At 41.7% G+C, this 288,358-nt stretch overlaps 1 protein-coding gene across 2 annotated transcripts; it reads right to left on the bottom strand.

The window, feature by feature from the left end:
- Positions 1-67,939: 67,939 nt before the first annotated feature.
- PPM1L (protein phosphatase, Mg2+/Mn2+ dependent 1L) lies at positions 67,940-262,233 on the bottom strand. 2 transcript variants are annotated; one of them, XM_075268739.1, is made up of 5 exons: positions 262,104-262,233; positions 261,528-262,026; positions 118,618-118,792; positions 74,758-74,919; positions 67,940-68,890 (listed from the first exon to the last, which is right to left on the bottom strand). In XM_075268739.1, exons 2-5 carry the CDS (start codon positions 261,924-261,926, stop codon positions 68,544-68,546), a joined length of 1,083 nt encoding a protein of 360 aa, XP_075124840.1. In that variant the 5' UTR covers positions 261,927-262,026; positions 262,104-262,233; the 3' UTR covers positions 67,940-68,543. The 2 variants fall into 2 exon arrangements, with proteins under 2 accessions (XP_075124840.1, XP_075124839.1); XM_075268738.1 differs by having other exon boundaries at positions 261,528-262,213.
- Between the last annotated feature and the right edge of the window lie 26,125 nt (positions 262,234-288,358).

Here is a 288,358-nt window from a genome sequence, read left to right as displayed (position 1 = left end):
CAGTAGCCGAGGTTCCAGATCGGGACAGGAAGGTAGAGATTGACGATGAGTGAGTAAGAGAGCGGCCCGGCGTGCGGGAAGGAGCAGTAGAGGTGTTAGGACGTCTTCTGGACATATCACAATGAGAAGCGACCATAGAAGGTAATGAAGGTACACTCGCAGTATCACCAGGCCTTACATGAGGCGGTCACACAGTTCCATAATCAAACCCGGTACCCGTGAGGTGCCAATAGAGCAGTGGGAGAAGTGCTAGTTCCGTGGGGATATACTGCAGAGCATATAACACACAGCAAGTGGAGGAAGGTGAGGAGCCCCCCCTGATGGTGGAGTAGGGGCTCAGCACTCCCTTCACACCACTGCAGTCCACAGCAACAAACAAACAAAAAAAAATAAAAATAAAAATTCCCTGCTAGAAAGGTCTCTGAAGAGTGTAAGAAAGTCCAAAAAACAGCAGGGAGTACTCACAGAGTTAGCAGAATGTCCCAGTAGAAAGTGTCAGGATGGGAGCCAAAACAGCAGGGGGGGGGGGGGGGGTGAGGTGTCTCCACTTCAGGCAATGCAGGGAGGCCAGGCAGCAGGTAGAGCAAGGGCCTAACACAGTGAAGCCTTCAGGGAGCTGCAAGCTGCATACCCCCACAGACGCTGCAGGAAGACCAGAGGAGGGACACCAGAGGACCTCGCCGAGCCAGGAGTCACCACAGAGCAGCAGGCAGGATCAACTGGAAGCAGCCACCCACAGGGAAGCCAGCCGGGATGTAGGCCACAAATCCAAAATGGCGGCCGCAGCGGTATGAAGAGGAGGCAGCGCTGCAGACGAGGAGACCGGCAGGCGGAGGACACCAGGAGGCACCAGAGGATCTCCACCGGGATGAAGAGGGACCGGACGGTCCGGCAGGTAAGTCGCTGCAATCAGGCCACAGCGCAGGGTTAAAGAAACCGGGTAGGCCGCGAGGCCAAGATGGCGGCCGGACTCGGGCAGTGCAGCAGGCCGCAGTGTTTTCAACCGCCCGGGACCACGCAATACCTGACAGACGGCGCCCAGATACGGCAGACGGAGGCTTGGGGGAGAGCCTCAGGGCAGCCCAGGGTATGTGCAGCAGGATGGCTCCGGTAAACTCAGGATGGAGAGCGAGAACACGGAGAGCTCCGGGAGATGCGTCCGCTCTCATACGCGGCTAGCCACGCCCCCCCACTATGTACAGTTTATAACAACACCGTATAGCAGCTCAAATACAAATTAACTTCAACACAAAAGTCTCATGTATTCTCAGAATTACAGCAAAAACAAGATACAAAGTTACATTTCATATCCCATACCTTATACACACTACGAAAACCTTACCCACGCCGGTATATACCCACTTCTACAATCACCGCAGACGAAGTCACGGGTACCAGCTATACTCAATATAACCTGGAGAATTTGCTATCCACTCCACTTTTTCAAGTACGCAAACATTTAACAAATCTGTATCCACCCAATTCTCGAATCACCGCTGACGAAGTAGCGGGTAACAGCTAGTATATATATATATATATATATATATATATTATATTATTATCATTATTATGTTTCACCACTATTACTGAAACGCCATTTTGTGAAAATAAATAATTTCCTAGGAGACACTGTATCATGATGTTCATACCTTTATTATTTGGTGATAAACTTCAGGTGGTGAAAAGGGGAGAGCTCTCACCACCTAACCATTCAGATGCTGTGATCGCTATTAATCACGGCATCTAAAAGGTTAGCCTGCCAGATTCCTGAGTCCCTGATGTATAATTAAACCAGAACCCGAAATCAGTGTAACAACGTTTACCATACACTCACAATGTAATAGTACAGTGCTGAGCAGGAAGGGGTTAACCAGAATTTGGATTATATGTGTAAATTTCTACACACTTTTTTATAAAAGTTCCATTTTCCAGGGAACTAACTTTAATTGGAGTCTCACAGCAGTAAATTGTAGAGGTGATTCTACAATTTCCAAATATGACTCTGTTATTCAGCTTTGGCGCTTATTTTCATGTAAATCGATTTATTTTGGGGTCGTGACTTTCGACTTGCCTGGACTTGAGTCTCAGCTCTAGATTCATGGGCAGAGCACTTTACCACTTTACTAAATGAATAAAATGGCAGTTTACATGAAAATAGGACTCCAATGTATATTTGGAAACAGTGGAATCACCTCTACAAGGTAATGGGATTACCACTGACAGACTCCCTTTAAGGACTATTTCCCAGTAAATAAAAACACCACTGGTAATTCTTAACCTTTGAGCCTTCATAGGATATCACCACTTTTGGAACTTAAGGTCTTGTGATTTCCTTTATGTTTTTATCACAAAAGCTATAGCTTTTTGATTTTTTAATTGACTTGACTGTATGATGGCTTATTTTTTGTATGACGAGTTGATTTTTTTTTTTAAGGGCAGCTGGTTAAGAAATTTCATATTGTTCTTCTAGGGAGGGGAACCAATGTGCATTATGTAGTGTATTAGGCCTGTCATTTTTACATACCTCCAAACAATTGTGCAAATGCGGGGTGCAGATGAGTTGAATACAAGAATTGTAAAGCAGGGAGCTTTCTGCTCCCTGCTTTACCAGTCGGCCCCTGTCTCTACTCTGGGAGTAATAGGTTCAATGTGATGATGTCTCGCACATCGTGCCTGCAGCTCTCTGAACACTCCAGGAGGATAGACTTCAGAGAAGGTCAGCAGGGTCTGGGGCTAGGTGAGTACTAGGTTTTTTATGTTTCTTAAATTGTTTGTTACCAGGAGGGGGGGATTTAAGCTGTGTGGGCATATGGAGGGGGGCATTAAAACTTAGGGGCAGATGGAGGGAGAAATTAAACTGGAGGAAGAAGGAGGGAGACATTAAACTGGGGCAGATGAAGGGAAAAATTAAACTGGGAGCAAATGGAAGCGGACATGAAACTATGGGGGCACCAGGAGGATGACATTATAATGTCATTATAAGATGAAACATCAATGTGCAGTGTTTTGCAGCAAGGAGTTGAAAAACGGGACATAAAGTGTCTTGCCTTAGCTCGTGTGTTACAAGTCAAGGCTAATAAAGATTGAAATTGTACATCAAGGTAGTGCTGGATTTTGGTTTTCCTGTCTAATGTTAAGTGTCTTGAGCAACAGGTCCCAAAGTGACTGATTTATTGGTGCCCTTATCATTAATTGACTCCGTTTTACGATTGCCCTAAGTGACTTTACTGTACTGTATGTGTGCTGTACAGCTTTATGTGAATGTGTTATGCACACCTTGGAGGGTACAGTGGTCATACTGAAGGGGATAAGAGGTTGAACATCCAAGATCATATATAGGGTTACAGTCTACAAGAAGAGTGTAATCTACTATTTGGTCACCACTAGCTACAACTGGTCCAAGCAGTGAGTTAGGAGTCATGTTCTTTATATAAAATTAAGTCAGGGTTACTCAAGTTATTATTTTATGCATTGAATAAGATTTAGGTTGGGGCCCTATGTAGCATAAACACAATGTTTTATAGTACCTACAAAGGGGATCAGATTTTGCCTAATCACATCCATACAACGCAGAGAAATATCCGCAGTGGACATGCTGCAATTTCAAAAATTTAAGCAGAAAGTATGCAGTGGAAAACTCTGCAGACTTTCTGTGAAAAGCACTGTGGGAAAACGTGCAGTGCGTTTCCGTCACAGTTTTTTCCACAGCTCTTTTTGTCTGTGACTTGCCATGTGGGGCCTTAGGCTGGTCTTACACACTGTAGTTTAAGTCCGCAAATGGTCCGCAATTGAGGGTTTTCAATTGCGGACCATTTGCGGACACATTATAGTCAATGCGGCCTCGTACACCACCGGATATTTTATCCGTGGTGTGCCGGGCCGCAACCGAGGTCCGCACTTTTTGGAACATGTCCGCAATGGCCGCAATTCACGGCACTGCACGGACTCGCCCATAGAACTCTATGGGCGAGTGCGGCAGCTCACGGACGTCTGAGGAGTGTAAGTTGATGATCAGCAACTAGTGTTGCTGATCAGCAACTTGCGGACCGCAAATGCATTACGGTCGTGTAAGACCAGCCTTAGCCTTAAAAGGGTTATCTGGCTTCTAAGATTGATGTCCTAAGATTGAAGTCTATGGGGCAGTGTTGCAGAAATTACACTCTTAGGGAGCTTTCACATGGAGTTACGCTGCGCTCATTCTGAACGTAAAAACACATTCAGAATGAGCGTGTAAAAAGCAGCTCCCATTGACTTGAATGGGAGCCGGCATATGTGCGCTACCCATCGAAATCAATGGGAGGCCTTTTTGGTACTTTTCCGTTATCGGGCCAGCATCGCAGTTCAGCATCAGCATCGGGACATGCTGAACTGCTGACTACTGGCCCGATGCTGGCTGGCACTGGAGCTGTGTATAAAGGAGCAGCGGATCACAGGATGCCAGAGAGGGGTGCCCAGACCCTGCCCTCACTCGCGGTGTGGAGAGGATGGTGGAGCCCGGCCTGGTGTGAGCAGTGTGCCATCGTGACAGATGCTGTGTGCGTGTCCCTGCAGCCGCAGCATCAGGGGGTGATGTCCGGCTTCACAAGCTTGTGCCCACCGACAATCACCAAGTCAACCCACGTCCCGTATCTGCCTCAAAATCCTGACCAAAAAGACATCTCCCATTGAAATCAATGAGAGCCGGTCAGTTCTTTTTTCCGGCTCCCGGAAAAAAGAACGGACATACTCAACCTCAGTCGAGGTGCTTTATCCACCAGCTATCCATCTTGCGTTGAAATCTCTCATCAATTTTACTTTTCCGTCCACATCTAGGGAGGTTAGCCACAGTGCCATGGGCTTTAAACTTCTTGATGACACTGCGCACGGTAGACACAGGAACATTCAGGTCAGCACTAGAAAATGGTTTGAGAGAAAGCACTGGAGACTTGTAAAGTGGCCAGCAATGAGTCCAGACCTGAATCCCATAGAACACCTGTGGAGAGATCTCTTGATGGCAGTTTGGAGAAGGCCCCCTTCACATCTCAGGGACCTGGAGCAGTTTGCCAAAGAAGAATGGTCTAAAATTCCAGCAGAGCATTGTAAGAAACTCATTGATGGTTACCGGAAGCGGTTGTTTGCAGTTATTATGTCTAAAGGTTGTGCTACCAAGTATTAGGCTGAGGGTGCCAATACTTTTGTCCGGCCCATTTTTGGAGTTTTGTGGAAAATGATCAATGAGTTGACTTTTTTTCATTCCCTTTTGTGTTTTTTCATTACAAGCAAAATAAAAGAAGATATTAATACCAAAGAGTTTGTGCTTGCAATCATTTTCTGGAAGACAATGAGAATTATCTGACAGAATTGCAGGGATGCCAATACTTTTGGCCAACACTGTATCAGTCAAGTTGTGGTGAGGTCGGGGGAAGGCACCTGGGGAGAGATTTATTTTAAAGATAGGCACAGTAAAACTTGAAAATATAAATGGACATACAGTAAAAAAGATTTTAGTTTTCCTGTCTGATGTTCTACGTCTATTGTTTCCAAAGTTGCTGACTTGCTAGTGTGTTTAGTATTTATTGACTGTTTTTCAGAGATTGGCCTGATTGACTTTACAGTATGTTTATTTGTGCTTTGTAACTTTATCTGGATGTGTCTTGTGCACCTTGGAGGGTACAATGGTCATGCTGAAGGGTTTGCTATCTCTTACAAACCTTCACCTTTGTAAAAATAATTGTACTTTTAGTTATCTGATTTTACCAGCTCAGTTATCGATTATTGGGCAATACAATGCACGAGGAACCTGGAAGTAATGAACAGAGTTTTATGATATTTTTCTTTTTTGTTTGTAATCACTTTTTTACTTTACTCTTTGAATAATATTTTTCGTATATGTTTATTTTGGTACCTTCACATTTTACCAACCACAGGTGGAAAGCGAATCTGTGTAAACTTAACACAACATGGAAGCCAGTTTGTGATTTCTCTATGAATGCAAAGTTGTTTCTATGCCCCTAACAAAGTTGTTTCTATGTCCCTAACAAAGTTGTTTCTATGCCTTTCCTTCCATTTCAGAATTGCTTGATAGAGTATTGTTGAGAGCCAAGATGTCCCCTATTATATAGTCCTGGCTATAATCCAGGGTTCCAGCATTCTGTGGCATACTAAGCCTTGTGAGGTGCTTTCTGAATATGGATAAAGGATAAAAACAGTTAAGAAAAATGTGCTAAAATTATCTTTCAAGAATAAAATCCAATTATTTTGTAACTGAGAACTTAAAGCAAAATTTTTCCAAAATTCAATTAAATATCATTTAAAAACACTGATATGAAATCTCGTACTACCAATTTTACAACCCTTAGATTATTTAAGATTTTTTTTTTTACTGAGGTTTCTATAAACAGATAATTTTCTGCATTAGTTACCAATTCTACATAGATCATAGAATAGGTGGCGCTGTTTGGGGCGGAAATGCCGTATATTAGCTAATGCTAGGTTCACTCCTGCATTTGGGTTTCCATTCAGGCGGTCCAATTGGGGACCCCCCCCCCCCCGAACAGAAACCTAACCCAATTAAAAAAGTAGTCACCTTCGGGAAAAACCTGCAGACCCCATAGAGTATATGCTTGCAGTGCTTTTCTGTCTGCATTTTTCAAGCGGAGAGGGAAATGGAATTCCCTGATGGAGACCGGGCGCAGATGTGAACTGAGCCTAAGCGTGTGCTAAAAGCATGTAAGCCTTTAAGACCGGCCGTATTTGAGCACTTTCTGGACCAAAAACCCCTTCCCCTCCACCAAACCCCTTTATGTGTGATCTTCACATAAATACGGACCAAGTTACCTTTGAATGGGTGGGGTTGGCCACAGCTTTATTTCATACAGTCCTATGAAAAAGTTTGGGCACCCCTATTAATCTTAATCAAATGATCTGAAAACAAAGATTGTTCAACATAGTTGTTCATGGGAAGGATACAAAAAGTTGTCTCAGAGATTTAACCTGTCAGTTTCCACTGTGAGGAACACAGTAAGGAAATGGAAGACCACAGGGACAGTTCTTGTTAAGCCCAGAAGTGGCAGGCCAAGAAAAATATCAGAAAGGCAGAGAAGAAGAATGGTGAGAACAGTCAAGGACAATCCACAGACCACCTCCAAAGAGCTGCAGCAACATCTTGCTGCAGATAGTGTCACTCTGCATCGGTTAACAATACAATGCACTTTGCACAAGGAGAAGCTGTATGGGAGAGTGATGAGAAAGAAGCAGTTTCTGCAAGCACGCCACAAACAGAGTCGCCTGAGGTATGCAAAAGCAGATTTGGACAAGCCAGCTTCATTTTGGAAGAAGGTCCTGTGGACTGATGAAACAAAGATTGAGTTGTTTGGTCATACAAAAAGGCGTTATGCATGGCGTCCAAAGAAAAACCAGCATTCCAAGAAAAACACTTGCTACCCACTGTAAAATTTGGTGGAGGTTCCATCATGCTTTGGGGCTGTGTGGCCAATGCCGGCACCGGGAATCTTGTTAAAGTTGAGGGTCGCATGGATTCCATTCAGTATCAGCAGATTCTTGAGAATAATGTTCAAGAATCAGTGACGAAGTTGAAGTTATGCCGGGGATGGATATTTCAGCAAGACAATGATCCAAAACACTGCTCCAAATCGACTCAGACAGAGGAACAATTACAATGTTCTGGAATGGCCATCCCAGTCCCCAGTCCTGAATATCATTGAACATCTGTAGGATGATTTGAAGCGGGCTTTCCATGCTCGGCGACCATCTAACTTAACTGAACTTGAATTGTTTTGTAAAGAGGAATGGTCCAAAATCCCTTCATCCAGGATCCAGGAACTGATTAAGAGCTACAGGAAGCGACTAGAGGCTGTTATCTTTGCAAAAGGAGGATCTACTAAATATTACTGTCACTTTTCTGTTGAGGTGCCCATACTTTTGCACCGGTCAAATTTTGGTTTAATGCATATTGCACATTTTCTGTTAGTACAATAAACCTCATTTCAATCCTGAAATATTACTGTGTCCATCAGTTATTAGATATATCAAACTGAAATGGCTACTGCAAACACCAAAATATTTAGAACTAAAAATGATTAAGATTAATAGGGGTGCCCAAACTTTTTCATAGGACTGTATATATGGCATATGTATATATATTGTAAAAGCGGGTGCTTGTGGGGCTGGTTGTCAGGCAAGTAAAACACACGTGAAGCTTGGTCTTCAGGTTCACACTGGTGCTTGGCTTATTGGGTGCAAATTCACAAAGTTCAACATAAACAGCTTTTCTTCATCAAAAAGGAAAACAAAAGGCTTACTTCAGCCACAAGGCAGTACAGTCCACAAACTTAGCAGGCTGGCCCTTCTGGTTCTCCACAGCTACACAGGGTTTAGGTCCTCAACTCTCAATAGCAGCAGCAGTAATGAAAGACAGACACACCCTACTGTCTTCACAGGGTTAAGGCTCCAAATATGCTGCACGAAACCTCAGGGCCAGAGCTTGGAACCTGGGTCTATGACTACCCCCAAGACCCGGAACTGGATTCATTATTTACCTAGTGGCGAGGAGCCATCTCAACGGGATATACCTTCCCTCCACCACCTTTCCCTCCACTTGCCTACATATCCTCCCCCTCTGCCCAAAGCCGTAGGGCTTGGCACCTTTAGAAAAAAAACAATGGGTCCTAGACAAGGCATCTGCATTTGTATGAGCCTTTCCGGGTCTATGCTCAACTGTAAAGTCAAAATCCTGCAAGAGCAAAAACCTGCGTGTCACTCTCGCATTATTTCCCTTGTTTTTACTCATCCACTTTAGTGGAGCATGATCTGAGATAAGTCTGAATCTTCTGCCTAAGAGGTAATATCTCAGCGAGTCCAGGGCCCACTTGACTGCTAGGCACTCTTTTTCCACAATGGAATAGTTCCTCTCTGCAGAACTTAATTTCCGGCTTAGATACATTACCGGGTGTTCCTCCCCATTGACCTCTTGCAACAATACGGCTCCTAAGCCGACCTCTGAGGCATCAGTTTGAACTATAAAATCTTTTGAGAAGTCTGGTGCTATTAATACTGGTTGTCTACAAAGGGCTGTTTTAAGATTTTGAAAAGCCCTCTCTGCCTCGGGTGGCCACTGTACCATCACCGACTTTCTTCCCTTAGTGAGGTCGGTTAAGGGTGCTGCCATGCTAGCGAAATTGGGTACAAACCGCAGGTGATACCCTACAATTCCCAAAAATGCTCTCACCTGTTTTTTTGTGAGTGGGCGAGGCCAGCTTTGTATGGCATCTACTTTATTATTTTGGGGTTTAATCAAGCCCCTCCCTACCACATAGCCTAAATACCTCGCCTGCTCCATGCCTATGACACATTTTTCTGGGTTGGCCGTAAACCCTGCTTTTTTAATAGCATCCAAAACAGCCTGAACCTTGTTCAAATGGCTGTTCCAATCCAGACTAAAAATAACTATATCGTCCAGATAGGCTGCCGCATATTCTGTGTGTGGGGCAAGGATGGTATCCATTGCCCTTTGGAAGGTGGCAGGTGCTCCCTTCAGACCAAATGGCATCCTGACATATTGGAAACAACCGTCAGGGGTGGAAAACGCAGTTTTCTCCCTGGCATCTTTAGCCAGTGATATCTGCCAATACCCCTTTGTCAGACCTAGGGTGGTTATGTACCTGGCCGGGCCCAACCTTTCAATGAGCTCATCTACCCACGGCATAGGGTAAGCATCCATTTTTGAAACCTCATTAAGCTTTCTAAAATCATTACAAAAACACCAAGTCCCATTAGGTTTGGGAACCAGTACAATGGGACTAGACCAGTCACTCTTGGACACTTCAATTACTCCCAGAGATAACATCCTCTGCACCTCTTCTGACACAATTTTCCTACGGGCCTCAGGTATTCTATAGGGTTTTACTTTTACTTTTACGTGTGGTTCGGTAATAGAGATGAGCGAACACTAAAATGTTCGAGGTTCGAAATTCGATTCGAACAGCCGCTCAATGTTCGTGTGTTCGAACGGGTTTCGAACCCCATTATAGTCTATGGGGAACAGATACTCGTTAAGGGGGAAACCCAAATCCGTGTCTGGAGGGTCACCAAGTCCACTATGACACCCCAGGAAATGATGCCAACACCTCTGGAATGACACTGGGACAGCAGGGGAAGCATGCCTGGGGGCATCTAACACACCAAAGACCCTCTATTACCCCAACATCACTGCCTAACAACTACACACTTTCCACATTCAAAAAAACCTCTATCAAAGTGGGAAAATACCTGGAAACCTTCTTTACTCCCCAAATGGATGGACACAAACCCCAATTTAAGCTCAACAAACAGTAACAACCACCCCTTTAAATCACGTTCCCCATGACAACCACAAATGGAATAGGCAATGGGAATTCCAAAAGCCCTCACCCTTAACTGTCATTTTGAGTGTGTGTGTGTGTGTGTGTGTGTGTGTGTGATGTGGTAAGACCTTCCAAAATTCACTTTTCTAGCCCTTAACATGAGCCCTTCCAAACAAAGTTACATGACCTTAAGCTGAGCTACCAGCAGAGATTGAGGCCCTTGGCATGAGTAGAGCCTTGCACCAGCAGTGTTTTTGGCACTTAGGGTGAGTTGAGCCTTGTACCAGCGTGTGTCCCTTAACATCAGGCGGGCCCTAAGTTCTGCGCTTTGCACAAAAGTTCCACATTAACTAGGCTGAATGGTACAAAGATTAGTAGGCCCGAGAACCAGGAACAGGTCTTGCAATGGCTGTCGGATAACGCTTAAAGCACATTGTCCACCAGCCAGTCAGCCTCTACCTCCTCTTACCCAACAGTCTTGTCCTCCTTCCACCCAAAATTCCCAATCTTCTCAGAACAATAACCCCAACTGTCCCTGCTCCCCAGAGCTGTTCTCCCTTCCTTTGACTGTACCGCAACCTGCCCCTCCATTTCGCGATTCCACGGACCTAACAGACGAGTATCTGTGTCCAGATGCTCAAACACTAGAGTCTCCTCCATTCCATCTCCGGTCGATTTGGTGGCGGATGACCAGCAACCCACCCTCATCGACGACGATGAGACGCAGTTGCTGTCAGGGCAGCCAGTTGACATGCGCATTGTGCAGGAGGAGGAGGCGAGACAGGAGTTGGAAGAGGAGGTGGTGGACGACGAGGACACCGACCCCACCTGGACAAGGCAGATGTCAAGCTGGGAAAGTAGTGTGGATGTTGAGGCAGGTGCAGCACCAAAAAGGGTAGCTAGAGGCAGAGACATGTCCAGAGGCAGAGGTCAGCTGCTTTGCCGAAGCCAGGCCAGACTCGGAATGTCCGAAGATGTTCCCTTTTGTACCCAGCCCAGAAAAACTCCCCCATCGAGGGCACGTTTCTTGAAGGTGTAGAGTTTTTTCAAGGAATGCGCCGAGGACAGATATAGTGTCGTCTACACAATTTGCCTCTCGAAATCGAGTAGGGGCCCTGAGAAGAGCAACCTGTCCACCACTTCAATGCACCGTCATTTGGAATCCAAGCAATGGAATCAGTGGCAGGCAGCAACGGCAGGACAAACGTCGCCCGCCGTTCATGCCACTGCCTCTGCTCACAGTGCTGGCGATGCACTCCAGAGGACGAGCCAGGACATCACTTCATCTGCCTCCGCCACTTTGTTGACTTCTCCCTCATCCTCCCCTGTTTCTGTCTTATCTCCTTCTCCTGCACCATCAAAGGCACCATCAGGCGCTTCTTTACAACAACCCACCATCTCTCAGACATTGGAGCGCCGGCAGAAATACACCGCTAACCACCCACCCACGCAAGCCTAGAACGCCAACATCGCTAAACTGCTGGCCCAGGAGAGGTTGGCGTTCCGGCTTGTTGAAACTCCTGCCTTCCCGGACCTGATGGCAACTGTGGCACCTCACTATGCCGTCCCTAGCCGTCTCAACTTCTCCCGGTGTGGCGTCCCCGCCTTGCACCAGCACGTGTCACTCAACATCAGGTGGGCCCTTAGTTCCGCGCTTTGCTGCAAGGTCCACTTGACCACCGACACTTGGACAAGCGCCTGTGGTCAGGGATGCTGCAGTGCTTATCTTTAATGACAGGCAGGGTGAATGTGGTGGAGTCTGTTCCCCGGGTGCAAACTGGGGTGGCCTATCTCCTCTCCCAGGCCAAAATTCATGGCAGGAGTAGACTGAAACCCTACGACGCTGCAACCTCCACCACAGCTACTAGCGGCAAACGCTAAAACACTGGTGTGGGGAGACGTCAGCAGGCGGTGCTGAAGCTCATCAGCTTGGGGGACAGACAGCACAGTGCCTCCGAGGTCAGGGATGCCATCCTGGCTGAGATGGCATTTTTTTTTCCCTGCTACACCTGGGGCCTGGCATTTTTACGCCTGTGATAATGGCTGGAACCTGGTAGCGGCTCTGGAGCTTGCCAGCCTCCAACACGTTCCATGTTTGGCCCACGTCTAACCTAGTGGTGCAAAGTTTTTTAAAAACATACCCAAATGTACCGAAGCTACTGTTGAAAATGCGGCGCTTGTGCGCCCACTTTTGCAAGTGCACAGGAGTCGCTGCTAGCCTAAAAACACTCTAGCAAGGCCTACATCTGTCCAAACACAGGCTGTTGTCCGTCATTCACACACGCTGAAACCCGACAATACCATATCTTGAGCAGGGTGTGTGAGCTGCACAGACCTTTGATGGAGTTCCATCTACAAAACCCAAGGGTTCCTCAAAGTCAGCAACCAAAGTTTCTGCACCATGAGTTTCCAGGGGTGGCAGAGTTATGGCTAGGGGAAGAGGCATGGATAGGGATGATGTCTAGGGGCAAAAGCAGTGTGGATGTGGAGGCAAGCTAAGCAGGAAAAACTGGGGGTACAAGCTAAGGCATGGACTGGGGTGATGTCTAGGGGCAAAAGCAGTGTGGATGTGGAGGCAAGCTAAGCAGGAAAAACTGGGGATACAAGCTAAGGCATGGACTGGGGTGATGTCTAGGGGCAAAAGCAGTGTGGATGTGGAGGCAAGCTAAGCAGGAAAAACTGGGGGTACAAGCTAAGGCATGGACTGGGGTGATGTCTAGGGGCAAAAGCAGTGTGGATGTGGAGGCAAGCTAAGCAGGAAAAACTGGGGGTACAAGCTAAGGCATGGACTGGGGTGATGTCTAGGGGCAAAAGCAGTGTGGATGTGGAGGCAAGCAAAGCAGGGAAAATGGTGGCTAGAGGCAAAGGGATGTCCATAGGCAGCAAGGGCAAAGATGCAAAACTCTCCCGTTTCAAGAATTTTCCTGACTTGTTTCCCCACAAAACATTCCTGGGAGGAGGGCTGAAACACCACCCTCCTCCTCCTCCGCTGTTAGATTTACCCCAGCTACGAGCTGAAAACGCTGCAACACTGGTGTGGGGAGACGTCAGCAGGCTGGGCTGAAGCTCATCAGCTTGGGAGACGGACAGCACACTGCCTCTGAGGTCAGGGATGCCATCCTGGATGAGATGGCAATTTGTTTATCCCCGCTGCCCCTGGGGCCAGGTTTTTTAGCTTGTTGGAGGGCTCTGGAGCTTGCCAGCCTCCAACACGTTCCATGCCTGGCCCACATGTTCAATGTAGTGGTGCAATGATCTTTAAAAACATACCCCAAATTAGCTGAGCTAAGGGTGAAAGTGCGGCACTTGGACACCCACTTTCCCAAGTCTACAGTACCTGGAGCTAGCCGCAATACACTCCAGCAAGGCCTACATCTGCCTGAAGCACCTACTGTTGTGCGAGGTCACCACACGCTCTAACCCTAGATACCGTATGTTCAGCAGGGTGTGTGAGCAGCAGAGACCTTTGATGGAGTACCAGCTACAAAACCCAAGGGTTCCTCAGAGTCAGCTCCCTCACTTTCTGCACCATGAGTTTCCATGGGTGGCAGACTTATGGCTAGAGGCACAGGCATGGATAGGGGTGATGTGTAGGGGCAAAAGCAGTGTGGATGTGGAGGCAAGCTAAGCAGCAAAAACTGGGGGTACAAGCAGCCGGTGACATCATCACTGACAAGCACAGCTGTCTGTCAGCTGACAGGCTGACTTTCACCAAAATGAACAGACAATGGATAGACTCATCATATACATGTCAGTTACATGACAAATTTAGTGCAATTTGCAAGTCCAAGATGGTTTGGAGATCTGCGGAGAGGAATCTCACCACCTCTTGCGGGTGCCATCATTTGGAAGGCAAGCCCTGGGCTCAGTGGGTGAGAGCAAGCGCAGGATAATCGTCGTTTGGCCTGGCGGCCACTGCCTCTTCCACTGTTGACAGGGCTGGCGCTGCAGTCCAGACCAGGAGCCAGGACACCTCCACATCTGCCTCTGACACTTTGGGGAGTTCACCCTTATCCTCACCTTTTCCTGCCATTTCTCCTTTTGCCCGCGCCATCATGCGCCTCTTCCCAGCAACTCCCCATCTCCCAAGCCTTTCATTTCATGCTAAAGTACAGCGCAACCCACCCACATGCCCAAGGCTTCAACGGCCTCATCTCAAGAAATCTGGCCCAGGAGATGTTGGAATCCCGGCTGGGGGACACTCTGCCCTTTTTGGGCAGAGTGTCTACTGCGCCACCGCACTGTGCCGTCCACACCAGCACTTTCCCCCAAACATGAGGCGGTCCCTAAATTCAGCGCTTAGCCCTAAAGTTCCATGTGACCAGTTACGAATGGACAAGTGCATGCGGACAGGGACGCTACCTTTCAATTTGGGCACAGTGGTTGAATGTAGTTGAGGCGTGGACCGGGTCGCAAAATGTGGTGGCCTGACTTGTCTCCCCACACAACATTCCTGGGAGGAGGGCTGAAACACCACCCTCCTCCGCTGTTAAATTGACCCCAGCTACGAGCTGGAAACGCTGCAACACTGGTGTGGGGAGACGTCAGCGGGCCGTGCTGAAGCTCATCAGCTTGGGGGCCAGACAGCACACTGCCTACAAAGTGAGTCATGCCATCCTCGATGAGACGGCAATGTGGTTTTTGCCACTGCACCTGGGCCCAGGCATGTTGTCATGTGTGATAATGGCCGTAACCTGGGATTGGCTCTGTAGCTTGGCAGCCTGCAACATATTCCATGCCTGGGCCACGTTTTTAACTCATTGCTGCTAATCTTTTGAAAAAGGTACCCCAATGTTCCTGAGCTACTGGTGAAAGTGTGGCGCTTGTGCGGATAGTTTTTAAAGTGTATAGTTGCCGCTGCTAGCCTCTATGCACTCCTACAACGCCTGTACCTGCTGGAACAACGGCTGTTGTGCGACGTCTCCACACTGCTGGCACTAAACATATCATGTGTTGAGCAGAGTGTGTGAGCAGCACAGACCTTTGATGTAGTTCCAACTCCAAAACCCTCGGGTTCGTCAAAGTCAACTCCCTCAGTTGCTCAACCATGAGTGGCCATGGGTGGCAGACTTATGTGAAATCCCATCCCATCCATTGCACTGGACACGAAACATTAGCATACGCTCAGCACAACTTCGGATATGGCAGATGCGTTAAGCAGGGTGCAGGGTACAACACAGACCAGGCCCGAGCACCAGGAACAGGTGTTAGAAATACTGCAGCATCTGCCATTTCCTTCCAATTTTGGGGTTTTGGACCCGCCACCGACTTGTCTGGACCTAAGTGGGGATCATGAGACACAGTTGCCATCAAGGCAAGCTGTGGTCATGTGCGGTTTGCAGTAAGGGGGCAGTGCGCAATTGGAAGAGGAGTTGGTGGATGACGAGGCCACCGACCCCACATGGACAGGGGTGATGTCTAGGGGCTAAAGCAGTGTAGATGTAGAGGGAAGCTAAATCAACAAAAAACCTGGGTAGAAGCAAAGGCATAAACTGGGGTGATGTTTAGGGGTGAAAGCAGAGTAGATGTGGAGGGAAGCTAAGCAGCAAAAACAGTGGGTAGAAGCAAAGGCATGCAAAACTCTACCCTGTTGGAAGACTTATTCCTAGGTCTGGAACACGTTAATGGCCCCCCTGGACAAATTACTGCCACTCAGGGGCCTAGTGTCACCAGGAGGGACAAGTATAGGCGCATGTTGTGGGAATACCTGGCCGACACCAGCTCTGTCCTCTCCGATCCCTCTGTGCTCTACAGCCTAAACTTATTTTCTCATCTTTTTTTCTGAACTGCACATCTCTTGCCTGCTTCCTTTGGGATCTTAGAAATGGTGGTCCACTTCCACAGATGGTAACTTCAATAGACAGTGTAACGGGAGTAGCTGAGGGATCGCTGTCTTAACCACTTTTTGGCACAAAATTAACTTCCAAAGCCAAATATGGTGCAAGTATATGATGCAAGGACACCTACACACCTATCTCTGACACATTGGGGAGTTCACCCTCATGCGCCCTTTTGGCCTGCACCATCATGCGCCTCTTCCCAGCCACTCCACATTTCCCAAGCTTTTCATTGCAGGCAGAAGTACAATACAACCCACCCCCATGCCCAAGCCTGTAACAGCCTCATCGATAAGCTGCTGGCCCTGGAGATGTTGGTGTTTGTTTATGCTTCTGGAGACCCAGGCCTTCCGTCAGCAGATGGCAGCTGGGGCACCTCCCTATGCTGGGCCTAGCCGTTACTACTTCTCTTGGTGTGCTGTCTCTGCCTTGCGCCTGCATGTGTCCCATAACATCAGTCGGGCCCAGAGCTCTGCGCTTTGCTGCAAGGTCCACTTGACCACCGACACATGGACAAGCGCCTGTGGTCAGGGATGCTGCAGTGCTTATCTTTAATGACAGGCAGGGTGAATGTGGTGGAGTCTGTTCCCCGGGTGCAAACTGGGGTGGCCTATCTCCTCTCCCAGGCCAAAATTCATGGCAGGAGTAGACTGAAACCCTACGAAGCTGCAACCTCCACCCCAGCTACTAGCGGAAAACACTGTAACACTGGCATGGGGAGATGTCAGTAGGCCGTGCTGAAACTGATCAGCTTGGGGGACAGACAGCACAGTGCCTCCGAGGTCAGGGATGCCATCCTGGCTGAGATGGCATTTTTTTTTCCCTGCTACACCTGGGGCCTGGCATTTTTGCGCCTGTGATAATGGCTGGAACCTGGTAGCAGATCTGGAGCTTGCCAGACTCAAACACGGTCCACGCATGGCCCACGTTTTCCAACTTGTTGGTGCCATGTTTCTTTGAAACCTACACCATTGTGCCTGATATACAGGTCAAAGTGGGGCCATTTTCGTAAGTGAGAACTAGCCTCTGCTAGGCAGAAAACATTCAGAGCACACTCCTCTCATCTTCGCACCGTTGGCTGGCGGAGGAAGACGAGGGGGTTGGAGTGGCATCTGATGTCCCTATCCCACACGAGGCTAGAGGGTGCACTTCAGTGCATCCCATTGCTTCACCACAAATGGTGTGAAGGGGAGTGGAAAATGGAGGAAATGGAGAGTGACCCTTACAGTTGGGGCCAGCAAAGGCATGCCAAGTAACACACTGGCACACATGGCTGACTTCATCTTGGGTTGCTTTTCAACACATATTTCACATCATGAAGAACAAATAATACTGGATTTTTTCAAGCCTCGAACCCCGGTCTAGGTCTAATGTCTGTTCCTTTCTTATATTAGGGGAGAGGGAAAAAAAATTACTTCAGTGATACGTTTAGCGTACATAGACTGACTATTAATGTGTATCCCACTTAGTGTTGTTAGGGTTACACACCGTCACAACCTGGCTAAAGCTTCTATAGCTGTTAATAAAGTCAACATAACTTTACGGTATCCAAAAAGACAGCTGGTACCGACAGAGAGCAAGACAAATGTCACCCAAAGCTGTGAGCTCTGAACACCCACAGTGACTTTGGCGTCATCATCATTATAAGGGAGTGGGTGGTAATAAATAACTTGGCAGTGCCTAAAACCCAAAAAGCTTATACAACTATATTTACATTAAGATACACAAATGAAACTTTTCAGTAGCATGTCATGAGACAAGCTGATAAGCTCTTCCTTTGTGCAGTGCTATTTGAAAGTTAAACGCTGCCTTTATTTTAATTCTGGAGAAGGTGCAGACTAGAGATGAGCGAACAGTGTTCTATCGAACACATGTTCGATCGGATATCAGGGTGTTCGCCATGTTCGAATCGAATCGAACACCACGTGGTAAAGTGCGCCAAAATTCGATTCCCCTCCCACCTTCCCTGGCGCCTTTTTTGCACCAATAACAGCGCAGGGGAGGTGGGACAGGAACTACGACACTGGGGGCATTGAAAAAAATTGGAAAAAGTCATTGGCTGCCGAAATCAGGTGACCTCCATTTTAGACGAATAGTGGATTTCAAATCCGGGTCATATGAGAATGTGAACTTTGTGACTATGAGACAGGGATAGCTGTACAGGCAGGGATAGCTAGGGATAACCTTTATTTAGGGGGGAATGTTATTAAAAATAACTTTTTGGGGCTCTATCGGGTGTGTAATTGTGATTTTTGTGAGATAAACTTTTTCCCATAGGGATGCATTGGCCAGCGCTGATTGGCCGAATTCCGTACTCTGGCCAATCAGTGCTGGCCAATGCATTCTATTAGCTTGATGAAGCAGAGTGTGCACAAGGGTTCAAGCGCACCCTCGGCTCTGATGTAGCAGAGCCGAGGCTGCACAAGGGTTCAAGCGCACCCTCGGCTCTGATGTAGGAGAGCCGAGGGTGCACTTGAACCCTTGTGCACCCTCAGCTCTGCTACATCAGAGCCGAGGGTGCGCTTGAACCCTTGTGCACACTCTGCTTCATCAAGCTAATAGAATGCATTGGCCAGCGCTGATTGGCCAATGTATTCTATTAGCCTGATGAAGTAGAGCTGAATGTGTGTGCTAAGCACACACATTCAGCTCTACTTCATCGGGCTAATAGAATGCATTGGCCAGCGCTGATTGGCCAGAGTACGGAACTCGACCAATCAGCGCTGGCTCTGCTGGAGGAGGCGGAGTCTAAGATCGCTCCACACCAGTCTCCATTCAGGTCCGACCTTAGACTCCGCCTCCTCCGGCAGAGCCAGCGCTGATTGGCCGAATTCCGTACTCTGGCCAATCAGCACTGGCTAATGCATTGTATTGGCTTGATGAAGCAGTGCTGAATGTGTGTGCTTAGCACACACATTCAGCTCTACTTCATCGGGCTAATAGAATGCATTGGCCAGCGCTGATTGGCCGAATTCCGTACTCTGGCCAATCAGCACTGGCTAATGCATTGTATTGGCTTGATGAAGCAGTGCTGAATGTGTGTGCTTAGCACACACATTCAGCTCTACTTCATCGGGCTAATAGAATGCATTGGCCAATCAGCGCTGGCCAATGCATTCTATTAGCGTGAACTGAGTTTGCACAGGGGTTCTAGTGCACCCTCGGCTCTGCTACATCAGATTGCTACATCTGATGTAGCAGTGCCGAGTGTGCATCAGATGTGTAGTTGAGCAAAACTGACTCAGCACTGCTAAGTCTGCATTCGCATAGGAATGCATTGGCCAGCCTTCGGCCAATCAGCGCTGGCTCTGCCGGAGGAGGCGGAGTCTAAGGTCGGACCTGAATGGAGACTGGTGTGGAGCGATCTTAGACTCCGCCTCCTCCAGCAGAGCCAGCGCTGATTGGCCGAATTCCGTACTCTGGCCAATCAGCACTGGCTAATGCATTGTATTGGCTTGATGAAGCAGTGCTGAATGTGTGTGCTTAGCACACACATTCAGCTCTACTTCATCGGGCTAATAGAATGCATTGGCCAGCGCTGATTGGCCGAATTCCGTACTCTGGCCAATCAGCACTGGCTAATGCATTGTATTGGCTTGATGAAGCAGTGCTGAATGTGTGTGCTTAGCACACACATTCAGCTCTACTTCATCGGGCTAATAGAATGCATTGGCCAATCAGCGCTGGCCAATGCATTCTATTAGCGTGAACTGAGTTTGCACAGGGGTTCTAGTGCACCCTCGGCTCTGCTACATCAGATTGCTACATCTGATGTAGCAGTGCCGAGTGTGCATCAGATGTGTAGTTGAGCAAAACTGACTCAGCACTGCTAAGTCTGCATTCGCATAGGAATGCATTGGCCAGCCTTCGGCCAATCAGCGCTGGCTCTGCCGGAGGAGGCGGAGTCTAAGGTCGGACCTGAATGGAGACTGGTGTGGAGCTATCTTAGACTCCGCCTCCTCCAGCAGAGCCAGCGCTGATTGGTCGAGTTCCGTACTCTGGCCAATCAGCACTGGCCAATGCATTTCTATGGGGAAAAGTTAGCTTGCGAAAATCGCAAACTGACAGGGATTTCCATGAAATAAAGTGACTTTTATGCCCCCAGACATGCTTCCCCTGCTGTCCCAGTGTCATTCCAGGGTGTTGGTATCATTTCCTGGGGTGTCATAGTGGACTTGGTGACCCTCCAGACACGAATTTGGGTTTCCCCCTTAACGAGTTTATGTTCCCCATAGACTATAATGGGGTTCGAAACCCATTCGAACACTCGAACAGTGAGCGGCTGTTCGAATCGAATTTCGAACCTCGAACATTTTAGTGTTCGCTCATCTCTAGTGCAGACATTAGATTTAGAACATGTTGTCTTCATTGTCCAAATCCTCTATATAGGTAACGTGTTTTTCGGGCCGAGCTGTCTGGGAACGAGCTGGTGCAGCACTGACAACCTGGGTGAATATGGCAAGAGCCTGAGATGTAGGGTGAATGAATCCCCAAATTATTTGTGGAATTCCCAGTGAGACAATGGCACTGTATACCAGTATTAAAAATTGTGGGTGCACGTAACCCCCATATATTCTTTGAATTCCCAGTCAGACAATGGCACTGTATACCAGTATTAAAAATTGTGGGTGCACATAACCCCCATATATTCTTTGAATTCCCAGTCAGACAATGGCACTATATACCAGTAGTAAAAATTGTGGGTGCACGTAACCCCCATATATTCTTTGAATTCCCAGTCAGACAATGGCACTGTATACCAGTATTAAAAATTGTGGGTGCACATAACCCCCATATATTCTTTGAATTCCCAGTCAGACAATGGCACTATATACCAGTAGTAAAAATTGTGGGTGCACGTAACCCCCATATATTCTTTGAATTCCCAGTCAGACAATGGCACTGTATACCAGTATTAAAAATTGTGGGTGCACATAACCCCCATATATTCTTTGAATTCCCAGTGAGACAAAGGAACTGTATAGCAGTATTAAAAATTGTGGGTGCACGTAACCCCCATATATTCTTTGAATTCCCAGTCAGACAATGGCACTGTATAGCAGTATTAAAAATTGTGGGTGCACATAACCCCCATATATTCTTTGAATTCCCAGTCAGACAATGGCACTGTATACCAGTAGTAAAAATTGTGGGTGCACGTAACCCCCATATATTCTTTGAATTCCCAGTCAGACAATGGCACTATATACCAGTATTAAAAATTGTGGGTGCACATAACCCCCATATATTCTTTGAATTCCCAGTCAGACAATGGCACTGTATACCAGTAGTAAAAATTGTGGGTGCACATAACCCCCATATATTCTTTGAATTCCCAGTCAGACAATGGCACTGTATACCAGTATTAAAAATTGTGGGTGCACATAACCCCCATATATTCTTTGAATTCCCAGTGAGACAAAGGAACTGTATAGCAGTATTAAAAATTGTGGGTGCACGTAACCCCCATATATTCTTTGAATTCCCAGTCAGACAATGGCACTGTATAGCAGTATTAAAAATTGTGGGTGCACGTAACCCCCATATATTCTTTGAATTCCCAGTCAGACAATGGCACTGTATACCAGTATTAAAAATTGTGGGTGCACATAACCCCCATATATTCTTTGAATTCCCAGTGAGACAATGGCACTGTATAGCAGTAGCAAAAATTGTGGGTGCACGTCACCCCAATATATTCTTTGAATTCCCAGTCAGACAATGGCACTATATACCAGTAGCAAAAATTGTGGGTGTATATAGCCCCAATTCTATTGCTAGGGGACTTGCAGGGTATTTCTGAGGTGAAGGTGGGGGGGCACACCGTTGGAACGGGGATTTGGGGTGTATATATGGGGTATACGGGAATACACTGTCAGTGTGTTCCATTCAGGATCCTGGGAAAGCTGGGTTGCGGCGATTGAGCCCGTCAGTGCCACGTTACACTGACAAGCTTCTCCCTGGAATTGAAGTTATATGTAAGCCCAATATATTCTTTGAATTCCCAGTGAGACAATGGCACTATATGGCAGTAGCAAAAATAGTGGGTGTATATAGCCCCAATCCTATTGCTAGGGGACTTGCAGGGTATTTCTGGGGTGAAGGTGGGGGGGCACACCGTTGGAACGGGTATCGGGGGTATATATCGGGTATACGGGAATACACTGACAGTGTATTCCATTCAGGATCCTGGGAAAGCTGGGTTGCGGCGATTGAGCCCGTCAGTGCCACGTTACACTGACAAGCTTCTCCCTGGAATTTAGCTCTTATAAGAGCTGTTGGTTGTCTTCTCCTTCCTATCCTAGCCTGTCCCTGCCTACCCAGAATCTAACCCCTAGCTAACTGGACGGAAACCTCCGTCCTCGGTGAATTGCAAGCTCAGAATGACGCGAAGCTGGGCGGCGCTGTTCTTTTAAATTAGAGGTCACATGTTTTCGGCAGCCAATGGGTTTTGCCTACTTTTTTCAACGTCACCGGTGTCGTAGTTCCTGTCCCACCTACCCTGCGCTGTTATTGGAGCAAAAAAGGCGCCAGGGAAGGTGGGAGGGGAATCGAGTAATGGCGCACTTTACCACGCGGTGTTCGATTCGATTCGAACATGCCGAACAGCCTAATATCCGATCGAACATGAGTTCGATAGAACACTGTTCGCTCATCTCTATTCGGTAATTATCTCATGTTCAATTACACCCTGGTAAACCAGAAAACATTTCCTTGTTGTGTTGCAAGAATTCTTTTGTTTCGTATTTTTGAGAAGTGGACAGAGTCTCTGCTATTCCCACTTTGTGGTGTTCTGACTCTACAACTGTGGAAGGGGAGGTTACCGTGGCCAAGGACTTCCTTTCTCTCCAGGGTTTGATCAGATTTACATGGTAAATCTGTATGGGTTTCCTTTTCCCTGATTGGTGTACCTTGTAATTTACCTCTCCAACCCTTTCCAATATCTCAAAAGGGCCCTGCCACTTAGCCAGGAACTTGCTTTCTACAGTGGGAACAAGTATTAGGACCCGGTCTCCAGGACTGAACACTCTCACTCTTGCAGAGCGATTGTACACCCTCTTGCATTTCCTGTGCTTTCTGCAAATGCTCTTTTACTATTGGCATTATTTTGGAGATTCTCTCCTGCATGTTTGCCACATGTTCTATAACACTGCGGTATGGCGTGGACTCAGATTCCCATGTTTCTTTAGCAAGGTCTAAGAGACCACGGGGATGTCTACCGTATAACAGCTCAAACGGGGAGAACCCTGTAGAGGCCTGAGGAACTTCCCTAATAGAAAATAGCAAATACGGTAATAGGCAATCCCAATCTTTTCCATCTTTTTCAACCGCCTTTTTTAGCATTGCCTATAGGGTTTTGTTGAATCTTTCTACCAGACCGTCAGTTTGGGGATGGTACACAGACGTTCTCAACTGTTTGATTTTAAAGACCTTACAGAGTTCCTTCATGACCTTAGACATAAAAGGTGTACCCTGGTCTGTCAAGATTTCCTTGGGAATTCCCACCCTAGTGCACATATGAAACAGCTCCCTGGCTATGCACTTGGCTGTAGGTTTTCTCAAAGGGACCGCCTCTGGATACCTGGTGGCATAGTTCAGTATAACCAAAATATATTGATGCCCTCTGCCTGACTTCACCAAGGGCCCTACAATATCCAAAGCAATCCATTCAAAAGGAACTTCAATGACAGGCAAGGGTATCAAGGGACTCCTGAAATGGGCTACAGGAGCATTCACCTGGCAGGTTGGACAAGACTTACAATAGTTTTCTATTTCTTTATAGCATCCTGGCCAATAGAACCTTTGAAAAATTCGTTCCCTGGTCTTGTCTGCCGCTAAGTGACCCCTTAATACATGTGAGTGGGCCATATCCAACACCATTTTCCTGTATGGTTTAGGAACCAGTAGCTGTTCTACAGTTTCATCATTAACCCTTGTCACACGGTATAACAAGTTGTCTTGCATCTCAAAATACGGATATCGCAGTTCAGCCCCTGGGGTACACCATTTAGAACTGTGACACTTTCAAAGGCGGTTTTTAGGGTGGGATCTTGTAGTTGTGCAGTTTCAAAGTTAACCCTCGATACTTCAAGGTCTGGGACTACTGACTCCATATCTGTGGGCTCATCCTCATCCCCTAATAACACCACCAGAGGAAAATTATCTGTCCCTTGAGCGTTTTCTTCACGCCCTGAAGACACCCTATCTGCAACAGACATTTTTACATCAGAAGGTGACAGCATATCCCACAATTCCCAAAATAAAGGAAAATCCTGCCCCAATATCATCTCATACAGCAGGTTTGTAACCACGCCCACTTTATGGGTGACACTCCCACACACAGTCTCAATATGTACTTGAGCCACCGGATAGTTCTTTGTGTCCCCATGTATGCATACAACCCCCATAACTTGCCCTGGGTCACACAAAACAGGTAACAGTTCATCTCTGACCAGAGTTACCAGACTCCCTGAGTCCAGTAGTGCCATGACTTTGGTGCCATTAAGAGTAAGCTGACACTTTTGGGGTCTGTCCAGGTCAATGGTTATGGCGCTGCATACTGGGTGGGCAAACATAGAGCAGTGTTGTGCCACGTTGCAGTCTATGGGCTCCTGCTCTGCAGGACAGTGTGCAGCAATATGTCCCTTGGTCGGCTGACACCACCTTTTACCAACCCTGGGGATAGCCCTGTGTGTCTGCAGGGGAGTTTTCTCCCTAGTTGGATGTAAGGCAAATTTTTCAGCGGTAATGTACCTCTCCACCAACTCCGCAAGTCTGTCTGTGTTGTCTGGACTTCCCTGGATAACCCAGCGCTGTAATGGAGCAGGGAGAGCACTTAAATAGTGATCCATTGCAACTCTCTCAACCATCTGTTCTGGGGTAAGCGTCTCAGGACGTAACCATTTTCGGACCAGATGGAACAGGTCATACATCTGGGACCGCGGCGGTTTCTCCAGAGAAAAGGACCACTGCTTCACCCGCTGCGCCTGGACTGCCACACTGACTCCTAAACGGGCAAGTATCTCCGCTTTCAACTTGCTGTAGTCCTTAGAGTCTTGTACAGTCAAATCAAAATATGCCTTTTGCGGCTCGCCAGTCAGGTAGGGAGCCAGTACCTCCGCCCACTGCTCCTTAGGCAACTTTTCTCTCTCTGCAGTGCGTTCAAATATGGTCAGATAGGCCTCCACATTGTCCTCAGCAGACATTTTCTGTAATGAGGCATGTACCTTTTCTCGGACATCATGGACAGAAGCGGCTACAGGTACACCTGTCTTTGCTGCGACCATTTTCAGGAGAGTTGCCATTTGCTCCATCAGCAAGTGATTCATCTCTTGCTGTTGCACAGTAAAGCGCACCAACTGCTGGACCAGCTCCTCCATAGCTCTGGTATTGTCCTTTGGCGCTGTGGTGGCCTCCACCCAAGACATACACAGCTGAAACTGCCAACTTCAATGGTTTGTTGCACCAAACAACGACACTTGCCTGCCCGCGTCCTCCACCATATGTAAAAGCGGGTGCTTGGGGCTGGTTGTCAGGCAAGTAAAACACACGTGAAGCTTGGTCTTCAGGTTCACACTGGTGCTTGGTTTATTGGGTGCAAATTCACAAAGTTCAACATAAACAGCTTTTCTTCAGCAAAAAGAAAAACAAAAGGCTTACTTCAGCCACAAGGCAGTACAGTCCACAAACTTAGCAGGCTGGCCCTTCTGGTTCTCCACAGCTACACAGGGTTTAGGTCCTCAACTCTCAATAGCAGCAGCAATGAAAGTCAGACACACCCTCCTGTCTTCACAGGGTTAAGGCTCCAAATGTGTTCTAAGAAAACTCAGGGCCAGAGCTTGGAACCTGGGTCTATGACTACCCCCAAGACCCGGAACTGGATTCATTATTTACCTAGTGGCGAGGAGCCATCTCAACGGGATATACCTTCCCTCCACCACCTTTCCCTCCACTTGCCTACAATATATATATATATATATATATATATATCATATGCTGTAACCCTGTCACCCTCCTCCTCAGCGAACGTTGTGGTGTGTGCCCCCCCCCCCCGAGTGCCCCGCCTCCTGGTGGGCACGCGTTGGATTTGTCTCCGGTCGGACACGTCGCTGGTCCTCTTCATCGCTGAGAAAGGGGGCCAAGGTCCTGCTAATATGCCTGCTGTGACATCAATTTAATGCAAATATATATTTACAGCATGTCATTAGCTAACAGAAAGAAAGAAACAAACAAAAATTTAATCTGCACGGTTACATAGTTAGATAGTTAATGAGGTTGGATAAGGACATTAGTCCCTACAAATGCTACAGTGTTGATCCAGAGGAAGGCGAAAACCCCCATGAGGCTCATGCCAATTTGCCCTATTTCAGGGGGAAAATTCCTTCCCGACTCCAAATCTGGCAGTCAGTATAAAAACCCTGGATCAACGTGTCCTTAAAATCTAGAGTCCATAACCTGTTATATTTTACTCTTCAAGAAAGGCATCCAGGCCCTCTTTGAAAGGGGTACAATCATAAATGAGAAGAAATTACTTAGCGGCTCAGCTTAGGGGTGGGTGGGTGGGAAGATGCTTTGTCAGCACTGGCAGGTATCCAAAAGGAACTTCCCTGCCCAGCGCTGCCCTGGATAAGCCTATGGGCGGCCCCGCCCCCCTCCCTGGGCCACCAATTAATGAAAAGCCCACCTTGAGGGAAAGGGGGAGAACCTCCCCCCCCCCATGGACACCACGGCCACTCAATATCCAGCTGGCTTATACAGCCAGCCGGCTTGCAGGAAACAGGGTAGTTTGTACGTTAATGCTCAGTGACTTTTTTCATATTTTCTTTCCCTACCTACCATGATTCATAACTTTTCTATTTTTCTATGTGTGGTCTTATTCTTTGTGTGGTGAGTTGTACTTTCGTATTTCACCATTTTGTGGTACATATAATGATTTAATTAGCATTTATTAACATTTTTGGAGTTCTGTGTGAAACACCCCCCCACCCCCCCAACAATTCTGTCATAAATTTCTGCATTCTGTTTTTTCGGCATTCACTCTGCATTAAAAATTCATTCGGCAGATCATTACAATTGTGGAAATATATTTATATTGGTTTGATTATGTTTTACCACTGTTACAAATAAAATGCCACTTTTTGAAAATGAACGATTTTCCTGAGGTCACTATATTCTGACACATAACTTTTTATTAATATTTTGTTGATAGAGACATATAAGATCTCTATATTTTGGGGGCAAGTTGTACTTTTTATTGGTGCCAATGATTGATATTTATGACTTTTTGCTTACTATTTACTGCTATTTTTTGGGGAAAGCAAAGTGACCAAAATACGTTAAATACATTGTGGTATTTTTTTTATGAATAAAAAAGGTATTTTTTTCAACTTATTTTTTTTCTACTTTATTTTTAACTTTTTCAACATTTTTTTTCCCCCCAATTTTTACCTGTCCCACAACAGAACTTGAATCTGAGATCTCATATCCCCAGTGCAAGATACATTAATACACTATATTATGATGGGCATAGGCAGTCAGAAGGCCTTTCGGGATCCAAGGGGTGACAGAGGGGAGCTATCATACCCCTGGACTTTCTGGTCGGCATGATTGCTATTGATCACAGCACATGAGGGGTTAATCTGCTAGCGTTGGAGTATCTTCCAACTCCGGTGGCTAGACCTGGGCTTTGGCTGTGCAATACACCGGAGTGCTGGAAGATATACCACCTACTATTATGAAGTGTTATCTACTTCCTCAGCTGGACGTAATAGTACAGCATAAAGTGGGAAGGGGTTAATACAACCTGTCACCAAATACAAAATGTTGAATGACATACATCATTTGATCGTTGTGACCCTGATGCATTTGATGTTTTTATTTTTAAAATCCATATACCTATTCAGATGATATGGCCCCTGGACGGATATATATAAGTTAGCTCTTATTCACCAAGTGGAAGGTAAACTTTTATTTTATATATTACAAAAAAAAAAAAAAAGGCTACTGCCCACTTGATAAATAAGAGCCAATTTTCACATAACCCTCTAAGGGTCATATCTTCTGAACAGGTGGATGAATCTTACAAACAAATTGCCAAATTGTTCAGGGGCACAGCAGAATTAGGGAGGGTTCACACCTGCGTGCGGTTTCCACTTTCTGGGTTTCCGTCTTCTGCCCATGAAACTGGACAGGAGACGGAAACCCAGCAGTCAGTTTCTGTCCGTAAGCATCTTCTTGTCTCCGCGGCGAAACAGAGAGGCACAAGACACTCACCAGCGGTCACTTTGCAAACCCATTCAAGTAAATGGGTTTGAAAACTGACTGCCAGTTTCCGTCTCCTGTCCAGTTTCTCGGGCAGAAGACGGAAACCTGCAAAGCGGAGACCGGGGTGCAGATGTAAACCCACCCTTAGATGTTATTTGGCATTTTGTACTTGGTGACAGGTCCGCTTTAAAAAGGGACTGTCAAAAGTTAAACAACCCCTAGTACCAGTAAAAACATTTCCAAAATTTTTCTCTATTTATTCCCACCGTGTTCATGGACCTAGCATTATTAGGACATTATTATTTGTGTAAGGTACTGACTTGATTGAAAACACTCCACTGAATTTAGCCACCACATTTCTAATTTGAAATTAAAGGGATTCTATTATTAGAATCCTGTTTTAAGCTAAACCCACGTTGGAATATCCTTAAGAAATGCTATTCTTCCCCTACCTTTAGCTGTCTTCTCTAGGCCGCCATTCCTTAGATATCCGGTTTTCGTCCATATACTAATTTGTTTTCTCACACCACTGTGGGCGTCCCCAATGCTGCGAGAACTATCCAGCGCTGCCTTCTTCTTGTTCGTTTCCTCCGCCTCTTCTTCCTTGTCTCGTCACCTCTTCTTCAAAAAGCATCGACTGCGCATGACCGTCGCCATTTTCCTGTTGCTGAACCGGAGAGGCCACAGGAAAATGGCTGACAGACATGCGCAGTGTGTGCAGTTGGCCATTTTCCTGTGGCCGAACAGGAGAGAAAAGGTGGAGGTGAGGAACAAGAAGAAGGTGGCGCTGGATAGTTTTCTCGCAGCACAGGGGATGCCCCCAGTGCTGTTTGAGTGCTGGGGATCGCCCCCAATGTTGTGAGAAGACTCATTAGGATATGAACGAAAACCGAAATCTCTAAGGACCGGCGGTGTGGAGAACACATCTAAAGGTTGGGGAACAATAGCCTTTCTTAAGGCTGTTCCGACGTGGGTTTAGCTTAAAACAGGATTCTAATGATAAAAACCTTTTAAGCAAATATTAATCTAATATTATAGAAAACCATGAGAAATTGATACAGAAAGTATATTGGAAAATTCTACGACTCTTCATTGCACAAACAATAACATGTATTTGCTGAAACTGGACAATCTCTTTAAAATGAACATTGTTTTTTGCATAAATAAATAGTACAGATGAATATTTTGCCTCATATTACTATGTTCCCCCTAACCTGACTTTGTCTCTAAAATCTCTGCTGTATCCACCTTGAGACAAAGTACAGGTCTTATGTATCAGTTTACACGTCTTGAGGAAAGGAGCTCCTTATTTTTTAAAATCAGTCTTCCTAGCTAGTCCAGTCGGTACCATGGATCATCCTGTAGGTCCAGGTCCTGACACAATAATGGTCTCCTAAGGGTGAGAAAGGGGGCATGATACCCCTGAAATGTCACTTATTTGTACTTTTTTTTTAAATGTAGATTGTGAGCCCCATATAGGGATCACAACGTACTTTTTTTTCCTATCAGTATGTCTTTGTAGAATGGGAGGAAATCCATGCAAACACAAGGAGAACATACAAACTCCTTGTAGATATTGTTCTTGGCGTGATTCAAACCCAGGGCTCCAGCGCTGAAAGACTGCAGTGCTAACCACTGAGCCACCGTGTTGTCCCCCACTTGTTTGTACTTTGCCATGTAAACCTGCGTTGGGTTTCCAATTCTTCGGTATATCAGCATGCAGACTATCTTGGTCCTCAGATTTAGGCTTCTGATTGTATATTATTGAAGAGAATATGTTATACTAGCTGGTACCCGCGACTTCGTCTGCGGTGATTGTAGCAGTGGGTATATACAGGTGCGGGTAAGGTTTTCGTACTGTGTATAAGGGATGGGATATGAAATGTAAGTTTGTATCTTGTTTTTTCTGTAATTCAGAGAATACGTGAGACTTTTGTGTTGAAGTTACTTTGTATTTGAGCTGCTATACGGTGTTGTGAGAAACTTTACATAGTGACTTTGGGACAGAAGTATTTGAAGTTAACCCTTTCCCGCCGATGGCATTTTTTGATTTTCGTTTTTGACTCCCCTCCTTCGAAACCCCATAACTTTTTTATTTCTCCGCTCCCAGAGCCATATGAGGTCTTAATTTTTCCGGGACAAATTTTTCTTCATGATGCCACCATTGTTTATTCTATATAATGTACTGGGAAGCAGGGAAAAAATTCAGAATGGGGTGGATTTGACGAAAAAATGCATTTCTGCGACTTTCTTACAGGCTTTGGTTTTACGGTGTTCACTGTGCACCCAAAATGACATGTCCCCTGTATTCTGTGTTTCGTTACGATTCCGGGGATACCAAATTTATATGGTTTTATTTACATTTTGACCCCTTAAAAAAAATCCAAAACTGTGTTAAAAAATTATTTTTTGAAAAGTCGCCATATTCCGACAGCCTTAACTTTTTTTTATACGTGGGTGTACGGGGATGTATAGGGCGTCTTTTTTTTTTGCGGGACCGGGTGTACTTTTTAGTTCTACTATTTTCAGGAAATGTTATTGCTTTGATCACTTTTTATTAAAATTTTTATCAGAATCGAAACAGTGAAAAAATGGCGGTTTGGCACTTTTTACCATTTTTCCCGCTACGGCGTTTACCGAACACGAAAAATATTTGTATAGCTTTGTAGAGCAGGCGATTTTGGACGCGGGGATACCTAACATGTATGTGTTTCACAGTTTTTAACAACTTTTATATGTGTTGTAGGGAAAGGGGGGTGATTTGAATTTTTAATCCTTTTTATTTTTATTTTTTAAATTTTTTGTACTTTTTTAAACTTTTTTTTTTTCATTTATTAGACCGCCAAGGGGTATTGACATGGGTGGGCGGTGTCGCGGATTGTCAGAGCGGTGCGGGTCGGCAAACATGGCTGCTCCGGAGCGTTAAAGAGAGCCTCCTGGAGTATCGTTAAGGTGAGGGGCAAAGTGGTAAAGTATATGTATATGAGATTGTGTGGGGTTAGGGGCGAGGCTGAAGAGGGCAATATGAATTTTGTGGCTTGCTATGCTCCAAAGTGTGTGAGATTGCAGAGATGGTGGTGTGAGTTTGGGGTTTGTGGGGGTCCTGGCACAAACGTATGTGCGCTATTGTGACGAAAAGTGGCCTATTGCGCAATCGAGTGTAGTGACTATGTTTGTGGAAAATTTCAGCCAAATCGGTGGAGCGGTTTTTCCGTGATTGAGGAACAAACATCCGAACATCCAAACTCACAAACCCACAAACTTTCACATTTATAATATTAATAGGATGGCACCTGGTGGTGGTGAATAATAAATTGATGAACTGGAAATTGTGAATTGTGTTATACTGGGGAGATATTATAAGTAGTGGGCTGTGAAAATCTCATTTTGCCAATATTCAAGGTTATTTGACACAGACAGGTAATATTTAATTGTATTATCCTTATTCACTGTCTCCTAAAACCTATTTATAACCTTTATCCTTAGAAGTTGTACTTTAGCACCTCTAGACATTAGCACCTTAATATAAGTTTATTAACTTAACCATAGTGATAACATGTTCTTTTATCACTTCTGCATTTGTTTGCCCTTGTACTTTCTCCATTGTGCAGGCCTTCATTATTTTAGTTTTAGTATAGTTTATCAAGTAATTTTTCTATTTGATCGCAGTTTACCGTAACATTTATTATACCATCATAATTAATTGCAATTTGATCAATTAGTAATTGTTATATGGACAATCAATATAGTTATAAACATTAAAATTCCTAGATTTAAGAAGAAGAAAAGATCCATTTTATTTATTGAATATTGTCTAATGATAAATGTCTGTATTTTGAGGGTTGGAACAGACGTAGCTTACCCTCAAGAGGGGGAAATGTGAATTTACGTGAATGGGATATATAGAGTTACCTATATACTGTTGACGCTGGGTTCACACCTGCGTTCATGTCTCCGTTCTATGGTTTCCGTCTTCTGCATGGCAGAAGACGGAAACCATAGACTGGGTCCGGCCGTGAGCGGCGGTGAGCATTTTAGGCTCTCCGCTGCGAAACCGGATTTTTTTATCCGGACACAGAGTAGTGCATGTCCGACTCTGTGTCCGGATTATAAAACCCGGTTTTGCGGCGGAGAGCGCAAAACGCTCACTGCCGCTCACGGCCGGACAGCTTTCTCACGCATTCAAATGAATGGGTGAGAAAGTCTCCTGCAGGTTTCCGTGTCCTGCATCTGTTTTATGCAGGAAACGGAAACCTGCAATAAGGACAGATGAACGCAGATGTGAACGAGCCCTGACATCTGTTGACATCCACTACTATCTTGATACATAAGGGTAAGTCACAGGTATAAGCTATATTGCAGTTATCCTTATATATCAGTGATGTCAAACTTTTTTAGAGAATGAGTGCCCAAACTGCAACCCAAAACCCACTTAATTATTGCAAAGTACCAACACGGCAATTTCACCTTAATCCACAATTGTGGACAGTTACGGACTCACAATATACGGTTGTGTAAATGGGGCTTTGCAGAGCTTTCAATGATACGAACAACTTTGTACTGAGAGGTAATAGTTTGCATTTGGTACTTTCGAACAATTAATGTTCATCATTTACATCACACAGGATCTATTTTATAGTGCAATGTTATTACAGCCTGTACTAATATCACGTCTGCTATAGAATGTCTGCTATGAAACTGTGTGATTATAAATAGTGTAGAGGCAGTACAATCTTCTCCACAGTAGCCCCCACACTGTACAATCTGCTCCATAGTGGTCCCCACGTTGTACAATATCCTCCATGGTGGTCCCCACCTGTATAATGTGCTTCACAGTGGCCCCTACACAGTATAATGTGCTCCACAGTGGCCCCTACACAGTATAAAGTGCTCCACAATGACCACCACACAATACAATGCGCTCCACTTTGATCCTCCACACAATATTATATGTTCCACTTTGGCCCCCCACACAGTAGTATATGCTCACTTTGGGCCCCCCTAGTAGTAAATGTTCCACAGTGGTCCACCACATAGTATTATGTGCTCCACTTTGGGCCCTCACAAAGTATTATATGCTCCACTGTGACCCCACACAGTATTATATGCTCCACTTTGACCCCCACACAGTATTATATGCTCCATTTTGAGCCCCCACACAGTATTATACTTACCTGCAGTCATATGAAGAGCAGCTCGGCGTCGTCCTTCTTCTGATTGCAGACGATGATAACTTACGTCATCGCGCCTGCGTCAGGGCATAGGTCACACTCTGTCAGTGTAGGCTGTGGGGCCATGGCTTACATTGACTGCAGTTTTCAGCTGTATCTTCATTTACAGATACAGCTGAAAGAAGTGATTGCTCACTAACGGGGAATCCTGTACCTGCCAACAGAGAGGGCTCTGAGTGCACCCTCTGGTACATGTGCCATAAGTTCTTCAACATGGTTATATTGTGACAGGGCTATCTATGGTCATAAGGTAGACTTACACTATTGCTATAAATGGTGGGAGACACATGTGGGGGGTGGTTGTCACAGTTATGTTGCAGTTCACACTTACGGGCAATGTACACATGCATACACAGACAGCTGGTGGAGTCGCTGATTTTTAAACATGACAACTTCAACTATGGAAACTTGGCCATTGACTAATACATCTATTGCTCATCTATTTATCCAGGATCCACCTTTATAAAAACTTCAATAAATTTCCTTTAAAAAAAAAAAAAAAAAAAAGTGATTGTGAGTCCTCCTGATGCACACCATAGGTGACACGTGGGTAAGTATTGCTATCAAGAATATTATTTTTTACATGCAGTTCTCATCCAAATGTCCTGTTCCCTAAATTTATTGGGAAGAATTTATCACACCATCTATACATGTCATATATTTGCCAAAATTTTCAATGTTTTCCTTTTATGCCAGTCTTTTTATTAAAAGTGGTCATGGGGTAATAGGGTGTGGGCAAAGTGGGGGCGGGGTCTCCATAGTCTGGCACATTATAATCACAACTGAAACTTATACCGGTCCCGAGTTGGGGTAAATATGTGCTTTGTTGAATGGCCACTCCAAGATGCACAAAAATTATCAGGAGCTAAACACCTTTTAATAATTTTGCCACACCTCAGTATGGTACAGCAGATTATTATGTCTGCTGTAATAGACCCTAGTCTTAATAAATATGACCCATTGTATATATTTTGTTAAAGCCTGAGAATATAATGAACTTGCATTGAGGAACTGAAGGATTTGTTTCATTTTTAAAGGGGTTTTCTGGGCACCAGTTGTTTTTTTTATATTGGTGTAATGGCCCCATCACTGCCTCCATATAGAATAATGGTCTATATCACTGACCTATACAGTATTATGATCCCCATGTAATATAATGGCTCCCATCACTGCCTCAGTACAATATAATGGCCATCATCACTGCCCCCATACAGTATATTGGCTCCATTAGTGTCTCCATATAATGGCCCTCGGCACTGCCACCATACAGTATCATGGCCTCCATTACTATCCCCATCCATTCCCAGCTTCACCATTCAGGCCCTGTATCTCCTTCTGGTAGCTTGGAAGCAGTCAGGGGCAATGTAGTGAAGTCACTATATATATAACTGTATAGACTGGAGTGCACTGCGGGGTAACTGGGTAAGGAGAGTATTTTTTTTTTTTTTGGTTGCAAATTTGTCTATGGGGATATGTAAGTCTCTTGTTTTCTGATCAGACTACATTGCTATTGTAAATGATCTCACTGGAGGACACATATTTTTATATAGGTCTCATCTTGTATCCTGTATTGAGCATTTTTTTAATTGTACACACATATTATTATTATTATTTTTGTTTATTTATATAGCACCATTAATTCCATGGTGCTTTACATTTGTGTCACTCATAGCTGTGTCACACATGCATATTGTGTTTTTTTCCCTATGGCTTGTAGTGTATAGTGTGTCCCAGCGGCGTAACTAGGAATGGCGGGGCCCCGTGGCGAACTTTTGACATAGGGCCCCCCCAACACCGAAGATCTCGACCGAGTCCCTCCTACGCATTCCTACGTGCTCTATTATGACCAATAATGTCTCCTGCACACAGTATTATGTCCCATAGTGACCCCTGCACACAGTATTATGTCCCATAGTGGCCCCTACACACAGTATAATGTCCCATAGTGACCCCTGCACACAGTATTATGTCCCATAGTGGCCCCTGCACACAGTATTATGTCCCATAGTGGCCCCTACACACAGTATTATGTCCCATAGTGGCCCCTACACACAGTATTATGTCCCTTAGTGGCCCCTACAGGACTAAATACTGTCACGTCACCGCTATACCAGGACAATTATGGATAAAAAATCTGGTCATGTGCATTACAATTTAGTAACTCCATGTGCCTCATATTAATAGAAGTTAACCCCATCATGTCCCTCACATTAACCCTTGTGTACCTCACATAAGAGTTACTGATATGTGAGACATGGAGGTAATAATAAAGTATCTTCATTATTATTACCCCCATATGTCTCACATATCAGTAACTCTTATGGTGAGGCACACAGGGGTTAATGTGAGGGACATGATGGGGTTAACTACTATTAATATGAGGCACATGGAGTTACTAAAACAAAAGTAATCACCCCAAATGCCTGATATTAATAAGTATAGTAACCCCAGTATGTACCTGTGTACCTGATATTATAGTAACCCCAGTACGTACCTGTGCATCTTCAGTTTCAGTTTCCTGGAGCAGCTTCTTCTTCCTCTCTTCTGGTGTGCAGGACGGCAGGAGCTCGGCAGGGATAAGCCCCGCCTCCTGGGCTCTCCTCAGCCTTCTCATTGGTGGGCAGAGGACAGGCAGAGAAAGGGAGGGGGAGAGAAGGGGAACGTCCTGAAGCGCTGAGAGGAGCCAGACCAGCAGCTCCTGTGTCTCAGTGTCTCAGCCGTTGCTGCAGCTTCAGGGCCCCCTGTTGGTGGAAAGTATTCCACCACAGGGGGCCCCAATCATTATACTCGGGGGTCCGAAAAGACCTCCGAGAATAATGATAGCAGCAGTAGCAGCTGTCACCGGGCCCCTGATGTCCTGGGCCCTGTGGCAGCTGCCTCTGCTGCCTCCGTGGTAGTTACGCCACTGGTGTGTCCTGTATTTTTTCCTGTGGGTCCTTTTTTTAATGTATTTATACTTATCACAATCTAACCACTAAGGTGTCTTTCTAGATTTACTGTTAGTGGGTGTTCAGGGTAAGAGTGAATATTGTTGTTAGGATTGGTACCCTTGTGTTTCCTGCTTCATTTGATTTTTTCTGAAGGTCCCACAATGACCAGACATTATTTATACTGTGGGTGCTACCAGGAGGGGCCATTATACTATTGGGACTTCTCTAAAAAGTATTGTCTAAGGCTAAGGCCCCACCGGCCATAAACGCAGCACTAAAGCGCTGCGGGAACAACCACTTCGTGAACGCATTGTAGTTCTTCCCTCAGCGCTTTGAACAGAAAGTTCATGGAGTTCTCCTCTGCGGACTTTCTGTTACAATTATATCTACGGGGAAGCCGCCGGTGCTTCCGGAGATATAATTGACATGCTGCAATTTTCAAAACTGCAACGATTTTGGAAATCGCAGCGTGTCCAAGCGGTGATTTTTTTTCTGCAAAGTGAGGATGGGATTTGCATGAATACGATCCACTTTGCAAGTAATGTAAAATTCCGCATTTTTCCCGTGGTGTTTTCGCCGGGCAAATTGCGGAGTTTCCGGCCCGTGGGGCCCTGGCCTAAAAGCATGTGGTAATCACACATCTCAATGCATGTAAGAATGATATTTAAATTTTTATATCATTTATTATTGTATGCATGTTCATGAGTTGCATGTAAGTAAAATATAACTATTAGAGATGAGTGAACACTATTCAAAACAGCCGTTTCAAATAGCACGCCCACATAGAAATGAATAGAAGCGGCCGGCACGCAGACTTTGCCAGCAGCCGGCTGCTTAACCCCCTGCGTGCCGGCTACGTCCATTCGTTTCAAATAGTGTTCGTTCATTTCTAATAACTATCATCTGGTCATTTGACTGTCCTTTTGTTCCCTCATTTTGTAGAGGATTCAGGAATGCCAGGCTCTCTGTTTACATACAGAACTAATTGTGTATGATGGGTAGTACTAGGATGCATTATGCTCTGCATCCAGCAGGTGGCAGCAGTAAGTAGATTCTGCTATCATTTAGGGATCGATTTTAAAGGGTTTGCCATGAACTGTCAAGTAGACAGATCAAAATGTTAACCAAGAACCTTATGTTCAAATAAACTAAATTATTCTAAGATAGGATATTCTAAGATAGGATAATAGATCACTGTAAATTATTAGATCTGCAGCCTGTGCGTTTCTCCTTTTTACAGAGTCGTCCAAGCCTATTTCCTTCTTTTATTAGGGTATCACATCTTTAAAAGCAATTCTTGTAGGGAGGGAAATACAACAGTTGGTTAAATGTATATATAGCAGTTTCCATTCTGGTCCGCTTAACAAGGGAAAGGATTTAAAGAGGCATAACTCTATTATTCTTATTGGCTGAAAGTGAAGCCACTCCAGGAGTATTCTATATGCTTAATTGTTCCTAAAGTATTTAAGCCTGTTTCTATGTCTGTTTGAGATTGCATTCTGAGGCTTGAAAAAGCGCATGTAGTAGCGCGAAACGGCTGTTGCCTTTCTTGCCATTGATGCCGGAAGACATGCTCCTCCCTTGTGTTTTTTTCTGTCCTGTGGGACAGGACAGGTGGTAGGGGGAGCAGGGGTTCTGACCTCTCATAGGGGTCTGCTACTCTCTCTCCCCCCTCCTTCTTACCTGACAAGCACTTTTTGCTCTTCTGAGCCTCTGCTGCTTCCTCCTCCGCCGGGGGAGCCCGCCGGCTCATGCGTGCGCCTGGAGTGCTGCCGCGCCGGAGCCGGGCTTCCCTGCGCGGCTAGGACCCTTTCTCCTGGGAACCGTTTTTTTTTGGTTCCCCGGGTCCGCCGCCCTACTCGTCCACCACGCATGCGCGGTATGCGGGCGAACGAAACCCCCTGGAGATGAGCGGATGCCGGGGTTCCTGAGGGGGGAGCCCCCTCCAGTTTCTGGGGATCCTGTCAGTATTGAGGGGCCCCCCCTCTGTGAGTTTTTGCCTTTGCCCCCCAAAAAAGATTGACCCAAAGAAGGAAGGGGCATGCCCTTTTTTAGTCCCGCCCCCTGGCCTATATATCCCCTCCAAAACCATCTTTCAGTGCCTGTTGCTCCGGTTACTGGCACCTCAACTAGAGAAGCTCCTTGGTCAATTTGTCCTAGAAAGCAGCTCCGTTGATTCAGGTTTGGGGGAGGCGGCCAGGGGGAAGGGGTGGTAGCGGTTCCCACTATGGGAGGACAAAGGTTGTTAGTATTCTTTTTCTTTGTTCCTTCTCAGAATGTCTTCTTCTTCCTCCTCTACTGTTCCTCCTCGGAGGAAGGCCGTGGCAAAGAGGAAACATCTTTCATGTGCTACCTGCAGAGTCCCACTGCCTGACGACTCCCAGTTTTGTTTTTGTCCAGGATGTAGAGCCCCCCCTTCTGAGGCAACCCCCATGCGGGAGATGGTATCCTGGGTGAAGGGCTTCGTCCAGGACTCCATGAAAAGGATGGAGTCCTCAGCCAAGAGACCACGGCTGGACTGCGAGTTGTCCCTTCTGCCCCTGGAGAACCTGCGCCTTAGGGACGTGGAGTCATCATCCGATTCTGAGGAGGAAAAGGAGATCTTCCCCTTAGAGATGTCCAGGGTGTTCAAGACACTTAGGATCAGAGACCGGGAAGGTGGTGAAGGCCCAAGTCGAAGGTCTCGTACCTTCAGACCGTCCTCGGAAATGCTTCGCCTGATGGAGAGCAAATGGAGGCACCCGGAAAAACCCTTTGCGCCATCCAAGCGATTTAAGACCTTATTCCCGGTCCCTGAGGGTCAGCTAAAGGCGTGGGGTCCTCCGCCGAAGGTTGACGTCGCTGTGGCGAAGCTGTCAAGGCGCACTGTCCTCCCGACAGAGGACGGGTCGAGTCTCAAGGATCCGATGGATCGTCGGGTGGAAGGATCACTGAGACGAGTCTATTCGGCCTCCTCGGCCCAGGCCTCCCTGGGCATGGTTGCAAACGAGGTGGCCACTGGTCTACGGGCAGATCTCTCGTCACTTGCCAAGGACATAGATTCCGGAGTGGATCGAGATGACCTCCTGGCAACAATGTCGGACATCTCTCTGCTGGTGGATCATCTGACGGAGGCGACCCATTTTCAGACCCGTCTGGCCGCCAGATCTATGGCACTGGCTACTGCTGCTCGCCGGCCCTTGTGGCTGAAGCCCTGGAAGGCTGACCTCACCTCCAAGAATAGCCTGTGTGGTCTCCCCTTTGAGCCGGGACGGCTGTTCGGGAGGGAGCTCGACCGGATTATGGAATCTCTGGCCGACTCCAAAGGCAAGAATTTGCCACAGCCCCTTGAAGGTCAGGGTCCCTCCTTTCGAGGAAGAGGCACCTCCAGAAGAGGAACTAGAGGCCAGCGACGATCCGGCAGAGGTAGAGGTCGGGGCTCCTCTCGTAAACGTAAGGGCACCTCCTTCTAATCCTTCCACCCTACCTCCCCTCTCCTCGCCCCCGGGGTGGGCGGCCGTCTTTCCCACTATGTGGATGCCTGGCACCAGAATATTTGGGAACCCTGGGTCATCCAGACGATCCAGGAAGGCTATAAAATTAATTTTGTTGCCCAGCCGCCAGAGAAGATGGTAAGAACCCGCCCTCTTCAGGGCCACAAACAACTTCATCTGGAGAAATTGATTCAGGAGTACGTGGACAAAGCCGCGCTGGAGGTGGTTCCTCGCGCAGATCAAGGCACAGGCATCTATTCTCCAGTCTTCTTGGTCCCCAAGTCATCAGGCGAGTGGCGTATGATCATCGATCTCAGGTATCTGAATCGCTTTATCCGCAGGCTGCGGTTTCGCATGAGGACCATCAGGTCAGTCCTACCTTTCATGCGCCCTGGAGATCACTTCGTCACTCTGGACCTGAAGGATGCCTACCTCCACGTACCCATCTTTCCGGCACACCGAAAGTTCCTAAGGATTGCCGTATACATAGAAGGGAAAGAGGCGCACTTCCAGTTCGCAGCCCTCCCGTTCGGCATATCCTCCGCCCCCCACACCTTCACAAAGGTCATAGCTCCGGTCGCTGCCACCCTGCGCCTTCAAGGCATATTCATAGTCCCGTACCTGGACAACTGGCTTCTGAAGGCTCATTCAAAGGAGGTTCTTACCACGCAGGTGCAGACCGTCGTAGCTCTACTAGACAAGCTGGGGTGGCTGGTAAACTGGCAGAAGTCAGTAATGGTGCCATCAACACGAGTTCAGTTCCTGGGACTTATTCTAGACTCTCTCAACATGACGGTCTCTCTACCCTCTCCTCGCAAAAGGAAAATTGCTCGGGCAGCACATCATTTGTCTTCTACACGGAAGGTCACCATCAGGACGGCTATGAAGGTCCTTGTATTGATGTCTGCTACCCTAGATGCAGTTCCTTGGGCCCTATGGCATATGCGCCCTCTACAGAACGAGATCTTGAGAGTCTGGGATCACAGTCCTTCAGGTTTACAGAAGCCAATCCAGTTAACCATCAGCACCCGGCAAACCTTGCCCTGGTGGACCCATCTGCGAGATGGGAAGTCCTCGGTCCAGCCCACCTGGACCCTGTTGACTACAGATGCCTCCCTCACAGGCTGGGGAGCTCATCTGGGGGAGACCCCGGTTCAAGGTACATGGAATCAGCGGGAGAGGACGCACTCATCCAACTGGCGCGAGCTTACCGCAGTTCATCGAGCCCTTCTGTCATTTGCACCACTTCTACAAGGGAAAGCGGTCAAAGTAAGATCAGGCAATCTGACGACAGTCCACTATATCAACAAGCAGGGAGGAACCAGGTCCCCCTCAATCCTGCAAGTCACCAACCTGATCTACTGGGCAGAACGGAACCTCTCCCAGCTGGCCGCGGTACATATCCAGGGCCGTCTGAACATCCTAGCGGATCAACTCAGCAGAGGCCGCCCGACCGCAGGCGAATGTTCCTTGAATCAGGACATCTTCCACTACCTGACCAGGAGGTGGGGTCTCCCCGAGGTGGATCTGATGGCCACCCAACACAATGCCAAAGTAGAAAGGTTTTGCTCCCTGTACCGGGAAGACAACCCTTTGGCTGTGGATGCCCTGTCAATACCATGGAGGTTCGAACTGGCATACGTGTTCCCTCCCATCCCGATGAACCCAAAGGTATTGGCGAAACTCAGGCAGGACCAGACTTCGGCAATAGTGATCATGCCGTTCTGGCCAAAAAGGGCATGGTTCACCGACCTTATCCTTATGAGTCGGGGGAACTACTGGAGGCTTCCACCAGTCAGGAACCTGGTGTCACTGAACAGTCGGCCATGCCTGGGCCTAGACAAATTCAACCTCACTGCCTAGAGGTTAACCGCGCCATACGCGCAGACAGAGGATTGTCCCAGGGAGTGCTAAGTACCTTAGCCCATTCAAGAGCAGAGGCAACCAATCAGAGCTACCAAAGGATCGCCCGGATATTCCGAGATTGGTGTACAGGCAGCCACCGCGATCCAGACAGAGATGCAGTCCTAGAGTTCTTACAGAACGGCCTGGAGATAGGACTAGCACCTGCCACCCTCAAGGTTCAAGTGTCAGCTCTATCTGCTCTCCTGGAGACACGGTTATCACAAGATCCTCTTGTCAAACAGTTCCTTAGGGGGGCTGCCAGGCTCCGCCCCCAGGTACGGCCCCCTGTCCCCAGGTGGGACCTGGCCGCGGTTCTACAAGGGCTATGTGCGCCCCCCTTCGAACCATTATCTGAAGTGGACTGGAAGTACCTGTCATTTAAGGTGACTTTCCTGCTGGCAATAACCTCCGCCAAGAGGGTTGGCGAATTGCAGGCCCTAGCGGCCTCCGAACCTTTCATAACCTTCTTCCCTGACAGGGTACAGCTAAGGTTCGTTCCGGGATTTTTGCCAAAGGTACCAACACTTCAGAACACCAACCAAGTGATCACCCTACCGGGCTTCTTTCCCTCTCCTGCTACGGAGCAGGAGGAGAAGCTACACACACTGGATCTGGTAAGAGCACTATGTATTTACCTAGACCGTACAGCACCATTCCGAAGATAAGAGAATCTTCTGGTTAATGTGTTTGGCCACAATAGAGGCGCTAAAGCATCAAAGGTAACCCTGTCGAGATGGATCAGAGAAGCTATCAGCTGTTCCCTTCGGGCCCAGAATCTTGCTGTTCCAGATTTCTTACGAGCCCATGCCACCCGAGCAGTGGCGACATCATGGGCAGAGACACGGTTCCTCTCTCTAGAGCAGATATGTGCTGCAGCCTCATGGAGCTCACAGCTGACTTTTGCCAAACACTACAGATTGGACTGGCGTACGGCCGATGCTACAGCGTTTGGGCACTCCGTCTTGGCATCAGCCTGCCAGGAGGACCCGCCCTAGGGGAAACAATACTTGCTAAATCCCCAGTTGTGCTGCTGTTGGGCGTAGGGGGAAAGAAAGATTATGAATGATAATCTGTTTTCCCTTAGCCCAAACAGCAGCACAAGGCTCCCTCCCTAGGAGGTACTGTTGTACAGATTTTGTGTATGTGTGTGTAGCTCTTGGCATAAATTGCTCTCTGTATATCATACTTGTTACTAACACAAGGGAGGAGCATGTCTTCCGGCCTCTTATAGGGGTCAAAAGCTGTTAGGTAATTAAAAATTCCACCTGTCCTAACAGCTCATTAGGGGCAGGAATACCCCAGTTGTGCTGCTGTTTGGGCTAAGGGAAAACAGATTATCATTCATAATCTTTCTTTCTTTTATGAAGATGAGCCTCTTTGTGGGTGAGTGCCCTTCCTACTTTCTTTTTGCCATTGTTATTCAACGCTTTTTTTTTCTGGTTGTTGAGCACCCCCACGGCTCTATATGTAAAAGGTTGAATTCCTCCAATTTACCTCCAGCCTACTAGCAATTACACTTACAGACCTAGCAGTGCCATCCTGCCCTCCTCTTTTGCACTCTATTTCCTTCTTAAGAAGGTTGCATTTTTAAATGGACAGGTGTTCTGACCACTCGCCCATTTATGGTAGTGCCCAAAAGCCCCTGGTTAGAAGGTCTCCAACAGTTCGGGGGATCTCACCAGGTGTGGCTTCGCTTGTGGCACTCACTTGCTTGGTCTCCTGCATGTTTTTGGGTGCCCTTGATGGTGAATGAGGCACAGGACAGGCAGTAACAGTGGAACAGGGGATGCTCGTAAAACAGTTTAGTTACTTGATCGATATCTCATTGAAGACTATGTGATAGCCCTGCAGTACTAAAACTTGACACTATACATTTACGGCGAGTAACCAGCGCAATTTCCATCATGTAAACATTACTGTGAGCCATGTTATCTTAGAACAGCTGATCTGCCGGGGTTTCAGCCTTATCTAATATCGATGGCTTGTTCTAAGGATAGTCCATCAATAGCAGAAAGATGGACAATCCCTTACAGTCCTCATGAGTCATAATAACGCTAGAAAAATGCAATGAACATCGTAAAACATTAGAAAGAATATAAGACACAATTCTGAACCATCATCTACAACATTGTATTAGGTACTAAAACAATTGAATACTGTCTGTAGCAGTTTGTAAGGGGCTATGAACTGTAACACCCAGGTTCCCAGCTATCTTCTACCTGCTCATGCATTCAACGTATAAGTATAATATGTCCTAATAGTAAACCTGCAAGCAACTTTTCTGTTTTTGGTTGGATTATGATTGATTTGCCAAATGCTATATCATTTTGACAGATGATGAGATTCTTCCTGCCCCCTTCCCCTTATTTTGTCTATAAAGAAATGCTTCAAACAATACAAACCATGATGCCATCCAGTGTCGGTCAGAGGTGCCCTGAGCCCACCATGGGATTCCATACAGATTATCGTAAATACTTCCTGCCCTACATTTTTCTCCTTATAGCCTTATACCTAGCACTTGCCTTACATTAGATCCCCTTAGCTATGTGAGTAAGATGATTGATGATGGAGTCTCTGTAGTGGTGACAGTGAGGAGATAGGGCCCAGGAGAGAGGATAGTGGTTGACCTACCTCTGTGGCTAGATGTCATCTCAGCCACTCAGTGCATCTATAAACTGGGTAGTTTCTTAAATATTCTTTCCAATATATGATAGGGGTATGAGGATCTCTATTGACTGCAATAAGTGTATTTTTTTGTCCACTAGCCCCCTCCCCAGGTCAGCCCCCCCCTCCCCCCCCGGACCAGTCTGAGCCTGATAACAGTCCATGTAAGAGTAGAAGAGGCATTAAAATTACAGTGTTTTCTTGATTATGGTGCAAGAACATCCATCTAAGGGTAAATTCTCACAAGAATACCCTTGGAGGCCACACTTTTAGGAAAAACTTTATTGTGGCGGATTTTGTGCATATTATATTGAGCAAAGGTCAGGAGAGGCTTTATCAGAAGGGAAAAAGGTATAAGTGCTTCTTTATATTTCCCATTTTTTAAGCTACTCTTGTCTTTGGTTTTAAAAAAAGCAGCAACAAAAAATATAGCTTTCCCACAATATTTGTCCTCGGAGCTTCAAATGGATATATGTCACTATTTCATATATCTGAAAGGTTTGAAGAAATCCATACATGTTGGGAGGAATTTATTATTTAATCTATGCCGGTTTTGTAACATAGATTTGTGATAATATAGTGTATCTTTGGCACAAGACCGTTTCTTGCACCAAAGATGTGACTCATCCCTCATCCTGCGGCTTGTTCACCACCTTCCACAAATGTCGGCAGCAGGACAGGCTGGGGAGCAACACTTTGGCATAATACTATAACTATACTATACAATAACTGACGACAGTCTTCTTCAGTTCCTGATTGGTGTACATTTTTATTCTGTCACAGGGGTGGAGCCTCTTGATAAATCAGGCTTGACTTACCCAAGACAGGCTTCTTTATTAACAAAAGTGTATGAAACACCAGTCTTAAAGAAATCTGCCCCATTCTGTGTGGTATATATATTTTTGTATACTGGTGTAGTGGCAGACAAAAAATAGCTTTTCAATACATAAGAAGCAGATAGACACCAACCTAGTATTCATTTGTCCTTGAACTGCATAATGCCATTTAGAATATGGAGGTTATTATTTCTCATTATGACATTTTATAGAAATACAGTGGCTGTTTATTTCTTTATAGTTGTGTCATCTATATATTTTATGCAAAATTACAATTACAGTATCTTCTTTAAAAAAAAAAAAAAAAGAAAGAAAAAAGAAAAAGAAAAAAGAATTACTACATTTTTTGACAACTGGCTATTTGATTGATTTGTTACTTCTGCATAATCCTTACAGTTTACCTCATTACCACTAGATGGCAGCATTTGTACTGTTTCTGTGTCCAAGTTGCTGGATGCCTTTACTATTCATGGATCTGACATCCTAATTTCATGTATGTTCTCACATCTATAGTTCTGTTGATTTAAACACAGAATAAAAAATACTGTAAACTGGGTATATTGTATAATGCTGCAGTTATAGGAATAATCCATATACCTTACACATATGTATGCCACAAAGTACAGAGGTGTAACCTGAAACTACTGGGACCCGATGCCAAGTCTGTATTGGGCCCCTACCTACATTTTGACATTTAGAAAGTTGTACATTTTATGTGGTAGAAGGACCTTTGCGCCTCCCCTTCAATAGCTACTGCTACCTCTGTATCCCCCAGAACTACACCTCGAACAAAGGTAATAAATCTTTCATTTGTATCAGCAGGCAGTTTATGGAGGAGTTGGTGCTAGTATTGTGCTCTGATGTATAAGCTTTATTTGCTAGTTTACAAACACTTTCCAACTGAGTATTTCTTACTTGTAATTTTGTGCAGCAACATAAATGGGGGAGTAATGTGGACCAAGACCCTGCTCTGTACCGGTGCTGAGGAGGTCAAGAACTTGCTTCCCCAGTACCCATTCTATAGAATGAATGCACTTGCACCAATGCGTCATTGTCACCCGGCACCAGTGCACAATATCCATCTCTAGGGAGAGAATCTCTTCTTTCATTTTCCAGCATGTATGCGCCAGATTTAAAGTTAATGGTCCATGGTTGTTATTTTGTAGCGGGATAGTTTATATATGTCATCTAGGATAAAAACAACTTTTCAGGTGTTCATTGTAGAAGATGTTGAGAACAAATTACTGTCTTTTAATGATCCACGTAACTGTAGAGAAGCTGGAGGGATGGCCTGTGTTTACAGCAATGATAACATTCCTGCAGTTCCAGAAATGTGAATGTTTTAATTTTTGTACACTTCTTAGGAAAGGAAACAGCCACAGGCAGCGTATGTAATGTTTCCATTAACAGTAATGGCGCTAGTGCATGCTGCTATGTAGAATGCAAATCTTTCTGCCTGCAGCCATTTCTTTTCAATCTGGGGAGGGCAGTCCTGAAAATGAGAATATCGCCATGTGAAGGCTCCTGAAATACATAATGCGGACAGCTATTCATCAGAAAGGAGGACAGAAGACGAGTGGGAACACTGTTGGGATGACATTATTGACTATGCAAATATGAGGTCGTTTGAATGATTCCTTTTTTTTGGAGGCCAAATAGTTTATATAGTTTTCAAAGTCTGATCCTGCCATAATTTTGCTAAAAACTAATAAATTCTATTAGTCTTGATAGTACAGGCACATAGAAAATACTGTAGTCTCTGGAAACCTCTAGATGGATTTTCAGAAGACTTACCTAAGCAGTGTTATTCTACATGATGATGGAAACTACTCAATCATTCTACCCTATATATATATGCATGTATGACTATATGACCTGACTATATCTTATGTTGGATATATCACAACAGGTTCCATCCTACTAGGATAGATAATCTTAGGTAGATTTCACAAAAAAAAAAAAAACACAAAAAAACTGAAGAGGATCACAAAGCAGATGCTCTAAAATTCCTGAAGACCACAATAGAAGACAGGACATTTATGGGGAAAAGCCTCAAAGCCTTTCCTAGTTGTGTAGACAGAGGGGTAACAATCGTTCCAAGCTCTTGTGATACTAGTGGTACTATGTGATAGCACAAGTATTATGTGATAAACAGATAATATAACACAATAGCACAGGTACTATGTGATAAACAGATAATATAACACAATAGGACAGGTACTATGTGATAAACAGATAATATAACACAATAGCACAGGTACTATGTGATAAACAGATAATATAACACAATAGGACAGGTACTATGTGATAAACAGATAATATAACACAATAGGACAGGTACTATGTGATAAACAGATAATATAACACAATAGGACAGGTACTATGTGATAAACAGAGAATATAACACAATAGCACAGGTACTATGTGATAAAGAGAGAATATAACACAAGTACTATGTGATAAATAGATAATATAACACAGGTACTATGTGATAAACAGATAATATAACACAATAGCACAGGTACTATGTGATAAACAGATAATATAACACAATACCACAGGTACTATGTGATAAAAAGATAATATAACACAGGTACTATGTGATAAATAGATAATATAACACAATAGCACAGGTACTGGGGCAACACATTGGTTCAGTGGTTAGCACTGCAGCCTTGCAGTGCTGGAGTCCTGGGTTTGAATCCTGCCAGGAACAACATCTGCAAGGAGTTTCTATGTTCTCCCCGTGTTTGCGTGGATTTCCTCCCATTCTACAAAGACATACTGATAGGAGAAAAAAAGTACATTGTGATCCCTATATGGGGGTCCCAATCTACATAAAAAAATAGCACAGGTACTGAGGTTTCTTGAATATTTACATTGTATATGTAGATCCCTGTATACACGGTATAGAAAGACCCCATTGGTCTGTATTCCTCAGGATGATCATAGAGCACCCCAGAATTAAGTTACAGCAGAACAGAACAGGACTGTGCTCCAGGTGGAACAGAAAGTAGTCAGCCTGCTTTATCATATGTGTGTGCAGTAGTAGCTAGGCCAGCAGTGTTGTCATCCATGTTATACAGCAGCAGTCCAGTGTACTAGGAGATGTGAGAAATGCCAGTAATAATAATATTACTATAGGCTTCATGGACAGCCCAGTGTACTTGGGGATAGGAACGATTCCAATAATATTACTATAGGCTCAAGGGACAGCCTGGTTTACCATGGGATAGTAACGATTACAATAATAGTACTATAGGCACATTGGACAGCTCAGTGTACCATGGGATAGGAGCCATGATAGTAATAATACTATAGGCTTCCTGAATTGCCCTGTGTACTAGGGACAAGAGCGATGCCAGTAATAATACTATAGGCTTCATGGACAACCCCATGTACTGGGGACAGGAGTGATGCCAGTAATAACACTATAGGCTTCATTGACAGCCCCATGTACTGGGGACAGGAGTGACGCCAGCAATAATACTATAGGTTTCAGGGACAGCCCTGTGTATCGGGGACAGGAGCGATGTCATTAATAATACTATAGGCTTATGTGTGTATTATGAGTATAGTATGTGTATAATGTATGTGGTGTGTACATAGTATATGTAGGGTCTGCATTTAGTATATGTACAGTATACAATAGTGTATATATATTGAATGTGGTGTGTGTATATAGCTGGTATAATCAGGGGTGTAACGATTGCGGTTGCAGGGGGTGCAACCGAGTCCGGATAGGAAAGTCTGGTTCCCCGACCACTATACATATTGCCAAGGAGGTGACTAAAAATAACAAATACTTAGACTCACCTCTCCTGGGCTTCTGACGGTTCCCAGCATCCTCTTCAGAGCTTCTCCTTGATTTAGGTCATGCACCCCAGATGTCGCTGCTGGGGCCTGTGATTGACGTCATCATGTCCCATGTGACTGCTCAAGCTCAATCACAGACCTCAGTATTGACTTCTGTGGCACATGAACTGATACTGAAGAGAGCCGGACAGAGTGAGGATGCCCAGGAGTGGTGAGGTAAGGTGAGTATAAGTGTTTTTTTTACTGTGTGGGGCCACTGTGGTACATATTATACTTTGTGGGGGCCACTGTGAAGCCTATTATGCTGTGTGTGGGTCATTGCTGAAAACATTATTTTGTGTGTGGGCCACTGTGGAACATATTATACTGTGTGGGGGCCATTGTGGAGCATATTATATTGTGGGGGCCACCTTGGAGCATAATATACTGTGTGGGAACCCTTAACTATTCACATCACAGACTGTCCAACCAGTATATCCAGTACAATGCTCTTAATTTAAGGGTTTTGAACCTGTTTCCTCCCCTACGAGGTAGGGAAACCTGTTCCAGTACTTGAAAATGCAGTTGTGCTACCATGTGTCCTTATGAATGAAAATGAGCAGGTACTGGAAGAAGTACGTTCTTGTTTCTTATAGTGGATTTATGCTTAGAGATGCAGTCTTGTAAGTATGTTGGTCAGTTTAACCTACATATACGAGACTGCAAGGACACTTGAGCAGATAAACTACACAAGAGGAGTTGCATGTAAAGAAGCTTGGATAGGGAATGATTGTCCTGTGTATTAGTGCATAACCCCATTGCTGTTAATAACATGTGAGCACTGGAGACAGCCAAGACACGGAAAGATACCTTGTTTTTGTGTGCGGAATAACTCCCTATATCTGCATGCACTACTTGATCCTTAATGCTACGTGGGTGTTTCTTAGCAGGTCAATGGAATGGACTAAAATTCCTCCATCTAGAAAAATGTAGGGGTTAAAATGAAGCAATGCTTCCTTATGTATCGTTGTATTTTGCACATAATGGAGCTATGTTGTCACACGTGCTAGGCTCTTAGATTTATGTATTATAGTCTTTCTGTAGAAATGAGACAGTGTTAGAGTCTATGATGTCACTTGCCTGGTAATATGATACATTTTCAGAAATCCTGTAAGTAATATTGGGAGTAGGATCCTGTGGTATTTGTTGGTGGGTTGTGGTGTCAGCAAATTGTCTCCAGATTTCTTCCAAATAGTATTGGCAATCCAGTATGGCCGCCCGACTGCAGGTTTGACTACATTACGGAGACCTTGTTGCAGAGAGTTTAGAGAGACACTTTCTTCATTGGTTAAGTTATGATATACATGGTTTACACCACATTAACAGTTTGTTTTAGACATTGTCTGCGCCTTGTTTAAAAAGAGGAGCAGGTTTGTTGGAAAAGATGTTTGAACTCCTGAAAAGAGAAGTGGCTTAAGATGCGACATTGATGTCCAATAATGTGTCAAAGTTTTAGCACTGTCTTTTTTTGAAAACTAGGCCACTAATAGGTGGTAAAAAAACAGAACAGTCTAAACATACTCCAGATTTATTGTTTAGCATTAGACATTTGATAAAGCTGGTGCAGTTTAAAGGGAGTGTGCTTTCTCACCTTTCCATTCAGCTGGGGATACCATGGAGAGACTCTGTTTGGGTTCCCAGTCTTTGTTGATCTTCTGCCTACACTTGCAATATTCCAGACAATCTGTTGCTGTTGCAATAGTGCTCTGTTCAATGGAAGATCACTGCACAAGCTCTTATTGGCTGCAACACCCATATGCAGGCCAAAGGAACACTGTGGACCCAAACAGAGACTCTACACTGGGTCCTTGACCAAACAGAGAGGTATATATGTATGCATATTGTATTCATATATGCCTCTGCAGGGGAAGAACAATGATTTGGAGCACCCTTTTGAGACTGTCTAATTTTGTATTCATTTACTCTTAAAAAGTTTTAGCAAATCTGTTCTAGCATTTCTGCCTACATATGTTACTGTTAATCAAGTTTTTTTTTCAATTCAAATTAAATTAAAAGAAATTTTATGAAAAATAAATATTTTAGGAATATACAGTACTGTGCAAATGTTTAGATAAGAATGTAAGAATTCTTTGATAAAGTCCTGCAAGTGATGATATGGCTCCCACAGAGCCTCGTTCTCATACAGTCTGTCTAAGAATTATATAAAGAGACAGAAGGATCTGAGCAAGACTTCATCCACAGATCTGTGCTTAGTTCTCCAAGATGCCTGGAACAGATTTCCCGCAGAGTTCCTTCAAAAACTGCACAACACCAACTCACACTGTCTCCCCCATGTATGGCATGCTCATGGTGGATTCCGCCGACAGTCTAGCAGCATTCACGGGTGGATGGGAGAGGGAGTTGGAGGTCTCGGCTTTCCAGGAGTGTCACAATTTCTCTATTTCTTGCAAAGTGCAGGAGATGAATTATAAGATTCTCTCTAGATGGTACAGAGTCCGATCTGTCCTTCACGAGATTTATCCCTCTACTTCGGATCGATGCTGGAGATGTAACATCTAACAGGGCACGATGGCGCACGTCTGATGGGGATGTACACTCCTACGTTCATTTTGGTCAGATGTCCGTCGTGATATTCATATAGTAACTGGCATTGACTTGGCAGGTGATCCAGCTCCTCTGCTCCTATCTTCCCATGTAATTTCCAGAAGCATACCCGCAAGGCTTTTGGGTTTCCTATTGGTAGCAGCAAGATCCGTCATCCTTAGATTGCGGAAGTCCCCAACGCCCCCTTCTCTACTGTCTTGGATTAAAGAGTTCCTAAACATATGCAACATGGAGAACCTGATCGCGGAACTGAAACCTGATGATAGAGCACATCAGCAAACGTGGCTCCTGTGGAACAATTTCTACCACTCCACTGACTTTCCGACTGTCTTCCCTTCTAATTCTCCCATCACCCCCACTTCTGTTATCTTCCTCTTTTCCCTTCTACCATGTTATTAGCTATGTTTACCATGGTTTTTGTTCTTGAACTTAGTATTTGACTCTGCTGCGACAGAGCTTTTGTCATTTCCCCCCCTTCCCCGTTTTTCTTCCCTGATCCCTAATAGCCATTTCTTGTTCTCCCTAACCTTCCCGCCTCCCTCCTGTCCTTCCCTTGCCACGTCATTCTTTTATTTTTTATGCATTGTTGGCCTGTTTTATGGTATTATATGGAAAATTCAATAAAATTAATGTTAAAAACTGTGCACAAGAGTACCTACAACAGTGATCAGCAACGGTGGCGTTACTAGCAAAAACTGGACCTCCCAGCAAACTTTTGTCTTGGGCCCCCCTCCACGGCATAGCACCCCCTTTCCTGAACCCCACACAGTATAACACCCCATTTACACACACTATAATGTCCCAAAGTGGCCTCCAGACAGTATAATGTCCCATAGCGGCCCCCGCACACAGTTTAATGTCCCACCATGGCCCCTGCACACAATATAATGCTCCCACCGTGGCCCCTGCACATACATTATTATACCCAACTGTGGCCCCTGAACACATATACTTTTATGCCCCATAGTGTTCCCTGCACACCTACTATTATGCCCCACCCTAGCCCTTGCGCACACACTATTGTGGCCCCTGCACACACTATTATGCCCCATAGTGACCCCTGTACACAGTATTATGCCCCATAGTGACCACTGTACACAGTATTATGCCCCATAGTAGCCCCTGCACACACTATTATGCCCTATAGTGGACCAACCATGAAAAATTATTATACTCTGGGGTCTTTCAGGCTCAGGTGTTACCTACCTCTCCTTGGCTATGGCGTACTGCACACTGATTTCGGTCTTCTTCAATGTTGGACCAGATGTCATGTGAACCAAATCGCCGTTGCGACGCATAATGACGCTGGCCTAGCTCACTTGATGTCTGGGACATCATCATAGACCTAAAGACTGCTGGAACGTAGGAGAGGTAAATAACAGTGTTTTTTTATGTTCCCTCAACCCGCTCTGGGTCTCCAATCATTATACTCTGGGATCTGAAAAGACCCCAGAGTATAATGATAGCGGTGTGTGTTGGGGTTCGCATGCCCGCCTCCTTGTTTACTAATCTCAGCTTGTGATCCCAGTCGCCTCCGTTTCTGCAGAAGAGGAAGCATAGGCGTCTGTGAGCAGGAGTGGGCACTGGTAAGTAAATAGGGCCCGTTACTGCTGCTACCCTGGCATTTACATCACTGGTCAGCAACCTTCGGCACGTCTGTTGAGCTGCTGTGAAGATACAACTCCCATCATGCTATATTCACTCCATCGGAGTTCCAAGAACAGTGGAGTAAGTATGCAAGTTGGGAGTTAGTTTTACAACAGCTGGAGTGCCGAAGGTTGCCTACCCCTGACCTACATGAATTAATGTTATTTGGAAGGCAAAGGGTCGTCACACCAAGTAATGATATGACTTTATTTTTAATTGACAAAAATAAATTATTAACTTTTCTATTTTTGAAATAATTCTTACCTTTTCCACACCCGCTTATACCTGTTGCAGAGTACTATATAATTTATAATCTCATTAAATGTGTTTTGGCTATGGGGAAAGCTAAAATTGCTGAGAAGTTCAATTTAGAGCAAGCAAAGAAACCTTCCAAAAAGTTATTATGGATATTAAATTAAAGACCTGAAGGACATCTATTTCACCGGCTGGACTTATTGTCAGTAGCTTTGGATCAATTCCAGTGCAGTCCCCGCTTGTTTTCTAGGTATTGCTTCATTTCACAGAGGAAGAATTTCTCCAATATCAAAAAAACTCCTGTTAATGAAGTTCTTTGTGACGGTAAACTAAAAGTCCAGTGCTCATAGTTTAGTTGTGGACTTGAAGTCCTCAAGTAAAATTAGAAGCCACCACTTATGGAATTATATATGTGATCTAGAACACAAGATTACAGTTATTTTAGACCCATCAGAATATAAAGGTCGAGCTGACTGATGCACAGGCGAGATCAATGACTAAGTGTTAACTCTTTAATGGGGATAGAAGGCGAGCGCCGGAAATATAAAATATGGGCTGCGAAAAAAGACCAAAGACTGAAAAGCATTGCTGGACTATGCTTTGTCTTCTGTGTTTGCTATACACATTGGGATTGTTGTTTCTGCTCCTTCACCACTTAGTTTTTAATTTAATGGGCGTAAGTATAGGATTTATGTGTTATTAACTCCAGTTCTAGCTGTCTACCACATTGCAGAGACTGTCTAAGCTGGAGACACCCTTCCATTTCATCTCATTTTCACTTTTAAGCATGTGCAATAAGCTCCTGAGATGTCTGCCAGTGTGTCACCGCATCAGACTGTTCCTGTCACAGTGGTGCTCCCAGCTGGAGGTGCGACGCGGCTTTATTTGAGTGTATTAACCTGTATAGTTCTCTGCACCGCAAGTAGCTGTACGTAATAACATATCCTATCCATTTACAGTCGGGGAATATCACATAAACTATGAAACTGGAAGGTACAAAACACTCAGTTATAAAATCCAATTGTTCTATTAAAAGGGTTCTCCAAGAACTGGCCAAAAAATGAAAACTAATGTCAGGGAACCTGCCCTGATACCTTACTCGGGGGTGGGCCATAACACCATTCCTTTCTGTTCAGGCCCTGTATTAGCCTGACAGGATTTCTCACTGAGGGCGGGTTCACACCTGCACCCGGTCTCTGCTCTGCAGGTTTCCGTCTTCTGTCCGAGAAACTGGACAGGAGACGGAAACCGGCAGTCAGTTTTCAAACCCATTCACTTGAATGGGTTTGCAAAGTGTCCGCCCGTGAGCGTCTTCTGCCTTTCCACAGTGAAACCGTTTTTTTTAACCGGACACAAACATGCAGGACTTTATGATCGGATCAAAAAACCCAGTTTAACCGCAGAGACCAGAAGCCGCTCACGGGTGGACACTGACTGCCGGGTTTCCGTCTCCTGTCCAGTTTCTTGGACAGAAGACAGAAATCCACATAGCGGACACTGGGCACAGTTGTGAACCCGCCCTGACCATGTCTATAAAAACACCAGAAGCTGGTGGAGCAGATGAGCACAGAGGTTGTGGTGCTAGTGCAGTCATGATCAGTGCTTCAGAAATCCTGTCAGGCGGATGCTTTTCTTTTGATGATGCTGGTATGTGTCAGGGCCGGTATGATAACCAAACCTCTTTAAGGATACATAGACAAAGAAAGATTAGGGCCCAGAAGCTTCAGTGAATGGACCCCATGGTGTTACAGCTCCTGGCATGGTTAGCTATATGATTTATTGGTTAATTATGTTATTGGTATGCTCAGTTCTCTGTTTCCCTCCCTTATTTCTATTCAAAGTGGTTATGCTGGGTTCACACCAGCGTCTGGACTCCGTTATCAGGTTTCCGTCTTCTGGGTTTGAAAGATGCCGGCAGGTTTCCGTCTCCTGTCCTGTTTTGTGCAGGAAACGGAAACCTGAAGAACAGAGTCCCGGGCGCAGATGTGAACGAGTCCTTACCTGATGGAGGTTATTCTTGGGTCAGCTGTATTCAGGCACGAGAAGGTTCTAGAAGTGTCATGATGTCTGCCTAGTAGCAGAAGTCATCATCTGATTGTTCAGGTGGCAGCTGTGGTGGGAAGATTCAACTGGGTCAGCTGTGCCACTGGCACGAGCAGGTTCTGTGAAGTCTGCTTAGCAGCAGGGTCATCAGCGGATGGGACTGTTGGCTTCAGTGGCGGGAAATTTGAAGTTTAAAAGGAGCTTCGTCTGAGGTCTCCATGGTCAGCATTACCTGGGATCCCTATGGAGCAGTATCCACCCTCTCTCCCTTATTCATATAATACCCTTACTTGTTGCAATGCTTTGTTAGGGCGGGTTCACACCTGCGCCCGGTCTCTGCTTTGCAGGTTTCCATCTTCTGACCGAGAAACTGGACAGGAGACGGAAACCGGCAGTCAGTTTTCAAACCCATTCATTTGAATGGGTTTGCAAAGTGTCTGCTAGTGAGCGTCTTCTGGTCTCTGCGGCAAAACTGTTTTTTTTTTTAACCGGACACAAAGTCGGACATGCAGGACTTTGTGTTCGGTTAAAAAAAACGGTTTCGCTGCGGAGACCAGAAGATGCTCATGGGCTCTCATGGGAGGACACTGACTGCCGATTTCTGTCTCCTGTCCAGATTCTCGGGCAGAAGATGGAAACCCACAAAGCAGAGACCAGGCGCAGGTGTGAACCCACGCTTAGCGGGGATTTTGTCCCCCAGCTAATTCTTTTGGGACTTGTTTGACGCAATTAATTCATTCAATTGGGTGATCATTAATTATTTAATTTTAATTATATCTCATCATTGATTCTGATGATTTAATTAACTAATTATATCCGCCTAAGAAAGGCATCGCAGCCAATTCATTGCAAAAGAAACTGGTTTGTTTGTTTTGATTTCAGGATATTTATACTATTATATACAGTATTATATATATTATATATACATTTATTGTGCATATGGGCCTTTGTAGCACCACAGAATAGAATCAAGTTGTTATCATGCTAACAGCACACAGCATGCTTGAAACATGTAGACAACTTGGAGTGGTGGATGCCTTTCATTTTCACAGCTGATTTTGCACCCGGGAGCCATCCTTATAATTCTCTCTCATCCCAGATTCAGGAGCACAGTCCCCGATTTTCGACGCGGTCTCACTGTTCTGGGCGGCAGGAGATGTGCCCTGGCTTTGCTTATCTGTGAGTTGAATACAATGGTGAAGCTCGTAGCTGCCTGTTCTCTGCTCCATCATTCAGTCCCTGCTTCTGCTCTCGGCAGCTTGGACCATGGAGTGACATCCCTACATTGTGCCTGTTGTTCCTTGAAGTCACTGGCAGGAGATACAGGAGTGGACTGTGTTTTGTTTAATACAAGAGAGGACATTATTCATATTATTTAGTGGTGGCTATAGTAAAGGTGTTTTAGTTACAGTGGGGCCATATTATGTAATACATTATACAGTGGGGGAAATATTAAGATGGACATGATACCACGGGGGTAATATTTAGAAGGGCATTATGCAGGGGTACATATAATTGGATACATTATACAGTGTGGATTCATATTAAAGCAGACATCATGCACATGGGGGGGTTATACTATAGGTACTGCAAGGTTACGTTGATACAACGTACTGTTTGGGTGCACAAATGGAAATGGAAAGACCCAAAATGGACAGGGCTAGAGATGGGACATACAATATCTAAAATTGTCACTACATAAACAGATTTTGTCCCTCTTTCAGTCCTTTGATAGACACAATGTTGTTTTCCCTTGAAGACTAGATGAGCTGATTAGAGATGAGCGAACAGTGTTCTATCGAACACATGTTCGATCGGATATCAGGGTGTTCGCCATGTTCGAATCGAATCGAACACCACGTGGTAAAGTGCGCCAAAATTCGATTCCCCTCCCACCTTCCCTGGCGCCTTTTTTGCACCAATAACAGCGCAGGGGAGGTGGGACAGGAACTACGACACCGGGGGCATTGAAAAAAATTGGAAAAAGTCATTGGCTGCCGAAATCAGGTGACCTCCATTTTAGACGAATAGTGGATTTCAAATCCGGGTCATATGAGAATGTGAACTTTGTGACTATGAGACAGGGATAGCTGTACAGGCAGGGATAGCTAGGGATAACCTTTATTTAGGGGGGAATGTTATTAAAAATAACTTTTTGGGGCTCTATCGGGTGTGTAATTGTGATTTTTGTGAGATAAACTTTTTCCCATAGGGATGCATTGGCCAGCGCTGATTGGCCGAATTCCGTACTCTGGCCAATCAGTGCTGGCCAATGCATTCTATTAGCTTGATGAAGCAGAGTGTGCACAAGAGTTCAAGCGCACCCTCGGCTCTGATGTAGCAGAGCCGAGGCTGCACAAGGGTTCAAGCGCACCCTCGGCTCTGATGTAGGAGAGCCGAGGGTGCACTTGAACCCTTGTGCAGCCTCGGCTCTGCTACATCAGAGCCGAGGGTGCGCTTGAACCCTTGTGCACACTCTGCTTCATCAAGCTAATAGAATGCATTGGCCAGCGCTGATTGGCCAATGTATTCTATTAGCCTGATGAAGTAGAGCTGAATGTGTGTGCTAAGCACACACATTCAGCTCTACTTCATCGGGCTAATAGAATGCATTGGCCAGCGCTGATTGGCCAGAGTACGGAACTCGACCAATCAGCGCTGGCTCTGCTGGAGGAGGCGGAGTCTAAGATCGCTCCACACCAGTCTCCATTCAGGTCCGACCTTAGACTCCGCCTCCTCCGGCAGAGCCAGCGCTGATTGGCCGAAGGCTGGCCAATGCATTCCTATGCGAATGCAGAGACTTAGCAGTGCTGAGTCAGTTTTGCTCAACTACACATCTGATGCACACTCGGCACTGCTACATCAGATGTAGCAATCTGATGTAGCAGAGCCGAGGGTGCACTAGAACCCCTGTGCAAACTCAGTTCACGCTAATAGAATGCATTGGCCAGCGCTGATTGGCCAATGCATTCTATTAGCCCGATGAAGTAGAGCTGAATGTGTGTGCTAAGCACACACATTCAGCACTGCTTCATCACGCCAATACAATGCATTAGCCAGTGCTGATTGGCCAGAGTACGGAATTCGGCCAATCAGCGCTGGCTCTGCTGGAGGAGGCGGAGTCTAAGGTCGGACCTGAATGGAGACTGGTGTGGAGCGATCTTAGACTCCGCCTCCTCCAGCAGAGCCAGCGCTGATTGGTCGAGTTCCGTACTCTGGCCAATCAGCGCTGGCCAATGCATTCTATTAGCCCGATGAAGTAGAGCTGAATGTGTGTGCTTAGCACACACATTCAGCTCTACTTCATCAGGCTAATAGAATACATTGGCCAATCAGCGCTGGCCAATGCATTCTATTAGCTTGATGAAGCAGAGTGTGCACAAGGGTTCAAGCGCACCCTCGGCTCTGATGTAGCAGAGCCGAGGCTGCACAAGGGTTCAAGTGCACCCTCGGCTCTCCTACATCAGAGCCGAGGGTGCGCTTGAACCCTTGTGCAGCCTCGGCTCTGCTACATCAGAGCCGAGGGTGCGCTTGAACCCTTGTGCACACTCTGCTTCATCAAGCTAATAGAATGCATTGGCCAGCACTGATTGGCCAGAGTACGGAATTCGGCCAATCAGCGCTGGCCAATGCATTCTATTAGCCCGATGAAGTAGAGCTGAATGTGTGTGCTAAGCACACACATTCAGCACTGCTTCATCACGCCAATACAATGCATTAGCCAGTGCTGATTGGCCAGAGTACGGAATTCGGCCAATCAGCGCTGGCTCTGCTGGAGGAGGCGGAGTCTAAGATCGCTCCACACCAGTCTCCATTCAGGTCCGACCTTAGACTCCGCCTCCTCCAGCAGAGCCAGCGCTGATTGGCCGAATTCCGTACTCTGGCCAATCAGCACTGGCTAATGCATTGTATTGGCTTGATGAAGCAGTGCTGAATGTGTGTGCTTAGCACACACATTCAGCTCTACTTCATCGGGCTAATAGAATGCATTGGCCAATCAGCGCTGGCCAATGCATTCTATTAGCGTGAACTGAGTTTGCACAGGGGTTCTAGTGCACCCTCGGCTCTGCTACATCAGATTGCTACATCTGATGTAGCAGTGCCGAGTGTGCATCAGATGTGTAGTTGAGCAAAACTGACTCAGCACTGCTAAGTCTGCATTCGCATAGGAATGCATTGGCCAGCATTCGGCCAATCAGCGCTGGCTCTGCCGGAGGAGGCGGAGTCTAAGGTCGGACCTGAATGGAGACTGGTGTGGAGCGACCTTAGACTCCGCCTCCTCCAGCAGAGCCAGCGCTGATTGGCCGAATTCCGTACTCTGGCCAATCAGCACTGGCTAATGCATTGTATTGGCTTGATGAAGCAGTGCTGAATGTGTGTGCTTAGCACACACATTCAGCTCTACTTCATCGGGCTAATAGAATGCATTGGCCAATCAGCGCTGGCCAATGCATTCTATTAGCGTGAACTGAGTTTGCACAGGGGTTCTAGTGCACCCTCGGCTCTGCTACATCAGATTGCTACATCTGATGTAGCAGTGCCGAGTGTGCATCAGATGTGTAGTTGAGCAAAACTGACTCAGCACTGCTAAGTCTGCATTCGCATAGGAATGCATTGGCCAGCCTTCGGCCAATCAGCGCTGGCTCTGCCGGAGGAGGCGGAGTCTAAGGTCGGACCTGAATGGAGACTGGTGTGGAGCGACCTTAGACTCCGCCTCCTCCAGCAGAGCCAGCGCTGATTGGCCGAATTCCGTACTCTGGCCAATCAGCACTGGCTAATGCATTGTATTGGCTTGATGAAGCAGTGCTGAATGTGTGTGCTTAGCACACACATTCAGCTCTACTTCATCGGGCTAATAGAATGCATTGGCCAGCGCTGATTGGCCGAATTCCGTACTCTGGCCAATCAGCACTGGCTAATGCATTGTATTGGCTTGATGAAGCAGTGCTGAATGTGTGTGCTTAGCACACACATTCAGCTCTACTTCATCGGGCTAATAGAATGCATTGGCCAATCAGCGCTGGCCAATGCATTCTATTAGCGTGAACTGAGTTTGCACAGGGGTTCTAGTGCACCCTCGGCTCTGCTACATCAGATTGCTACATCTGATGTAGCAGTGCCGAGTGTGCATCAGATGTGTAGTTGAGCAAAACTGACTCAGCACTGCTAAGTCTGCATTCGCATAGGAATGCATTGGCCAGCCTTCGGCCAATCAGCGCTGGCTCTGCCGGAGGAGGCGGAGTCTAAGGTCGGACCTGAATGGAGACTGGTGTGGAGCTATCTTAGACTCCGCCTCCTCCAGCAGAGCCAGCGCTGATTGGTCGAGTTCCGTACTCTGGCCAATCAGCACTGGCCAATGCATTTCTATGGGGAAAAGTTAGCTTGCGAAAATCGCAAACTGACAGGGATTTCCATGAAATAAAGTGACTTTTATGCCCCCAGACATGCTTCCCCTGCTGTCCCAGTGTCATTCCAGGGTGTTGGTATCATTTCCTGGGGTGTCATAGTGGACTTGGTGACCCTCCAGACACGAATTTGGGTTTCCCCCTTAACGAGTTTATGTTCCCCATAGACTATAATGGGGTTCGAAACCCATTCGAACACTCGAACAGTGAGCGGCTGTTCGAATCGAATTTCGAACCTCGAACATTTTAGTGTTCGCTCATCTCTAGAGCTGATCCACACACAGTTTTCTTGTTTGAATACCATTTTGACATTAGTTTTTCTGAGCTTTTTATTCAAAATACCAACATTTACACAATGGATGTGTATGTTACCACCAGGCAAGGCAGGCTAAATACTGAACGTATCAGCGGCCACCTCGGACTGATCCCTTTAATGTTTTATTGATTCTCAGGTATCACAGTCAAAACTCGCATCAGAGACTCATGAAAACTGTTGCAAAGAAAAACAAGTAATGTCCAAGTAACCTTTCACCAGGTTTGGTAAATCTACCCCAGAATATCTGATGTGACCATCAGATTCCGGATGCTGAATGAACAAATATTTCCTAATAGCTAAACAAAGTAAATTTGGGCAGTCAGAAAATGCGCCAGATTTATCATATTGGCTGATGCTGGGCATTACGTATGGACTATCTCTGAACTGTCTAGTCTAATGTTATCCCAACTTTCAGTTGCCTTACTTTGAGCCAATTTTCCAACACAATTTTGTTGTATCTTGATTCATTTTGGCACATTTACGCCATGATGCCTTTTTCTTAAAAGCTACGCCCACATGTCTAGCAAGTCGTAAATATTTTAGTACCAATTAGATGCACCAGATTTACCCTTGTGTATAGTCCTGTCCAAAATAGTAAATCTGAATCACTGTATAAACATTAAATAATGGAAATCTTGGGCCTGGAAATAAAAGCTTCTTTTTTCTGCATTTTCTTAAAGTTCTTATAGTGTGGATGTCCTTGGGATTGGTTCATTGATCCTGGTTATATGGTTAGCCTTGTATTACATTAGTGTACATTAGGAACCTCTCATTTTCTGTTAGACAATAGAAACTTTTTTCTTCTCTCTTCAGATTTTTTTTACATTGTAACATAACATACCTAAAATCCCATTAGTTAATTTGCTAAAAGCCTAGAATCATCTGTGTGTCATTCATCTGTCATTATGTTTCCTGATGCCTGTTTGCCTGAGACCCAAAGATTGCTTCTATTTATCACTGAGAATTATTAGGATTTTTTTTATGGATTATGTTTGTTCATAAGTATAACTAAAAGGCATATCAGCTGGTATGGGAGCCAACAACTAAGAGAGCCAATTTGTACTCAGACATCAATCAGTTTGGTTTCAGTGGTCATGTGGGGTAAACCAACTTCATGACGCATCTAAGCATGTCCTGCATTCATGGTCGTATCCACTGGCAACTGATCAAGACAACAAGACTGTGACCACAAGATATTTAGAGAAAATCTTTAAAACTCTGCAAAATGTTTAATCACTTATATTTGCAAAAATGTTTAACTTTTAATTCTACAAATTTAAAAATAATTACGTACATGGGAATACCCCTTTAAGTACTAAAAAGCTGAAGGTTCAAAAAAAAAATGAGGGGGGGAGTAATTAGTTTATATATTTTTCTGTACTCATTGGTTTACATACAAGCATTTTTATACATTGTGTGAGAAGATGACAGGCAGAGTGCTGTTATATCGCTATATCTCCCCCAGGTTTTTAACTTACTGTGTTTCCCCGAAAATAAGACAGTGTCTTATATTAAATTTTGGTCCTAAGGATATGCTATGTCTTATTTTCAGGGGATGTCTTATTTTATTTTTATGTACTGCTGCCACCATTGCGCTAAACTGATATGTGCTTGCTGCGCAAAGACTGTATGAAGAAAAACATTCCAGCCGGTTGAACGCTGTGTGCGATGCTCCGTGTGCACAGGTATGCCAGCTGCTGCTGCTGTGATACCGTACGTTGTATCCACTGTTCCTGCTGCTGTGGGATGAACTAGGAGAGTGGACCCCCTGCCGCATACGATGCTTAGTGTATGCACAGCGGCATCTCCCAGCTCATCCTACAGCAGCAGGAACAGTGGATACAATGTATTGCAGCGGCATCAATGTTTTTCTTCATACAATCTTTGCTCAGAAAGATTATTATTATTGAGGGATGTCTTACTTTTGGGGGGTGCCTTATTTTAGGCAATTCAACAAAACCTCTGCTATGTCTTACTTTCGGGGGATGACTTATTTTTGGGGAAACAGGGTATGTGTGCTCCAGTGCGGGTCTTAAGTAGGCCTTAGCTCCAGGTGTGAGTCCTTGGTTCATTACTCGTCCAGAAAAAGGCTGAAGATTCTGAATTCTAGTGCAGATCCAAGGAGTTGTATGGGTTTGTCCTTTTACCCTGAGTCCGGTGAGACTATATTGTGCTTGTTTTGTTTGTGTGGCTGGTAGTAAGCCACACATATAGTTAAATTATCATTTCAGTTTAGTTAGTGCTCAGAGGAGCAGGATTTTGTTTTGTTTTTGCCTGAAGTTAAGGCTGTATTTTATTTTGCTCATTTGGTGCATGAAGTAAAGGTTTATTTTACTGTTTTTTCTAAATAAACTTGTCTTGCTACATATTTCGTGTCCCTGTCTTTGACTGTTTGGTTCCACATCTGTGCTGCTGCTGAGCTACCCCATCCCACAGCTGGTATGAATTTTTTTTTTGGAGGGGGAGGGGGTTATATGGTTCTGGTTATCTCAGATAAACTTTTAGGCTAAGGCCTCAAGTAGTGAAATGAGGCTGAAAAAAACATGGAGGAAAAAAATGCAGCGAAATGCATCAAGTTTTTGCTGTTGTAAGCCGATGGCTGGTCAGGTAATGGAGGGAGTGTACATCTCACACAGACTACTAAGGTGGGTGAGATGAGAAAACTCCAGAAGGAATGTTTGTTCTCAGCAGACAACTTTCCTCTGCTGAGCATTTTGGTAAATGCTTAGTATTGGGCTGGATTTTTAGGAATGGCAGGTAGGTTGGTAGTGGGACCTGTCATTCCACCCCCTTAAGTCCACACTTTGGGGATGTTCCGGCAGTGACTCAGCTGCAGAGAGTCTCCTCATCAAGGAGGCTTAAGAAGTCAGCTCCAGCAGCAGACTTTGGCAGAGCTTGGCTTGAGTGCCAAACAGAGAGGTGTTTTTTTTTAGAGCTGTGTCCTGAATTATTCAACTGGCTTTTGATTTCTGTTATTCTAGGTGAGGTAACCTATTCTATGTTTAGTTAGAGCCTAGCCGGGCAGGTATTTTTGTATTGTTTCCTTTTGTTGCTGCACTACCTTTTGTGAGTGAAAATAAAACTCTACTATTGTTTTGGACTAAAGAATCTGGACTTGTGTGTCTATGCCACCCCACCTAGCAACCCCAGACCCTGACACTGTTTTTATGAGCTTTTTTTCTTCCCCCATTCAATCCACAACTAAAATGAACATGCTGCGATTTTCAAAAACACAGCTTTCCGCAGCTATTTTTTTTTTAAGTTTATTGATGAGATTATTGAAATCTGATTCACTTTGCTGGTACTGTAAAATGCAGCATTTTTCTGCAGAAGCCCAAACCACTGCATTTCTGCTATGTGGAGTCTCAGCCATACCCTTTTTTTCTGCATTGCACATGATCCCTATTCTGTAATTTTAATGTATGCACTATTCCTTTGCTGTGACATCACTGAATAAGTTATCCCACTACTGCATTCCTCAATCTCAATGGGCACTAACTGCTACACTTTCTCTTATAACAAACAACACTTAGCATAAAACATAACTTTTAATGTCAAATATGGTCAGCTAAAATCTTTCAACGGTATAGCTAGGGCTAAAATTAGAATACATAACTCAATAAGAAAAGTAGGGAACACTATAGAGATATAGCTTTTTTGCAATGTTCCTAGATACTGCAGGGTAGTTCAGCTTAGGGGAGTGATAATCACAACTTAACAGGTGACGGTTAGCACTAAATAGGTGCCTAGATGATGATAATCTCACTGATACTGTAGCTGATAACAATGTTGTATAGAGTAAATACCTTCTTCCCCCCTACTGTTTTGATGCTGTTCACACTGCCCTAAAGCGTCCACTCAATAGCAAAGTTAACCTGACACCTAAACATATAACTAGTGTCCCTGTCCATTTGATAAATATGCCATTCTATAGGGTTCACACTAGATATGTTGTAAATAATTAATCTCTCTACGCGTTTCGATTATATATTCTCATCAGGAGAGGATAAGGAAAAATAATAAAGAAGATGTTGCGGTAAAAACCGCATTTCCCGGTTCCCCGATGGTGGGAGCCAGTACTCAGTGTCAGACGCTGACCGCTCTCATGCTGGGGTTTAAATAGAGCCCTAGCACTCTCACGGGCACGCCCACCATGCGTCATGCGGACCTCCACCAATGAGCTTGCAGAGTGTCCAAATAGGGGAAACTCCCCTTCCGTGGGCGTGTACATACTCCCGCGGCGCTCTGTTATCCAGCACTTATACTATACTATGACAGGAGGAAACCAGAAGGTACGTGATTTCTCATATTTATGCAGGCAGAGTATCGGACTGGGGCTACAGTAAGTCCTATTACTGGTGACATCAAGTGGGCATCGGGCTTACAATATCTGATTTTAGTCTCGCATCATTGGATCATTTAGACCCTAATAACATATCAGAGACATAGTTTATATCTCCAAGATGCGATACCACATTTAGGACTGGAGGAGGTTATCGATCTATTATTAAGATCTATTATTATTAAGGCTTAATAAAAAAATTGCTAAGTGTTGTTTGCCCACTACTGCATTATCACCGTATCACTATAATGTGACATCACTGTGTCCATTAGGGTATCAAAACAAACATAAGCTTTCTGATGTGTTGCTGATGGTGATCATGGCAGAGTGGGGAATTTTTACACATTTTGTTATGAGGCCACATGGTGATTTGTTATACCCCTTGTTAAAAATAACCAGTCCCCTAGGAAATAAGCATAGTGGGGTGTACATGTCCTCTATACCAGTGTTCCTCAGTGCTCCAAATCTCACTGCTCATTACTCAAAGAGATTGTATTAACAAAACCCCACAGGGCTGGGACCATATACTGCACTGCCTGCTTGGTTTAGTGTTACTTCACATTTCCTAAAATATTGATCCTAATTTGTTGTAGAACTTTGTGCAATGGTCCCGATTTATCTGACTAGACCTTGCAGAAATTGTTGTGCTTATCAGCAAAGCAACCTCATTCAGATGAATCGAACCGATTTTAAGGTGCAGAAAGTTTTGCAACAAATGTGTGATGTGTAAATATATTCCAATAGTATTGCAACATTGCAAATGGACATCAAAAAGAAATGTACATTTGGGAGAATTAATGTGACACAATTTTGGTGTACAGATGTTTGCACCAAAAATGTACATTTTCCAACCTGTTCACCACTTTTGAGAAAGGGTGGGGATCAAAGCAGGCCATGGCTGGGATGAGTCAGCCTGACAGATAACTGTATACTGTATAGTAACTGTTAGTTACTATAACTAACGACAGAAAACTGGTATGTTATACCGTACCAGAAATCTACAACTGTTCTTTATTTCAATACTGGCACATGGTACCCTCTGTGGTGTGTCAAAATTTATTAAAACACCAACATTTCTTAATAATTCTGGCACATCTGTAGCCATCGCTTAAAATATTAATACCGGTTCAAGATGCACCAGTCTTAATACCCCCCCCCATATGTGTGTGTATTGTGGATACAATACATGATCACCACCATCATGAAGACAACTTTTTTGCAGAGGATGCTCTTTCAGTTGCAGAAATATGGACACAATTCAAGCAAATTTGGTAAGTATAAGTTTATTGATTGCAGTAAACACAATGGATTTAGGATCTGGCATTAGATCCTTTCTGAAGTCCAGGATAACAACTGCGGTGAATACTCTGTATAGACTTCCAGTAAATTCAAGCTTCCCACTAACTAAAAAGAACAACACCAATGGAAATCCATATAGCAAATTCACCGCAGTTGTTATTCTGGACTTGAGAAAGGGTCATATCCTCAATCTGAAATGTGCAAGCAATAAACTTACCAAACTTGCCTAGATTGAAGGGTTGTGGGGTTTCCATATTTGTCCGTTGCCAACTCTGACTCTGACTCCTTCATAAATGGTTGCCATTCTCAGACAGACGCACTAAGCTCCTCTTATTCATGAAAAACCATGTGATTGACTTCATGCAAAAGTAAATATGCAACTAATTTATTATACAATATTGATAATTGTGTAATATAATGTCAGTTCTTCTGATCCATCGCAGGACCTGAAGAACGGAAAAACTGGGCAGCAACATTTCCTGGAGACGATGGACAAAAATGGATTCTAATGGACCTTATTGACTATAATGAAGGCTATCAGAGTTGGGCTTGCAGGACTTTCCTACGGACACAGATGTAAACATAGCCTTAGTGATCAGTGTCTACCTCACACCCATACAGGCTGCAGTGTTTGGGGACCATTTTTCTAAGCACCCCATATGTTGAAGCATGTTTATTCTGTACAGTAAAAATGTATGTAAAAATCTAATAATCCAGTTGTGATAAAACACATTTGTCATACAGGTTCTTGAGATTTTATTAGATGTCTATCATCCAAGTTTTAAAATATCAAAGTACGGAGTCTGCCTCCAAACCATAGCAGATATGGCAAACAGTTCAGCAGGTAAGCGTTAAACTCTTCTTCAAAGACAAAGCAACTTATAGGTGACATCATTATTATAATAATAATACATTTTTACAACTTGTTCACAATGTTTGGCCAACACTCCCCCTGCATATACATTAGACAAATGGTTGGTAAACACTTGGTTTATTCTTTGACAGAGTGGCATGGTTCTCAATCCTCGTATGATGTACCATGATACAATCTCACCTCCACCGCAAACCAATGCCATAAAGTTTCCTTGGAGGGTAACACTTTCTTTTAATACAGATAGTTGCTTGTTAAGAATGTCACAATGTTGGGTCATATAGTATATACGTTTCGTGTGTTCATAAGTTTACAGTTGATGGATACATTAGCTGCATGAGTCCATGTTAAGGTCTAGGACATGGATATGGAGTCATGGGGCAATCTTAATAATGTTTCCACATTTTCCTATTTAATTAAAATAAAATAGTTTGCCTTAAGTCCATCTGTACATCAGTAAATACCTTATTGTTCATCTGTTCTACTACTATTCCTGAACTTTACTACCATGACTGTAATGTTATCGGGACATCCTCTGTAGAAGGATTGTAACACAATGCTTTTGGCTCCAAAGTGAGGTTCATCCAGACGTTCTTTAATAAATCGGACGGCTTCTTCATTACTGAAAGCGTCCCATAGCCCATCAGATGCCAGGATCATGAACTCTGGTTGCAGCTTGTCGAGGTCAAAGCTCAGGATATCAGGGTCTGATATGATGACGTTGAGATTTTTCAAGGGATAATCCCCTAAAGAACGGGACATTGCCAAAATTCCTTGAACTCTCCAAGAGCCATTGAAGCTGATGAAGCCACCTGGTAAGTAAAAACAATGAGACTGTTATTCACTAATAGCTGCACAATACAAGTACATTCCACAATGACTGAGGTAATTCCCAATGTGTAACAGGTCTATATTAGGATGGCTTCCACCTGTCTACAGCAATAAGCTACGTGCTAAAGTCTGTGCTGGTTATTAGATTCTTGTTTTAATAATTCACTTCTGGAATCAAATATTTCAGGCATTCCTGCCATCTACCTGACCTACTACATGGATGAAGGTTCATACACGAGATAGCTTTCGGCTCGCTCAGCATTTGTTCACCTTTCCCTCCTGACTTCATCATGAAGAAGCAATCCAGTCTCTGTGAGTTATTAATAAGAATATGTAAAACAGCAAATATTCATAAAAACAGGCTCATGTGGTTAAGTGTTTGTATTCAGACCAAATGGTAAAAAGCAGTGTGCCATATGGGGCAGCTCGGACCTTAGAAATGGCTGATCTTCTGGGATGTCATACGCAACAAGGTATAGAGTTTACAGAAATAAGTACACAAAGTCAAAAAACTCTTGTACACAGGTATGTGAGAAAAATTCTAGCGAATCCCATACAAACATTGAAGAAAAGTGCGCACAGCAGACATGCTGTGATTTCCAAAACCGTCGCATTTTTGGAAATCGCAGCATGTCAATTATACCTACGAAAATGTTGGTAGTTCACAGAGGAAAATACAGTGGATTTTCTGTGAAAAGCAATGAGGGAAAAACCATCAAGCATTTCTGCTGCTCTTTTTCCCGCTCCCAGCACATGGGGCCTTAGACTTAAAGTGGTTTTCCAGCCCCATTTTAAATTTTTGGCTTGCAGTCGGCCTACAATAGCAGTGTCCCACTTATGGGGCAGGTTAGTTATTAATGTTGATGGTGGTATTGTTCAAATGGCAGCATCATGGCCATCCAAATTCTGTATGTATGGCGTTATACTCTTCATACACGTCTTCCCTATCTTATAGCTCCTGTACTGTGATCGAGGTTGTGTCATCACAGAGTGTTGTGCAGTGACCTCCACACATTACTGGTACAGCTGGTGGATAAAGACTACTGGGAAGAAGGGAACTATTGTATAGTATTGTCAGCTGTTTGTAAAAAATTTTATGGACTTGCTAAAAACTCTTTGATGCACAGCACATAAAATCTTGAGTTGGATAGAGTGCTGCGGTAGATTCCATGTCTGTCAGATATGAAGAGGAAATATCTGCCTGACTACTGTTGCACATGCTTCCCTCCATGGTCACAGTCCAGCCATCCTGTTACAAGTTCTACCACTGTGATAACACGTCTTATTAAAGGGCACATGTCATCTCAGCCCAGTTCCATGATCATCATCGTAAGTTCTGCATCTGCCAATGTGTTTATAGTCATCAGATCTGAATTTAACATAGCACCTTTAGGCTAAGGCATCACGTTGCCGTAACTCACTAATTTTGGTTGCTGCGAAAACATAGTAGAAAAAAACCTGCTGTGTTTTACAATGACATCAAATTGAATGAGATTGTATTAATCTCATCCACACATTGTGGGAAAAAAGGAGTTGCGGAAAAGGTCCATATTAATTTTAGCTGTGAAATCACAAACGGTTTTCTTAAATATTTAACAGGAAAAAAAACTTTATCTGTGTTTCGCTACATGAGGCCTAGCCTTAAGAGGTTTTCTGGCAGTAGATTACTAATCATAGACCATCAGATTGGTGGGGGTCTGAAGCTCAGCACTATCATCATCTGAAGGGGCCACATGGGCAAGCACTGTTTCCCCTGTATTGTTTGCATGAGTCAGTCTACACACTGTCTACTTAATATTGAAGGTGTAGGGTAATGTAGCACTGCCCATTCACATAAACAGCAATACACTGTATAACTACTGTTAAGTCAATGGCTTTCAGGTAGATGCACCCATGTAAACAATGAAGATACTGCAGCATTCGCCCAAGCTCTATAGTCATTGGGGGTACCGATCTGATATTGATGACTTAAAGACAGGTAATCGATAAGTGAAACCAATAAATCCCTTTACGCTGTGGTGAAATAAGACGCTACTAGGATGATTGTAAAGCTGAGAAATCTATATTACTGCATGATGCTATCATGTGAACAAGAAGCAGAATTTCCTGGGATTATCTCAAGCATCTTGTATTCTAACTTTCCAACATACTGTGAAATCCATGAAAATCACGACGCGTGGCAAGTCGTTCCAGCAGCCTATACACATACTAAGAACAGTATGCCCTGTAGCCTCTGTCTCTTTAACCTCAGTAAATTTTGGCACATTGCAATGTTTGAGCTCATTCTACTAATGCCTACTTACGACTTACTACAGGTGAATGATGATAAGCAATGTGTACAAGGTGCATTAGTAGGTCCCGATCTGATAATAACCACAATAAGCATCCATTATAATATTTCTATGTCTATGAATAAGTCTATAGTCTGAGTAGACTCTGCCCAGCATGGCAGCAGTTCTCTATTAGGCCGTGTTATGCTAAATGTTCTGCTGATCACAGCACATACCGGTAGAGAGATCTTTGTGATGCCTCCCATATCTCTGGGGACTAATCATAGGGAATAAATGAGAACATCACGTACACTCAACATCATTGTGTGCACGCTGCTTTCTAAAAGTTGCTTTTCAGGTCATTCTTAACTGCGTATGTGGTTTGCAGAATTAAACAGATATCGGGATGGTTTACTCAGTTATTAGTTCTCTGAGCAATAAATACATTTTATGAGCTTTCATACATTTAATGCAAGCTTCAATAAAGCTGAAAGCAGGAGATGAAGACAAAGACTGTTATCCTAGTGTTTGGATGCACTGTTGAAAAAAGTGTCTGTCTATCTAAAAGCATGCAAAGTAAACAGCACAATATACGTCACACTGGGTGCTATCCTCAGAACTACCAAAGATCTCCAGAAAATATCTTCTAAAGAAGCAGGCAACAGTCCAAAAACTTCAAAGAAAAAAAAATGTCTTTTATTCATCCAATATTAGTATCTATCTATCTATCTATCTATCTATCTATCTATCTATCTATCTATTCCTATCTATCTATCTATCTATCTATCTATCTATCTATCTATCTATCTATCTGTCCCTGTATCTATCTATCTATCTATCTATCTTCTATCTATCTATCTATCTATCTATCTATCTATCTATCTATCTATCTATCTATCTATCTATTCCTATCTATCTATCTCCTATCTATCTGTCCCTGTATCTATCTATCTATCTATCTATCTATCTATCTATCTATCTATCTATCTATCTATCTATCTATCTATCTGTCTGTCTGTCTGTCTGTCTGTCTGTCTGTCTGTCTGTCTGTCTATCTATCTATCTGTCTGTCCCTCTATCTATCTATCTGTCCCTCTATCTATCTATCTTCTATCTATCTGTCCCTCTATCTATCTATCTATCTATCTATCTATCTATCTATCTATCTATCTATCTATCTATCCCTCTATCTATCTATCTATCTATCTATCTATCTATCTCCTATCTATCTATCTATCTCCTATCTATCTATCTATCTATCTATCTATCTATCTATCTATCTATCTATCTATCTATTTCTGGGCTAAGACATATGTAGAACAATGCTGTAAGGTAAAAAGTAGAAAACAAGTAATGGCTGAAACTCGCTGGAAACTGGCATGCTGTTTTATATGGAAATTGAAGAACGGTCACAGCTTTTATGGAGACTGTAGCTGTCTCTTTTGTCCCTGTAATAATATAAGACGGACTCAATGATGTTGACATCAGGGCTCTATGGAGGCCATGCCATCTGTTCCAGACCTCATTTTTCTTTGTTTTACTGGCGCTATCTCTTTATGACCTTGGCAGTGTGTTTGAGGTCATTGTCCTACTGCAGAATGAAGTGACCCTCCTGTCTCTTCCCTGCTAAGGCTCATTTACCTCAGCATACAGTATGTGTGGCAGCTAGCTGATGTCCATCTTTTTCTCACTGGTGCTTTAGCCAATCTAGCCTTATAATAGATATCGGCTCTCTGTGCCCTGACATCCTGCTGAGTATGTGCCAGACTTGTGTTTATTCCCAGCAGGAGCACATGCAGAGTTGTGGAGAGATTGTGGGAGTCTGAGCCTGAACCAATCATAAGCGGTGGGTCTCTGACTGTCTCAGATAAACTGCAGCTCAGTGCGGGTACAGTGATCCCACTCATCATAAAGTTATCCCTATTAATAGGGTCTAACTTCATATTTTGGTACAACTCTATTAACGGAGCCAAGTTAAAAAGCAGGCAAAAAGCAAGATAGAAAGAAAACAAATATGTTGTTATCCCCAGAAGGTACTTTACAAGGGTTTTATGTGCTAAAAATTGATAATATATCTAAAGATAGGTCTCTAATATCAGATTGGTGGGGGTCTGACAGCTGTCTCCCCCTCCCCTTGATTAGCTGATACACAGTGAATGTAGCAGGAAGCAGACAGCACTGTTCTTAGTGTAGTGGCTGAACTGAGTCACTGCAGCTTAGGTCCTATTCTGCAGTACCAGGTCTGACCACTACACAGAGAACAGAGCTGTCTGCTTCCTGCTCTAGTCTGTGTATCACCTGCTATGAACAGCTGTTCAATGGGGGTGTTTGGTATTGAACCCCTGACAATCTGATATTGATAACCTATTCTAAGGATAGGTCAAAAATATTTTCAGCTGGGAAAACCCCTTGAATAAATAATTTTTGAGCTCCTGTCTGGAGGGTAACATTAAACATTTCCAATGTTGGTTTGCAGTTCTTGAGGAACTTTCCTTGATATATTTGGCAGCAACTCTAACATGAAGACCAGTTCTAAAACAAATAGAGATGTCTTTTAGGTTGCCTTTGGTGATTGTGAGTTTACACCTACGTATTAGAAACATAAAGGGAGTCTACAATCTCTCCAAGCATATACAATTACCACCACCATGCTACAGAGCACATTACAGTGATAAACAATATACCTCTGTTATGTATGACACTTTTGTACATTTGGAGAAAAACTACTTTGAAGTACTATGCAAATTAGGTAGTTGGTGCCCTGTTGATGGGCTTTCATCCTTTGGAGCATTGCTCTTCCTGCTCAAGTAGCATGGGTGATGTCAAAACAATAGGAAAATCAACTCTTACTGCACGTGGTGGTGCAAACATTAACTGGTTATGCTCTGAGTGGCAAGAGCACTGCTCCAGGGAGCTAAAGCTCCGCCCCCAGTGCACCAACTTCCTCATTTGCATAAGAATTCAAAGTTGTCTTTCTCTAAATCTGTAAAAGTGACATACATAAAGAAATGCTATTTATCACTGTAATGTGCTCTGTAGTCAGGTGATGACAGTAGAATATGCTTGGGGGTTGGTGATAGACTCCTTCTAAGTGTGATATACAATATCTCTCTTTGTACCCCATTTTGTGCTCCCATGGTGCTTCTTAGCCCTGCATATTGCTTTGTGTTCAGTACCTGTAAGTTCCAATCTGATACAGAACATTTAACCATACAAATGACAGAGCAACCCAACATATATATTAGAGAGCTAGTATAAAACTAGCGATAGCCATGATATATATAATGTACATTATATATATATATATATATATATATATATATATATATATATATATATATATATATCTTTGTGAATCCCTCAGTCACCGGATTGATGGGAGATGCAATGGGATTTGACAGGTTTCAGATTCTGCGACAAGATATGCACATCATTCATTATATCCGTACTAATAATAGTCTGGATGCTAAAAATAAGTAAAAATTGTAAATGCTGTACGTTATCGCTGCAATGACTCTCATGTGTCGGAATAGTAAAGCTGAAGCTTGTAATGTGTATTCATGCAGGCAGGATCTTACCAGCTCTCTTAATCCTCTTTCTTTCCTTTAGCTGATATGGTTTGTGATCATGCGATAAGGGAATAGCATTTCCATCCTTGTCACACAAGACACCGCGTGAGTCTCCAACATTCGCCACTGTGAGCTCTTTGTCAGATAACAAAGCAATTAAACATGTGGTACCTGTAAGGGAAAACAGAGATGTTCTGAGTCTTTTGTAGTCAGAGATATAGGATCCACCTGATAACACACGCCGGGCTTTACAGGCAGTTTTACTAATTCTACTATTGGTGACTAAATGGGACACAGACAGCTGAAGACTCGTTTTTCACAATGACACGTGGCCATTATTACCCAAGATTCTGTAATGGGGCAGGATCTTCATATTGACTTTTGCCTCAAGATATCTGCCCCCAAAAAGTTTTGTGAGGCTGAATATGTGTGATGTGATGTCATCTACAATTTTTTTACCTTTTTTTATTTTGTGCTTTGCCCACCATATGCCGTAAAAGTAACACTTCATTTCACGTCCAATAAAAATCCATCCAAACAAAATCGGTTCCCCACAAAAACCAGTCAGATCACAGAAAATTCTTCAAGTTTTTGTACAGAGATTTTACGCATGAGGTTCATTTTTAATAATTTTCATGTTTTAAACTCCTGGCTACATAGCAAAAATTGTTCAGGAATGGTTTGAGGAGTATGACAAAACTCAAGGTGCTGTTGCTTTAGTTTAGAAATGTATTAAATCTCAATCCAAAGCAGTGGGATGTTCTGAAAAAAACAAGTCCAATCCACAGAGGCCCCACCTCAAATATTCACAGGACCAAAGGCTAACATATCATAGAACACCATTACAGGTCTGACGGAGGTCATACAATGATGGATCAGACGTGCACAATATTAAGTAAGCAGTTTACTAGTAGTTCCAGTCTAATATAATCCTAAGTAGCAAAAGGCCTTATGTCCAAAATGTGTCTGGTGCAAAAGCCTCCTTGTCACTCTTGCCAATCTTGGTACATGTTTTTCAAATTCAGTTTAATAAGGGTGCATTCACACTGAGTAAACACATGTGTATTTTTGCAAAACACGTGTAAAAATACATGTGTAAAAATAAGACTCCCATTGACTTCAATGACATTTTACAGGCGTATTTTTACAGGCGTATTTTTACACGTGTAAAAAATATCATTGAAGTCAATGGGATAGCAAAATTTACAAGTGTAATTTTACTCTACAAAATAAGCTAGCGTTTACTCAGTGTGAACTTACCCTAGATGAAAGTTGGCCTCTGACTTGCTCTATATGAGCACTCTCACACCACATCTTATCCATTGACACCATTCAGGATATGCAGCTCCCCTTCACCTGGGCGACACTTACTTTTTTCCTTTACTAAAGAACCATACAAGAACACTCAGAGAGAGTACAGCCAAGGTTTACATTACATTAGGCCGAACTCTTTCTGGAAGATTTATACCCAGGCACCAAGTTATTTAAGACATCTCAGAAGAGAAGTGGTAGACATTCAGCTTGTTTAGTATTTTACACTAGTAAATGCGAAGTCATAATGACCAGAGGCGTCTATTCATTTACTCTGTCCTGTGGGACCTTACTGCTTATCTAATGCCTTTTGCTGTAGTGAGTCTTGGGTGAATATCAATACAGTCCTATGAAAAAGTTTGGGCACCCCTATTAATCTTAATCATTTTTAGTTCTAAATATTTTGGTGTTTGCAACAGCCATTTCAGTTTGATATATCTAATAACTGATGGACACAGTAATATTTCAGGATTGAAATGAGGTTTATTGTACTAACAGAAAATGCGCAATATGCATTAAACCAAAATTTGACCGGTGCAAAAGTATGGGCACCCTTATCATTTTATTGATTTGAATACTCCTAACTACTTTTTACTGACTTACTGAAGCACAAAATTGGTTTTGTAACCTCAGTGAGCTTTGAACTTCATAGCCAGGTGTATCCAATCATGAGAAAAGGTATTTAAGGTGGCCAATTGCAAGTTGTTCTACTATTTGAATCTCCTCTGAAGAGTGGCATCATGGGCTACTCAAAACAACTCTCAAATGATCTGAAAACAAAGATTGTTCAACATAGTTGTTCAGCGGAAGGATACAAAAAGCTGTCTCAGAGATTTAACCTGTCAGTTTCCACTGTGAGGAACATAGTAAGGAAATGGAAGACCACAGGGACAGTTCTTGTTAAGCCCAGAAGTGGCAGGCCAAGAAAAATATCAGAAAGGCAGAGAAGAAGAATGGTGAGAACAGTCAAGGACAATCCACAGACCACCTCCAAAGAGCTGCAGCATCATCTTGCTGCAGATGGTGTCACTGTGCATCGGTCAACTATACAGCGCACTTTGCACAAATAGAAGCTGTATGGGAGAGTGATGAGAAAGAAGCCGTTTCTGCACGTACGCCACAAATAGAGTTGCCTGAGGTATGAAAAAGCACATTTGGACAAGGCAGCTTCATTTTGGAAACAAAAATTGAGTTGTTTGGTTATAAAAAAAGGCGTTATGCATGGCGTCCAAAAAGAAACAGCATTCCAAGAAAAACACATGCTACCCACTGTAAAATTTGGTGGAGGTTCCATCATGCTTTGGGGCTGTGTGGCCAATGCCGGCATCGGGAATCTTGTTAAAGTTGAGGGTCGCATGGATTCCACTCAGTATCAGCAGATTCTTGAGAATAATGTTCAAGAATCAGTGACGAAGTTGAAGTTACGCCGGGGATGGATATTTCAGCAAGACAATGATCCAAAACACCGCTCCAAATCCTCAGGCATTCATGCAGAGGAACAATTACAATGTTCTGGAATGGCCATCCCAGTCCCCAGACCTGAATATCATTGAACATCTGTGGGATGATTTGAAGCGAGCTGTCCATGCTCGGCGACCATCTAACTTAACTGAACTTGAATTGTTTGTCCAAAATACCTTTATCCAGGATCCAGGAACTGATTAAAAGCTACAGGAAGCGACTAGAGGCTGTTATCTTTGCAAAAGGAGGATGTACTAAATATTAATGTCACTTTTCTGTTGAGGTGCCCATACTTTTGCACCGGTCAAATTTTGGTTTAATGCATATTGCGCATTTTCTGTTAGTACAATAAACCTCATTTCAATCCTGAAATATTACTGTGTCCATCAGTTATTAGATATATCAAACTGAAATGGCTGTTGCAAATACCAAAATATTTAGAACTAAAAATGATTAAGATTAATAGGGGTGCCCAAACTTTTTCATAGGACTGTAGCTGCTGGCCCAGATAAGAGGTAAAGAAAAATGCTTAGTGACTCAAAAGAAGCCCAAGGCTATGGAGGACCCAGACAGAAAACCGAAAATCAGAAGAAATATGGCTGGTTGTAATATGCTAGAACACAAACCATTATGTGCCGCTTCTGCTTACCACACAGAGATATATAACATTGCAGAACGCCAAAGATAGCACGAAATGTGACTCCAAGACCATTAACAGTGTTTATTCTGGACACCGGGAAATAGAAAGTCTCCTATTAATAATTTACACATGGGCCCTTTGTTGTGGCGGTCCAGCCTCTTGCAGCTGTTGATCCGTATCACTTGGAAGCCATGCATTGTGTCTATTACTAAATCTTGCCCGCCGCACATAGCTTTCTGGCAGCCCTAAAAAACGAATCTCTCCTTTACTCCTTATTTAGCTGATGACTGTTTTCACAAGTGCTACATTTCTTTCTCAGCACCATACTTGTGTTATCTTGTGCATTATAAAGTTTTGCCTTCAGAAGAATACTTGGCATATGAAAAAGTACATTTACACACCGTAAAATATTCCTTAGGGATATTAGATGAAAGCACACATTTTTGGACGGAGCTTCTGTCACAGTACGGTTTTGGACAACAATACTAGGGCATCTGAATTTGTTTTGATAGTGCCCTGTATAAAGGCAGTAGAACTGAAAATAGGCCTGTCGGCTTTTCTGACATGTCCAAATGAGTAAATACTTGTATGCCCTAAAAATATCAATTCTAGTCCATCTTTTCTTAGAAATTGTTCACATTGTCTAACTCCTGTTAGTCCTCCAAAAAAAGTATAAATAAGTTGACTTCTACACACGTGGACAAAATTGTTGGTCCCCCTCATTTAATGAAAGAAAAACCCGCAATGGTCACAGAAATAACTTGAATCTAACAAAAGTAAAAATAAATAAAAATTCTATGAAAATTAACAAATGAAAGTCAGACATTGCTTTTCGCTTCAAGAGCATTTTAGAAAAATAAAACTCATGAAACAGGCCTGGACATAAATGATGGTTCCCTTAACTTACTATTTTGTTGCACAACCTTTTGAGGCAATCGCTGCAATCACACGATTCCTGTAACTGTCAATGAGACTTCTGCACCTCTCAGCAGGTATTTTGGCCACTCCTCATGGGCAAACTGCTCCAGTTGTCTGGGGTGTGAAGGGTGCCTTTTCTAGACGCCATGTTTCAGCTCCTTCCAAAGATGTTCAATAGTGTTTAGGTCAGGGCTCATAGAAGGTCACTGCAGAATGGTCAAATGTTTTCCTCTTAGCCATTCTTGGGTGTTTTTAGCTGTGTGTTTTGGGTCGTTGTCCTGTTGCAAGACTCATGACCTGCAACTGAGACCAAGCTTTCTGACACTAGGCAGCACATTTCTCTCTAGAATCTCTTGATAGTCTTGAGATTTCATTGTAGCCTGTGCCAGACACAGCAAAGCAGTCCCAGAACATAACAGAGTCTACCCCATGTTTCACAGCAGGGACAGTGTTCTTTTCAAGATATACTTCATTTTTCCATCTATGAACATAGAGCTGATGTGCCTTGCTAAAAGTTAGATTTTTGTCTCATCTGTCCATAGGACATTCTCCCAGAAGCTTTGTGGCTTGTCGTCATGTAGTTTGGTTATTATTACTTTTGTCAGATTTCAAGTTATTTCTGTGACCATTGTGGATTTTTCTATGATTAAACATGGGGTACTAACAATTGTCCACGTGTGTAAGTATTACCAGTTGGGGCTGTTTCTATATATAGAGTGACCCTGTCCAGTCAGTGCTGCTGGTGCCAGTTTGACATGGCAAATGGTATCGTCCAAATTTCACTTTGTTCAAACTTTTCCCAGAGGTCTAACAGAGGAACACAATTATTAGTTAAGGGCAGAGTGCTCCCAAATGAATATTCATGGGGAATACAAGGTAGTACTAAGACATGACAGGAGTGGTGGTGACTAGAGATGAGTGAGTACTATTCGAAATGACTGTTTCGAATAGCACGCACCTATAAGAATGAATGGAAGCGGTCGGCACGCAGACTTTGCCGGTGGCCGGCCCCTTAATCCCCTGCGAGTCGGCTGCGTCCATTCATTCCTATGGGTGCGTGCTATTCGAAACGGGAGTTTGGAATAGTACTTGCTCATCTCTAGTGGTGACCAATCTATTTTTAAATTCCTGTGAATTAGTAAGGACATCCTATGTAAGGCTGAAGCCTCACGAGTTTTACATTACCTGCAAAGTGAATGGAATTCTGGCTAATCTCATCCACACATTGCAGAAAAAAATCTGCAGTTGTGTTTTAAGAAGCGCCACACATGTCAATTATACCTGAGGAAACGCTGGCTTTTTCTGTATAGGTGTAATAGGGGCAGAAAGTTGCAGAGGAAAATTCTGTGAAAATGCCTTGAAAGACTCTGCGTAAAAAAAAACCGAGATGTGTGTCCGCCATGGTTTTCTCCACAGCATTTTTTTTGCTGCATTTCGCTTCGTAGGGTCTTAGCCTATGGATATTTCTTTTTGACATACCAGCTTGATGTTTTGGAGAGACTTGAAGCTCATTTTCATCTCTACTTGACAGGTTATTTTTCTAAAACCCACGTGTGAAATTTTGAAACCAAATTGATCCAAGATTTTTGTCACTTACATACAAAGTTTTAGAACACACTCCAGTGTTAGCACACACATTTTTAGTCCAGTGGTCTGAATGTCTGTTAACAATCTACTGTATTACTATCTTCAGCATGGCAATGAATGTCCATTCACCCTCATATGCCACACTGTTCATTTAAGGCTTATAGTCTATGACAAAGTGGATCAATGGCGCAGGCAGTGCAACAACTTCATGGCATTGTCAGAGCTGGGCAGTAGACAGCTCAAGCCTTAGGACAAAAGTGGCTTGTTGCATGTACTGGATAGGAAATGGTGGCAAGGAATGGGATTGAGATATTTCCTTGTTTCTTTCTTTTAACCAAGTGCATTTAATTTGGGGAAACATTACTATTGGGACATTGGGGAAGTATTACAAATGTACAGCACCATGGAAGCAACAGTGCTCTACATGTAAGTAATAATAATAATAATAATAATAATAATAAGGCAATATTGATAATGGAGCACATGGAGGGAGCACTATTACTATTGAGGAATGATTACTAATGGACCGCACAGGAGAAGTACTTATTATTATTGGGGCACTATATCTCATGGGATACTTTGGAGGAACATTATTACTATGGGGAGCATTATTACTATTGGGGACACTATAACTAATGGGGCACACTGTGGGAGCATTATTATTCATTAGTACTGACTTTCACTGGTCTATGATCTCCATAAATAATAATAATAATAATAATAATAATAATAATAATAATAATGCTAAAAGTAATTTCCCATAAGTTGTGACTAAAGGAACATCCACTTTATTTTACAGGACCAGATGACTGCCCAAACTAACCTTTCCACTCATTGTCCTGAGTTAACATGTCTGCTGCCTAAACAACAAGCAAATTTTTGATTGTCGCCGATACTACTCTTTGTCCGCAGCAATGTCACCCCATGATCACAGAAGGAAAATAAAGCATTAGAAGGATCCTACAGAAAAATGTGGCACTGTTTGTAGTCACTGTCCACCCTAGCTACTAGGGAGGTGTGAACGAGATACTCCAACTTCTGTTTATCCAAATTCTATAATCGGTATTTGAAAAATTATTTCTCCAAACCAATAACAGTAGAAAAATATATCTTCAAAGCAGCACAGTAATATCGTGTCGGTGCAGGTCCAGCAGGAATGTGGCCACCTCCCAATGTATATACAAACAAAGCAGAAACCGGCAGCACTCCAATAGTGGCAAAAAAGCCAGTGATTTATTCCCAGATGCAATGTTTCGGTTCATGGACTAGAAGAACGGCTTCAGAAAGGTTCCAGTCCGTGAACCGAAATAATGCACCTGGGAATAAATCACTGATTTTTTTGCCACTATTGGAGTGCTGCCGGTTTCTGCTTTGTTAATAATAACAGTAATGATAATAATGATACTAACATATGTAAAAATGTAATAATGAAAAAAAAACAACGTTCTGGACAATGTGACCTGATTGGTAACTATGGGCAACAACTTATTTTTAAAGCCGTTATTAAACATTAACTCTCCACATCCTATAATAAGGAATAATACCGCACAATACTTTTTTTTAAATGTAGATTGTGAGCCCCACAATGTACATTTTCCCCTATCAGTATGTCTTTGGACTATGGGATGGAAATCCATGCAAACACGGGGAGAACATACAAACTCCTTGCACCTTTTGCTTTGATTACTGCTTTGCACGCTCTTGGCATTCTCTTGATGCCAAGAGTGTGCAAAGCAGTAATCAAAGCAAAAGGTGGCTACTTTGAAGAACCTAGAATATAAGACATATTTTCAGTTGTGTCACACTTTTTTGTTACGTATATAATTCCACATGTGTTAATTCATAGTTTTGATGCCTTCAGTGTGAATCTACAATTTTCATAGTCATGAAAATACAGAAAACTCTTTGAATGAGAAGGTGTGTCCAAACTTTTGGTCTGTACTGTAGGTGGCAGAGTTGAGGAACTTATCATGGGTTTAGTAATAACTTATCATAGGAGTGGAGTAAATGTCTTTATAGGAACAGCTGTGGCCCTTTAAATCAATTTTGTAAGCCATTAATGTGTGTGATCTATTAACCCCAGCTTTCCTAGAAGCCTCAGATAATTCAGTATAACCCAACTGGCTACAGCAGTTCACACTGTCTGAATACAACCTCCTTCTTTAAAAAGGGCCTATCACCAAGTACAAAATGCTAAATGACACAGCTGGTTTGTCGCTGCACCCCTGATCAAATTGGCATTTTTTATTTTAATGTATTCACTTGTGGTATAAATAAGGCCTCTGATGCTTTATATGTGAATTAGCGCTTGTTCACCAAGGGGGCGCTAAACTTTTATTTTCTCTGGGGGTGTATCATTAAGAACTGTATGATAGAAAAAAGTTGCTGCCCCCTTGATGAACAAGGGCTAATTCACATATAAACTTCTCTATGGAACAGGTTGAAAAATCAAAACAACTAAATTGATCACCGGCAATCACAAGAGGGACGGCATTTAGCATCTTATCGCCTCTACTTTACCGGGCCAGGAAGGGGCAAGTCATCTTACAGTGTAGAAGATGCTGAGCATCCATCCATTTGTTCCATTCTGGTTCATTACTATTACAATAATCTAGTCTGCATCCCAAGCTATAAGGATAGATCCATATTGAATTATAGTTATACCGTGTTTTTCAGAAATTAAGACAGGGTCTTATATTATTTTTTGAAAGATAAGTTAGGGTTTATTTTCAGGGGATGTCTTATATTTTTTCCATGAACAACAATCCAATCACCAGACCCCTTACACCCAAAGCAATTTAAAGTTGAGAAGTGCTAGCGGTGGATGGGCTCTCACACACAGATCTGTGCAGTCCTGTCTCAGGCCCCTTGTCATTGCAGTAGCGTTCCACTGCAGCCAAGTGTTGTAGTAGGAGGCAGCCACAACATAGTCATGCCAGCGGGACTACTCGATCTTTATGTGAGAAACCAGCAGTATCGGTAGTCAACCCTTATTGTTGTGGAGAACTCTCTCATTAGTGCCATCTTGTGCAGATTGCTCCCTTTAAGTCAATGTGCAATACTCTGTTCGGGTGAAATTTTTTGGGGGTGTCTGCTTTCATTGAAGAAGGGTCTACTGTATCTGTTCTGCTGTATTCTATTTACTTTTATGTATAGCTGTCTGGACACTTTTTATTTAATGAACTGAAGCTAGGGCTTATTTTTGGGGAAGGGCTTATATTTCAAGCATACTCCAAAATTCCTGAAAAATCATGCTAAGGCGTAGATCTTATTTTCAGAGAAACACAGTAGTTATAGATCCTGAAGCTTTGGTTTTGGCAGGTAATATCACGTCAAAACTGATTTGCAATCTTTCAGCCCATCCAATGATCATATGTTGGTTAGAGGAAGTTGTTCTTTAACCCCAGTGACATTGAGGTCATTCGGTATAGGTTTTCCTCTTTTAACTACAGTATAAACTGTGCCAGAAAGAGTTGCCGCCCCCTTGAGAAACAAGGGTTAATTTACATATAACCTGCTCATTTAGACATGCAATCTATAAGGAATAATGGAAATATACAAAACATAAATAAATTGCATATTAGCTTTACACTCTATATGTACTCATAGAGAAATACTATCACATGTTGCTCCAAACAGTAGGTGATATAACTCAGATAACACATATCTAGAAGTTTACTGAGAAGGCAGGTAGAAGAATGAGAAGAGACAGACACAAAGAGATTTTAGCAAAATCCAGTTTTATGGTGGAGCTAACTAAGGGCTTTCTATCACAACCAAAGTACTTTATTCTCTGCATGATCTTGGGGCTGTTTCTGAGTGAGACAGAGGGAGGTAGACGTATATGATGCAGATTATTACTCTACTTACTGTGTAATGCAGCTATGCTTCACACACCAGCTCAGAGAGGAATGCAAACTGCAGATATAGGCAGGAGAGGGAAAATGTGCTAAGAACTGAAGAATACAAGTCACATGGAGGCCAGAAATAGTGTTATTTCAAATGTTCATACACTGTATTATGGATTGATCATAAAGTTTATTTAAAGATTAGAAGCGCTTTAAGCTTATATAGATTCCAATATTACAGATACAGTCATCATTCACAATGGATAAGTTCAATAGCTCTTCTGACTCATAGTTAATAGATTTCCACTAACAATGTGTAAACTGTACTTCCAAGATCTCAATGCTTCAGTTTGTCACATGGCCAAAACTCCTTCAAATCCACTTATCCAGTTTGACAATGTAAACTGCAACCCAATGAATAAAAGAAAACCAGCACGATTCACCATGATAAAAACGACTACGGTAATGTCGCGTAGATCATGAGGTTAAGTGCTACAATACAGAAGCAAGTGAAGAAATTTCGTGTCCGCTGAACTTTTAGATAATTATTTATGAGGAACAAAGAGGGAAGCTGTAAAAAATAAGGCTGTATAATTTGTGCTGCGGATCATGAGGAGACGGAGCTGGAAGTGTCTGCTAATTGCAAAGAGGGCAGGAATTTGTTTCAACTAATAGGCAGTGATGAACAGTTACATTTTCAGGCTATTTTAAGAAATCTCAGAAGACAAGTGGCTAACAATATCGCACTAATCAGTGGCATGAAAAGGAAAACCGCACTTCATCTAAGGACACCGTTTCCAACATCTCGAGAAGCCTGCACATCTGTGCTGCTGAGCCACCTAAACAAACCCAATCTGGGCATAGTTCTACGTGTACAATTTTATAGAGCAATTTCATATAATTGCATCCTGCAGTTATCACCAAATTCAGACTAAAAAACAAGGCTGGATATGACATTAACGTTACATATTTTCTGTGGCTAACGCACAAGGAAATGGCTATGGGTTCAGAGCCATAGGAACTCTGTGTTACCATATACTGCATTATACCGAAGCAGAAATGTTTCCTGAGAATATGTCTATAATAGAACATGCATCTAATGCCACAATTTTTCTCTTTTTTTTTTCTTAGAATCCTTTTGCTGGTTATTAAAGAAATATGTTTCCTTCTCCATTTATCAGGATGAATTCGTTTTTACATGGAAGTCTATGGAGAGCAAAAAGGGGTCTGCTGGAAAAGACACACTATGCTACACTGTGAGTGAGGAAGACTCTACCACTGCACAGGGGCAATACATCAATTAACAGCCTCCTCTTTACCCCTCCCTTCTCCATAGACTTCTGTGTGTGAGCTGAGTACCAAGATGGATTCTATACAAATAAACAGCATGAGTGAAGGCACTGCTCAAAGATATCTGTTATTGGAAATATGACATAAAATTCTAAGTTTGAGTGATCTGAACAGACTTTTACCTAGAATGTAGTCAAAGGTATCCAGTCATTACATAACTAAGATCTGCCCAAGCTGGGAATGTACTTACAGAAGGGTAGATTTTCCTTTGATGCATTCCAAGAGCTGTATGAAGGCTTGTTTTTGTTGGATCAGTTACATTTTCAATGGCACCGTTTTGAGGTACATACTTATACTTACATTAACTCTTTCTGGGAAAAGGATATAAAAATGCAATTCTGCCACTGTTCTTTGCATTATAAATGCTGCACCACTCACTAACCAGTATAAATAACATGTTATCTTTATTCTGGTGTGATTATGGTGATACACAATATCCACAATTAGTATCTGTTTCATGACTTTTGCACAAAATAAACATTCAAAATATTTAAACAAGTTTTTGTGTCAACATAGTGACAATTTTATTGGTACCATATTGGGGTCCAAACAACTTTTTCATTCCTTTTTATTCAGTTTTTTGAACAAGGCAGGATGGTCAAAAACACTAATTATGTTTTTTTTTTTTTTTAAATATTCTTCATTTTATTTGTTAAATTCCCCTTGGGTACCTCAGTGCTAAGAGCTCATTCTCTAGCAGAATGGAAATAAAATACATATAAATTGCAGTGTATTATGCCTTTGAGCAAAACGTTTGTAGGCAATATATTAGGCTCTGCCTCTGGCAAGGCCTGTTAGGTGTTATTACTGACCCTGGCTGTCAGCTACAGTTGAGCTTCCACAGTATTTCTACAAACACAGCTCATATCATCCATTTATGCCATTCGAAGTAATCCTCTCATGTTCCCTACGTATACAGCATTTTGCACTACAGAGGTTTTCCCATAAACATAACTATACTTAGATTTGTAGACAAAAGTTAAATATTTTTGCAAATCTAAATTAATTTAAAAATGTGTATGGTCTGTAGCTTGTCAGAAAACCAGCCACGATCCCTCCATTCTTGTCCATTGATAACTGATCAAAATAAAAAACACTAAGATGGTTACAGGAAATCTTTGAAACTTTTGCAAAATTTTTAATTATTATATTGGCAAAAATGTTTAACTTTAGATTGTTCATATAAGTAAACTGGTATCTAAATATAAAATAATGAGTTGTACTCCATCATGATATAAAGCCTGGTTATCAACGATCTCTTACAGGATGGTGTATACTATAAGATGCATCTCTCTACTAATGCATCAGAACTTAGCAAAGAGCCATGGCATTACTATGGACTGAAGATGGGCCACAGCGTTAGAAAAAATCCTTTCAACTTCTCTGACCTGAACTTCATCCTTTATGTAATTAACTGCTTGTAAACATCGGCAACGCTCACCAGGGGATAATTATAAAATCAATGGGTGAATCTTGGAAATCCGACCTATTTAATTAGTTACCCTCAACCTCAAGTAGCAAATCAACTATTATCCCGCACTATGTATCACTATCTACTGGAAGATCTACTAGACAGCAGCAGTCTCCAGGTAGTACCCCCACTAAAAATGTAGTTTCTGGCCTATTAGAGAGGCACCCAATGTAAACTATAGTGAAGGTAATCTTACTGCCTAAATTGTGAGTTATCCGTATCCCACTAGATTTCACCTGAGACTAACATATGCCAAACCCACTGATTCTGATCAGTTAATGTGAATGGGGGTGTTCTGACTCTCTTTTGATGGCAGATATCAAGGAAAGAGAGGGATCCATCAGAGGGATTAACATGCCCAATCCTTTATTCTCATGGGAGAAAAATTGTCTCCAGAAGCATCTGGCCATTGAGAACACATGCATGCTCAACTGGGATGGCTAGAAAATATAGCTGTCAGCCAGACAACTATTAGGTGTATGGCCACCAGATTTTCTAATCTCTACATGGGGTTGTTCCAGTTGTTTTTTCCCCAGAAATGGAGGCTTAAAATAACAAATATCACATACATACTTGTTCAGTTCTCCAGGTCTCTGTTCAGGTCCCCAGGCTTCCTGACCTTTGGCCTCCACCGCAGTGTCTTAGAGGCTGAGCAGTGATGATCTGTACATGCGCGTGCATCAGTGCTCAGCCGCTAATTGGTTGAAGGGCTCATGCACAAGGAGACTGTCAATTGGGGAAAGACTGGGGACTTGAACGGAGACTCTGATGGATCCCTGGCCAAGCAGCCAGGTAAGTATGTACATTTGTTATTTTAAGCCTTCTTTTGATGTAGAAAAAAAACACAACTGGAACAGCCCTTTAAAGGGAGTGTGTCACCAGGAAAATCACAAGATTACCCCTAACAGCCACTCTGCCCCATTACTATCAGATGATTCACATTTTTCCCCCTTCAGTTGCTCATCCGTCTCATCGCTGATAGCAGGTGTAGTACTGAGTAGCACCACAACTGAAGGGAAACTGGATTTCGGCAAGAAGCATGTGCAACACGCACCATTAGCGATGAAAAGTATGTGCGATTGGCAGGAGGAGATGTGAATCATGTAATGGGGATAGAAAAGGACGGCTGTTAGGGTGTCAGGAAGTATGGGCAACGCCTGAGCATATGAATACACAGCATTTTTCTCCATCCAGAAGCTGCAATGGGCAATAAGACAAACACATTTAAAATGTATATAAAGCGCACTATAAGGTTCTGGGTTTACTGTAACTGTGATTTTTCCTGATAACAGACTCTCTTTAACAAACAGGATAGCAGGTACAATAGTATTTCTGTTATGTGCCATTATAGTCTGTATATCTGATCTAGTATTGATACTTTTGTGTATTGATAAAGATTAGGTTACATTTTAGCCTAAGCCTACTGTTCAATGACTAGTCCTTTTATTACTGACAGTATATGTGTGGATGTCATTTTACCACTTATCCAGAATCCTTCACACTGAATTTAATCTACTTTTGAAAAAAATAAAATAAAATTTGAACCTTGAAATACACACTAGCGAAAAGCTTTTGTACTAATAGATGTGCATTATGGGTGGGCTAGGTTTCCTAGATGAACTGCAGTTTGCATCGCTGTGGTTGTACAACTATTTTAGCTGTAACACCACTTTCTTTAGAAAGATCATTGTGCGATGAGCGGTGAATAGGAATCATTATATCCTTTGTGTGAACCACTGTAAGACACAGAATGAACAGTCTAGTGGTAAAATGCCGATTTGAGCATAATATACCTCTCTCTATGAAAAGAAATAAGATTACTCAAAGCAGTGAGTGGGAAGACTCTAGCAAAACAGCATTTCTGCACAGCCAAATGTCTTGACCCATTCCAGTGTCATGCAGAAAGATGGTGATAACATACACAATTCCTATACTGCGCCAAGACAGATGCGGTTATAGTCATAAAACCACCTTCCTCATCTTGTACAAAATCTTTGGAGTCACCAAAACAGCTCAAACAGCTCATGTCTTTAGGCTGAGGCCTCATGTTGTGGAAAAGTTGTCTTTTTTTGTTGCAGATATTCCTTTTTGAGCCAAAGTCAAGAGTGGCTTGAAAATGAAGGGGACTTAGACTGTTAAATCCACTCCTGAAAAACGTAGCAAAATCTGCAACAAAAAGGCAGCTTCTCCGTAAAGTGGAGCCTTAGACATGGTCAACACAAGATCCTATGGTATATGGAACCAAGTCAACAAAACCAGATTGCCTGTTCCCAAATGGTGTTTTCATACTTATGACCTATAAACAGGATAGTGATCTATGGGGATTTGACACCTGGACCTTCAGGCTCTTCAGGCTAAATAAGCATTGCTGTAATTTCTTAGAACTACTGATATTCCCTGCAACCAATGCTACAGCTAATCTGTGCAGGGTCCAGGTGTTGGAGCCCCACACAATACATGTGATGATCTGTCCTGTGGATCGGTCATCAACATGATTAACCAGTTTGGGGACAGAAAATCAATTTATTTCTGTAATTTTTAAGGGTGGGCCTCCGTGGATCACTCTTGTTTTACCAAAACATCCCATGGGGCAGTTGTTTAGAAGCCGATCTGGGAATGTGAAGGCAAAGTTAAGAGCATGAACTCTGTTATATTCCCTAAGAGAGAGGGTTTTTTTTTTTACAAGCAATAAAACATGAAGGGATCATAGAATCAATTGAAAATACCATTTTGTTAATCTAACCGAAAAATGTTCATGTGCTGGTCAGTAGATATATTCTAATAAGTCACATCTGTACCTTTAAGCACTGGACTCTAAAGCAGTAAATCTCTGTGGGGTGATGAATCACTCTTCTTTACCTGAAAGTCTGATGTAAAACTCTGGGTTTGACGAATGCCAGGAGAGTGGACACTGCCAGACTGTTGCGTCAATGGTAAAGTTTGGTGGAGGAGGGATAATGCTATGTGGCTGTTTTTGAAGGGTTGACCAAGGTTGCATAGCGGCAGTGAAGGAAAGTCTTAATGCTTCAGCATACCAAGGCAGGCGTCCAACTGTGTGGGAACAGTTTAAGTAAAAGCTTTTTCTACTTTGGCTGTGCCCCATTGCACATAGCAAGGTCCATAAAGGAATAGTTGGGTAATTTTAGTGCGTCACAAATTTGACTGGCCCGTACAACCCCATTCAATGTCTTTGGGATAAAGTAAAACTGAAATTGGCCTTCTCATCCAACATCAGTGTCGAACCTCATAAAGACTCTTCTGGATGAATGGGATACAAATCACCACAGACACATTCCAAAATGCTGTAGAAAGCCTTCCCCAAAGAGGGGCAACACAGTGGCTCAGTGGTTAGCACTGCAGTCTTGCAGCGCTGGAGTCCTGGATTCAAAACCTGCCAGGAACAACATCTGCAAGGAGTTTGTATGTTGTTTCCTTCGATTTCCTCCTATACTCCAAAGACAAACCGATAGGGAAAAATGTACATTGTGTGCCCTATATGGGGCTCACAATCTACATTGAAAAAAAAAAGTTATAACATGTATATTTAAACACACAGAAAACAAAGCTCAGTTGAACCCACTGAAATACCTATCAGAGGAACAGAATCAGTGTGTCCTTAGAGTCCAAAAATGTATTAATACACAAGCGTCCTATACCCCTCAAAGGTTTCACAGAAAGCAAGGGGACAATTTTGGAAATGGTTTGGTTCACTATTATTAGGGTATTTAACATACATTAATGTGAAAGGCCTTGCCTCACAATGGGAGATGGATGTCTGGTAGGACATCTCGGGGCATTTTTAAAAAACCTTTTCCCCATTCTTATAGGTTTTATTGTACAGCATCATGAAAATATCTTTCAGGATGTTTTACTGTTGTCCAAAATCTTAAAATGAGGCGTCAAAAAGATGCATCTTGAGCAGTAAACTTAGCGTGACTTGTGCTCTTTATTTTATTAGTTTAACCTTGTACTGCATTTATAAAGCGTTTGCCTCTTGGTGGTTGCCAGTAATAGCACAGTGGAAAAAGCACAGTAGAAAAAGAACTAAATTGAGCACAAATGTTTTATTGGTCCCAGGACTCTGCTGGCTCAAGGAGAATGCCAAGAAATGTGGAGAGAAGTTCATGGAGAAATAGAAGAAGCTCGGCCCTACAGATAACCAGGTGCTTCAAAAACAAATCACTGCCATAAATATAGACGAGTTGTAGACATTACAGGACAAAGGGAAACAGGTAATGTTTCTTTTAGAGGAATGATAGTTGAAAGGAGAATCGTTCAGAAAATATGATCTTTCTTTTGTGCAGCAGTCATTCTTGTCCTGATAAATCAAGCATAAGAAATCTTTACAAGTGTCATAATGATCCAGTATCACTGCTGATCTGTAAAACCATTCTTCCTGCTGATAAAATACTACAATTGCTACTCAACACTGCAAAACCAAAGTATTTAAAGTGATACTATGATGTACAAGTAAAAACGGGCCATATATTGTAGGTATGTATTGGCTGAACCTACCAATTTCGATGGGTTTGGCTAACCATCTGAGGCCTCATTCACAGGTCCGCAGATGTGTGAGGTCTGTGTTATTGACAGACTGCCCCCTATATTGCTCATTTCATGTCTGTGAAAAGTAGATCAACTTTTTTGTTTGTTTTCTATACTTTGTATGTCTCTTGGTTTGTGGGAAAAAATTGACACGGGCATAATCCATTTTTTTTTTTTTGTGGATCCAAGGGTTTCATTGATGTGATGAATCCGCAAAAAAAAGAAATTCTGAATAAACATGAATGGGTCCTCAAAAAATTAAGATGCCAACATATGTGGTATGCGGACATGTGCATAAAGCCTTACGTGTATAAGGTCTCCCTCAACTGTTGTAGGGACGATAAAGACCCATTTATGGTTGGATTTCCACTCCCCTTCCATTTGTTCTCAGGAACATAAAATAAGTCTGGCAGAGGAATATTTCCATCTCTCTAAGGACATAGAGTGGGTGATGTGGGCATGCATGTGTCTTGGGTGCAGTCAGTAATAAGGGAAGAGGACATCAGTCTAACCTCAATGCCAGATTAGGAAATGAAATTGTGCTTCAGTCACTTGACACACTCATAAATCACTAAATTGTAAGTATTCCAACAGAACATATGTCAGAATAAATAACTTGATAACTCATTAAAGGGTTTGCAGAACTTTGATATAATGGTTTATTTTTAAGAAAGGCCACCAATATAAGTTTGGTGGGTGCATCAGTCGACCAAAAGGACCACAGTAGTCCGATGAGTGGCCCCTGTCCTTCATTGTTTTATTATGTACACCACTGTCTTTGGTTGCTAGCTGTGTCTAATATTTCAGCTCACTCCCATTTACTTGAACAGCACTCAGATTCAGAGATCTGCAGGACCAGGTACAGCGGATAAGAAAATGCTGTGTCAGGTAAACAATAAAGGACTTCTTTAGACAGCTGATCACGTCAGAAGTCAGACCAGCAGATTTGATATTAATGATCTATCCTAACATTAAGCCTTCAATTGCTCTTAAATATTACATGACTGGGTAGCCGAGCCCATTTTCCAATTGCAGAAGCAGTAAATTACTACTTGGTTACCATTTGCATGGTACAAGATAAATAACCAGATAAAAGTTGATTTGTCGTGAAGGCAGAGACAATCAGTCTGTTCTGGTAGTAGCTGTATGAGCCATTACTGGTATATCCCTGGCTTGTATTAATCTATATTGGATATAATCTTGTAAAATATGGCAACGTGTCATCTCTAAGGGGTAATGATTACGCGATATTGCCGCCTCAGTAGTTTGACGCGATGAATCAATGAACCATCTTCTCTTCTACGTTACAAGGGCTTCAAACTTTTCTGTTCTGCAGTTTCTATTTAATGCTACACAGCATCTGTAATAGACCCGAGTGATTCTCTGCTGAACATTACTACAATCTAATTCAGGTACAGAAAAGCTGAAAGGTAAAAAGTAGAATTAATGAAATTAATATGTTCTATAGGACCTGAAGGGAGAGACACTATGAGACTCTTTGGGGTAAAGAAGCTGTTTACAGCCACTATATGAATTATATTAGGAAAGTGCATTATGGGCGATTCCCTAAAATATTGATGGTACTAACAGAATGAATCCTTTGGAAGCAAGACGCACTTCCATTAATAACCCCATGGTTGTATTACAACTTCATATAACTGTTGTGCAAATCTAAATGAATGCATCCATAGACTTCTATAGAGCTTCTGTGTCATTCAAATTCTGTTTTCTGTTTGCAAAAAGTTTGCACTTTCACCGTTTACTTCTAGAGAAGTTAGAAAAACAGATGAGCATACTTACGCCTCTGTTTTCAGAACTCTAACAGAAACACGTGGTTCCTTCTTCACAGAAGCACTGGATTGCGCTCTCTGGCCAAGGAGTTTATGAAGGTTCCAACAAGGATAAAAGTGTATCAAAGCATACTGAGACTCTAACCTTAAAAGTCTAGGCACTTTCAGTCTTTCATTGTCACCAGTTTTTTAATAACGCAGTTCCTTCTCTTAAATAAATGGGTAGCCTCAAACATCTAACAGCTGAAGCATCTTGTGGGTTACAGCTAGAGCCTGTATGATGGTATGTATATCTCTTCATATACAGAATCCAGTAGTGATTGACACAAACAATTTCTCCAAAATTTTTGGATGCCTCCATTCTACACTTATATGGGCACCAACTTAAAGGGGTCTATCAGCAAAATTATGCTGTATGAGCCCCACATATGCCTAAATAGCCTTTAAAAAGGCTATTCAGGCACTGCTAATCCTATTTTAACCCCCCCCCGCCCGTTTTAAAATAATACCCTAAAAACGATTATTCAAATGATACTAACCGTGCATGGTCGGCGGTCCTGCACTGTCCGATGTCATCTTGCTGATACGCCTTCCTCTTCTTCTTCTAGCGACATCCTATTATATCTTTCTCAGCATATGTGTGTCTACTACTTCTGTAATATTTACTGTGTATTACCATGTATCTGTATTACTATGCAGCTGAAACATACTGAAATTTCCCCACTGTGGGACTATTAAAGGATTATCTTATCTTATCTTGTCTTATCCTCCTGTCCTGTCCGGAATGAAGAAGCTTGTGAGCGTACTGCGCATGCGCAATACACTCGCTTAGTTCTAAGGGGTACTTAGAACTACAACAAAAATGGTGCCGGTGTAGTAGCGCTCCAGAGGGAGCGCTACTGCGCACGCGCGGAATTTGAACACAACCTGCCGGAAGAACAGAAGCTCAAGGCAGGGAAGAGCCAGGACAGGAGAGCGTCGCTGGAAGAAGAAAGAAGAGGAAGGCGTGACAGCAAGATGACGTCGGACAGTGCACGACCGCCCATGGTAAGTATAATTTGCATATTCATTTTTAGGGTTTTATTTTAAAATGGGGGGGGGATTAAAATAACATTAGCGGTGCCTGAATAGCCTTTTTAAAGACTATTCAGGCATATGTGGGGCTCATACAGCATACTTTTGCTGATAGAGCCCCTTTAAGGTTCAATAAAACTCTGAGCTTCTAGTAAGCTGTAGTACAGCCGTATGAAAGGGAAAGGATTGAGCAATCCTGATCTCCCGCTTTACTGAACATCACCAGGTTTTATGCGTCTTGTATTAACATGAACATGAATGCAGAAATTATTTAATGGATGCGATCATCTATGGCAATAAGAATGTTTGTGGCAAAACATATTGGATCTTTTTTCTCTACAAATTCTTATTATACTTTTATATAAAATCGTAATTGTTAAACAACATGTTCTTGGACGCTGCATCCAAAAGTTTGTGCACTGATGTATGAGCTGCACTGAAAATGAGATGGAATTTAAGCTTTTGGTCGGTACTTTTAAAAATATATGAAGTTCTGAAATATATTGTACAGCAGGAGACTTCTATTATAACCTGCAGAGCTGTAGTGAATGTCAAATTCCCCATGGCTGCCCTGGAGACCTGTCAAGAGATTGAAGGCTGCCTGTGGTTTATCAATGAACTTACTGACTGGTCTACAGGGCAGATGATCACTGGAACACACCAGCATCTAGAAGGAGTAATTTAGATAACATTATTATAATGTATAAGGGAATTGTTATGTAATAGGTAAATGTATGTGGAAATCCTTCCTCATTCCTTATAGAGTTCTGGTGTTTCAGTCACACTCATTGCAAACACATGCATCAAGTATACCGTCATACAGTCTCCGTAGAGAAACATTGGCAGTAGTATGGGTTATACAGAAGAACTCTTACATGTGTCACAGTTATATGATGCCACCATTGTCACAGCTGAATTTTCTCATCTTTCAGATCTGTCCTCGTGAATTGTAAGTGTAGGGCTGAATGAAATGTTTTTCATGGCCGTCTTACGTCTGTTTTCCAGGAGCCCTCATACATTTCAGTGTATGAAGGGACCTGTGAAAATTGCTAGAAATAGGACATAACCAATATTTTGACAGTCTGTGACATTGGGTCAACAAAGTAACATTCATGTGAATAGCCCCCATTCACTGACATTGAAATTAATGCTGCTGTGTGACATAAATAAATAAAAAAAAAACATACGTCACATGGCCATTATTCTTTGTTTTGTGAATGTGGCCTTAGCATATAGTAGTAACAACAGCTCAGCCATGATGTCGTAGACCAGTAAAGTCACAAAGAAGGTCCATTGAAGTGTGGTGTGGAAAAATCACCTGTCCTCTATTCATGATTCATTCTGTATGTGTGTGTCAGGAGCGTCATGAAATGATTTTCTATGACTGAGCATCTACACATAATCCTACGATCACTATGCACAATGTCAAGCGTTGGCTGGAGTGGTGTTAAGCGCACCGCCACTTGACCCTCAAGCAATGGAAACGTGTTGTTTTGAGTGAAGAATATTTCACTATCTGGCAGTCTGATAGATGAATCTAGGTATGATGGATGCCTGGAAACAATAACTACTGGAATACATTGTACCTGCTATAATATTTAGGGAAGGAGGGATAATATTTTAGGATTATTTTCAGGGTTTGGACTAGACTCCTTATTTTTAGTAAAAGGTTAGTGCTACAGCACACAAATACATTTAAGGCTAAGGCCACGTGTTGCAGAAACGCAGATTAAAAAACGCTGCAGAAAAAAATGCAGCAGAAAAAAAAAAACCTGCAAAAAAAATGTATTTCACTGCATGTATTTCACTGCATTTCAGTTTTTCATTCCCGATCTAATATCAGTTATATATGGGAAAATGAATTGTTTCCACAGGTTATATTAACTTGCTGCTTACACATTTGTGGTGACAGTTTGAGGAAGGCTCTTTCCTCTTCCAGGACTATACCCTGTGCACATAACAAGGACGATAAAGACATGGTTAGAAAGGTTTGGGGTTAATTAACTCAACTGTAAAGATCCCTGACTTGTAACCATTAAACACTTTTGGGATTGACTGGCATTATGCTATGATCACAGGACAATACCATATATACAGGGGCGTAACTTGAAGGGGTGCAGAGGATGCAGTCGCATCGGGGCCCATGAGCCTTAGGGGGGCCCATCATCAGTATAGAGATTGCAGCTTCCATCTGGCCCATAAGCCAAGGAGACCCACAGATACCCTAACCATATTAAGGGTGAATAAACTTCTTAGCACCCATAACCAAGAATCCTCTGTAGGAGATGAGGTAGGAGGTCCTGGACAATAGATTGCCCACAAGACTTTAGTTACTCCACTGCATATATAGTTACAAAAAAATGGCCAAACCTCATCTAAGGGTGCTTCCCTGCAAAGTGGAAGGGATGAGATTCACATTGCATTAAAATATGAGCAGCGGAAATGTTGTGATCTCCAAAATCGTTGCATTTTTGAAAATTGCAGCATGTCAATTATACCCACGGAAACTCCAGCACGTTCCATATAGGTATAGCTAAAGCAGAAAGTCCGCAGAGAAAAACTCTGCAGACTTTCTGTGAAAAGCGCTTCCAGAAAAAACGCAACACGTTTCAGGTGTGGCCTTTATTGCTGCAGCCCGACTATTACACTGGACGAGATGTCCCAAATAGAATTAATCTCAACCACAAAAAAAGGACCTCATCCCCAAATGAATCAAAATCTATAAGTTTTATTCAATACAAAGAATATACATAGATATATTTATAGACATGAGGACCACAGCGGTTTACTGGTGAACGCATCTGGATATTGTTAGAATTAGTGGGAAAGGATGGCTAATAATAGAACAAATACAATAATTAGTCATATAATATACAAATAACGAGAACCAATGCTGTGTACTAAGAATAAGTAAAATAATTCCCATCCTCTTACCCAGAGTAAGAAAATATGTCTGCTCAGAGGTGGCACCAAGCGCAGGACGGTATGACCACAGTAATTCTGAAGCTTACCACATCATAAACCAATATACTGCTGGAAGTTTACTTCACAGGAGTCAGGGCTGGGCCAAGAAACATGGCCAACACACAAACTGGATTTCTTGGTCTGAATAAGACCATATGAAAGGGTGCATACATATATACAGTATACTTACATCTGATGATTGTCACTTTTTTCTTATTACCATAATATGATAATAAAAAATACAAAAACCTAGAACTTGTGAATACACTTTAAAAAAAGTGTCATATTTTTACAGACCAAGAGGCGCTATTGAGAAACATAGTAAGTACATGTGATGCTGCATAATAACTGCTGCATAGAGAATATCGGACAGCTGGGCCCCCATAGAGAAACTTCACAGATTTTTTTCATGTTGAAATCCATAAAGTGACAATAAAACAAATAGGATTAAAAAAAAAAAAAAAAAAAAAAAAAAAAAAAGATAGTGAATTTTGGCAAAACTGATTTGTGTCTAAAGGTGTAGGCCAACAAAGTTAGTCTACGTCATCTTATACATCAAAATAGATAATAGCAAATAATAATATTAATAATATAGAGGTTTATTTCATTTTATAAGCGATCAACATAAAGATGAGACTGGTCAGTAATATAAAACAATACTTTATTACTTATTTACCAACCTGTCTACAATAAAAACTGTCTGTTTCCCATAGCAACCAATAAAAATGAAATATCAGCTTTAAGCTGCTCAGGTGAAATGAAGCTGTGCTGTGTTATTATGGACAGCAAAGACAGCTTTTATATTAGACAGTTTTGATAAATGGGCCTCTATGTGTATAAAAAATAGCAATTCCCCCCAAAAAACAAATCATCCTAACAAAAAAGGAACACTGCGGAAAAGTAGCTTTTTTTTGTTGCAGATTATGTTGCGGTTTTTTGAGCAAAGCTAAGAATGTCTACAAAAGTAATGGGAAATATATAGGAAGTTCTTATACTTCTCCCTTCTGTTCAATCCACTCCTGGCTTTGGCTCAAAAAACGCAACAAAATCTGCAGTAATAAAAGCTGCTTTTCTGCAATGTGCAGCTTTAGCCTCAGGTAACAAAGTACTGTGGGAAAAACAACGGCAGCAACGCATCGCGGTTCTTCCCGCAGCGCTTTAGACAGAAAGTTTGCGGTGTTTTCCTCTGTTGCAATTATACCTATGGGGAAACCGCCAGCATTTCCATAGGTATAATTGACATGCTGCGATTTCCAAAACCACGCCAGTTTTGGAAATCGCAGCATGTCTACACTGCAATTTTTTTTCTCGCAAAGTGGGTATGAGATTCTCATTTGTTGCGGATATTGTTTCAGATTTTGTCCCTAGCATCCCAGCCACTTTTCCCTTACTGTAAAACGCCACAATTTTTCCCAAGGAGTTTCCATCCCATGAGACCCTGCCCTTAAAGAGGACCAGTCCCAAGTACAAAATGTTAAATGACATACTTCAACCTGTGCTCAATTTGGCATCATTTTGTTAAATCTGTCTACCGTTTGAAAGATATAACCCCAGGAACATTATATGTAAATTAGTTCTTGTTCTCCATGTGGGTGGTAACCTTTTATTTTCTCTGAGAAATATGAGCTCATTTGCATATAACCTTGCAGGTGCCCTATGTTTTGAACGGATCTAAAAAACAAATACAAAAATAACCCCCAAAATTTCAAACTGATCAGGAGGACAGCGACAATCAAATGATGTATGGCATAGCATATTGTACTTGGTGACCGGTCCTCTTTAAGGGGATCGAACGACCCTAAGCCAGAGGTTTAAAAATCTTTATTGAAAAACCATTGGTCGCCCCACGATTATCAATACTAAAAGGCACGTGACAATATTGTGGGAGCGTCTCTAAGACCGCTGGCTTTGATTACCATCCAGTAATCCCTCCTTAGAGGCCAATAAATCAAGGTCATTTTAGATTCTATTTGGGGTTCTTTAGTTGTTGTGATCAATAGAGCTGAAAATTAATAGTCTTTGCTTACAACCGGAGAGCACCACTGCCTGCTCTTTACATAAATAATTACTTGTATTAGCTGTACAGCACAGGGACTTTACAAACAAAGTTGCCTGAAGGCTTTCGAAATGAAAAATGAATAGGTGCCCTAGTAGAAAAGTTGGCACATTCTATAATTGGTTCTAAAGCCTTAAATCCTAGCATTGCAATTAACCATGCTCAATGACTAATGCCAGCAAACAAATAATTAAAAATTTCAGTAAGACCAAGGGAACAAAGTGAAATGTTTCTGATTATTTTCTCTGAAGCTCAGCAGGTTTTCTTGGTTTCCTATCAGAAGTTACTGTACAACACAAATGGATTTTTTTTCTCTCCAAGCACAAAAGAACTGTCAGCATTGTCCAATGTCCCAGTGATGAGTGCGGCTTACACGGCTGGAATATTATCCAGTGGGGAGCAGAAGTCAAGGCATCATTTCCATTTTAATGACACCCAAAGGTCACTTAGAGTAGCAAATTCCCTTTAAAACTTCAAAAGTCAAACTTAACCAGCATAAAAATAACTGGGGACTTCATTTCTGTCACTTTTCTTTCAGTTCTAAAGCCAGTTAGATACATTCGTCACAGCCATAAAAAGTAATAAGTAGTTAAGAGCTTGATATTACATGATCGCTATGGGTGGGATGCCAAAAATAAACACGAGAGTTCAGGTAATGATACAATTTCGGGGCTTATAATAACCCACATGATTATAATTTATATGCCACCAAAGAGAACGGTATATAGTCCTCCACTAATAAATTAAATCATATGGAAAATTGCTCAAAGCTGACACGCTGTGCCTTCTACAGCTAATCCCGAGCTCAAAAATAATGGGTCTGTGAACAAAACCAAATGACAGGGTTGATACCGTTTATGGTTTATTATCATCGCTTTTCATTCCAGGGTTTTAAAAGGTTAACATTGTTTGAGCCACACTCAACACCCACAGAAATTTCTCCACTGAAATAGGTGATCCTGCCGAGTGTATTACTCACATTCAATATCCCTTTGTGGCAAGTCATGTCTACGAAGTTCACTTTCAAGGAGAAATTTTGCAGGTATGTTTTAGACAAATATATGCGCCAGATAAGGTTTATCATTATCACCATACTCTTAATTAGTTTCCAAAGAGAACTACATATACAACTATTATGTGCAAAATTGACATTTTTATCTCATTGATCATAGGTTTGGAGTTATTGAATCAACAAGGTTACAGAATTGCAGATATAACATTTCCGCTAAAATAATAAAAGGACTCCCCCAATATACAAATCTCCGTCCTCAGCACCATTGTGTACTTTAAATCTAAATGGGTTAAAAGTTATGAGCGGATTAATTTAATATCTTCATAGAGGTGTGGGTGAGGTAGCTTGGTAGAAGCAGTGGTGCGAACCCAAACAGTCAAGACAGGGACACAAAATGTGCAGCAAACTGGTTTATTTAGGCTGGTCTTACATGACCGTAGTTTAAAACCGCAAATGGTCTGCAATTGCGGGTTTTAAATTGCGGACCATTTGCGGACCCACTGTTTTCTATGCGGCCTCTTACACCACCGTAGATTTTGTCCATGGTGTGGCGTGCCGTAACCGTGGTCCGGACAGTATACCGCATGTCCAGAATGGCCGTGTTTTTACGGCATGGACTGTCCCATACAAGTCTATGGGTGCGTGCAGTTATGCGGATAGACATTGAACATACATCAGTGTATATCCGCAATTGCGGATGTCAACGTGTGTTTTGTGGTGTGTTTTGTTTTTTGCGGATCCGCATAATACTGATACACACGGAACGTTGCGGTTGGGCACGGGCGTCTGCGGAATGAGTTTTTAGAGTGAAAATTGTATTGCGGATCCGCAAATTGCAGACCGCAAAAACCACTACAGTCGTGTAAGATCAGCTTTAGAGAAAACAGGAAAGTAAATAAACCTTTTGTATGTAAATTAACTCACTGTTTTTTAATCGTGACTGTTTTCATATGCTAATTAGCCTCTTAGTGCACCCCTCTTTGCTAATTAGCATATGAATAAACACGGGCTCATTCAAAAACCACTGAGGCAATTTACATACAAAAGGTAGGTGTTGAATAGCCTTTCTAAACACTATGCAAGGATGTGCTTAGTTAAAAATTACTTTTCCCAATGATAGAGCCCCTTTAACTTCAGGCAAAAACAAAATAAAAACCTGCTCGTCTGAGTCACTAGCTAAATAGAACCGATAACCTACCTATACATGTGGCTTACTTCTAGCCACACAAACAAAACAAGAGTAATATTGTCTCACCAGACTCAGGGTTACAGGACAGAACTATTCACCTCCTTTCACCTCATGGAACTGCACTGCAATGTGAGAGCTGCAGCCTTTTCTGGCCCAGTAATGAGCCCAGGATCTACACCTGGGCTGAGGCCTACTCCAGATCCACCCTGGACCACACATATGTCAGAAACCTGGCTCTGATATATCTGGACTCCAGCACTCTCAGTCACATTCTTACATCGGTCAGGACCAGAGATGGGTATATGTTTTAACAGCAGGTTCCCTCTCCATCGGGAAAAGGTACTACAGTACAGTCACAGCAGATTATTTCAGATGGAATAAAAGGGATTGTGCCCTAAACTATAGCAGCATACGGAACTCAGGATGAAAATTGATCAGCAAACACTTCTGCAATCGAGGTGAACCTGCTCAAACAGGTTAGCACTTTCTGATACAGACCTCCTGAATAGACATACATGTGCTGGTCACCTGCAGCCACCATTAGCAGCTTGCTTCTATAGAATTCAATAATAATAAATATTCTGTATATTAAAGAGCACTCAGCACCGAGCTAAAAACAACATGAAGATAAAAAATGAAAATATACCACAGCTTAAGTATAGAAGTTTCTGTTTCCATTGTGTTATCTTGGACAGGCAAAACAGCATGTAGGCAGCGGAGAAAGTTTTCTTGAAATAATAATGACATGCCTACATACCTGTTACATGGTAGGAATAAATCCCTATACCTAGAAATGGTAGGCAGATGCTGGGGAGCTGAAAAGAAAGGCGTAACGCCTCCGGCTGTCCAACTCATCAAAGCCTGACAATGAGTGTGCAGGTAAATGGCATTGCTGTAATTTTCTCACTCTTCAGAAAAGTAATAATCCACATAAGCAGACAGCTCTTGTGACAGCCTCAGTGACACCTTCTCAGGTATCTTTGGGGAAAATGTTTCTCACAAGCGCTTGGTTTTCTGAGAATTGTCCTTTTCTCATAGAGCAAAGTTAATTAGAAAAGATCATGAACCCCATTAATTTTACTTCCTATGAGCTGACAGTTTTCTCATTCTGTTTTCTGGGTTTAATATAAATCTATGGACTGACCTGTGACATGATGTTATCCTCTTAGCTATAATGTGCAAAGACATTTATCAGCGGGGTGTTTAATCATCCTAATACCAGGGACATGATACAATATCAGAAGGGCAAAAACAATTTATTAGTAGAATGATAATTTCTCCTGGACAGACGAGTTCTTGTAGCATTCAGAATGAATCACATTACAAAGCATTAAGATATGGCACAACAATGAGCTTTATGTGCAGAATAGGAGATACAGGTGACATCTAGTTCTCCATAGCTTACTCAACATTATTCATCACAAAGGTCAATGTCTCACACAAAGTGCCAAAAGTTTCCCAACTATATTTTTTAAATCATGATGACTGGTCGGTGGATTGTGCAGTCATAGGCAGTCAGCAAAAATGTCATCCATGGTGACAACCTAGCCATTTCCACAAAGTAAGTAAATGTTCAACTCTGAATATTATGTTATTTAATCAGTTTGCAAGAACATTGCACATTGTACTAATCCTAAATTACAGTCGATAACATAGCCCAGAGCTGCATCTATGATGTTGCTGGTATCTACTGGAAAGACTTGACAGTCACATCTCTGTATGTATTAGTTAAGGTTCTGGTATGCAGTGCTGTCTAATGTACTACATTCTTGGACAGGACGCTTCCAAGCTAGGTTCATCCTATCCTGTGTGGAGACATATCACTTGGCCCTATTCATGTATTCAGAATAATTCAAAAGGATGCCCACAGAAGAGAAGATAATCTGTCCTGGTATGAGTCTAAATGATCATGGTTATGCTTTCTGAACCTAAATCCGGATGTAGATCATAGAGAGTGAGAACCTATAAAAGACAAATGGTACTTCTTTTTATAATCCAACCCTGGTTTTGGCTTTAAAAACTGTATCAAAACCTGAACATGAGTGCTTACCCAAAGACATACTTATTGTCCAATTGGCCCACCAGAGACCAGACAATTCTCAGATAGACCCAAGCCTTAACTCAATAATGGACCAGCAGAAGACCCCCCCCCCCCCTCCATTTGAAAAGCACTACAATTCCTAGAGGTTGTTGGAGGGCGAGTCCTTAGAAAAAATGTTCAGGTTGGTTCAAGAAACCTCAGTTCAAAGGTGGACATGCTTAATAATTATGCAAAATTAAGCCACTTTCTAAAGAGTTTATAGTAAATATTTCCTATCATTTTGGTGCAGTCCTACTGCTACAGACCGATAGATCTGACAGCAATTCTCTATTTCCATCTTCCAAAATTTCTCTCAATGTAGCAAATGATAGCAAAAAAGAGGGAAAGGAGGATGTCCAATGCATGAGGGAAATCCGCAAACTCTAGTGGTTGCCATTTAACCCTTGTCTCCTTTATGTCCCTAGCCTTGTGACCAGTGTGCTGACTACACAGCGTTGGGCCGTGACGCGGATCGTCAGAGCATTGGGGGTCGGCAAACATGGCTGCTCCGGAGGGTAAAAGAGGTAGCCTCCTGGAGTATCGTTAAGGTAAGGGTGAAAGTGGTAAAGTATATGTAAGGGCTCGTTCACATCTGCGCCCAGGAGTCCGTTCTGCAGGTTTCCGTTTCCTGCATAAAACAGAGCAGGAGACGGAAACCTGCAGGAGTCTCTCACCCATTCATTTGAATGGGTGAGAAAGATGTCTGGCCATGAGCGGCGGTGAGCGTTTTGCACTCTCCGCCGCGAAACCGGGTTTTTTAATCCGGACACAGAGTCGGACATGCAGTACTCTGTGTCCAGATTAAAATATCCGGTTTCGCAGCGGAGAGCATAAAACGCTCACCGCCGCTCATGGCCGGACCTGATCTGTGCTTTCTTTCTTCTGGCATGCAGAAGACGGAAAGCACAGAACGGAGAGTAGAACGCAGGTGTGAACCTAGCGTCAATGTGATTGTGTGGGGTTAGGGGCTAGACTGTAGAGGGTAATATGAATTTTGTGGCTTGCTATGGTCCAAAGTGTGTGAGATTGCAGAGATGGTGATGTGAGTTTGGGTTTTGTGGGGGTCCTGGGAAAAACGTATGTGCGCTATTGTGATGAAAAGTAGCCTATTGCGCAATCCTGTGTAGTAACTATGTTTGTGGAAAATTTCTGCCAAATCGGTGGAGCGAGTTTTGCGTGATTGAGGACCCACAAACATCCAAACTCACAAACTTTCACATTTATAATATTAATAGGATATGTGCCTTCTTATCTGTACTTATACCCATGTTGTTATCCACTCTATTCCTTCACTTTAACCTTGACCTCTCCTCGGGTGCTCCTATCCTATGACCACCACATACTATTTCTTAACTGTTTCCATATACTACAGTCCTATGAAAAAGTTTGGGCACCCCTATTAATCTTAATCATTTTTTGTTCTAAATATTTTGGTGTTTGCAACAGCCATTTCAGTTTGATATATCTAATAACTGATGGACACAGTAATATTTCAGGATTGAAATGAGGTTTATTGTACTAACAGAAAATGTGCAATATGCATTAAACCAAAATTTGACCGGTGCAAAAGTATGGGCACCCTTATCATTTTATTGATTTGAATTCCCCTAACTACTTTTTACTGACTTACTGAAGCACAAAATTGGTTTTGTAACCTCAGTGAGCTTTGAACTTCATAGCCAGATGTATCCAATCATAAGAAAAGGTATTTAAGGTGGCCAATTGCAAGTTGTTCTCCTATTTGAATCTCCTCTGAAGAGTGGCATCATGGGCTACTCAAAACAACTCTCAAATGATCTGAAAACAAAGATTGTTCAACATAGTTGTTCAGGGGAAGGATACAAAAAGTTGTCTCAGAGATTTAACCTGTCAGTTTCCACTGTGAGGAACATAGTAAGGAAATGGAAGACCACAGGGACAGTTCTTGTTAAGCCCAGAAGTGGCAGGCCAAGAAAAATATCAGAAAGGCAGAGAAGAAGAATGGTGAGAACAGTCAAGGACAATCCACAGACCACCTCCAAAGAGCTGCAGCATCATCTTGCTGCAGATGGTGTCACTGTGCATCGGTCAACTATACAGCGCACTTTGCACAAATAGAAGCTGTATGGGAGAGTGATGAGAAAGAAGCCGTTTCTGCACGTACGCCACAAATAGAGTTGCCTGAGGTATGAAAAAGCACATTTGGACAAGGCAGCTTCATTTTGGAAACAAAAATTGAGTTGTTTGGTTATAAAAAAAGGCGTTATGCATGGCGTCCAAAAAGAAACAGCATTCCAAGAAAAACACATGCTACCCACTGTAAAATTTGGTGGAGGTTCCATCATGCTTTGGGGCTGTGTGGCCAATGCTGGCATCGGGAATCTTGTTAAAGTTGAGAGTCGCATGGATTCCACTCAGTATCAGCAGATTCTTGAGAATAATGTTCAAGAATCAGTGACGAAGTTGAAGTTACGCCGGGGATGGATATTTCAGCAAGACAATGATCCAAAACACCGCTCCAAATCCTCAGGCATTCATGCAGAGGAACAATTACAATGTTCTGGAATGGCCATCCCAGTCCCCAGACCTGAATATCATTGAACATCTGTGGGATGATTTGAAGCGGGCTGTCAATGCTCGGCGACCATCTAACTTAACTGAACTTGAATTGTTTGTCCAAAATACCTTTATCCAGGATCCAGGAACTGATTAAAACCTACAGGAAGCGACTAGAGGCTGTTATCTTTGCAAAAGGAGGATCTACTAAATATTAATGTCACTTTTCTGTTGAGGTGCCCATACTTTTGCACCGGTCAAATTTTGGTTTGATGCATATTGCACATTTTCTGTTAGTACAATAAACCTCATTTCAATCCTGAAATATTACTGTGTCCATCAGTTATTAGATATATCAAACTGAAATGGCTGTTATAAACACCAAAATATTTAGAACTAAAAATGATTAAGATTAATAGGGGTGCCCAAACTTTTTCATAGGACTGTATTTCAGCCAATAACAGTGTTATTTGTGTGACCATTGTGGGTTTTTCTTTCACTAAACAAGGGGTACCAACAATTTTGTCTACGTGTGTATGTACATAGATGTACAGTCCTATGAAAAAGTTTGGGCACCCCTAATAATCTTAATCATTTTTAATTCTAAATATTTTGGTGTTTGCAGCAGCCATTTCAGTTTGATATATCTAATAACTGATGGGCACAGTAATATTTCAGGATTGAAATGAGGTTTATTGTACTAACAGAAAATGTGCAATAGGCATTAAACCAAAATTTGACCGATGCAAAAGTATGGGCACCTCAACAGAAAAGTGACATTAATATTTAGTAGATCCTCCTTTTGCAGAGATAACAGCCTCTAGTCGCTTCCTGTAGCTTTTAATCAGTTTGGAGTGTGTGTGTGCGTGTGTGTGTGTTTGAGGAAACCACAGAAAACCCATGCAAACACGGGAAGAACATACAAACTCAATGACAAGTCCAACTGAAGCACACACGATAGAATTCCACGGTTACACCAATGTTCATTTATCTCCTACATTTGCCTCTGTATTTACTTAGTCAGCATGAAGTTATGGAGAGTTTGCTTTATCCTAAGTTTGACCTTCAATTTAAGAAACCTGCACAATGGATATACTGGCAGCTAAATGTTATCCTCATTTCCTTTCAGATAATAAAAAAAAAAAAAAAAAAAAAAGACAGAGCCTTGAGATTTCTTCAGAATCTGGTATTTCACTAATTCAACTGGCTACATACAGAAGTTTCCATTGGCCCAGTGTACTTCACATATTAAAATAACACATGCAACAATACATGTGGCCAACAGACAGTGTAATTCACAACACTCCTCAAATGTGACTTTGCAGCCAGTCATTTCAAAGGATGGTCTATTATTATAAAATGTATTTCTGTCTCCTCTTTTCTTGTATTTTGTTCCAAAAAGAAAAGCCCTGTCCCCTCGAATGGAGTAATATTAGCTTCAACTGCATTTACCTGAGAAGCATGACTCCAGCCACAATTCCAGAATGTAATCTCATTAGGAAAATATAAAGGAGTTTTCTAAGTTATAAAGAAGTCTCAAAGGAAGGAAAAGAGTTAAAGTGATAGAACAACCAGGGGCATAGATAGTGGGGGGCAGTGGCCCTCGGCCCAGCTCGGGGGCCGATGCAACACAAGTTACACCACCATCTGCATGACATCAATGCAGTTGAAGTGCATAGTTGAGGAGGAAGCCTCTTGCTAGCCGCAAGTGACTTCAGGCCTACAAGCTGCCCTATGATATCCACGCAATGACGTCACTGTCCTGTGCCATGATGCGGTCATCCTGGTGCTTAAGTGAGCAGCAGCAGCAGCGGAGGCTTCTCATCGGGGCATTTGAGGTTGTGAGTATAATGTTTAACTGTTTTATTTTACACATTTTTGGCATTTTAATAGGGGTGGAGGAAATAAATATAAGGGTATGTTCACATGGAGTGTCTTGAAGGCTGACAAAAATCTGCTTCATCGGGGGCCGATGCAACACAAGTTACACCACCATCTGCATGACATCAATGCAGTTGAAGTGCATAGTTGAGGAGGAAGCCTCTTGCTAGCCGCAAGTGACTTCAGGCCTACAAGCTGCCCTATGATATCCACGCAATGACGTCACTGTCCTGTGCCATGATGCGGTCATCCTGGTGCTTAAGTGAGCAGCAGCAGCAGCGGAGGCTTCTCATCGGGGCATTTGAGGTTGTGAGTATAATGTTTAACTGTTTTATTTTACACATTTTTGGCATTTTAATAGGGGTGGAGGAAATAAATATAAGGGTATGTTCACATGGAGTGTCTTGAAGGCTGACAAAAATCTGCTTCAGGAATTAGGAAACTTTTTTTGACACTTTTTTTACCTGATGCGTTTTTTGTTGCACTTTTTGTTGCAATTTTAGTTGCGGTTTTTGCAGTGTTTTTTTGGAACTGGACAGTTGCCTTTAAAAAACAGTTGTGGTTTTTTATGCGTTTTTTTTTTTTTTTTTGCCTAAATGCGTAAAAAAACTGCTTTGCATTTTTTACGCCTCCCATTCATTTCAATGGGTTTTTCAAGGTGCAATCTGCCTGAAAATAGGTCATGTCACTTTTTTTTTACTCTAGCTGAAAAAATCAGCTAGAAAAAAAAGAACTGTTATTGACTCCCATTGAAATGAATGGGAAGTTTTTTTTGAAACTCTGTGTGAACATACCATAGAGGGCAATTGTGGGGATTGTAAATTTAAAGAAGGAACTTTAGCAATATAAGAGGTATGGTAGAGTGACTGGTGACTGCTGCAGTGGTATATTTATTTATTTGTAGATTGTGAGCCCCTTTTACGGTTAACAATGTACACTTTTCCCCATCAGTATGTCTTTGGAGTATGGGAGGAAATCCATGCAAACATGGAGAGGACATACAAACTCCTTGCAGATGTTGTCCTTGGCAGGATTCAAACCAAGAAATCCAGCACTGAAAGGCTGCCATGCTAACCACCGAGCCACCGTATTGCCCAAAGGAGTGGTATATATGCCACTTCAACTACAAAAAAGAAAATGTGTTTCACCCTGGAAAAACAGCTTTGAAGAGTCTCTGGAAAGTTGGGTGTTTCATTTGATTTGCAGACAAGTGGGTTGTTAATGAGGGTTAATTATCAGCCAAGTAATGTGGTAACCCTTCCCCTCATGCTGTGTCAGGGCGTGTGGGAGCCTGAGCCAAGTGAATGGATATAACCCTCTGTGTTGGTGGAGATACTGGGTAGTAGGCTCGGGGTCTCATAGTGAGGGGCACTGAATTTGTTAGTAGCCTGAGGATTTATCTTGTACTGTGATGTATATGCTGCTTGCTGTGTTAATAGAAGAATAAAGCTGGCTGAGGTGTTTTGATCTGAATCCACTTGATGTGTCGTCAAGATGTGCCAACCATCTTGACGAAGCAATGGCGATCCCGTGAGCCAAGATAATCCCCGAGCTATCACAGGGGGCATAACTAATAAAAAGTGTATTAGAGGCCTTTAATAAAAGTGGGTATACTTTATAAGGAAGGTCATTGGGGCAGTATATATATATATATATATATATATATATATATATATATATATATATATATATATATATATGGGACAATAACAATATAAGCAGGCATTGGGGCAGTATGAAATTGTAAAGTTTACTGGCAAGCACTGCTAAGCTTTTAGGGGGTTTCAAAGAATTGGACAAATCACATTCATTGGTACAATCAGAACATTTTGGTAAACCTACTGACTATATACACTACTATACAGTACATACAGTATACTGTATGTGTATTTTTATTCCTCCAGTGACACTTTATATAGAAATAGCATAGCAATAAAAATACTTGCTATGGCTCTAAAATTAAAAGAGATGAAAGACAGCCAGGAAAATGTGTCTAGGTGACATTTCATTGCCTGCACTCACCAGCATCCTAAGATGTTCCATATGTCAATTTCAGATGCTGGGCAAAGTGGAGCTCATATAAGAGAGCAGGAAGGAACTGCGGACCGTGTGCCAACGATTCCTACCGCTCTAAATGATATAAGCTGCGTAAAACCTTGAGAAAAATCAATTGCACATAAACTGCCTTTATGTTCCGTCGATATTCACATAATTATATTGAGCTTTTTTTTGATCTGCAATCCATTCTAATGTAGAATTGTGAGAAAAACAAATACTTCCCTGCACTTCTTTGTATGGAACAGAGGCTGGAATAAATATCCTCGGGAAAAAATCATTTGTTAAATGAATGATTCCACAGTCGCTACTCTTTAGAACAAGTTCTTAACTTTAATTTTACTTACACGCAGACACGCTCCTTTAAATTCTTGTGGAGTAGACATGAAGGATTGCTTTATGACCACCAGCTAGCCAACAGTATTTAGACTGTTTGCTTTCCAATTGCTATTATTCAGAAAGAATGCAGGATGCCAACAAGCCCAAGATCAATTGACTCCTCAGACAATGCACAAACACAATAATTCGCTCTACGTTAGTTTACATAGGACCATTGTAAATCACGGAATTAGGGAAATCTCAGTTAATAGTTGGGGTGACCAGAGAGCAGCTAGAGATAACTTCTTTCTGTCTCTCTGGAGAATATATTATTATCAATAGTACCTGTGCAATGATTCTTCGGAAAAAGAACTGAACGCTTGAAGCTGGATTTCCTCAATATGTCGCATTTTACCATCTTATAGATAGGGCACCCATCTAACAAAACATCCTGGCACAGGCACCATGTCTTCATTCAGAATCATCATCCAGAACCACCACCTAACTCTCCAACTATCATCCCCACTTGAATGCTGTACCACAGTTCCAGAACTGATATCTCACATATTGACCAATTTCTCCAAGGCTGTCACAAGCATGGTACTGTCTCGGTACACACAAACAGTACTATGCATAAGCTAGCGTTGCAGCAATTGGTGCATGTGCAGTACTATAGGGGATGACACGGCCAAACACAGACAGTAGCATAAATGCACTAGTAGTAAAGCATTTGGTGCATGCGCAAGATATGAGTGACAAAGCTGTGACACTGGATCCAAAGGGGATCATAGTGTTAGGATCCAAAGTTGGGTGATGATGAGTTAGTGTTTGTGCAAGCATAAACACTCCTAGGCTCCTAGTAGGAATGTCACTTGGTGTGTCACTGAGAGACATATTAGTTCTTTGGGACAATTAAATGTCATTTAGTCATCCTATAGATTCTCCTTTCACTGGATAGAGGTGAATAGATATGTGGCTAACCACTTGCTGTGCACAACTTGCATACCAGAAAGTTTTTTTTTCTATTTACTATATTTTTTTATTAATAAAGATTTCTAGGATTTAGAAGACTGAATATCAGAAAATGTTGTCTCCTAGTAGAAGAATACAAATCTTTTGTTTGCCCATAAATGGAATCAGAATTTGGGGGAGATATGGTAGTCAAAAGGAAATATAATTCTGGCATAATTCTGCAAAAAAACAAAACAAAAACATTTATTAAGTTTTAAACATTTTTTTCCACCTTGAGTGAAAAGGATGTAGCTTACAGTAAAATGGGCAAGGCTTTCCAGGAAGATGCATGGCTTAAAATGCCCCAACGTGCATAAAAAGTTGGATCAACATGAATAATAATTAATAATATTTAATATTCTTATTATTTTGCTGACTTGCCACCATATTCCACAGACAAAGCTGGTATATCTATAAATTTAGACTAGTCAGTCTAAGGCCGGGGCCCCAGGGGATGGAAACGCCATGATTTGCATTTCTGCTGTTGGAAAAATCATGGTGTTTTACAGTAAGGGCAAAGTGGATGGGATTCTAGCAAATCCCATGCCCACTTTGCGGTAAAAAGTGCAGTGCAGACATGCTGTGATTTCCAAAAACGCTCGGTTTTGGACATTGCAGCAAGTCAATTATACCTATGGAAACGCCGGTGGTTTCCCCATAGGTATAATTGTAACAGAAAGTCTGCGGAGCCTTAGCCTAAAGGTGTACCAAATTTGTCTTACAGCATCAGCCACTGGGATAAATATGGTACATTCTTATAAAGCTTAATCTAGGTTTACACTCTCTAAATTTTAGGATTGGTAAGTCTGTTCTAATGTCCCACTAAAAGTGTATGTGAATTATGTCTCAAGTAATGTAATAAAAGCAAGAAGGCCAGAATCTTACAATAACCGATTTATAAGTACTGGGGGTTTCCTTAATATTACAACATTGTAAGTCCCAATTTTTGTAAATTTATGTTTATTGCTTACATTTTTATTAACAATACAATTTATGATAGTTCTATAAAATGGCAAAAATAAAGCCGGTGTTTTACAAAACATACAATGAACAAGAATAAAACATTATAGCATTCAAACTATCATGTACTAAAAAATAAATTCACCCATGCCTGTTCATTACCAGGGTAAATGGTGTCATTGTGAACGGGTTAAATAATATTCAATGCAAACAACAGGAAATAATGCAATAATTAGGGTTGTATAATTAGGTGTATATAATTAAGGGTGTATAATTAGCGGTATATAATTAGGGGTGTCTAATTAGGGGTGTCTAATTAGGGATGGTACAATCGCTGAGGTGTCACAAGAACTTGGGGAAAGATGGCAATTTGCGCCAATGCGTTGCTGCCTTATATCTCTATGAGACAGCTGAGGATATGGAGCCAATGCACTTATTTTGAAGTTGGATTCATTAACCATTTTTTTTCTCCAATTCCAGTCAGAACTGGTACCGACAATTCAGCCCTGCTGAGAGGGACACATTTTGATCTAATAATGAGATATAGATTGAGAAACAGAAACGGAATATTTACTGCTCCTGTATTAAGCAATAAATGAATTGATTAAAGTGACATACACACATTGCTGTGACCGCTCTAAATCACCCGAGGACACAACCCTGACTGCTTATCCAGATAATGGCCCTTTATTTCCCATATGCTGCCACAGACCATAAATTGTCTCTGCCTAAGCACAGCTCTTCTTGTGTAAGTAAAGGCAATAACTGTTTCATCTTCTCTAATCATTCCCAAATGTATGGCAATGCTGAAATCTATTAATAATAATATTTTCATCTCTGACACATCTGGGTAGCAGGTCTGAAAGGGCAATAATTAAAGGGGTTGTCTAAAACTGACAATTACTGACCGATATCCATAGCATAGGTGATCAATATAAGATTGGTAGGGGTCCAACACCAGAGCCCTGCACTGATTTTTACCACAGTGTAAGTGTGAATCGGAAGCAGATAGCCCCATACACTGTGTAGTGGCCCCAACAAATGTTACCAGCTGCTGGACCTGGGTTTCAGACCCCACTGATCTCACACTAATCTTATCCTAAAAAGGCATGAATATCAGAGCTGAAACACTGCAATAAGCAGTAAATATAGTACACAACTTATTTTACTCATTTAGGTCAGAGCCCCACTAAGCCACGATTTTCCCGTGGTAGAAATGCTGCAGGAAAAATTGCAGCCTTTTACAGTCATGGCAAAGTGGTTGGGATTCTATGGAATCCCCTACCCACTTTTCGGAAAAAGTGCGCTGCGGACATGCTGCGATTTCCAAATCTAGCATGGTTTTGGAAATCGCAGAATGTCAATTATACTTACAGAAAGCCGGCGGATTCCCCATAGGTATAATTAAAACAAAAAGTCTGCAGAGGAAACGAAAGCGAACTTTCTGTTTAAAGCACTGCGGGGAGAACTGCGATGCATTGCCGCTGCATTTTTTTCCCGTGACGCTTTTTTGCTCCAGGATGCCACGTGGGGGTCTTAGCCTAATACACAGCCAACACACAAAAAGGAGATATACGTGTATAAAAAAACATGTAATTGCAATCAATTTTAGGAGAAATACTTGATTTTCCTTAAAATTTCAGGCGTTCCAATACTTATAGCCATGACTGTATATGCAATATTGGGCTAGTTATTATTTTTACATCTATAACATACTTATCTTCGGTGAGTACTTACCTAGTATACTATACTTGCTATTGTGGTCTCTGACTAATATGTTATACTTGTTATTGAGATCTCTTGCTATATTTGTGCACAGTATATTGGATCCTATTTGTTATGCATTTATAAATTGCCCATAATAACTCTTTATTATCATTATTATTATTGAGAATTATTAGTGCCCTAGCACAGTAAATATTAATGGACACATATAGTGCTCTGGCTTGTTGTTAATACATTATACCCATATGAAATATTCACTGGTCTATTGTACCCTTTATTGGTGATCAATAACCTTTCCTTGCACATTATTTAGTTTGGAAACTATTGTCAATATAATTGGTATTTATGTGATATTTCTACCATTATTTCTTATTCACGATTTTCCTCCTTGTGTGCCCAGGGGTGGGGACTAGGTATCCTGGGTGTTTTTATCAACACCAAGCCCCCTTGCTGTAGTCTCTTATTACTTTTTTATTTATTTTTATTTATCTTAAATAAAATTTGTTGATATTTTTTGATACTAAGGGTTATCTCAATGGTTTTTTGTCGATGTGTAACCCAATTGTTTGATCCTTATTTCCCGATTTCCATAGACAATAGATGAATGGCTGGTCCGTGTATGGTTAGTATTACTATTTCATGTCTTGTTGATCAAACACAATTTTTTGTCTAGTGTTAGGAAGGGGTCCCACTTGGTGCAAACGCTGCAGACTTTCTGTGAAAAGCGCTGCAGGAAGAACCACAATTCGTTTTTCGGCTGTATTCACACTGAGTAACGCTGGAGTTTTTTGTGCTTATTTTTGCACATAGCGCCGTGTTAACGCCGCGTATACGCCGCGTTTGCACCGTTCAACGCCACGGCAAAATAGCGCGGTGCAAACGCGGCGTATACGCGGCGCTATGTGCAAAAATAAGCACAAAAAACGCCAGCGTTACTCAGTGTGAATGCAGCCTTCCAGCGTTTTTTTTTTTTCTGCAGCCCACTATGTGGGGCCTTAGCCTTCTAGCTGATAAACCTGCTACATTTGCCCAATTGTGATCCACAGTCTGTGCAATAATGGAAAAAAAAGTAGTATAGCGTAAATATAAGTAGTGCTATTATGATGCAGTGACCTATAACTGTCTAGGACCAAGGAAATATGACTGGTCATAAACAGATTCCCTGGTCTAGCCCCTTTGGATCATGCCCATGTGGATGGTACTGTGAAACCAACCAGTCCTATATATACACACTTTCTCTCCTGTTAGATATGACCAGATCTATCAGAGAGAATATTTATTTAGACAGAGGACATGGCGGTTTATTCTTCTGAGCAGTAGACCTCAGTCTGGGAGAAGTAGGTCAGAAGAGTCTCCTCTCCTGGAATCTCCATAGAACAACAGTCTATCTAATGCAGGCAACAAAATAATTGCTATTTTCTGCACCAAATGCAGTATATAACAGTGATTTCTATACCTTCCTTTGCCTATTTAGATCATACTTTTCATCTTTACCAGTACCTTGCTGGCCAAACTCCATAGACATTTCAGTGCCACCTTTAGGAATTCTATATTCTTTTAGAAAGAACATAGCTACATCTCTGAAGAAGACCAGAAGCAGACATCATAGTAATCCTTTCTCCATTCATCTGGCAAGTCTGTTCATCCTTTAACGCATAATTTACTAGTTTCTATCATTTTTATGTTACTCTTGATTTCTATTACTCTCATCTGTCTGTTGTGATTCTGTACATTTGTTGAATGTGGGATAAATGCCTATGGGGGATGTATTCAGTCTCTGAACAGTCGGCTATACTCTGCATCCAGACATTAAAAATGCAATATTCTTATACATAAGAAAATCTGGCATAAAGCACAGACTGTTGTTATGTGTTAACGCCTCTGTAGAATAAAACTTCTCAAGAGAACCGCAGAGTCTAACTTCACTGGCTGCCATGTACTTACATTCAATTCTTCTGCTAATGAGAAGCATCTTTCCGAAAAATGGAAAAGTGAATCGTATTTTTGCCCCATTTTGCAGAGCCAATCAGGTTTCAGTGGTTTCTGTCTTTTCCTAACTATTTTTGACAGCTTATGTCTAAGATTTGATTGCATTTCTGAATGCATTTATACTAGAAAATCAAGGAAAAATTTCACTGGTATAATAATTTCTGGTGAAATTATTATACCAGTGAAATAAATTATAACATGCCAGATGATCTGTAACATAAATGGCCAGATCCTATTGATGCCTTTCTGCAGAGGCCAAAGGGGGTGGCATACTTACATGGTGGTGGTCACTCCAGGACTGCCACTAGCACCAGAGATCTGAGACATAAGTTACCTGGATTTCTGGCCACTTTAAACTATATTGGTGTCCCTAGGATTCCAATAATGTTGTGAGCCATTGTCTGTCTTGTAGGCTGCACTTCACATTAAGCAAGTGGCTTACAAGATGGTGGGACCACAGACAGTATGTCAGATGCGTCAATACGATTTCATCTTAATGCCTACATCAAGTATTTACTACTGGACAGAAGAGGCTTCACTTGTCAGGGGATTAAGGTTAGCTAAATATAATTTTTCTCTGTATCACAGCAGTGGCATTTTGTGTGTTTGTGTGGGGCAATCGCGGACATACAGTATTTACTTTGTAAGTGGCGCTCTATTTAGCGGGCACTATTACTTTATGGGGCACTTTTACATTGTGGTGCAAAATTACCATCTGATGCACAAAATTGTTTGCTATCTGTTTGGCAGTATTATTTCTAGGGGCTATCTCTCTGGTGCTTGTTTTCAGGGCTTCTGTGTGCAGCAGTATTTTTTGGGTGTAATTTTAATTATGGAAATATTATTTCTGAAGAACAATACTTGTACAGTAATAGGGGCAAATAAGGAACAGAACAGAGGGGAGCAACAAGATGTGGAGTTTGTTTAGGTTAGGAAAAAGTGGGTGACATGCTGGAAAACTGAGGTCCAATAGAAAACAATTTACAGAAACAAATCATGTCTGAAAGAAGTTGTCATGTCAGTCTGGGCTTGATGGAAAATATGAGCCCGGCTGTTAATTATTTTATAATTCTTTTGAAAAAATGATCCATTCAGTGATTTACTTAAAAAATGTAAATGTGCAAATACAAGTTTCTAAATAAGAATTTAAAGAAGAGTCCTATGCTGTTTATTAGCTTTACTACCTTACAGCCCTTTACTTACCTGTCAGCTGGACCACAGATAGAAGAAAACAATTATATAACTAACATAGCTTACCCCAAACATGAAATTACAAGCCTGCCTACACAATAAACGTGCTAGCTACCAAGGTCTGGTGACTAGAGCAGCTTCAGCTTTGGTTTAAAGGGGTTGTCCAGGAATTACAGAACCTGGGCAAAAGGCTAGGGAAAGTGAAACGTTAAAAAAAAGTCATACTCACCTGTCCCAGTGCTCTGGTGACCCACACTGCAGTCCGGTCCACTCAGTGGTCTCAAGAAAGGTACAAATGTAAGTAGCATCACCGATTCCTTTCCTGTGACGGCAGAGGCTACTCACTGGCCTCATCAGTCACCTGTGGACGAGGACTTTCATTGGCACAAGCCCCGATGTGTGCTGGACCGGACAGTGGTGAGGGACACTGGAGCTAGGGGGACAGGTGAGCATGATCTTTTTTGTGTCATCTTCTCTGTCCTCCTGCCCAAATACTGTAATTCCTGGACAACCCCTTTAAGGGGTAGTTTCTGTTGTGTACGGATTATAACAAGGATAATGTGGGCTTGAAAACTTGTATAAAAGAGTGACCAGGTAGCAGCTCTACTGTATATTTAACATTGCAGACACTGATAACGTCCTGTAAGTGAATTATGAAGGACAAGTCAGCAGCAAAATAACTAAGTTTTGAAGGAAAAAGTCTGACAAAGGTTCTAACCACAGGGATCTAAGGACATGCAAAATCCAGAATGTCAGACTACCTATATGTAGCTGTCAATGCCAAATGCAGCTATGGCCCCAAAGATCAGTGTTTTGCAAAAAAATGTAATGGTGCAGAACTGTATCTGACAGGTCGATGAGACATGATATGAAAATAGATGAAATAGTTCAAGAATAATAGCACATACCTGCTTCATCATAGGACCCCGAAAGTTTCTCCAGAAGTTCACGGTCTATTGCTAGAATCTGCTGCTCCAAAATTGTCTGGTAAGAAAGTACGCTGTTTTCTTTATCCCTTTCAAAGTCCTGAAGATGTTGCTTTAGCACCTCGGGCAGATGAGTCTTCACATATTCCGCTGCTGACTGCACAACAAATAAACAAAGTAATCATTTGTCTAATCCGGGACTTTGTAGCTTTCAAAATGTGGTTTTCAAAACATTTTCAATAAAGCCTCGAGCAAGAGGACGCCAAAATCTCATCACTCTGGGTAAATAACAAAGTTTTCATCAGGAAACGGGGGAATCATTCACTTTATTTATGTATACTGCAAAATGTATTAAAAATACTATGTCTGCTGGGAATCCAGTTATGCTGAGCAATTCTCTGATCCAGAATTAATTGTTTTTGTAATTCTTCCCCCACTATTATATAGACTATAACATTTTGTGACAGAGCACAGTCTATTACAAATTCCGCATTTATATATTGTATTATATACTCACATATCACTGGAATGGTATTTCTAAACTGTATGGTAACTACTCTGAATGAGTGCTGTTTCCAAACACTGCTATAGGCTGCTTGCACAGTCTCTTGAGACTCGGATGTGAGACTCGGTTCGTATTTGCCCTGTATTTACCGATCTGTATACTATGCTGTTGATAACTCTATGAATTAGGTAGTCCCTGCCTCTCCGCTACATACTGTGCAGTGCTTTAGTCACTATGGAATAGTAGGTAGCGGACCGTCAGAGACTCCTAGCATCATCAGAGTAGGAGTCCATCTCTCAGCATAGTGTACAGTCCAGTAAATCCAACATACACAATGAACAAGTCTCATATCTGAGACTCGGTAGTGGAAAAACAGCCTTAGACTACAATTTCAAGATATCATCCAGCAGCAGATCCACCGTCAGCAAAAAACAATGAAACCCACAATGGGTTATACACTATTGACGGGGGAAGTTTCCAACCTCTGCATTGACCTTTTGTGAGTTCAAAACCTACAATGCATATAGTTTTTTTTCAGAAGTGTGTGCATGGGTTTTGTTTTTGTCTTTGGAGGATGAGTAAGACATGAGTAAGATGACTCTTCATCCTAATTTATATCTTAAAGACAGAAGTAGGAAAGTTGTGTAGTTCATTAGAGGCAACAGTAAAGATAGCCATACACCTCAGACAGCTGATGGTTCTTTTCTCTCCTGACCCACTTCTTAAACATACTGTACATGCTCAATTCTGCTGGGTGTGCTTAATGGGTAGAGGGGAGTAAGTTACTCCCAGACATCTCTGCTGGCAGTTTATATTCCCTAAGAACAAGTGTTAGGTATGCTGAAATCCAACAGACCCATCATCGTGTCAGGAAGCCTTCACCACACTAGATGATCCACCAATGCCACCGAAATCATCAGGTTTGGCCAACATTAATCTAATAACATATAGATTCAGCGGACATATATCTCCTGATAGGGGTTCAACAGAGATCAATAAAGTGCATGAAAAGAAAGCTTAGACACAGGATTGGTTTTGCAGCTGAAATACATCTCCTGGATAGGTTTTTGTGCCTCTAGATGAATCCAATGTAATTTTTTTAATTTCATTTCCTGTTTATCACAAAATACAATTAACAACTTGTTGCGTCCTATGTTGTAGCCGAATAAAACATGTTATGTTTGTCCACTTGGGATCCATCAGTGTCTCTTCTAGTAAATCTAATGACCGGCTGCATTGTCTCCTCAGATCTGTGAAATCCCTTTATGGCATTAGATATCCTATAGTCTGTGCAATAATGGTAAGGAAATGCTATGTACATTCTCTTAAGAGGATGTCAGTTGCACTTTCATCACGTAGTGAGCCATTTAGCCATTCATAGTGTAAAGGACTTTGGCGCCTTTGGTGATCTTTTGCAGGAAGAGGAAGTGGAAATCAATAGTCTATGTCTCACCCCAGTATATCCTAGTGGAGGTGACAATCTTATTGCATATATACCGTAATACTTTATACATCCACCTCCTTACATCAATTTCCTTTCATAATTCCAATTTTTGTCTTTACTTGAATTAGCTCGAGTGCAACGGAACAATGTATTTGTATTAATTTCTTCAAGTACACACACGAAATCTCCTAAGCACACAAACACAGAGCTTGTATAAACATGTCATAAATGAAAAAAAATTGGGCAGATTATTCCCTCCCCATCCCTTCTGTACTTGTCTGGATATATTGTATTAGTATTCTATGGACAAACCGTGGTTCGCAAATCAATTAGTTTTCTTGAATTGAAATGAATAAAGTTCCAAAAAGTAAAGTTCACTTTTTTTAGTGGACTAGAATATGCTTAAGAACATGTTCAATGCTATGCCGTGTTACTCCTCTTTACCGCTATAGGTATTGTGGAAAGAGTAGAACAGCGACGTCTGGATAGATCATCAGTATCCAAAACACATGAGGTCTGGGACAACCCCTTTAAGTAATTTCAACTTTGGTCTTATTTTTTCCCTTGTTATTTATTTTACCAAAAAATGATTTATTTAGCAAAAATATGATACAATAATGCTTCTGTACTGAAAAAGCAAATGTTGTTTTAGAGGTAAAATATTAAAGAGTCTAATACAAAAAAGTAGGGTCGTATGGAGCATTTGTCATGTTTATGCGAGATGTGTAAGTTTACCGCTCAATTAGACCTTTCTGACCTCTACAAGAGTGTTATTTACTATCTCACCATCTACACATTATTCTTTCCTTCCGCTAAATCTTAGAAACATTTATCAAAGCCCTAGGCAGAACACAGAACAACACTTTATCAAAGTCCTGACCTTACAGAGGAGAAATTTCAATTTGCCTTTTGCTCTGATAACTGTGCCTTGGTCTTCACCAATCCACTGTTAGCTTCTTGAAATTGCTCAGTAAAATATTAACAGTAGTTAACAATGAAACCTTTTAAGTGGTTGACTGATGACTTCCCACTTTTTCTGTTTGGTTGATCTGAGATATTTCCCAAGATACTTCCGATGTGTATTTTTTGTTCATCTGGATCCAATTATTCCAAATACACCAAACACCAAACTTTAGAATGAAAACGACCAGAATTGAATGTGATTTTTCTGTTCAGATCCATTACAAGTAGCTCATAGAGCAGCCATTGGTGGTCAGACTTTATGCTACTATCTTGAGGATATGTATAAGAAAGCGATATACTATAGAGATATCCAACAGACCATACAATATTTAATGGGCGTTATGGTCTTTACAACAAACAATAATAATAATAATAATGGCTGCCAATAATTTGCCTGATAGTCTCATCAGTGTAAGATAACTATATATAAAACCTACACATACAACAATATCTATCTATCTATCTATCTATCTATCTATCTATCTATCTATCTACACTGGGATCTGCACTTATCTCAAGTACAGAGGTCTCCAGACCCTGTTCAGGTAACTGAGAGTTTCTACATTTGTGCTGCAGGGGTGACTAGGATTACCACAACTGTTCTATGCAAAGCTGTTTTGTATAAGTCCTAAAGAAGTGAAGGTTAGTTGGAAATAGCGTAACACAGCAAGGTTAGCTGTTTCTGTAATCCTGCCCACCTCTAAATTCAATCACAACACAGATGAATGGGTTAACTGCCGACTAGATGGAGACAGGGAACCCTATTCTAGAGATACAGTTGGTTCTGCTCCAGTATCTATCAGCCAGGTTCAGCTAGGTCATACCTTTTTATTGGAGTATTCCCATCTTAAGAAGCTATCCCCTATCCACAGATAACTTGCAGATCGGGGGAACTTTGTGCAACTGCTTTTGGCTACCTTTAGCACTGAAACAAATGTGTATGGAACTGAAATTAGAAGGCTCTGTACACTGTGTAGTGGCTGTGCCAGGTAACTTATTCCTGCACCTATACAGTGGATATAGCCTTCTCCTTCCACTGCATTGTTCCATCAGAGGAAGTCAAGAACAGTTGCTCACTGAGGGGAGCTTGGTGTCTGAGCTCACCATTCCGACATTCATGAATTATCATAAGGATAGGTCATCAATAGCAAATTCCTAGAAAAGCTATTTATGTAATTTGCTGGTATCTGATAAACGGTATATATAAGTAAAATCTACAATAAAATTTGCACCAGTATATACTGTACATAAGGGTAATTGTTCATGACGAGATGAGCGAACACTATTCGAAACACCCGTTTCGAATAGCACGCTCCCATAGAAATGAATGGATGTAGCCGGCATGTGGGGGGGTTAAGTGGCTGGCTGCCAGCAAAGTCGCGTGCCGGCCTCTTCCATTCATTTCTATGGGAGCGTGCTATTCAAAACAGCTGTTTCGAATAGTGTTCACTCATCTCTATGAATCATGACCATTTCACAGTCAGATTGTTAAATGGGTTCTCCCATCTCAGCCTTTCAGCCAGGCTGTATGCAGTGTCTGCTTCTCACTTCCTGTATTTCTGTACCCTCCTCCCTAAACGGGACAAACAACACTTCTGTGGGTCAGACTAAGTAAGTGACGTCACTTGTCCTATCTCCCAGGTCCATGATTATAACAACGCAGTGTAAACAATGGGAGGAATAAATTCACAAAGCAGGCAAACAAAACAGAATTTCTAAATCAATATATTTAGAAAAAGGCTTCAATCTACATAAGCTACCAGTATAGATAGGATCCTTGAGATGGGACAACCCCTTTAACTTTTAACACTGCATCTATGGCTAGGCTCAGTATTTCCTGTATAAGATTAGATGACAATTATTGGTATAAAGACTACAATTCCAAGAATGCAAATCATCAGCTAAAACTCTGTGTAGACACTGAATCATACAGGAGTGCTAAGATCTTGGGTATAATAAAGAAATGTATGGTTCGGATCTGCACATATCCTATCCCACATTTTCATTTCTCTGCATTTACTTTATAACTTGCTACCTAATGAAACAGGAATGAAACCCCCCTAGGATGTATTGAGTGAGGGGCGTTTTTTACCCAGAACATAGCATCTGGGCTTGTCTGAATGGAATCTATGCCATAAAACTGTGAACTGATATGCCCTCATTTCTATATGCAGAGGGAAATACAATGAACAAGTCATCATACTCCACTAGCTTTTCTATTATAAAGCCCTCAATTATATTTTCACCTTAATATTGTCCATGGTCAAGAGGCAACACTTTACATATCTGAATATGAGGCCACGCATACTCTTCTGTACTTGTGTCTTGCTCTTGACAACTCCGGTTCTATTTCAATGAGTCATTATGTAAAACATAACTGAGAAGAATGTTTTATCCTATTTGTAAAGAGAATATTTTATGAGCATTTTCACAAAAAGCTTTCCAGTTCAGACATGACATCAATAACCTTGACTATGCTGCATATGCTTTTATGAATTGTACAAATGTGTGATCTTCCCAAGATCAATAAAAAGAGCCAAAATGAACCTCAGAATTCAGAGTATGTCTGGGGAATAATACTATGGCAGGGTATTCCTCCTAAAGGCCTTGATCCATATTGTGTCTGTCACAAGAAGAACAGAATCGAAAAACTGTGTCATGTGCAAAGTTTTCCATGGAATCACTAGCCACAACTATTACATTGCTTTTACTTGTCTACTTATGTATTAATGGGGTCAACAAGTGATAGCCATGATATATTAGAGAAACTGGCAAGCTGGCCATATTCCTTAGCTGTTAACTGAACACTCACTTTGCCAGCGGCTATCCTCCTGATCCCCCAACATACATACACTGTCAGATAAGCCAAGCATGCATGTGTTTTCAACAAACCAGATTATCTGTTGGAGGAAAATTGGACAACCCCATAGACATTAGATGAGCCGACTGTCCGACAAAAATTGCCAGGTTTGCTCAACTTTATTCTGGCTCTGCTCTGTGAAAGTCTTATCGTGGGATTTGCAAGGTGTAAGCCCCCACACCGATCTGCTACTCATAACATCTGATGAAGATAAATCATCAATATCTTTAATCTAGAAAACTCTTTAAATTTTGCTTGAAAAAACATCAGGTTAACACATATGTCACCTATTATGGTTTCCGGCTGGACACAACTGATGACGTTTTTCTGCACTAGTCCGGTGTCTGTAGCCAGTTAGAAAAACATTACATGCAATGTTTTCCCTGTCCAGCCCAAGGAGACGCCTGACGTCAAAACTGATAGATCGAATTCCACTTATAACTCCATACAACATAACACTAGCTTCACTACCATGTTACAAGACCTTACTAACTCATTTTTTATACATGTTTCTCCAGGGTTTAAATACCATTTCTTCCATATGGATCTCCAAATTCATGTCCCCCTGCACAGTAGCTGCTTGATGCAACCCGCAGAATATGGATATACTGTTTGAACTTAATGCGAGCCATGCTAATCTCTTATGAAAATAAAAAACAATTCAAAAAATTCCTCTGTATATAAAGAAAATAAATCCAAAGGCCAGTACATGTCCAGGATACAGCACCACACAGAAGTAGTATATTTAGGGTCATGGGAATCTGAAATACAGCCCTAAATTGTAATAATTCAGTGTAATAGTATGCAATAGAGAAATAAACTGGATAGCAGTAAACAAATTGCCCCCTACCTTAGGCTGGCCTTACACGAATGTAAGTTAAATCTGCAAATGATCCGCAATTGTGGGTTCTCAATTGCGGACCATTTGTGGACACATTGTATTTAGTACGGCCTCTTACACCACTGGATATTTTATCCTTGGTGTGTCGTGCCATGACCTGGGTCCGCACTGAATACCGCAGGTCCACAAAGTCACGGACATCACGGCACAGACTGTCTTTGACATCTGCACTTTGTGGATGGACACGCATGTCTGCGGAAGAGTGAAATTAGTGTTGCTGATCAGCAAATTGTGGACCGCAAAAAACACTACTGTTGTGTAAGACCAGCCTTACCCCTGCAGTGTTGGCAAAAGAAGCCATGAAGCTTGATGAGTGGCAGCTAATCGGTTGAGGTGCTGGGTGCCAGACCCTCACTGATCTGATATTGATGGTCTGTATAGGCCATCAATACCAAGTCTTGGGCAATCTCTTTAATCCTGGCAGCATATTGTGATACTACATTGGCTGAGCTGATCTGCCTCTGCCTTTCCACGATCCTTAGAAATGCCTGTAAATATGTAAGAAAACATTAATCTGAACAGTAAGTCGCATTTTCCATGGTGAGGAAACTTTGTTACTTTTAAATACAATTTTAAGGTATTAAGCCTCCCAAATGTTTGAGTCGATGGCTTTAATTCATTTGGAAATAAAAAATATGTAGGATAAGACACAGAATAATCCTTCTGTGTGTTTGCTGAACGAAGAAAGGTTTTAATGCGCTTAGATTACTTTCTAATCGCAATGAGAGATTTCCTCTAGACAAATAGAAATGACAGCATGTTCCTCGCATACTCGGAATCCATGCTCGGGTTTATATTTAGATTTATTAGGTCAGTGACTGATTAAATTACAATATTTAAAAATCACCACAACTTTGTATAAGAACGCGGAATGGAATCTGCAGCAGACGTGAGCTCATTGTGATAAAGAGAAGGATATGGTAACTCTTGTAAAAATAAAACACGTTTTATGAACATGCCCAATACAAGTAATACAAGTAATCAATCGATGAGAAAAAACAGCATTCACCATAGCATAATGGAAAACATGGACCCACTCCTCACATACACAAAGCTAAAATATCAAAACATCTTGTGACCCTATCACATTGAGAATCCGAAGGCGGTATATGTTACAGAGCAGGAGGAACTGAACAGATTGATATACAGAATTGTAGGAATAGATCCAGTATAACTTGTCATTTATTCATTTATCCCATGAATATAACCAGATGTACATGAGCAGACAATTGACAGGTAAACATTTCTGCAAATATAACTAGTTAAAAATGTGTCAATTTTTACAGATTTCCACTAACCATCTTTTGTCTTGATCAGTTGCCAATGGATATGACCATGAATGAAGAAGCTTTCTATAGTCTGTCACTTGTCAGAAACCTCAATTTCCTTATTGTGTGTATTTTGTCCCTGCCAAAATAAGGAAATCATGGCTGGATATCTGAGAAGTACCAGACCATAGAAGGTTCTGCATTCATTGCCATACCAATTGGCAACCGACCAAGACAATTCTTTTAAACTCTGCAAAATTTTTAGTTATTTTATATTTGCAAAAATGTTTAACTTTGAATTGTCTTCAAAATGTAATATGTTTATAACCATGGGAAAACCTCTTTAAGGGTGCATTCACACGGAGTAACGTGCCTCGTGACCTGGCACGTATACGCCGTGTGTGATTTTGAGCGCCGTATACGCTCCCATTGATTTCAATGGGAGTTAGTCTCGTATACGCCGCGCATACCATCTCGGGGGTGTAAACTACCATGAAACAGTCTAACAATCCCTCATAGTCCTTATACATATAAATAAATGATTCTCCCATAAGCCCATGCCAACATGACCCAAATCTGCATGGCTGCCACCAATGTGCATTAGATTTGTGGTGAATAAACAAGAACAAGAAATGGTGGTATCGCAAATGTGACAGGTAATATTGACAGCAGATTTTATCCTCAGGTTGTAAGTGACATTTTGTGCTGAGACCAGGAAGCTACAAGCTGTATTAATGAATCCATTAAAATTTACTGTAATGAAAAATGACTCATTCTGCTTAAGAAGCGTGCACAGTAAAATAAGACTAAACACTGGAAACCGGCACAATCATTTGTACAGAACGAAGTTGCCAGAAATAGCTGCAAACAAGATGCAAATTCCTTTATTCCAGCTGTTACTTGAGGTATGAGGAAAGACTTTAATGCTGCTCATTTAGGAGGTATAAAGGTTGACACCTCATTAGCATATGTACAGAGGAACGTCTCGAAGATCGCAATGTCTGCTAATTATGTGATATTGGTTTGACACAAAGGAGGCAAATAAGATCATTTACAAGAATGCTTTCAACACCAGATATTACTTGATAATGTCAAGGAGCAGATCTGCCTTTCTAACCAGGTGGAAATTAGTAATAAATAACCATGTCTGATATTTAAAGAGGACCTTTCACCACTTTTGGGCACATGCAGTGTTATATACTGCTGGAAAGCTGACAGTGCACTGAATTCAGCGCACTGTCGGCTTTCCCGATCTGTGCCCACTGTAAAGAGCTTACGGTGCCGGTACCGTAGTGCTCTATGGTCAGAAGGGCGTTTCTGACCATTAGCCAGGAACGTCCTTCTGCCTCGCGGCGCCTATCGCACTGTGCTGTGGAGCGGTGAGGAACGCCCCCTCCCTCTGCTCACACAGCTCGTCCATAGACGAGTATTATCAGGAGTGGGAGGGGGGCATTCCTCCCCGCTCCACAGCACAGCGCGATAGGCGCCGCGAGGCAGAAGGACGTCTCTGACTAATGGTCAGAAACGCCCTTCTGACCATAGAGCACTACGGTACCGGCACCGTAAGCTCTTTACACCGGGCACAGATCGGGAAAGCCGACAGTGCGCTGAATTCAGCGCACTGTCAGCTTTCCAGCAGTATATAACACTGCCTGTGCCCAAAAGTGGTGAAAGGTCCTCTTTAAAAGATTAAAGGGGTCTTCCAAGGTAATATTGATGGCCTATGCACATCAGACCCATTGATGTTACTCTTGAAACCCATGGCTGTTTAAGGGTATGTTCACACAGAGTTTTTTGGCAGCGGATTTTGACATGGAATCCGCCTCAAAATCCATTGACTTCAATGGGAGCCGCTTGCTTCTTTTTTCCGCTAGCTAGTAGTGGAAAAAGAAGTGGGATGCCCTATATTGCCGCAGATTCCGCGGCTGACTCAGCCGCGGTGTCAGTGGCACGAGGCTCCTTCCCGATTAGGTCCATTCTTTGGGCCTAATCTGGAGCGGAATGCCGCGAAGGGATGCCGATGCACTGCTAACCGCACGGAAGTGTTCACACGCAGAATGCAAATTTCGCCATGTGAACATACCCTAAAGCATCTGGGTGAGTACTATTGCCTCTGCGCAGAGAATATATAGCCAGACATCGCATCTCACAGCTCTGTGTGCTGCCATATGGTGCATGTATATAACACTGATAATGGGGTATTCTTTCATACAAACAATGATTCTACTGAAGATCTATCTCCATAATATGCAATCCATCAAAAAGGCTATGACAGTATTTCTTTTTTATATGCTTCTGTATAAAACAGGATATATGGAGGCACATGGAGGAGGTATGGTAGGACCTCAACGATTACTAGTAATAATATAACAATACATTTTTATTTAGTGAGGTCCTTGCTCACAGGAGGTTACAATCTATGAGGTAGAAAGTGTAATAAAAGAGGAAAGTCCTTATACAGTGGTCCGGCCATTTTTATGACATATGATTGTACAAATAAATACAGCTATATCTGCTGGTCACCAGCCAGTATCCTTTTTTCACACAGATCCGAAATGCCTAGGCATATAGGTTTACACTTAAAGGCATCATGTTCTGGTATAATGTGGGATGTTGAGCAGAGGAGGGTTAGTTTGGGAGCATAAGTGTAGACGTGTTAGATTAGAAAATGTGATAGGCCTGTCTGAAGAGATATGTTTTTAAGATACACCTAAAGTTGTGGAAGTTGAGTGCTAATCTGACTGTCTGGGGTAGTGCATTCCACAGAACTGATGCAACTCAGGAGAAGTCTTGGAGATGGGAATGTGAGCTTCTGACTGTACAGAATATTAATCTTAGACTGCTGACAGTACAGAGCTTACGCGTTGGATTGTAGATGGAGATAAAGGAGCAGCAGGTACAGCACTAGGGAGAGCTTTATGGATGAGGGTTATAAGTTTAAATTTTATAACATAGTGAACAGCAAACCAATGCAGTGACTAGAAGCTTTGGTGTATCATTTACACTGAGCCTGGCTGCTGCATTCAGGATAGATTGTAAAGACGAGGAATGATTAGTATTACAGATTTGTACAACTCAGAATTTGAAGGCGTCCTAATACACCTAGGTATATCAGTAAGAGATTACATATTGACTTTAAATACAGTAGCAGGTGGCTACCAATATACTCTATTAGCTCCACAGGATCATGTCTAACATATTGCCTAAGATGAGAAAACATTCCCTCAAAGAAAAAAAAAAAGTGTTGTGTTTGTAGCGGAACCACAACTGACTCCAGTATGCAGAGCGTGACAAAGAAATCCTCCTCGTCTTTCATATCTGCGATACACAGCACTGACTGCCTGCAGTCTGTGGTGGGAACCAGGCAGGGCACTTCAGGCTCCGCTTGACCAAACCTGGATATGTATTTTCCTATGACAAATATATTTTGAACTTTCCATTGTTGTAGGATTTAATGCTATCATCCATGTGTACCACCAAAGCAAGTAAAGTTTTCACACTGGTTGTCTGTCAATGGTAGGCAAATAGTGTTAGAAACATACAGACAAGCGAAGAAACCATTCAATTACGTCTTTAGCCTTACATAGACCACACAGCCTCTCTACTTGTATCCTACAGAAAAGTTACTGAACCAAAATTGCTGAAAAACTCATGTGGGGCATGGACGTCTACTAGAAGTGAGTATTTGTTGGGTGAACCTCACGGGATTTACAAGATTCAGGAGGCTGGAGGAGGCCCAATGAGGAACGGGACCTGTGCTGGACCCCAGAGGACATCGGTAACACTATTTGTTAGGTTTACTCACATCACTTGGGCCTCCACTAATAATAGTAGATCACAGGTAACAAACTGCAAAAATTTAAATTCGGTCCTCCCTATGTACGGTATGTTCTATATTTTTGTTCATTTTATTAGTGTAGGGGCCACTCTGGAACATTAAACTGTGTGGAGGGGCCACTATAGGACATGATATTGTTGGAGGGGCAAATATGGGACCTTACACTATGTGGAGGGTCAAGTTTGTTACAGGTAACTTTGGCATGAATATTCAAGGGTGGGTGCACTTTATAAACAGCCTGGGGCACATGGTACCTTAAACTGCCCAAATGGAAAACCTGTAATTCCATGTCATTCATTTGGATGCTACTTTGACAAGGAGTTTAAATTGTTGGTCTCTAACTTCTCCAGATCTTGATCTGATAAGGCATCTGTAGGTCATACTGTAAAACAAGAACAATCCAGGGAGGCCCCTGCAAAAGAAGAAGATGGCCACATGGCGGATCCTGTTACATGCTTGAATTGCAATATAAGTGGTTTGAGACTATTCACAAAGTATTCCAAAGGATCTCCTCTCTAATTTGTATGGTTTTAATCTAATTTGACACATATTATGGCCTTTTGGCATGGTGTATAAATTACCATGGTGAATATTTTCTGCTCACTACATTTCACCTACCAATGGCTCTGATCTGTATATCTGGTCCTTTCTACAGGTGCTGGTGTAGTCTATATTCTATCCAGTACAGCCGGCTACAAGCTAAACAGTGAATACGTCTTTATTACCCCCGTTCTCTTGTATCTTCTTGAGCTTTGAAAACACATCTAATCATATCCTGTGTAATCAGCTAAAATAACAGATCACTTAGAATTTGCTCTCGATTTGCATTAGAGACTGGGATTATGAAGGCGCCGACCATCTGACTGATAATTAGAAATAATTCATTTCACACATCAGAAGTGTGAATATTTCTCCTCTTCTGTGACAACTGACCCTTTTATGACAGCTGATAAAACGCTCACCCTTATGTAATAACATAGCAAACTACTAGAGTCCTGCTACAGTACTTCACAATGTATGAGAAGTTAATTAGATTGGAACAGGATATAAGTATATTCCATTATTTTGTGGAGTGCATTTTTTCCGAGAATATAATACTCACGACTGACTGTAAATTTGACAGTAGACAGCTAAATATGCTTACAATCTATAAGGGGCTCGAAGACCCAATAGCTCCTGTCTGGGGAAACACAAATGAGTCACTTTGTATTCTTCCTGTCCACTTCTATTGATTCCTTGTGGTATTAGAAGTGTCTGCCACCTGCGCCTTCTTATATAATTAACATGCACTAGCGAGATCACATCATCTATGTTATTTGTTATCTCAAAGGTCTTTTTATTGACAATAATTTTATGCGTAAGGCCACCATGGAATAATCTCTACAAGTCTGCTGCTTCCCTTTGATCCCAGTGGTTTCTTCCTGATTCCAGCCGCTGCAGCAGGAGCCCAGATGTCAATCACATCGTGGTACCTCAATCTAATAGATGTCACAATTAAAAGTTTGCTACAATTGCATGCAGTACATATCTACTTTAAGGGGTTTACCAGGAATTTTATATCAATGAAATATCCTTAGTATAGGTTACTATCAGATAACAAATGCTATAACCAGCCATATGACTGGGCGGCATAGCTGTCTGATATCTTATCATTTGTCACTAAACAACCTATAAAATTGAGATTAAACCTACTAAGCTTCCAAATTGGTCTTCTGATGAACTGATTGTATGGAAACATGTAGAGACAGAATCTTCAAGCAAGGAGCGGTAGTAGGGCTCTCTTTGGGTCCATTCACACAGTTTTTTGGCGAGGATTTGGGTGCTGAATCCGTGTCAGAATCTACATGGAAAAAACTCCTCTCGATAGAGTTCTATGGGTTCTGCTAGCTTTTTTTTTCCACTCGCGGAAAAAAAGATTCCTTCAGACGGATTCCGCGTGGAAAAACCAGTGCAGTCAATGGGAGGCGGAAAATTCATAGCACAGATTTTGGCGCAGAATTCGCAAATACCATGTGAAAACCTGCTAGCAGTTTTTTCAAGATCCATACACTGTGCTGGAGGAAAAAAACATTTCCTAATTCCTGAAGCAGATTTTTTCCTCGCCAAAAAACTCCGTGTGAATGGACTCTTTCACAACTGCCTCTTGTGGGGACGGGCTGCTCCATGTCCAGAATAACATTATCATCCTCTGAATTGTGGGGTCGAGGCAAGGTAAGTCTATATTGGAGCGCCATCTCCCACCAGAAGTTTATGTTTACTCCTTTATGTTAGTGATACAGCCAGTTGGTTATTTTAGAACTAATATATTATTACAATTAAAAGTAAATTTTTAGTGTGCCCTTTTTGTGTGATAGTTTGATTTTCGGTTGTGGATATTCGCTCTGGTTTGGGGAATGAACTATTATCACCTAACTTCCATGATAGTGTTCATGGTATTACTAGTGTTAACGTGAAGCTTTGGACTATATCTGGAGGCCAACTACTGTGCACAGTACATTATTATTTGGAGTTTAGAACAAAACTAAACTATCTGGAATCAATCCGCATGACTAGAGCGAGGACGTATAAATAAGCAAATATTACTGTGGTCAGAATCGATATTTGGACTCGAACATGGCACAGTGATAGTGCTATAACCACTGAGCCACTGCATGAGCTATTTTTTATTACCATAAATGATTTATGTATATATTTTTTATTCTGGTCTTTCTATGTGTTATAAAATACATGCTTCTCATTTATCTAATATCTATGCTTCCAGCTAACATTGAAAAAACCATTAGATATACTTCAATTCCACTCCATTTGGCGGGAAAATTGTATGAGGCTCTTAGCAGAGTTATTGATTTTTCTCACAAGCTGGCTCAGTATGTACAACATATCATGCTATGAAGAAGCCGAATCCTACAGGAGTGATTTGAAAAGGTGCCAGAAAGCACATCATTGGAAAGGCCCGCCAGAGGATACCACTTACTGCGAATCAAGGGAAACCTAAAGAGGAATTAGGAGTATTAATTTTACAGTCTAGTAGGGTATATGAATGCCATCTACTACAGTTATACTGTAATTCCTGCTCTGGAAATTGTTGTTGATTCGGAAGTAATATGTCATCTGGCGATATGGTAATAATGACATTTGACAAAAGGGCTGCTCTACCCTAAGGTGGTCTGAGGCAGTCAAGAGCTGCTGGTTCGATTCCCACATTAACATGCATGTCCAGCTTGACTAAACGTGCATATTATTTCACCAGACACCTCTGGCACCTGTCTTCTCTGGGGGAAAGAAAATGATTGAAGAACAGGATAAAAGGAAAACATCCATCCCCTGACAGGAACTCTTGGCCCGCTTTGGAGTAGTCAGAAAAGACTATATAGCCCATGTACGGTAAACAGGTGGTTCTAGTTGATAAGACACAACAAGGAATATCTAAAGGACGACTGCATTGGCAAAGGCTAATCTTTCCGTTAACATCAATCACGTAAAAAATGTAGTCTAATGAGATTTTAGCGTTTTCCATCCTAACACGCCCCTGGACAGCTAAGTGTTTCAAATACATAAGAGTATGATGTAACATATATACATAAAGCACAATGTTTACTACCAAGCAGTTCAGTATGTATGTATGTATAGTGAGCTGAACATAACCATGTCACTCCAGTAATACGATTGGTTTTCATTTTAGAGTAAGTTAGATTTCTATCACAAAAATGGGCTGAAGGTTTCAGACTGGCCTCCTTAACATTTGCCAATAAAAATGAAGTTTTATAAGATTTTGATATTGATGACCTATCAGATTTTCGGGGGTCCCACTCGTGCTTCCCCTGCTGATCAACTGTATATCGTTGCTGTATTTAATATGGCTGGTCTTACAGCTCAATCCTATTCACTTTACTGGGACTGATTTACAGAAGATGTAACCAGTGGACAAGACTTCACAGTCACAAAGAAGAAGGTGTTACGCTTCGTCCTTCTATTAGCTACTGGATGTCAGACCCCACTGATCTGGTATTGTTATATGGTGGCACCACACTGTGGCCCACAGAGTACCTATGGCTCTATATGAAAATGTCATAGGTGTATATGTTCTATGAACATGAATCCTAACATTTTATATAGATAAATTATCTATACATCCCAGTTATCTCACACGACTACCACGTGCAAATACACATTCGACTGAGATGAGTGGTCCATGTGTGCTGAACTGGGAAAGGAGATGGTTGTTTCTATCAATGTCAATCTCTCAGAGGACAAAATTATTGGACGGTTGGGTGCTTTATCTCTCCCCATAACTTCTGTCAAGGGATAGTCATGCCAACACCATACACATTCCATGTCTGACACGTCCTGAAATTGCGATGTTCAGTTGTTACACATTTAATGTGTATGGCAAAGACTGTTCCGACTAATTTAAGCTGAATACACTTACTATACACATGTATAAACAGGGCTTTAACAAAGTTAATAGGTTATCAATGGTTTAATAAAAAAGAAAAAAACTGCCACTTACAGTGGGCACAGTCCATGGGAGAACTTTGTACCTATGCCTTTGTGTTTTTTTTTTGTTTTTTTTTTTTACTAAATATATTATATTCTGACTTCACAATGCAGATTGAAATATTTTTTTTTCAATATGGTACAATGTCCTTTTTTCAGCTTTAAAAATCTCAGCATGACAGATATACAAAGCACAGCCAGCACATCATAAAGCAAAGAATGGGCTTTACACAGAAAATTACATATTGTAATAAACAGACCTTTAAGCCTTTAATTGGAAATCTGGAGGTTTACATTCATACTTGGGTACTTGAGAGAACACGCTTTTATATTAAGATAAAATAATTAATGTGTTGTTACTTTGCAGCCGTCATTTTAACAGCCTATTCCAAGTTCAGTGGTGGGTTACAGTAGTTATGTTCCTGCTGGAGCTGTTTTCGGTAACTGAAATATTCAAGAACTATTAATAGTTAGGCGTGATTATCTGAGAAGATCTAAGATTTTACATGGCTTCCTGTTCAATAAAACATGATATGACCAGCTGGAGAAAAATTCACAGATAATATTTTCAGGCGGAGTTCTTTTAAAGGGGTTGTCTAGTCCATAAAAAGTGTTTGCAAAAAGCTACAGCATGCTGTAAAATAACAAACTAGGTCAGATTCACCTTCTGGAACCCATTACTTCGCTGCTGCCAGCCCCTGCTAGTCTCTGTATTCTAGCCTCCAGGAATGATGCTTAGACAAGGTTGTGTGACTACTACAAGTAGTGAGGACACCACTGCAGCAGTGATTTGTGTTGAAATGTCATTGCTGGAGGCCATAATATAGTTGCAACTTGTTACGTCTATTGTAATGTACTCATCTCATAGTACTCCTGTTCTATCCAATCTTCCTGCCAGCCACTGCCGCAATGGCCCTAACAATGTGGCTGACAGAGATGCAGATCATTCAGTGTTCTCACTAGACAACATGCATAAAATGTGACCCTAATTCGTGCCAAAGATCTACTACTTTACCCCAGCTCCACCCCACTTTATCAAACAGTTCATAAAACGCAGAGAGGATAAAGTTGAGTAGGAATGAGCCAACATATTTACTGGAATGCGTGCATGAAAACTGAAATATGCTATACCTGAAATCTACTCCAGCCCTAGACTGGCATAGATTTCATTTATGGTGCATAGGACCTCCCAAAATGTGGCAAGAGGAATTAAAACTGATGCACGAAATGCCAGTCTTAAAAGGGATTCTATCATTAGAATCCCTTTTCCAAGTAAGTGCACATCAGAATAGCCTTAAGAAACCACAATTTAGACTGCTCTAATGATAAATATGCATTCTACATTGTGGTCCGATCTTAGACTCCACCTCATCAAAGACGAGCCTCCTGCAGAACCAGCGTTGAATGGCTGAATGCTATACACTGTATAGGATTCAGCCAATCAACGCTGGTTCTGCAGGAGGGATGTTGCAATACTATCCTGCGGGTCTATATTCTCCCCGCGCTGTGTCCTATTCCTTCCACTTTGCTTTTAGGGCCGGTTCACATTAGTGCTTGCCTCCCGTCCGGCAAGAGCACGGAGCCCATTATATGCTATGGGGTCCATGTGCTTAACTGTCCAGTGCTTGCAGTTGCGCTGATATTCCATTCAGGGGGGTCCTCCTGCGGACTCCTTCTGGACAGGAGGTAAGCGCTAATGTGAACCGGCCCTTGCTCGTCCTGCAGAAGGGATTCTATCATTAGAATTAGAGATGAGCGAGTAGTATTCGATCGAGTTGGTATTCCATCGAATACTATGGTATTCTAAATACTTGTACTCGATGGAATACTACTCGCTATTCACAGTAAAGATTCAATTCAGAACCAGCATTGATTGGCAGAATGCTATACACTGTATAGCATTCGGCCAATCAACGCTGGTTCTGCAGCAGGCTCGTCTGTGACGAGGCAGAGTCTAAGATCGGACAACAATGAAGACTGCTGCCTCGTCACAGATGAGCCTCCGACAGAACCAGCGTTGATTGGCCGAATGCTGTACACTGCATAGCATTCGGCCAATCAACGCTGGTCAATGCATTCCTATGAGAAAATGTCAGCTCCTGCATAACGCAAGCTGCCAGCTCTCCCGACTGGCAAAGACAAGCCTGCTTCAGAAACAGCGTTGATTGGCCGAATGCTATACACTGTATAGCATTCTGCCAATCAATGCTGGTTCTGAATTGAATCTTTACTGTGAATAGCGAGTAGTATTCCATCGAGTACAAGTATTTAGAATACCATAGTATTCGATGGAATACCAACTCGATCGAATACTACTCGCTCATCTCTAATTCTAATGATAGAATCCCTTTAATACATTTCCCAGACTGTATTTGTAATGGCAACACAATGACCTCATTTCCAGCTACAGTCCTATGAAAAAGTTTGGGCACCCCTATTAATCTTAATCATTTTTAGTTCTAAATATTTTGGTGTTTGCAACAGCCATTTCAGTTTGATATATCTAATAACTGATGGACACATTAATATTTCAGGATTGAAATGAGGTTTATTGTACTAACAGAAAATGCGCAATATGCATTAAACCAAAATTTGACCGGTGCAAAAATATGGGCACCTCAACAGAAAAGTGACATTAATATTTAGTACATCCTCCTTTTGCAAAGATAACAGCCTCTAGTCGCTTCCTGTAGCTTTTAATCAGTTCCTGGATCCTGGATGAAGGTATTTTGGACCATTTCTTTCTACAAAACAATTCAAGTTCAGTTAAGTTTGATGGTCGCCGAACATGGACAGCCCGCTCTCAAATGATCTGAAAACAAAGATTGTTCAACATAGTTGTTCAGGGGAAGGATACAAAACGTTGTCTCAGAGATTTAACCTGTCAGTTTCCACTGTGAGGAACATTGTAAGGACATGGAAGACCACAGGGACAGTTCTTGTTAAGCCCAGAAGTGGCAGGCCAAGAAAAATATCAGAAAGGCAGAGAAGAAGAATGGTGAGAACAGTCAAGGACAATCCACAGACCACCTCCAAAGAGCTGCAGCATCATCTTGCTGCAGATGGTGTCACTGTGCATCGGTCAACTATACAGCGCACTTTGCACAAATAGAAGCTGTATGGGAGAGTGATGAGAAAGAAGCCGTTTCTGCACGTACGCCACAAATAGAGTTGCCTGAGGTATGAAAAAGCACATTTGGACAAGGCAGCTTCATTTTGGAAACAAAAATTGAGTTGTTTGGTTATAAAAAAAGGCGTTATGCATGGCGTCCAAAAAGAAACAGCATTCCAAGAAAAACACATGCTACCCACTGTAAAATTTGGTGGAGGTTCCATCATGCTTTGGGGCTGTGTGGCCAATGCCGGCATCGGGAATCTTGTTAAAGTTGAGGGTCGCATGGATTCCACTCAGTATCAGCAGATTCTTGAGAATAATGTTCAAGAATCAGTGACGAAGTTGAAGTTACGCCGGGGATGGATATTTCAGCAAGACAATGATCCAAAACACCGCTCCAAATCCTCAGGCATTCATGCAGAGGAACAATTACAATGTTCTGGAATGGCCATCCCAGTCCCCAGACCTGAATATCATTGAACATCTGTGGGATGATTTGAAGCGGGCTGTCCATGCTCGGCGACCATCTAACTTAACTGAACTTGAATTGTTTGTCCAAAATACCTTTATCCAGGATCTGATTAAAAGCTACAGGAAGCGACTAGAGGCTGTTATCTTTGCAAAAGGAGGATGTACTAAATATTAATGTCACTTTTCTGTTGAGGTGCCCATACTTTTGCACCGGTCAAATTTTGGTTTAATGCATATTGCGCATTTTCTGTTAGTACAATAAACCTCATTTCAATCCTGAAATATTACTGTGTCCATCAGTTATTAGATATATCAAACTGAAATGGCTGTTGCAAATACCAAAATATTTAGAACTAAAAATGATTAAGATTAATAGGGGTGCCCAAACTTTTTCTTAGGACTGTATATGTGTTACTTCCCTGGCTAGGTTCGTTGTGTCCTGTTGTCTAGTATTGTGACTTATATTGTCTGACTCTTCTTCATCACACCCTACTCTACCACATATTTGTCTCTGCTAAACCACCAGTACCAAACCCATCCAAGCTATCTCACAGCTGTGCTGCATGCTTATACCTACTGAACTCCTCTTCCTATTGGAGTACCTGATCACACACTGTGTATTGCTTTTGTGACTGGTTATTATATTGTATTTTGGACTGTACCCATTTTCAGGCATGGTTTGGTTAGCTATTATTGGTTTGTTCCTATTCCAGCACATGATTAACGGAGACGATGAGAGATTTCTCTTCATTAGCTAATGACACACAAAAACAAAGCAATGGTCTCTTCTTAAATTAGTTGTTTAAAAAGAAATCAAATAATCATAAAAAATTTAAGACAATCTACTGGGACATGTAAAGCGAGAATTAGTATGCACAGAATGCTGACAGGGATATATTAAATCCATAATTACAATAATCCACAGCTGCTTCAGCGCTGGAAAATAATAAATTGCCCAGTGAGATCTGGTGTCTATATAAAATCTAAGGGAGAAGACATCTGTTGTGTGCTGAGGCTTGACACCAGTCTTGTTCTTTTCTTTTTACCAAACTACATTAATTTTGGGTTCAATTTTATTGCCAAGTATTTATGATGTCGGAACACAGATTATAAAATTGTGGTTTTTCAACTAAATTAATCCTAATTTCAACGGAAATACCATAAGGGTGCATTCAGACTACGTAACGCCGGGCGTGTATGAGAGCCGTACACGCCGGCATTACGGCAGACTGCCGAACACTTCCCATTCACTTCAATGGGAGCGCTCGTAACAGCGGCGTTTACGAGCGCTCCCATTGAAGTGAATGGGAAGTGTTCGGCAGTCTGCCGTAATGCCGGCGTGTACGGCTCTCATACACGCCCGGCGTTACGTAGTCTGAATGCACCCTAAGAGAGAATTTTAACAGTCAGTTTTGTTGGAGGCTGTGTTGTCCTAATCTGCAATATTTGATAAATCTGGAAAATCTGGAGTCTACGACCTCAAAAGTTACATCTAAGCTACCATATGTTGTTGGTGGTACCATTAGTGAATACTGAGCATGAGCTGTGTGCAAATACCCTATTGGAGGCGCCCACGGTATGGCCCTGCTTGCCATAGAGCTCCTTTTATGTCATGCTTACACCTGAACTGGAGTTTTCGTTCTTCTGGTCTGTTGCGTTGCATTGCCTATAATGGGGTCCGGAGGGTGTCCGGAAAAGTTACAGGACTTTTTTGTTCAGTATTTCTGACAGACTCTGGAGGCTTTGAACAGAGATTGTGACACATATGTGAACATGGCCTTATAATGCTATTTACAGAATATTTGGAAAAATTCTATGAATGTAGGCTGACATCGAGCTTTGTCCCCTAACATAAAAGAAATTTGCAGGTCCTGATGTACAGCAATTACAGATGAAAATGGCATATCGGGAGATGTGACCATGCCCCAGTTCATTGTTTACTGATAAAAATCAGTCCATGGTCATGTGATATACAGTCCATGGTCATGTGATGGACACACAGGTGCACAGTTTGTTACCAGGCAGATGTGTGATTACTGTGCTGTGCCTGGTAACAAGCTGTGCACTTGTGTGTCCATCACATGACCATGGACTGTACATCACATGACCATGGACTGTACATCACATGACCATGGACTGTATAATACATGACCATGGACTCTTATCCACTACAAATACTCAGTTAATCACAGCTAACAGAGATCTAGAAGACTGTAAGGAGTTGATACAGACAGTATATTGGAGAATTTTAGAACTTTTCATTTTATAAACAATAACATTTATTTGTTGGAACTCGAGAGCACATTTAAGTTGTTTCTGCGAAAGTTGGGAGACCATCAGTATGCCTCTCAGCTTTATGAATAAATAGACAGCTTAGTTATACAGTGCTGTACTCAACCTCAGATTTCTACAGAATTGGTGCTCAGAGAGGAAAACTTGACATGACAACCCATACTGGAGAGACAGTAGCGGCTCAGATGTGTTGTCATTCTCTATGCCATTAAAAACAACAACTGAGCTGAATTTTTAACAAGACTAGGAAAGATACATGCCGTTCTTCTGCCACAGCCCTTTAGATGGGTTTTTACGGTACTAGAAAAAACATGGTTGCCTTCTTCCAAAAAGAGTGCCACACTTGTCCATGAGTTGCGTATGGTATTGCAGTCCAGCTCCACTGAAGTTAATAGGGCTGAGCTGCAACATCGGACACCACTGTGTTAATGAGATAATAGTTATATTTTTTAACCATGTGCAGCCCCTTTACTGAATTCCTAAGGCCCTAAAAATGTAACTAAAGACAGTGAATGCTCTAAAATAAGAAAAGAAGGTTTACTCATCTGTTCTATCCCCTGCAGTTCCAATGCTAATTGCTCTGCTGCTCCTCACCAGTTTTGCAGCGCTATGATGATGTCCACATGACAACTCCAATTAGTCTCAAGAAAAAATCCAAAAGTAATCCAGCAACCAGTTTAGCATTAGATTAAAACATTATGTTTTATTAGTCCATTTAAAAAAAGGGGAGTAATTCCTTTGCTTTGACAGAAAACCAGTGACAATAATTATGAAAAATGACACAGCACTTACATGAAAAAACGTATTCGGATTACATAGGACAATAGACACACGATGCTTAACCGCCTACACGTTTCAGGGTCCAAGCCCCTTCCTCATGGCGAAGTGGAGACTGAGTGTGAGAAGGAGATGATTTATACCTTCCCTAACTGAGTGTTAATTAGCTGTAATTGGACACAGGCGTATTCTGGCCCAAACCCACACTCAGTCCATATCTAAACATGAATGCATGTACATACATTTAACCCACACACAAGACATACAAATATAAACCATACACAAATATAAATTATAAAATACAAAAAATGTGTTGAAATTAAAAACATGTTCTATTGATCTCATATACCAGTCTCATTTATTTGTCCTAAACAGTTATTTCCGTTATGTATCCCTCAATTTAATTATGCTCACTAAATTCTATTCTCGGAGTTTTATTTTTCCCGTAATCTACTAGTGTACGAATTATCTGGTCTTTAACCTTGTACCCTATCTGTTACGAAGTTAGTACGCATATTTTCTACTCACATTCTCCATTCCTTCACTCCTAATGCATTAGTACGTACTGCGTGAATCACATGTTGTCTGGTCACATGATTCTTGTTACCACAGTAACTACTTATGTCATGTGATATCACATGAGAACTTATATCAAGTAATATCATTTTGTACGTACTATGGATAGAAGGAATATTTCTACTGGACCGGAATGGCTAAACCTATGTTTCCTACTGGTAAGTATTACCTTTCACTCAGCTAAAAGGCTATTGTGAAGTTTTACTGAGATGATTTTGTTCGGAGAAAATTAGTGTACATGTCAGTCTGTATATTACTAAATGATGTTACTCATTAACCAAATGAATATCCGAGTATTGAAACAAATATTTGCCCTATTGCGGACTATATCTAGCTCCACTCCGTGCTACTTGATATTTTTGTTATAGATACTTCGTACTTAGTTTACCCTTATATGCTTTTTAATAGAGCCGAGACCAAAGTCAATAAAAATATGACAAATCCGTTCTATAATTTAAACCCATCGGGAATCTTGTTCCTAATTCTAGAATCCAATAAAATTCTCTCTTTCTTAACTTTCTCTGCCAGTCACCTCCTCTGGGAGGTTTCTCCACTTGCTCTATTGCCCAGAATTGAAATGTTTGCAAAGATCCCTGATGTTCTTGGGAGAAATGTTTAGATGCACCTGATACATTAGTCAAAGTAGCTTTAGAGATGTCAGATATATGCTCGGCTATTCTGATCTTAATCTTTCTGGTTGTGCATCCTACATAATATTTGTCACATGTACTACACCAGATTATATATACCACATGGTCCGATTTGCAGTTCAAAAAACTTGGTATTACATATTTTTTATGGGAATTTTTGTTAAAGAAAACATTGATTTTTCTTGCATATTTACATGTCTGGCACCTCACTCCTCCACATTTATGGAAACCTTTATAATCCAGCCATGTTTCCCTGGTATTAGTCGATAATTTTGGAAGATTACTGGGTGAAAGAATATCCGACAAAGATTTACCTTTTCTAGATATAAATCTGCATCCTTTGTGTAGGACTTCTGTAAGTATTTCATCTTGTTGGAGTATAGGCAAATATTTGCGCACTATACTTGTTATCTGTTTGAAGTTGTTATTATAATTAGTGCAAAAATATGTGCCTTCAAATTTCTCCCTATTATTTTGTCTGCTATCTTGTAACAAAGATGTTCTATCCTTATTGTTGATGTTATTCTTGGCTCTACTTAGGGACCACATTGGATATCCTCTTTTCTTGAGTCTATTTATTGTATTGCTTGCTTCCTCCTGAAACTTGCTGTCACTTGAACATGAACGTTTCACCCTAACCATCTCTCCCATAGGAATTGCCTTTTTTGTGTGGAAGGGGTGGTTACTGGCAGCATGCAAAACAGTGTTACCATCATTAGGTTTTCTATAAAGACTAGTCTCAACTCCTCTTTTTTCTGAATCTCCCACAAGGCTTATGTCCAAATAATTCACAACTTTCGGATGTATATTGTGTGTGAATTTGAGATTCAAATGATTGTTATTAATATACTGTACAAACGCTGGCACGGCCGCCACATCCCCCGACCAAACCAGTAGGAGGTCATCTATGTAGCGGCCGTACCAGCCCATGTCAGATAAAAAAGGATTTGAATCAGTATAGATGTACACCTCCTCCCACCAGGCCATATAGATGTTGGCCAATGATGGGGAAAAGCGGGCCCCCATCGGGGCTCCGCAAGTTTGCAAAAAGAAGCTATCATCAAAACAGAAATAGTTGTGTGTTAACAAATATTGCGTTACACTGATAATATACTCACACAACTCCTCTGTATAGTCAGAATATTTGTAGAGATGATGAGATAGAGCTGTGATAGCCAGACCATGTGGTATGCTGGAATATAAACTACACACGTCACATGTTACCCAAACATAGTTATCTCGCCACTCAAAATTTTCAAACTGTTTAAGAACACTTTTAGAATCTCTTAAAAATCCTGGTACTCTGGTTGCCAATGGTTGGAGAAGCTCGTCCAGCCATGAACAGATATTTTCATTAAGGGAATTAACCCCTGATATGATTGGACGAAGGGGTGGAGGTATGATTCCTTTATGGACCTTCGGCACCCCATAAAACACAGGTATAATAGGATTTTCTGGTATTAAATATTTACTATGTTTTTCCATTATTATACCTGTGTTAACTCCTTCCTCCACCAGTTTTATAAGTTTGATTTTAAATGTTTTAGTTGGATCCGCATGTAGTGCCCTATATGTTGTGGTGTCATGCAATATTTTCAAAACTTCTACAACATAATCTTCCCTATTTAGAACCACCACTTTTCCACCTTTGTCCGCCATTCGAATTATAATGGCTTTATTATTAGCTAGTTGTTTTAAAGCTACACGTTCCCTAGGAGGAAGGTTATCCTTAAACCGTACCTGTGTTTGTTCCTCGTGTAAAAGTTTCAGATCCCTTTCAACTAAATGTTGAAAGGAGTCCAAACTTGGCACTCTAGATTTGATGGGGTAAAAATACGGATTTTTAGCCACTATGTCTGTAGTATGCACTTGCCGTATATGTTCTCTATCTTCAAGTAGTTGTAAATTAATTAAATTGTCCTATGTAATCCGAATACGTTTTTTCATGTAAGTGCTGTGTCATTTTTCATAATTATTGTCACTGGTTTTCTGTCAAAGCAAAGGAATTACTCCCCTTTTTTTAAATGGACTAATAAAACATAATGTTTTAATCTAATGCTAAACTGGTTGCTGGATTACTTTTGGATTTTTTCTTGAAATTTGTATTGGTACCTGCACCGGCAGGATTCCATGGTTATCCGTGCACTTGTAGTAGCATAGAAAAGAATATTTTGTCGCACTAAGACCACGAGAAAAACCACAGGGCTGTGAACGCTCTTTTTTTACATATTAACTCCAATTAGTCACTGGCCTCAGGGGTCAACTGGACTAGTCATTGGTGACTAGTTATCAGGGACGTCATCAGTGCAGAGTCAGTATCAAACACAAAAAAGTGTGCATTTATTTTTTGCTGTGAATTCAAAGTCCAAAATTTAGACAAGTCCATATACATCATATGATCTACAGATTATATAAACCTTAAAGAGGTTATCTGGGAATAGCAAAGCTTACCTGTACAGTCTCGACACTTGATAAACTTTATTGCTAAAATCATGCCCCAATTGCGTGAGCGCTGCCTCCAATCCTGCAGCTCTGCCACCAATTTCCCTCTAGTCCAGATGCAACACCATTGAGTAGAATGGATTCAGTCCAAATATGCCTCTGTTATTCAAATTGGCAGCCCCATTTTCCATGAAAATGGCAGTGTTATTTATATGCAAGTGACGATAACAGTGTTTTGCCTGGAAATCTAGAGCTGAGACCAAAGCCCAAGCAAGCTAAAACACAACCCAAAACACCACGTGCAAATAGGATTACATTGCTTATAACCAATTTACTGCTGGCAGACTCCCTTTAAGTTAGGATTAGAGATGAGCGAACACTGCTCGGAACAGCCGTTCCGAACAGCACGCTCACAGCACGCTCCCATAGAAATGAATGGAAGCGGCCGGCACGCGGGGGGGTTAAGCGACCGGCCGCCGGCAAAGCGTACGTGCCTGGTGCTTCCATTCATTTCTATGGGAGCGTGCTGTTCGGATCGGCTGATCCGAACAGTGTTCGCTCATCTCTAGTTAGGATGTCTTATCCTTAATGCACCAGGAGTGGGCCAGTCCAAGATGTCTGAAAATTCATGTAATAATAGCTGAGTTGTCATCAAACTCCCGGATTTACTCTTATATCCGTGAAGGATAATCAGTGCAGGGTAATTTTCATCACATTTTCTGCATACTTAAATATTTTACATCATTTTATCCCAACCTCAGACAAAATATCTTAGTTTTGGCATAAACATTCAAAATGAGATGGAGAGCTGTGAGCTGTGCTCTTATATAAAGTGTACTATAGGTTTATGCTTAGAGAATCTAGCACATGTATTCCTTACAATAATACAATTGGGGTTAGGTCACACATGGAGCTTATGGATTGGAGTGTTTCCGCCTGTGGGGCCCCGGCCTAAGGGTGCATACACCAGGATTAGTTGTCTAGTACATTTCTATGAATGAAATTGTAGGAAATCTTGTTCACTCAATGCTGCCATATAACCACACACTTATCAGGGCATGCGGCATTTTCTTAAAACTGCTCTCTGACATATCCCTAGCAGTATTATTGTAAATTCAAGAGTAAACCCCCCCCCCCTCCCCCCAAAAAAACCATTGCATACATAACTATATATGGCCACATTTTGTTCAACCACTATGCAATCTGTGTTTTGATTCATGTCTGAAATTATTAGCCTGAGCGTAGATGAAAGTTTGGATGTAAAAGCTGCGACTCTCCAATAGATGTTGCTGACTGCAGCTTCTGGGGACAAAGTTCCATCTCAAGCCGAGTGAAAATATAGCCAAGCAACATGGTTTCCTGTCACAGCATGCCGTGCAGCGTCTGCAGTCTAAGATGAAACAACTCCATCTTTATTAAAATGCACACTGTCATATATTTTCCACATGAATCTTTAAAATGTCACCCCGAGCGGACCTGAAGCTCAAGAATCCAAAATCTATAATAAAATGTACTTTACAATAATTAACAATTGGGGAGATTCATGGAAACCGGTTCAAGTGGAAAGGGCAGTAGTTACACATAGCAGCCTATCAGGACCAGTTATCATGTTCCTTGTACGAGATAAAAGTAGCCGCCCGATTGGTTTCTAAGGACAATTGCTCCACTTTTCCTTTGTACTAGTTTTGATAAATCTCCCTCATAATGTCTTATAAAGGCTCAATGGGGCAGATTTATTATGCCTGATATGACAGTTTTCTGGCTTACAAGGCATAAAAACTTGAAAACTTTTTTGTGCAAAATGGATTTTCGTGTAAAAAAAAATTATAATTTTTTCCCATGATCCTTGGTATTTGGTACCAAAAAGGGGGTGTGGCAATGAGGTGGGGGGGGGGGGCAAGGCATTGCTCCCACCAGATTTCTTATCATTAAGGGATTCTATCATTAGAATACACTTCTTAAACTAAATACACATAGGAATAGCCTTAAGAAAGGCTTACCTTTATTATTCTGAACCGCACCGCCTTTCCTTAGAAATTTCTCTTTTCTATTCTTCTCTTACCTTTATCATTCCCATTCCCAGTGCTGCTTGAAAACTCTCCAGCGACAGTCTCTGTCTTCTTCTCCGCCACTTCTCTCACGCCCATCGCGTCTTCATCCAAAAACGCCGACTGCGCATGTCAGTCAGCCTTTTTCCTGTGGTGGAACGGGAGAGGCCATTTTCCTGTGGCCTCTTCCATTCGGCCACAGGAAAATGGCCGACGAACATGCGCAGTTGGCGCTTTTGTACGAAAAGAAGAGGAGCGCGAGAAAAGAGGCGGAAGGCAGAGAAGAAAACAGAGGCCGTTGCTGGAGAGTTTTCAAGCAGCACTGGGACGCCCCCAGTGCTGTTTGAGAGCAGAGGAATACCCCCAATGCTGCGAGAAAACTCATTTATATAAGGAATAAAGAAGAAATTTCTAAGGAAAGGCGGTGCGGTTCAGAATAATAAAGGTAAGCCTTTCTTAAGGCTATTCCTATGTGTATTTAGTTTAAAAGGGGTTTCTAATGATACAATTCCTTTAACACCAGAAATCTGACCTCAATGCTGCTGGAAATCTGGAAAGCTTTGAACTTGTGAAGAATTCTCTATAGGACTACAGTCCAGCAAAGAGTGCACCTCATTTATGAGGAGATGTGAACCTCATCATATATAAGGTGCACCCTCTGCCGACACAGGGGTTATTAAGACTGGCATTGATAACGCCAGTCCTCATAAATCTCCTCTATTGTATCCATTGGGAAAGCTAGTGATATTATACAAAGTGACACCACTGTTACTGTTTTAGTTTTAAGTTTTACTAAAAAGCCTATAGAGAAAACTGTCCGGACAAAAATGCCATACTTGCTGTTTTTTTGAGGAAGAAGACAGAATCAGAAAATTCTACTAAAACACTACCAAACCAAAGTTGTGTACATGGACATTTTTATATTTTTTTCTATACCTACAAGTCCGGCTGCAGCATTTTGGTCTAAAAATGTGCAGGAAACACAGAAAAAATTGTGTATGTGAAACTGCTCTTAAAAAGATGTTTCTTTTATGTGTCACTGCGAACAATCTCCAAACAATTACCCTCACAGCAGAGAAGTATACTGAACCCTCCTCATCCTCTGACCATCTGTTTTCTTGGATCCTTCCTCAAGGGATTTTAAAATCTAATGGAGATGCGGTGTAGTCATCAGTTATTGCCTATTATTAAGTACTATTTAATATAGTCACATCCATACATCTAAACGCCACTTCTGTAGATACCTTAATGTATACATTAGGGACCAGTATAAACAACAATTCCCCAGTATCATATAATAGCCTGATATATTCTCTATAGCCGTAGGACTGTTCAAGAGCTACGAGAAAACCAACACACATAGCGTATGTGCAGCTGCACAGGGGTCCTGTAGGCTTGGAGATCCACTCAAAAATAAAATAATATTGGTTCCTATGGTTTATAAGATCATTATATATAAGGGGAATAGTTGTTTTATGTCACACTTATTAGTGGGAGGGATTTCTGACCAGCCATGAATATGGCGGTCCATCACTAGGACCTTATTGTCATCAAATTAAAACCTTGAAACCATGGGTCTCATATGCTGTTCTTGCACTATGTTTTTTGCATCTGCACCTAGGCAAGGCACTGTTTCTGTCTGATGAACAATATACTATCATAAGCAAAGAGCTGTGACATCATTGGGTTACCACTGGTAAGCTGCTGTGACATCACTAGCGGGTTTTATTCAGGTAAACTACTGGGACATCATAATAATCTTTCTTTCAGATATATTGTTGTGACATCAGAGGCTTAGTTCACACGCAATTAACCGTGTGCATATTCCGTCGTGGCTTTCTGCTCGGATTTAGCCCAAATGAATGGGCTGAGTCTGGAGGGGGATGTCGTGAAGCGGACACTGTGGCTGATTCAGCCACGGAATCCACCTGAAGAAAGGGCAGCTCGTTTCTTTTTTCCGCTATCAGCAACATGCCGCTAGCGGAAAAAAGAACGCTAGACCTCTATTGTGAGGGGGCGGATTATGACGCAGATTCCACGCCAAAATCCGCCCCCTCTTGCCCCATGTGAACAGGGCCTTAAATGTGTTCCATCAGGTGAGCTATGACATGACAAGTAATGGGAAGTCAAACCAATAAACTTTTTTCTGTGTACGACTTCCCCAAAACCAGTCCAGACTATGACTCTACGAGCTATGGTGTTTCTATCAGGTAATGACTTCACATGTGGGTTTATGCTGGTAAATTGTGACATCACTAGTGTGTTTCCCTCCTGTAAACTGCTGTGATGTCATAATTATGTTTATTCTGATAGGTTACTGTGACATATAAAGCCTTGCCTAGCTGCATTACTGTGACATCATAAGTGGGCTTCAGTCTTCTAGTGGAGTCACCACTGTGTTCCTGTCAGGTACAGGCTGTGACATCACAAGAGGGTCATATAGGTAAACCATGCTAGTGTGACTCTGTTACTAGTTTTAGTAAGGTAAACTTAGGGGACACTTAGGGGAAATCGAGGGGTCCATATTTTGGTCATTCCAACCACCCCATGCTATTGGTGTCTGTTCCAGAGTCTTATCGCTGCTTGTAGAGACACCTTAGTAAAAACTTCCCCTCAGCTCTATAAGTTTTATTGGATAAGCTCTAAATCTAAATTTAATATTTCTCCTAATAACATTTTATCAGAAAGATTGAATTTATATTATAAGACTTTTCGTAGAGCTTGAATGTGTGTTTAAGTAAGATATTACTAAATCATATTCCTATCCAGTGACATTACTACTATAGACAGAGGACAATGCCTCATTCACTCTCATGTAAAACAGATTTCTGTGTCACCATTAATAAATGAACAAGCTCTTACTGTAGCATAAAGAATAAGGGTCTCATAAAAGCCTGATCAAAATGTACAAGAGCTGCAGCAGAATTTTGCCTGTCCCTGGCAGTCCCTTAGAAATGAATGGAGCATAAGCGCACCTTTCCAACCCCTGCTCCATTCAGAACAGGGAGCAAAACACCCGTGTCCTTGTGAATGGGGGGATGTCCCAGCGCTCAGGCCCCTACCAGACTACAAGATAGGGGATAAGTTGCTAAGATGGGAAAGCCCTTTAAGGATAGGGACACTTTAGACATTTGCACAGTGGGTTAGTCACTATGTACTTGCTAGTGGCTAATATATACAGTATTAGAATAGTGGATGAGATTTTATTAAAGTGACCTGTTTTACCTGGGTTTAAACCCACATGACATAAATTAGTACTGCGGATATCTAACCATCGGATTTGCAACACAAAGGTTATAAAGCCTTAGGGTAGACTGAATTTTGGATGGTTTCTGCCATGTTAGCGGGCATAACACACTACAGAATTTCCATGCAGAAATGCTGCAAATGTATTCGGACTACATAGCCCTAGACTAAAGCCTCATATTCATACAAATGGGCTACCTATATAAGAAAAGAAATGAGAAAGTGCCACTTCTCTACATATTGTTCAATAAAATCCAGATCACCTATTATGTTTTAGATTGATGTGTGTACCATATAATACATGTCTTTTTAGAAAAAAAAAAGTAGTCATACATCAATTTTCTCCCTTTGTCTCCATCTGTAACACACGTGCTTCCAATATCAGCATAGGGCCCCTCTGTGTCATGCTTATCTGTATGTACCCAACTCTATCTGGCCCCCCCTGCTGGCAGGAGGAGGTATGGTGGACTGCAGTAGAAAAGAAGAATTTTGTAGGTCCAAGAAAAACACCAATGCAATCTTATTACTGAAGGTTCACATTGAGATGCCAGTCATACAGGGTAAATATATTGCTTAGCTTTACATAGAGAAGCTCTAATCACATTGGTTTGGTATTGACCTTTTCAATGATTAAGGGAACGAGACGATTTGTGGAGGTGACACAGACTACATCAGGTACCTGACTCCTCGGCATGTAATTGGTGGATTGAGATTCATGGACTATGAAGCAGTTTTAAAGTTAATTCAACCTGAATCTATAAACAGGGTGTCAGCCGCAGCAAAGGTTATCCCAGAAATACTCCTGACGGCGGCGAAACATTTCCCTGGTATTTAAAAGAAAAACTCTCAGCTCTTATAATTAAAAAAGTGCAACCTTATCCAGCAGATATTGGAACGGTGGCATTTTACCTGGGCGGGATATCATTAAATAGTGTGGAGATAATGGCTGTACTTAGTCACAGAGCTTCTCTTTAAGTTCAATTACAGCTTTTCAATGATACTCATTCTTCATGCCAGCTTGTAGCAAACACAAGTGGAGGAGGGGGAGGCAACATAACAACCTACACGCCATGAAAAAAGATCTAGGACATGCTGACTGCCTCCTGTCTGCAAAATTTACAGATCTATTAATAAACAGGGCGACATTTGTCTTTACATAATGGAGGTCCTGCTGTGCTTTGTGCCACCATAGGACACTTCCACCTAAGGTCTCATTCACACCAGTGAGTTATGACGTACACAACTCAGAGGTTGTAAAAGTCGGTCCCCAAAGAAGTCTGTCTGGGCACTGACTGTCCACCTGTATTACATATGTGGCAAGCTCATTTGGATGTTGTAATTTGAAGGTATTTTATATCCTACATGCACTACTCATAGCTGACTGCTATTGGGTTGTCCCACCATGACAATCCTTATATACATGTCATATTACAGCATATGGAAATCATAAAGGTAGAAGCCCCACAACTTGGGAATCCTCCCTATAAGCCAGACAGGAAAGCTGCAAACAAGAAGTGGCTCTCACCCTGGCTGACATGAGATGCTCATCTAAGTTGTTGCTTTCTTATACTACAGATCGCCTACAGTGGGTACATCCTCTCAGGACCTGGACATCGATTAGTTAACAGCTGGGATCAGCTACCTGCTGCAATAACTCTCATGTGCATGAAGTGGTAGTGCCCAAGTGGCTTATGGGGCAGATTTATTAAGACTAGCATTTTATATAGCAATCTTAATGCAGGTTTTGACAGGCGCAAGGGATACCTGAACTATAATAGATTTAATGTATAACTCACACCAGGAGTTATAATAAATATATTGGGCCGAGGTGTCCCCTGCCCAGGCCTGATCTCTGCCCTGGCTCATCCATATTTGCATAAGTGGCAAGCGAGGCATGGAACGTGTTACACATTTGCGTAAGAAAGGGCCTTGCGTCAAAGTGGGCCACATTATCACCTATTTATACCGTATCAGGCATAAAAGGATAATGCATTTGCCCCATAGAGTGCTAAAGTCTGCTGTCTCCATCAGTTCCATAGAGTAGAATGGTGTAGTGTTGTGATCGCCAGGGCCTAAACATTCAGGCTTTCAACCAAGAATAGCCAGTATTAGAACCTTTATTACCCAGCTTTCCCAAACTCCTGAATAGCAAGTCTGTGTAGATTTGTTTTAACAATATAGAGGCACAGGTTACATTTAAAGACAAGTATTTATCTATGTGTATAAATAAAAAGCAATAGCAGCAGAGATTTATACATGTCTCTGAATGTAGCCATGGAATCAGAATAAAAACATCTATTGTTTACAATGCTGGCTGCATTTCTAGAGATGTAAGTGGAGCACAATGACAGAAGGGTTTATATTACAAAGTCACTCCTTTTTATTTCCTAACTAATCAGATTTATTTCTTTAGAAAAAAAAAAACATCCATAGAAAAGCGAAGGAGTCTGTTCTTAGTGAGCATCTATGCCTGAAACTGCTCTTTGAACAGAAATGGGCTTCCGAAGAGAAAAAGACTCCCCGCTGATCCCTACCTTAGGCACTGCATGCCCTGACACTGATCCTACACCATCACAGCCGCTGACAAGTTACCGCAGATCTACTGTCCCTGTTTTATCACTGCTGATATCTTATCAAGTAAGTGTAGTCTGGCTGCTCTGGCTTGTGACTTTTTAGGCTGCATGTTGGAATTCTGGACTCTTGGGTAACAGATTAACGGAACATCACTGCACAATATTAACTACTGTTATATGTACAGTAAATCCTTTTAGAGCTGTGGAGTTGGAACCACGGCCAGTTTTGGGTGGAGTCGGACTCTGGCATCAAAATAAAATCACTCGATTTTAATTATATTAGGGGTAACGCGGTGGTTAGTGGTTAGCCTTGAAGCGCTGGAGTTCTGGGTTTGAATCCCGCTAAGAACAACATGTGCAATGAGTTTCTATGTTCCCCCTGTGTTTGCATGGATTTCCTCCCATTTTACAAAGACATACTTAACCCCTTAGTGACCAGCCTGTTTTGGACCTTAATGACCAAGCCAAATTTTTGAAATTTGCCCTGTGTGACTTTATCAATGAATAATTCTGTAACAGTATATTGCATCCAAGCGATTCTGATATTGTTTTTTCGTGACATGTTGTACTTTACTGAGAAGGTAAAATTAGACTGATATAACTTGTGTAAATTTATTAAAAAACTCGCAAATGCTGAAAATTTTGAAAATTTTTCAATGTTTTCCATTTTTAGCTGCGATATCTCACATATACACAATAATACAGGGCAAAAAAGTTAGTAGTTATATATTTCCAAATGTTCCTTTTGTGTTTCAAGCATATTTGAGATAATTTTAGCATATTTGAGTAACTTAGACAATTTACAAGTTTATCAAGTTTATAAGCAAATTTTGGAAATTTTGAGTGTGTGATTTTTTCCTGTACCAAGCTATGTTTGCAGACAGGAATAGGTGGCATAATGACAGAAACTCCCATTAAATGACCCAATTTGGAAAACTTAGACCCCTTCAGGTATTCTTTGAGGGGTATAGTGAGCATTTTGATCAAACAAATATTGTTTTGCAAGAATTATTACAAATGATGAAAAAAATTTCATTTTCATTTTCTTCAAATATGTGTCATATTAAAGCCAGTTTTTTTGCACACAACACATCAAAAAGAAGAAACACACCCCAAAATATATCACCCCACTTCTCCCGTGTTAAAAAATGTTCACTTTGTGGCCTTAGTCCTATATACGCACGTACAGTAGGGCCTAAGAGGTAGGGAGGGCCAAATGGATTTCAAAGCACAAATTTTGCTTGCAGATATTTTATGTCCATTGCACATTCAAACAAGATTTGAGTTACCAAAGCAATTGAAAACACCCATAAATGACACCATTTTATAAACTAGACCCCTTAGGGTATTCATTGAGGGGTATAGAGAGTACTTTGACCCTATAAGTTTTGAGAAAATTTGCGTCAAACAAAAAAAATTTCATATTTTTTACACAAGTGTCATTTTATAGGCCGTTTTTTTTGCACATAACACAAGAAAATGAAGAAAAACACCCCAAAATAGATGACCCCATTTCTCCCGTGGTCAAAAATGTACACTTTGTGGCCTTAATCCCATGTACGGACGCACAGTAGGGCCCAAAAAGAAGGGAGCACCAACTGGATTTCAAGACACAATTTTTGCTTCTAAATGTTTCAGGCCCATTGCGCATTCAAACAAGATTTGAGTTACCAAAACAATTGAAAACCCCAATAAATGACACAATTTTATAAACTAGACCCCTTGAGGTATTCATTGAGGGGTATAGTGAGTATTTTGACCCCATAGGTTTTAAAAGAATTTGCGTCAAACAAAAAATTCTCATATTTTTTACACAAAAGAGTAATTTTAAAGGCAGTTTTTTTTGCACATAACACATGAAAATGAAGAAAAACACCCCAAAATAGATGGCCCCATTTCTCCCGTGTTCAAAAATGTACACTTTGTGGCCTTAATTCTATGTACGGACGCACGGTAGGGCCCAAAAAGAAGGGATCACCAACTGGATTTCAAGACTCAAATTTTGCTTGCAGATATTTCAGGCCCATTGCACATTCAAACAAGATTTGAGATACCAAAACAATTGAAACCCCCCATAAATGACCCCATTTTATAAACTAGACCCCTTAAGGTATTCATTGAGGGGTATAGTGAACATTTTGACCCTATAGCCGTTTCACAGATTTTACTAACTTAGGGATGTGTAGGTTAAAAATTAGTAAAATGTCCCTTTATCCCCAAAGTTTTCATTTTCACAAGGGGTTAAAGGAGAGAAAGCCCCCCACAGTTTGTTACACAATTTCACCTGAACACGGCAATACCCCATATGTGGCCATAATCTGCTGTATGGGGACATGGTGGGGCTCAGAATGGAATGAGCGCTATTTGGATTTTGGAGGGCAGATGTTGCTGGAATAGTTTTCAGGTGCCATGTCGCATTTGCTGAACCCCTAAAGTACCAATACAATGGAAACCCCTCAAATGTGACTCCATTTTAAAAACTACACCCATCAAGGAATGTATCAAGGGGTATTATCATTTTGAGCCTAAAAATGCTTCCCAAAAATTAATGTACAAAATGAAAATTGAAATTTTTAAAGAAATATGCCATTTCGGTGCCCAATACGTTGCACCCACTTTGTGTTGTCAGAGACCTGCACTCCTAAAACTATTAAGGGGCCATCCCGAGGGTCAAAAAATTATATATGTGGGTGTAAACTGCCGCTTGGGCACACAGCAGGGCTCAGAAGAGAAGGAGCAGTGCGCTTTTTAGCTATTGGGGTACAGTGTTAGAGGGACTTTCGGGGCGCCATGTTGCTTTTGCAGAGCCCTGAAGGTGCCAGTAAACTGGAATTCGCCAAGAAGTGACCCCATTTTGTAGGGGAAATTTTAGGGTCTCGGCAAATATGACATGGTGTCCAAAAACCAACAATCTAAATCTGCACTCCAAAAGCACATAGCGCTCCTTCACATCTGTGCCCTGCTGTGTACCCAAATGGCGGTGTATGCCCACATGTATGACACTGGTGTACCCCGGATAACAGACTTAATGCCATATGTAGGTAGAAAGGCTGTTTGGACACAGCCGGGCACAGAAGGAAAGGAGCGCTATATTGGTTTTTGGAGCACAGTTTGGTTTTAGGACACCATGCCACTTTTGCAAAGCCCCTGAAGTGGAATCTGCAGACATCTCACCCCATTTTGGACACTACCCCACTGATGGCATTTATCAAGCGGTGTAGCGAGCATTTTAACCCTTGAGGGTTGCATTTATTTGGTTTCCAGAAATGAAATTGCGGCTGATAATGAGAAGTTAAAAATGAAGTTTTCCAGAGATTCGCCATTTCAGTATCTGATATGTTGTGCCCAACTTATGTCAGCAGAGATACACACTCCAAAAACTGTTAAGTGGGTATCCCGGGCATAACAGCTTTCAGAGCGTTCATCTCTGATACGAGTCGGACACAACATATTACGCACTGAAATGACCGATTCTTGGAAAAATTGTCATTTTCACTTCTCACAATCAGCTTTGTATTCATTTATGGATAATATGTTATAGCAACACTTGGGGGTTAAAAATGCTCTCTGTACCCCTGGATAAATCCTTCAGGGGTGTAGTTTCCAAAATAAGGTCACATATCAGGGGATTCCACTTTACTGGCGCTTCAGCTCTGCAAAAGTGTCATGGCATCCAAAAACCAAACCGTCTGCGCTCCAAAAACCCAATAACCCTTCTTTTCCCTTCTGTGTCCGGCTGTGCCCTAATATCAGTTTATACCCACATATGACATTACATCCATTATCCTGGGTACACCAGTGTCATACATGTGTCATACATGTGGCATAAACTGCAGTTTGGGTGCACAGCAGGGCGCAGAAGGGAAGGAGCGCTATGCGACTTTTAGAGTACAGATTCAGATGTTTGGTATCCGGACGCCATGTCATGTTTGTAGAGCCTATAACGTACCAGAAAACTGGATTCCCCAAAGGAGTCACCCCATTTTGAAAACTGCACCCCTGAAAGAATATATCAGGGGGTGTAGTGAGTATTAGTACCCCGGACGTGATTGCAGAGGGGATGGCGAAGAGGGAATATATAAGCGGTGTGGAGGACATTGCAAACACCAAATTCCCTACTATGTCCCATGATTGGGGGAGTCACTCTGGGGTCACTTAGGGGGTCACTTCCGGTGTCTTTTCCCTCGTAAGCTGTAAATCTGGGGTGTCCCCTGATATCCGCTTGCACAGCTTATATATTCCCTACCTGACGCAGCCAGTTGTATTCTAATGATTTGGCGATTTTGGGGTTGTTTGTCTTCACATTACTAGATGCTATATTTTCTTTATTTTTCTGGTGACATGGCCATATAAGGGCTTGTTGTTTGCGGGATGAGATGCATTTTGTAATGACACCATTTTTGGGTGCCTACAACTTATTGAATACATTTTATTAACCCTTTTTTGCAGGATTTTTTAAAGAAAAATCAATCCTGGCATTGCATTCTACCTTTTAAATTTTTCGCCATGCTGCGTACAATATAAGTAACATGTTCCCTTTATTCTGCGGGTCGGTACGGTTACGGCGATACCTCATTTATAGTATTTTTTTTATGCGATACTAATTCTGTAGAATAAAAACACATTTAGGGACATAAATCAATGTTTTTTGCATCGCCATCTTCTGAGAAGCGTAACATTTTTATTTTTCGGTTGACAGTGTTGGTTGTGGGCTTATTTTTTGCGGGACAATGTGCGCTTTTTATTGGTACTGTTGTGGGGTGTATATGACTTTTTGATCACTTTTTATAGCATATTTTGTAAGGTGAGATGGCGAAAAATCACTACTTCCGGCGGGTTTTTTCCGGGGTTTTTTTTCGACGTTCACCGTATACATTAAATATTGTTGGAGTTTTATTGTTCAGATTGTTACGGACGCGACAATACCAAATATGTATTGTTTTTATTAAGTTTTAGGTTTTTTTTAATATAATTCATTTTTTATAGAAAAAAGGAAATTTTGGGGCTTTATAAGTTTATTCATTTTTATCAGACACTTTATTTATTTATTTTTCACTTTTTATTTTTTACTTTTACACTTTTTACTTTAGGACACTTGGATTAGTGATGCTTTGATAAAAGCATCACTAATTCTCTATCAGACGCTGCAGGACACAGCTCTCAGTGTCTTGCAGCGTCTGGAGGAAGTCAGACGCAGGGGCTGCCTGCGTCTGACTTCCTCTTAAAGCGGCAGGATCAACCAGGTATTGGGGGTCTTTTGGAGCTTGGAGTCACTGGCCAGACCCCAGGCTCCATGTTAGAGACATCGGCACCCCTCGATCTCGCCGCGGGGGGTGCCGATTCGGCCGGCACCGTCACGGAACCGCTTCAGTTCCGTGATCATGTTTGATCACGGAACTGAAGGGGTTAAAACCCCCCGATCGGAGCCCCCTCCGATGGGGGGTAATGGAGCAGGGTCTTAGCTGTCAGATACAGCTAAGATCCGCTCCAATTACATCGGCACTGACAGGGAATCCTTCCCTGACTGCCCGACGTAATTTTACTATAGGGCAGTCAGGAAGGACCTGTCAGTGCCGACGTAATTTTACTATGGGCCGGTCGTTAAGGGGTTAAAATGAAAAAAAAATATTTACATTGTGATACCTATATGGGGCTCACAATCTACATAAGAAAAAAAAAAAATTATATTATACAATCATTAATATTGTATAACTAATTAGATGCAGAGTTTGTTACATATTTCCTTTCATAGGAATTCAATCACTGGCTGCAGGGGCGTAACTTAAGAAGGTGCAGTTGCATCGAGGCCCAGGAGCCTTAGTGGGCCCATAAGCACTGGCATCAGTATTGAGATTGCAATTGAGGAGATGCACAGATTACCCTAACCACACTAAGGTTGTTTAAACACCCGTAACTATCACTATCAAGAATTCACGGTAGGGGCCCCGGACAAGGGGTTGAACCGGGGCCCAAAAGACCTTAGTTACGCCACTGACTGGCTTTGTTGTGAATTAGAGAAGATTTGCAGCTTTTGTCTGGCCATGGTTGTCAGCCATTTATAAGGAATTTGTAACAGGAGTCTGAGTTGGAGTCAGAGTTGAAGTCAGTACTTTGGCCTACCTAATTCAGAGCTCTGAGTTTGAATTAATTTTTCCTCCAAACTGAAGCCAGGACCTGTAGCCTGTCCTTACAAGTCTGTTTTAGTTTATACTCTTATTTCTCATGAAATCATAATTCTGGAGCCTCTTTCCTCAGATCTTAGATGCATTATACTATTACTCTGTTATTCTTACAACACATTTATGAGTAAACTGGGTGTTTCCAATTAGGGTGCATAGCTCCCAACCGTCCCACATTTAGCGGGAAAGTCCTGCTTTTATACTCAAGTCCCGTGCAGCTCCCTGCATGTCCCGCTATGTCCCTTTAGCGTTTTACTTAAACTTTCCGATCAGTGGAAAGCTTGTACTACTGTAAACTGAAGGACCTGTGTGACGTCAGACGTCACGTGATTATGGAGGCGTGTCTTAGTGTGCAGGCCGGAAAATGGAGAAATGCTGTCTAAAGGTACCGAGAGGGGAGGGGAATGTGAGATGCAGGGTGGAGAGTGAATGTGTCTGTGTGTGTGTTTCTGTGTGTGTCTGTGTGTCTCTCAGTAACCTAGGGGCAGAGATGGAAGGGGAACTTTATACTGGGGAGCAGAGATGGAGGGGGGGGGGCATGAAACTAAGGAGTTTGGAGGTATGAGGGTATGTTCCTATACATTATTTCAAAAGCCAGTGGTGACAGTATCATGTTGTGTAGGGACACAAAACACACCTTTTTAACAACTGGAAATACCCAGCTGTCATAAACATTCAGGAGCAATAACAGTGTAACAGTGCAATGTATTTTCCCGAACTGTTAGTCCATGGAGATTAAAGGCATTTACAAATACGGACTACAAATAGTAGTGATAGGTCCTATGTGCCTTGCTCAGTATTCATACTCAACCCTGAAAGCTATACTTATGCCATTCTGTTAATCTCAATGCAAAAAATAAATAAGTAAATTTGACAGGTTTGTAAGTACTTGGTGATTTCTCACAATGCCCCTTAAAAAGTCAGGTTGTACCTGTTATGAAAGAGCTTGCCAATAATGTATTCTGATAGGTACAATGTTCTACAATGAGGTTCAAGTCATACCAGACTAACCTAATAGACACTAATAAGATATTGTCTTCATAGTACAAGCTAGTAGTGCATCTCACGTACGTCTTACAAAACCCACGACTGGCATAATTTATTCACTTTGTTATTGCAAGTGGCACGAACTTTACACCTATTATTGTACTACAGAACAACAGCTACTAAAAGACTTTTAATCAGAATTGGATTAACCATCAGGAAAGCTACATTAATTCTAATTTCATTGCCAAGCACAGGAGAACAGACAAGTGGTTTGATTTAAGGTTCACATAAGAGGCTTTTGTGTTGTTGTCTCCAAGCAGTTTTGCATTTGGACTATTTTAAAGACTGGCTCACTGCATTAAATGTCCATAACATTGCACAGTAAACTTCAAAGCACCAACTGCAAATTATTCTGCCGTTCCTTTAGAAGTCGCCTAAAAGACCTTCTGCTGAGCAGAGATAACAGCCGTGCTTTTGATTTGTAGTCTTTTGTGTTGGTCACTGACAGTGTTTATATATTTAGCAGACACGGGCTAAAGTTCCCGGGTTTGCAGTAAAGATCCAGAAAACCCTATATATTAAAAAAATAAGGATCTCTTACCACGATTGATTCTCTTGTCATGCAGTCTATATAGAAGTACACGTGCCAATAAATACATTAGAGGTCAGAAACGAAGCACCGAATATATATTTAGCCTGTTTGATATGAACATATTATTCTGTAACTGCATTTATTTCAGTGTTTCAATATGGATGAGTTCTATGGTTCATTGTTTGGAAGCCTCACTTCTCCATAGACTTCTATGTGAAAGCGACAAACCATTATATGCGCCCACAGAATCTGAAATAAGAACTAATAAAAGCAGGATATAAAAGCTTCTTTACTATATAAAAAGATGTGAAATGCATCACTTATTTTATTAACTTAGAGATATCAATTCTTGAAGTCACTGGCAAGATACCAGCATCTTCTCTACTTTAGGAGTCTCATGCCAACACTCTCTGCCCTGTGCTTTAGAAGTTCAACCTTATCATACTGACATTGTGTGCACTTAATCTACATCAGCATAAATGTCCATGTCCTTACTTTAGTAGCAGGCTTTATGCTTTACTTTCGTTGAATGCCCTTGTCCCAACAGCACAAATGGGCAGATCTTTGTGGTTGCAGATTGACCTTGGCATGAAATGCAGCAAAATCTGGTGCACTTTGGTTTTGGTACATTTAATTTTAGACCATACTTTTGTGACAAGTCAGAAAATGGATATGACTTTACTAAATGGATTTGGTTTCACATGGTAAATGTCAAGGCTTAAATGCACCAAAATGCTGCCCAAAATAATCCATCTAATAGGGGGTATTAACTTAACCTGGACAATTTAAAGACGCACAACATTTATCATCCAGCATCCGACCTTGTGAGAAATCTGGTGGATTTTTAGATTGTCAGTCTACATTATTTAACTAATATGGGCTAATATAGTTTGTCCCAATGCTTGGTAAGGAGATCTCAGGCCATGGACGTAACATTCTGTCTAGAGAAAGAGAGAGTAACATTCTGCCTAGAAATAGAGAGTAACATTCTGCCTAGAAATAGAGAGTAACATTCTGCCTAGAAATAGAGAGTAACATTTTTCCTAGAGATAGAGAGTAACATTCTGCTTAGAGATAGATAGTAACACTCTTCCTAGAGATAGAGAGTACCATTCTGCCTAGAAATAGAGAGTAACATTCTGCCTAGAGATAGATAGTATCATTCTGCCTAGAAATAGAGAGTAACATTCTGCTTAGAGATAGATAGTAACACTCTTCCTAGAGATAGAGAGTACCAGTCTGCCTAGAAATAGAGAGTAACATTCTGCCTAGAGATAGACAGTATCATTCTGCCTAGAAATAGAGGGTAACATTCTGCTTAGAGATAGATAGTAACACTCTTCCTAGAGATAGAGAGTACCATTCTGCCTAGAAATAGAGAGTAACATTCTGCCTAGAGATAGTATCATTCTGCCTAGAGATAGATAGTATCATTCTGCCTAGAGATAGAGAGTAACATTCTGCCTAGAAATAGAGAGTAACATTCTGTCTAGAGATAGTATCATTCTGCCTAGAGATAGAGAGTAACATTCTGCCTAGAAATAGATAGTACCAATCTGCCTAGAGATAGAGAGTAACATTTTTCCTAGAAATAGAGAGTAACATTCTGCCTAGAAATAAAGAGTAACATTCTGCTTAGAGATAGATAGTAACACTCTTCCTAGAGGTAGAGAGTACCATTCTGCCTAGAAATAGAGAGTAACATTCTGCCTAGAGATAGATAGTATCATTCTGCCTAGAGATAGATAGTATCATTCTGCCTAGAGATAGAGAGTAACATTCTGCCTATAGATAGAGAGTGACATTCTGCCTAGAAATAGAGAGTAACATTCTGTCTAGAGATAGTATCATTCTGCCTAGAGATAGAGAGTAACATTCTGCCTAGAGATAGATAGTACCAATCTGCCTAGAGATAGAGAGTAACATTCTGCCTAGAGATAGATAGTATCATTCTGCCTAGAGATAGAGAGTACCAATCTGCCTAGAGATAGAGAGTAACATTTTTCCTAGAGATAGAGAGTAACATTCTGCTTAGAGATAGATAGTAACACTCTTCCTAGAGATAGAGAGTAACATTCTGCCTAGAGATATATAGTACCAATCTGCCTAGAAATAGAGAGTAACATTCTGCCTAGAGATAAATATTATCATTCTGCCTAGAGATATATAGTAACATTTTGCTTAGAGATAGAGAGTATAGATGGTAACATTCTGCTTAGACATAGAGAATAACATTCTTCCTAAAGATAATAGTAACATTCTGCTTAGAGATAGAGAGTAAGGTACTCTCTAATTAGATATAGACAGTAACATTCTGAGAGTGAGCAGAAAGTTTATTGTGATGCTGGAGTGAAATAGGAGCTTTCTACCACAAACAAAGCATTTTATTCACATCTGTACAGGTAAGCACATCTCTATATATTTTTTGCATGATCCTGGGGCTGATTCTGAGTGACACAGTGTTAAAGAGCAGATTCTCCTCGACTTACTGTGACCAGTGTATGGGAGCTAGTCTCCACCCATAGAGCCTGCAGTGGAGAAAATGTTACAAAGAACAGAATATGACATTTATTGGTCCGATTTAGTGTTATTGCTTAGTGGCACACAGACCGCCAATCTGTGGCACGTGTGTTCAGTGGTAAAACACTTGCATATATTACATGTACTGCTCTTTACTGGTGCCAGTAGAGTAAGGCACGCTGTGTGTCTTGTTCAGGAATCTGAAGAAGTTCTTATTCTCATTGCCGAGGGTTATATACAGCTTCCAGCAGTTCTCTCTTGAGTTTTAGATGTATTTACTTTCTCTGTATTAGTTTTGCATCTTTAAAGGGGTTGTCCCATCACAAGGATCCTATCTATACTGCTTGTTAATGTGGATGTAAGACTTTTCCTAAATACATTGCTTCAGAAAAACTGCTTTGTTTGTCCACTATCTTAGTTTATTCAATTTTTTGTGGCCACAGCCCTGACTTAGCTGCTCCTGAGTCAAATGATGTATCTGCTGCTCTGAGGGGGGAGGGAGGAGGGGCTAAGTGCAGGGAGCGAGCCTGTGTATCTAGCTAATCCTGTGTCTACACCACGTGACCTAGCTCCTGCTTTCAGATAGGGGAGAGGAGCTGCTTTCATTTCTTCTGTTCTCACAGTTATCAGGCTAGCTAATTCAATTGTGTTCATTATGGCAGAGACAGGCAGTCTCTGTATGTAACACAGAATGGAGTTGCTGCTGCCTGTACTTCATAGTCCAATGTGGGTGGGCGGAGCTACACGCGAATTTGGGGGTGGAGCTAAACGGCAGGTTGCCTGTGAAACCCCACCCTCCAAATGATGCAAGAAACCAGGAAGAAAGAAGATTTTAAAAGAGTGAAGACTGCTGAGTATGTGAGGTGGGAATACCCCTTTAATCTTTTGTTTTCTTATTTTGCGATGACATTTTGGTGGCTTTGTACAAACTTCTTTGACATTCAATGTTCTATACAATGGTCTATCCTTTGTAAACACTCCGAGGCCAGAGCCACACAGTGTGAACATGTTGCATAGCTTCCTGCAGCAATATCTGACATGCTGCGAAGCGCACTTTGCTCTGTAGGATTTAGTCATAGCATGAAGATGAGATTTGTATAAATCTCATCCATAGCAGCGAGTCAGCCACCAGCGATCACATACTGTGTAGCATCAACCTAAAGGGCTTTATAATCCTGCTTTTCTAGAGTCCTGAACTGAATTTTGGTTAGTTTATTTCTTTACTTCAGTGTGAAATGCACTATAAGGAAACCTGAGGCCAATTCACATTGGATGACTACATATTCTGTTATTAACATTACACACTGACTGGCTGACCCATAAAAAAACACATTAACCAAAGTACAGGGAAAAGTTCCACAGACATCAGCAGAGAAGTCAAGTGATAACAAGCATGGCATGTGATACTTCCACTTAGTAAACCTGCTATGGACCTCCTAAATGTAATCCCCGCACGATGACAGCATTCAAATAACACTATAATAATAGAAATGTTCTCACAGATCAAATGTGGAGATATCCAGAACTGACATGAACTTGTTTTAGTTCTGGAAAAACGTCACTGGGGAAAACAGTCTGCCCTTTCTCATGGCCCAAGATCTTATATTCCACAGAGAATGGCAACCCGGATCTGTGTGTCTTCCTACGTGAATGTAAAAATGCACAAATAAAAAATCGTGACAACTTCACGTCTGCAACGGTGACGGAAAGATACCTACAGTTTGTGACTAAGATTTTGAAGACAAACAAAACAACATGTGGTGCGATGTAATGAAATTTATAGGTCTATCTATCTATCTATCTATCTATCTATCTATCTATCTATCTATCTATCTCTCTCTGTCTGTCCGTCTATCTATCTATCTATCTATCTATCTATCTATCTATCATCTATCTCTCTCTCTCTGTCTGTCCGTCCATCTATCTATCTATCCATCTATCTATCTATCTGGATATAGCAGAGTTAACCCGATTGGTTAACTGCAGAAGAACGAGTTTATCATCAAAACCATCAAAAAACAATGAAGAGTTATTTAAAAAAAAAAAAAAATTATATATATATATATATATATATATATATATATATATATATATAGATATAATATACTTATGTATTTATTTAATTTATATATACATGTAAACATTCCAACAAATGATGCAAATATTATTTGTAGCTGTTGTCGAATGGTTTTGGATCACGTGAAGAAAAAATAGGAAACACTAAGATTATTTTCTTCACTATTTGCAGCTATAAACACATCTAGGAAAGACACTGTAAACATTCTAGCTGTAGTAAGGGGCTTCCTTTCCAGTTATTATTAACAATATTCTAGATGTTTTTCCAGGCTGGGGGCCATTTTTGATAATGACAACCTATTTCCAGGTTAGGTCATCATTATCAGATTAGTAGGGGGTCATCTGACACTCAGACCACGCACTGCTTAGCTGTTCCAGGCAGACTCTGAGTTAATAGGAGGAGAATTACGTTCAGCCCCATCCCCAGCATAGGTTCTGGAACTGGAAATTGCTTGAAACAGCTGCTCACTTTGGAGTTTGGGTGTCTACCCCAACAATCTATCCTAATGAAAACAGATCAGAACCCAGAAATAACTTTAAGCCAGGGCCCCACGGGTCGGAAATGCCGCAATTTGCCTGCGGTGCAAATGACATGGCGTTTTACAGTAAGCCCAAAGTGGATGTGATTCAAGCGAATCGCTTTGCGGTAAAACCCCCGGTATGGACATGCCGCGATTTCCAAAATTGCCGTGGTTTTGGAAATTGCAGCATGTCAATTATATCTACAGAAACGCTGGCAGTTTCCCCATAGATATAATTGTAACAGAAAGTCCGCTGAGGAAAACTCTGCAAATTTTCTGTTTAAAGCACCGTGGGAAGAACCATGATGCGTTGCCACCACGGTTTTTCCCACTGCACTTTTTAGCTGCGGGAAGCACAGTAATGATAAGTCTGAGTTCCTGCACTAGGCTCCTGGCTATCATGGTAACAGACTGTTGCCCCTACATCTCGCTCCTGGGAATGTAGACCTTATTCGCCCCAATTCCATAACTCAGAATCTACAGTTTTGTGTGTAACTATGTTCTGGGCAATACTGCATTGTAGTGAAGTGTATCCGAAGAATAGGTCTTTTGTGTTTTTTGTGTAATGGAACATAAACCTTTCTTCAAAGGTTTCTACTGATATCATTCTTGACAATCTCATTTTTGTCTTCCGCCAGAAGCCACCACAATGATGCATTATGTAAGATAATAAAGCTAAACTGTTTATATCGCCTACAAGCAGCTGCACCAGTTGCAGTACAATGTACGTCCTCGCCTGCTTCTGAAGATTGAAACCCAGTGTGAGCCGTGGGTTATTGTTTCTGCTCCAAATGATATTTTACCTTCAATAACTGAAATTACAAGTGCAATGCGGTGTAGAGATATTATCACAATGATGTAATGTCAGTCACAGGCAGTATATCAGCAATGCGTATTGATTGACGATATACTCACCGGGGGATTCTAACAGCTTCTCCACCAGCCACAGAAGGGGCAGAGAGGTCATGTGACACGATCGTTACAAAAATCATGTACTTATTAAATCAGTCTCATCACTCCCCAAAAGGAAAATCGGTAAAGAGCATCCCCTCCCCCGAAAATGATAAAACAATGACCAGTAAATGCAAATCTTGAAAGCAATCCTGAAAAGTCAATAGACACTACTGAACATAGTTTTGTTTTTATTCAGCGCTGATTCATTTCAAAGGGATTTTTTTATATTTTATACAATTTGCTGTGGAGTAGATAAGTCTATAAAACAAAAGAAAGGAAAAAAACGGAAATCAACTTCTAAATGTCCCTCTGTCCCAGTGCTTGGATCTACAAACAATGTGGAACGTAAAAGGTGGGCATTCGCGTCATGGGTGGATATATTCATAGGCCCGGTTCACATCTGCGATCGGGACCCCGCTTGGGGACCCCCGAATATAAATCTATACGCCTTAAAAAGCGGTTACCTAAAGGAAACCCACGGACCCCAAATACTATAATGGGGTCCATGTGGTTTCCACATGAAACATGTGGAGGGAAAAGTGCTGCTTGCAGGACTTTTCTCTCCGCATGCTTCGTGTAGGAAAACCGAGCGGAAACCACACATACCCCATTATAGTGTATGTGGTCTGCGTGTTTTCCAGGAAACTGCCTTTTAATGCGTATAGGTTCCGTTCGGGGGCGGGGGGGGGGGGGGGAGAGTCTCCAAGTGTACTCCCCAAACGGAAACCCGAACGCAGATATGAACGGGCCATAGTGGAAAAAAACTGTGGAACTTGCACCATCTAATCCTGCAAATGGAAACAAAATTGTAACACAAATATGGGTTCAATTCCCATGCAGAATTTTCCCACAGTCGAAACACTTTCCATCAGGGCTGTGAAGTTGGAGGCAGAAAGTTACCGACTCCAAAATAGAAAGGTTAATTATTTCAAAATAAATTCTACAATTATTGTTATTGTATAATTAATGAGATGTGTACTTTGTTGCATATTTACTTTCATTCAGTTGTTAGCTTTTTTTCCTGAATTAGGCTAAGGCCCAATATAGCAAGCAGCAGCAAAAAAGTAATGTGGGAAAAACGCATCACATTTTCTCCCGCAGTGCTTTTCATAAAAGGTCCGCGGAGGTTTTTCTAGAACCCCCTCCACTTTGCTTTTAAAGCATTTATGCAGAGTTTTCCTCTGCAGACTTTCTGCCTCTATTATACCTATATGGAACATGCCAGCTTTTCCGCAGGTATAATTGATGTACTATGATTTTCAAAGATGCAGGTGTTTTTGAAAACACAGCTTTTCTACTGCAGATTTTTTTTTTTTTATGTAGGTTGTGAGCCTCATGTAGGGATCACAATGTACTTTTTTTTTTCCTATCAGTATGTCTTTGTAGAATGAGAGGAAATCCATGCAAACACGGGGAGAACATACAAACTCCTTGCAGATGTTGTTCCCGGCGGGATTCGAACCCAGGATTCCAGTGCTCAGGGGCATATCCAGGGACCCAGCGCCTCACCTCTAATAGGGGCCGCAGCCCGGGTGATTTTTCTTTCTTTCACCATGTTGCTTCTGCTACAGATTTTTTTCTGCAATGTGCAGGTACCGTAAAACCCAGTGTTTCTTGGTGATATGCAATTTACACATGTAGCTACTGAAAAAATAAAAATGTACTTGAATCTGCCATGATATACGCTACATATATACATGGGCACAAAGAGCCGACTGCTAGTTGACTACCCACAGCAGATGTAACTATTGTTTTTCACAATGCAGCCATTCATTGGGGCAATGACAGGATTTTAGTTGGAAAATTTCAATATGTTATAGCTACTGCAGAATAGGAACTATATGAGGCAAATATTAACATTTCCCTGACTCTCAGGACTCCGGCATGAAGTAATATTATGAATCCAAATATACCTGTCCCATTATAAAAGCATTCACAGAAGTACCAAGCCATGACACACATGCTAATGAAAAGGATGATGTAAGATACATCAAATAAAGGCTCCTACGGAGCGCTGCCGGTGGGGTATAGATAAAACTGCGTGCTAATGAGTCTGTATGCTTCAGCTCCTATGTTACTTATTGCTATATTTCATATACAATTTATAAAAACTAAGAATATATGAATTTTTCTTGGCACAAAAAATATTACATTTGCCATAGCAGTGATCATAATATATGTGGAGGTTTGGTGGAGCACTACCTGGTGGTCAATGTTGTCATTACATTTTATTTTGCACGTTGTGAGCCATAACTAGTATGTTCACCAAGTACAAATATCACCTTTTTGGAATGTGATATATGTGTTTGTGTATCTGTCACCTGCAGCTGCAGAAAATATCTCTAGTTCTTGATTTTTCCTTACCATGGAAACCTCTAACCCCTTATTGTTGCTGTGATTCCTCCTCGCCTTGATTACTGTAACTCATTACTAATCAGACTTCTACTTATTAAACTCTCCCCCATCCGAAATTCAGCTGCCTGGCTCATTTTATTCTCGAGCTGCTACATGGCTGCCTTTACCCTGTGTCAGTCACTGCATTGGCCCTTCGACTTTAGAATACAATGTAAACTTCTCCTTCTCGAGCACAAAGCTCTGCACAGTACTACAACTCCCTACATCCCCTCCTTCATCGCTGTCTACCACACTAGCCATGATCTCTCTATTCTGTCAGTAGAATAACATCTTCTGTATTCCCTCTGCCGTCTCCCAGTCTTTTCTTGAGCCGCATCGGTTCTCTGGAATGCAACTAAACTTCCACAAATGAAATGTTCTCTAAAAACACATCTTTTTAACCCATTAACTGCCAATTTTTATTTTTATTTTCCAATAATTGGGAACTGCACAGTGAAAATGACCTCGTATGTGTAAGGCAATGCATGCACGTGATCAGTTTAGGTTTCCTATCACGGGTGACATCCTGCTGGAGCACGTGAATGTCCTGATTCTATTCCTCAATGACAGATGGCGTTCGTAGGCGGGTTAAAGTATCCGATCCCCAATTGGGGATCATGGCAGTTAATGGGTTAAGCAAGCCTACCACATCAAATGATCAAAGTCTATTACATTCACACTCCCTCTATCCATATACTTCATCCCTCAGAACCTGATCCCTGATCGAACACTTGCATAGATACTGACTGCTGACTGGCTCTGCAGCTCCATTTACACAGCCTTGTTGTATAATAGAGTGTTGGACCAGTATACCATCAATCACTTTTACCTCTTGTGTCAAGCTCATAGACTGTAAGCTCTTGTGAGCAGAACCATCACCTTTATTGTATGTATTGATATTTATCACCCTGTAATGTCTGATTTTATTTGTACATGAACCCTATGATTTGTGAAGTGCTGCAGAATACATGAATATTTTTTTTCTTCCTCCTACTTTTTCTTCCCTACTGAAATATTTTTTTGCAAAAAAATAAAACAACAAGTCCTATTAATATTATAAATGTGAAAGTTTGTGAGTTTGGATGTTTATGGGTTTGTGTGTTTGGATGTTTGTTCCTCAATCACGCAAAACCCGCTCGACCGATTTGGCTGAAAGTTTCCACAAACATAATTAATACACCCAATTGTGCAATAGGCTACTTTTCGTCACAATAGCGCACATACGTTTGTGCCAGGACCCCCACAAAACCCAAACTCACACCACCATCTCTGCAATCTCACACACTTTGGACCATAGCAAGCCACAAAATTCATATTGCCCTCTACAGCCTCGCCCCTAACCCCACACAATCTCATATACATATACTTTACCACTTTGCCCCTCCCCTTAACGATACTCCAGGAGGCTCTCTTTAACGCTCCGGAGCAGCCATGTTTGCCGACCCCCACCGCTCTGACAATCTGCGACACCGCCCACCCATGTCAATACCCCTAGGAAGTCTAATAAATGCAAAAAAAAAGTTTAAAAAAAAGTAAAAACATATAAAAACAAATAAAAAGGATTAAAAATTCAAATCACCCCCCTTTCCCTAGAACACATATAAAAGTAGTTAAAAACTGTGAAACACATACATGTTAGGTATCACTGCATCCGAAATCGCCCGCTCTACAAAGCTATACAAATATTTTTCCTGTTCGGTAAACACCGTAGCGGGAAAAATGGTCAAAAGTGCCAAACCGCCGTTTTTTCACTCTTTTGATTCTGATAAAAATTTGAATAAAAAGTGATCAAAGCAATAACATTTCCCGAAAATGGTAGAACTAAAAAGTACACCCGACCCCGCAAAAAAAGACGCCCTATACATCCCCGTACACGCACGTATAAAAAAGTTACGGCTGTCGGAATATGGCGACTTTTCAAAAAAAAATGTTTTAACACAGTTTTGGATTTTTTTAAGGGATCAAAATGTAAATAAAACCATATAAATTTGGTATCCCCGGAATCGTAACGAAACAGAGAATACAGGGGACATGTCATTTTGGTTGCACAGTGAACGCCGTAAAACCAAAGCCCCTAAGAAAGTCGCAGAAATGCATTTTTTTGTCAAATCCACCCCATTCAGAATTTTTTCCCTGCTTCCCAGTACATTATATAGAATAAATAATGGTGGCATCATGAAGAAAAATTTGTCCCAAGAAAAATTAAGACCTCATATGGCTCTTTGAGCGGAGAAATAAAAAAGTTATGGGGTTTAGAAGGAGGGGAGTCAAAAATGAAAAACCAAAATCAAAAAATGCCATCGACAGGAAAGGGTTAACTTCAAATACTTCTGGCCCAAAGTCACTATGTAAAGTTTCTCACAACACCGTATATATAGCAGCTCAAATACAAAGTAAATTCAACACAAAAGTCTCACGTATTCTCTGAATTACAGCAAAAACAAGATACAAAGTTACATTTCATATCCCATACCTTATACACAGTACGAAAACCTTACCCACGCCTGTATATACCCACTTCTACAATCACCGCAGACGAATCGCCGGTACCAGCTAGTATTTTATCAAATCAAGCAGGAGAATAGTAGCACTATACTTAATACATATACTATATGTATAATTGCATCAATTTTATAGGGCCATATAGTCACTCTGCACTATTAAGTCAATTATTTATTATTTTATAGAATGGGGTATAAAAAAGGAACAAACACAACCAGGTTTTACCCATATTTATAAAAAACAACAACAGGAAAAGCAATACAACAAACCATCTCAAGTGACTAAGTTCTCGAGCACAGAAAGCCTGCAGCCCTTCATCATGCTTAGATATGTTAATATAACAATGGTCAGAATAGTCATTGCATCTGTCAGACATCAGCACTTATCTGTCTGCTTTACCTAATGTATCCTGGTACCACAGACAATGTTTTCACGCTGTTTATGCCAGAGAAGAACTGGGACACGGTGTTACTTTCCAAGTGACAGCTGTCTGGAATAATTGACTCTCAAACCTATTTGGCCCAAGCCTGCGGCAGGTATATCGGGCGCAGCCTTAAAAGGATTTCCATTCCTAATTATGCCAAAATGCCTATTTGAAGAATGTGGAGACGCTTTTGGTATAATGAAATTGTGAAGACTGCCTGATGCGCTCTCCTTCTGCGGTTTTATCATCCTGATTTATTACGAGCTCGATAACACACTACTTACAAGCTTCAGAACAAGAATATAACTTTTATTGCTGCAGTAACATCACTTTTGTACTGCGCTTGGCCTTATTGTTTAATTATACCTGTATTAAAGATTAAAGGGGCCTGTCTGCTTTAGAAAACGCTACAAGGGCATTCGGGGGTGAAGGGGTATTACTGTTTCTGCAGAGGTTATTCTTTGTATAATGAATTTACATAATATTTCCATATACAGAGAACACGCTAGGCCGAGTACCGTCTTAGAAAAATTATTTTTTATGGGGCTTGTCTTCAAAAGTAAAAAAGTTTATAGAATGTTACAGAGTCTAATAGAGTCAGCAATCGTGAACAAATACTGATGAAAGAGCCAAAATTGTGTATTTTATGCTAGACATTATACCAGCCGAGACTAGGACTAATAAGACCCCTATAGCGCAGTGCACCAGTGACCCCTGTGCATATAGATGTATCCCATAGGTGCCCCGTCTCTTAGCCATTATGGTGACCTCTTTGTTTCCTAGTTTAAGACAACCCCACCATTCTTGGTTCCCTCTTTGTCTTGATCACCAACATGGTCCACCTTTCATTTCTAGTTGGCAGCATAGCTTCCTTCTCATATGTGTAGTCCCAAGCATAGTTATCCCTCTTATTCCTGGATCCTAGTATGGATACCCTCTCATTCCTACATCCCAGCATGGCTTCCATCTCATTCCTAGATCCCAACATTGCTAACCTTGACCTAGTTGCTGATATTTCATTAAATTAAAATCAAGCCCTTTAAGCCTTACCACTTGGAACCCACATTTTGGGAGGCTCCCGGCTTCTGCTCCCTTTGAGTCCCTTGTATTAGAAAGACGCTTTACTAATGTTTGTTACTGCCATAAAAAGTTGTACATATAAGGATCCTATCTAAGGCCAGGGTCCCACATGGGAAAAACGTGGCGCATTACAGTCACTGCAATGTGACTATCGAATCCCATCCACACCATGTATAAAAATACATGCAGTGGACGGGCTGAGATTTTCATAACCGTTGTGGTTTTGGAAATCATAGCTTGTCAATAATACCTACGGAAACGCTGGTGGTTTCCCTAAAGATATAATGGATGCAGAAAATCTTTTCTGGAAAAGCGCTGGAGAAAAAAAACGTGATGCGTTGCCACTAGAGAGGAGCGAGTTCTATTCAAAACGGCAGTTTCGAATAGCACGCACCCATAGGAATGCATGCACGCAGCTGGCACGCAGGGGGTTAAGTGGCAGGCTGCGTCCATTCATTCTTATGGGTGCATCCTATTCGAAACTACCGTTTCGAATAGTACTAGCTCATCTCTAGTTGCCACTACATTTTTTCCTGCAGCGCTTTTTTGCTGTGGCCTGCTAGGTGGGGCCTTAATCTATATGTGATATTAGAAATGGGATTTTCCTTCTGTAGTAGACCTTTAGTACACATGCAATACACTGCCATAACAAATAGGGCTTTGTTCACATCTGTTTTTTGCTTCTGATATCAGCAGTACTCCCTGATGTATCCCTCCATTGTATGACACTATATATGCATACATCGGCAAATGCTAGCAACTGCTACCCATTGTAAAGAAGAAAAGATTTATTAGCCAATGTACGTTTTTCGGTATGGGGAATCGTAGAGGGCTACACTTTTCTTATATAATCAAAAAATATTACAGGAAAAAGATGTAACTATTCATATTCCCTGAAATATTACAGATGAGTTACATATTGAAAATATAAGCACTATAGCTACAAATTATCAGTAAAAAATAAAGGTAATGTTTAAAAGTCAGACAATGGGATTATAGCTTGTTTCCCAATGCCATTGTTTTATTATTCATGATCTGCTTATGTGAGAGTTTCAGAAGTGGCCAGCGCTGCAGTCTACGAACCTTACTCATCACAACGTGCCGTTTCCCGCTATATAAGGATTCCTATTTAAGTTGCATTTGTACAAGACATGAGTCATTTGGTGTATTATTTATATCCTATACCTTTAGGTTTTATATTGCAAACAATCTTTTTTTGATAGGAGTTCTCTTATGAAAAGCTGCTCCCGGGGTGTCCTGGGAGCAGCCAAAATGGTGCATTATCTGCTGCTACATCTGGATTTAGCATTTTGTTTTCAAAAACACTATGGTCAGCTGACAGATTAAAGATGTAGCTCAAGACCCCATGTGTATTTCTGCACCCTGCACCAATCAGCCGCTGACAGCTGTATACAGGGCATACAGCCTAAAGCACCTCAGCTCATGGTCAAGTGAATTGGAGCAAAGCTCCACTTCCTCAGACCTATAGCTACAATGTATGGAGCCGGAAGTTGTATAAATTGTAGGGAACTTCAGCCCTGCTCCCATTCACTCAAATAGGAGCAGAGCTGTATATTCTTAGATCAGCTAACCGTTTGGAGGGAGATATGTCCCAATTTAAACTCAGATCTGCATCCGGAGGACGCAGATCTGAGTTGAATACAGATGCTGCTAAAACAAGGAGCTGTCATAGCTCAGCTCCTTGCTTTGCTGCCGCTAGTCGCTGTGTAGACGCGATGTGATGACGTCACATCGCGCCTACGACTGTTAGCGAGACTGCGGAGAGAGATAGCGGCGGGGGAGCGAGGAAAAGGTGAGTTTAATGTGTACACTGAGGTGGAACGTGAATCTGGGGGCAGGGATGGAGAGAACATGAATCTGGGGGCAGAGATGGAGGGGACATGAATCTGAGGGCAGAGATGGAGGGGACATGAATCTGGGAGCAGAGATGGAGGGGACATCAATCTGGGGGCAGTGATGGAGGGGACATGAATCTGGGGGCAGTGATGGAGGGGACATGAATCTGTGGGCAGAGATGTGGAGACATGAATCTGGGGGCAGATATGTGGAGACATGAATCTGGGGGTAGAGATATGGAGACATGAATCTGGGGGCAGAGATGGAGGGGACATGAATCTGGGGGCAGAGATGGAGGGGACATCAATGTGGGGGCAGAGATGGAGAGGACATGAATCTGGGGGCAGAGATGGAGGGGACATGAATCTGGGGGCAGAGATGGAGGGACATGAATCTGGGGGCAGAGATGGAGGGACATGAATCTGGGGGCAGAGATGGGGGGACATGAATCTGGGGGCAGAGATGGGGGGACATGAAACTGGGGGCAGATGAAGGGTGTATATGAAACTGGGGGAGAGATAGAGGGGGACATATAATTTACGGGTGACTGTAGGAGGATTATACTGTGTGGGAGCACGTGAAAAATGAATGAGAATGGGCGGAGTCAACATAAAAGTGGGTGGAGCCAAATTTTGTCCCTCTTTCAACTTTCCAAAAGTTGTGAGGTATGGATATTGATGATCTATCCTGTTTTATCATTTTTCCAGTGTGCTTGTATTCTGATAAACATTCTCCAGCGTTCTCAATGGGATTATAAGGAAGTAAATCCCTAGAAACCAGGCTATCCGAGATTATTAGGTTTTACGGTAGAATTATTGGAGGATGGAAGATTGGCAGAAGTTAGATAAAAACTTTTTTGTACAATAAAGCCTAGCAAGAGCTATGTTTCTGTAATAATAAAGTTAGGTGGAGAACCCCTTTACATTATGCTATTCACAGAAAAAAATAAGATTTACTGTAGTAATCCCATTTCTGACATATCGATCTGGCCCCACAATGGTTAGCAATGTGAACATGAACAAGAGTTATCAACGTTGTGTAACCATCAGATTAGAGGATATAAGTGATATATGGCAGAGTGGCTGTACAGTGAGTCCAGGGCACAATGTATTATGTGATAGGAATCTGATGGGATAAACCTGTCACCTCTCGTTTACTAGAATGCCTCTGGATGCTTTCCAGATATTTTCTGTTAATGCAGTGACAGAAGAGCTGAGATGTTTTCCAAAGTTCTTATAACACCATTTATAATTACTTCCTACCGCAAAGAATGATTGTTTTATACTACATTGTGCAAAACACATTGGGTGAGATTTGTTATCCTTCAATGTCATTTTTCTGGCTTAAATCCATAATCTTGCAAATTTCTGCAAATTATTTTGCCACTTTCCAAAGAGGGTGTGTGTCAGGTGCATGGCGTGGCCGAAGCCATGAGCCCTGCAAGATTTATAGTCATTTCTGGCAGTAATCTGAAGTAAATGAGTTTGCGTATATGTCATTCTAGTCACAGCAACTGACAAAGGATGCGCTTCATTTACGACAAGGTGTGCGCCGCGTCATAAATTAAGCGTATCCTCTGACGGTGCAGGGGACAATCTCTCCCTCTTAGGTCCGGTTCACATCTGTGTTTGGGGATTCTGTTCCTCTCTCTGCATGAAAAACGCGAAGAGAAAAGTCCTGTAAGCAGCACTTTTCTCTCTGCATTTTTCGTGTCAAAATAGAGTGGAAACCACACAAACACCATTATAGTCTATGGGGTCCGCGGGTTTCCTTAGGTAACCATTTTTTTATGCGGATAGGTTTCCATTCGGGGGGTCCCCAAGCAGACTCCCCAAACGGAAACCCAAACACAGATGTGAGTATATTGTACTATTATACAATATTACCTCTAGTAGACCTAGTTTATACAGTAGTTGGTTGTGGTGAAGAAAAATATTACTAGCAAATATGTCTTTCTAGATCAAAAGGGGAATGACATCATAGCACAAATGAGAGGGGAAATATTCCTTAAAAATAAAACGAATGATATAAAAATACGTACAGGGGGGTGAATCTCTTATACAGATTTAGAATTGATGGGATTGATTCCTTTGCTTCTTATGTTAGGTGCATCGGTGAACTGAAAAACAGTCCATCAAATGATCAATAGCAATGACACCACTGACTAGAATGGGGTCTACTGGTTGTCCGATTTTAACAGATATTGCCAATCAGAAAATTTGTCATTGCACGATTTTTTTTTGTTGGGGATTTCTGCCAGGCTCTGTATCAGAGACTATGAATAGAGACTCCAACACAGATATGAATGTAGCCTTATATGTTCTTCCAATTTTTCAAGTATCCTACAAGGATGAACTTTAATTTTTTAACTGCATAAATACATGGCCATTAACATTGAAACTGCTTTTAGATGCAGTCAATGTGAAAAGGATGGAATCCTTAAAGTGGGCTCTATCATTGGGAAAAGTAGTTTTTAGATAAGCACATCCTTGCATAGAAAGGCTATTCCACACATACCTTTTGTATGCAAATCGCCTTAGTAGTTTTGAATGAGCCTGTTTTTATTCATTTGCTAATTAGCCTCTTGGTGCACTCCGGAAGTCTCATTGTGCATTCCTCTTTGCTATTCTTTCCTATGTATGTGTACAGCACAGGCTGCTGATGCTGTGGACTTCGTGCTTGCACACACAGATAGGAGAGAATAGCAGAGAGCAGTGCTGCTGGGAACTTCCTGTGCTGGCTGGAAGCTAATTAGCATATGAATAAAAACAGGCTCATTCCAAAACCATTGAGGCGATTTATATACAAAAGGTATGTGGAATAGCCTTTCTAAAGCCTATGCAAGGATGTGATTAATTAAAAATGACTTTTACCAATGATAGAACCCCTTTAAGCGAATGGCTGTTTGTGGCCAAAAACATGCTAAACAGTTTTCTAAGGTGGACATTTCTACTGATACCAACAGTGTTATAAGTGATAACTATGGATGCTTGAAGAGGATGTGGAAAACTAAATGCATCTCCACTACTTTACTGGGACATTATAATGCCTGCATGTAACATCATTATAATTAGAGATGAGCGAACAGTGTTCTATCGAACACATGTTCGATCGGATATCAGGGTGTTCGCCATGTTCGAATCGAATCGAACACCGCGTGGTAAAGTGCGCCAAAATTCGATTCCCCTCCCACCTTCCCTGGCGCCTTTTTTGCACCAATAACAGCGCAGGGGAGGTGGGACAGGAACTACGACACCGGGGGCATTGAAAAAAATTGGAAAAAGTCATTGGCTGCCGAAATCAGGTGACCTCCATTTTAGACGAATAGTGGATTTCAAATCCGGGTCATATGAGAATGTGAACTTTGTGACTATGAGACAGGGATAGCTGTACAGGCAGGGATAGCTAGGGATAACCTTTATTTAGGGGGGAATGTTATTAAAAATAACTTTTTGGGGCTCTATCGGGTGTGTAATTGTGATTTTTGTGAGATAAACTTTTTCCCATAGGGATGCATTGGCCAGCGCTGATTGGCCGAATTCCGTACTCTGGCCAATCAGTGCTGGCCAATGCATTCTATTAGCTTGATGAAGCAGAGTGTGCACAAGGGTTCAAGCGCACCCTCGGCTCTGATGTAGCAGAGCCGAGGCTGCACAAGGGTTCAAGCGCACCCTCGGCTCTGATGTAGGAGAGCCGAGGGTGCACTTGAACCCTTGTGCACCCTCAGCTCTGCTACATCAGAGCCGAGGGTGCGCTTGAACCCTTGTGCACACTCTGCTTCATCAAGCTAATAGAATGCATTGGCCAGCGCTGATTGGCCAATGTATTCTATTAGCCCGATGAAGTAGAGCTGAATGTGTGTGCTAAGCACACACATTCAGCTCTACTTCATCGGGCTAATAGAATGCATTGGCCAGCGCTGATTGGCCAGAGTACGGAACTCGACCAATCAGCGCTGGCTCTGCTGGAGGAGGCGGAGTCTAAGATCGCTCCACACCAGTCTCCATTCAGGTCCGACCTTAGACTCCGCCTCCTCCGGCAGAGCCAGCGCTGATTGGCCGAAGGCTGGCCAATGCATTCCTATGTGAATGCAGAGACTTAGCAGTGCTGAGTCAGTTTTGCTCAACTACACATCTGATGCACACTCGGCACTGCTACATCAGATGTAGCAATCTGATGTAGCAGAGCCGAGGGTGCACTAGAACCCCTGTGCAAACTCAGTTCACGCTAATAGAATGCATTGGCCAGCGCTGATTGGCCAATGCATTCTATTAGCCCGATGAAGTAGAGCTGAATGTGTGTGCTAAGCACACACATTCAGCACTGCTTCATCACGCCAATACAATGCATTAGCCAGTGCTGATTGGCCAGAGTACGGAATTCGGCCAATCAGCGCTGGCTCTGCTGGAGGAGGCGGAGTCTAAGATCGCTCCACACCAGTCTCCATTCAGGTCCGACCTTAGACTCCGCCTCCTCCAGCAGAGCCAGCGCTGATTGGCCGAATTCCGTACTCTGGCCAATCAGCACTGGCTAATGCATTGTATTGGCGTGATGAAGCAGTGCTGAATGTGTGTGCTTAGCACACACATTCAGCGCTACTTCATCGGGCTAATAGAATGCATTGGCCAGCGCTGATTGGCCGAATTCCGTACTCTGGCCAATCAGCACTGGCTAATGCATTGTATTGGCGTGATGAAGCAGTGCTGAATGTGTGTGCTTAGCACACACATTCAGCTCTACTTCATCGGGCTAATAGAATGCATTGGCCAATCAGCGCTGGCCAATGCATTCTATTAGCGTGAACTGAGTTTGCACAGGGGTTCTAGTGCACCCTCGGCTCTGCTACATCAGATTGCTACATCTGATGTAGCAGTGCCGAGTGTGCATCAGATGTGTAGTTGAGCAAAACTGACTCAGCACTGCTAAGTCTCTGCATTCGCATAGGAATGCATTGGCCAGCCTTCGGCCAATCAGCTCTGGCTCTGCCGGAGGAGGCGGAGTCTAAGGTCGGACCTGAATGGAGACTGGTGTGGAGCGATCTTAGACTCCGCCTCCTCCAGCAGAGCCAGCGCTAATTGGTCGAGTTCCGTACTCTGGCCAATCAGCACTGGCCAATGCATTTCTATGGGGAAAAGTTAGCTTGCGAAAATCGCAAACTGACAGGGATTTCCATGAAATAAAGTGACTTTTATGCCCCCAGACATGCTTCCCCTGCTGTCCCAGTGTCATTCCAGGGTGTTGGTATCATTTCCTGGGATGTCATAGTGGACTTGGTGACCCTCCAGACACGAATTTGGGTTTCCCCCTTAACGAGTTTATGTTCCCCATAGACTATAATGGGGTTCGAAACCCATTCGAACACTCGAACAGTGAGCGGCTGTTCGAATCGAATTTCGAACCTCGAACATTTTAGTGTTCGCTCATCTCTAATTATAATTACTTTTTCCATATGCTGTGATGTCACAGTGTAAGCAGTGATATTTTGGTGTGTGAATTATCCCTGTGTTATGATGTTATGGTGGGCATTATTCCTGTACTGTGTCATCACTGTGTGAATTATATCTTTACTATGACATCATTATGTTTACCTTACCTGTGAGAGTATGACCGCTCAGACCCCTACTGATCCTGAGAACAGGGGTCCTTTCCCCCATAATGCATTCAGCCTGACAACCAACAGACTGAAGGTAGGTGAGTCTAGTGGTGGATGATGCTCCCATTTACTTCAAAGTGAGCTGAAAAACCTTATGAACACTGTAGTGGTGCTATCAGTCAGCATGCCATAACCATGTACCAGACTCTAAACAGCCGAACAATGTGCGAATTTACATAACTTAAAGTCTATTAATTTCTAGAATAAGGGATCAGCTCCTTGTGCATTATGGCAGACTATAATAGCACCTAACCACCAATCCATCTGTACTGTACAGCGCACATAACTAAGCTCATGGACAAATACTGGCAAACTAAAGACCATAGGAAAGGCAAAGCATGGATCTGTCTAATGTCAACCACTACAGATCAGGTACAAGGGACTGTCTTACTCTCTGGTACTCTCTAATGTGGAGCTTTCTACTGGGGAAGAGCTTTTAGGAGCTTTGCCCACGTCTAAGACATTGCAATGTCTCATGCTCCAGGCCATCTGTCAGGACTGACATTAGAGCACTAAAGGGAATGCTTGTCATTGCTGGGAAAGTTTGTTGATGCTGGAAGAAGATTTTTTTTCTACCTCTGTAATTAAAAGGTAATGGATTTGTCACACAAGAGATGCCGCCAAGTGATGTATATTGCTTATGACAGTGGTAAACAAAAAGCATCTGTAGCATCTTTACAACAAAGTCAAGAAGATCAGTGCGTCTGGGGCTTGCTTCTCTACTTAGATAAGACGGATACATCAAGTACCTCCAACCTGGTTGTCTTTGTCAAGCCAGCTGGATGATAAAATGAAATCCATACTTCAGCTTTTCAGATGTTGTGATGTGCTGTGCATAAAGACAGGTAGGCTATATGGAGGTTTGCAATACAATGCACTTACTCTGTACATAGTTCTGTTTCATGTAGGAATATGAAACTATTCTGGTACAAAAAAATCATACTAAGAACAAAAGGAAGCAAGTAACAATGCTAAGTCAGTATGCCGCCATCATTGTCAGCCTATTTCATATAGCACATGTACTGGATCTATCCAAGGAATATCACAGTTTAGGGTGGATTTCCATTATAGTTATTTAATGTCTGTTAATCCATCACAGGATGAGAGCAAAGGACATTAAAAGACAGATGCAGACAGAGGCCCCTCTGCATTCACCACATGAAAAAAAAGGACGCAAGCTTTCTTCCATCGTTTTACTTTTCCGAAAGAAGAAAAAGATTTTTTTCTTTTGTTCCAAAAGTAAACAAACATGACGGAAAAAAGTATCTGTCATGTCTTTTACATTGTAGTTAAAAGGAACGGACACAGATGGAGGGGGCTCTGTCTGGGTCCACTACTCTACTACCATTAATATCTGTTGCTGTCATCTTATGCCAGATGACAGCAACGGACTGTAATAACGGTAGTGTGAATATACCTTTAGTTCATTAAAAGCAATACCAGCGAAGGTGTGCAGGATACTAGGGCATCAAATGAAACACATACGCAGTCACGCCTAAAGGTGAAGAGACACAGAGCAGTTTGTGCCGCTAATGTTTCTATTAAACAGTTGCAGTTTATTACTTGTTATCGGCTGACGGATGGTTTCGAGGGTAAACCTGCAAAAAGGAAGACACCTGAGCTTTCTGTTCCAATCATTCATATCTATGGTGTGACCTGTGAGGGAAGAACAGTAAGTAAAGATAACAAAGCGTTGCCACGTGCAGGGTTTACTCTAATGACATAGGAAATTACTGCATATAGTATAAGCAACTCCTAGTTATCAGCCCATTGCAATGCTTATGAAGCTTGTCTAATCTTACTGGTAATTTCTTCAGTATTAGTGCCAAAAGGATTCTTTCCATTTGGGAAGGGAATAGGCCATTGATTTGAGATTGGTGAGGGTTCAATTCTTTCTTCCCTGATTTTCAGTTGGTTAAAACATCCAAAGCAACTGGGGCGACTACTGCAACTTCTTCATTTATTACACTACATAGTCTACATAGTAGCAGCTGTGCAGGGTATTGCACCTGAATGCGACAGGACTGTAATACACAGAACAGCCAGTACTTGGGAGTATTTGCACACTGGAAAAAGTACATCAATTTAAGGTGGTCTTTTGCCTCAAATTCCACTGCACTTTCTGGTCCTCCAACACTCCCCTGTGGCTTATACTTGCTTATTAGCCTCAGACATAACTTGACATTGACATGCTGAGATTTACAAAAACGCAATGGTTTTTGAAATCGCAGCATGCCTGCTAAAGATATTTTTCTGCAATGTGTGGATGGGATTTTTGCTGCCGTGTTTCCGCTATGTGGGCCTCGGCCTAAAGGGGTTTTCATAGGTTAAAAATATTGGTGGCCTATTGTAAGGGTCAGGAAAATCAGAACATTTAGGGTCTGACACCTTGCACACCCACTAATCATCTGTTCTCATTAGCAAATATTAGCTTATATGTAGAGAATGGAGCAGGGAGCAAACAGAGAGCAGAGCTGTCCGCTTCCTGCTCCATTCTCTGTGCATCAGCTGATCAATGAGTGTAAAAGCTTAGGGGTGCTGGGGAACGGTCCCCATGCACAGCTATAATGCTATTTTATTACACTGGGATAAGATAAATTATTTTTAGTTATTTAACAGTCTGTTAACGTGGGCATAATTTAAAGGAATATAAAATAATGCCATCTACATTGTAGAAATTCCCTCCTGTATACACTGCCAACACCTGCCTTATTGTGAAAACATGTCACATATTTTATATATCAAAGAATCGGAACGCTAACTATACTTCATAGAACCCACTTAGGTTGGTGTTAATGAGGTATGACTCCACCACATGTCCACCAGCTGCGCACAAAACCAGGTCTTTTACACTGTGACGGTAGACTCAAAGTGTTACTATATAGAGGAAAATCATCAGTGTTATATCTTACAGCCTTGTTCTATATCCCCTAGGATCACAGTAGGATCTTAGATGAGATCAAACATTCTGGCTCCTCTATGAGAGTGGTAAGTAATGTGACGCACCAATGGAACGTCCAAGCCATGCCCACTCACTCAGATCAGTCATGTGCTATTAATTGTAAACCAATCATCTAGTGGTATTCCTGGCTTTGGGCTAAATTCATCCTGAACCTGGGACCTCTGGATGAGGGGGGATATTCTGTTATAAAGCTATCCCAGCAGCCGTTTATGTAATTCAGCCCATAACAGCAGTTCCAACTCTATTTTAGGTAAATGTCTTTTGCATTAAGAAATCTTCCCGCTTCCATGCCACTAAGTTTATTTCCTTATTAATGATATGGTGAGTGATATATTCAGTCAATTATATAGACACTTACAGCCTCTCCATCACATCCCCATGATCTTGGGTTTGGGTGACCTCATAGCAAGCCAACCAGGTGATAAAACAAAATAATGGAGCTACTGGTCCCTGGATGATGGAGTGACGCGTTTCTCCACTGCACTAGAGGCACAGAGCACATTAAGCAGAGAAATGTGCCATTACAAGACAAGGCGTTCACAACCAGTCTCATTTATCTTCGGCCAGACCTAAACAGCTATCTCTGTGTTGGAGGGCTTGACTCCACTTTTTTAAAGTGATATTACTAAAGAAAGATAGTCTAAGGGAATGTTTCACAACAGACACTCCACTGACACAGTATATGCTTTGCTTGCAGGAAGCATGAACGATGAAATCCTTGCTTTTGCTAAATTGCAAATAGGCGTATCTTATGGAAGTCCTGTTATTTGCAGTTTCCTGATAGACTGTATTACTGAAGATTATACAGTATATAAGCAAAGCACCATTGTCACCAACTTGCAGCAAATTTCCCTCTTTGCAGGTTTTATTTATCTCACATCTTCCTGTGCGCTACATCTCCTCACTTATGCTGCAAACCTTTGTAAGGCCCTATACACATAAATCTGTCCATACACTTTAGATAGCTGCTGGCCGGACAGCTGTCTCACTTGACTTTTGTATGTACATACATTGTCAGCATGGTCAGGTGCTGCATGTGTACTGAATATGGAAGGGGAGAACACCGAACCCCAAGAATAAAAGCATCAGGCAGTCCAATTCTTATCTTACTCTCAGGTTCACCCAATACACATCTAAAGTGAATGGCCGATTGCGTTTCCTCAAATTCACTTGTCATATTATATACTTATTCTCCCCTAGAACGAACTATAAGACAACATATGGAATATCAGTTATTAAATCAGTCAATTACCAAAAAAGTTTATTTTCCTTTATTTACCATGAAATCTAGGGCTCCATTCAGATCACATTTTTCACATCCATTTAGAAGATCTATTGAATGGATGCAAAAAAAAAACCCAAAACGGAATGCCATCTCTGTTATGGACACAAAAACATTATATCATACTTTTGCGTCTCAGATAAAACAGACACAAACAGATTTTTTTCATTGATCTCTATGTAAATGAATGGCCATCTTATTGCTGCAAACGATTCTGCTAAACATATTGGCGCCTGTTATACGAAGTGTTGCTTGGCCTAATAAAACATCTGTGTCCTGCTTTCAGAACTGTGTCCTGCTTTCCCCTCGGACAGGCCACAGGCGGTCACCTTTACAAACCCATTCAATTGAATGGGTTTTAAAGCTGACTGCTGAGTTTCCATCCCCTGCCCAGTTTCGCCGGACTGTAGACTGAAACTTGGCAACACGCACACAACCCTTAATAGCTTGTGCTCCACGGATTCTTGCACAGTTGGAATACTTTTTCTAGCCCACTCTGGTTCCAAGTAATCAATGCTGCTAGTTTTGGTGCCTGATGTGCTATTTAGGCTCTGTACTGTCAAGAGGGCGGTGTCAGGGAGGAGCAGGAAAGGGGTGTGCTTCTGAGATCTGACACTACTGGCTGCTTAGATTGGGGCTGTTCACCAGATCAGTGAGAACTACAGATTTACGCTAGCTTCACACTAGTGTTTGGGTTTGCATGGGTACACAAACAACAGAGAGCTCGTCTACTCAAAAAAGTGGTTATCCGAGGACACCCGCAGACCCCATAGGCTTTGTAGTGAAACTGGTGGAGAGAAAAGTCCTTTTTGCAGGACTTTTCTCTCTGCCGATTTTAGCTTGAATCTACGGTTGAGTCGCCTAAGGAGACTCCAACGCAGATGTGAATCTAGCCTTATGGAAAGCTTTATGAAAGGTTAGGTATTCTGTAAATGGAGTTCCCACACTAGAAAAGGTTGGGAATCTCAGATGAGCAGAGCACTTAAAATTGTTAATGTACCTATAGATACATGTAGTGACTTTTCATAAAGATGGTTGATGGGAATAATTTCTTGTCAAGAACAAGTGTAATGTACATAATGATTATTGATATGAGGATAATAGTCCTACAGATAATCTGTCAATCATTCATACAGCTAAACATTAACATCTCATGTTAAAATTCCATTTTATTTCAGATATCACCATATGACAAACATTTTCCAGCAGGAATGACACAGTTTTCAGATGATCCACCAAAGCTGAATCACTCTGTCATCTCTGGCAGTCCCATAGACAGGAATGGAGCGGAGATCATGCATGTATACCACCACTAAATTCACATGGGGCATTCAGGGACACTTCTTCCCCATGTCTTTGTGATTACTGAAAGTCCAAATGCTTGGAACCCCAGTGACTGGGCATGTAACCCCTATTCCAATAAGACCCCTTTAGCAAGTGCAGACTAACCAACCAAGCACATATCCTATAGATCAATCTGTTGTAGAGAAAACAATGCTAGGATAGACCTGGTGTGTTCTGACAGTACAAATAGAAGTTGAGGAGGAGCCCCATTAATAATCTGATTTGTACACCAGATAAATCTGCCTGTTGTAGTTTTGTTATACTATTTATATCATGCCAGGATTGCCAAGTTTTGTAGTGTCCCCCCACCCATATACCTCCCCTCTAACAATAACTGTGCCTGAGACACAGCCCATAGCCCTAGTAGCACCCAATATTATTTACCCACATCCTTATATAACATAACTTTTACTATAACTTCACTAAATGAATCCACAAAATTACTAATAACTATCGCCGTCTGTTGTACCAAATGTGTGAGCCTTATTTTGTTACAGAACGTCCATATCATTTGTTGTTTCTATAGAATTTATAGTCTTGCAGTTACAATCATGCCTGACACAAAACTGCAGTTATGTCTGGTTATATGACCTGAGATGGGAACTTATTGCAAGTCCTTTTACAAAACAATTCCTGCACATTTGGCACAACAGACTGCTATAGTTTTTAGTTCATTTACTGAAGTTCTAGTAAAAGTTATGATTTTAGTGAATAATATAATATACTACTACGGCTCTTTATTTGCTTATAGCAGTTTGGTCATTTGTCATGTAAAGCCGACACTATATAGGGCCAATTGTTGTTGGTGGAACAGTTTTCAGCACAGATAGCGGTGGTGTTCTATTGTATTTTGTAAACCATATGTGTAGGAGGGCATAATACTGTGAGCATCTTATTCTGTACTTCCAGCACAGCATCTTGGTATAATGCAGTACAGATGTTGTTTTTCACTGTTCTCCCACCTCCCATTACCCCAATCTCAACCACCTGCTCTGGTGTAACTAGAATAATCCTCTCAGCACAATCCAATAACCGGGATTAGATCGCCTGGAAGAAAGTGAGCGGAGGTCAAGCCAGACATCAATGCTCACACGAGTCACAGCGATGAATGACTTGACTGGAGGTGTGAAGCGGATTATTAGACAGCTTGGTGATGGTGTCTCCAGGGTCCTCTTATGGTGGAGAGATAGCAAAACCTTCCCCAATCTATAGATGAAGTGTAAATGAGTGATTCTTCACCCCTAAACATATTACTAAAGGGATAGCTAAGCCACACCATAGTCTTATGGACATCTCTGTGCTGCAGCACTTTCTGAGCATAAGGTACTGTAAGGCTAGTTTTTAGCCAGGATTTCACAGAAGGAAATATATTCCAGCTTTTGGCAGAGATTGAAGACAGGAATAGTGAAATCTGGAGGAGTCATTTATATAAATAATATTGAAAAACGAAATAACAGAACCTCCAAAAACCCTGCTTATGATTTCCCTTACATGACCCATTTACTGGACGTCTATCTATCTATCTATCTATCTATCTATCTATCTATCTCATATCTAGATAAATATAAATAAATAATATATATATATATATATATATATATATATATATATATATATATAGAAAGGCATTTACGCATTATTTTTCCTTATATGGCAGAATGTCAAAAAGCACTTGGCTTCATGCTAGCTTACAGCTGAGCTTCCTTTGATAGAAAAGATATGCCGATAATTACTAGTTTGCGCTGTTCTGTTTGTTTTGCGACTATGCATTTTTGTGTTTTTTTTTTTGTTTTTTTTTAATTTTAACTATAAGGCATTCATATTCTGCTTTTTTATTTGGAAAACACAGATTTTCATTTTATCTTATTGTTTTCTGTTATTGTGCTGATTTGAAAGGAAATAAATGCATTACTATTATAGTTTTCAGACACTGTAATAAAGGAAAAAATAAATCCCTTTGAAAAGGAAAGCTTTTTTTCCACTAACTGTATAGTCATAGTATAAAGTACAGGCAGAAAAAGCAAATTACAGGATGTTTACCTCTGAACTCCAGGCTAACTTTAGAATTAAACTACATAAAATTTGTGAAGACATAACTTTACTTCACTTGCATTGATCCTGAAGTACTGCCTACTTATTGCAGTCTAGAGCTGGAAGATGGACAACATTTCCTGGCTTCAGAACTTAAAGCTAGCCATTCCCTTTTAGTCTAATGTTGAGCAAAATTCTCAATTTTAACCCAAACAACCATGCTATGGGTAAAATTTTACATGATCACTTTAGCAATCCAATAACAGACTCATAGTCTGGGAATAACTTGGCCAAAACATTTCCACCTGCTAGTCTCTAATCCATGCTTGGTCTTTCTCCTACCAGAATGGTTGTTTATCCTTAGACTGAAAATTTATGGGAAACTATAAAGGCCAATATGGACTTCTTATGAAATGTATAGGGTTGGGTAATGAATGTAGCCTCGGTCTGCAATGGTGAAGGGATACCACTGACTTACATGTGGTCCATCAGGTTCCTTTTACCAAAGATGGTCCAACAATAAAGCTATTGAGCACATACAATAAACTGCCCTGGATGTTTATCCAAAAGGACCCTTTATAGATACATTAAAATAAAAGGGTCTGTTGGGTGTAAACTATTTACAAGTATCAATACCATGTTTCAATAAAGGTATATTGCAAATGTATAGGTTATGCTTCCAATTCCTGGTATTACTTGTACAACCCATATCTTGTATGTCTTTGTGTCTCAGAATTTTCCTGTTACCAACAATACAATTTTTCAAGGGTTGTTGAATCAAAATACTCCGCTGACCTAGCAATACAGAACACAAATACAGATGCTATCATCATTCTTCAATGCTTCAGTGAACCTGTGAAACATATTGAAAGCACGGGATGATACATTGTGTGTGCTCTGTAATATCCCTTTGTCTCACATGGAAGATAGAAGAATTCGATCATTCTTAGCGCATGTTCTCAAACATCCTGTGGCCAAGAGAGAAGGAGAATGTGCCTATAAACCAAATACCCCATGGTATAGGATTTCTTTTTTTGCTATCCTGCAGGCACATGGTTTGTAGGGTTTATCTGACCATCCAAATAATAAACCTTACCAGTCCTGGGAAGAATGGGGCTACTACAGGAGTTGACTATAAAAGTATATCTGACAAAATGACACATTGGTTTTTTACAATAAGTTATGGCAGACATGTCCTACAAGTCATATTGAGGCAGTAGATTTCCAGAATGACTGGGTATCCATTGTCACCATTTCTGGCCCATTGTTTCATATTTCTTTTAACACACTGGGTGATAATGTATGGGATACTGAATGAAGAATATGTATTTTCCTCCATGCATCATCTCACCATCAAAATGTAAAAAACAACAACAGATAAACAAGAACATTATGTTACTTTCCATGTGCTGTTTTTCTACATTCACAACTCAGTGAGATGATGGAAGGAAATCTAGATGCGATGGATCATTAGTCGCCAGCTCCATCCACTTTATATTTGTCATCGGCTGCTAAACAAACAACAAAAGAATGGATGACAAGCTGAGATGAGCAGGTTATTCTCTAGAGCTGCCCTCTCTCCTCTAAGAGTCTTTCAGTCTCTCCACCTGAATACAAGTATCCAGAGACTGTGAAGTGAACCTGTCACCTGGAAGTGCTATTAAATCTACAGGCATGATGATGAAGGTCAGAAGGAGATAAACAGACAAATGTATTGATTTATATTAAGGGATTCAATATGACTTAACATGAATTGCTTAATATCAATGAATGGCAGCCTTTTAAATATGGGTTTGCATACGAAGATAGCTGTCAATCACTTAAAAGGACCGCCCACTTGACTCCTAAATCTAGAGCTAGCAGTGATATGAATAAATAAAATTCAAGTGTCGCTGAATCTTTACCACAATGCTAAATATCAATCTGCTCTTGTTATTCTGCTTTATACCATGCAGGCTGCAAACCACATTGAATACGACAGGTTCCCCTTTATCCATTGTTATAAATGCCCATGTCTTCTGAGTCTATTTATACTAGACACGAGGAAGGGACGCCTACACTGTGGTAAGGAAAACCACATGACCTCCTACATGCATGAGTATGCTAGCTCCCTTTTAGGTTTTTTACTCATGTTTTAGACTGTTTCAGATACATACAGTGAAGGTTGCATGACAGTGGAAGACAATCCTATAAATCAATTAAGAAACCTCCTAAAGATTATCCAGCCAATGTGAAGTATAAATATAAATCTTTAAGATACGGGAGGCCTGGGTGGTATAAGAAAGCATAAAGATCCAGCATCAGCCACTGTAATAAGTTTTTTTTTTTTACCCCTTTAAGTCAGTCTCAATATCAGACAGCATTAGTAAAATTGACCCAATATTATTTAGGCTTGTAGAAATATTCTGGGCTTTCTGCTCTTTATTACTATTTTGTGTTCTTTGGTACATTAGAATCTGCTACTACAGAAGTGCTACAGGTAACATAACCCTGGTGTATAGTACATCTCCCTCTAGAGTACAAATACTAGAGTGACTGTATGGCGGCACAGTAAGGCCATTTGTATTTCAGATACAACTTTACAACTTCACTTTAAAGAGAAAAAGTGAACTAAAATGGAAAAGGAAAAAGTCATATGAAAGATTCAAAGTCAAGAAATCGATTAACATGCTAAAGAGTGTTGCAGCTGAGGTTAGGAAAGGGCATGAGAATATGTAAAAAATCCTCTGGCAAAGATTTATGACAACACAGTAAAACGGTTGCAGCGTGGAATCTGTGTTTTTATGGCATGCATCATATTTAAAACAGCAGGAGCAAATCCATTTATTTGTAAATCATGGTGCAGTAAGAACGAGCATAGCCATTGTTAAAACTCCATTTTATGTCACATCCAAGGTGAAATAAGCACTTAAATCTCCGCAAAGAGGCCCAGTGCTTTGCAATGCTTGCCATTATGTAAAGCAAGCATATTTATGTGCTCCAGGATTATCGGAACTCAGAGCAGGGACTGTGCCTCTCCACATAAACCCATAGGAAAAGGACCTTGAGAAGCAGTTACAGAATGGCCGCAATTCTCTTCATGTAATGGGGCTATAAATTGTGTTATTTCAGTACAGTCAAGAAGCGCACAACAAAACTGAGCTTTCATGAGTTGTCCACTGCAGCACCATACTCTATGTACTTACAGTGCATGAACCTTATATCAGGCCCTTAGAGGTTTAACTGGATGTTCTTGGGTTCCAATGTAATATCTGGAACAGGGTCCCCTCCTCTCCTGTGTCATTTATAATGATGGTGCCTTCTTACATTGCATAAAGGCTTTTGGGATGCCATCACAGTCAAAGGCCTGCATCTCTTTTCTACCTCTGCACTCAGTAAGCTACTTCTTTGGTTCTTACAGGTTTTAGCATTGTTTGTCAATTGTCTCTGGCTTTATTATATATTACTAGTTACATAACAAAATGAATGAAAAATGTTGATGTTTATGTAGCAGGTTGTGCCCTTTGCCTAAGTAGACAAGCATTTTTTTAATGCTTACTTGTATAGCACCATCATATTCCACAGCACTTTACAGACATTGACAGTCACTGTCCCATATAGTGCTCACAATCTACATTCCCTATCAGTGTCTGTTTGGAATGTGGGAGGAAACCCACGCAAACACGGGGAGAACATACAAACTCCCTGCAGATGTTGTTCTTGGCAGAATTCGAACCCAGGACTCCAGTGCTGCAAGGTTAACCACTGAGCCACTCAGCAAAAAACACACAAACACACACACACACACACACACTGTACTACTAATACTCTGCATAAAAGATGTGAGCAGTTGACCAACACGTCTTTGCTCACTGGGTAGCTGATCACCAGGACTAGTACACAGGGCTATTAGCTAGGGACTCTCAATGCTGATAACAGCCCTGAGTATTGGCCTGTCCAATAGGACCTTAAATTTCAGTTTGCATTTCCCGAATTGAGTCTCTAGCATGGAAATAATCTCTCTATCCTCTTCTGTCTTGCTGCTTATCATAGACCTATATTACATTTATCTGGTGGAGGACCTATAGAGGACTCATCCCAGACATGGACTTAATATGAAGAATATCACTAGAAATTTTGGAGCTTTTTCTTCTTTTGTGGGTACCAGCCCTTGTCACACATAAATCCTCCATATCTTATCAAGAGCTGTATACAAACGGAGAACCTATAACAGTCTTGCATGGTCTCTATTTCTGTATCGCAAGCACACTGACCAGTACTCTGCGAACCTTTCCTCTGAGGTTTCCTGTCTCTTTGGCTGGCATCTATTAACCTTGGGTAACAAATGTCTTTGTGGATGGAATCAGACGTGGATTTTAGTCAGCTGCACCTCTCTCTCATTGAATCCGACAGTTATCGAGAAAGGAATATCAGAATTCACAAAACATAAAAAGTCACTAAATCAGATACAGGTATAACAAAATCTAGGCTTCTGAGCATTACCTCGACCATAAAGAAATATTAGATAAGTCTCTGCTATTTTAAGACTGTTTAGCATTAGGCAGCAATTGTTTAGTATGCTGGGTGTAATCCAGAAGATTGCTGCTTATTCTGTATTCTGAATATTACGGCGTGGAAATTGTGTAATTAAAATACAATAAAATTGTGTTGTGATCATGACCAGCAATCATGTCACGCTGGGTGTTCATAACTAGCGTAGAGTTCAGTTCTACAGGCAACGCGGCCATTGAATCTCGTCTGGAATATGCATAATAGAATTCTGGAAAGTCTTTCAAGTTAATTATCGTAGTTAGGATTCTCAGAATGGTGGCTGAGCTATACCTCCTATGTGACACGTTCAGGCGCCTTTTATTTAGTGCAGGTATTTCTCTGCCTGTTGCTATTCTGCACAGGGGAATCAAACCCGCTAACCTTCCAAAGGGAGCGGCAAATGGAAACTCTAATTGGGGGAACCATTGACTTCTGCAATATGACGCACAAGTTGTAAGAAGAGGAACAATGTAAATAAAAGGGGAAAAAGAAAATGCTTTAGTTATTCAAGGGTGTAAATAATATTGTAATGCCCGGGACCAAAGCCAATTTAACAAGCATGGACCAGTGCATGTGCTTTTATCATTACCCGGCCACAAGTATTAAAACGTGCTTTCCTCTAGTCTAAGCTGGATGATATAAATAGCGGTAAAAGATCAAGGATGTTTGTTGCATCCTATTAACTAACATATCTTCTCTTAAAATTAATTTCATGGTCAATGACCTTGAATCTTGTGACTGCAAAAGGAACCTTGTTTGTTTAATATTTTCCCATGAATATCTAATCTCTTAAAGCTAACAGTGCCAAAGGAGCCCAACCTAGGGAATTTATTTAGCCAATAGATATTCCTCCTGACCACCCCATATACATGCACATACACTTTGACTAAGGATGCATGTGTTTTTCAATAGGAATATTATTTTGAGAATAAATAATAATAATAATACATTTTATTTATATAGCGCCAACATATTCCGAAGCGATGTACAATTTGTAGGGTTCAGATACAGACAGATACATAACAAAGAACGTCATTTCACACAATGGGACTGAGGGCCCTGCTTGCAAGGATTGTTCGTGCTGAAATCCAGATTTCATAAATCTGCCACCAGTGGAGAGTTAAAGGGATTATCCTCAGGATAGGTCATTAATATTAGATCTGTGGGTGTATGAGCGCTGGAACCCCCACAGATTACTGGTACAGAGGCACACTCACTCGCCGTACAAACTGAAGCCCCCAGTGTAGGTTCTGGTGTGCTGCCCCAATAAAGATAACCCCTTTAAGATAGTTCTATTTCTATCACCAGGTCCTGCTGATATTTGCGGGCTTGGCTGATGTTTATATAAAGTCCCCTGTTGACCCCTACATAACCACAACTCAGCTCATAGTAATTCTAGGTGGCATTACATTCACAAGTCACTTTATATAAAAAAAACGACGGCTAATGATGGTGTGCACTTGTGGATAGCAATACTACATGGGAGATAATATTGAAGGGAATTTGTCAATCTGGCATGAGATGGGCCAAAATTATTAAGAGTTCCCAGCCTCTTAATAATTTTGGCTCATCTTTCCCATGCACCAAAATTGAAATTTAGACCAGCCAGGAACTAGACTAAATTGTAAGTATACCTTATGCCAGTTTTCTGGAATAGGTTATAGTATTTCTGATGGGCTGAAGCATTCCCAGCACAACTTGATCCAGGCCCCACTACTCCACTTTTCTCAAAATTGGTAAGAAAATTGGAAGATGGGCAAAGTGGTGCATTTTTTTGATGCAATGTTCCACTTTTTCCACATTCCAACTCACCACTTTTGAGAAAAGGAGAGAGATGGGATCATGTCGAGCTGCCAAGATTAATAAATTCACAACATTGTATTGTATAAATGAAAACCGTATGTTTTTGCTGCTACTGTAATGTTGTTTTCCAACTCTACCAACAGCCAGGAAAATCTGACTTTTTTGGCATCTTAGAAAGCAGTTATTTATAAAAAACTAAAATAAGTAGTAGAGTTTTGTTAGAGGATTTGCCTGATATAATAATAGGTAGTAAATGCTGATGTGATGGTTCAGATATCTTTGATAAATCAATAGCTGCATTAAAGAGGACCTTTCATGTCCTCGGGCATGAATTGCGCACACTGTCGGTTTTCCCGTTATGTGCCCCAGTGGAAGAGCTATCAGCGCCGTTACCGATAGCTTTTCACTGTCAGAAGGGTGTTCTTGACGGTCTAGCTGGGCTGTAAGAAGGCCCCTCCTGACAGCACTGTCTGTAGCACTGTAGTGTCAGAGGGGGTGTCAGAACGCCCTTCTGACAGTGAAGAGCTATCGGTAATGATACTCTTTTCCTGGGGCACATAGCAGGAAAGCAAGTGCACTGTTGGCTTTATACCGGTATATAAAATTGTGTGTGCCTGAGGACATGAAAGGTCCTCTTTTAAAGGGGTGTTCAACTTCCCCACGCATTATAATGCTCCTTAGTAGCCCTCATAGAGTATAATGTCCTTCAGTGGCCCATCACAATGTCAAATGCCCCTGCAGTGGCCCCATATAATATAATGTTCCTCCAGTGGCTCATCACACATTAACCTGTCCCCTTGTAGCCCCTCAGACATTAATTAACCTGTCCCTCCCGCAGTGGCACCTCAGACATTATACTGTATTGTCCCTCTCAAGTTGCCCTAAAGTCCCTCTCCTGGTGTGCCCACAGTAAAATGTCCCCCTAGAGTTGCCCCACAGTATAAAGTCAATCTCTTGTTGCGCCAACAGTATAATGTCCCTCACAGTTTCATGTTCCCCTCCAGTTGCTCCCACAGCATATACAGTCCAGTACAGTCTAGTTGTCCCCACAGTATATATTGTCCCTTCCTGGTGCCCACAGTTCAACGGATCAAACAAAAAAAAACTCCTAATACTCGCCTTTTCCCATTTCTCTACTGTTCTCTTTTGTCCCTGCTCCTGAAAGGTTTCAGGAAACTGCAAGCACAATGTAAGTGACATCACTATATCAGGCCTACTACTCCCAAGACACCAGGACTGTCTCATGAAACCAGGACATTTGAAAGGAATTGGACTGCCTGGACTGAATGTAGGACTCTCCTGCTGTCCCAAGGTGGCCCCGCTAGCATTGGGCTTGATGCAAGTAAACAGTTTTCCCTATGGTTATAGTGGCCCTGTCTATCCCCAGATGCAGCATATTAAACCAGAAACACAGTTAAGGTTGGTTCACACTAGCATATATCTTCCGGACAGTTAAAGTCCACATGGAGACTCCCCTGGATGTAATACACTCGCAATTGCAAGTGATGTGCTGTCAAAGCACACGGACCCCATAGACTATAATGGGCTCCGTGGTGTTTGCCACGCACTGCCTGCATGAATGATTCGTGTGGGCAGTGCGCAGCAAGCACACGGAGCCCATTATAGTCTATGGGGTCCGTGTGCTTTGACAGCACAGCGCTTGCAATTTGTGATTGTATTACATCTGGGGGGTCTCCATGTGGACTCTAATCGGACGCAATACATACGCTAGTGTGAACCAACCCTTAGATAGGTCAGGATCACCTGAATGTAACACGTGTTTCCCCATGAAAATGAATGGCTCAGTTACCGAAAGGAATAAATCTGCATATTGTGAACAACTGGCTATATTAACTTTGGCATTTTATCAGTTGCTACATGTATGAAGATACAGTTCTGCCTTATTAACCTAAAGGGCAAAGTAAGCCCTGCAAGGTTGGTTTCACACACAGCAATCTTTTTAGGAAAAACATTGCAGTTTTTGTGGCAGTATTTTGAGTCAAAGCCAGAACTGAATTTATAAGGCGTCTTTCATGTTGTTTCTCTGCTTGGATGTGTTAAACTAAGTAAAAAATAGATTCCACTCCATGGCATCTGCACCCAGTAGGTATTTATGTTAGGAAAAAACATATTATTTTAAACTGGATACAAAAGTAATTCCATTAAGCAATAAAAAGGAAACACTAGGTGAATGGCGGTTATGGATTTATGGATTACTTTTTGCCTAGCAGCTTTCCTAGCTCATATGGTAAACTGAAATTAAAAATATAGTGTGAAAGAAACCTTAGACCAAACATCTATGAAAAACGGCCATATCGGTCTCTTCAAGTTCACGGAAGGGACTTATTCACTTGGCAATGAATTACAGACATGTGACAGTCCTTTAAGAGACAGCCAACAGATGGCCATTATAGAACTCATATATGTCAATTGGTATTCACGTGACTCTATCTTTGTCTGTTGTGACGGACAAAGATGGAGCATGTCAGTTTTTTGGCATGTTAAAAATGGTTCGGCCATAGACAAATTGAAATCAATGTGTTCTCAAAACAGCCGTACACAGCTATTTTTCACTGTTGTGTGAATAAGGCCTTATACAGTGCTTTTCCCTTCTGTTGGACTCAGCCTGGCTGGGATTCACACCTCACTTTAGACAGTGCCAGAGTAGTTCCAGTTCTACTGTTCAAAGTATAACAGACCCAGGCTACATTCAGACAACCAAGGTGCAAGATGGCCATCAAAAACGTACAGTGGTCTTGTACCAGTGGGATCCCTGTTTTCACAGCTGCCCATACATTACAGGGTATGGAAGGATTTATGGTCCATTTTTAGGGTTTGTCCCTAAAAATGGACAAAAATAGGACATCACCTACATTTTGATGGTCCGTCAGAATAACAATCATGTGAACTGAAAAAAATCTCTTATATACTATTCTGTCTATTTTAAAGAGGACTTTTCACCACTTCCACCAATTCAATTAGTGTTAATAGCTGCTTTTCCAGCGATTCTGATGCAGTTGTAATTATCTCCCTAGCCTCCACCTTTCCCGAGCAACAAGCACAGTTGGTTTTGGTGCCTGATATACTATGTAAGCTCTGTAATGTCAGAAGGGCGGTGTCAGGCAGGGGGTCGTGATTCAGAGCTCCAAACAGAGGCAGCCAGTGTCAGAGCTCAGATTCACACCCTTTGTCTACTCCTGCCTGACACTGTCCTCCTGACAGTACAGTGTCTAATAGTATAAAAGGCACCAAAACTAACAGCATTGATTGCTTGGGAACGGGGAGAGCTAGAGAAGAAATTCCAACAGTTCCCGAATCAGTGGAGCAGCAGCTATTAAGTAATGTAAAGAAATGGACTTGTAGGGTGTGATGAAAGGTTCTCTTTAACTAGAATTCTACCTTTCTGAAAAATCCACATACACTAACCTAGTCTATCATTTGATATGTATCTTACCAGCATGAATTGTGTACTGTTTTTTTTTTTTCCCCATCAGTGAAATAACCATATCATTATATGTAGTAGCACTTCTCACTGTGTCTTTACCCAGCGACCCCAGAGATGCCATCTCATCTCCTACTTAACCAAACTAATCAGGGCTTATCTCGATGCCAGCTCATGGAACTTTTATTTACAAGCCTGAAAACTGTAACATGCAGCGTCACTGGGATTAAAACCTTTCTTCCCAGCATGCTAAACTGCTGTCCCAAAGTATACAGCAAATTATCAGCAGTATCTGTATATCCATGGGAACGCCACAATCAGTGGCTGTAAGATGAATACTACCATGCAAACAGTTTCAATAATTTTTCCTTTTATGTTGTGTGATTTTGATGAAATGTTCTTCTGTAGAATTATGTGGGATAGAGATTAATGGAATTAGACAAAATTAGTGATGGAGGAAGAGATCAGAAGCGTATAGATCAAAGAGTTCCTAGGGGTTTTGAATGGATTACCATAGTAACTTTGCATCTCATACATACAATGAGTCCTGCTTCATGTCTGTGAACTTGCTGGAAAGAGAACATGAAGTATAGCAATGTTGTTTGTCAAACTTCATGCACTGTAACACAGAGGAACGCAGACACAGAATACCGACTGTCAATCAACAGCCGTGGTATTACTGGGCAAAAAAATTGCCGCTTATTTTTTATTCATGCAAAACTGTATATAAATATTGAAGCTTGGGTACAATAAATAAGAATAATATAAAAAAATTAGTGCAAAAATACCATTAAAAAAGGAAAAACATAGTTCATAGTAATTCTGTAAAATGTAAAGCACAGCTATTATGTAATGCTTACAGATAGAAGTGATACTTTAAGACCACCATAAAGCAAAATCTAGGTACCATATATACTCGAGTATAAGCTGAATTTTTCAGCACAGTTTTTGTGCTGAAAAAGCCCCCCTCGGGTTATACTCGAGTCAAGCAAAAAAAAAAAAAATATATATTTTTTTTTATTTGGGAGGGGTGTCTATGACCGGCCGCAATAGTAATGTATAGAATCTCCCATACAATAGTGGAAAAAAAAGAAGCTTTTAAAAAAATATAATAAAAAAATAAAGTAAATAAAAGTTCTAAATCCCTCCTTTCCCTAGAATACATATAAAAGTAGAGAATGACTGTGAAACACATACACATTAGGTATCCCTGTGTCAGAGTGCCCGGTCTACTGAATATAGGGTATCTGCAGTGCTACTGTTCTGTCAGGAATGGGTTAATAGGAGCACTGCAGATACCCTATATTCAGCCAGGCTGAATTCCAAGTGGGGGCAAAAAAACATTCCTCAAGCTCAGGGAAGGGGCAGACAGACAACCAAAACACCCCCTCCCCTTCCCCATCACCCAGCAACTACTGCACCCAAAAACTCCGACCATTTTCATTTTTGAAATTTTCCAGTAGCTGCTGCATTTCCCCCCTCAGCTTATACTCGAGTCAATAAGTTTTCCCAGTTTTTTTGTGGTAAAATTAGGGGCCTCGGCTTATATTCTGGTCGGCTTATACTCGAGTATATAAGATAATAAAAATTAATATCTCTGTGCCTGTTTTAATGAATACACGGGTGCAAAAATATCATGGGCTGGCCCCCCCACCACCACCAAATACACTCATTCCTTGGCTGACATGTACAGGCCAGCATTTTATACTTTATCTTGGTCTGTACGCCCTATTCACGATCCATACACTGTCACACTACAACACCAGCAGAGCACATATCAGTTCCCTTGCACGCTGGTCCCACTCTTTAAGGATGACTGACATGCGAGAAGGTATCTGAAGTTCTTCTGTGGGTGTAATAGACCAAGGAGCCAGCAAGATGGGACAAATGTTGCTGTGTCGTAGTGATGACAGTAGAGGCTCGAGCCGACAAAGCTGACGCCTCAGGACAACTGACATGAAGTGCCATAAGTGGGCCCAAGACAGCTGCACCATTTATCCTATGGTTAACACAGAATTAGTCCCACTTGACAAATGTGCTCATTTCCTATTTTACTAGTAACATGTGATATGTAAAAAACATATAAGGAATCCTCTGAAAGGGGTTGTCCCTTCACAAGGATCCTATCTATACTGCTAGTTTATGTGGATATAAGACCCGAACAGGCAGAGACTTTACATTCATATTCAGTGTTATTCCTATGCCTATGAGTACTTGATAAAACTGTGCAAGTATTATTTATAGTAGGTGCCACTCTCCTGCCCAGATAGCTGGTAATATAACACTGTGTCCATAAGAATAGTGTTCTTCCTTAGGTGGGCTATTTCAGTCATCTACCTAGTTAAGGAGATACAGTATTCTTGTACAGGCTCACCTCTATTATGGCATTTCTGTCCTATTATCATAGGCTTCATTTACAAATGGTACATACACACTAGTGTTTAGCGTGCAGTTAGGGTTGCTGTCTTTGCTCCAACCTATTTTCTGCTCAGCAAGGTGCGCTATTAACCCACTGCAAGGTAGCGCACTGTGAATTACCAACAGCCGCTCTCTGAGGAGGATGTAACCCCTACAGCATACTAAAGACAAGTGGGCACATAGTCATACTGTCACTCAACAGATGCAACAAACGTTTTAGTAAGCCAACAAAATTGCTAGATGCGATTTTTCTCTACATAATAACACAAAAACTACTTACAAAATATGAGAAGATCTCAAGTATGAAAAGAAAATCCATTAATCTATAAATTATTTCTTGAGCAATAATTCCACATAGCCGCATCGGCAACACATTTACATCTTGTATTTCTAGTAGATACAGATGTATTGACTTGCTACTCTTAGGTGACACAAAGAGAGAAAATACTTAAAATTAATGTTCCCTGCGCTTGGGCTGCAGCTCGATTTACAATGACATAAAGAGAGTGATTAAAGAGAACAGATCTCGACTTGGATGCAACCTGATAATTGCTGCCAATAGAGGTAATTTCATATCACTGTGCCCGCTGTACGGAGAAGAAAGTGGAAGCACTTACATTGTGTAATACATTGGTTAGAGATGCTGTTACAGACCCTGTTTTGCCAATCTTAAAGGGACTGGTCTCCAAAATCTTGGCGTCTGAACCGCAGATAGCATGGTCGTGAAAGGTCCCACAAATAAAATGAGCTACTTATATGCCAGGCTTCGTGAGACACCTATAGTCACGGGTAACCTGCGCACCTTTTTGCAAATAGATGAATAGCAATATTGTTTGATAAATTTTCATAGATTTAGGGGACATTTTTACAGGTATATGTAAAAGTGATCGGTCCCATCAGTTCTATGCTCTACATTTATCACTTACTAGCTTTTACCCGCTACTTCGTCTGCGGTGATTTGAGAATTGGGCGGATACAGACGTGTGAAACTGTAAAAGTGCTTTAAAAAGTTTGGTGGGCTAGCAAATGTGATGTGATGTGTTATATTGTGTATCTAGTGATACAGACAATGTGATGTGTTGTATTGTGTATGTCGTGATACAGACAATGTGATGTGTTGTATTGTGTATGTCGTGATACAGACAAAGTGATGTGTTGTATTGTGTCAGACAATGTGATGTGTTGTATTGTGTCAGACAATGTGATGTGTTGTATTGTGTCAGACAATGTGATGTGTTGTATTGTGTATGTCATGATACAGACAATGTGATGTGTTGTATTGTGTATGTCGTGATACAGACAATGTGATGTGTTGTTGTGTTGTATTGTGTCAGACAATGTGATGTGTTGTATTGTGTTAGACAATGTGATGTGTTGTATTGTGTATGTCGTGATACAGACAATGTGATGTGTTGTATTGTGTATGTCGTGATACAGACAATGTGATGTGTTGTATTGTGTATGTGTCGTGATACAGACAATGTGATGTGTTGTATTGTATCAGACAATGTGATGTGTTGTATTGTCAGACAATGTGATGTGTTGTATTGTGTCAGACAATGTGATGTGTTGTATTGTGTATGTCGTGATACAGACAATGTGATGTCTTGTATTGTGTCAGACAATGTGATGTGTTGTATTGTGTCAGACAATGTGATGTGTTGTATTGTGTATGTCGTGATACAGACAATATGATGTGTTGTATTGTGTATGTCGTGATACAGACAATGTGATGTGTTGTATTGTGTCAGACAATGTGATGTGTTGTATTGTCAGACAATGTGATGTGTTGTATTGTGTCAGACAATGTGATGTGTTGTATTGTGTATGTCGTGATACAGACAATGTGATGTGTTGTATTGTGTATGTCGTGATACAGACAATGTGATGTGTTGTATTGTGTCAGACAATGTGATGTGTTGTATTGTCAGACAATGTGATGTGTTGTATTGTGTCAGACAATGTGATGTGTTGTATTGTGTATGTCGTGATACAATGTGATGTGTTGTATTGTGTATGTCGTGATACAGACAATGTGATGTCTTGTATTGTGTCAGACAATGTGATGTGTTGTATTGTGTCAGACAATGTGATGTGTTGTATTGTGTATGTCGTGATACAGACAATGTGATGTGTTGTATTGTGTATGTCGTGATACAATGTGATGTGTTGTATTGTGTCAGACAATGTGATGTGTTGTATTGTCAGACAATGTGATGTGTTGTATTGTGTCAGACAATGTGATGTGTTGTATTGTGTATGTCGTGATACAGACAATGTGATGTGTTGTATTGTGTATGTCGTGATACAGACAATGTGATGTGTTGTATTGTGTATGTCGTGATACAGACAATGTGATGTGTTGTATTGTGTCAGACAATGTGATGTGTTGTATTGTGTCAGACAATGTGATGTGTTGTATTGTGTATGTCGTGATACAGACAATGTGATGTGTTGTATTGTCAGACAATGTGATGTGTTGTATTGTGTCAGACAATGTGATGTGTTGTATTGTGTATGTCGTGATACAGACAATGTGATGTGTTGTATTGTGTATGTTGTGATACAGACAATGTGATGTGTTGTATTGTGTATGTCGTGATACAGACAATGTGATGTGTTGTATTGTGTCAGACAATGTGATGTGTTGTATTGTCAGACAATGTGATGTGTTGTATTGTGTCAGACAATGTGATGTGTTGTATTGTGTCAGACAATGTGATGTGTTGTATTGTGTCAGACAATGTGATGTGTTGTATTGTGTATGTCGTGATACAGACAATGTGATGTGTTGTATTGTGTCAGACAATGTGATGTGTTGTATTGTGTCAGACAATGTGATGTGTTGTATTGTGTATGTCATGATACAGACAATGTGATGTGTTGTATTGTGTATGTCGTGATACAGACAATGTGATGTGTTGTATTGTGTATGTCGTGATACAGACAATGTGATGTGTTGTATTGTATCAGACAATGTGATGTGTTGTATTGTCAGACAATGTGATGTGTTGTATTGTGTCAGACAATGTGATGTGTTGTATTGTGTATGTCGTGATACAGACAATGTGATGTCTTGTATTGTGTCAGACAATGTGATGTGTTGTATTGTGTCAGACAATGTGATGTGTTGTATTGTGTATGTCGTGATACAGACAATGTGATGTGTTGTATTGTGTATGTCGTGATACAGACAATGTGATGTGTTGTATTGTGTCAGACAATGTGATGTGTTGTATTGTCAGACAATGTGATGTGTTGTATTGTGTCAGACAATGTGATGTGTTGTATTGTGTATGTCGTGATACAATGTGATGTGTTGTATTGTGTATGTCGTGATACAGACAATGTGATGTCTTGTATTGTGTCAGACAATGTGATGTGTTGTATTGTGTCAGACAATGTGATGTGTTGTATTGTGTATGTCGTGATACAGACAATGTGATGTGTTGTATTGTGTATGTCGTGATACAATGTGATGTGTTGTATTGTGTCAGACAATGTGATGTGTTGTATTGTCAGACAATGTGATGTGTTGTATTGTGTCAGACAATGTGATGTGTTGTATTGTGTATGTCGTGATACAGACAATGTGATGTGTTGTATTGTGTATGTCGTGATACAGACAATGTGATGTGTTGTATTGTGTATGTCGTGATACAGACAATGTGATGTGTTGTATTGTGTCAGACAATGTGATGTGTTGTATTGTGTCAGACAATGTGATGTGTTGTATTGTGTATGTCGTGATACAGACAATGTGATGTGTTGTATTGTCAGACAATGTGATGTGTTGTATTGTGTCAGACAATGTGATGTGTTGTATTGTGTATGTCGTGATACAGACAATGTGATGTGTTGTATTGTGTATGTTGTGATACAGACAATGTGATGTGTTGTATTGTGTATGTCGTGATACAGACAATGTGATGTGTTGTATTGTGTCAGACAATGTGATGTGTTGTATTGTCAGACAATGTGATGTGTTGTATTGTGTCAGACAATGTGATGTGTTGTATTGTGTCAGACAATGTGATGTGTTGTATTGTGTCAGACAATGTGATGTGTTGTATTGTGTATGTCGTGATACAGACAATGTGATGTGTTGTATTGTGTCAGACAATGTGATGTGTTGTATTGTGTCAGACAATGTGATGTGTTGTATTGTGTATGTCATGATACAGACAATGTGATGTGTTGTATTGTGTATGTCGTGATACAGACAATGTGATGTGTTGTATTGTGTATGTCGTGATACAGACAATGTGATGTGTTATATAGTGGAAGCTATATGTAAATGTGAGTGAGTAGAGTGAGGGCTACTCCTGAGGTGACAGTAAGGAGTGTGCAGGCAGGTTGAGGCAGGAAATGCCAGGCAGTGTGTGTGAGTCTATAGCTGGGGCTAGGAGTCCTGCTTTTGTGAGTCTCCTGCTAGGAAGCCATGTTGTTTAGTGGCACCAAAAGTAGCCTGTGACTCAATACTAAGGGAAAACTATGTTTGTGGAAAATTGCACGCAAATCCGTCCAGGCGTTTTAGCGTGATTGAGGAACAAACATCCAAACTCACAAACATCCAAACACACAAACTTTCACACTTATAATATTAGTAGGATTTTTGATTGTTGTACAGGTAATTGAGTTTTATCGGCCTTAGGGTGCCATTACACGGTGCGTCCTATCGTATGTTAATAGCCGGATGCGCCTGTGCTTTCCTCTTTAAAGTAATGGCAAGTACAAATGTAGCCCGACACTTAGGAGATGCATGCAGTTCCCTCTTTGTGGCCATTATAATCTTCTTTTTATTACAGGTGTTTATCTTGCTGCTATAATGTTTAAGTTTAGTTACTTGTCATAACTACAAGATATTATAGCTGTAATCTTTCCTTACTGTATAGAAATTACCTCTCGGTGAGCAATGACTTCCTGGTGAGACAACGGTGCGCTTGTGCTTATTGTACAAAGCAGTCAATCTAAAGAAGCTGAGCTGCACTATATACAAAGAGGCAGGATAGAGCTAATGCCTGAGCCTCCATGGGGTGGAACATTTTAAAATGTAAGGCTGGGGCCCAATGGGAGGAAAAATTGCGGCATTTTACAGTCTGGGCAAAGTGGATGGGATTCTAGTGAATCCCATGTCCACTTTGCGGTAAAAACTGTCGTGCGGACACGCCGCAATTTCCAAAACCGACGCGGTTTTGGAAATCACAGCATGTCAATTATACCTATGAAAACGCTGGTTTCCCTATAGGTATTATTGTAACAGCCGTGCCAGAAACACTGCTGCAAAAATGTCATATTTTACATTATCTGCAAAGCAGATGGGATTCTGGCTATTCTCGTCAACATATTCCTGAAAAAAATCTGCAGTGGAAAAGCTGCAATTTGAAATTTCAGCATGTCAATTATACGGACAGAAAAACAATGGTGTATTCCATATAAGGTATAATAGAAGCAAAACGTCCACAAAGGAAAACTCTGTGGGCTTTCTGTGAAAAAAAAAAAAAAGGTGGCAAAAAACACAATCCGTTTTTGCTGTGGTCTTTTCCAGAGCGTTTTTTGGCAGTGATTCACTGTGTGGGGCTTTTGCCTTAAAGAGGACCTTTCATCAGATCGGGCACATGCAGTTTTATATACTGCTGGAAAGCTGACAGTGCGCTGAATTCAGCGCACTGTTGGCTTTCCCGATCTGTGCCCGGTGTAAAGCGCTATCGGTCCCGGGACCGTAGCGCTTTAGTGTCAGAAGGGCGTTTCTGACAGTTAGCCAGGGACGCTCTTCTGCCTCATGGCGCCTATCGCGCTGTGCTGTGGAGCGGGGAGGAACGCCCCCTCCCTCTGCTCACACAGCTCGTCCATAGACGAGTATTATCAGGAGTGGGAGGGGGGCGTTCCTCCCCGCTCCATAGTACAGCGCGATAGGCGCCGCGAGGCAGAAGGACTTCCTGGCTAAGTGTCAGAAACGCCCTTCTGACTGTAAAGCCCTACGGTCCCGGGACCGATAGTGCTTTACACCGGGCACAGATCGGGAAAGCCGACAGTGTGCTGAATTCAGTGCACTGTCAGCTTTCCAGCAGTATATAAAACTGCCTGTGCCCGATCTGATGAAAGGTCCTCTTTAAAGATGTCCCAACTAATAGAATTTGGTAAGGCACATAGGAAAATTGCTATCGGCGTTCACAGCATTTTTATTCCTAAGAAAATCTAAATTTTTCCCTTATGCCAAATAGGTTCAAAGTGCCACTTCTGTGCTCACTAAAATCTTGTTGCATGCGCCAAACCTGTCATCTGTAAAAATGCAAAGGTTGAAAAGCCACAAAGGGCCTGCACAAAAACCTATGGAAATTCTGCAGCATGTTCACAATGAGGGACCCTGACCTTCAATGATTGGATGAGAATAGATTTTTTTCATGTAAAAAATATACGTTTGCTGCAAAAATATCCGTTAATATACCAATTAGTGGCCAACTCCATAAAATCCCTATACATATGTGTGAAGATATCTAAAGTGTACAGACAATCTTTCAATCTAATTGACTTTCTAATAAACTGCTTGAGAAAAGCTGAATATTATATTATGCATTTTATACATCCACATCACAATGATCTATGAATTTTCTGCTCCAGAATTGAATAGGGATGGTAAATTTGTAAAGAAAATGTATCTCTGGGTCTATTCACATTTGTGACAGCTAAATATAAGAAACCTGCAATTGTAGAATGTGTCAATCATAAGAGGTTGGGGAAAATCAAGATAAGACCGGCTCTTATTACTGAATATGAATGTCTTTGCTAGCAAGAAATAGGTCCCATGAGATAGAATACTAGATCGTTAATCAAGAAACCTAATTAATCAATCTGATTACGTAATAATTAAGTGGAAATATTTTTACTGCTGTAATATTTATTTCCCACATCTCTATTATAGCTCTCATTATCATTATACCACTAGGAGAAGAATCCCAAATAGGGGTATGTTCACACTGACTAGTCAAGACAAAAAAAAATGTTTTCATTTCCGGCGATGTTATTAGGGTCCTTTTTGGTGCATACAGCTGTCTAGTTCAGTTTCCAGATCGTGTAATCTATATGCCATTGCTCCGGCAGCTAACCTGAACTCTGCAGTGGCTGCCATTAGGGCTGTGCAGAGGGCAGGCCAAACCATTCCCTCTGACTCCACAGTCTGACTCCTGCTGAGACACCATCATAAACTGCTGACAGCCGCGCTCAGACAGATGAAGTGAAGCTCCTCTAATTCATGAAAAAAGACAGCGATTGAATTCTTAGAAAAGTAGATGTGCAATAAATTCTGCCTCTAAAAAATGACACTATATCAATAATTCCATCATTTTATTTTGAAGCTGGGGTCAGTACGTTTTTTCTGACTATGACACAACCCAAAACTGGTCCTAATTCCGTCTCCACAACTGACTCTACAGCCTTGGCTAGTCTGCTAGCCTGAAACAAATCTCATCTGCTTAAGGCCAGGTTCACACGGGGTATTTTGGACCGGAACCTGAGGCAGAGGCCACCTCAGGTTCTGGTCCAAAATATGGGTAGCTGCGACTGAATGCCGATGCAGTGTACCAGCATCCAGTCGCGCACTCCGCTCCGGAGTAGGCCCAATGAATGACGCGAGGCGAATCCGCCTGAAGAATGAGTATGTCCATTCTTTTTTTCGGGAGCCAGAACAAATGGCTCCAGGAAAAAAGAACTGACCGGCTCCCATTGATTTCAATGGGAGCCTTTTTTTTGGCCCGGATTTTGAGGAGGATACAGCCGTAAATACAAAATACTCCGTGTGAAATCAGCCTTATGCTACTAAAACCTGAAGTGAAAAGTGACCTAAGGGCTAGTTCACACGGGGCAAAGAGGCGGATTTTGATGGCGGATTTTGCCTCAAAATCTGCATCATTACAATAATGGTTTATGTAGACCGCTAGCTTTTTTTTTTTCTGCTAGCAATTTTTCGCCACTAGCAGAAAAAAGAAGCGACATGACCTTTCTTCAGGCGTTTTCCGGATGAAGAAAGCAATAGAAGTGAATGAGAGGCGAAAAACGCAGGTTTTTTGAAAAAAAAAAAATGTTCCATTTTTTTGCAAAAAAAAACGCACAGAAAAAAACGTGACACGTTTTTGTGGCCCATTCACTTTATGGGAGGGGAAAACCGCATGGGATTTTTGAAGCGATTTTTACAAAAAAAATGCTCCAAAAGGCTCGGCAAGGTCCAAAAACGCTTCCTTCCAAAAAACGCTTTTTTTCAGGACCAAAATAAGCCACACATAATTTACGTGTGAACTAGCCCTAAAGTATAAAGCCCCACGTTGTAGAAACGCAGCTTTTTTTGTTGCAGATTTTGCAGGAGTGGACTGAGCAGAAGGTAGACGTATAAGAACTTCATATATTTTCTATTCCTTTTGTAGTCACTCTTGGCTTTGGCTCAAAATGACGCAGCAAAATCTGCAATAAAAAAAGCTGCGTTTCCTCAATGTGGAGCCTTAGCCTTCCTATGAGATTTACATCCCCAGCATGACAAGTATTGCTGCTGGTTTCATGTACTGTAATTCACTAATGATTTAGGCACCAGTGTGTTACATACTTATGCATCCATTTTACAGGCATATGCCTTTAACATCCATTTGTCATCTGTTTTTAATGAACCATTAACAATGGATAAATTTCATTGGTCTTTTTTTTTTTTTTACCCAACCCACCATGCGGTAGTCAAAATGACCAACAAAAAATTAGAAATTTTTAAACCATTAAAACGGACCATCAAAAATCACATGAACAGTCCCTTTGAAATTAATGTTTTTTCTATATCTGAACTCAAATTCACATACTCTTCACACATACAAGCACGGTAGATTTGTTTCATAAATTTCGTCAGTTCCATTCATATATATGGGATTTACTGAAATCAATGTGCATGCTACAGAAACAATCCCATTCAAGTGTATGGAACAAATTTCAGTCCAGTGTATGGAACAAATTTTTAATCCCAGGAATGTCTGCAACAAATCTACCATGCGCTCATATACCCATAGACTTCCTAATGAGAATTTCTTCAAAAACCTTGTTTGCTTCACCTGAGTAAGCTTGGTCTCAGGGGGTGAGTACAATGGATGTTCACAGTTCTATGAAGACAAGCGGCAACCACAGTAATGCAGAAGAGGTAGTGGCATATCATCAACGTGCACAACCCACACTTCTGCTACCAGGTTCTCTGCTAGAAAAATGGCCACTTGTCCTCAGCAAACTTGCGAGTGTAAGATGAACACCATGGTGTGGTCCCTTCAGCATTTCTTAGCAATGGTGTCCATGTTTCAGAATTTTGATGCACATTCTACTGAGAATAATATTCGAGGCTGATTTTACAGGACGCACTTTTCCTAAAGGTAGTGTGACATACTATAGGTAAACGGATTATAAACCTACTCACGGTACCTTATAGAGGTGAGTCTACAGTTTCCAAATATGTCTTTGGACCCCAATTTTCATGTAAATCTACTTTATTCATATGCTAATAAGGGGAAAGGTGCTTTGCCAGGGAATCTAGAGATAAGCCCATGGTCCAAGTAAGTTAAGGTATCCTTTCAAAGCATTTTCCCTGCATTTGCATATGAATCAATGCCGATTTACAGGAAAATGGGTCTCCACAGCTGGAAAACAGAAGCATATTTGGTAACTGTAGAATCACTGTAGGGGATTGTAGGGTTATAGGTTGGACTTGATGGACTAATGTCTTTATCCAACCTCATCTACTATGAAACTATGTTTTTAACCTCTACAAGGTACTGGGATTAGATCCAATTTACTGTAGTTCAGACAGATTCCCTTTACAATCCTGTTTTTAGATTTTGTGCTGCTTTAAGGGTCTAGCCAGACCTAAATTCAGCAGAAAAATAATCCACCCCGGGACGTACCTAAAAGGGATGCAAAGGTAGCCACCGCTACTGGGCCATACAGTGTAATAATACCAGTATTATACATATTTCATACATATACAAATTACGTGGGGGTTACAGATTCTGCATCGGACTCTGGAGCTTCTAGTTATACCTCTGTTTTTGTCTGTGAGTGTGCGGTAAAACATCCACAGTCAAACATCCCATGCACACGTACACATAAGACCAACAAATGTAGTTGTAGATAACCTTGTGGGGTAACCAGAACATGCACAGTCAGGTATGTGACCCTCATGTAGGTATACAGAAGGTGCACTTGTGCTTAAACCATTGCAGTAAGATTACATCGCATATAAATTCAGCAACCATCCGGCTGCTAAACTGTCGTGTAGATTCCTATTAATCCCAAAAGTAGCGATTTATGAGCTGATGAGCTTCAGCCGCATCCAATTATTTTATATTGCAAACTGGAAAAATGTAAAATCATTGTGTGAATATTTTATTGACAGTTACTGAGTTTATGTTCCTTCCACAATGAAAAGTTATCTCCACCCCAAACTATTATAATAATAAGTATTACTCACATCCTCTGCACCCAACCTATATAAACCACATAATGTACATGAAATAACTATTAACATATAAAGGCTAGCAGCTATCTGACACTGCAGGATGCATAGACGCAATGATTAGAAGACAGTGACCTGTTTAATCTCATCTTTCCTTTTAGCTAATGAAATTAATAAGTGTGACTGTTGTACGACTCCATCTAGAATTTGTAGAGCTGTTCAAGAGATCTGTCAGAAGGTCTATAATCCTATATTGCCTTCTACTCAAACCAAAAAACACAATCTCCTTGGTGAATTTCTCTGTCCAAGGAAGGCACCCACTTTCCCTACATGATAGAAGCTGAGAACAGTCAACATACTTTTGTAAATCGCAGCATGTTCATTATACCTACGGAAAAGCTGGAGTTATCCATATACACACATGGACAAAATTGTTGGTATCCCTCGTTTAATGAAAGAAAAACTCACAATGGTCACAGAAATAACTTGAATCTGACAAACTGGAATTTGCCAAACTACATGTTGACAAGCCACAAAGCTTCTGGGAGAATGTCCTATGGACAGATGAGACAAAAATAGAACTTTTTGGCAACGCACATCAGCTCTATGTTCACAGATGGAAAAATGAAGCATATCTTGAAAAGAACACTGTCCCTGCTGTGAAACATGGAGGAGACTCTGTTATATTCTGGGCTGTTTGCTGCATCTGGCACAGGGTGTCTTGAATCTGTGCAGGGTACAATGAAATCTCAAGACTATCAAGGGATTCTAGAGAGAAATGTGCTGCCCAGTGTCAGAAAGCTTGGTCTCAGTCACAGGTCATGGGTCTTGCAACAGGACAATGACCCAAAACACACAGCTAAAAACACCCAAGAATGGCTAAGAGGAAAACATTGGACTATTTTGAAGTGGCCTTTTATGAGCCCTAACCTAAATCCTATTGAGCATCTTTGGAAGGAGCTGAAACATGCCATCTGGAAAAAGCAGCCTTCACACCCCAGACAACTGGGGCAGTTTGCACATGAGGAGTGGCCAAAATACCTGCTGAGAGGTGCAGAAGTCTCATTGACAGTTACAAGAATCTTATGATTGCAGTGATTGCCTTAGAAAACTGTGCAACAAAATATTAAGGGAAACATCATTTCTGTCCAGGCCTGTTTCATGAGTTTTATTTATTTATTTATTTTAATTCTGTTGAAGCGAAAAGCAATGTCTAACTTTCATTTGTTTATTTTCATAGAATTTTTATTTATTATTATTTTTGTCAGATTCAAGTTATTTCTGTGACCATTGTGAGTTTTTTCTTTCATTAAACGAAGGGTGCCAACAATTTTGTCCACGTGTGTGGATACATTAGAGGCAGAAACTCAGAGGAAAACTCTGAGGATTTTCTGTGAAAAGCACAGTCTTTTCCGTAAGCTTCTTGGCTGCGGCTTGCTACATGGGGCCTTAGCCTAAAACAAATCCCATCCATACACAAAGGTTGAAAAGCAGTCCAGCCACAGCGATGAAATCCATAGTGAAAATCAGCTGATTTCAACTCTAAGTACAAGCTTTTCTCCAGGAGAGACATATACATGAAGTACCATGCAATCTTCACAATAGTCATCTCATATGCAACCCATTTTTGGGCCACTGCAAATAAAATGAAAGTGCCACATAAACAATAGTGACAGTGATCCTCATTTACCCCTTGTAGGCACAGGATAATAACTTTTCCACAGTCAAATTATATTTTGTATCTGAGCCTAATATAATAACATGATCATAGTATTCTTCCAAAGAGAAGGACTCTTACACAACGTACACAGTACAGCTTACATAACACATGACAAACTGAGAGTAAATTATGGGTTACTAAAGTCTAGAAAACCTGTTGTACAGCATATAATAAGAAAAGACATCAGACATTGCCAGTCTAACACACCATGGCCTAAATTGCTTTTATAGGCTTTTAAGACTATCATTTCATTATCCATTACGTTTGCCATTATAAGGACTGAAAAAACTGCTTAAAATAAATATAAATGAATTAAATGTGACTCCATTTACTTCTGCTAGATGGGAATCCACCCCAGGTTTCCAACATGTTATTTAATGTTAGTTTTTTTTCTCTCTCATTATAGGTAATAGGATGTGAAGCCTGATGTAACATCGGTGCCATTACAAGAACAATGATTTATCTGACACTGGGGCAGATTTACTAAGCAAACGCACCAAAATAATGGCTTCATTGGCATAGAAAACTGGCCAACATGCCGCGCACCACATTCATTATGTGTTTAGACACGTTTTTACCACAGAAACTATTTTGAAGGTAAGATCCGCAGCTCTTGTTCGTTGATAAAAAATAACTTTTATTGCTTCATTTAAAAATTGGTAAAGACACCATAACGTACAAGTGAAAAAAGATTAGAAAAAACATGAAAGTGAATTAAAAACCGCAATAACTACATATTAGGCTGACTGACGCGTTTCGAGACACAAAAACGGTCTCTTATTCATAGTCTTGTAAATGCCCTAAACAAGTGAGACTAGAACTTCCTTATATAACCCACATGTTACAGGTGTAGTTAATTAAACTTCCTCAGCAGAAACGCCTAATCCTGTCTCAGGAATGACGTAAATAAATTTATTCGTAAAACATGCATCTTGTATATTGTCCTTATTATTAGTGTAAGCTGAAGACCTTGTATACACTTACATAGATAGAAATTTTCTTATTCAACAACAAAATGTCCTAAACATGTCACTATAGTACATTTATAGACCAAAAATAATCATATGACGATGCAACAATATAAACAACTATAAACCATAACATAGGCTAAATGATACATTATTCACAATATATACATGCACATATATTGGCTGTTGGTAACGGTATAAGTGATATATCCAAATAAAACACTATAGGACTGCGTACCTATATAAATCCAAAAGGCCGCTTGTATAAGGATTTTAAGAAACGCTACATGCAGCCCCTAGTTGAGGTCTATCGTCATATACATAGTTTTTACTATCCCTCATTCATAGATTTTATTTAGTCACGTGATGTAAAATGACCAATCATGATGCATTCTATATGACAGTTTTTACGTTTTTACCACGTTTTGTGGTTTGCCAGTAAAGGGTGGGGCTTACAATGCAAAAATGTCTGCCAGAATTGCACCAAAATACTGGCACAAATTTCTGTGGCACATTTGAAAACTGTGTAACCTAAGCTTGTACAGTCTGCAAATTAGAAAGGATTAGTAAATCCCAAAGTCTATGCTTCTAGTCTTCTCTTCCTGGCTATGAAAAATAATAAGAGTATCCAAAGAGATATGAAGGAAGGAAGTACTGACACCTGAGCTTCAAGGGGCTCTCTCACCATGACAACTCCTTATTAGTTTGATGTTGACTGATCCTTTTGGGTCTGAATCTTGTAACCTCAAGTTGATATTATTGGTAGCAGCCAACTTTGCACATCCTCTGCATAAGCCAATGCAACGCAAATATAATGTTATACTGTGGACATCCAACCATGTAATGTATGGACACATTGGGTCCTCCATCGGCACAGCCTCTGTGATGGTCATCCTCCTCGCTGGCTCATACTCAGTAGCTCTTGGCCATGTACCTTTCTTAGAATATATTCTCCAGTTCCCTCACTTCAATGCATGGATACATTCTGTAGGTCTAATAGCACCCGCCAGCTTCCTTGCTATGTAGAAGGTTCCCTAATGTAATTGGGTCTTTCGCCACAATAGATTCTCTTGAAAAAGATAATTCAAGCAAAAACTAGAAATGTGATAAAACATTGGCATGAATGTCATATCCACAACTATAGACCCATCACAGACACCTTTTCGATATTTCTGGCAATATTCCTTTTTATTGGGAAATGGATTCTTGGCTTTGAAGTCCACTACATGACTCTGTTTATAAAATTTTTCCCGAGCAGGGAGAGGTACATGGTGCTGTTACGTATCCTGCGCTTTATTCCTGATTGATTGTGGTAAGGATTACTTTACGCTGATATTACACCTTGGCATGCTGTATTAGTAAATGTGTCAGACCTTTATTCAAGAACGCATTAAGATAATACACCAGAAATGGTCATTTTTCTTCCAAATTAAATTTTAACTCCACTTTCAATTTCCCAAAACTTAGCTCCAGCTTTTCTCCTGGCGCCCATTATTTGAATATATAAGATATTTGCCTGTAATATATGAATATGAGGTAGAATGAGACTATCAGGCAGCTTCAGCTCCAACAATGGAGACACATTCATGCGAAAAAAGCAATGCAGTATTCATGGCGGTAGTTAAACCAGACAGCTATAACTTATTCAGTCAACACTAATCTGAAAATTGTATGGGTTGGCTGATGTCAAATATTTATAACTTTACTCTTAAGGTAGATTTATGTAATCCTTGGATGTAATTTGGCATTAGGCTTGGCTAAAAAATGCACATTGTCCTTTTGCTTTATAAAATATGAAAATAGAAAAAGTGATTTGGGCTCCTGTTGAAGTAAGATTGTTTTTGAGTCAAGCTGCTTCCTTGAGGATAGGACAGCTATTTTCTGAATGCCATACATAATGTAATAGGAGAAAAGCAGACAGTCTGACCTAGCAGCTAAAGCATTGCCTAGTGCCCCTCCTTTACCCTAATGCACAAATGCCCACTCACCCTGTAAAAATCCCAAATACGTGTGTGCTTCCATCCTGACAAACATGCCACACTGTGAACTGTCATAGGGTTACAATATAGATGCCAATTCTAATGTATTTCCTTTTATTTTAACTATGTTTCACATCTATTATGTCTTTATATATGTAACATATACTGAAACCTCTAAATGACATATGTATGCAAATATACTTATCAAATGGCTCTTTAGATTAATAATTTCTGATATGAGTTCAGTAGAGCCTTGGTCACACCTACCATTAAAGGGCAAGAATACAGGAACACAAGGGCAATCGTGGGTTTGGCTTTGTGCATACCCCAACTAATAGGGACTCCTGGACCCTTGATGCAACGTTCTGACAAGTAATGGTCTTTAGTACATAATACAATGGGACAGAGGCATCACATTAAGCTAAATATATAATGGTGCCCCCACTTACCATATTCTATCTCTAATACTGATGTCTTCTTATGACATAAAGAAGCCTCTGAGCCCCCTCTGCAATGGGTATACCATCTCAATAAGCTAAATGCGTTATTCTACAACGTAATACTCAATCTTACAGATACTTTCAAGAACTCGCATTCTGTATGAGATTTTTCAGATGTTACCCTGTCATATGCAGTCTGCCAGTTGTAACTGGATCCAAGAAATAAAGTCAAACATTGACTTTACATATGCCTTATAACAAATCATAGCACCTTGCCAAGAAAAACAGTTCACTGTGTCCAGACCTGCACTTTGACTGATCACTAAGTAGCATTTCTACATTGTGTAAAACAGTTGGATCCTGTAAGTCAAAAAAGAGTTTCTATCTTTGTATTAAAACTGGTTTTAGACCAATAAGATAGTTATCTAAAATAGTTATTACACGAACATTAAACAGGGATGACTACAGAATGTGTTTGAAGGGTTAAACCAGCGGGAGAGAAGTATAGTCATTATACAAAGGCTACATATTGTATAATATAAGCAGGAATCCTAGAGTAGTGAGATCATAAAAAACATAAAGCTGTTATCTATGAACTGGCACATACCTGGCATCTTTCTTTATAGAGCAGATATAGCCTTGGCTCGTACGTAAGACGATTCAGACTGCAAAATAACTGCACTTGTAGATATAACTCAATGTCAGAATCTACACAATAACACTGGTATACTTACATGTAATGTATCATACATTTCAATTACTATTAAAGGAAGTCTACCACCACCCAAATGCTTCTACCACTTATATACATATGTTTTTCAGCTGTTTTTACCTGTTGTAACTGCATATTGCAACCTGTTAATGTTTATGTTAAAGGGTGGCACCAGTGATGGCCACAGACGAAATTGGGTAGCCAGGCTCGGACCCCCCCCCCCCCCCCCCGCTGCACTGAACAGTTTAAGTGCATATGGATGTCACACACAGTATGCAGACCTACTGAATTCTGTTAGAAATATGGACTGCACACTGACAGAAACCAATAATGTGAATGTAGCCAGATTTTATTTTTGTCAGATCATGATCATAAGCAGCAGGGAAGTAGATCTCATTGACCAAAACGTGTGAGCCCCCCCCCCCTTTATGAGTGCAGTAAATACAGAACTCATACACTATAAAATGATCCGTATAGACAATGGCAATCCTACATCATTTGAGTTTATCAGCTTTTATCACCACAGTTTTAGTTAGGTTATATGGAGGTTTCCTGGCTTTCAGCGTCTTTTATCATTTCTATATGTAAATCTAAATGTAAGTCTTTGATAATGTGACTGTATATCTTTACTATCAAGGGAACACAAAATAAGTGGCTGCAAAACATCCCTGTTGGTTTTTGCCAACATAAAATCTATCCAAGCTCATCTAACAGAACATGGGGGACAACTCAGTTGACTTTGTACATATAACACGCTGAAATGACATAGGAGGAATGGAGGGATATCACTAGGTAGCAACTAAAGAGGGACAACAATGAAAACAGCTTAAAGGGATTGTCCAGGCAAAAATGTTATATTTTAAATAGGCTGGGGGAGGCGGAAAAAAAAATCATACTCATCTTTCCCCGATCCCCTCCCAGCAGTGTCCATTCCTGCTGGTTCATCGTTGTCTTCTGGCAGAAGTCCACGCCGAACGTGACCGCTGAAGCCTGAAGAACACGTGACATCATTACCCTATGATGTCCCAGGGTCTCTTCCTGATGCTGCTGACTGGCTCCGGCGTTCATGTGACCTTGGAGGCCAATCGGTGGCTTCAGCAGAAAGGAACTGGACATCACAGCTGGTGAGGCGTTTCTAGAACACTCTAGAGCTGAAGGACCGGACCATGCTGGGAGGACACCGGAGCACCAGGGACAGGTGAGTATGATTATTTTTTCACCTCCCCCTGACCTATTTTAAAAATATTTTTGTGCCCTGACAACCACTTTAAAAGGAGTCTACCACCTCCCCCAAAGATATTCAACTGCTACCACAGGTTACATTGCGCGTTACAGTGATAAACAACATACCTCTGCTATGTATGTCACATTTGTAGTTTTGGTAAAAAAAACCAAAACTTTTAAATCATTCACTTGGTGTATTGTGGTCAGGCCTTCAGCCCTGAAGGGGGGCTCTTCTCAAGTTGGATGGGTGATGTCACAATAGTGAGAGGATTGACTCCCACTATACAGGGTGATGTAGATAGAAGGTGCCAGGGGTCTGTGACGCAAGAGCAGTGCCCCAGAGAGCATAAGGCCCGCCCCCCGTGCACCAACTTCTTCATTTCATAACATTTTCAAAGTTGTTTTTCTCCAATGTGACATTCATAACAATAGTCTGGGGTTCTTATTAGCTCTGTAACACAGATGTGTCAGCTGAATATTCTTGGGGGAGGTGGTAGATTAATTGTAAACTGTGTGATGGCCTGTCCTTAGAATAGGCCATCAACATTAGATCACCGTGGTTCAGATTACAGAAGTAGAACATGTTAACTATACAGTGACACAAAAATTTAAAGCGTACCTCCAGTTATTAAGAAAGAACCGTTCATAAATGAATAATGCGTCTGAGTATAAGAAACTTTGTAATTTATCTTGTTAAGGTGATCTGTTTCCTTCTCCATTTATAAAGCCTTTCTCCTGCTCCTATCTTTAATCTGACTTTGTTCAGATAAGATTTTATCTCTGTATACAGTTTATGCACAGACCTCTTTGGCTAAGTGTAAGGTGCAGGAGGAATATGCTGACAGATGGTCAATTGGTTTATAGCACAGTGTAGCAACAGCAATTGTTGGAGTGACTTTTCCAATATGTAGAAAGTAACTGCCTGAAAAGTGGGGAAGAAAACATATTTCTTTAAAGCGTAACTAAACTTTCAGACAGCTTTTAATATACTTTATTAACAAATTTTGGATCCTTTGTGTGAAATCCTGTATTTTTCACTCTCTCTCTTCTTTCTTCCACTCACTAAATGTTACTGTTTATGGAGTACATGGCATTGTAACATGTATGTATGTATATATATATATATATATATATATATATATATATATATATATATATATATTTATTTATAATATATATTTATATACTCCAAATCCAACTGTATTTTTAACCAGTGATATCTCTGGAAATTATATAGATAGCACTGCAACCTTTCACCTGTACAAAGACAATCTCCTCCAAAACCAAATTTGTTCATTTTATCATGTCTGAGATATAGCGGTTTGTAGTGTTCTCCCCTACCCATATTTTCTATACCTCTTACACAGACCATACTCTTGTACACAGTTACAATCAGTGAGAGGCAGAAACAGCTCTCAATAGAAAGGAGCCAAAATTTGTTCAAAAGGTATATTACAAAATGTATTAATGACACAAATACTGTCAGAAAATGAAAAGTTGTCTTAAAGTTTAGTTATGTTTTAATTTTGGCAAAGTTGTTTAGAACTGTCCTTTGTAATAAGATGTCACGTAGTAGCAAATTACCTTTGTCAAGTTAGACTTTGCTAAATCTGCGGCACTTACCACTTAATACATAAAAATCTACCTTGTTTGCTTCTGCTGTGAAGACATTAGGTATATTAGGTGTATATTTCACACCACATCAGAAGACATTAGTCCATAGTGATAGTAACCTGAAAAAAACTATGGCTAAGTCTGTGGAGTAAAATGAAAAGAACATTTATATCATGTAACACTATGTGAGCACCCAGAAAGCGGCCCGGTGTTAGCGTCTAATTAATGACTCCCCTCTTGATACACTTTCAGCTTGAGAAAACACATTTTTCAACTAAGAATAACACAAAACACATCGGTTTTCTGATGCATGATTTCACATAATTAAACCATGCCGGCTGTAACAACCTCAAACAAAAGCAGAAATAGAAAGTGCGCAATGACAATCTCACAATTAATTCCCGTCTTTGTTTAACACAGCTGATTATGTCACGCTTCTTTCTTATAAAAAGGGGATATTAATGATTAAATAAATAATGAGACTAGTGTGCTCGCAATGCAGAACAGAACACGCGCTATTCATACACAACACAAGTAGTAAAACTGGATAACACATCCTTTATAGTAACATGGTCGGACATTGGTCAGCCATTGTACAGTTGTGGCTTTACTGCATGTTCACAATTGCACAAAAGTTCACACTGACAACCCGTTTACTCAAAGAAAAGACTTAGATGCCGCTCTGCATTGCAGATCCATGTTGTGCACAGGTCTGTGTAGCTCGTTGGCTAAACCACCGACTCCGACTCCTCTATTTTTCCATAACCAAGGCCCCTGCTTCATAAATCAGGAGTTGCCAGAGGGGCTATGTGTGAAGGTCTTCGCTCACTGGTCCCTGGACAAAAGACCGACTAGGTGGAAGTGTCAAGTCTGAGAACATGAATCACGATTCTTATACTTTATATTGTATGTTGTGTCATAGAAATACTAATTTTTCCTCAATAAGGTTAAGCAGCTCTGAGACAAAGAAAGGACTTTCCAAGATGGAGCTTATATCCTGTCTTTCATGCCTTGTGGTAGAAGTCTTCAGGTTACAGCAAGGAGGTGCCCAGCTGGATGTCATTGGTCTGAAGCCAATGAGAGATGGACAACACTCAGGAATGCCAAAAGGATGCATTAACCCCTCCTTTCCTTTGTTGTATAAGTGTGTGAGCTTGTGTTCAAATGCTTTATTGATAATGGAAAACTGAACAACGCGTTTCGAGCTGTACAAAATCTCTTCCTCAAGTGCACAAATTTCTTAAAACAAAGTAAAACAAGTGGTTGTTTGCATATTGAGAGCAACTAAAAAACCACATCATGACATGAATAAAGTACTGACATATGTCTTGACTTATTCCATAGGAAAAACTGAACCAAGCCATAGGTAAAAAGGCAAATGAATATGAAGGCAAGCAGATGAATATGAATATAAGCCAGGGATGTCAGTAAACTACCTGGCGTATATTCATCTGCTTGCCTTCATATTCATTTGCCTTTTTACCTATGGCTTGGTTTTTGCTATGGTCGCCTGAAGAAGGTGCAGGCAAAATGTTGCTCCATTCAGTTTTATGCAACTGCTGAAGCTACATGTGTGAATGAATGTCAAAGCCGCTCATCCTAAATATCAGTGAAAAAAATCAGACAAATATCTATATTTGAAAACTGGGGAAAAAAATTGTATTGTCGCCTTAAAAACTGATGTCAAGTGTTATATATATATATATATATATTTATATGCATAGAAGTTGTTTCACCTTGTTTCTTCTGCACATCATATAATTATGATATAACGCATAGGCCACTGACACAATGCATCCACTATAGCTCATCATCATTATGGAAATGTATAGCATCCACCTATGTATAATCAACTGCAGGGCAATATGGACTTGATACAAAGGCTGTAGTGCACCATTGATCCATAACCATGGGTGGGATATCCCAAAGCAATGGAAGGTCTTCAGTGTACAAGCAATGATGCTGCAGGCGACATACTCACATAGATACAGCAGTGCAGGGTTTTGCTGTAAATGAATATAAAATGAGTCATTGTCATTAGCCACAGAACATCAGTATGGCCACTGCTAATGGCACATTAGTGCAGTAAGTGATTATAGACAAGTCCTTCACACATCACAATATTGTTAGACCTCCGCAGCTTGATGTTAATGTAAAAGATAATTTGGGCATCCTGGGAAGCATAAACCTTATACGGTGTACACATCAGCGCAGCTGGGCAAACCCGCTCTTTTTTGGGCTGTAATTATATAGAATCACTCATTAATCTCTCATTTTTTACACCTATCAAAGAAAAATCTTGATGTTCTTCATGAAATGGTTGAACTAGAGCTAAGGTTTATGACAGCACACAAAGTACTTTTATAAAGAAATGCTAACTTTTCTTGGCCACTGTTCATACTACCGTATGACACTATTTCTGTTGTCAAAAGGACCAGACTATTTCATGTGTCGATGTATTGGGCTTGGTATCGCACTGTATTATGGGGCATTAGGATTCTGGTGTACTAGCCATAGTAAATCTGCCCTGTGGTTCTCTGCAAGCCCCATTAAGGTGAATAAGTCACCAGTGGAAATATTTGCTGTAACATATCTGCTACATGTGAATTCACCCAAATTAACTGGCTCATGTGGCAGCTGACACCCTCGGTTAGTCAGCAGTGACAAAAACATAAACTTTCTTAAGGCAAAAAGTTTGCATCAAAACACTAATATCCTACATTTTGCAGAGTCTTACAAGCTGCTTACTCCACCAGAAAAGTAAAGTAGGGTCAGAAGTTTTATCCTGTAAAACACATCACGCAGACTGTATTACTGTCACCGCTGTCGTTCACCCTCCCCGCAGTACATTCACCCGTACAGAAAGTATAGGCAAGGAAGGCAATAATGTATACAATGCCTAGCATTATTGTTTGTAAGGAAACAATAACTGGAGAAACATCAGTCAAACATACGCTCTCCTATATGAGAAAACGCTCACACAAGACTCAACATTAGCAGCCACAGGGCATTATTCAGAGACCATAATGAACACCAAGAAAATATTCTTGTATCTGTTGGTTCATGTTGTAGAAATAAATCTTCAAACTAGGCTTTTAAAAATTAAAGGGGCTCTATCAGCAATATTATGCCGTATGAGCCCCACTTATGCCCAAATAGCCTTTAAAAAAGCTATTCGGGCACCACTAATGGTATTTTAACCCCCCCCCCCACACACACACACACACACACACACACCATTTTAAACTAAGATTGTAAAAACATATATACAAATTATACTTACCTTGCACGGTGGGCGGTTTGGGCACTGGTGGTCAACTTCGGTCCTGCCTTCCTCTGGAGTCTTCTTCCAGCGACATCCTCCTTCCACGCCTCCTTCTTCTTTTCACCAGCAGGTTGTGTTTAACTCCCATGTTTAAATCGCATGCTCCGGCGTCATTTTTGTCAATGGCAGTTCGTGACCGTATTGCACACTGCATATTTCTAAGGGGAACTGAGCATTCTCAATATGCTCAGTTGCCTTAGAACTATGACAAAAATGGCGCCGGAGCGTGCGCAGTAGTGCTCCAGAGGGAGCGCTGCTGCGCACGCGCGGAATTTAAACACAACCCACCAGTGAAAAGAAGAAGGATGCATGGAAGGAGGACGTTGCTGGAAGAAGACACCAGAGGAAGGCAGGACCGAAGATGGCGACCACCAGTGCCCAAACCGCCCACCGTGCACGGTAAGTATAATTTGCATATATGTTCTAAGGCCTTAGTTTCAAACGTGGGGGGTGGGGCTTTTAAAATACCATTAGCGGTGCCTAAATAGCCTTTTTAAAGGCTATTCAGGCATATGTGGGGCTCATATGGCACAATGTTGCTGATAGAGCCCCTTTAAAGCTCCATTCACACTAGCAGCATGGTTTTCATTGTCAGTGAGACCTTGGACACTATGAAGGATCTGCCTTCAAATGGACCCCAATGAATCCTAATGTACAATGTTATATAGCATTACTACTGCAGCATAAATAAACCACGTTTACTTTTCTGACGTTATTTTGTCATTAACAAATTTTTATACAGTGTGAGGGTTTGTGTGCAATGGAGGTATTGGGAATATAAGGATGGGGGAGGGTGACTTCAAACAGTTTTATCGAGAGGTAATAAAAAAACGTAGAAGCCTACTTCTGGTGTTGTATGAAAGAGAAGATGTAAGAAACCTGTAATACTTCCACAGATATCATCAGTCAGGATTAGGGATATTTATATGTGGCTGCAGCTACTCCAAATCCCAGGTCTGTTTTCAACTGGTGATATCTCTGGAAATAGTAAAGGTGAAACTGCAACCTTAGTGTTACATAAGATGAGAATCTGCTCTTTCATACAATACCTGAACATTTCTGTTTTTCGTGTTTGAAAGTTTAGTTACACTTTAAGAAGCCTTTCAAGTTCCCTCTGAGTTTCTTTTTTTTTTTCTTTTGGTAAGAATAGTACTGCAGCAGGCTGCTATGTGAAAGGAATGACGTCCTCTGCTATTAAATGGACATTCATGGCCAATCCACAGGCTATGTGATCACCATCTGACCACTAGACCCTAGATCTGACGTAACCTAAAGCTCCTGGGCCCTATGCTAAATCTATATTGGGACCCTTACCAACCTTTTGTAATTTGAATAGTGGAATATTCTATTTGGCCAGGGGAACTTTAGGGGCCGTGAGAATCCAGGGCCCACTAGTGACTGCTACCATTGCACCCCTATTGCTACACCACTGCTGGGACCTCGATAGTCCCATAGATTTTAAATGGAGTGACCCCAGGCATGTTCAGTCATTCAATGTCCCCCTCAATGAGGTCATGCAGTTCAGTGAGGGTCATTACAGTGGGAGTCCCAGTCAATTGACAGCTGTCATGTATTTATTAATAAACAATTTTGTTAGTTATATCTGCTTCTGGAAAAGTTGGGTGATAACAGATGCATGTACGCACCTCTCAATGGCTGTTACTGAGATTTTCTGGAATCAAGGACTGGAAATCTGTGATGGTCATTGAGGTCAGCTTTAATTGTGGCTTTTATAGGATTTTTAATGGACACAATTACTGGTTGTGAACTTTGGGACACAAAGAGAAGAAAACGCGGGGCTCAGCTATGGGAGAAAAGGAGATGACTGGGTGCCGAAAATGGTGGGGACAGGTTCAATACAGGTTCAATACAGCAATATAGTAGTATTTGTATGTATTTGTATAGTATTAGATACAGGTCTAGGGCAGTGTCTTTATCTATTTTTTCTTATCCTATCATTTATTCATTTTTTATTTATTTTTTTTTATATATTCCTCTATTTATTTATTTAAGTAATTCTCCAACTATTCATCTATTTTTCTATCATACATTAATTCATCTAATATGGTTCTTGTTTTCATTTTTTCATATAGTTTTTATTATTTATTCATTTTTTTCATTTATTTATTACTTATTTATCTTTATATTTATTTATTTATTTACTTATTATCATTTAAAAAGTTCATCAATCATTTTTTTCCATCTGCATGTTGTTACCCCTCCTGGGCTTATTAATGGCCATGGTAGTAACATAAGACAGGTACAATGTTCTTATTCAATCTTTGGTAACATCTCCACTAACCAAAGAAGCGCTCTGTGCACGGAGCAATCCAAATTCTATAGCCGCAGGTCATTTCTATTGACGTGCGCTCCAGGCAGGCAATGCGCATGCGTTTGGAAGATACCTCGCACATGCGCACTGTAGTATCTTCCGGACGCCGCGAACACGCGGCGCCCGACAGCATGTGTATCGGCGGTTTGGCGCGTGACGTCCTTTCCTGCCATACACATAGCTGATTCCTTTATAAATGGTGGTGAGCCTGAGCACTTTAAGCAACCTGTCCACAGTGGTGGGGTAAGTGTGCTCTCTGTGTGTTTTTTCATTTTATATGTTAATTATGCTTGGCACAAGTCATGGTAATTGTAACAAATTGCAACAAAGTGAGGTTATAAACCGGACTATAATAAGTCCTATTGATGAGCAGATTCTAATATGGTCTGAAGCAGATGAACATACATGCCTGTTTGTCTGTTTGGTGTTGGAACCTGGGACTTTTGTGTATATACATTGTATACTCTCTGGTGAATATTTTAGTGAATACATTGTGAACTATTTATTAAGATGGAGTTCCATAATGGAATACACACATATACATATATTTATTTATATATATATTATTTTTTACTTGCTGATACTTTTTAAGATTATGGGGTGTTTTAGCTGAATGTAATTATGAATATTTGTTTTAAAAGATTTGTATTGCACTTGAAAAAGGGCTTGTTGCCCGGAACGCGTGGTGCCAAATAAAGTTGCCTTTCCTATTCCAAACCGGGTGAGCGCTGATTTTCTGCCTTTCTCCACGAGGCTGGTCCTATATTTTGGTTTTAGGGCAGTGTCTTAACTCTTTGCTCTGGGAGGCAAAAATCCCATCTACATTTGTAAAGAAGCAGAGATAACCAAGTAAAACTAGACTTACTTCTATTTACTGCTGTTCATTTTTTGTTCATTTTTAGATAGAATTGCTCTTTAACAAACCTGAACATTCAAATAAATCTTCCTTAATAGTTTTAACATTTACACATAGTCCAACTATGTGATCAAATATTCCATACTGCTGATGGTCTGCTAAAATGATGAAAGGTCATAGCAAAATATATAACCTGTGTCCAGAGAAATCCTGGAGCCAGCAGTTCCTGGGAGCTTTTAAAGCATTTTATGCCCTAATTAACTATTAATATGGAAAAAGGAAAGGAAATATGGAGCCATTTTACTGGTAAGTCAATATTACTCTTTCCAATAATTTCCACGCTTTGTGATTTGCAATGCAGCGACAGGCAATTTTTAATTCTTGGAAGGGTCTAAATTAAAGGGAGTCTGTCGCCTCCCTCATATATATATTGAACATGTTAGAGAGCACATTGCAGTCATAAACAATATACCTTTATTATGTAAAGATTTGGCGCAAAATAACCTTGAAATCTTATGCAAATGAGGTAGTTGTTGCACTGGAGCACTGTGGGAGGATAAACAGTGACTACATGGGGTAGTGCAAGCAGGAGTGACAAGATCAGTGCTCCAGGGGGCTGAATGCCCATCCCCAGTGCACTCAGTGACTCATTTGCATGAGATTTCCTGTTTGGTTGTCTCTAAATATACAAATGTGACATATAAAACAAAGTTAGGATATTTATCATTGTAGTGTGCTCTGTACCACACTGTTGCCATTTGAATATGCTTAAGGGAGGTGATAAGACTCCCTTTAAGACATTCTGTACTAACATATCATCAGTTTACCTATCATGTTCTCCGTCTCCATCAGCAAGAACTTGTCAATCACTGATGGGACATTCTCAAATTAGCAATGGCTGGGTGGTTGAAGATGTGTGAACTATGTATATATATATATATATATATATATATATATATATATATATATTAGAAGTAGAAAAACAGTAGCACATTACAATACATTAGAAAGTTATCAGGCAATATTTGATACTTTTGTGTCTAAAAGACAAGCGGATAACCAGAAAATTTGCATTTGCAAGCTTTCAAAGCACAGAGGCTCCTACTTCACGTATTATACCTGCAGTACTTTTCTTTTTTTGACACAAAAGTATCAAAATATTGCATGATTTTTTCTGGCTAACACAATACTACTATATTTTGAAAATATGACATTTATAAAGCATTCTTTTTGTAACATGATCTATTAGGTGTCATACCTCTCGTCTTCCCTCCTGCGTTCACATCAGCCTTCTTGGCAGATATAAGTAACACATTTGGAGAGATTTACTAAGATAAATGTGTCACAGTTATGGCTTAAAGGGAATCTGTCAGGGCCATTTGGGAAACTAAACCACCCACACGTCCTTATGCACCAGGGGTTTAGTGTCCCAAATCATAACGTAATAAAGCCATCTGTGCCCACAATAAAAATAAAAAGCTGCCGCTGTACTGCCCATATCTCCAGCACTAGCGCATACTTGGATTATCTGAAGAACTGCTGAGATGTGGGGAGAACCAGAGATAAGTAAAATAAGACTCCTCATCTCTAGGTAAGAATAAAGGTTTATTTTTTTTAATTGCGGGCATGGATGGTTTTAAAACAGGGCGATTTGGGACACTAAACCCCCGGTTTTATATTCCACTAGAAAGACGACAGCGCGTTGAAATTTTAAAGTAATCCGCAGGTGTCCGTTTGCAGCCTCTCCACTATGAACTCACTTTTCTTGGACGGACACAAATTCGGACATGCAGGTCTTTGTGTCCATCCAAAAAAAGCAGATTCACAGCGGAGAGTCTGCAAACGGACACCTGTAGATTGCTTTAACAATTTGTCCCGCAAAGATTAAGACCTCATATGGCTCTGGGAGTGGAGAAATAAAAAAGTTATGGGGTTTAGAAGGAGGGGAGTCAAAAACGGAAAACGAAAATCAAAAAATGCCATCAGCAGGAAGGGGTTAATATGGTGTTCCCGGAACACGGTTTCCTATATAGAGATATTATCACTCTGCCCTCCTCCACAGATCCCCTAAGTGTAACATCAAGAAAATCAATGGTGGTAATATTAGCTTGATATGTACATTTAAGTCCCATAGGGTTATTGTTCAAGTAGCAGATGAATTCTGCTATGGGCGCTACATCTCCCGACCATACTATGAGTATGTCTTCGATGTAGCGCCCATACCAGAAAATGTGAGAAGAAAATGGGTTATGAATGAAAAAAAAGGCACTCTCCTGCCAATGTGACAGGAAGAGGCCAGAAGAAAATGACCGCTTACTTACTATGTAAGCGGCCATTATTCTTGTGGCCGCGGGCATGCGCAGTCGGCTCTGCCTGACGCCTACAAGTTTGCCTGCGCCAGAAGAAGATGCCTGAAGAGGACGTTCCTGAAGAAGATGGTGGCGTTGCTGGAGAGTTCTCTCGCAGCATTGGTGACGCCCCCTGTGCTGTGAGAGAACTCATTTGCATAATGACGAAAACCGGTATTCCTACCGAACGGCGGCGTGGAGAAGACATCTAAAGGTAGGAGAAGAATAGCTTTTCTTAAGGCTATTCCTACGTATCAACGAGAAAAAAAAAGTGTTTTAATGGTATAATCCCTGTAAAGAGTCAGACACTGACTTAAAGGGAGCTATCTCCAACAGGGGGTGCTAGTGAGATATTTTCCCTTCCTTGTGATAAAGCTATTGGAGTATCAGATCAGTAAAAACTGCTAAACAAATAAATAAGCAACTTCTATTCCATCACACATAGATGCTGATTCACATTCACGGGCATGTACATATTTTGACAAACATAGGAAATTGAATTATGTACAATTCACTAGATACTTTTATAACCGACATTTGCATCTGGGAAAGGTGTCTATTTGCAATTCTGGCAGTGATAGGAATGTTTCCCCAGCTGAGACCTTATCCTCATGCTGCGCCATGACTCCCATATATTTATGTGAAGACCTGCATGCTTTGGTTTCCCTGCGTAGACTAATGACTGATCAGCATGTTCCTACAATGAATGTGAAGTATTGGCACATAAACACCCATTCTCTGAATCTGATAGATGAGGATTAAACTGAAATACATCACCAATATGTATACAGTTCAGCCATGTTTAGTTACGGCTGTATCCAGGAAAGCATAGTATAGCAAGCTGTGGGAAAAACGCAACAGAAACACTTTGCGTTTTTTCCTCTGCAGACTTTCTGCATCAATTATACCCCAGCATTTCCATAGGTGTAATTGACATGCTGTGATTTAAAACGTGGCGTGACGGTTTTTGAAATCGTAGCATGTCCATTGCGGATTTTCTGCTGCAATGTGTGGATGGGATTAGCCAGAATCATTCCATGATTATCTCGGCCTCCAACTTGTGCATGGACCCTTTTAACTAAAATTTTGAAAAAAAAATCCTTTGACCTTTATCATACACCTGCTGTAAGGTCATATATATGTGATGTTTCTGTAACAAACTGGATTTCCTGTAATCTACCATCTTTCCCGCTAACACTATAGGTCTCAATAAACAAGAAAACAGCATGTAAAACAGATAACCCGTCAGTCTTCAATTATTCCATTCCTAATAATTAGTGAATTAGCAAAGTCTGCCAGAAAACTAACAAATTACAACAAATTATGACCACACCAAGTCAAATTGAATCAGACAAGAGCAAACAATTACCGAGAAAGTGATTTAGGTTTATTAACTGCCAAGGTAAAGATTGCTGAAAGGTTAGCAGGTCATTTTGCCTGGATCATATAATCAACTTAATTCGGCTGTCCTTGGCAACGAATTACATTTTCTCTCTGCTTTGAATGACCCTTGTTGTACGTATTTCTCCATTTAATTGCAAATCACAATTTGCCCTTGGCTGAGACAGACCACAGAAAAATCTATAACGGGGTCCGTAGTTATCACAGGGAACACTCCATGGCCTCAAGCACTTTTCTTACTTGCTAGGTAAAAAGTAAAGAAATTCATTAGTTGAGGAAGTTTATTGGAGGAAACTACTTATCCAACACAATTTAGCCATATGAATTTATTCAAATTAAAGGCCTATGCTCCGGGGGTGTTTCTTTTTTTATTTTTTGAAGATGTGCTCGAATTCCGATGACTCGCATGTTGCAAGGAAATGGCAAAACATCTCAGTTCTGTGTGCAAAGGCAAATACTGTAAAGCTCTCCAGAGGCGCTTTAAGGTTTGCCAGCAGAATGTTGTATGGATAATTGCAATGAGGTTTAGCAGTGAAGACACGTACTTTGATTGTCTGGTTGGAGATGTCAGCTGCTCACACAGCTGTGAAGCAGACAAGGTCGGAGATGATGGCAGCGATTCTTCAGCAACATCATCAATTGCTACCTTGTGCCATGTGACTGACTCTCCAAGTTACCACATAGCAGTGAAGCCAATAAGCTCTCCGCATACACATATATTCCACGCTCAATGCTGGTTGTGAGAATGTCACATCCCCATATGAAAGCATGGAAGACTACCCAGGCAGAGGAGGCAGCAAACACCGCTGACAACTCCAAACACCAGACACGTGGACAGGAATGCAATGGACAGATTACCAAAAGGGATCAGGGTGGCGCACTCTGGTCAAAGAGGTCAGACATGTGTAGGATTGTATGTATACTTTATTGGAAGGCACTGGTGCGCCACGCTGATCATTTTCGGTAACCTGTCCAGGCTCTTCATATAGTCAAGCACACATTTCAGCAGGAGGGCAAAATATTTCTAGCAGGTCAACACTTGCAACTACAAAACCATGCTCCAGCCCTAGTTACCAGTTGTCATATTGTCGAATTGTTGCCGATGGTAATTCATCAAAATTCTCTGCAGGAATGTCTTTAGACTAGATGGTGACAAAGCCGATGATGGGAAGGTAAATTATGGCATTGTCACCTCTTTCTAGTTATACCTGTTACAAACTAATGACCAAATACTGTATATTCTGATGCTGCAGCCAATATTTTACAAGACGGATCATATAACCTCAGATTGTGGCCTGGTGAGCTTATCCCTCTAGCACAGCCAGTCATGAGGCTCTATACTTAGACTTAGGATAAGAGGGTGGCTGAACATGAGACAAAGTGAGCCTGACTTACGGGCTCGTTCACATCTGCGCCCGGGACTCCGTTCTGCAGGTTTCCGTTTCCTGCACAAAACAGGGCAGGAGACGGAAACCTGCCAGCATCTTTCAAAGTGTCCGGCCGTGAGCGCCGGTGAGCGTTTTATGCTCTCCGCGGCGAAACCTTGTTTTTTACCCGGACATGCAGTACTCTGTGTCCGGTTTAAAAAAATGGTTTCGTCGCGGAGAGCATAAAACGCTTACCGGCGCTCATGGCCGGATTCGGCATGACAGGTTTCTGTCTTCTGCATGCAATAAACTTAGACTAGACAGTCCAAAGATGCATTTTAAGACTGTTTAGTTTAGGTTTACACGGTCTAAACCTCAGACATGATTAATACATTTCCCCCAATGTGTGTGGTATGAATACAGTTCAGTAACATGTGGTGCAATGTCTTACATTTTACTAGAAGATACCACATAATAATGCCATACCATTTAATCTCTAGCAATGCTTTTTTATGTCTAATTGTGATGTATTTAGCTTTGGCATATGGAAAGTATTGCTATAGTAATATAAAGGCTATAGTAAAAGTAGGTTATCGCTGTAGGCTTCATTATATAGAACTGTATTATCTAGAAAGAACAAGAAAAAAATCTTCCAAGTAAGAATGTATTCCTTTTAACAAACATTTCACACATATCACAAAGAGAAGAACAACAGGCCGCATCTGTATGGATCATGCTGGTTTAACTTTTACTGTTTTGCTGCTCTGAATCTGACTCTAAGGAGATGCCCTTATATTCTTAGAAACTGGCATCACTGCTTAGCTCCTGGCTGTGCAAATGTTGAAAGCACAGTGTGACAAAGTATATTGCAATGCTCATCAAGTCACAGCCCGCTCTGCTAACATATGAGGTTTATAATTAAGCCCCCTGGTTATAAGACACCGTTAAAACCTATGTGACAGCGAACGTCTCCAGGTACCTGCAGGCTCATGAAAGAAACTCAAGCCAAGGTGCGACTTGTGCAAACCACCATATTTGTTTGGCTGTCATCTCTCATTTTATCTGTTTGGCATCACATTCTCAGTAATTGAGCTGGAACAAAGGATTGTTTTGTGGCATGAGCAAAGAAAGCACGTAAAGCAATGTACAAACTTGTCCTTTAATGGTAAGACTGCCGATGTGGCCGATGTATAAACGCTTTCATTGGATTCCAGTTTACTTTAGCTGTCCTTTCAGTGCAGAAGAAAAACTTGGTGCTGCAAAACTCGAGCATAAACAAAACACCAAAAACAATGCAAGGAATAAACCTTTTCTTATATCTTTCTTAACCTCTTTCCATCCTCACACTAAGGGTAAGTTCACACAGAGTTTTTTGGTCAGGATTTTGAGGCCGTATTCGCCTCAAAATCCTGACCAAAAAGACGGCTCCCATTGAAATCAATGGGAGCCAGCTTGTATGATTCGGCCTGAATCAGGAGTGAAGTGTGCAACTGGATGCCAGTACAGTGCACCGACTTTCAGTCGCAGCTACCCTGTTTTTCGACCGCAACTTGAGGCGGCCTCCACCTCAGGTTCTGGTCTAAAAACCTCCGTATGAACTTACCCTAAGTGGGCCAATAAAACCATACTGCAATACATGGGCACCAATCTGCTCTAACTGCTAATAAAATGAGATCCCAGTCTATGGTGAAAAAAAACACTTGACAAGTTCCTTTTAATTTATTATAGTTGAGGTCATAGGATTGCAAGGTCAAGTCCCAAGGAAGGAAAAAATACATTAATGTGATTGGAAACCTACTGTAGGTTAAATACCAAAAATTCCATTATAACTAACTACATTAAGATTAATATTAATGTAATCATAGTGACCTATTTATAGTGTTAACATATTATATATCCTGCATTAAAAATAATATTCCAAAAAACAATAATAATAAATAAATATATGTTTAGCGCTGTCATAATCGAAACTAAACTTAACATCACCTATAGCCCAAGGTTGTGAAAGAAATCCCTTTAATTATGAGTTGCAGAATATTATGTAATTTTTTTTTTTTAATTTCTAATTGCACACTAAGTAATCTGAAGATGGTAATTGATATGATATGATAATGGATGCTTGCCAATATGAAATTAGAAGTTTTATGTCGGAATAAGATAAGTAATGCCATAAAAATGTATAAGACCCCTACTGATCCCCAGAATGGGGGACCCTGATTTTCCCCTTCTTTCTAGTGGCCACTCTATTTAAAGTCTATGGCACTATGAACACAGTAAACACAGTGCTTAGCTGTTTCTGTCTGTGCCATAGACTCTGAATGGAATGGCAGGGTCATGCTTAAACGTTGCTCTAATAAAGCTCCTATAACTGCGGACTTCCAGCTATAGAGAAACCTGTGGTTTGGGGAAGTAGAGAACAAGGGGTCCCCCATTATGGCAATCTGTTGAGGGCTTAGCAGATGGACCCTCACCAATCTAGCAATTATCCCCATTTCCGTGGCCAGGTGATAAATACTTCTACGCACAATATCCCTTTAATAATGGAAGGATATGTCGGAGGTTAGAGTCAACACCAAGTCCCATAGGCCGTTTGTGACTATATCAGGATTGAAAGATTTAGTTGTGAGCAGGAGAATCAGATTTCCAAAGATTTTGTGATGAAAATAATCCAAGACGTCTTCTGATATCTTTCATGCCAGTACCTGCCTCTGCTCCGCTCACTTCGTAATTCTGCCACTTGAGGCATATTTCTGACAGGCAACATGCTGCTGGCTCGAGAAGAAACTAGATGTAATCTAGAAGAAGTTTAATGGAGGGCAACAATTCTGCAGTTTATCTCTCTAGCTGTCACTTACTATAGCAGTTCCACAGATTACATCCCAATAGGCTTTTGGAGTCACACATTTGCATGACACTTACTCTGTGCGATCCTTTTTCTGAAACCATGTTGTTTTAAATGAGAGATACAGCAGCTAAATCCTGCTCACACGTAAAGCCCCATAATGCCATCTGCACTCCTCGGAATACATCCCTTGGTATTTGGATACCTTCTGTGTGAGCGGATATGCAAGATCAATTGCCAGTTTACATACATGGAATCCCTTTTACCTCTACCTGTCAGTCCCTGAGACGGTCTAGAATTTACAATTTAAGATTGACTATGGGTTTAGAAAAATACATCCAAAACTGAAAACATTATAGCGTGAAGGGCTGGGAAATTGCTCAGACTTGTCAAGAGCAGGAAGGACTTTTTTACAGACAAGTGGTACGGTGGGCGGCAATTAACACTCAATGCTTTTTGTGAATTGTGCTTCACTGGAGATTGGAAAATGGCTAAAATAATCATCAGTTTCAGTCGGCTATGGATTCGCTTTGCTTTGAGAAGGCAGACAAGCGTAATCTTGCATGGCTATTTATGATGACTAACCAGTTTACAGATGCCGCCAATAAGTAGCTGCCTCTACTGTTACCGACAACCGTTTGGCCACTTTCACAAGGTCAGTATTTGGCATCAGTATTTCTAAGCAAAAAACCAAGAGTGGATCCAAAACAGGTACAACATTTTCTATTATACATTTTTCTGTAAAATAAAAATATAGCTACAATTTTGGTACAATTTGTGCCTAACAAATCAGAGTACATGCATTGCATCACATTTCAATCGTCTTAAACTCTTTTTATAACTTGTGGGGGTGTGGCTTAAGATGCGCCACAATTTTCTGGCACGTTTTTGATGAATGGGCCTAGTCCGGAGCGTGCCGCCACGAGGTGGACGCTGCAGCTGATTCAGCCGCGGAATCCGCCTTAAGAAAGGGCAGCTCGCTTCTTTTTTCCATGAGCAGGAACATGCCACTCATGGAAAAAAGTAAGCTAGCGGTCTACATAGACCTCTATTGTGAGGGGGCAGATTCTGACTTGGATTCAGCACCAAAATCCTCCCCCTCTTGCACGTGTGAACGAGCCCTAAATACACCGGATTTCTCATCCAGTATCACCTCTGTGATAAATGTGGCACACTTTTACAATGTCTACCTACTAGGCAGTATAAGAAAAACTGCTCATTGTTTTACTTTTTTTTCCAGCTCAAAACTTACTTTTAGGCTAAGGCCCCATGTAGTGGCTGCAGCCAAAAAGTGCAATGGAAAAACTTCAGCAGATTCGTGAAACAATTTTTCCTGCAGCGCTTTTCACAGGAAGACTGCAGTGTTTCCGTGGGAATAACTGACATGCTGCGATTTCCAAAAATTTTCTGCATTGTGTAGATGGGATTAGCCAGAATCTCATCCACTTGCAGGGACTGTAAAACGCTGCGGTTTTTGCCATGGCGTTTCCGTTGTGGCCAAATTGCAGCTCTTACGCTACATGAAGCCCTGACCTTAAAGATACAGTACCTGCCACTAGGTCTGAATATGCAAAGACATGATTTGTGGCTCCAGGTATGTTGTTTTTTTCAGAATTTTTGCAGTTTTACCCAATGACTTCTTTATAGAACTTAAAAAACACCACAAAGTAAGAAAGTTTTACACGATATAAAATGAAAATGCCACCAAAAATGCTTATACAAACTGCTAAGGTTGGAACATGTAATTTATTAAGACTACGGAAAAATATATCTTTGTACGGTATTAGCCAGTGGATATGAAATATAAACATTGAGTCTTCGGTAGTTAATACCTTTTTAATGGCTAACAAAAATGATGACAGATTGTAAGCTTTCGAGAATACTAGGTCTCTTCATCAGGCATGATATTATGAATACATAAGTATGCTTGTCTTCATAAATTGTGTCATAGTAGTAGACCTAGTGGTCTCGAAAGCTTGCAATCTGTCATCATTTTTGTTAGCTATTAGAGATGAGCGAACACTAAAATGTTCGAGGTTCGAAATTCGATTCGAACAGCCGCTCAATGTTCGTGTGTTCGAACGGGTTTCGAACCCCATTATAGTCTATGGGGAACAGATACTCGTTAAGGGGGAAACCCAAATCCGTGTCTGGAGGGTCACCAAGTCCACTATGACACCCCAGGAAATGATGCCAACACCTCTGGAATGACACTGGGACAGCAGGGGAAGCATGTCTGGGGGCATCTAACACACCAAAGACCCTCTATTACCCCAACATCACAGCCTAACAACTACACACTTTACACACTCAATACCACCTCTCTGACAGTAGGAAAACACCTTGAAACATGTGTATTTGGCACTTGCAGTGAGGAGAGCTTGTCACCAGCAGTGAATTTGGCCCTTGTAGTAAGTTGAGGTTGGCACCAACATTTGTTTTGAAAATCAGGGTGGATTGAGCCTCTAACCAGCAGAGTTTGGGCAAATTCATGGTGGAGGGAGCCTCTAACCAGCCCAGTTTGGGCAAATTCATGGTGGAGGGAGCCTCTAAAAAACCCAGTTTGGACCAATTCATGGTGGAGGGAGCCTCTAACCAGCCCAGTTTGGGCAAATTCATGGTGGAGGGAGCCTCTAACCAGCCCAGTTTGGACCAATTAATGGTGGAGGGAGCCTCTAACCAGCCCAGTTTGGACCAATTAATGGTGGAGGGAGCCTCTAACCAGCCCAGTTTGGACCAATTCATGGTGGAGGGAGCCTCTAAACAGCCCAGTTTGGGCAAATTCATGGTGGAGGGAGCCTCTAAAAAACCCAGTTTGGACCAATTCATGGTGGAGGGAGCCTCTAACCAGCCCAGTTTGGACCAATTAATGGTGGAGGGAGCCTCTAACCAGCCCAGTTTGGACCAATTCATGGTGGAGGGAGCCTCTAAACAGCCAAGTTTTGGGAAATTCATGGTGGAGGGAGCCTCTAACCAGCCCAGTTTGGACCAATTCATGGTGGAGGGAGCTCTAAACAGCCAAGTTTTGGGAAATTCATGGTGGAGGGAGCCTCTAACCAGCCCAGTTTGGACCAATTCATGGTGGAGGGAGCCTCTAAAAAACCCAGTTTGGACCAATTCATGGTGGAGGGAGCCTCTAAACAGCCCAGTTTGGGCAAATTCATGGTGGAGGGAGCCTCTAACCAGCCCAGTTTGGACCAATTAATGGTGGAGGGAGCCTCTAAACAGCCCAGTTTGGGCAAATTCATGGTGGAGGGAGCCTCTAACCAGCCCAGTTTGGACCAATTCATGGTGGAGGGAGCCTCTAACCAGCCCAGTTTGGACCAATTAATGGTGGAGGGAGCCTCTAAAAAACCCAGTTTGGACCAATTCATGGTGGAGGGAGCCTCTAAACAGCCCAGTTTGGGCAAATTCATGGTGGAGGGAGCCTCTAACCAGCCCAGTTTGGACCAATTAATGGTGGAGGGAGCCTCTAAACAGCCCAGTTTGGGCAAATTCATGGTGGAGGGAGCCTCTAACCAGCCCAGTTTGGACCAATTCATGGTGGAGGGAGCCTCTAACCAGCCCAGTTTGGACCAATTAATGGTGGAGGGAGCCTCTAACCAGCCCAGTTTGGACCAATTCATGGTGGAGGGAGCCTCTAAACAGCCCAGTTTGGGCAAATTCATGGTGGAGGGAGCCTCTAAAAAACCCAGTTTGGACCAATTCATGGTGGAGGGAGCCTCTAACCAGCCCAGTTTGGACCAATTAATGGTGGAGGGAGCCTCTAACCAGCCCAGTTTGGACCAATTCATGGTGGAGGGAGCCTCTAACCAGCCCAGTTTGGACCAATTCATGGTGGAGGGAGCCTCTAAACAGCCCAGTTTGGGCAAATTCATGGTGGAGGGAGCCTCTAAAAAACCCAGTTTGGACCAATTCATGGTGGAGGGAGCCTCTAAACAGCCCAGTTTGGGCAAATTCATGGTGGAGGAAGCCTCTAACCAGCCCAGTTTAGACCAATTAATGGTGGAGGGAGCCTCTAAACAGCCCAGTTTGGGCAAATTCATGGTGGAGGGAGCCTCTAACCAGCCCAGTTTGGACCAATTCATGGTGGAGGGAGCCTCTAACCAGCCCAGTTTGGGCAAATTCATGGTGGAGGGAGCCTCTAAAAAACCCAGCTTGGACCAATTCATGGTGGAGGGAGCCTCTAACCAGCCCAGTTTGGGCAAATTCATGGTGGAGGGAGCCTCTAAAAAACCCAGCTTGGACCAATTCATGGTGGAGGGAGCCTCTAACCAGCCCAGTTTGGGCAGATTCATGGTGGAGGGAGCCTCTAAAAAACCCAGTTTGGACCAATTCATGGTGGAGGGAGCCTCTAAACAGCCCAGTTTGGGCAAATTCATGGTGGAGGGAGCCTCTAACCAGCCCAGTTTGGACCAATTAATGGTGGAGGGAGCCTCTAAACAGCCCAGTTTGGACCAATTAATGGTGGAGGGAGCCTCTAACCAGCCCAGTTTGGACCAATTAATGGTGGAGGGAGCCTCTAACCAGCCCAGTTTGGACCAATTAATGGTGGAGGGAGCCTCTAACCAGCCCAGTTTGGACCAATTCATGGTGGAGGGAGCCTCTAAAAAACCCAGTTTGGACCAATTCATGGTGGAGGGAGCCTCTAAACAGCCCAGTTTGGGCAAATTCATGGTGGAGGGAGCCTCTAAACAGCCCAGTTTGGACCAATTAATGGTGGAGGGAGCCTCTAACCAGCCCAGTTTGGGCAAATTCATGGTGGAGGGAGCCTCTAAAAAACCCAGCTTGGACCAATTCATGGTGGAGGGAGCCTCTAACCAGCCCAGTTTGGGCAAATTCATGGTGGAGGGAGCCTCTAAACAGCCCAGTTTGGGCAAATTCATGGTGGAGGGAGCCTCTAAAAAACCCAGCTTGGACCAATTCATGGTGGAGGGAGCCTCTAACCAGCCCAGTTTGGGCAAATTCATGGTGGAGGGAGCCTCTAAACAGCCCAGTTTGGGCAAATTCATGGTGGAGGGAGCCTCTAAACAGCCCAGTTTGGACCAATTAATGGTGGAGGGAGCCTCTAACCAGCCCAGTTTGGACCAATTCATGGTGGAGGGAGCCTCTAAAAAACCCAGTTTGGACCAATTCATGGTGGAGGGAGCCTCTAAACAGCCCAGTTTGGGCAAATTCATGGTGGAGGGAGCCTCTAAACAGCCCAGTTTGGACCAATTAATGGTGGAGGGAGCCTCTAACCAGCCCAGTTTGGGCAAATTCATGGTGGAGGGAGCCTCTAAAAAACCCAGCTTGGACCAATTCATGGTGGAGGGAGCCTCTAACCAGCCCAGTTTGGGCAAATTCATGGTGGAGGGAGCCTCTAAACAGCCCAGTTTGGGCAAATTCATGGTGGAGGGAGCCTCTAAAAAACCCAGCTTGGACCAATTCATGGTGGAGGGAGCCTCTAACCAGCCCAGTTTGGGCAAATTCATGGTGGAGGGAGCCTCTAAACAGCCCAGTTTGGGCAAATTCATGGTGGAGGGAGCCTCTAAACAGCCCAGTTTGGACCAATTAATGGTGGAGGGAGCCTCTAACCAGCCCAGTTTGGACCAATTCATGGTGGAGGGAGCCTCTAAAAAACCCAGTTTGGACCAATTCATGGTGGAGGGAGCCTCTAAACAGCCCAGTTTGGGCAAATTCATGGTGGAGGGAGCCTCTAAACAGCCCAGTTTGGACCAATTAATGGTGGAGGGAGCCTCTAACCAGCCCAGTTTGGGCAAATTCATGGTGGAGGGAGCCTCTAAAAAACCCAGCTTGGACCAATTCATGGTGGAGGGAGCCTCTAACCAGCCCAGTTTGGGCAAATTCATGGTGGAGGGAGCCTCTAAACAGCCCAGTTTGGGCAAATTCATGGTGGAGGGAGCCTCTAAAAAACCCAGCTTGGACCAATTCATGGTGGAGGGAGCCTCTAACCAGCCCAGTTTGGGCAAATTCATGGTGGAGGGAGCCTCTAAACAGCCCAGTTTGGGCAAATTCATGGTGGAGGGAGCCTCTAAACAGCCCAGTTTGGGCAAATTCATGGTGGAGGGAGCCTCTAACCAGCAGAGTTGGTGGAAATCAGGGTGGAGGGAGCCTCTAACCAGCAGAGTTGGGGGAAATCAGGGTGGAGGGAGCCTAGTATTAGCAGAATTGTGCAACGCTTATGGTGGATGAGTATGAGGATGCGGAGGAATTGGAGAGGTTGAGTACAGACATGGAGTTTCATGTTGGGGTGCTTTACACAGGTGGGCACAAAAATGACGGCTCTACCCAGTGGTGGTTCATTTTTATCAAAGTGAGCCGGTCGGCACTCTCAGCTGACAGACGGGTGCGCTTGTCAGTGATGATGCCACCGGCTGCACTGAACACCCTCTCAGATAGGACGCTGGCGGCAGGACAGGACAGCACCTCCAAGGCATATAGGGCAAGTTCAAGCCACAGGTCCAACTTCGACACCCAATACGTGTAGGGCGCAGAGGGGTCGGAGAGGACAGGGCTGTGGTCGGAAAGGTATTCCCGCAACATGCGCCTATACTTCTCACGCCTGGTGACACTAGGACCCTCCGTGGCGGCACTTTGGCGAGGGGGTGCCATCAAGGTGTCCCAGACCTTAGACAGTGTGCCCCTCGTTTGTGTGGACCGGTGAGAACTTGGTTGCCTACTGGAGGAACTGCCCTCCCTGCCGCCAACGTCACATGCTGGAAACATCTCCATCATATTCTGCACCAATTGCCTGTGGCAAGCATTGATGCGATTGGCCCTCCCCTCTACCGGAATAAAAGACGAGATGTTGTTTTTATACCGGGGGTCAAGGATAGCAAAGATCCAGTACTGGTTGTCCTCCATGATTTTGACAATACGCTTGTCGGTTGTAAAGCACCCCAACATGAACTCAGCCATGTCTGCCACAGTGTTAGTTGGCATGACTCCTCTGGCCCCACCGGAAAGTTCAATCTCCATTTCCTCCTCATCCTCCATGTCTACCCATCCGCGCTGCAACAATGGGACGATTCGAAGTTGCCCGGAAGCCTCCTGTATCACCATCACATCATCGGACAACTCTTCTTCCTCCTCCTCCTCCTCCTCCTCCTCCATTAAACGCAGTGAAGCGGACAGATGTGTGGACCTACTCTCCAGCTGTGACGGATCGGATGCTATCCCTAACTCCTCTGTGTGATCTGAGTTATCCCTGATGTCAATCAGGGATTCTCTCAGAGCACACAAGAGCGGGATTGTAAGGCTCACCATCGCATCCTCAGAGCTCACCCTCCTTGTGGACTCCTCAAAGACCCGTAGGATGTCACAAAGGTCTCTCATCCATGGCCACTCATGGATGTGAAACTGAGGCAGCTGACTTTGTGGCACCCTAGGGTTTTGTAGCTGGTATTCCATCAAAGGTCTCTGCTGCTCAACCACTCTATTCAACATCTGAAACGTTGAGTTCCAGCGTGTGGGGACGTCGCACAAAAGCCGGTGTTGTGGCACATGCAGGCGTTGCTGGAGAGATTTTAAGCTAGCAGCGGCTACTGTCGACTTGCGAAAGTGGGCGCACATGCGCCGCACTTTCACCAGTAGCTCTGGAACATTGGGGTAGCTCTTTAGGAAACGTTGCACCACTAGGTTGAAGACGTGGGCCAGGCATGGAACATGTTGGAGTCCGGCAAGCTCCAGAGCTGCTACCAGGTTCCGGCCGTTATCACAAACGACCATGCCTGGGCCCAGGTGCAGCGGCTCAAACCATATTGCCGTCTCATCGAGGAGGGCATCCCTCACCTCGGAGGCAGTGTGCTGTCTGTCCCCCAAGCTGATCAGCTTCAGCACAGCCTGCTGACGTCTACCAACGCCAGTGCTGCAACGTTTCCAACTCGTAGCTGGGGTCAATCTAACAGCGGAGGAGGAGGCGGTGGCGGAGGAGGAGGCGGTGGCGGAGGAGGAGGCGGTAGAGGAGGAGGAGGAGGGGGGTGTTCTTCTCGTGTCCCTGCCAGGAATGTTAGGCAGGGAGACGAGGTACACCGGGCCAGTTTGGGAAGCAGTCCCAGCCTCAACTACATTCACCCAGTGTGCCGTCAGTGAAATGTAGCGTCCCTGTCCGCATGCACTTGTCCACGCGTCGGTGGTCAAGTGGACCTTTGTGCAAAGCGCGGAACTAAGGGCCCGCCTGATGTTGAGTGACACGTGCTGGTGCAAGGCGGGGACGGCACACCGGGAGAAGTAGTGACGGCTAGGGACGGCATAGCGAGGTGCCGCAGTTGCCATCAGGTCCAGGAAGGCGGGAGTTTCAACAAGCCGGAACGCCAACATCTCCTGGGCCAGCAGTTTAGCGATGTTGGCGTTCAAGGCTTGCGCGTGTGGGTGGTTAGCAGTGTATTTCTGCCGCCGCTCCAATGTCTGAGAGATGGTGGGTTGTTGTAAAGAAACGCCTGATGGTGCCTTTGATGGTGCAGGAGAAGGAGATAAGACAGGACCAGGGGAGGATGAGGTAGAAGTCAACAAAGTGGCGGAGGCAGATGAAGTGGTGTCCTGGCTCGTCCTCTGGAGTGCATCGCCAGCACAGTCAGCAGTGGCAGTGGCAGAGGCAGTGGCAGAGGCAGTGGCAGTGGCGTGAACGGCAGGCGGCCTTTGTCCTGCCGTTGCTGCCTGCCACTGATTCCAGTGCTTGGATTCCAAATGACGGCGCATTGAAGTGGTGGACAGGTTGCTCTTCTCAGAGCCCCTAATCAATTTCGAGAGGCAAATTGTGCAGACAACACTATATCTGTCCTCGGCGCATTCCTTGAAAAAACTCCACACCTTCGAGAAACGTGCCCTCGAGGTGGGAGTTTTTCGGGGCTGGGTACGAACTGGAACATCTTGGGAGATTCCGGGTGTGGCCTGGCTTCGCCTAAGCTGCTGACCTCTGCCTCTGCCTCTAGCTACCCTTTTTGGTGCTGCACCTGCCTCAACATCCACACTACTTTCCCCGCTTGACATCCCCCCTGTCCAGGTCGGGTCAGTGTCCTCATCATCCACCACTTCCTCTTCCAACTCCTGTCTCATCTCCTCCTCCCGCACAATGCGCCGGTCAACTGGATGCCCTGACGGCAACTGCGTCACATCATCGTCGATGAGGGTGGGTTGCTGGTCATCCACCACCAAATCGAACGGAGATGGAGGAGACTCTAGTGTTTGAGCATCTGGACACAGATGCTCCTCTGTTAGGTTCGTGGAATCGTGACGTGGAGAGGCAGGTTGAGGGACAATGAAAGGAGCGGAGAACAGCTCTGGGGAGCAGGGACAGTTTGGGTTATTGTTCTGTAAAGCTTCGGAATTTTGGGAGGAAGGAAGACAAGACTGTTGGGTAATAGGAGGAGAGGAGGCAGAGTCTGACTGGCTGCTGGACAATGTGCTGTAAGCGTTCTCTGACAGCCATTGCAAGACCTGTTCCTGGTTCTCGGGCCTACTAAGGTTTGTACCCTGCAGTTTAGTTAATGTGGCAAGCAACCCTGGCACTGTGGAGTGGCGCAATGCTTGCTGCCCCACAGGAGTAGGCACGGGACGCCCTGTGGCTTCACTGCTACCTTGCTCCCCAGAACCATTCCCCCGACCTCGCCCACGGCCTCGTCCACGTCCCTTTCCGGGAGCCTTGCGCATTTTGAATTCCTAGTTAGAAATTGGCACTGTATACCAGTAGTAAAAATTGTGGGTGCACGTAACCCCAATATATTCTTTGAATTCCCAGTCAGACACTGGCACTATATGGCAGTAGCAAGAAATGAGGGTATTTGTATTCCCAATATACTCTTTGAATTCCCAGTCAGACAATGGCACTGTATACCAGTAGTAAAAATTGTGGGTGCACGTAACCCCAATATATTCTTTGAATTCCCAGTCAGAAACTGGCACTATATGGCAGTAGCAAGAAATGAGGGTATTTGTATTCCCAATATACTCTTTGAATTCCCAGTCAGACAATGGCACTGTATACCAGTAGTAAAAATTGTGGGTGCACGTAACCCCAATATATTCTTTGAATTCCCAGTCAGAAACTGGCACTATATGGCAGTAGCAAGAAATGAGGGTATTTGTATTCCCAATATACTCTTTGAATTCCCAGTCAGACAATGGCACTGTATACCAGTAGTAAACATTGTGGGTGCACGTAACCCCAATATATTCTTTGAATTACCAGTCAGAAACTGGCACTATATGGCAGTAGCAAGAAATGAGGGTATTTATAACCCCAATATATTCTTTGAATTCCCAGTCAGACAATGGCACTGTATACCAGTAGTAAAAATTGTGGGTGCACGTAACCCCAATATATTCTTTGAATTACCAGTCAGAAACTGGCACTATATGGCAGTAGCAAGAAATGAGGGTATTTATAACCCCAATATATTCTTTGAATTCCCAGTCAGACAATGGCACTGTATACCAGTAGTAAAAATTGTGGGTGCACGTAACCCCAATATATTCTTTGAATTACCAGTCAGACACTGGCACTATATGGCAGTAGCAAGAAATGAGGGTATTTGTATTCCCAATATACTCTTTGAATTCCCAGTCAGACAATGGCACTGTATACCAGTAGTAAAAATTGTGGGTGCACGTAACCCCAATATATTCTTTGAATTCCCAGTCAGACAATGGCACTGTATACCAGTAGTAAAAATTGTGGGTGCACGTAACCCCAATATATTCTTTGAATTCCCAGTCAGAAACTGGCACTATATGGCAGTAGCAAGAAATGAGGGTATTTGTATTCCCAATATACTCTTTGAATTCCCAGTCAGACAATGGCACTGTATACCAGTAGTAAAAATTGTGGGTGCACGTAACCCCAATATATTCTTTGAATTCCCAGTCAGAAACTGGCACTATATGGCAGTAGCAAGAAATGAGGGTATTTGTATTCCCAATATACTCTTTGAATTCCCAGTCAGACAATGGCACTGTATACCAGTAGTAAAAATTGTGGGTGCACGTAACCCCAATATATTCTTTGAATTACCAGTCAGAAACTGGCACTATATGGCAGTAGCAAGAAATGAGGGTATTTATAACCCCAATATATTCTTTGAATTCCCAGTCAGACAATGGCACTGTATACCAGTAGTAAAAATTGTGGGTGCACGTAACCCCAATATATTCTTTGAATTACCAGTCAGACACTGGCACTATATGGCAGTAGCAAGAAATGAGGGTATTTGTATTCCCAATATACTCTTTGAATTCCCAGTCAGACAATGGCACTGTATACCAGTAGTAAAAATTGTGGGTGCACGTAACCCCAATATATTCTTTGAATTCCCAGTCAGACAATGGCACTGTATACCAGTAGTAAAAATTGTGGGTGCACGTAACCCCAATATATTCTTTGAATTCCCAGTCAGAAACTGGCACTATATGGCAGTAGCAAGAAATGAGGGTATTTGTATTCCCAATATACTCTTTGAATTCCCAGTCAGACAATGGCACTGTATACCAGTAGTAAAAATTGTGGGTGCACGTAACCCCAATATATTCTTTGAATTCCCAGTCAGAAACTGGCACTATATGGCAGTAGCAAGAAATGAGGGTATTTGTATTCCCAATATACTCTTTGAATTCCCAGTCAGACAATGGCACTGTATACCAGTAGTAAAAATTGTGGGTGCACGTAACCCCAATATATTCTTTGAATTACCAGTCAGAAACTGGCACTATATGGCAGTAGCAAGAAATGAGGGTATTTATAACCCCAATATATTCTTTGAATTCCCAGTCAGACAATGGCACTGTATACCAGTAGTAAAAATTGTGGGTGCACGTAACCCCAATATATTCTTTGAATTACCAGTCAGACACTGGCACTATATGGCAGTAGCAAGAAATGAGGGTATTTGTATTCCCAATATACTCTTTGAATTCCCAGTCAGACAATGGCACTGTATACCAGTAGTAAAAATTGTGGGTGCACGTAACCCCAATATATTCTTTGAATTCCCAGTCAGACAATGGCACTGTATACCAGTAGTAAAAATTGTGGGTGCACGTAACCCCAATATATTCTTTGAATTCCCAGTCAGAAACTGGCACTATATGGCAGTAGCAAGAAATGAGGGTATTTGTATTCCCAATATACTCTTTGAATTCCCAGTCAGACAATGGCACTGTATACCAGTAGTAAAAATTGTGGGTGCACATAACCCCAATATATTCTTTGAATTCCCAGTCAGAAACTGGCACTATATGGCAGTAGCAAGAAATGAGGGTATTTGTATTCCCAATATACTCTTTGAATTCCCAGTCAGACAATGGCACTGTATACCAGTAGTAAAAATTGTGGGTGCACGTAACCCCAATATATTCTTTGAATTACCAGTCAGAAACTGGCACTATATGGCAGTAGCAAGAAATGAGGGTATTTATAACCCCAATATATTCTTTGAATTCCCAGTCAGACAATGGCACTGTATACCAGTAGTAAAAATTGTGGGTGCACGTAACCCCAATATATTCTTTGAATTACCAGTCAGAAACTGGCACTATATGGCAGTAGCAAGAAATGAGGGTATTTGTATTCCCAATATACTCTTTGAATTCCCAGTCAGACAATGGCACTGTATACCAGTAGTAAAAATTGTGGGTGCACGTAACCCCAATATATTCTTTGAATTACCAGTCAGACACTGGCACTATATGGCAGTAGCAAGAAATGAGGGTATTTGTATTCCCAATATACTCTTTGAATTCCCAGTCAGACAATGGCACTGTATACCAGTAGTAAAAATTGTGGGTGCACGTAACCCCAATATATTCTTTGAATTCCCAGTCAGACAATGGCACTATATGGCAGTAGCAAGAAATGAGGGTATTTATAACCCCAATATATTCTTTGAATTCCCAGTCAGACAATGGCACTGTATACCAGTAGTAAAAATTGTGGGTGCACGTAACCCCAATATATTCTTTGAATTACCAGTCAGAAACTGGCACTATATGGCAGTAGCAAGAAATGAGGGTATTTATAACCCCAATATATTCTTTGAATTCCCAGTCAGACAATGGCACTGTATACCAGTAGTAAAAATTGTGGGTGCACGTAACCCCAATATATTCTTTGAATTACCAGTCAGAAACTGGCACTATATGGCAGTAGCAAGAAATGAGGGTATTTGTATTCCCAATATATTCTTTGAATTCCCAGTCAGACAATGGCACTGTATACCAGTAGTAAAAATTGTGGGTGCACGTAACCCCAATATATTCTTTGAATTCCCAGTCAGACACTGGCACTGTATGGCAGTAGCAAGAAATGAGGGTATTTGTATTCCCAATATATTCTTTGAATTCCCAGTCAGACAATGGCACTGTATACCAGTATTAAAAATTGTGGGTGTATATAGCCCCAATTCTATTGCTAGGGGACTTGCAGGGTATTTCTGGGGTGAAGGTGGGGGGGCACACCGTTGGAACGGGTATCGGGGTATATATCGGGTATACGGGAATACACTGACAGTGTATTCCATTCAGGATCCTGGGAAAGCTGGGTTGCGGCGATTGAGCCCGTCAGTGCCACGTTACACTGACAAGCTTCTCCCTGGAATTTAGCTCTTATAAGAGCTGTTGGTTGTCTTCTCCTTCCTATCCTAGCCTGTCCCTGCCTACCCAGAATCTAAGCCCTAGCTAGCTGGACGGAAACCTCCGTCCTCGGTGAATTGCAAGCTCAGAATGACGCGAAGCTGGGCGTCGCTGTTCTTTTAAATTAGAGGTCACATGTTTTCGGCAGCCAATGGGTTTTGCCTACTTTTTTCAACGTCACCGGTGTCGTAGTTCCTGTCCCACCTACCCTGCGCTGTTATTGGAGCAAAAAAGGCGCCAGGGAAGGTGGGAGGGGAATCGAGTAATGGCGCACTTTACCACGCGGTGTTCGATTCGATTCGAACATGCCGAACAGCCTAATATCCGATCGAACATGAGTTCGATAGAATACTGTTCGCTCATCTCTATTAGCTATTAAAAAGGTATCAACTACTGAAGACTCAATCTATATATTATTAAGACTAGTGATATAAATGTGTTGTAGTCCTCATGAAATTCTGGAGCATCTTCTCTTGAAGCTCTGTGTTGTAACGTTCCTCTGTTAACGCTCCTAGAGGGTGTTACCACTTGGGGGGAGGGGTCTTTGTATACTCTGAGGGCCCCTTCACACGGAGGATACGCTAGCTGATTCAGAACGTGTAAACGTTCCAAATCAGTGGCGTTTAAAACATGTCCCATTGCTTTCTATGGGAGCCGGAATACATGCGCTCCCCATAGAAATGAATGGGCTGCTTTTTATGCCGGCTCCCATAGAAAGTAATGGGACCTGTTTTAAACGCCAGAATCAGCTGGCGTATCCTCCGTGTGAAGGGGCCCTGAGACTGTCCAGTCACTGCAAGACAGCATTGGACTAGACAACAGCTTTTGAATGCAAACACCAAGTGTCGATATTTTTTAATAAACGTCTATAGTAATTTCACAATGCAGAGTTAGAAGAAAATATGCTCCTGAATTGCTATTTTAGAGGGAATGCAAGTATTCATGAAAACAGACATGTCAGGAAAGATGACAGGTCTTCTATAAGAGGTGCATTCCTTTCAATCAATTTGCCTCATCTACTGACAATTCATGCATGAGAAAGTCAAATTTATTCCAGCTACGAGTTGGTGTATATTATAGTAAATTTGTGAGACTATGGCTGAACACAATCCCTCCTGCTAAGGGTATGTTCACACTATTATTATTAATGTTGGTTGTTCTCATCCGTCATAGGATGACAGCAACACATATTAATGGAAATAGACTGGCTGGTGCAGATGGAGCGCCGTCTGTCTACAAAAAGCCATGGCGGAAGGTTACTTTTCTGACGGAAGAAAAGTTGTGTATGCTGGACTTTTTCTTCTCTTACAAAAAGTAAACAAACAAGATGGAAGAAAACTTCTGTCATGTTTTTTATAATAGTGTGAGTAGGAATGGATGCCAGATGGAGGGGTCTCTGTCTGCATCTGTCAATGAATGTTTTTAATGATGTAAACGTCCCCTAAGCTAAAGCAATTTATTTTTTAATTAAAATGGTAAGTTAGTTGGAAAATCTGTAATATTTTAGTGTAACTAGCTTAGGCCGGGCCCCGTGTGGCTTAAACGCTGTGGTTTGGCTGTGGCGGAAACACCGCAGGAAAAATAAAATACACAGCGTTTTTCAGCCTCTGCAAAGTGGATGGGATTCTAGAGAATCCTATCCACACACTGTGGAAATAACACACAGCGGACATAGCCTGTCAGTTATACCTATGGAAACACCGTCGGTTTCCTTATAGGTATAATGGAAGCAGAAAGTCACAGAGGAAAATTCTGCAGAATATGCTATATGGGTAATAAATGGTACATTAGGAGGTTTGAACCTTCACTCTCATGTAATATCTACTTGATAAGTCTTGTGATGAAGAGTATATAACACCTCAATCAGGGCCGGACTGGGGTGTCTAGGGCCCACCAGTGGAATTGGTTTTAGGGGCCCAGTGCCAGGACCTTTGCAGATCAGCTGTACCGAGATAGGGCGACTAAAGGTAATAACATATCAAAAGCCATGCTGCTCACCCACTATTCGATGTGCACCACTGCACTACCTAAACCCACTGCTACATTCTGTATGGCAAGGGGACGTCGCCAGTGCTGCAAGAACACTAAATAGCATATGGATGAAAACCGGGATACCTCATAGATTGTAAGCCATCGCGGGCAGGGCCCTCTACGCCACTGTGCCAGCCGATCACTGTTAGTATTATATCTACCTGTATGTTTTGTGTATTGTATGTAACCCCCAAATGTAAAACACCATGGAATTAAGGGTGCTATATAAATAAATAATAATAATAATCTAAGGAACGGCGTCGGGGAGGAGGTTGGGTGAACAATAGCCTTTCTTAAGGCTATTCCTACGTGGGTTTAGCTTAAAACGGGATCCTAATGATAGAATCCCTTTAATAAATGTAACTAATCTTTGGCTATCTATGCAACAAAACTTGAAATCTACTTCAGATTTATATTTGTGCAATAGTTTCCTCAACTTTTTGGTGTAAATGACAGTAATTCTGTTGAACAGATTGTGAATCCACCCACTTTTCTCAGTTTAGGTTACCTGGATTTCCCCTTGTAAACCCTTGTGCTTCTGTTAACTCTTTGGAGCAATGTAGGTATTGCCATTGCTCTATAGAGGTAAGTTACAAAGCCCTCATTGTTCTACATAGATCACCCGCTCATCGCTGTCATGACATTCATCATGACAGTAATAGAGGTATTGATTCACAAGGAAAAAATAAAACAATAATAAAATAAAAACCATGACTAGTGTGAACAGAGCCCAAGTGACTTTAGGATAACATTTAGAAATTATAGGCATGAAGCTAAAATGGTTATTAACAGCACAGCAAACAATAATAGAAAATCAATGAGTAAATGTTACAGTAAAATCATGAAGAGTTGATACTGATGTGAAACCTTCTTTATCTTCTATTTAACAGGGTATTTTCACAATAGCGTTGTCTACTGTTTGCTGGAATGGAGTGTCAGTTTCCTATTAATTGGGTCGGCTGAGAACAAGACATATACATCTGTTGGAGTGAAAGCTCTATTACATTAGCACGCCATGCAGATAAAACCAAATCAAATGGATGGAGACAAATGTCGTCTTTGATATAGCATAAATCGCTGTGATCTGAGCTGAATTACAAGACTTGTCCAATGACCAATAAAATCTACCTACACGTTTTGTTGAAAGCTTGCAAAAATATATAGGAAAACAGACGAAGCTGGTAAAGAATTGCAACATCTGCCAGTTATGTGACAACACGACCAAATTATTAGTCCTGCAAGACTAAAGCGGGAACCCATAAATTGCTAGCATCGGATATAAGCAAAGTGTTTTATGGACGGACTAAAGTAGAAACCAGAATACAGAGAAGAATTCAGCAGGCTTAGTTGTAGGCACAAGTAAAAATGAACCTATAAGGGTATTCCCATCTGGATATTTATGACTATATCCATAGGATATGACATAAATGGCCCACCCCTGATTCCCGTCTCATATGCGCGGTAAAGGGAGAGTTGGCCATACATGTGAATGAAGAGACCTGCGGATGCCCAGCATCTTTTAACTTCACTGCAGCTGTGATATGAGGGTCACGGGGCTCAGTATTCAAAATTGATATGGAATCCATATATAACATGTATTTTTCCAGTGGATTCAGCCATAAACATATGGGAATAAACCTTTAAGTGATCTTAAAAAAACCTGCTAAAATCTGATACTACAAACATGCAATACATCAAAATAAAGACGTTCAAAATGCAATAATGTATATAGCAATGCAAGCTAAACATCATAACTAGCAATGCTTAGGGAAAATACCTCCATAACACAGTGCTTGATGGAGTCAGTATGTATTCAACAAAAAATTGAAGGAGCATAAAAATACAGTAAGATCCCATAGACTCAGCCTTGAAGCATAAAGCACATGAAGCATTACAGAAATATCCTTGGTACATCAATAATGGTATTGGGGAAGGGGTACATTAGGGTCTTGTACACACATCAAGTTAATGCCAGTGAATATAGGATTTTTTTCCCCCTATTCACATGTAGTGTGAAAAGACCTGGATGTGTATGGAGCGTTTAACACCAGCATAATATATAGAGAGATTAAAGTGACCTGCCCTGTGTTGCTATGAAAACTGTGGTCAGGGTCTTAGACTAAAAGATGAAAAAACTGCCAGTGCTCAGTTGCTTAAAACCTGAAAATGTGAACTGATTTTGGTTGCCAATGTCAGCTTTTCTATATCTGCAGCAATGACTTTATCCTCCGTACGTCTGTCTTCTTGTTTTTCTGAGAAGCGTTGTCCAGCGTCTGTCTCATTACAGTATTGTGTGCCAGGCTCAGCTCCTACAAATAATTTCATTGTAACACACTATAAGACAGGCCACATTTCCACCTACGTCTTTTGTCTCCATGTTCTATGGAAATGTCCTAAATATGCTGGAATGTTACACTAACATACATTATGGAGCTTCACACATCTGTTTCTCTATACAGCCATTGTTCTACACAATAACAGTGAAACACACAGCCTAAAGAAATAATACAGCAGAATGCTAGAAGAATTCAGTCAAGAAAATTTTGTGTCAATAAGGCCTTATGAATAAGAACGTAAGGTTTTGAAGAAGACATCCATAGAAACAATGAGATCCAGTATATTACAGAAGTGTGGAAGCCATCACATAAATGGGAATACACAGTGGCACACGGAGTGCCTGTACTAGGGATCAGTACCTTTCTAACAACACGGTCGTATTACCTAGGTCATGGTTTATACTGATCCATTAGATATAATCAAGGATCTAGACTAGATCAGCTAACATTCTGCCTCCAATGTATATGAATGGGGATTCTTTTCATAAACATTTAGGTTTCTAAAAAGTAGATGACAAATGCAACCTGAAACGATAAACCTCACACACAGCAATGTCAGCAAAAAAAAAAAAATGTATGGCTTGTGGAATGCAGTGAGGCAAAACCTGAAAAATTTGTTTGGTCTTCAAGACCAACATTAGCTATTTCTTTAAGGTGTTACTGGATAGCGGTTAGGTTGGAATTACCACATAAAATAGTGCCAAATAAAATAAGGATAAGTAATGTAATGTAATGTAATGTTTTCTTATTATCTTATAAGCTTTAGTTAAAGAGATCCTATCATACAAATACATTTTTTTCGGAGTAACACGTCAGAATAGCCTTAAGAAAGGCTATTCTTCTCCTACCTTTCGTGGTCTCCTCCGCGCCGCCGTTCCGTAGGAATCCCAGTTTTTGTCGGTATGGCCATCTTTGTCAGCAACGGCCTCTTCATCCTCTTCTTCCAGCGCAGGTTTCAGACTTCAAGGTCTCGGGCAGAGCAGGCTGCGCATGTCCACAGGCCACGAGAAAATGGCCACTTACAATACTGTGTATTGTACTGTGCACTTTACTGTGTATTGCCCCCCAGTGCTGCAAGAGAACTCAATTGCATACCGATAAATACCGGGATTCTTACGGAACGGCGGTGCAGAGAAGACCTCGAAAGGTAGGGGAAGAATAGCCTTTCTTAAGGCTATTCTGACGTGTTACTCAGAAAAAAATGTGTTTGAAAGATAGGATCCCTTTAAAACAAAAATCCCAAAGCCAAGGATAAGGACACTTAGGCTGAGTTCACACGGGGTATTTTGGTCAGGATTTTGAGGTGGAATCCATCTCAAAATCTGACCAAAAAAATGTCTCCCATTGAAATCAATGGGAGCCGGTCAGTTATTTTTCCAGGAGCGTTTTTTCCGGCTCCCGGAAAAAAGAAGCGACATGCTCATTCTTCAGGCGTATTTGCCTAGCGACATCCGCCTGAAGACACTCCCTCCTCCCGACTAGGTCCACTCATTTGGGCCTAATCCGGAGCAAAGTGCCGCGACTAGATGCCAGTGCACTGCATCAGCAACCAGTCGCGGCTACCCATTTTTTGGACCGGAATCTGAAGCAGCCTCCGCGTCAAATTCCAGTCCAAAATACCCAGTGTGAACCCAGCTTAAAAGTATAAAACAACTGCTGAAACTCAGCTGCAGATTTTTCTGAAAGCTACAACTCTGGCTAAGGCCCCAGGTGATGTCCTGCAGAGAAAAAAAGCGCTGCATGAAAAACAACGGTGTCAACACATCCATACACTTTGCTGTGTCTGTAAACAGCTGAGTTTTTTTCAATGGCGTTCACGCCGTGGGCAAATCGCATTGTTTACGCCACGAGGTGCCCCTGTCTCTTGTAAGAATCATGGTGGGTCTTCAGCTGCCTTCAGCCACTGTACTGCAGGTTTTAGTCGCATGCGGATGAGCGCCTACTGTACACCACAAAGAGTTAGCTGCTGAGGTGCGTAAGCCACTGAGAGTGTACCCAACAGGACCTCAGCCTTAGTGAGCTTTTGACTAAGAAAGATCTTTCAGCAAGATTCCCGTACTATATGGAAACATAAGTTTTTTAGCTAAAAAACAGAGTAAGAAACCTGAGCTACTGTAGAAAGCTACAAATTGTCTACAAAAAGCGCCTTCCCAATTGGACTGGACTTTTCCATTCTTTGTTATGCAGCTTCTGACAGTGGACTTTTATGCCATCAAAGTATTACCAGTGGCGGTTTAGCCCTGGTACTCCATCTAACCCTAGTAGTGGCAGATAGAAGGCTCTGCACGTGTGGTCACTTTCTATTAACTTTACCTGAGACACAGAATAATCAGATAACTATGACTATTCACTTTTCATTACACACATGACTGTATCTGTAAGGTCTCATAGTCGTAGGGAGAGATTCATGGCGTAAATGACAACTCTGAGACAGGGTTACTGAATACAACCATTTAATGTATGGACATAAAAATGTCCAGGCCTTTCAATGTTTCTTAGAGTACAACTGACATGATAAATTAAAAGGTATCTGAGCTTGCTTCAAAATTTTAAATATGTGCAGGATGTTGCTGGGCAGTCTATTCTATAACTGAGTAACGTTGGGATCCCACCAGCACCCAATTTCCGTTTTCAGGTCTCCGTCTTCTGCCGACAGAAGACGGAAACCTGATAGACCGTGTCCAGTTGTGATCGCCGGAGAGCGTTCTGTGCTCTCCGCGGTGAAACCGTTTTTCTTTTTTAAACCGGACATAAAGTCCTGCATGTCTGACTTTGTGTCCAGTTGAAAAAAAAAATGGTTTCACCGTGAACAGTGAAAAACGCTCCCAGGCACTCACTGCCGGACACTTTCCAAACTCACTCAAATTAATGGGTTTGAAAAATGACTGCAGGTTTCTGTCTTCTGCCCAGTTTCAGGCAGGATACGGAAAACTGCAAAACAGAGACCGGGGCGCAGATGTGAACGAGCCCTAAGCCTTGATATAGGAAGTCCTATCAGTTTTTCTGCTGTTAATAATCACATTATAGCTGCAGCACAGTTTACATTTGTCTCTCAGGCTGTGGGTGTGTACAATAAGAAGCAGTCTACCCCCTCCCCTATACATTACTGATGCTACTGGTTTCTTTACATGTAATTCTGACAAGAGTGCCTGTACAATAGCAAAGAAATAGTTGAAAAAAAGCCCAAATAAGCATAATATATGGGATCCAAGAAGACTGAGCTACAGATACAGGGTAAAGATGTGCAACATGATCCCTGACACAGGAAAAGAGCAATCTATGAACACAAACCAGAAAACTGGTTGCTGTCTATGAATAACTTCCCATCTGTAATCACACAAGTGGCTAGAAGTAGATACAAGAACATAAATAAACTTTTCTTATATTGTAAGATGTGAGAGGTGCACAGAGAAAGCAATCTGCAGACATAGTGGAGGCTGTGAAGAAAGCAACCCTCCCCTCTACATTCAGTGTGAAGAAATCGGTCCCTCCCCATCACAGTGAAGAAGTCTTGATTTTTCATGGTATCTATGGATGGGATTTCCCTAGTAACGAGTAAACTGCAAATCAGCTAGAAGGGAGACACCTAGTGGCAGTAACTCAGTCAGGATTTTCAGTCAGAAAGCGGCAACATTTTTAATTAAAGTGCATTACATTTTGATCCAGAAATGCCTGCTCTATTAAATGAAACTAAGTTGTCTCAAAAGTTAGTGACCACTTAAAAAATGCAAAGAATATAACAAAGAGAGATAAAGGCATGCTGAAAACTAAGTGACAGGTGGTCACCAAGAGACCTATGACAGCTGCAATACAATTGTTGCCTGTGTGCTTCACCATTTCCAGGTTTTAAATAAAAGATGGGCTCCCATAGTAAATCCCCCACCACTCTTTTGTCTGCAGGTCAGATCATCCAAATGTTTGTGTTTTCACTGAGTTTTGCATTTTTACCATCCCTCATATAAGCCTATGGGAATAAATCTGGTGGTTTTGCAATTAAAATTAACATATTGTTAACAGAGTTTTTTGGTCAGGATTTTGAGGCCGAATTCGCCTCAAAATCCTGACCAAAAATACGGCTCCCATTGAAATCAATGGTCAGGGTCAGTTCTTTTTTCCGGGAGCTGGAACAAATGAAAAGAAGCAGCATGCTCATTCTTCAGGTGGATTCACAAAACAATCCCTCCTCCTGACTAGGCCCATTCATTGGGCCTAATCCGGAGCGGAGTGCACGACTGGATGCTAGTGCACTGCAACGGAATCAAGTCTCAGCTACCCGTTTTTTGGTACCAGAAATTGAGGCAGTCTCCACCCCAGTTTCCAGACCAAAAAAGCCTGTGTGAAACTGGCCTAAAATGTTTTCTACCTGTAAAAATGCTGCATTTTCCCTATAGACTTGCATTGGGGAGGCTAAAATGCAACAGAAAATACAAGTGTTTTTGGTAGTGCATTTTCTGCTGCAGTCATTTCTGCAGAAATTTTAGGTGTAAGTTTGCTATATATAGCCTTAGGCTAAGGCAGCAAAAAAGCGTGAAAAACTGCATCGGCAACGGCATCGCATCGCTTTTGACAGAAAGTTCACAGAGTTTCCTCTGCAGACTTTCTGCTTCAATTATACCTATAGAGAAACTTCCATAGGTATAATAGATATACTGCGATTTCCAAAACCGTGCTGGTTACGGAAATCGCTGCATATCCGCTGCGCGTATAATAACGCAAAGTGCGGATGGGATTCACAGTGCAGTGAATGTAAGATGCTACAATTTTTTTGCGGCGTTTTTGCTATGAGCGAACTGCGGGATAGTTCCAGTGGGTTAGCCAACGACATAATCACCAGTAGCAATTTTTGCGGTATATTTAAAACAAATCCCATTCACACACTACTGAAAATCCTTTTTTTTTTTTGCAGCGGTTTTCAAGCTGTGCAATGAAAACGATGAAAATTGGCACAGCCGCAGGGTTAAAGTCTGTAGTGAAAAACAGCTGTTTCAGCTACTTTCTGTTGCAAGCGAGTCCTGCAGTGGACCTGGTATGTCTGGCTTTAGTGTAAAAAAGCAAGAAAGGCTCATGTGAAATTCTGGCTGGGCAGATCATATGGCTGGTTCCACTGTAATATTTTTGGGGATGGTAAAGTGTTCCATCATCAGCTGAAAAGACTACATTAATTCACATACAATGCACGAGATGACCTTTCAAATGGGAGATCAGAGGGGTCCGTCCCTTGTGTACAATAATACCTTATATAATACTCACATAAGGATAAACTGTATTGTTGCACGTGCAGGCGTTTTTATGAACTCCACTCAGATCAATGTACAAATAGCAGAAATCTTAGCAAATATTTCCCGCTACTAGAAAATTAGATATGATGAGAAACAGATTTTCTTTAAATAGCATTTTGTGTGTACCCAAAATCAGACCGGCGCTTACTTTCCATCCTAGTATAATACTAGTACTGCACTGAAATATCGCCTAAACCTTTGTTTGACTTTAATGATGATAAGTTAGAAGTGCTGCATGACATTTTCCAAGTATACACAGATGGAAATCCTATCATAATAAAAATATAAAATGCCCTGTTATAATTAGTTCAAGGTGGTCGAGCAAAATAGATTTGTTTATTGTCGGTGCAGATGCTTTGGATAGCTCCAATCTCAGCCCCAGTACATACAAAGCTATGTCCTGCTTTATTTTCCAGGAAGGCATCCCGTCTGATCTCACGCAGCAGCTGAAGGAAATTTAGAGCACTAATGCCAAAGTACAACAGCAAAAAATAAATCAATGAAGAGCTCTGCAGCTTTCTCCTTGATAAGTAATTTCCAAAGTGAAATCATTTGAAGCACTAAAATGTTTCCAATGTCACAAGAGGCGCATCGGTATAAGCAATCGCAATGTCCCCTTTGCCTTTCCCGCAATCTGTCAATGTATATAGCAATGAAGCCTAAAATGGGGGTTGTCGGCTGCCACAGACAATCATACTAATATAACATGCATCAGGTTTTATATATGTCAGTATCATATCTGCACCAAATGTGCCTAAATGTCAGGGTTGGATTTTCTCACACCTCTGGCCTTGTTTTATTTGCTCACAATTGTTTGCTACATTGTCCACACCTTATTGTTTTATATGATTTTCAAGAATGTTCCAGAAATGTTAAAATAATATATTACTACTATTGGAACTGTCTTAAAAATGACACCCATCCTACATAGTCGGATACTTTATGAGTATAACAGGTATGTTTAAGAGGCTGGGGATGTGTGGCTTCATCATCTTAGGCCCGGTTCACATCTGTGTTCGGGTTTCCATTTGGGGAGTCCACTTGGGGACTCCCCAAACAGAAACTTGTCAGCATAAAAAGCGGTTACCTAAAGAAACCCGCGGACCACGTAGACTATAATGGGGTCTGTGTGGTTTCCGCACAAAAAAATGCAGAGAGAAAAGTCTTGCTTGAAGGATTTTTCACTCCGCATATTTCATGCGGATTGGGGAACGGAATGGCCCGTACACAGATGTGAACCAGGCCTTGGCACACAGTGTATGGCCCCATATACTTTCTCCTTCTATGGATCAAGAAAAGGCAAGCAGTCTAATAAAAAAATGTAAAAAAAAGTAGAAAAGTAAAAAAAAGTTACAGCTTTGAATGATGGGGAGGTATAAACAAAAACTCAAAAGTAGAAAATCATTGGGTTCACAAGGGGTTAATACAATTTTGGGTAGTTGTTTAAAAAAATTTTTTCGTATACTTTAAGGGTGGTTTCACATGGAGTTAACGCTCCGCTCATTCTGACACGTAAACACGTTCAGAATGAGCGGCGTAAAACAGAATCCCATTAACTTCAATGGATTCGGTCTTACATGCGCTACCCATTGAAGTCAATGGGAGGCGTTTTTTGAGCGCTGAAATTCCACACCAAATTCCTCACCATTTTCCTCCGTGTGAATGTACCCTTAAGGCTGAAGCCCCACATTGCGTAACGGAGTGTTTTGGCCACAGCAGAAACTCCATGGCAAAAAATGCAGCATTTTACAGTACCTGCAAAGTGGATGGAATTCTGACTAATCCCATCCACACAATGCTGAAAAACATCCACAGTAGAAAAACTGTGTTTTCAGAAACACCTGCGTTTGTGAAAATTGCAGCAAGTCAATTCTACCTGTGGAAACGGTGTCATTTTCAGTATGGGTATAATAGGGCAGAAAGTCCTCAGAGGAAAACTCTGCGAAAACACAATGGAAAACGCTGCACAAAAAACCGCAATGCGTTTCCGTCGCGTTTCTTTGTGTAGCGTTTTGCTATGTGGGACTTCGCCTAAAATAGAAATATAAAAGATAGTTAAGTTATACTAGTATAATCATATACATACACATAAAGGGAGGGAAGAAAGAACAAAGGGATAAATGATCTCTGGGGTTCCCCTTTAATATGTCGCACAAATTTGTTCCCAAACAAATGACACAAAACTCAATGTAGAATGGTGAGACTGACAAATATATTACAATACAGATTCTCTGCTACCCTTACAGCCTACAATCATTTGATCCCAGTGATCCAGTTAACGTCTGTACCCAGCAGTGTCACAGCTTTACACCCAGTCATGAGCAGATAGAGGGTCTTAGGAGAGATTTCCGGCTAGTAATTATTGCGGCTCACTGTTCCATATAAGTGAGTCTATAGCCCTGGTAAACAACTGTGCATGGTAAATAACACTCCAGGATCGCTGACTTCTATGACAGATTTAGTCATCAGTCCGCCTAGCACTACTGTACCACAATTAGAGAATAATATACAGTTGTCTATTTTTGTAGATAGGAGGCGTCTTTTACTATGTGTTTTCATAAAGTGACTAATTATAAAGGAATGTAACACAGTCTATGAGAAATTTTAACCCTTCCAAGTTTTACGCTTTTCTTTGAGTACCTAATAATAGTCTATATTAAATTCTAATCTATCAAATATCAGGTCCTAATAGATGTGTATGTGTCTCACTTACATCATATAATCAATATACGCAAATTACGCTTGCTATCTAACTGTTTTGGCAGCAAGGTGACTCAGTGGTTAGTGCTGATACTTTATAGTACTGAGGTCCGGGGTTTGCATCAGGCACCTAGATAGAGTATGTACTGTATGTTCTCCCTGTGTTATCCCATGTGGGTTCCTACCACACTCCAAAATACATACAGGTAAGAAATTTAGATTGTGAGCCCAACAGTGAGTGGTGACAACGTCTGTAAAGTCGCTGCAGAATATGTTGGCAGCATAACGTTGTGCGCTTCAGTAGAATTAAAGCTTCAGCATAAGTGACTCACTGGTCATTTATAGGGAATACAGAACATAATAATGTTCCCATGATGAAGAGTCATGATGAAAAGAAGAAGACGCAGCCAGGAAGGCTTTATATCCTAGGGGCAGTCACATGTCCATACAATGTGGGTAAATATACAACGCTGCCTTACAATCCCTGAAAACACTAGCAAAACAAAGACACAAGTTGTGAGATTAAGAGATCATTCCTGACTTCACTTTTTTAAATATAAGCTCCAGACAAGAGCCTCTTCTTCTTTCCAGTTCCTATAGATAGAAGCTTAAAACCCTGACAGATTTATTAAAGGGATTTTTCCACTAAGAGCACTTATCCCTCTATTCACAGGATAGAGACTAAGCGTTTAATCACGGGAATCACAAGAACGGGGGTCCTTTAGCCCCTTGTGTGAACAGAGCTTTAATGTATATGTGCGACCAGCGCTCCATTCACTTCCATGGTAGATGGGGATACCCAAGTACTGAAGTAGAATTGTGGTCACATATGTTTGGTACAGCTCTAGTCACACGGGCACTGGAGGAACCCCCAGTCCCATGATCTTGGGGGGTCCCTGTGGATAAGATTTCTTAGTAAGGAAGCTATATAATATATATTATACATGTTACAACTCCACATAGCCATGACACCTTTTTAGACATTTATCAGAGCTGAGGCTCAAAAGTGTCTAAAACATTAGGTAAATCAGGTGCCAACATGTATGCCCGCTGTGGTGCAATTTGAGGCTGACTTTGGGCACCTTTTGCTTAGTAAATCTCTCCCATTACTTCCTACCAGTCCATAATCGTCTCATGTAAGCAAATCACATGTACTGTCCTACCATTGTGGAACCAAACATGGTCACCCAGTGCCCTGGCATGTGTATGTGCCCTACCTGGACCTACAAGTCCCTAGGACTGCCTCTAAGCATATGCCTCAGTGCCATCCTGTCCCAGGCACAGGCTTCCCTCTTTGTTCTGCCTACCTCTCCTCCATGCCCATCAAAGATGCCGAAGATGGACGGGTGGCTCTTGTTGACCAGGTCAGTGATGATCTCGAAGCGGTCCTCCATGTGATCCCTCCGGCCCTGGATGGAGTAGACGGCCACATTGTTACTCTTGAACTCCCAGGTCTTGGAGAACTCTGCCTCCAGGACATCGAGCCCTCCGAGGCGGTCATTCTGCATGATCTCTGCCACCTTGCCCTTCACCATCTGCACGGCGTCCCGGCTGGACTTGACGATGGTCTTGACCTCGTCTGTGTGGAAGAAGTAGCTCCAGAGCGCCAGGCTGATGCACAGGAGGAACAGGGTCTCCGGTCTGAGTAAGAAGTAGCGCATGATCCTACCCAGCAGAGACAGCAGAGTCATGGTATCCTCTATCATTTATGTCCTAGGGATGGCTGGAGGGAGGAGGGCAATCAGTGCATGGCAGTATGACCCCTGCCCGAACTCCTCCCCGGGAGGGGGCACAGGTCTGCAGCACCTAGGACAAAGAAGGGGGCACCGTCACTGGCAGCAGCGCAGCATGGGCAGGACGCGGGACACACGCGGTGGCTTTACCTGAGTGTCCGCTCTAGTACGGGATGCCAGGCGCAGTCCGCAGCTCCGACCCGGACTCTCCGGCTTCTGTCCCTTCAGCACCTTGCAGAGCTGTCATAAGGTGCAGACACCGGCTGTTCTGTGCGTCTCCCCCACAGTAGACTTCTACAAGCCCTGTCAGGAGGGGAGGAAGCCATTAGCTAAGTCATTGTCGTCTGCCCTGTTTGAGATATTTACCTCACATGCAGTATGGTATATTGTCTGTGTATAATAATATGCCGCTGCTTCTTTTATAAACATACAATACTCTAGTAAGGGACGCCAGATAATATTCCCAACAGAAAGCTCCCCCTATGCTGCTGTGAGCAGATGGTACAGTCCACCACGAGCAGGAACACTGCAAGCGAGGAGGGACAGAAATAATCAGCAGAGAAGCGCGAGCGGCAGTGACTGACTCCAGAGCATCTGCCGGCCCTTGTCACCGCGGCCATTAACGTGTCACAGTCACACAGCTGTGCGGCACCGCTCCGTCATTGTGGCCGAGTGTCAGGAGGCTGCCAGGGGTCACCTTCCCGGAGCAATAGGGACAATGCAGAGAGAGGCTGGGGGCTGCAAGCTATAGGGATGGATGGGGGATTGGTGCTGGAGGTTTCCTTACCTTGGTCTAAATATTACTAACAGGAGTCAAATAATTCTCAGGATTTCTTCTTTCAGTGCTGCTACGCCCCCTGTGGCTGATATTGCATAATACAGGTGCTGGCTCCCAAGAGCAATGGTTACAAGTTTTTATTTCAGCTGTGATTTACTTTTAGGATATTTGAGGAGAAATTTGCATTGTCGCATATCTAAAAAACCTGGAAAAATGTTTATTTTGCACATTTCTGGTGAGGCACAGGTTGACTGTAGGACAAGGGAACACAGTCTATTGCACTCTGTTATCAGTAGAGATGAGAAGAGCTGAGCGTACGGCCAGCACTGCTACATCTCGGCATAGGAATGCATTGACCAGCGTTGATTGGCCGAATGCTGTACTCTGTATGGCATTCGGCCAATCAACGCTGGTTCTGCCGGAGGAGGCGGAGTCTAAGATCGGTCCACAGCAGTCTCCATTCTGGTCCGATCTTAGACTCCGCCTCCTCACAGACGAGCCTCCAGCAGAACCAACGTTGATTGGCTGAATGCTGTACTCTGTATGGTATTCGGCCAATCAACGCTGGCCAATGCATTCCTATGGTAAAAAGGCAGCTCGCGCAAGCTGACAGGGATTCCGACGTAATACAGTGACTTGGGGATGTTAGATGCCCCCAGACATGCTTCCTCTGCTGTCCCAGTTGCATTCCAGGGTGTTGGCATCATTTCCTGGGGTGTCATAGTGGACTTGGTATAAACATGAAACAAATAATTGTACTGAGCGACCAAATCAAATTCTGTCCGCTCCAACAGTCCTTTTGGAGGTATTGAAAGTAATGAACTGGAGCACTGATGAGCAGCAGGAAACCCAACACCCACACCGGGTGGTATAACAGGGATAAATGACCGGAATTTGGGAATAACACTGCGCTGACTCCAAACGTGTTTAATTCAAACAACGCACTTTATTGGATTTCAAACACACGACGCCTTCACCAGCGTTTCAGGGACTTGGTGACTCTCCTGTGTCGAAGAGTGGGATCCCCTGAAACGAGCATTTTTTCCCCATAAACTATAATGGGGTTCAATATTTGTTTGAATAGTCGAATATTGAGGGGCTATTTGAAACGAATCTCGAATATTTTACTGTTCGCTCATCTCTAGTTATCAGCCATTTCAGGCCAGGGACAGGTTCACTGTAGAACAGGCAATGCAAGCTATTACACTCTGTTATCAACCAATTCATGCTGGGGATAGATTTACTGTAGGATGGGGTAATGCAAGCTATTACACTCTGTTATCAGCCAATTCATGCTGGGGATAGGTCTACTGGTTATTACTCTAGCATGTCTCCACCTTGACATGTAGACAAAATGTATCCATCAATTATGGCATCATGTCTGGAAATCATGTCATGAAGCATTGACCGCGTTTGCAGCAAGGAGAGATTTTTAGCCCAAAGATAAATGATGGCAAGCGCAGCTTTGATCGAAACTTTGGTGTGGGACTTGCTGTGACTGTGGCAAAAAATGAACGCAACTGATCATCCTGCGAGGCGCCACAAATTTCTCCCTCAATTATAGCATTTTTGGCTGCCCTCCACTTCTTGCTCTTGCTACAACGGAAACCTTTGTAATCTTTCTGGCGCATACGCTTGGATCGCCTGCTAACTGTTCCAGTGCAACGAGGGGTGCCAAGAAAACACTGTTCTTGTGGTTGTTGTTGTTGTTGTTGCTGCTGCTGCTGCTGGAGATGTTGCTTGGAAAGAAGTAAGCATACTCAGAAGCTAGCTCCTCAGTGGATATTAGAGCACAAAGCTCGAACATACTAAGATTTTGCAACGCCATTTCGGCTGATTCACCAAACAGTATAAGCCGTAAAAAAAGTATTGTACTTACAATCTGAGGTTATCTGTTGTTTATCTGCTAATTATTATGATATGTAAACACCATGAATTGTCAAAACACAGCTACCTCCGTAAGTAACGTACAGTTTTGTAAACATCATAAATGGCCCAACTTTATTTAAGTAGATGGTACATTAACGTGGATACATTTTTGTCAAGGTGGAGACATGCTAGAGTAGCGGGGCTTCACTTATGCCAAGGTGGATACAGGCTAGAGTAACGGGGCTTCACTTATGCCAAGTTGGAGACATGCTAGAGTAATCACAGTTTACTGTAGGGTGTGGTAATGCAAACTATTACATTCTGTTATCAGCCAATTTAGGCTGGGGATGGGTTTACGGTAGGATGGCGGGGGGGGGGGGGGGGGTGCGGGGTAATGCAAACTATTACATACTGTTATCAGCCAATTCAGGCCGGGGACAGGTTGACTGTAAAACAGGTGATGCAAACTATTACATCTATTACATTCTGTTATCAGCCAATTCATGCTGGGGATGGATTGACAGTAGGACGGCAGAATACAAATTACTGCACTCTGTTATCCATTTCAGGCCGTGGATTTGCTGACTGTTGGATGGAGGAATACGAGTTATTGCATTCAGGCCAGGGACAGACTAGCTTTAAGACATGAGAATACAATCTATTGCACTCTGTTATCAACCATTTCAGGCTGAGGACAGGTTGACTGTAGGATAGGAAAATACAAGCTATTGCGTTCTGTTATCAGCAATAGGAATATAGGAGATTGATGACAGAAAAAGACCCCTGTTCCATCTAGTCTGCCCTTCATTACCATTTTATCTTAGACTAGACGTGTTTATCCCAGGCATGCTTACATTCGCTTACTGTAGTTTTCACATCTGCTTTGTTCTGAGTCCCAGCTACTGCTCTTGATCTTTCCCCGCACTCATTTTACATTGTGCCCCCTTGTTCTTGTATTAAGCTTTTTATTATAAACACTTCCTCCTGAACCTTAGTTATAAGAGCTTTTGTAGTCTACTATCCACTATTTCAGGCTGGTGAGGAGCTGACTGTAGGAAGGAGAAGTGCAAGCCATTGCACTCTGTCATCAGCTATTACAGGTTGGACACGTGATAACAACAGGATATAGGAATCTGTCCTATTGTTCTCTGTTATCAGCCAGTTCCTAGTAGTGGTGGTGGGGGTGGCTGACTGCAGATTGGGTGAATATTATATATATGTATTTCTCCATGTTATCAGCCATTCGTACATTTATTTATTTGTGAATTTCTAAAACATGAAACAGCTCTTTGACGGGTTTATCTATTGTAAAAAAAAAATTTAAACTTATAGAAACAATATGGGAAGACAAAAAGTTCAGTTGGTGCCACAACTAACGAAAGCAGTGGGTATACGGTAAATGCACATATACAGTAGTTCTATCATGGATGGCACATAACCAAAGTTGTACATTTCTGAACTCAGTGCTGACAGCAGTGAATCCAGCTGTCATCTTCAGTGCTTGCATGCGGTTTAACCAAGTGATGTGGACATAATTTTGTGAACATGAAAAAAAATTCCGTTTGTTTCCTAAGTCAGGTTATTGGGCAACGAATGCAACTTTTTTCCATTTCATCCTCACTACTTTTCAAAAGGGGGCAATTTGGGGGCCCCTTCAGTTTTTTATCATTTACAACAGAAAACTGGATAAGTAATGACTAAAAGCTGGCATAGATTTCAGTGCAGACATATGGCACCAGTAGAAGGTATGCCTTATGTATTAGAAGGCGTACACGTACTAACAAATCAGGTGCACCTTCCACCAGTGCAGGACATATGAAGAGCTACATTTTCAATACTGGTCTTCATAAATCTCTCCCAATGTCACTCACCATTCCCCATGGTTTGCAATTGCTGCAAAAAGTCATGGAGCTCAGTCAATAAATGCTATGAGTGACAGTATAAGAGGATAGTATTCACCTAGCCTACGGTTCCATGCTATGTTATGTTACGATAATTATAGAGCAGATCCTAAGAGAACAGAACCCCCCATAGAAATGAATAGCATGGAAGGCACTCAGATGACACTCAGATGCCTTCCTTTAAAATATTGATACCCACTCGCCCTGAACAGTTAGTTGTGTCCTTGAGACCTAAGAGTATTTTAAAGGTTATTATGCAGTATAGGAACTGGTTTGGGGGCTAATATGTCATAACCAGACCTGTCAATCACACAATCTTCTCTCAATCATCACCTTACATTTGAAGCGATGGGGGTAGTACAGCACCTGCAGCATATTTTGTACATTATGCTATACCTCTCATGTTTGTTCAGTCCTTACCCCTGCTTGCCCAATGGGCTCAGTCTCCTACTCCAAATAACAATTAGATCACAGTCATAGCAAAACACTGTACTTGGCTATCTCCATCAGTAATGGACTTTGATAGGAATAGCAGAATATCTAGTTCTAGTTTTTAGTGTAGGTCTCAGTACCAACCCTATGAACAGGTGATACCGTGTTTGTCATTGTCGTGTTTGCCATCATAAGCTTTTTTCACACGAATTTCAAGAACAGTCGAGTGATGGCCATTTTGGCTACAGCCATTGTTAGAAGCCATTTGGGCAGATTTATTAAGACTGGTGTTTGGTATGCTTGCCTTAACAATGGCACCGACAAGTGCATAGTGCACCTGAATTATCAAGAGGCTCCTACCTCTTTATAAATCAAGTGTTTGCTAGAATAAAAGTCTACGCCAGTCAGGAACTTTATAGCTCACTCCAGAAAACTGACAAGTTACATTAAATATATTGGGCCTTCATTAATAAAAAATGGCAAGTGAGCTGCAGAACTCGAGATGTATCGCATCTTTGATGCTAGAAATGGTCTTGTCCCAAATATGTGCCACAATATCACTCATCTACACCAAAAAGATACCATGATTAATTCCTCCATTGATTTCAATGGGACAATTTATTGGCGGTTCATTTTAGTGGACCATGAAACAACAGGACATCCTATTTTTGTCCATTTTCAAGGATTCCTCAATAGAAATCTATGAAGGATCTGTGAAAATGGATGTCTTACAGATACAAAATAAACATGAAAAAATGTACCATTTGTTTTCTTATGGCCAGGCCATTACAGCATTTGCGGCATTTTTTTACGTTATGCTATATTTCTAACTTTGTCCAATTCTTATCCCTGCTTGTCATTTTTTCAGTGTTCATTTGTGTAAAGATGGTGAGAGACAAGTTGTAAATGGACTTAATGACAGTAAATAATGACCTCTAGAAATCCTTTGTATCAGAACTATACACTGAATGTATGTGTATAAACATAAGTATCAGTACCTATGCGTACATAATATAATAGTATTGATATGGAGAAGATTAGACATAAAGGGAGTAGAAGTATATGAGCTAGCACTATGGAGAATATAACTTCGAGCGATGTTTTGCCCACTCTTATATTCACAGTAATAAACATCACTACTTCTGGACATATAGAAGAAACCTCCGTGGCGGAGCAGTAAAGTGTCAGGTAAGCCTCCTGGATATAGGACATATGAAGACTGATTTCTACTATAACTGTCAGTGACTTTCTCCTACTGCTTGGTCATAAGTTTGATGAAACCCTTTAGATATAGAGATAAGTCATCACTGTCTTCCATCTCTTATGTCTCCTATCCTGAACTGGCCACCAAAAACTACAATGACATTCTCAAAACCACACTTTATAAAGTAGTAGCCTTCAAAGTCTGAAAATTCCAACACAGACACCGGCAACCATCTGTGGCAAAAATCTAACACATCTGCAGATTTTCTTCCCTTCAAGTTTATGCTCAAAGCCGATAACTCCGCCCTTCACCTCGCCAAACAAGCTTACTTCAGCGCACTCATTTCTTCTCTCTCCAATAACCCTAAATTACTCTTCGACATCTTGTACTTCCTCCTTATGCTGAAGGTGCAAGCACCTGTCACAGACCTCAGTGATTAAGACATGGCCACGTACTTCAAAGACAAAATCAGCAGCCTCCGTCAGGAAATAACTCAATCTCCAAGCAGTTTCAGTCCCTTCCCTCCCTTTCTCCTCATTATGAACTCTCATTCTTTGACCCAGTAACAGAAGAAGTCTCCCAGCTACTTTCTTCTTTTAGCTTTGCAACCCCAATTCCAAAGACATTAGGATGTTGTGTAAAATGTAAATAAAAACAGAATATGATGATTTTCAAATACTTTTCAACCTATATTCAATTTTAATAGATTCTACCATTAAAATCACGTTTTTTCTCATTCACATGTAGGAATAGCCTTAAAGAGGACCTTTCATCAGATTGGGCACAGGCAGTTCCATGTAGGGCTGGAAAGCCGACAGTGCGCTGAATTCACCGTAGCACTTTACAGTCAGAAAGACATTTCTGACAATCAGTCAGGAACATCCTTCTTCACAGCAGCACCTATCGCACTGTAGAGTGTGAGCGGGGAGGAACACCCCCTCCCTCTGCTCACAGTGCTCGTCCATAGATGAGTATTATAAGGAGGGAGGGGGCGTTCCTCCTCACTCACACTGTGCAGCGCGATAGGTGCTGCTGTGGAGAAGGACGTTCCTGACTGTCAGAAACGCCCTTCTAACTGTAAAGTGCTACGGTACCGGGACCGATAGCGCTTTACCCGGGGCACAGATCGGGAAAGCCGATAGTGCGCTGAATTCAGCACACTGTCGGCTTTCCAGCAGTATATGGAACTGCCTGTGCCCAATCTGATAAAAGGTCCTCTTTAAGAAAATTAATGCAAAAAAAGTCACAGCCAGTACGTTATGAAAAATGAAAAAGCTTACCTCTTTAAGAAAGGCTAGTCTTCTCCTACCTTTAGATGTCTTCTCCACGCCACCTTTCGGTAGAAATCCTGGTTTATGTCTGTATGCAAATGCGTTCTCTGGCAGCACTGGGGGTGGGCCCCAGCGCTCAAACAGCACTGAGAGTGTCTCCAATGCTGCGAGAGAAATCTCCAGAGCCGCCTCCATCTTCTTCAGGAATGGCTTCTCTATGCTTCTCTATGTTGGGAGTACCAAATTGGGGCTAAAAGAACCTGAATCTAAGGCCTGCAGGCCATGGTTGTAAATTTTTTAATTTCCTGGCCATACACAAGCTTACTGTGTATGTGGCCACAAGAAAACGGCCATGGGCATGTGCAGTCGGCTCTGCCCGAGGCGAGATGGAAGAGCTGACTGCGCATACCTAAAAGTATGAAACCCAGGACTGAAGAAGAAGCGGAGAGAGGCGTTTCAGACGAAGATAGAGGCGTCGCTGGAGATTTGTCTCGCAGCATTGGGGGATGCTCCCAGTGCTGTTTGATTGCTGGAGCCCACCCCCAGTACTACAAGAGAACTCATCTGCATACAGAAGAAAACCAGGATTTCTACTGCGAACAGCGGTGCGGAGAAGTCATCTAAAGGTAGGTGAAGAATAGCCTTTCTTAATGCTAATCCTATGTGTAAGGGGGGGGGGGGGGAAATGGAATTCCAATGATTGGATCCCTTTAATAAGTGGAGAAGGAAACAGATTTCTTTAATAAAATACATTACAAAGTTTTACCTGGACTGTTTTGGTTTGTGGTTTTATAATTAGTATGGATTATAAAATCTATAAATTAGCGATTCAGAAATTCAGCAGTAAATATAGTATACAGTATATATAATATAGTATATATCTGTGTGCAAATTTATTTTTCACAAAATACTATACAGTAAATAGACCCAATAAATAACGATACATAATGACACATAGGGACACATAATATCATTGCCAGACAGCCATGAGCGATGAGCTTGAAGCCCTCTCCTCTTAGGGGGCATTCACACGTAGTAATATGGCGCTGATTCTGGCACGATAACTCGCGTAAGAATCAGCACTGCAAAACAGAATCCTATTGACTTCAATGGGTTCCGTTTAACGCGCGTAACACCTTGAAATCAATGTGTTAAAAAGCCACCAATTGACTTCAATGTGTTACGCGCGTTAAACAGAACCCATTGAAGTTAATGTTCTGTTTTGCAGCGCTGACTCTTACGCGAGGTATTGTGCCAGAATGCGTTACTGTGCCCCCTTACAGTCTGGCATCCTGTGCAACTCCATATAGCCACTATAGTAAATTCCCTCAAGTGTGTAGGGCAATATATAGAGTCAAGCTGATGTAATGTAGGACAATCCCTATTGCTAAAGGGTTCTCTTGACAATAAGCCTCTCACAAAGTTTCCCCTTCCAGGTACTGGATCACCAGGGATGAGCTGTCTGTAAGTTTACTGTTACATGGGTGTAAAACATTCCTATTCTTAGAAGAGGTCATCAATTTCAGATGGGTGTAGTCTGACTCTTTCTACCCCCGACTATCTGTTTGAATGGATCATAGCATTTGTATGTGTATATGAGTGCTGTGTCCGTTGCTTGCATGTTTGCTTTTTACATAGTTGAACCTGTGCAGTCACAACCCTTCAAACTGCTGACTGACGGGGTACATGAGTCAGACGGCCACTGACTTGATATGGATTTTTGTCCTTTGTTTGATATGTGAAGACCTCCACTACTGACTGTCTCCACCTTCTCAACACTGCACTGCCTCCGGGCCTTTGGGAGGTTCAGCAGTTAAAGACACACCCACCACTGTGACCGGATTGTGACAGAGCCAGAGGAAAAAGGCCACCATTTTGGACCTATCTCCTACACTGCAGCTTCCCTGCTTGACTCTGGACATTGTACACACATGTTTATCAAGAGTGGAGAGGTGTACACATGATGGAATATACTTATTATGCCTTGTACAGCAATTTTCTGGTGTAAACGGCATTAAAGGGATTCTACCATTAAAACACGTTTTTTGGCGATCACACATTGGAATAGCCTTTAGAAAGGCTATTCGTCTCTTACCTTTAGATGTGATCTCTGCCGCGCCGTTCCTTAGCAATACCGTTTTTTACCAGTATGCAAATTAGTTCTCTCGCAGCGCGGCGGAGATCACATCTAAAGGTAAGAGATGAATAGCCTTTCTAAAGGCTATTCCGACGTCTTATCTACAAAAAAATTGTGTTGATGGTAGAATTCCTTTAAAAAAAAATCACATTTTTTGCACTTCTAATTGCAAAGAGCTGGAGGTAGAACAGCATGGCCTGATGACATCATAAACAAAAAAGGTGTTGAATGGTGATGCATGGAACCCAGTAATGTTCCATTGTACCCAGTAGTACCAGTATGCTGTGCAACTCCTTGAGACACATGCAGGTAAGCTGGCCATGAGACCACTCTAAGACCATAATGGCTGTTTAAGATTAAGGGTTGTTTCAGACAGGGCTACATTAACTATAGGGCAAACAGTGAACTTGCACTCAGCCCTATGGTAGCCAGATAACCTATCAAGGCATACAGAATGCAACGGGACTGTCCCAGGTTTTGGGTGCTGTCTTGCTGTCCTTGGTTGCATTACTTCTACTCTATTGGCATCTGAGTTTGCTTATCTTGAATTTTATGTCCAAATCTTGGTGCAGTTGGGGTACATATTGTTAAGTCCTAAACCATTGCATTTTTCTATTGTGGAACATGTTGTACTGTGTGGGGGCTATTGTGATGCATACTATACTATGTGTTGGCACATTAAGAAGAATATTATACTGTCTGGGGCCATAGTGGAGGATATTAAACTATGTGGGGCTATTATGGAGCATATAATGCTATATGAGACCATTACGGAGCATATTATACTGTGTGGGGGCCATTGTGGAGCATTATACTGTGTAGAGCCACTGTGGGTCATATTATATTGTGTGAGACCATTGTGAAGCATATTATACTATGTGTGGTCCATGTAGTTGTATTCCTTTCAAGTATCAGAGATACAGCTGCATTACCCATAACTGTTGCTATAAAGTATACAGAGGGGGTAGAGGGCTCCAGTCACAGTTTGCACTGGGCCCCTACAGCCTGTATGGTGAGTGAGCAGCTTAGCTCACAGTATGTTCACATTACCATTACCTGTCCTGGGTGTTGGCCATCAATATCAGACACCAGATAATTGTAATGACCCTTTTAATGAAATGAATATGTTATAAAGCAGGCAAACAGGGTAACAGTTATATGACTACATAAATGGCAGAATGGCTGTTGTTTCACATCCCACTCCCTAGAAAGAGTTAATAAAAGTTGATCAGTAAGTAATATGGACGTCATCCAGCAATAAACAACCTTCATACAGCCATGTGTATGGAGCATGTCACAATGGTAACGGCATCCGCCTGCAACCAATAGGATTGCTGGATCTGAGTTTGACATGACAGTTGGCTGCCGTCAGTTACTTGTCAGTGATGCCGGGAGAAGATGGACGTGTGTGTGTGCGGATCTGCAGCACTGATACCTTTAGTAAGTGACCGGGATCTGATCTAAACGCTGAAGATCATAAGACGTGACTGATCATTACACAGACATTTTACAGGTAGTGGATGGGGGGGGGGGGAGGGGTGACTGTTAGTAAATGTCCAGTATTGGTCCCTGTACACATGAGCTTCTCTGGACATTATTCTGCTCCATCATTCAGATAACATAACTATCTCTCCCCTCATTTCTATAAGTTTTTCCCTAACACCAAAGGCATCAGTTGTCATCAGTTCTCTCTGCTCAGTCAGGCCTGGGCTGTTATGGGGACAGGCAGGGTAGCGCAGTCAGCTCTGCTACTCTACATAGTAATAACAGTGAGAACCTGACGTTCTGATGTTATATTACTTCTATTGGTACTATTCCGTTATCGGGCCAGCAGCAGCGCAGTTCAGCAGCAGCTTTCGGGACAGCAGTTCAGCAGCGGGAATTACAATGACATCCGAGGACTGCTGGCCCGATGCTTGTGCCCAGTAACCAGTACATCGATGACCCCCCTCCCCCATCCTTCTCCTCCTGCCAGTGCTGCCCCCCAGCCCTCCTTACATCTTCCCCGTACCCTCTCCCCGCCACATGACTAAGCCGATGCTGGCCCGATGATAGAGGCTGTGCTTGTGTGTAGTAGGCAGTACATCGATCGATGTATGAAAACATGGCTGCCATATACTTGTAGTCAATACATAGAGAGTACACTTATATTCACTGTATAAGAAAGCACAGGCTGCAGTCACAATGTATACTGTCTGAAATGTGTTTTCTCAATAGTAGCCTAAATATATGCACTTGTGAGACATGTAGGTTCATGCAATGGAAAATACAAACGGTTTATGTCATCAGTGTTACCAGACATGTATGTAATGCAATGTGAACAGAGCCTAACCACTGGTAATGTTGCCTGCCTTGTAGCTCTGCTTCTATCTACCTCATTATATGGAGGAAATTATTGTCAATATATATCTACTAAGACTTCTATCATAAACCTTGTTATTGTCTAACTGAGGGGGAGTTCACACAGAGTTACGTGCCGCGAGATTTGGCACGTAGACGCCGCGGGACCCTTTGCGTGCCGTACACGCTCCCATTGAGTTCAATAGGAGCGGGGATCGTATGCGCCACGCTAGTTTGCGGCCGTGCATTTATTCACGGCCGCAAACTAGCGCGGTGCATACGATCCCCGCTCCCATTGAAATGAATGGGAGCGTGTACGGCACGCAAAGGGTCACGCGGCGTACACGTGCCAAATCTCGCGGGACGTAACTCCATGTGAACCCGGCCTTACATAGTTTTAATTTTATATCTACACAGGATAACATGGAATGAAAGTATCAGAAGTACAGAAGCAGTGAGGTGCCATGTAATGTATGAAGTGTCCATGTGTAATGTCTGTATATTTATGTAATGCACTGTATTGGCCACAATGTCCGGCATGTCTGACTTTGTGTCCGGCTGAGAGAAAGGTTTCCCCACAGACAGGCTACATATGGACACTGGCGGTTTGCTTTTAAAACCCATTCAAATAAATGGGTTTTAAAATTGAACGCCGGCAAGCCGTCCCCTGTGTAGTTAGTGGGGCTTAGGATGGAAACCCGGTGGGCTGACACAGGGCGCACAATGGCGCAAAAGTGTGAACGCCTCCTCAGATTATGTGCAGCACATAAGTATTTTTATGTGTTCAGCAAATAGGCTTAGTGTATTTATGAATTTGCGCTGCACATAGACAATGGCCTGGTTAAAATCTGCATTCAGTAGGGGCCACACGGTGGCTCAGTGGTTAGCACTGCAGCCTTGCAGCGCTGGGGTCCTGGTGTTCAAATCCCGCTAAGGGCAAAAAACCATCTGCAAGGAGTTTGTATGTTCTACCCGTGTTTGCATGGATTTCCATCCCATATTCCAAAAAAAGACATACTGATAGGGAAAAATGTACATAGTGAGCTCTATGTGGGGCTCACAATCTACATTTAAAAAAAAAAAAAAAATCTGCATTCAGTAATCCGTTTGGGGGGGTCCGCATGGGAACCCCCCCCAGAACGGACCACTGAACTTATTGGCAAGCAGTGAAAGCACATGGATCCCATAGACTATAATGGGGTCTGTGTGGTGTCCGCAGGGAACATGCTGACAGGAAAGTACTTCACGATCTACTTTCCTGTCCGCATGACTTGTGTGGAGACTGCGTGGAAAACACACAGACCCCATTATAGTCTATGGGGTCCGTGTGCTTTCACTGCACTCCGCTTGCCACTATGTTCAGTAGTGCGTTCGGAAGGATGTCTCCATGCGGACTCCCCCGAACGGATTACCGAACGCAGATGTGAACAAGGCCTAAGTGTATGAATCAATGTTTGTTTAACATTCTGTAAGAGTATCTTTTCATATGTGCAACACATAAATAATGTGTTTGTAACTGTGCAGCTCTGTGCAGGGAATTCATATGTATGAGTACATGCAGCATATAGACTAAGTATATATATATATATATATATATATATATATATATATAAGTGTGTGCAGCATGATGGATACATAAAGATATGTTTACTTGTCGGCTATCCAAAGTGTAAGTTTGTCTATAGATGTGCAGAAAATGTAAGTTAAGTGTGTGTTTTCAGCACATAGGTGAAGTTTATGTATGAGTGTGTGCAGTATATTAAGTAGGTGTATATATGAGTTTGTGCAACTCATAGGGTAATCCTGTTTATGTGTATGTGCAGCACATTAGTTAAGTGTATTTATAGGTGTGTGTTGTACATAGGTAACTGTATACACAAGTGTATGCTGCATTTGATGTAAGGGTATATAAGAGTGTGTTCAGCACATAGAGAAATTGTATACAAGAATGTGTGCTGCATATAGAGTAACTGTATACTCGTATATGAGTTTATGCTGCAAATAAGTTAAGTATATATATGACAGTGTGCGGCATATAAAATAAATGTATATATTAGTGTATGCAGGCCATATAGTAAGTGTTTATGGGAGTATCTGCTGCACTTAGAGTAAGTGTATTTATCATCATGTATGTGAGTATGTACAACACATAAGTGTTTTTAGATGTTCAGTACGTAGGGTAAGAGTATATATGAGTGTGTGATGCACATAGAGTAAGTTTATATATGAGTATCTGCTGTAGCTACAGTAAGTGTATAAATGATTGTGTGAATCACCAGGTATAAGTGTATCTATGAGTGTGTGCAGCACAGAAGTGTTTTTAGCTGTTGAGCACATAGGCTAAGTGTACAGTATTTATGATTTTGTGCTGCACATAGACTGTGTATGTATGATTGTTAGCTTCACATTCTGTAAGAGTATCTTTTAGTATGTGCAACACATATATTCAGTGTTTGTGTCTGTGCAGCTCTGTGATGGTACAGCACATAGGCACATAGTGTATATATAAGTGTGTGCAGCACATTGCGTGAGTGTAATTATGAGGTTGTGCAGCACATAGAGCAAGTGTATATATGAATTTGTGCAGCTCATAGGGTAATTCTATATTACAGTTTGTACAGCAGATAGAGTAATTGTATATTTGAGAGTGTGCAGCACATAGGGTACGTGTATATGTGTGTAACGGCTGCACTTAGAGTAAGGATATGTATCCTTGTCGGCTGTCCAAAGTGTAAGCTTGTCTATTAATGTGTACAACACTTAAGTTAAGTGCTTGTTTGTTTTCTGCACATAGGTTAAGTTTATGTATGAGTGAGTGCAGCAGACTGGATAAGTATATATATATAGGTGTGTGCTGTATATAGGTAACTGTATACATGAGTATATGCTGCATGTAATGTAAGTGTATATACGAGTGTGTGCAGCACATATGGTAACTGTATGTATAAGTTTGTTCTGCAAATAAGTTTAGTATATATATGACTGAGGCATATAAAATAAATGTATATATTAGTGTGTACAGCCCATATAGTAAGTGTTTATGGGAGAATCTGCTGCACTTAGAGTAAGTGTGTTTATCATCATGTATGTGAGTATGTGCAACACATAAGTTAAGTGTTTTTAGGTGTTCAGCACGTAGGGTAAGAGTATATACGAGTGTGTAACGAACATAGAGTAAATGGATATATGAGTATATGCAGCTCAGTTTAAAGCGTACGTATGAAATTTTGCAGCATGTAAACTAAGTGTATATATGGATGTGGGGGTGGGGTGGGTGATTTAAGTTAAGTATATATATATATATATGTATTCAGCATGTAGGGTAAGAGTATATGTGTATCTGCTAGTCCTAGAGTAAGGATATGTATCCTTGTTGGCTGTCCAAAGCGTAAGATTATCTATTAATGTGTACAACATGTAAGGGCTCGTTCACATCTGCGTTGTTCGGTCCTTATTGCAGGTTTCCGTTTCCTGCATAAAACAGAGCAGGAGACGGAAGCCTGCAGGAGACTTTCTCACCCATTCATTTGAATGGGTGAGAAAGCTGTCCGGCCGTGCGCGGCAGTGAGCGTTTTGCGCTCTCTGCCACGAAACCGGGTTTTATAATCCGGACACAGAGTCGGACATGCAGTACTCTGTGTCCGGATAAAAAAATCCGGTTTCGCGGCGGAGAGCCTAAAACGCTCACCGCCGCGCACGGCCGGACCCAGTCTATGGTTGCCATGCAGAAGACGGAAACCATAGTACGGAGACATGAACGCAGGTGTGAACCTAGCGTAAGTTAAGTGTTTGTTTGTTTTCAGCACATAGATTAAGTTTATGTATGAGTGTGTGCAGAACATTAAGAAAGTCTATGTATGAGTTTGTGTTTTTGTGTATGTGTTTTTGGTTAAGTGTATATATAGGTGTGTGCTGTACATAGGTAACTGTATACATGAGTGTATGCTGCATGTGATGTGTGTATAAGAGTGTGTGCTGTACATAGAGTAACTGTATATATGTAACTGTATACAAATAAGTTAAGTATATTTATGACTGTGTGCATCACATAAAATAAATGTATATATTAGTGTGTGCAGCCCATATAGTAAGTGTTTATGGGAGTATCTGCTTTATCATCATGTATGTGAGTATGTGCAACACATAAGTCAAGTGTTTTTAAGTGTTCAGCACATAGGGTAAGAGTATATACGAGTATGTAATGAACATAGAGTAAATGGATATATGAGTATATGTAGCTCATATATTAAAGTGTAGGTATGACATTTTGTAGCATGTAAATTAAGATTTGTATATGGATGTGTGTAGTTCATATTTGTATATATAATATTAATTTATGAATGAGTGTGTGCAACAGATATGGTAAATATATAGACTGAATACATAGACTGAATGTGTATATGAGTATCTGCTGTAGTTAGAATAAGTTTAAAATCATTGTGTGCTTCACATAGTGTAAGAGTATCTATGAGTGTGTGCTGCGCATTGAGTAAGTGTATATTTGGGTGTGTGCAGCACATAGGGTAAGTGTATATGTGTATCTACTGCACTTAGAGTAAGGATATGTATACTTGTCTGCAGGTCCAAAATGTAAACTTGTCTATTAATGTGTACAAAATGAAAGCTAAGTGCTTGTTTGTTTTCAACACATAGGTGAAGTTTATGTATGAGTGTGTGCAGTACATTAAGTAAGTGTATATATGAGTTTGTGCAGCTCATAGGGTAATTGTGTTTATGTGTGTGTACAGCACATTGGTTAAGTATATATATAGGTGTGATGTACATAGGTAACTGTATATAAGAGTTTAGGACATATATTAAGTATTTATGGGAGTATCTGCGGCACTTAGAGTAAATGTTTTTATCATCATGTATGTGAGTATGTACAACACACAAGTTAAGTGTTTATGGGTGTTCAGCAGGTAGGGTAAGAGTATATATGAGTGTGTGCAGCACATAAGATAAGTGTATATGTGTAACGGCTGTACTTACAGTAAGGACATGTATCCTTGTTGGCTGTCCAAAGTGTCAGCTTGTCTTTTAATATATACAAAACGTAAGTTAAGTGCTTGTTTGTTTTCTTCCTATAGGTTAAGTTTATGTATGAGTATGTGCAGCAGATTGGATAAGTGTATATATAGGTGTGTGCTGTACATACTGTAGGTAACTTGATTTCTACAACACGTACGTTAAGTGCTTGTTTGTTCTCAGCACATAGGTGAAGTTTATGTATGAGTGTGTGCAGTACATTAAGTAAGTGTATGTATGAGTTTGTGCTACTCATAGGGTAATTGTGTTTATGTGTATGTGCAGCACATTGGATTAGTGTATATATAAGTGTGTGCTGTACATAGGAAACTGTATTCATGAGTATATGCTGCATTTAATGTAAGAGTATATAAGAGTGTGTGCAGCAAATAGAGAAATTGTATATATTAGTGTGTGCTGCACATAGAGTAATGTATATATAAGTTTGTACTGCAATTAAGTGTATATATGAGTATAGGACATATATTAGTGTGTGCAGCCCATATAGTAAGTGTTTATGGGAGTATCTGCAGCACTTAGTGTAAGTGTATTAATCATCATCTATGTGAGTATGTGCAACACATAAGTTAAGTGTTTTTAGGTGTTCAGCATGTAGAGTAAGAGTATATATGAGTGTGTAACAAACAGAATAAATGTATATATGAGTATATGCACCTCAGTTTAAAGCTTATGTATGAAATTCTGCAGCATGTAAACTAAGTGTATATATGGATGTGTGCTGTACATAGGTAACTGTATACAAGTGTATGCTGCATTCGATGTAAGGGTACATAAGAGTGTGTGCAGCACATAGATAAATTGTATACAAGAGTGTGTGCTGGACATAAGTTAACGGTATATATGAGTTTATGCTACAAATAAGTTAAGTATATATATGACCGTGTGCGGCACATAAAATAAATGTACATATTAGTGTGTGCTGCACATTGAGTAAGTGTATATATAAGTGTGTGCTACAGAGTAATTTTATATTTGGATGTGTGCAGTCCATAGATTAAGGGTATATATATATATATATATATATATATATATATATATGAATTTGTACAGCTCATAGGGTAATTCTATATTACAGTTTGTATAGCAGATAGAGTAATTGTATATTTGCATGTGTGTAGCACATAGGGTAAGTGTATATGTGTATCTGCTGCACTTCGAGTAAGGATATGCATCCTTGTTGTCTGTCCAAAGTGTAAGCTTGTCTATTATTGTGTACAACACGTAAGTTAAGTGCTTGTTTTCAGCACATAGGTGTCAATGTGCGCAGCAGATTGGATAAGAGTATATATAGGTGTGTGCTGTACATAGGTAACTGTATACATGAGTGTATTCTGCATATGATGTAACTGTATATAAGAGTGTGTGCAGCACATAGAGAAATTGTATATAAGAGTGTGTGCTGCACATAAGGTAACTGTATATATGAGTTTATGCTGCAAACAAGTCAAGTGTATATATGACTGCAGCATATAAAATAAATGTATATATTAGTGTGTGCAGCCCATATACTAAGTGTTTATGGGAGTATCTGCTGCACTTAGAGTAAGTATATTTATCATTATGTATGTGAGTATGTACAACACATAAATTAAGTATTTTTAGTTGTTCAGCACGTAGGCTAAGAGTATATATGACTACATAACGAACATAGAGTAAATGGATATTCGAGTATATATAGCTCAAAGATTAAAGCATATGTATGAAATTTAGCAGCATGTAAATTAAGTTGTATATATGGATGCGTGCAGGTCATAATTGTATGTTTAAAATAATGATATACATGAGTGTGTGCAGCAGATAAGGTATCGCTCTCTCTCTATATATATATACTGTATATATATATATATATATATATATATATATATATTATAATATATATATATATATATATATATATATATATATATATATATATATAAATGTGTGCTGCACATAGGATAAATTTCTATATTCATATACATTCATATTAATACTGTCGGCAGTTCAACTTATATAATTTCTATGTATGATGCATGTGTATTGTCTGTGTATATGTGTATAGTGCTATAGAAAAAGTTATAGCACAACTTTTTCATAACATTTTTGATCCCATCAACCGCTTATTGGTCTTATTACGATGGGTCCCTACACTAACACTTTATACATAGGGCAGGAGATCACGTTCTAATATATTCACTGTTACGATGCAGTCTGTTAGATCTTGATCTCTGGAGTCTCGTCTATAGGGGGAGTATAACATTTCTTATATAAATAAAGTCTTAGTGTAGGGACTCATCTGAATGAGGTCGCCTTGACGTGGCAGATGGGCTCGCACAATTCACAAAACTGTGCGCTAAGAACCTCACATTTGTAGCTGTAGTCAGTGATACATGAAATTTTACTTGCAACGTTTTATCTCTTGAATTCCCTTACAAGAAGTATAAGCTTACAAACCATAGTTCTCCATGGTCCCTTCACCGATTGGTGTACATCATGAAGTAATGGCAGAGCAATGACACCGATTGATACCGCCAATCGCAAGATATGATGATATAAGCATTTACCGCATACTGTGAAAGCTCCCACAGGAGTGTGATAAACATGTGATTCTGAGGCTCTGAAAACATTATAGTGCAATGGGGCTTCTTGGTCTGTACATTTATGTACAGTACTTTAGCCAGTGGTGTAACTGGGAATGGCTGGGCCCCAAGGCGAACATTTGATATGTGCCAACTCCCCCCCACTAACCCAACCAATGCATAAACTGCATTCCTGCACACACTATTATACCCCATAGTGGACACTGAATACACTATTCTTCCCCATAGTGGTCCCTGCACACACTTTTATGCCATATAGTGGCCCTTGCACACAGTATTATGCCCCATTGTGGACCACCAATGAGAAATTATTATACTCTGGGGGTTTTTCAGACCCTAGAGTATAATGATCGGAGACCCAGGGGAGGATATAAACATAAAAAACACTGTTACTTACCGCTCGTTTCTTCATCGTCAATGACCAAGTCACCATTAACATTATTTAGGTGTAATCAAATGTTATTGAAAATTTTTAACAAGAAATAAGGAACAAACAGGCAAATAAAGCAAGCAAACAATGAGGGTAGAAGAACCCCAAAAGGAAACAGAGGGCCACACAGGGAGACAAAGACCAGGAACCGCTATAGGGAGGCAGATGGCAAAGACCGGGGAAAAAATACAGTAAGGAAATCAGGCAAACAGGGCAGAGAAGTCTGAGAAATCCTGGAACACCACCCATGGTCTCCAGAGAGCTTCAAACTTGGAGGATTTGGGAAGATCCATTGCTACTAGATACTCCATCCTACAAATAAGGACAAATTCCTACAACCATTCCAACAATGAGGGAGGAGTGGCGCTACGCCAGTGGCGAGGGATAACTGTCCTGGCGGCTGTGAGGAAGTGGCGCAGGAGGTCACCTTTAACTTTAGAAAGTTTGCCAGGGATAAGTGAGAGGAGAGCCACTTGTGGGGAAGGTGTCAGAGAACGACCAGATACCCTCTCGTACAGGGAGAACACAGACATCCAAAAGGGTTGAATCTCCCAACAAATATGTAACATAGAACCCTCAGCAGTACCACAGCGCCAACACCGGTCAGAGACCGTGGGGTAAATTTTATGGAGGAGGGTGGGGCACCGACACCATCGGGTCAGCAGTTTCAAATTTTTCTCCTGAGCACTACAGGGTAAGGGCAGCTTGTGCGAGAGTAGGAAGCAGCGATCCCAATCAGCGGCAGACAGTCCCACACCCAAGTCAGAATCCCAAGCCCAAACATAAAGGGGTGGGCCCGGGGCAGTGGCAGTCAGCAGGATATCATAGAGGAGGGAGAGGGCTCGGAGGGGGGGGGGGATAGACCCCTTTAACAAATTCTCCAAAGGTGTGAGGGGGAAGGGGAAGAGAGAAGGAACCGAGCACCTGCGCCAGAAGTCAGAAAGCTGGTGGTACTCCAGCCAAAAAACAGGGACGTCCGGGTTAACTGATTGCAATTGGGAGAATGAAGGAAGGGAAGGGGAGAAGCCCGAAATGGAGCCCAAGCAGACATATGCAGAGGAATCCCATCCCAGGAAGCGACGGTGGAAACACCTGGCAAAAACATCGGATTTCTAAATAATGGACTTAGGGGACCAGGGATCTTCGCCAGGGCGGTCAAACGGCAGAGTCTATCCCATAAGGATAAAAAGTGAGACGCTAGTGGTGAAGAACGGATGGAAACCGGACGGAGGTGCGAAGGAATCCAAGGAACAGAAGGGAGATGGGCAGAAGTAAGAGAGTTCATCAGGGAAACCCATTGCTTATCCCTATGTCTAAATCGCCAATCTAGAAGACGAAGGAGAACCGATGCACGGTAATAGAGAAAAGGGTCCGGCAAACCCGTCCCGTCCCCCCGTGGTCTTACGCCTGGTGAGAGTATGAAAACATACCCCACTTCTACGGGAGCCCCAAACAAAGCGACCAAAGAGAGAACGAAGAGCAGAGAAGTATCATCTAGGAACTGGTATTGGCAGTACCTGCCATTAACATTATTTAGGTGGGTCTACAAATCTGTTCTGTAAGGGATATAAATAAAAATATTTGCAATGATGCTGCACTACCATCAGGCTGCTTTAACCATAGGGCAAATGTTGTGCTTGCACCAGGCCCTATAGTTGAGGGACCCCAGTTCCGGGAATCAGACTTTCTCCCCAGCATAGCTCTACTCACAACTGTATCGGAGTGCAGTTATTTATAAGTTAGGAATTTTACCCCCCAGCCTTTTAAATAATAGTCCTTACATTTAAAGAGGACCTTTCACCATATCTGGGCACAGGCAGTGTTATATACTGCCAGAAAGCTGACAGTGCGCTGAATTCAGCGCACTGTCGGCTTTCTCGATCTGTGCCCGGTGTAAAGCGCTATCGGTCCCGGTACCGTAGCGCTTTACAGTCAGAAGGGCGTTTCTGACCATTAGCCAGAGACGTCCTTCTGCCTCGCGGCGCCAATCGCGCCGTGCTGTGGAGCGGGGAGGAACGCCCCCTCCCTCTCCTGATAATACTCGTCTACGGACGAGCTGTGTGAGCAGAGGGAGGGGGCGTTCCTCACCGCTCCACAGCACAGCGCGATTGGCGCCGCGAGGCAGAAGGACGTCTCTGGCTAATGGTCAGAAACGCCCTTCTGACCATAGAAGAGCTACGGTACCGGGCCGTAAGCTCTTCACACCGGGCACAGATCGGGAAAGCCGACAGTGCGCTGAATTCAGCGCACTGTCAGCTTTCTGGCAGTATATAACACTGCCTGTGCCCGGATATGGTGAAAGGTCCTCTTTAAATAATGACCGTCTTATAATAATTAGCATGCATAGCATGGCCACTTATATTGTATGGGGCCATTAAGAAGGAATTATACTATGCGGGGGCCATTTTCATTTGGCTGGGTCAGGTATGTTTATGTGGTGTTATGGGGGAGGCCCACTTATGAAACTTTTGCACTGGACCCACCAATGTGTTATAACGGCCCTGGCAACAATCCTGCCATTGCTGTGGAGTAACACATTACCACAGCTACTGGTGTGATGATATGACATTTGGTCTCCGCTAGTAGTAATATGAGGCTGAATGATATGTGCTGGACATCCTGCAGCCACGTGTTGCCGCTCATGGTAAGGCGTCCAGCTCACATGCTTCAGCAGAATAATTCATATTTATTGTAAACACATGTCTAGAGCTTAAAATGCATCAAGAGCGATGAGTTTGTAGTGGTTTATATATTTTCCCAACATGTGAATGCAATATTTTTCAAAATAGAATAATGCTGTCAAAAATACCACAAAGAATGTAGTGTTTGGGTTTTTTTTAGGAAAAAGTGTGAAACCACTTTATGGATTAAATTGCTTTAGTAAAAAGTAAAAAAAAAACCACACAAGTGGTTTAATAGCATTTATTTACCAGTATTTGTGTTATTCTTTGTTTTGTTCACATGATTTTACTTTTGAGGTTCTATAGACAGGTTTATGGGAAAAATGACAAAAAAACACCATACCTAGTTTTGTAAGAAATAAAATTTATCCCAAAAAGTCTTCTTTTCATTGTCTTAAATTACCAGAAAGGTGAGGCATTGTATACAGTAGTAAAATGCCAGGAGGTGCTTATATATTAAAACCCACACAGTGTGCAAATGACTATCACTCAAAGTATTCTTGTCATTCCGAAATATAATAAACATCTTTACACCATGTTATTAAGAGGAACACGCCCTTTCATCCGTGCTCCCTGAGGTTGATATTTCATCTTAAAACCACATGGTAATTATTGGTTATCTATCTATAGTGATATGATAGAGTGTTCTCCTCATTCCAGATGTCTCTTATTAATTTAGATAAATATACCTTGATCTAACCTTTAAGCAGGGGCGTAGCTAGGTGAGGGCAACGTGTCTACGTGATATAAAAGATCAAAATTGAGAGTCTTTAGTCTTTAACAACAAATTGCAAGCTTTTGAGGCTACTAAGGACTCTTCATAGGGAAGGGTATAAGTCCCCGTTCACACAGGGAGTGGATGGGCGGATTTTGGCCCCGAGAGCGATGCGGGAAGCCGCGTCACTCTCGGCCAAAATGCGTCTCTCACGGCTTCCGACAGTCGCGGCTTCCCCCTCCGGAGTAGGCTCAAATGAATGGGACTACTCTGGAGGTTACTTCCACGAGGCGGACGCCGGGGCTGAATCAGCCGCAGACTCCGCCTCAAGACAGGAGAGCTCGTTTCTTTTTTCATGGAAAAAAGTATCCTGGCAGTCTACATAGACCTCCATTGTGAGGGGGCAGATTATGACGTGGATTCAGCACTATAATCCGCCCCCTCTTTGCCCATGTGAACTAGCCCTAGCAGTATCTAAAAAGCCAAATATTTATACACAAAAGTACATACGAACATAGTGGTAAGTAAGTAACAAGTGATGTAAAACAGTACTATGCTATCTGGGTCTTTCCTGGATAGCAGATTGACCCATTCATTGTAATTGGCCCAAGTTCTATGACGGTCCGGTTTTGCAGCCGGGCTCACTGCCCCCATTGAACGAATGGGGCTGTGGAAGCACACGGATGATCATAGCAAGCAGCTCACACACAGTAATGTGCATTGGCCTCAAGGGGATAAACAACCACAACAATAAATATTGGCACAGTTCCTAGGTAAGGAATGTGAAAGGTTTATTACACCCTGTGGGAAATTAGCTTGGTAGCAGGAGCCTAGCAGACCCAAGCAGTAAGAGACAGGGACACAGCATCGGATGAAAACAGGGTATTGCCCCTGAGTTTTTATTTTAGGCAAAAAACAAACACAAACCTGCTCAGCTGAGCTCTAACTAGACAAAAACAGCTTACTACTAGCCACTCGGGAGAAGCAAAACATCAACAAGTATTCCTCACCGGACTGCACAGACCCAGACACATCCTGTCTCTTCCAGGGTCCGCCTAGACATGCAGGCTCTGCAGACTTTTATGGCCCAGCAATAAGCTAAGCTCACACCTGCGCTGAGGTATACAGAATATCTGGACCAGAATGGTGGTCACCATACATAGGTCAGGAACCTGGGGGAGATATAGCAACTTTCCTGCACCCTGCCTGTCACCTTCTTACACCCCTGATTAAGATCTGGTCCCTGATTGTGATACCCTCACCAGATCTAAGGGTAGTTCCTTAAATATGTCAGCCGCTCAGAAGCTGAGCGGTCACCATAGCCATTGGGTTTCTGCTATATTATACACTAGACACCCAGCGCTTATGCCCATGATCAGTGAGGCACCATTTTGTCGATGACGCCTGTGAGCTGCCATTTTGCCAGGGATTGCTAGTGCTCAGAGTGAGCTCCCAGGCCGGCGTCCGATTACAATGACAGCCAGGAGTCTTGTCAAGGCTCCTAGGCCTGTCTTTCATTAGTTTATATTGCAGGCTACTCTATGCTGCCTGCAATAGAAACGCTAGTATTTTGCAATGCATTAGCATTGTAATGCATTGCATAAGTGATCAGACCCCCTGGGGTTCAAGACACCTAGGCGGTCTAATAAATGAAAAAAATAAAAATAAATAAAATATAAAAAAAAATATCAAAAGTTCAAATCACCTTCCTAGAACTCAAATAGAAGTACTTAAATACTGTAAAACACATATACATTAGGTATCCTTTTGTCCGAAAATGCCCAGTCTACAATTTTATAAAAATATTCTTTCTGTACATTAAACGCTGTAGAGGGGGGGAAAAAAAATCAAAAGTGCCAAACCACTGTATTTTCAGTTTCGTCACTGATAAAAAAATTTATTAAAAGTTATCAAAGAAATAGCAATCTCCCAAAATGGTATAACTAAAAATAATACCAGGCTCCACAAAAAAAAAACGTCCTATGCATGGAAGTATAAAAAAGTTACGGGTGTCAGAATATGGCGATTTTCATAAAAAACATTTTTGGCACAGTTTTCAATTTTTCTTTAAGGGGTTAAAATGTGAATAAAATCATATAAGTTTAGCATCTCCAGAATTGTACTGAAACATAGAATATAAGTGACATGTCATTTTGGCTGCACAGTGAACGCCGTAAAAATGAAACCCATAAGAAAGTCGCACAAATGCACTTTTTCTTCAAATCCACCCAGTGCCGCACCTCCCATGAGGCGACCTGAAGCGACCGCTTCAGGCGGCGCTATGTCAGGGCCCCAGGGAGGGCGGCATTTTTGATTACCTAAGCCGGTCCAGGACAAGCTGTCCTGGACTGGCTTAGCACTGAGCGGTGGATTGGGGAGGCCGCTGAAGCAGCGCTGCTCCAGCAGCCTCCCCTCACGCTCAGGCAGAGAGCAGGTCCTCTTCGGGCCTGAGAACGCCACTAAGCCCTGCCCCCTTTGCTTCGCCCCGCCCCCTTCGCGCTCCGCTCTGCCCCCTCCTCCGGGGGGGGGGGGGGAGGGAGGTTCTGTAGTTCGCCTCAGGCGGCGAAAGGGGCAGGTTCACCCCTGAATCCACCCCATTCTCAATTTTTTTCCAGCTTCCTAGTACATTGTACAGAGTAATAAATGGTATCATTATGAAGAACAATTTGTCCCACAAATATTAAAGGGGTTGTCCCATAACAAGGATCCTATCTATACTGCTAGCTTATGTGGATTTAAGACTTTTCCTAAATACATTGCTTTATTAAAACTGCTTTGTTTGGCCGCTATCTTAATTTATTCACTTCATTGTTGACACTGCGTTTCTATGACCACGGGGCTTATCTGCTCAGTCCCCAAGTGACTAGCTGTCTGCTCATAGGGAGGAAGGAGAGGCTGAGTGCATGGGAGCAAGCCTGTATTTCTTAGCTGTTCCTGTCTCTGCACCACACATGTGTGCTCTCAGATAGAGAAGGGAGAGGTGAGTGCTCGGAGCTGCTTGCATTTCTGAACTCTTTAT

Source organism: Leptodactylus fuscus, chromosome 3, assembly GCF_031893055.1.
Source record: "Leptodactylus fuscus isolate aLepFus1 chromosome 3, aLepFus1.hap2, whole genome shotgun sequence".
NCBI classification, from domain to species: domain Eukaryota; kingdom Metazoa; phylum Chordata; class Amphibia; order Anura; family Leptodactylidae; genus Leptodactylus; species Leptodactylus fuscus.
This window is presented reverse-complemented; position numbering and strand designations above follow the sequence as displayed.

What these genes read in the sequence shown, in the direction of transcription:
- PPM1L (XM_075268739.1), bottom strand. Translation starts at nt 261,926, where the DNA reads ATGATAGAGGATACCATGACTCTGCTGTCTCTGCTGGGTAGGATCATG. An exon ending in TTGATGGGCATGGAGGAGAG is followed by an intron (nt 118,793 to 261,527) that starts GTAGGCAGAACA and finishes TTTGTTGTGCAG; the next exon opens with TCAGCAGCGGAATATGTGAA. An exon ending in GGGGTCCTATGATGAAGCAG is followed by an intron (nt 74,920 to 118,617) that starts GTATGTGCTATT and finishes TTTCCCTTACAG; the next exon opens with GTACCACATGTTTAATTGCT.